We start from the raw sequence: 259,134 nt of genomic DNA, 5'->3' as shown, positions 1-259,134 counted from the left end.
AGCATAGGAAGATAATGGATGGAGGTGTGGGGCTTGAAACAGTTGTTCACAATAACAAAGTATATTTAAAGGAAAAAAGTTGACCCTAAATATACTAAGCCCTATTCTCCTCTCAACTACACCAGCTTTATCTTGTGTGACAAAGTTCCTCCTCTACCTTGGTGGGTCCTGTGCTTATTGGCAGATTTGCTCACCTCAGGGATCTTCCCCACAGTCTGAGTCAACTTCTCCTGTGTCTGATCAGGAGTTGGGAGGTTTGGTGGGAACCTGGGCCCGCCCTCTCCTTCCGGTTCCAGCCCAGGGCCCTGTGGATTGCAGCTGTCTATAATGTCTCCTGTAACAGCTGCATGACAGCCACACCTCCCTGGGCTACTTCCCCATGGACTCCTCCAGACACTTTCTTTATCCTCGCCACAGGATCTTCCTTGGTGTCTGATAACACTTGTACTCCTTAGTCCTCCAGCAGCACAGCCGCTCACTCTCAGCTCCTTGTGCCTCTTGCTCCCAGCTCCTCACACGCACTTCCTCTCCTCTGCCCCCCTGGGAGTGGAGTGAGCTCCTTTTTAAACCCAGGTGCCTGATTAGCCTGCCTTGATTGGCCACAGGTGTTCTAATCAGCTTGTCTGCCTGAATTGGTTCTAGCAGGTTCCTGATTACTCTAGTGCAGCCCCTGCTCTGGTCACTCAGGGAACAGAAAACTACTCAGCCAGTGACCAGTATATTTGCCCTCTGCCAGACTCCTGTACCCCACTGGCCTAGATCTGTCACACTTGATATGAATCCATTGACTTTAATGAGGTGACTCCTAATTTAGACTGGTGTGTGAGAGAGAATTAAACCCACTATCTCAGCTACAGGAAAAGGATCATGAAGTCATAGGTGACTGAGCTGTAGATTTTGTTAGAGACTATTTGGAATTTGTTTTTGTTTTTTAAATAGTTTTTTTTACAGTTGACATTTAACCTGAATAGAGGTTTGAAAATGTTCCCTTTGTTCTGAATACCAGCTGTGCAAACACTAAAATAGTTGATTTTGTGCTTGGACTGAATCTAAGCATCTTGCTCCAACAAAGCTCCCATAGAAGCCTATTGTAGTAGGAGTCTGATCAGAGCCAGAAACCCAGGATTTGTCTTTACATTTTATTACAAAGCCATTAGAAAAAAGTGATTTAGGGAATATGTACTGAATTGTAAAACAATGTAACTAATTTTTTTTCAACTGTGAAACTACATTTGTTTTAATGACAAAACAGGCTGCTGCTGCTTTTTTTTTTAATTGAAATATATCTCTTTTCCAAAAAGTTGCAGAAGAAACTCCTGTACTGACTTACATATGCATACTTTTTCTGTTCTTGAGTGCATCAGTAGTTTCTTCATGGGTAAAATACCGTCTATCAGTATAATTTAATTTTATAAAAAGCATTTAAACAAAACCCAAACTGTAAGTGGTTTGGCATCTTGTGGAAAAAATATAAAAAGCTTAAATATTAAGGGCACTGTCAGAATTATGCAGCATGTAAAGAACTTTGTATTTGATGACCTCTGTGGTTATTTTTTCTCTCAATTTTTTTTAATGTAAAGTCATCTAAGCCCCATAGTGGTCAGTAATCCATGTTTATTAATTTTGGGGATATTTTATTTGCTTTGTCATTTTATAACTGAAATGCTCAATCTTTGCGCTGAACAATAATTGATTTCCTCCTGTTTTTCACGTCTGTACAGGTTACAGACCTAGGCTGGACCAGTTTAAAAACAGAAAAGCCACTTGAAATTATGATGTATTGTGAGGTCAGACATCTTTAAAATGCGTCAATTTAAAGAAAACTGTGTGGTATTGGAGAGGATTGTGATATGCTGCTTCTAAGGTTTTTTGTTTAAAAATACAACTTCCATATTTCATTTTTTAAAGGTTTTACTTGAAGAACCACACTTTTTATACAAATACTATACAGCTGTGGACACTGTGTGGCAGATGATTGAAGCCCAATGTTGCAATATATTTCATACCAGTTGTGAATTTGTATTTATTTTTTCTTTGGTCAAAGTTGTCTCAGTTTATATAAGGCTGTAATCTGTCCAAAATGTTTTGCACTCTGCCATGCTGCAGAAACCATGTTTTTTAAGTCTCCACTGATCAGACGAACTAATCAGAAATTGAGCCTACATGTAGAAACCTTTTGTGTGCAAGAGCCAGACCTAGTAGAGACTTCGGGCTTCCAGTAATTCTGATGTCCCTTTACACTGGTATAACTCTGATTTAAATGGAGTTACTCTTAATCACAGCAGTATATGAGCTATCAGAATTAGGCCCTTCATCTGAAAAAGATTCTTCAGTCTTTTGTTTGCCTGTCCATGTGACCCATGAAAATTAATTTATTCTCTTGATGAGGCCTGGTCTACACTAGAAAAATGAGTCTTAACTGTAACATTCAGGGATGTGAAAAATCCACACCCCTGAGCAGCATAGTTAAGCCAATCTAACCCAAGCATAGACAGCACTAGGTAGACGGAAGAATTATTTTGTTGACTTAGGCACCACCTCTCGAGGAGATGGAGTACCTACACTTACAGGAGCATCACTCCTGTCAGCATAGGTAATGTCTACACTGAAGCTCTACAGCGGCGCAACTATACCTCTTTAGCATTCCAAGTGTAGACAAGTCCTGGAACGGTCTTGATTGCAAGCTAGTGACACTAACTGGCTGGTAAAACACCTATAATTCTAAATACTTGTTTTCTATTAACTAGCTTCATTCAGTTCTCAATTTCAGGAGTAGTATGACCTTGCTTACTTTTTTTTTTTTTACTTCTTTTTTTAAGATTACAAGGATCTCTGCAGCTCACTAGTTTAAAGAAAGCTCTGTCCTCTTAAGAGTGTCTCCCTCTACAGCATGGTGACAGTTGGGTGCTTTATGAAATCTGATATCAGAAAAGATGGCTGTGCTCTTGACATGGTGTTGGGAGTAGAACAGTCATCTGACTTCTGAGTATCCTGGGGCACAGAATTCTAAAGGCATGAGATATGTCATTTAGCCCTTGTGGCCAAAAATAAGAGCATATACAAAACAATTTTTTTTAAAAATACCATAGTTTACAAATTTGAACCATTTGTTCAAGAAGTAGGCAAAATCTTGATAGAAGAGGTACCTCCAGGGGAACATTCCTTGGGATAGTTCATTTTGTTTTTATAACACAACCACTTGTGCCAATGCTCACAAAACTTGATGCTGAAACATGCTTCAAAACACATACATCTTACATTTTAAGTGTCCTTATTTTCACTCTGTGTGGTGTGGTGTTTGTTAGAGGTAATAAGTTAAAAAAAAAATTATATATATAATATATATATAATTCACATGCCGTATGGATCCTATTAAATAATCTGGCTCAGATCTCCAGCTGATGTAAATTATGGTAGCACCATTTATTTCAGTGGAGCAATGCTGATTTACAATATCTGAGAATCTGGCCCACTATCTGAAATTATCTCATCCGTGGTCATACCAGCAGCCCTGTTTTACTGAATAGATCAGGCTGTGGAGAGACAAGTTGGGCAAGACTTGATCTTTAATAATCTTTCTTTGCCTATCCTGTTCTTCTAGTTCATGAGGGCCCGAACCTGATTCTTCATAGTTGCAAATACACTTAATCCATCTCTAGGCTTGATTTTAATTTTCTTGGATCCCTTGAGATTATCAGATGGCCAAAATTGTTTTAATGTTGTATTTTTAGTGGGAAAGGTCTAATCCTCTTTTTCTGTCTTAAGGCCACCATGGTCTCAAAACTGCTTTAATTTCTTGTAAAGTCTCCCCTTCCTCTTTATACTAGTGATAACTCAATATCCAGAGCATGACTGTCAAAGTCCACTGACTTAAGAGATGGATATTTCCTATGTGCTCTTCAACGGGGAAGAATTCTATACCTCCATCTTTGGTAAAGAATGGAACACTTGCCCACAAACTGACGTCCAACACTCTTATGCTTGGAATTTTGAAAGTTGATTTCATGTTGTCCTCATAACTGGTACTCACAGCTGCAATAATTTTGGATGACTAGAGCCCAAGAGGGTGTATTCTGCTCTTGGTGCCTACATGTTATTCCCTTAAAACTAATGGCAATTATGTGCCTGCATCAAGAGGAGAACATAGAAATACCCCGAAGTATTTACTTGAAATCTCTTAAAAGGGAGACAATTCCTATCCTTTGAAATAATTATTAGCTAGAGAAAAAATATGGCCCTGTAATTAGTTTGTCATTCTATGGATAAAGGTTCTGTGGTATAATACATTGTTCAACATGCGAGGGTGGGACGGGATTTTAGTATTGGGCCAAAAGTATTTAAGACACAGCAAGATGCATGTGTTGTTGTACTGAGGATATAGTCTTGCAGTATCATTTTAAAATTTTCATTTTTTTTCCTTTTTCCTGTACTACTCAAATAGCAAGAAATGTTTGGCCTATGCACTTATTGTAGTTTATGTTTATCTGAAACTGTAAAAAGTCCGCTTTTTATTTAACTTTGCAGTCTGTATCTCATCATGATGTGTATTTGTTTTTCATCACATTTTTGAGTGTTAATGTATATACTAAAAAGTAAATTTTAAAATAATATGGTTGGCACAGTTTTGTATTCTGAAACATGCACATTCATGGAGGAGTTAATGCTGTAGAACTGAAGGAACTTCTGCTGATTTAGAGCACGTTTTGTGTTTGACGCATTCCAAACAGTAAGAAGAAAGGAGCTACAGATAAAATGTGTACACCTGTTCATCCAAAAAAAAAAAAATTCTTAGAAATAAGAATTACATTGTCTGTTCCGAAGTCCAAGAACAATAGTCGCTCCATAGTTGAAGTTGAGACTTGATTCCCATTTTATGTCTGATTTTTATCCTCAAAATAGGTCACCTTGTACTTCAAATGTATGTGTTGTCTGTAACAACGAGATAGATGTTTGCCCAAATTTGAGGAGTTTCAACCAAACCGTTTCTGAGAGGGCTTTAGATGTTTAGGTGTTGATTATGTTCTGAAAATTCTCCTAATGCTTTGCTACAACTACCACAAAAAAGTCATATCCTAACAACATCAAGTGAGGCTTATTTGAAAGGTATTGGTGATGTCTGCAAGACCAATTGTGAGAACAGGAAAAGCAAATTTGAGAAGTTATTTACTGATGAAGTAAGGACATCAGAAAGGCTCCTTAGACTCCAGTCCTACTGATAGCTCTTGTAAAGGTAGAGTGTTTTTTTGTTGTTTTTTTTTTGTTTTTTTTTTTTTTAAAGTAAGCCTTTTCTTTGTGGTGATAGCAGCTGCTTTCTATTTCAAAGGGAGATGTACTAAAAGGATTTTTTTTAAAAGGGGGGAGGGTTGAGGGGAGATCACAGCCTAACCTATAACAAGGTTCAGGCTCATCAAGGGATTCTGTACCAAGCTGACAATGCTGCTTCTTTCCTATCTCCATGCTTGTTTGAGTTGCTACATGACCCTAGTAACAAAGTGCTCACATCATGGCCTTTGTAAAGGGAGATATTCTTGTTAAGATGTTACACCTATTAAACGGTAATCTAGACCTGGAGGAATTTGATAATCTAAGTGAAACAACTGGACAAGACCCTACTTCAGGTCACATGATGACCAGACCTTAACAAGTGGTGAACCCACTGACCCATCTGTATATATAATTTGCTGTTTAATTTGTTTAAAACATCTTGTAAAGAAAAATAAGAGGGCAAAGATGTGAGATTATGTATTATTTTCTTTAACGTACAGTAGGAAGCTAGACATGAAGGGAGGGTTGGGGAAGTCCCGAAATAGCTTTAGCAGTATTACTGCTTTCTTTATCATATGCTGCTCTCAGCCTAGCTTCACCTTTTTGTCTTGTTGCTCAGAGCTCAGGTAGAACTGAGCTCTATAGAGAATGAGCATTTCCCTCCATTTACAGCCCGTCATGCCCAGCGGAAATAGTGCCGGCTCCAGCTTTTTTGCTGCCCCAAGCGGCGGAAAAAAGAAAAGGTGGGGGGGAAGCTGATTGACTGCTACCGAGGACTATAAGTGGAGTGGTTGAGTTGCCACCAAAGGAGGAGAGGGACCTGAAGGACCCACCGCTGAATTGCCACCGCAGACTGGGACATGCCGCCTCAGTAACGTATGGAGTGCTGCCCCTTTCTATTGGCCACCCCAGGAACCTGCTTCCTTCACTGGTGCCGGCCCTGAGTGGAAAACAGTTCCATTGGTCAGGACCCTTTTGTGGCCTTGCAGGGGGAGAAAGCTGCCTTGAGTTAATGAGATTTTTTTCAAAGATGCATAAGGGATTTGGCTTATCAAATTAATAGGACCAGCATGTCCAAATCCCCTGGGTGTCTTTGAAGAGCTCAGCCATAAATTATGCAACTTTTAAAATACATAAATTAATTATCCTATCATGCAGCTAAAATATGGAACACTTAAATACATATACAACCACCTGTGGGTTGAAACCTGGCAGCTGTTTTTCACCCTAGTGTGACTATGCATGATATTTGAGAAGAGGTGCAGAATATCCTATTCAGTTGCTGGAATGTAGACAGTTAAAATGCACTTATTAAAATAAGGATTTGGCTGAGATCCTGTAGTTAACATCCTGTCTCTTGTGAAAAGTGCCATTAGATATTCAGTGACCACCCAATAGACTAACATCTTCCATAAGAGAGAGGCTCTCCATCATCTGTAGCCTCTGCTCATGAGAAGTAAGCTAAAACTTTAAAACAGAAATCCATAAAATACTTTAACCTCCCAATGCCTGACACAACAGTACCCATTTTGGTTAGCACCTCTAGGGACTATGGGAATACAAATAGTGGTCATACTTCATAGTAAGATTCCATTTATAAACTGCTAGTAAATGATTAATATTTTAGTAAAGGGTTAATCATTATTAGTCTAACAGCCTCCACTGTTAGCTGCTGAAGGAGCTATGATTTCCTCCCTCCCTCTCCCCCCTCCCCCGCATTGCATACCATCCTGGACCCACAATGATACATAAACTTAATACAGTGTAGTCCCCAAAAATATTGTATGCAGTTGCAGTATCTGTCACAGGTTATTTTATAACCCAGAATAACACTTTCCACAGATGTACACATACATGTCTATAGCATCTATTAACCATTTACTACCCTTTATAAAACATTTAGAAATGGAACATTTATTATTTGATCACACTTTATCTTAATTTTCTGGTAATTTCTGTGGTGCATACAAATTAAGCAAAGCTTGCCAGGGCAATGTAGTCCACGCAAGGGTACAAACAAAGGAAGACTCTTTCTTTCAGACTGATTGGATAGATGCATGATCATCTTTTTTGCACCCTGGGTAGCTGGAATTTTTGTCTCCTTGTAAATTACCTACTAGTTTCTCTTCCACCCACCTAAGACCAAGTGGCTTCTGAATAATTTATAAATGTGCTTTTTGACCTGGGCTAAATAGGCTAAAATTGTCCATGATTTGGTTTTATACCAAAGAGTAAAGGAAGTTTTAGCTGTTCCGTTATTCATTCATATAAATTAGTGGCATCTGGTTTTGCTTACCCAACCAGCAATTTAAAGGGTCAAAGACACTCCATTTGGGCCTGGTAACTAACCTGTGCAGACAAGAAGTATGTTAATACTCTGAGAAAAAGCTGATTACCTTTTTTTTAAGATTTCTGTGTATAGTTTTTCCCAGTTTTATAATCTCTGCCATAACTCACATTCTTGCTAAGTGTCTGCTCCAGTCCCTCTGGAGTCTTTCCACTGATTTCAATGGCAGCTGAATCCAGCCCAAATCAGGGGTGCATAAATTAAATGATTAATCAGGCACTCATAATTTAGTCAAGAACCTGTAAACTCTGTGGAGTAGTTAGGCAGTACCATCTAATATGTTCTCTAACCCTCAATAGAGACCTATAATGGTAAGTCCCAGCTACTTCCCCGTGTATTGGGGAAGAGAGGTCCATTACTGGCTATTAGCCAAGATGGACAAGGATGCAACCCTATGCTCTGGGCATCCCTAGCCTCTAACTGCCTGAAGCTGGGAGTGAATGCCAGGGGATGGATTACTCAATAATTGCCCTCTTTTAATTCCCTATGAAGCAGCTTGTTGAAAGACAGGATACTGGGCTAGATGGACCACTGGTCTAACCAGTATGGCTACCCTTAATAGAGGGTTCCCAATAAAAACTGAACCAAAAAAGAAAATATTCCATTCATTTACGTTCTTGGTATTTTCATCATCTCAGGAAATTTCTGTGTATAAAAAATAAAGCAAATAAGAATGGAATAAAGCTTTCTTGAAAGCTGGGGACTGTATCCTAAGGCGATGAAAATGATCATATGAGCCTACAATCAATTTCAGTTGCAAAGGCAAGTCCAACAAATATAGGGACAGTGCTGTGGTGAAAAAAAATCATCTAAGACAAATATTGCAAACCGGGCTCATTACACAATTTACAGGCCAGGAGAAAGCTATGATACTTGGAAATCTTTCAGATGTCACTGCTTAGTAGCTATAATTCAAAACATAACATTCTATAGCCATTATCTGTACATTGAGCCATCCAGTTCTTCACATATTGCTATAGCACACTGTGGCTCTTAGATATTTGTGATGTCACAATGCAGATAGAGGTTTTGTTTTGCAACATATTAAGCAATAACTATTTTCAAAATTAAAAGTAGCACACAGATAACTGGGACAAAATCTGAATTGATTTTCCATTGATAACTGAGATCTTCAGTTGTAATACAGGAGCTGTAAAGAAAAGAGACAGCATCTTAAAGGAGATAGCTACAAGTTAATAAAAGTAAAAAGTTTATAACAAAACTGTAATGAATCAGACTTAATCCAGAAAGAACTACACAATTTGCTCCAAAATTCTAAAGTTAAAAATGAAATCAATAGCAAAACTCCTCTTTACTTAAATAGGGCTAGGATTTCACCCTAGGTGGGGCTGATTCCGGATCATTTTGGAGGGCTAATCCTGAGATGTGTTGAGCACCTTGAGTTTCAGTTCTCAACTTAATGGGAGGCGATGGCACTTAGCAACTCACAGGGGGCACAGAGCACCTGAAATAATTAGGTTCTAAATTATACTCTGGTAAATGGCAGATAAAAGTTCCTAGATCAGACAAGGGCAAACTATGGCCAGCGGTCCACATCTGCCCGTGGGACAGTCCTGCCTGGCCCCTACGCTCCTGGCCTTGGAGGCTAGCCCCCGGTCCCTCTCTTGCTGTCCACCCTCCCCTGCAGCCTCAGCTCACTCGCTCCACCATCAGCGCAATGCTCTGGGCGGCTGGGCTATGAGCTCCTAGGGCAGCACAGCTGCAGAGCCCAGCCTGACCTGGTCTCTGTGTTGCGTGGTGGCGGCGTGGTCCTGCTCCAGCTGGGCAGTGTAACTGTAGTGCCAGCAGCCGCCGGTGCTCCAAGCAGCGCAGTAAGGGGGCATGGAGCAGTGCGTGTTGGATAGGGGGCAGGGGAGTTTGGGGTGGTGGAGTGTGAATAGGGGTTGGGGGGAGAACAGGAGGTTGAAGGGGGGCAGGGGTCCCAGGGAGGACAGTCAGGAAGGAGGGGGGTTGGATGGGTGGCGGGGCCAGTTAGGGGCAGAGGTTCCTGGAGCAGTGACGGGATAAGGAGAAGGGTTGGTTGGATGGGGCAAGGGGCCATCAGGAATGAGAGGAGAGGTTGGATGGGGTGGCAGGAGTCTGGAGGCAGTCAGGGGACAGGGAATGGTGGTGTGTAGATGAGGCAGGGATCTCAGGGGGACTATTGGGGGGGTTGGATGGTGCAGATAGGAGGTGAGGGCTGGGCCACAACCTCATCCCCTAACCAGCTCTCCATACAATTTACAAAACCTGATGCAGCCCTCAGGCCAAAAAGTTTGCCTGCCCCTGGCCTAGATCATTAACTACAGTAATAGACTGCTTTGTTCACAAAGTGTTTTATTAGTATAGTATACGATCAGCGTTTAAACTTTTTTTTTTAGAACAAGAAACAGACATGTCCTGGGTGGATTGTTTGCTCTGGTGGGTTTTTTTGTTTGTTTGTTTTTGTAAAAACCGTATCAGCAACTTGGTGAAAGTCTCTGTTGATCTTAGCAAGCTGGGAGTTTTCCCATTGATTTCAATAGGACCAGGATTTCACCCTAACAGTTTTCAGCTTTGTTATTAGGCCCAAACTTCGTTGTTCATCAACAACATAGATAACAGCACAGATTTAACAATATGGTTCTCCTTGTATGCTCAAATACAAAATGAGAGAGTCTGTCCATCCATCCCCCTCACATCACCCCCTAAGATAGGAAATAGAAGGCAGTTCTCCTATCACTGTCTTGACCCAGCAGCAAAATTTCTCCACTTCCTCTTGTCCCCAGCTTTTTCTTCCTGATACTCATAGTTTCCCTGACACTCCGCACCCACTGCTCCCAGACCCTCTCTCTGCACTAGGACCATAGATAAAGTCAGGGCTCAGTGGCACGGAAAGTCTATGTTCTCAGCCCCACCCCCCAGGCTCTCTCACACAGCTTCCCCAAGTGCCTAGCCCTGGAGGAAAAAACACACGTCTGTATTTAGGATATTGGTGCTGATGGACCACCCCTAATATTTAATTATTGAGAAACAAGAACTCTTCTAAAAGGCAAACTAGAGTGGGGAGCACCAGGACAGTATGTCTCTATGGGTGGGAAACTAGACGGGGGCTCAAACCTAAGTTCTGTTCCTGGTTCTGACCTTTTGTATGACTGTGAGTAAATCACTTCACCTTTGAGTGCCTGTTTTCCCCTCCCACTTTTGTCTGTCTCATCTAGTTAGACTGTAAGCTCTCAGAGCAGAGAATGGCTTTTCTGTACAGTGCTCCCTTTATTTTTATTACAAATATTTACATTGTAAAAAAATTATTTTTCAATTCCCCTAGTGCAAGTACTGTAATGCAATCTCTTTATCATGAAAGTTGAATATACAAATATAGAATTAAGTACAAAAAAAAACTGCAATCAAAAAGAAAACCATGTAAAACTTTAGTGACTACAAATCCACTCAGTCCTATTTCTTATTCAGCCAATCACTCAGACAGACAAGTTTGTTTACATTTGCAGGAGATAATGCTGCCCGCTTCTTGTTCACAGGTGTCATAAACAGATAGTTAAGGGTTAATGTCTCTTTTACCTGTAAAGGGTTAACAAACAGTGAACCGGACACCTGACCAGAGGACCAATCAGGAAACAAGATACTTTCAAATCTCGGTGGAGGGAAGCCTTTGTTTGTGTTTTTTGGGTTTTGCTTTGTTCTCTCTGGGTTCTGAGAGTAACCACACGTATCTAGAGACTCTCTAATCTTCTGTTCAAATTTAGTAAGTACAAAAGGTAGAAAGGCAGTTTAGTCTTTTTGATTGTTTTTCCTTTATTTGCAAATGTGTATCTGGCTGGTAGAGTTTTAATGTGTATTTCGGCTGGAGGAGGCTTTTTCTCCAGTTTCTAGAAGCTGACAGACCCTGTAATATTCCATCTTGAATTTACAGTGATTTTCTTTATTCTTTTATTAAAAGTTTTACTTTTAAGACCTGTCTGATTTTTCCCCTTGTTGAGGCTCAAGGGAATTGAGTCTGTACTTAACAGGGAAGGAGAAGGCAGGGGGAAAGAAAGGGGGGGAACCCACCTGATTTCTCTGTGTTGTGATTCAAGGAGTTTGAATCACAGTGATCTCCTAGTGTACCCAGGGCGGGAAAGATCTGGGAGGAAGAAAGGAGAAAGGGGAATCCCTTTGTTTAGATTCACGGAGCTTGAATCTGTATATCTCTCCAGGAGCCCAGGGAGGGAACACCTGGAGGGGAGCAAAGAATCCTGTGGCACCTTATAGACTAACAGACGTAAGGTGCCACAGGATTCTTTGCTGCTTTTACAGATCCAGACTAACACGGCTACCCTCTGATACTGGAGGGGAGGAGAAGGGGAGGGAAATGGTTTATTCCCCTGTGTTGTAAGACTCAAGGAACTTGGGTCTTGGGGTCCCCAGGGAAGGTTTGGGGGGGACCAGAGTGTATCAGGCACTGGAATTCCTGATTGGTGGCAGCTTATCAGATCTAAGCAGGTAATTAAGCTTAGAGGAATTCATGCTAGTATCCCAACTTTTAGATTCTAAGGTTCAGATTGGGGAAAGATACTATGACAACAGGAGCACCTGAAAGTGAGAACAGGTGTTCTCATGGCACTGCTGTAGCTGACGTTGCAAGATATTTACATGCCAGATGCACTAAAGATTCATATATCCCTTCATGCTTCAACCACCATTACAGAGGACATGCGTCCATGCTGATGATGGGTTCTGCTCTAACAATCCAAAGCAGTGTGGACCGATGCATGTTCATTTTCATCATCTGAGTCACATGCCACCAGCAGAAGGTTGATTTTCTTTTTTCGTGGTTCAGATTCTGTAGCTTCCGCATCGGAGCATCACTCTTAAGATTTCTGAAAGCATGCCCCACACTTCATCCCTCTCAGATTTTGGAAGGCACTTCAGATTCTTAAACCTTGGTCAAGTGCTGTAGCTATCTTTAGAAATCTCATATTGGTACCTTCTTTGCATTTTGTCAAATCTGCAGCAAAAGTGTTCTTAAAATGAACATGTGCTGAGTCATCATCTGGGACTGCTAGAACATGAAATATACAGCAGAATGTGGGTAAAGTAGAGCTGGAGACCTACAATTCTCCCCCAAGGAATTCAGTCACAAATTTAATTAACAGATTTTTTTTTTTTAACAAGCATCATCAGCATGGGAATGTCCTCTGGAATGGTGGTCGACGCATGAAGGGGCATTCGAATGTTTAGACTATCCGGCACATAAATACCTTGCAATGCCAGCAACAAAAGTCCCATGCAAACGCCTGTTCTCACTTTCTGGTGACGTAAATAAGAAGTGGGCAGCATTATCTCCTGTAAATGTAAACAAACGTTTTTGTCTTAGTGATCGGCTGAATGAGAAGTAGGACTGAGTGGACTTCTAGGCTCTAAAGTTTTGCGTTGTTTTTTTTTGAGTGCAGTTATGTAACAAAGTCTACATTTGTAAGTTGCACTTTCCCGATAAAGAGATTGAACTACAGTAGATGTATGAGGTGAATTGAAAAATACTGTTTCTTTTGTTTCATTTTTACAGTACAAATATTTGAAACAAAAAATATAAAGTGAGCAGTGTACACTTTGTATTCGGTGTTGTAATTGAAATAAATATATTTGAAAATGTAGAAAAAGATCCAAAAATATTTAACAAATTTCAATTGGTATTGTTAAACAAAGCGATTAAAACTGATAAATCACAATTAATTTTGAGTTAATCTTGTGAGTTACTGGTGATTGACAGCCCTAATTATTTATATTAAAGTAGCACCTATAGGACTCAACTGAAATTAGGCCTGTTTTGCTAACAGCAGGGCAGCTACTGCTCTTCTCCCTGGCATGGATAAGTAGTGCCCTCCATCGCTCCTTGGCAGTTGGAGGAACACCTTCCCATCTTATTCCGCTCTTTCTTTCCAATGGATATTGTAGCAATTTTTAGACTGGTTGCAATCTAATCTTAGTATCTATATAATAAAATTTCAGGATTACCACTTGGAAGCATAGAATATGTGTTAGTGTGCAGCAAGGGAAACCACAACAAGCCTGGCTGATACTCTAAACAAAAAAGGCTATCACCAGGCTCAATCATCAGCCATTTTTTAAACTTGTAAGTTTCCCCTTAAACAAAATGGCCACCATTTCCTATTACTGTCAGTGGGCCCGAAGTCTGCAAGATGGCCACTATTTCCCTACAGTCAGTGTGCAGGTGAAAACGAGGCTGCCCTTAATAAAGTTGGCTACCACCTCCCACTTTTTAACTGAATGGAAGCCATGTCCACAGGCAAACTAACCATGACAATATGGTTCAAGGGGCTAGATAGGACCCAAGGACCAAGAGGACTATCAGAGCCACTGTGAATGGGGTAAGTGAGGAGGAGCAGGGCCGTGGGTGGAGCAAGAGGTGGCTTTAGAGTTGCAAGGGGATGTGAGAGCCAGAGGAAGGCAGGGAGTGAGTGGGGTGCAAAACACAGTTATGGAGTATTGGATGGCAGCTCCCCCTGCTAAACTCTCATGAATTGATTGCAAGTGCTGAGGATTTTGGCACATGCAGGAGAAGCTGTCATGATAAGAGTAACTCCTCCACCTGATAAAGTGGGTTTTAGCCCACAAAAGCTTATGCCCAAATAAATTTGTTAGTCTCTAAGGTGCTACAAGTACTCTTCATTCTTTTTCCTCCAATCTTGTGATTTTTCAGGGCTGTGCACATGGGGAAGCTATGAGTGAGAGCCTGTGGGCTGACTTCACAGATGGCCCTAGTGCAGAGAAAAAGTCCCAGAGCAGTGGGAAGGAGGAGTCAGGAAAATAGTGTTGCTGGTCCCAGACCAAGAAAGCTTGGGGGAGCAGGAGGCAGAGAGGTGTTGCTGCTAGGTTGAGACAGTACATGGGGAACTGCCTTCCCTTTCCTCTCTTAGGGGTGAGATGAGGGTAACTGGAATCTCCCTCTGAGCAGCTAAGGAGATGTGTGTATTAAAGGTTGACTTTTCAACCTGAAATTATCTTCCTCACATTCACAGATGAATAAAGGGATGAGCAATGAGTATGGTATTGGTAAAGTAGTATACCGAGACTGGTGAAACATACCTTGGTAATAAGTTTCATATTCAAATCGATATGGCACTCAAGTGAGCAACCATTTGTCTGACACACAATGAAAACGGGTACATGCTTTCAACAGTAATGAAACGTGTTATTCAAAATTGTATGAAAACATGGATAAATATCCTAAGTAATTTTACCAATGGGAAGGAGATGGGTATGTTTGAGTTAGGTGGTATAAGCCAAAGTTGTCACATGAGCATACATTGTCAAACTGCAATGTGCATGTTTTGTATTTGTATTCATTCTCTGTTTAATATTTTCTTGCAGCAGTTAGTCACATGTGACTTTACAAATTACACCCATGCAAATAGCATGGCCTTTTCTGCTAGTAAAGCAAACATTGTACTGTTCAGAGCATTGCCATGAAATTTAATTTCACATTAGACACACGTATTGAGATATAGATATGTTTTCACTGTTTTTAAAAGAGCTAAACAGGAGCCTATTTAGAATAGAGAGACGCTCCGGACACAGGCAAACCACAATTGGGTCATAAGTCTCAAAGCTGCGAAAAACAGGATGAACTGTCTGAATTTGCTGAGTCTTTTCTGTGCTTTTTCTGAAAGGTGTCAAAATATGAGCCAAGCTACACAAGATGGTAAAGTAAAATGTTCAGCTGATAAATTGTGCTTTGCAACTAAACAAAGGAGTTAATGGCAGATTTCAGGCAGTTACATTTTACCCACAAAAGACATGGTTAGATATGGAAGCCATCCTGAAGTACTCTAGTTAGAAATAATAACATACATTTATCCTCTCAGTAGACTAAAATATGCAAAATATAATGCAGTGAAGCCATTGCATGCTTTGTGATCAAACTGGCAGTATAGTTTGTTTATTTTGGGGGGGGGAACACTGCAGGGGGGAGCTCCATTAATATTAAAGCATTAATGTCAAGTTTCCCCTCAAAATATTCAAAACAACCTTTGCCTGGCTTCCATTTCATTTTGGGCCCAATTCCAAGTGCAATGAGTGTTTCCCATTCTCTCGACCCAGCTCTTGGATGAAGGGAGCAAGGAGTGAGGATGTCACAAGCATTCATGCTCCATCTCCAGCAGAGCCTGCCTTGTCCACGTGCAGCAACGCTGTCCACTCCCCAGTTCCCATGTACTCTTCCTCACCTGCCCATACTCTGCTCCCATGTCTTTTTCCCCCAATTCCAACTCCTGTGTATTGTAACTGTGTGCCACTTCCCCAAACCCAGAATGCCATATTTCTATTCTTCCATCTCCGTTCTGTTCCCATGCCTCCTGCACCCAACTCTTCTCCTCTTTAGCCAACTCCCATATGTAGCTCTTGTGACCCATGCCGCTTATGTGCTCCATGCTTAGACTTACCCATGGTAATCCTGATGCATCCTCACATGTTGTCTGTTCAGAACTTCAGGGCCACTCGTATTGCCTGGCAGGCTGCTCTCTTAACCTCTAGAGCCCGCTGTGGCTGGCCTGACTGGTAGGTAGCCACCTGAACCTGCACCTCTTGCTCTGTCCCCTCATGGCCTGGCAACAAATCACAACAGAAGACTCCATCCAGCAGGCACTTCAGCCACCGCAGTGCCTTCACTTCCTGCTCCAGATCCAGCTCTGGGTTTTCTTGCACAATCACCCCAACCAGGGCCACTGGGATATAGTAGATACAGTGCTTCAGCTGCTGTAGCATCTCCAGCAATCGGTCTAGCCCCACCCAGCCTATCAAAGAGGAGGCTCTGCACAGGAAGAAGATAAGCTGTGAGTAAATTCTGTCCTTTTGCCCGGAACAGCCAAGTTCATGGAGTGAGAGGCCTCTCTCAGCCCTGCGGCTGGTCGCTTGATTACAGGCCACTGTGCTAGTCACACGGAATGCTGGTATGGGGAACCTAGCAAACACTTCCTGTTGGAACTCTTCCACTGTGTGTTGGCTCAGCAATTCCCCGACCAGGTGTACATTACCCCCCATCATAAACTGTAGGGTCACAAACTCTAATTCTGTCTTCTCATTTTGGGGAAGAGCAGAAGTGGCAACCACTGCCAACAGGTCCTTCACCAGCTTCATGCCCACTTCCTGGCCTTCCCGAGCCTGCTCAGTGACCTCTGCCTGGGCTCCTCCATCCAGCTCTGTGACTTCCACCTGGGCTCCTTCATCCAGCTCCATCATCTTTCCTTTGTCTCCTCCAGCCTGCTCCATGACCTCCACCCAGGCTCTTCCATCCAGGTCCATGATCTTCCCTTGAGCTCCCATAGCTGACTCTGTGATTTCCTCCTGGAGTCTTCCATCCAGCTCCATAATCTGTCCTTGGGTTCCCCCAGCCTGTTGCATGACCTCCTCCCAAGCTCCCCCTTCTTGCTCCATACACCTCTCCTGAGTTCCTCCATTCATCTCCATAATGTCCGCTCAGGCTCTTCCCTCCTGTTCTGCTTTCTTCTGGCTCCCTTTCTCCTTTCTCCATTTCTCCATGTCCTCCCACCTCTGACTCTTGATTACTTGTTGCTAGCCATGTGGACCCTTTTGTGTCACAATACACACCCACCTGACTCACTCTCCAGTGAGGCTGAAGTTACACATCCTCATTCTCCTTCATAGCCTTACATTGGCTTGTTCCCAAAAGCCTTTTTCAGATCAATAAATAGGCAAAGGTAGATAATGTGAAACTTTTCCCTGTCCAAAAAATCAGTTACACCCTTTGGATTAAAAAAAAGAAATAGGCCCACTCTACAAAAAGGAACTGAAGGATCTGCCTTGACACACAGTCCTGTCAATGTGATATCTGAGAGAACAAGAAAAAGAAAACAAGGAAAATACTTTTGGAGAAAGGAAACAGACTCCAGTACAGCCTCACAATATCTGGCCTCCATCTTGTTACCAAATCAGAAATAGATAGCATTAAAAAATGGGCACATGTAGTCTAAGATCCATCTTGATTAATTTTGGCTACACTTTATACCGTCACATACAAACAATGTAATTGATGTTGATTAGCATTTCATAATAGGCAGCTGTTGTGTGTGTTCAAAGGGGATATGTTGGGAATGGGTGTGTAAGCAGGAACCTGTGTCTCATCACCAGGAAAGAATGTAGGAATAACGCAATGTGAATATCAAACAGATTGTCCCAGAACAAACCCTCAGCTAATCCAATGGTTGGACTGGGACAAATGTTTTCTCCTCAATTTTCTGCCACAGGCTAGTCCCAACTGTTTGTTTCTCCATCTCCTGCTCTCATTTCATGTGCTCTTGAATGACAGCTTTTCTCTACAGTCAGTAGCCGACATTGATACTATGAAGAAAGGAGCATCAGAAATATCCAAAATAGATTGATTAGATTATGAATGTATAAACATACATCCTAGTTTATTCAAACACAAATGTAAGAATCCCATCCAGATCTTTGAATGAACATTATAGTATACACTTAAATTAGTATTTAAAAGCAAACTGAAACACACACAACATACACGCTTTACTTGCACTATTGAAGTAAATGAGATTTTTGACACTGACTGCACTTGACACAGGAATAGGCCTAAAGAATAGACAACACCTGCAGATTTACAGAAGGAAAGCGAAGACATGACATAGGTGTAAAATCAATGTGAAATGAGAATTAGGACAAGACAAATATTCTCTCATAGCACTGTTAACATCTTTAATGTCTACATGTTGGCTTCTTGACAGTTACTCTCTCAACATCATTATTACATAGCCATTGTTTCAAGGTATCCCTCAGACTGCACAAGACTTGCTACCATGGAATCCTACCCCAATAAAGCTTGGTTTGGTTCTAGGTGAGCTCCCATAGCAACATTCTGGTGCTAGTAACATTCCAGTGGGGACACTGCTGCTTAAAGTAACAATCCTTTCCCTAACCCTGGCACATAAAATATAAGACACATCCATACAAATGAACACAGATGAATATACTATTCTGTGAAGTGAAAGGAGGCACCTCTAACAGTTTACTGCCCCCTAATGGTGTGCTGGGGCCTTGGCTCAGCACTGACCCAGACAGAAGACTCACACCACCACCTGTGACAGCACCTTTACGAAGCAGCAATCAGTTCTGGGGAATATTTAGAATTTAAAAAGAAGAGAAAATAAAATGTAGCCTCAGTGGGAAAAGTAAATCCATGGGGTTACTAGGCTAGGGATGGGAGTTTGGTTGGGTTCCTCAACGACAGGGTCCATTTGTAAGGGCTATGTGGGGGAACAGCTCCCTTGGGTGGTGTCCAGATGAGGGTGGGATCCCTTAGTTCTCCTGAGGAGTCCATATGTAAGAGTGCCATGGGGACAGGGCTCCCTTAATTTCCTTCTTGGGTTGTTCCCCCCAAGGAGACATGGGGTTGGGTTCCTTTATTCCCATATGGGGATGATGGTATGGCTGTGGGTATGGGTTCCTTCAGTTCACCTGGAGAAGGTGGTTCTCGGGCAGGGGGTTGGTAGTTAGCTGGGGTTAGTGGCATTGCTGTGGGGGTGGTTCTCCTGAGGGGTGGCTCCTCTGGGGTGTGCGTGAATGGTTATAAGGGTGGTTTTCCTTGGGGGGAAGGGGGCCATGGCTATGTGACTGCACTGGGTCCCCAGGGAGGGTGTGCTATGGGGCCGGGTCCCCGGAGAGGTATAGGTATGGGGCAACATGGCTGTGGGGCCAAGGGCCTGGATGGCTATGGGGCAGCATGGCACTAGGGCACAGGGCCGGCTTTAGACCTATTCCACCAATCCCCCCGAATCGGGGCCCCGCGTCCCGTGAGAATCTCTTCACTGGCTAGAGGCGCGTTTTTAATGTTTACTCACCGGGCGGCGCTTTGGGTCCTCAGCGGCGGGTCCTTCATTCTCTCCGGGTCTTCAACGGTACTTCAGCGGCCGGTCCTTCGCTTACTCTGAGTCACTGGCGACGCTTCAGCAGCGGGTCCTTCGGTGTCGCTGAAGAACTGGGGCGAGCGAAGGACCCGCCGCTGAAGTGCCGCCAAAGACTCAGAGCCGCGCCAGGGGAATACAAGCCGGGTGTGGGTGGGGTTAAGTCATCCCTGCCAGGGCCCCGCACTTCCTAAAGCGGCCCTGCTAGGGCGGGGCCCCCAGAGGGCACTTGGCAAAGGGGTTAGGGCCGCTGGGGGGGGGGGTATGGCTATAGGGCTGTGCCTCATGGCGGGGACGGCGTTGGGGCTGCTGGTGACACTGCACAGCAGCCCGCGCTGCTTTCCTCCCGCCGGGTGCGATGCGGAGGCGGTGCCGGCAGGGGGCGCAGGGGGCTCGCCTCCAGGGTGGCTGCGCCCGGGCCCTGCCCCGCCCCTTCCCCTGCGGCCACTGTCGGTTCCGGTGGCGGCGGCCGGGGCCTGCAGCAGGGCGCGGAGCGGAAGGTGAGCACCGGGGATGTGGGCTGAGCTCCCGGCCCGGCCCGCCTGGAGTCACCGCGGACTCCCCCGCCCCGCCTGGGCTTCCCCCTTCCAGCCCCTCTTCTCAGCTCTGACCCCAACGCCCCCCTGCTACCCCATCGCCCTCCCCTTGGGCCCCCGTTCCCGGCCCGCCAGGCCGCGTTTGCCCGGAAGGTCCCGCTGAACCGCACAGGGCAGCGCGCCTTCCATCCCCGGCGGCCCAGGCTGGGGCCGTGGGTCCCCTGGAGGGAGACTTGGGAAAGGGGGAGCCTCCGGCCTCGGGGACTTTCAGGTCCCGTTCGGAGCCTCCCTGCCCCGGGGGTTGGCCGGGGTTTGCCGTGTGGCGGCCCCCTGGCAAGCTTGTCCCCCTCCAAAAATCGCCACTTGCTGGGGGGCTGTGCCTGGTGCGTGTTCACAGGGTGGTGGGCAGCTCCTGGGTTAGCTCTGGGGAAAGGCTCCTAGCGAAGCGCTCTGAGCCTCGATACAATCATGCCAAGGAACATCTCTCATCAGGTACCAACTTCACAATGACTGTGAAGGCTCAGACTCCCAACGCCCCAAAAAGCCTTGACCTCCCCTCTCCAGCCACCTTTCCCCAAAACCTGCGGAAATAGGCCCTGGGGGGCCCACAAACGCTGGCTGTGTCAGGCTAGCAGAGTGGAGTTTGACACGAAGTGGGTTTTCATTAAAAATATTATACTTGTCCTCTCCTGTTTACATCTGGAGCTATTAGCTCTAGTGATCCCAACTTTTCCGAGTAGAATATGGGGAGCTGGCTCTTTCTTTCCCCCTTAATCTGTTCTCAGAATCTACTTCTATGTGCTGTCCTCTTCCTCCTGACTAGTGAGGCCACAGTTAGTGTCACTGCTTAGAAGGGGAAAAATTGTATTTTTCATCAGGCCCTGTATATGTATGTTGAGGCAGAGGAAGAGCCAGAATATGATATATTCTGAGATTTCACCTCAAAGGAAGGTGTTTCATTGATGGACAATGTGTCAGCTATTTCTAGAATCATCTCCATCTGTTTGTCTGTTATAGGCTAATATGGGGCAGCAAAAGGCAACAAGTTTCTGCAGAAGTTGAAATAAGTTCCTTTGATAAATATATCTTGTATGACTCCCAACTTTTTATATTGCTTTCTAATTGATCTCTGATTTCCCCAGAAGCCTTTGTTGGTATTTGTGATACTTCTTACTCTGATATTTTGCACTCACTGCTTACAGGATTTTAAAATGTTACAGCTGCATAACTTACGTTTTTCTCTTGCAGATACTCTCTCCATATTTGGATATTGTATAGCAATCAATTTCTTAGCTATTAGTCCTCTTGCTGATATTGAAGATTACCTCTAGTAAGTTGGGTGGGCCAGGGCTCTTTCTAGTATTTTCAACATGTAAACATTTCATGCATTTTGGGGAGAAGTCCTCCAGAGTCTCCCCTAAAAAGCCCACTTCAGGGGTAATCTCCAACAAAAGATAGCAGGATTTGGCTGTAGAAATACCACTTCTTGTGTCATGTCGACCACTTGACAGTGACTCAAAGTGCTGATCGTCCCTCCTTATGGGGTGAACTCCATTACTCTTCTATCCCAAGGAATGAGGTATGAAACCAGAGTGTAGTGTTTGTGTGTGCTTAGCAGTCGTTTCCATCACAATATTAGAAAACTATTCGAGATGGCGGGAGGCAGAAAATGGTAACTTAAGAGACATTGGGGTTTTCAAAAATGCCTGTGTCATTAAGAAGCACAAGTCAATGGGACTAGTGCTTCGGGCTTGTCTACACTACTACTCTTGTTGGTATAACATATGTCGCTCAGGGATGTGTGAAAAAACACACCTCTGAGTGACATAAATTGTACCAACAGAAGCGCCAGTGTGGACAGCACTATGTCAGCAGGAGAGCTCCCACCAACATAGCTACTGCTGCTCGTGGGGGTGGTTTTATTATGTTGACCAGAGAACTCTCTCCCATTGGCATAGAGCGGCTACATGAGCGATCTTGGAGTGGCGCAGCTGTATCGGTACAGCTGTGCCACTGTAACCTCACTAGTGTAGATGTGGCCTAAGTCACTTTGGCATTTTGAAACCCATTAAGTTTAATGTAGTCACCCTTGGTTGATATATATATGACTGCCGCTTACAGAAGGCAACACTGTGTAAGAGTACCAGTGAATATATCTAAAGAGAAAACTATGGCTCTCAGCTTTTTGGTAGCTCCATGTGGGCAGATGTCAGTACCCGTATGGAGCCTCACTGAAGCCAAGCCCTCTGGTCATACCTGGGTATCTGAACCCACAAAATGGTAAACTCTGCTCTGATCTCAGAGCCAGATATAGCTTGGGAAGCTGCAGTACAGGCTTCTTCACTCTGCTGTACTGGTGTGTCTGTGCCTTGACTGGACACATCCACCTTTACAGATGAGAGGGTAGTTCAGTCTCTATGCTCATTCAACTTAAACTAAAAGAAAAAAAAAATAGGGACAGAACATGAGGTTTTTATCTTGCGGATTAGTGTCACAGAATTGGACGTTAGTTTCATTTTTGTAGTGAGGAATTTACTTTTTAGGGGAGTCTATTTCTGTGCTTTGCTGGTGTACTGAGATTAATAATTAATCTTTAAACACTGATCCATGATTGCAAACCAACAGAAAATAGGTGTAACCAGTTCTTGGATGTTGTCATTTTTAATTGATTTAGGCTGAAGCAAAATGAATGAGCATCCTAAAAAGAGGAAAAGGAAGACTTTACATCCTTCACGTTACTCAGGTGAGTCTAGAGCTTGAACTGTTGACACTTCAGTGTGTAAGTTACTGTAACTTTCCTTGAAATAAACCTCTCGTTTCCTGGAAAACTAAAATTCCAGAATTTATGAAGAACTCATAAACTAAGAAGCAAATTCAAACACATTCATGTGAACATACGCTGTCCCCTTTGAGTGATCCACTGTTAAACAATTTTAAAACAGTTTTATTTAAGCCAGCCATTGTTAATGTTTCTTTAATCATTTGCTGTTCCTGTGGCGTTGGGAAAGCTACTTACTTCTGTAGCTTTTACAGATGGGGAAAGCTACTTTCCCCATCTGTAAAATGGAGGCAAAACTACTAACATACGTGTTTTGAGGTTTAGGGGACATTATCAAAAGTGTTTAGTCTATCTCTGTTCCCAATGAAGTCAAAGGGAGTTTTACTGTTGATTTCAGTAGGAGCAGAGTTAGACTAATGTTGAGTGGTTTTGAAAACCATTAATGTCTATACAGTACATTGAAGATGTAAATCATTATATAAATGCTAAATATTGTTAGTGTCAGACCATACATGGTCTTTTAAATGTGGATGCTATCTAAAAAACAAAGATATTACCACTGAGGTAAATGTGCGTGTATTTTAAAGATATGTGTTACTATATCAACTTGTGGTTTAAACACTTATTTTCTTTTTCTGTCTAGATTCTTCAGGTGTAAGCAAATATATAGACAACAATGGAATATTTTCTGACCACTGCTATAGTGTCTGTTCTATGAAACAGCCAGACATAAAAATTTCTGAAAACAGAGGTAAGATTACCTTCCTATTGTATTATTAATCTCCTCTCTGACAACTATTTATCTAGGTGTATCAAAGCTCTGTCCAGAAAAGTAGCAACATAATGCAAAAAAAACCCCAACTTCATTGTGTAAGTACATTTAATTTTCCACTATCCAAGACTGGCAGAAAGCTATTAAATAATTTTATTTGAAATTCTATTTCTCAATAAGATATAACAGTTTAATAAAAATGTAGAAATATTGGAGGCCCGGCAGTTCCCGGCATTTACAACTACTATTGGACTTCACAATTTAAAACATTTGTTGAATGGTGTCAAAATAATGTAAACAAAGATTGGTGTCAGATGGAACAGGATACATTATCAGAAATTTCCTTTTAACTATTTGATTTGGTCTTCTAAAGACCCACTGCTTAGTGTTACCCTCTATGATTCTATGAAGTATGGGGTGGAGTGAATATAAGGATACACTTCCTGTCTCTCTCCAATGAAATTAACAATCTCCAGCATTAAAATTAAAGTATTGGAATAGGAAGGACTGTGCAGTTGGAAGCATTTATGGAATAACTTTTTTGTTCTGCCTCTTTAGAAATTTAAAATTTCCTCTAAGGATTGTAAAAGATTTTTTCAGCATAATCAGCTATCGCTATTTACTGATAAAACTTGTTTATAGAGAGAGAAACTTATCAGCTTTTGAATCCATTGGTCAACTTTAATCTGGGTATAAATAATTTCCAGAGCTTTAGCATAGGTCTTTGTACGTATTTCAGATAAAGAGAAAACAATGGAACTCTGGAATAAATAATTAGAAACTCCATTATCAGACATTTAGTGGAAAGCTGAATTTAGTGGAGTTTCAGTTTATACTACAATACAGGAAAACCTCAGTAAAATTATGTATTAATGGTTTTTAACTCAATCCAGATTATACAGACTACAGTATATGGCACTGTCTCGAATGTTGAGGTGACTATTTTTAATGTGAAGTAGACTCACTTTTTAAAATGTACAAAAAGTTCAACTTCCTTGGTACCCAGCTATTTTAGAATGTTTTTAACCAGCTGACAAAAGTTACCCTATTAGAGGAGGACAATTAATTTTGCACTTTTATTGGAAGCCAGGTGTGCTGTTTTTACCTACTGGGGAAAAGAGTGAGCATCCACTCGATTAAGATTAACAAACATGAAATGTAAATGCAGGTTAAACATTAGGAAATTTTAAAATGTGTAAATGTCTGGTTTTCTTTTTTTGAATTGTGCTGGCAAATCAAGATTCAATTTTCAAACCTAGAGGACTCTATGCTGTTTTCATTATTGGATAATATTAACCCTAGGTGCACTTGTATCATTTTTGGACACTAAGGACTGATCCGAGTGACAAAAAACAAAAATAATGTGAGTATAGTTTGATCAGGATTGACATAGAGTTGATTGTAGCTGTCCTTCTCCTAAACGTGAGGAAGTAGCCTACAGAGATTACCAGGCCCCAGTCCAACATGCTTTATCTTGATTTCAGCAGCCTTACATCAGAATCAGGATAAAGCATTGCATGTCTGGCTACCTGTGCGCATAGAAGATGAAGGCAATAATGTTGTAGTGGTGGGTATTTTGATTGTAGAATTTGGTGGGTTACATTGTGACCGCAGTGCCATTGTATCTGAGGTTATTACAAAGAAATTTTTAGAGAACATTGGGATATTGAGAAGAAAACAAGACTTCCCTTATCCTCATAGGTAGATTCCATGGTGCTGCACAGACCCTAGATACTGATGATGATGGCAGCCCAGTGCATGCCGGGACATCTCATTGGAGTGGGGCACAGTCGAATGTCATGGGGTTGCACTTTACAGACCCAAAAAAGAAAGGTAATTGTAAAGGTATATATGCAGAAATCATGCATGCTTGGGTATTGAAAAACTTTCTTTGAAGTTGGGGAAGTGTGTGTGTTGTCTTTTAATGTAACTATGATAAATAATGTTGATCATGAAAAAAAATTATAGATTGATATAAACCTGTAAGGGTGTTTCATTTAGCTGGTCTCCTTATTGAAAAGAAATTTGATTTCGGTGGCTTGAGGAAAATATTAGCGCTTTACTTTTGTGAACTGCTATAGCTGATGAAAAGCAATATATTGACCCATCTGCAACGCTTAGTTTTGGGGTTTTTTTTAAACTGTTGCTCGTATCTTCTATTTTCTCTTGTAGAGAGAAGTGCTAATAATGGAATTTATAAAGACATGTGCGAGTCTCCTATATTCGGTGACAGTCCAACTGAAGAGGAGAAACCCATAGATATTCAAACCATAGAAATTTCGACTACAGAAGTTAATGCTGTAGAAGTTCATGATATAGAGACGCAAACCGTTTCACCTGAAAAGCTAGAAGTCGAAGACATTGAAGAAATGCCTGTTGAAAGCTGTAAACTTTTTGAGAAGAACCAGGCTTTGAATATCACTGCTCAGCAGAAGTGGCCTTTGCTGAGAGCCAACAGTAGTGGCCTATACAAGTGTGAGCTGTGCGAGTTTAATAGCAAGTACTTCTCTGATTTAAAGCAGCATATGATCCTGAAGCATAAGACATGTACAAATACCAATGTCTGCAGAGTATGTAAAGAGAGTTTCTCCAGCAAAGTTCTGCTGGTTGAACATGTAAAAATACATGAGGAAGATCCCTACATCTGTAAATACTGTGACTACAAAACAGTGATATTTGAGAACCTCAGTCAGCATATAGCAGATACTCATTTCAATGACCATCTTTATTGGTGTGAGCAGTGTGACGTGCAGTTCTCCTCAAGCAGTGAGCTGTACCTACACTTCCAGGAACACAGCTGTGATGAACAGTATCTGTGTCAGTTTTGTGAGCATGAGACCAATGATCCAGAAGACTTGCATAGCCATGTGGTGAATGAGCATGCATGTAGATTAATAGAATTAAGTGATAGCTATAGCAACAAGGAGCGTGGACAGTACAGCCTCGTAAACAAAATTAGCTTTGACAAATGCAAAAACTTCTTTGTATGCCAAGTGTGTGGCTTTAGGAGTAGGCTGCATACGAATGTCAACAGACATGTAGCTATTGAACACACCAAAATATTCCCCCATGTTTGTGATGACTGTGGGAAAGGCTTTTCAGGTATGTTGGAATATTGCAAGCATTTAAATTCTCATTTATCTGAAGGGATTTATTTGTGTCAGTATTGTGAATATTCAACAGGACAGATTGAAGACCTTAAAACTCATTTGGATTTCAGGCATTCAGCAGACTTGCCTCATAAGTGTACCAATTGCTTAATGAGGTTTGGAAATGAAAAAGATCTTGTAAGTCACCTTCAGATACATGAGACAGCTTGATGGGTTTTTTTCTGTAGTCAATTTATTAGAATTAAAATGTATTTTCCAATGTGTCGTGTGGTAATGTTAAATACAGTTGTAATAGGGATTCTGCGGTGGATAATTGTAATGCCAGTTGACTGATTTTTTTATCAACAAAACACGTTTAATGACTGGTATGTTTGTTTTTGGGTATTTCCTGGCATTAGAGCTTGGGTGGGCAGGGAACAACTATATTTAAAAGATGATTGTTCAGTCACGTGGCAGGAGTTTCATGTTATGGTAACCATTTTAAAGGTCATTCCATCTGCCAACATGTAGAGGTATGTGTGTTTGACATGAAGAACAGGAAGGGAACTCTTTCTGGATGAGAAAAATGGAAGAGAAAACAAATTTCTATTTTCACTTTTAAATCTGTAGTTAATTTACTGTTATACTTTAGCAAACAGGGCTGTTTGTTCTCAACTGGATTCCCCAACTCACATTAACCTTCTCAGCAGCTAAGTGAGTATACTCATCCTCAGTAAAGTTCACTGGGCTACTGAAGCCATGTATGCTCTAAAAAAGTGGCCTCTCAGCAAGCATCCATTTAGCCCTTCCCTTAACAAGCCTTCAACCCTATATTCCACCTGCTACACTGACAAGCCCTCCCACTTCCTCCACTATGACAAATTCCTAAATTTGACCTCTCTGGCCAGTGTTCTTGCCCTAACCCCATATTCACACTGTCCTTTCCCAGTCAACTGTTTGGTCCCAGCTTTGCTTTTAGCTATGGAACTGTCCTACAGCTGTCCCTTTCCCCTGACAAGTGTCACATTTTCTCCATAACTGCCACAGATCTCCCACTTTTTTCCTGTCTTTTTCCCATCTATCTGCCACCCCATCTTTCTATTCCTTACGAAGCACGCAGCTGACAAATGTTGCCTGTCAAGATTATATCACATTCTAAGGGATAGTGACAAAGGAAGCTGCTTACGGATCCACCTAAGAATATACCCAAAGGAGTGATTTGTTTGGAGGTACTGTGGTACTAATTAAGCTCCTGTTAAAATGGGGTATGCCATTGATTTCAGTTATAGCAAGACTGAACCATAGATTTATAGTTAGCTTTACATTGCTGATAGGGTTGAGGGAATGTACTCTAATTCCAGAAATTCTAAAATTCCCCTCCCATGTGTGTATCTAAATCTTTATTATGGTACATTATAAATACACTCATTTTGAAAACTTCTCACAAACCTTTTCGGATTGCACACTGCCATCCTCATGTTATCTTCCTTATAAATTCATTCCGATTCCTTAAGTCCATAGTCATATTTCTGACCTGAACAATATTTAGATGTAGCATGAGAGGAGAGAGAGCTTAGACTGTGAAAGCTATAAGGGTAAAATAGCCAGCAACTACGTGGTTAACTTTGTTTCTGTCTGTATTGATTGTAAATTTGTAATGTAAGAAATTGTCCAGTGTAAGTTTGTATAAATACAGTGCATGTGTAAAAAATTTCTCTGCAGTAGTAAGAATGAGATCCTTGTTACTAGTTCTGCACAAAGTTGTGCAAGATTTACGTGCAGAATTCATACAGTTAAAAGATAAAAATTGGCCCTCTTCAACCTACAGAACTTATTTGTCTCAAATACACGTCATTCCAGAATATTTCTAGACGTTTTTCTTTAACTAGGTACCATTCCTAAAAAACAAACACCAACTAGCTATTCAGAAGGTAGATTTGCATGTATTTAGACCAGGGGTTGGCAACCTTTCAGAAGTGCTGTGCCGAGCCTTCATTTATTCACTTAGATTTAAGGTTTCACGTGCCAGTAATACATTTTAATGTTTTTTGACCGTCTCTTTCTATAAGTCTATAATATATAACTAAACTATTGTTGTATGTAAATTAAATAAGGTTTTTAAAATGTTTAAGAAGCTTCCTTTAAAATTAAATTTAAAATGCAGAGCCCCCAGACTGGTGGCCAGGACCTAGGCAGTGTGAGTGCCACTGAAAGTCAGCTTGCGTGCCACCTTCGACACGTGTGCCATAGGTTGCCTACCGCTGATTTAAACACTAAATACCTTAAATTCACATTCAAAATTTGCTAAAATAATATTGATTTCTATTATACATTTATGATTGGATACCCTGGAAAAAAACAAGTACTCCATAATAAATTTCCCCTTATATACTGTTTCAGCTATAAATTACAAAATATGCTTGAGAATGCAACTTCTTTTCAAATATCTTGTTAGTGGCCGGGAGTTGGCATACCTAGAAGGAACGTGCTTGGTAACTTGAGTAGAGATAGACATTAGTAAATAGGGTGTCCATGTAGTTTATAACATTGGCTTTGCCTGTGATCATAGATCTTTATTTTTTGTATCAAATTCTTTAACAGGTTTTAAATCAGGATACACTGGAGTTTTTGGGTGGTTTTTTATTTATTTTAAATTCAAGTGCCTAACTTGCCTCTACAATTTCTCTGTTAAGAATAAATTAAACCCATTTCATGTTTTAATAGGCTTGCTTAAATCCATTTCAGTACAAGTGACATTTTTATGGACTATTGAGGTATTTTGGATACCACTCATCTTGCTAGTAGCATAAAATGGAGATAAGAATTTGCCCGGTTCAGATTTGGGAAACCAGTTTCATCCTTGGAGGTGGAGCTGGGAGGAGCAAATGCCTGGCGCTCTCTTTGATTTCATCTTACTGACTCAAAGAATGGCATTGATAAACTCTTGAGGAGAAGCCACTGTAATGTAGAACATTTGAGGGAATGGGGGAAGAGTGTGTGTGTGTGTGTGAAGAGGTGCATAGGATTGCTGGGATGGGGGAGAAATGGGTGCATTTGCACAGAGCAACATTGTATCACCCAGGAAAGATAGTCTAGTGCAGGTGTTGGCAACCTTTCAGAAGTGGTGTGCAGAGTCTTCATTTATTCACTCTAATTTAAGGTATTGCGTGCCAGTAATACATTTTAATGTTTTTAGAAGGTCTCTTTCTGTAAGTCTATAATATATAACTAAATTATTGCTGAATGTAAAGTAAATAAGGTTTTTAAAATGTTTTAAAAGCTTCATTTAAAATGAGATTAAAATGCAGAGCCCCCTGGACTGGTGGCCAGGACCCGGGCAGTGTTAGTGCCACTGAAAATGAGCTCGTGTGCTGCCTTTGGCACGTGTGCCATAGGTTGCCTACCCCCTGCTCTAGTGGATGGAGCACTATAGTGGGACATGGGAGACATCGGTTCAATAATTCCTGACTCCTGGATGATCTTTGGTAAGTTACCTGATCTGCTCTGTGTATCAGTTTCCCATTTGTAAAATGGGAATAAAATTTACCTGCCTCACAGAGGTGTTAATGGCCATGAAGCTCTTGGATACTGCTGATGAGTATCATATGCATACTAGATAGGTAGATCCAAGCTCCTGTTAGGTGGAAATTTTATAAGCAAGGTGGATATTTTATAAGCAAGGGAATAAAATATAGGTAAAAGATTTGACTCTGATCTCAGTATTTTTCAGAAGATGAAAGGAAGTTAACACGAACAGGTGATGTGCTATTAGGACAACAGGAGCAGAAATTAGGATAGTTGCTTCCTGCTAACTCAGGAAGCCGAAATGAGTGAGTGGATTTACTGGGCTGCAGAGAGAATAAGTTTCAGAGGGGTAGCCTTGTTAGTCTGTATCAGTAAAAACAATGAGAAGTACTTGTGGCACTTTAGAGACTAACAATTTTATTTGGGCATAAGCTTTCGTGGGCTAGAACCCACTTTGAAGATAGTAAGATAAATAGACTAGAATCTGCAGGGAAGTCAAAAGGCTAAGTAGTATGTTTGCAGCTGTTGAGGAAAGTATTCTAGTTTCTAACTGAAGGGGAATAATATATCTGTAGCTGTTATGACAAGATAGGGATTGAAAAAGAGCTGTTTGATATCTCAAATATGAAGTGCATTAAGAAGTGGAAGTCTAGAGTTTTGAAGAAGTGAATAAATTTAGTGTGTTAAGTGACATTAGTGCTCATGAAAGCTGCTAGCTTAGTGGTACTGGAGACTGATAGTCCTCGTTACCCACAGTTTACCTCAACCCTGGTTGAGAGAAACCATCTCTAGGAGTGAGATGGGAATTAAGTTCCTATTAGTTTTGGTGTGTTTGAGACTGCAAACCAGACTGTCAAATGCAGTTAGGATTTTTCTTTTAATGTGGTCACCTGTCTACTAGAGTGAAACCTCTAGGATGTGTTTGTGTCTGTGAGTAATGGTATTGCCAAACCAAAACATTCAAAAACCCTCAGCTGAGCTCCCCAGAATTGAGATTGGCTTAAAAATAATACATATCTGATTCTTATCCCCTTCCTTCTGGTTACATATGAGTCATGTATTCCAACTCCTCAGCTATAAGGACTAGACTTTTTTTTTTTTTTAAATGAAAGCTCATAACTCCAGGACGGGCTTTAAGAAAAACACTAATTATTACAAGACTCTCAATAAAATACATCCCTGTTGGCAATATTGTAGTAAACAGTATATGTTCTCCATAAGCACCCTCAGTGCTGGTTGTTTATGTTACCGTCTGTGAGATGATGTATAGAATGTAAAGACCTGTCAGTGTTCTTGAGTCTTGGAGAAATTTGTTTTTGGTATTTGTCATTCATGTGTATGGCTGACTTTGATTAAATTATGGCTGGTGCTGATAGTATGTAGAATTCCAAAGTGGTAGCTTGTTTTACATGTTGTATTATAGTTCCGTTTAGCTCTCTTTCTAAGATTTCCAGGACTGTGTTTGAGAGAGTAGGAGTAGGTGAAATGAAATCTAAACAGCACAAAATTCAGTGATACTTGGATGAAGACATCTAGTTAGAATATACAGTTTAATTGATAAAAGTCCATTTGAAAGGTGGAAAATACCAACTTTAAAGGGATTATCATATTGTTAGCATGACAGATACATAACAAATGAAACCAGTATGCTAAGAAAGATGCACAGTGATGTAACTTTTTGAAAATAATTTGTTTGCATTAGTTTATGATAATACTCGAGTATAAAAACTGAGGACTAGTCTACATTAGAAAAGGATTGCTGATATTACTATAACATTCTATCTATACTGGCAAACCTTCCTAGTGTAGATTAAGCATATACGGGTAAAAGAGTGCTTTGCTGGTATTGCTTATACCATTTTCCTGAGCAAAATAAGGTATACTGGGAAAAGCATTTTTATCCCAGTATAACTGTGACTGCACTATAGCTTTTGCCGATATAGAAATCTCACAGAATTTCCCCTCCACACACACACGTACACTCCTAATCAACATTACTGAATACAGGTTTCCCTCTTCTCAGAATTGTAGGAAATAACAAAGCTAAATGTCAGTTATTGAAAGTACATGAAGTAAACAGTCCTGTGCCACATGAAGTAAACAATGAAGTAATTTTGCTTTCTACTTTTTATGATGAAAAAAATTATTTGTATTACCATGGCACCTAGGAGCCCTAGTTATGGACCAGTAACCCACTGTGCTAGGCTCTATACAAACAGAACAAAGAGATGGTCCCTGCCCCCAAAGAGTTTACGATTGTAACTATTAATCGAGAGGCAACAGGTGGATAGACAGGCAGACTAGGGAGTACAAGGACTCAGTGAGACAATATTGGTTGATATGGTAGGCCAGGGGCAGGCAAACTTTTGGCCTGAGGGCTGCATTGGGTTTCGTAAATTGTATGGAGGCCAGTTAGGGGAGGGGGTTGTGGCCTGGCCCCCACCTCCTATCTGCCACCCTCCCCCAGAACGTCTGCCCCATCCACCCCCCCCATTCCCTGACAGTTTCCCCCCTGGACCCCTGCCCCATCTAATCTCCCCTTCTCCCTGTTCCCTGAATGCCACCCCATCCAACTCCCACTCCTTTCTGACTGCCCCCCTGGGCCCCTGTTCCCATTCAACCCCCTGCTCCCCCCCAACCCCTATCCACACCCCTGACCCCCACCCCAAACTCCCCTGCACTCTATCCAACCCGCCTGCTCCCTGCTCCCTGCCCCCTTACTGTGCTGCCTGGAGCACCAGTGGCTGGCGGTGCTACAGCCCCACCCCTTGGCTGGAGCTGGGCCATGCCGCTGCTGCCACCACCACACAGCTCAGAGCATCGGGTCAGGCTGGGCTCTGCAGCTGTGCTGCCCCAGGCGCACGCTGACCCAGGTGCTCACATCCCCACTGCACAGAGCATTGCACTGGTGGCGCAGTGAGCTGAGGCTGCGGGAGAGGGGCCAGGGGCTAGCCTCCAGGGCCAGGAGCTTGGGGGCCAGGCAGGACGGTCCCACGGGCTGGATGTGGCCCATGGGCTGTAGTTTTCCCACCCTTGTGGTTGGCGATGGTTTTAACGCACCCAGTGGACTTTTGAGTGCTGTCTTGCATTTGCATTATAAATAACACCCCGCCGCCCCAAACAACATTGTTACAAATGCAGTTGCTTGGATTGCATAGTAATTTGGGCTCATTCAAACAAAATGCATTTTAATGCAGCCAAATACAAATTTATACCCTTAGGAACAAGGAATGCAGACCATAGGTACAGAATGGGGGACTGTATTTTGGTAGGCAGGGACTGAAAAGGGTTTAGGGATCATAGTGGAGAAGCATATTATCATGAGCTAGTGAGATGCTGTGGCAAAAAGGGCTAATGTGATCATTGGATGTAAAATCAGGGGAGTAATGAGCAGAAAGATATTACCTCTGCATATGGCATTGGTATGGTTGATAGCGGAATACTGGATCCAATTTTGGTATCCATATTTTTCAAAGGATGTTGAAAAATTGGAGAGGCTCAAAATAGAAAAGAGCCACAAAAATTATTTGAAGGCTGGAAAAAATAACAGTGGGAGATTTAAAGAGCTCAATCAGTTTAATTGATCAAAAAGAAGATTGAGGTGACTTGATTAGTGTACAAGTATCTTCAGGGGGAGAAAGATCTCCAGGATCTTTAACCTAGCAGAGAAAAGCAGCACCAGAACCAATGGCTGGAAGCTGAAGCCAGACATATTTATATTAGAAATCAGACACTTTTTTAATAGTGAGGAGGTGATTAATGATTGAGACAAATGGCAAATCCACCGTTTCTCTTTGTAATCTTCTTGATATCTTCAGATGCCTTTCTAGAAGATGTGCTTTATTCAGACAAGTTATTGGTCTCAGTACAGTGGTAACAGGGTGAAATGTAATGGCCTATGATATATAGGTGATCAGATTAGGTCATCTAATTAGTGATCTCTTCTTGCCTTAAACTCTGAATAGTGTTACCAGCTCCCAAAATTTCTTCAAGTAAAATGATTTCTTCTGGGGCTGGAGCCAGTCTTCTGATGACACCAGAAGATCCAGCCCTCTCCTAGAGTTCAGTTCTGCCTGTGGGAAGCCCCCTTTGGCTGTCTTCCCCAGTCCCCATTTGTCGTTGTCCTAGGGAAGTCAGGGAACTACTTGGGAAAGGCAGCAGGGAGAGGGAGAAACTGACCACATTCTCAAAGGAATGAAGGGGGGAGGGAGCAGAAGAAACCCAGTATCTCCAGGGCAGGGCATGGAGCAGTTATGTTCTCCTCTCTTTTCACCGTGCTCTGCTCTCTCCTTTACTGCCTTCTCTATCTCTGCAGTGCCTGGCCTGAGAAGTAGGGAGGGATGAAGAACTCCATGGAGTTAGGCACCCACTCCAAAGGCCTATGAAGGGAGAGAAGTGGATGCTTCTGCAGGCCTTGGAGGGTGGGGGGCAAGGAGAAAGAACCCTAGGTGCTGCATGAGGTGAGGCTGAGGCAGAATTTAAATGGGGGATTACATAATTAATTGCTTGGCAGAGGGACTTGGAAGTGGGGAAGAGAGGCAGATGAATTAATCAGAATGTTTGGGAAGAAGCTGGAAGCTTTGCACTGTCAGGCAGCCAGCGAGTGCTAGAATTGCCTGGCTCAATACATTTGCAAAGATTGGCAATGCTGTCACATAAATTCAGGGTGTGCTGAGAGGTTCAAAAAATCAGACAGAGCTGAAATGACAAACAAACAAACAAACATGGGCTTGTTTTGCTTTTTTTTTGGAGTCTGACTGATGAGTGTTGAACTTGTGGGGCTGCCAATACTGCAGTGATGCAGACAACTTATGGTCTAGAACAGTGGTCTGCAGATAGTTCCCTCAAGGTATGTACCTGGGTGGCTGCATGTGAGGGAATGAAGGGCCACTCGCTTAATTAGTGGAGCTGCGCAGGTGTGGCTCTACTAATTAGGGGCCTGGACCTTGGAGAAGACACACATGTGAGGTAGTGGCCTTGGAAGGAATAAGGAGTGGTGGGGGCAGTGGGGTCAGAAGAGGAGGTGGGGGGAATTTGGGATGTGCAGGGGTGGGGCAGACAGAAAGAGGCAATTTTCCCCAGCCGCAGGGCTGTGGCTGCTGTGGTGGGGAAGAGACCCCCCCCTCCTTCCCAGCCCCAGCTCGGGGGCTGTCGTGGCAAGGGAGAGAGGGCACACCCATCACATTAGGAAGGTACGACTACTGATATTAAAATATGAGCTGTGTGCTTTTATTTTTAGGGGAAAAAAGTGAATAAGGTTTTTTTTATATAGCGCTCTTATCCAAAGCGCTTTACAATAATTAGCTAATGGTACAAATAACATTTGCAAGATCAATATGTGGTCCGCTGAGACCCTCAGCAATTTTCAAGTAGTCCATGGAAAAAGTTTGAGAACCACTGGTGTAGAATCAACCACCAAGTCTTTTTGCGTGCGACTGAATGGTCTAAACTGGGCAATGTGCATGGCCTGCTGGGTCCAGCATGCAGTGATCACCCTGGGTCTGGTCAGCGGGGGGTGGCTTGGGGTGCAGAGCCATGGCTGGGGGAGGGATGGAGCAGGGGCCGTTCAGCCCCACAACCACCCTGTCATTCTGGCTGGGCAAGTGGCTGTTCCAGCCCTGGGGAGAGCTAGGGTGGCATGGGAGAAGGATGGAGTGACACAGCCCAGGGGACGGGTGGGGGGTGGGGGAGGGTGACAGGAGTGTTATGGTTCTAAAACCTCCTCCCCTGGGGGGAGCGAGGGGAGGGGAGGGGTAACTAGCCTCCATTTTAAATAAACAAGGGCCCCTCCATCGCCTCCTGTGACCCTCAGTAAAGATGGTGCTGAGGCGGAGTGTTCTGGCAGGGTTTTCTCAGTGACGACAGCGGCTGCCTCGTCGCACGTATGACTCTTAATAGCAGGCGCTGTTTGCCTTCAATAAAGATGGCGCTGCTTCCTGTCGCCCTGAGACGGCTGCCCTTGTTAAAGATGGCGGCCCTTGCCTACGGCGTTGGCACGCTAAGGGCAGAGGAAGCGGAAGTGATGTCCGCCGTCGCCACCCCCCGCGCACGGGGCGAGGAGGAAGGAGGTGCGGCGGGCCCCCCAGCCGCAGCGGTTGCTGGGTAACGGGGGAGCGAGCGAACCTGGGGCGCTGTAAGTGGGCTTGAGGGAGCAGGAGGTGGTAGGGACACGGGGCATCGCGACCTCCCCTCATGCCCCCGCGAGGCAGCGAGCGGCTCTGGCCAGGCGCCAGGCCCCGTGCGAACCGCCAGGGAGCCCATGGGGGCTGCGCCTTAGGACACCCCCCAGCCAGTCAGTCACTTTCCTGTCGGGGGGCTTGGGGACCCTGCCCCCCGTCACCCACCTTTTTCTGCTCCCCCGGTACTGGGATCGGCTGCGTCCGTGGCTCCCTGCCCCGGGCTCGTAGCCTGGTGCGACTCGCTCCTAGCCGAGCGCCCCTCTTTCGGGGCCAGCAGCCAGCGGATTATTCGCGCCCCGGCTTGTCCCGCTGTGCGTTCCCCCTCCACGGGAGACGGGAGATGCTGTTTCTAGTCATTTTCATCAAGTGGCTGTCCTGCCCTTTGCACAGAGGAGGGTTTAAGTCTACATAGCTGATAACAAAGCAGGAGAAACGTGAGTTTGAAGCTTTGTAAAACCTTTCTCCCTTTTTTTTTTTTCAATCTTAAAGTGTCACTATTGGTTTTTAAATTGTCTGACCCTGGCCCATTAAAGAGACAAGATGAGAGTGAGGTAATATCAGTTATTGGCCCATGAATTAATTGATATTTTTGAACATAGGGAAGAAAGGAGCTGGGGAAATGTCTTGAAGATGTGGCCTGACTTTTTTCAGCTCTTTGCTCCTGCGGCTACATTGCTGGAGGGAAAAGGGTACAAGATATTCTGATGTACATGCACCTAGGAGGCTAGATAGCTTGGTGATGAGACAGTGAGTCTTTATTTTGTAGAGTTCTAGCTACAAGGCCTCAAAATAAAGTTAAGGTACCGTATTTAAATGCAGTTCAAGCTAAACCTGTTTCTGGATAACTTGGTTGCTGAGGCTGGAACCAAAACAGATGTTTAAAAAAGTGCGTTCCAGCCGACATCCTGAAATAATTTGTTGAGCTGACTAAATATGCTATTTCTGTTGCTGCAAGATTAGAAAGCCTAACGAACAGTAAAACCAATTTTAACTAATATTGAAGTTGGTGTATTTGTTTTTAAAACTTAAGTTTCAATTACTTTCATTGAGAGGGAACTTGATGTGTTGTTTCCTACTTGTAATTTCTAGAGAGTTTCATTTGTACGTAATTTCTCTTACAGTTGCATAATGGCAGAAACTACTGCCTCCCCCCTGAAACACTTTGTGCTGGCTAAAAAGACAATTACTACTATCTTTAACCAACTGCTGGACTATGTCACTGAAGGAGAAAGTTTTGTAGAAGGTTAGTTTTCATCTTTGGGGAAGGGACCTTGCATCTTTGTACATGTATAGAAATTAGCACAATGGGTCCCTGATCCTTATTGGGTCTTTGGGTACTATGGTAACACATACATTAATTGTAATCGTACATTCTTCAATGCCAGAGTCTTAGAATATATACAGGTATTGCAAGAGGAGGTGGTATGGTGCAGCGAGTTGGGAAACCTAGAGTTTATTCTCTGCTCAGCTTGATTTGTTGTATAATCTTGGGAAAGTCACTTAAACCTACACTTTCAAACTTGGATGGCTAAAGACGCACCTAAATAAAAGCTGATTTTCAGAACTGCTAAGCACCTGTGGCTTCCATTGATTTTAATGAAACTACTTGTGCTAGCCAACGCTAAGGGTATGTCATCACTGTAGAGTTAATCTGGGTTTTTACTCAAGCGTTTCCCCTAACGGCCCACCTGTTCCCACCTACGAACCTCTGAGCAGAGTTTGGTGATGCTTTCAGTCCAGGATAGCTGGCTGTTCTGGGGCTCTAGGCAAAAGCCAGAGTGAGGCTTTTACTCGGTATTGTATCCAGTTAGTTAGCAGTGAGGCTGCATGGTAAACCACTTGAAGTGATGATAGTCTTCCACTGCTGTAACAGTTTCCCCCCTTATGCCCAGAAAGAGTAACAAGTTCTCCCACAATTCACTGGGAAAGAATCATTGCACAGCTCAACCTGCTGCAGCACAAAGAACTATGGGATATGCCCCCAAAAGTCCTAGCAACACATAGGAGTGCATGTGTCACCAGTGTGAACCTAGTAAGGGTGGCTACTCAGAACTGGGCTAGGCTATTCTGAGTGCCAAGCACCCAAGTTAACTCTATAGTTAAGACATGCTCTAAAACAGTGGTCCCCAACTTTTTCGTCTGGTGGGTGCCAGATAAAGGACCGTGGCGGCGATGGAGCATCTGCCGAAATGTCGCCGAATTTCTGCGGCGACGCCTCTTGATGACATCGTTTGTTGGCGGCAAGCGGTGTCAGCGAGAGGCAATACCGCTGAAATTCGGCGGCATTTTGGCAGATGCTCAATCGCCAGCCAGGACACGGGTGCATTTAGATGCCCCCGTGGGCACCATGACGCCTGCGGGCACCGCATTCGGGACCCCTGCTCTAAAATCAATAGTGTTTATGGAAGGAGGTTGATTCCTCTTCATCCCCTGCCTCTCCCCCCCCCCCCACCTGAAGGAGAGGGGATGACAAGGAATGGTCAAAAAAGCAGGAGACAAGTGATACCAATGACTTAGCAAATTTAGTCCAGTGTGTTGCTGTGGCTTTTTCCAATTCCAAAATTTTTTTGTTTTAGTTAAGAGATAGTAGATTTAAAATTCTACGGATATACTTCAGGTGTATGACATGAAATTAGCAACTTTGTGTTTTATTAATGCCTGTCTCAACCTGTTAAATGACAATGACTGATATCAGAGTTTGTAGATAGCTCTGTGATGGCATATATTAAATAACATAGTGTTGATCCACAGCTGATGCCTTGGAACGTAAATTGATCTCGTGATTTCTTTTGTAATAATCTTTTCTTATATATAGCAACGTACAGGAACCCAGAACTTGAATATGTAGCAACTAAAGAAGAACTGATGAAAATACAGGCATATAAAAACAAATTGGCAGATATCGGTGAGGTGCTTTCACGGAGACATATGAAAGTTGCATTTTTTGGCAGGTAATGAACTTAATTATCAAAATAAATTCGATTTTCTATTTCAAGGTTTAGTGTTTATCTCTTGGATTTTGCATAACACCTTGCAATGATTTGTTCCCAATCTAATCACAAAAATATAGGACTGGAAGGAACCTTGATAGGTCCTCTAGTGAGTCCCTTGCACTGAGGCAGGACTAAGTAATAACTAGATCATCCCTAACATCTGTTTGTCTAACTCAAGTGACAGATTCAACAGCCTCTCTAGGTAATTTTGTTCCACTGCTTAACTACCTTTACCGTTAGGAATTTGTTTTCCTGATGTCTAACCTAAATCTCCTTATTGCAAGTTAAGCCCATTTCTTCTTGCCCTGTCCTTATTGGTCAAGGAGAACAATTTATCACCCGCCTCTTTTTATAACACACTGGAAGACTGTTATCATGTTTCCCCCCTCCTTCTTCTTTTCTCCAGGTTAAACTGGTTTTGTTTTTTCAATCTTTCCTTGTAGATGATGTTTTCTAGACCTTTAATGATTTTTATTGCTCTTCGCTGAACTTTCTTCTTTTTGTTCACATCTGTCCTGAAATGTGGAGCCTAGAACTGGGTACAATGTTCCAGCTGAGGCCTTCTAAGTGCTAAGTAGAGTGAAAGAATTACTTCTCATGTCTTGCTTATAACATCCCAAAATGATGTTTGCTTTTTTGGCCATAGTATTATATTCTTGACTCATTTAGTTTGTGATCCAATATAACCCCTAGATCCTTCTCTGCAGTATTCCTTCCTAGGCACTCATTTCCCATTTTGTATTTGTACAGTTGAATGTTCCTTCCTAATTGTAGCACTTTGCATTTGTCCTTATTGAATTTCATCCTATTTACTTCAGACCATTTTTCCAGTTTGGTACGAATTCTAATCCTGTCCTCCACATCACTTGCAACCTCTCTAAGCTTGATATCATCTGCAGATGTTATAAATATACTCCCTATGCTGTTATCCAAATCATTTTATGACTATATTGAATAGAACGGGACTCATGACAGATCCTTGTGAGATCGCACTCAATATGCCTTTCCAGCTTGACTGTTAACCATTGATAACTACTCTTGAGTGTAGTTTTCCAGCCAATTGTGCACCCACCTTATAGTAGTTCCCTAGGCCAGTGGGTCTCTCAACAAATTTTCTGGTGGCCTCAGAGTGCAGCCACCAATCCTTGCTGGTAGCTGTGCTGACAATTTTTCCTAAAATATTTAATTAACTTTAGGAAAAACAAATAAATATGCACTTATACATGTCTAAATATTGTAATCTATGTAGGTTTTTTCCAGACTCAGTAATAAAAATTTATAGTTGTCTTTATTCTTTACAGGACCTAAACAGATTAGAAACACAAATAAGGCACTTTGCATGTTCTTGTCTTTTTTTGTTGTTGTTTCTTTTGCTTTTTTGGTTGTGCTTTTTTTTCCTCCTAAGACTTGCAAGCTAGTAAGTCTTCTGCTGTGAAAAGTGATGATTGTTAATATCACTTTTCACAGCACATTTACTCAGCCTCAGTAAGCCCTGGGGTAAACTAAGCCCTGGATGGGAAGGTGGGCAGGGAGGCAGTGGGGTCCAGAGATGATGACAGGGGTAGTGAGCCTGGGGCCAAAGCTTGGAACCAGAGATTGCCACTGTCTGGACGGAGCCCAAAGCCCCGGGGCCAAAGCCTGCCTCCCCTACCCCCAGGAAAGTGGGGAATTTACCTGTTGCCTGCACCTCCAGCGTTTGTGTCTCTGGAGTGGGGCAGGGCCCAACCGCTGCTGGCAGCCCTGTGAGAGGATCCACTGCTTTGCATCCCCTCCCCCGCATCGCAGCCCAGATGGCTGTGGCCACAAGAAAAGGCCCTGGTGGCTGCATGTGAGAAACACTGCTCTAGGCTATATTGTTTGTTTGAGATATATATCACATCTGCTTTACCCCATCCACAAGGGTTGTTACCCTGTCAAGGCAGGATATTCAGTTGGTTTGATATTTGTTCTTGACAAATCCTTATTGACTGTTACTTAACATCTTCTAGGTTCTTACAAATCAATTGTTTAATTATTTGCTCCATTATCTTTCTGGGTACCAAAGTTAAGTTGACTGTCTATAATTCTGTGGGCTGTCTTTAGTCCCCTTTTTATAGATAGGTACTATGTTTGCACTTTCCTGTCCTCCGGGATCTCTCCTGTCCTCCATGAGTTCTCAAAGATGATTGTGAATGGTTCAGAGATCTCCTCAGCCAGTTCCTTAAGTGTTCTAGAATGTATTTCATCAGGTCCTGCCAATTTGAAGACATCTAACTAGTGTAAGGCCATGTCTGCACATACAGTGGCACAGCTCCTTTTAATGTAATTAAACCACCCCCATCAAGCAGTGTAGCGATGTTGTCGGGAGTGAGTCTCCTGCTGACATAGCGCTGTCCACACCGAAGCTTCTGGCAGTGTCACTTATGTTGCTCAGAGGGGTGGGTTTTTTTTCACACCCCCGAGTGACATAAGTTATACCGACAAAAGTGCTAGTGTAGACATAGCCTAAGTAATTCTTAACTACTTGTTTCCCTATTATAGCCTCAGATCCTATCCCATTTACACTGATAGTCACTGTGTTAGTAGTCCGATGGGTTCTCACCTTTTTGGTGAAAACTAAAACAAGGCATTAGTATTGTATAAAGACACCTTCACACTTGTCTATTCGCTGTTGAATCTTCCTTTGTTGCCATCCTGCTCTATAACTGCAGCTTAATTACATACATAATGTCACATGCTTTCCACTGGCAAAATTCAATGGAATGATTAATTATTTCCATGAATCTTTTCATAGTGTGATTCTCTGCATAGCACCATTATTTAACTGAAGGATATCTTTGAGATTGCCAGCATCGTCTTACCACAGTTTTGCTTTAACTTTGTGGTGGTCTTGTTTGTTTAATTTCCTCACACTTTTAAGGATTCTGGTTTGTGTTGAATGTTGATGACCCTGAAAAACAGAAATGTTTAATTGCCTGTGTTTCTGTACATAAGCACCTGAGAGAAACCAGCAGATATTTTTAAAATAAAGTTTCTAGCTAGTGTGAAGTTAGTCATGATTATTTGTTATAACACTAACTGTGCTTTGTGACTTATAAACAAGTATAAAGCAACAGAAAGTCCTTTAGCACCTTTAAGATGTTAGTCTTAAAGGTGCCACAGGACTCTTTGTTGCTTTTTACAGATCCAGACTAACACGACTACCCCGTGATACTTGACAAACAAGTATGAATGTTTGAAGTTACTTAGGGTCATGTGAAATTCATAGTTAACTCTCACTTAATGTGGAAGAACGCGAGTTACAAATCTTGGTTGCAGAACGTCTTCCCCATTTAGGTAATATTCCCAAAATACTAGAAGAAAATACTCTTTTAGTACTCTTCTCCTGTTCTAAAAATAACATTTTCAAGTGTTGGGAAATACTTAATAATGAGCAATTAGTGATCATCTGAGTTTTACTTTTTTTAAAATACAGTTATCTCCTCAATTAACATTGTAGTTATGTTCCTGAAAAATGCGACTTCAAGCGAAATGATATTAAGCGAATCCAATTTCCCCTTAAGAATTAATGTAAATAGTGGGGGTTAGATTCCAGGGAAACTTTTTTCACCAGACAAAAAGTGAGTGTGTGTGTGTGTGTGTGTGTATACACACAGAGTATACGTTTTAAACAAACAAAGTAATACTGTTCACAGCTGTGATGATTGTGAAGGTTGATTGAGGTAGTGAAGTTAGAGGGTGGGATATTTCCCAGGGAATGCCTTGCTGCTAAATAAGTGGGTCTCAAACTTTTGTTCTGGTGACCCCTTTCACATAGCAAACCTCTGAGTGCAACACCCCCCCCATATACATTAAAAATACTTTTTTATATATTTAACACCATTATAAATGCTGGAGGCAAAGCAGGGTTTGGGGTAGAGGCTGACAGCTCGCAACCCCCCAAGAAGTCCCAACCCCCAGTTTGAGAACCCCTGTGCTAAATGATGAACTCGCACTTGGCTGAGCCCTCAATGTTTAACACTTTAATGTAGTCTCTACAAGGCAGCAGGAATGGAGGGGAGGGGAGATAGCATAGCAGACAGAGACAGACACACCTTGTGTGTGGGAGAGAGAAGAATGCACACTGCCCTTTTAAGTAAGCTGACCCACTCTTAAGTGCATTGTCTTTTTAAGTGGATTAGGAAGTTGAAACAGCAGCTGCTGCCCCAGGTTTTCCTCTGTCTTTCTCCATCGTGTCGTCCCCCCCCCGCTTTATATGGAGAAGAAAGGGGTAAGTGGGGTGTAGGAGCAGGGGAGAGGGGGAAACCCTGACATTAGACCCCCCCCACCTGCATAGCAAGCAGGAGTCTGGGGGAGCAGCTCCAAGGCAGAGGGCAGGAGCAGCACATGACAGTGTGGGGAGGGATAGTTGCAATTGCTAGCCTGCTGGCAGCTGCTGCATAGGGAACGGGAGAGGGAGCTGATGGGGGAGCTGCTGGTCCATTCTGGTTCCAAGCCCCCACCAGCTAGCTGCAATAGGCTGCTCTTCCTGCAAGCAGTGGACAAAGCAGGCGACCTTAGAAGGGAGCATTACACAACTTTAAATGAGCATGTTCCCTAATTGATCAGCAACAAAACAGCATTAACCGGGATGACTTTTAAGGAGTTACTGTACTGCAGTAGGCCCGTAACTGCAACAACAGGCTCGGTATGTGTTGCAATTGAAATAGTACGTTATACAAATGTAGGTTATATGTTGATAGGAGTTGGGGCCATAGGCACCAACTTTCCCCGGCGCCGGTTGGTGCTCGCGCCTCGCCCCCATTCCAACCCCTTCCCCAAAATCCCCGCCCCTATTGGACCCCTTCGCCAAATCCCTGCCTCGCCTCTTCCCCCAGCACGCTGCATTCTCCGTCCTCCCCCGTCTCTCCCAGCCACATGAAACAACTGGTGGGAGATGTCTTTTTTTCTGACAGAAGTTCTACTGCATATTCAGTTATACCAAAATAAGTGCTTTTGCCAATGTAGTTTATTTTGTGTGCCACGCCAGTATACCCAATACTGCCAAAGGGGCTTGTTTGTTGGTATAAGCTATATCTACACTAGGAGGGTTTGCCAGTATAGCTATACTGGGAAACTTTTTTTTTTTTTATAGTGTAGACCTGGCCTTAGGCCCTATTCCTGCAAGCTGTTCTGTATGTGGTTAAACACTGGAATAAATGGCCTAGGGAGGTTGTAGAATCTCCATCTCTGGAGATATTTAAGAGTAGGTTAGATAAATGTCTATCAGGGATGATCTAGACAGTATTCGGTCCTGCCATGAGGGCAGGGGACTGGACTCAATGACCTCTTGAGGTCCCTTCCAGTCCTAGAATCTATGAATCTATGGACACGAGGGTATGCCATGAGGAACAACTTGAAGAATCTCAAAGAGGGAGAATACAGTCTAAAGCAAAGGTGTGTTTGGTTTTCTGTATGCTCTGCTTTAAATACTTTTATATTCTCTCTTCCTCTAGAACAAGCAGTGGAAAGAGTTCTGTCATTAATGCAATGCTGTGGGATAAGGTCCTTCCTAGTGGGATTGGCCACACAACGAATTGCTTTCTCAGTGTAGAAGGAACAGATGGTGATAAGGCTTATCTCATGACTGAAGGATCAGATGAAAAGAAGAGTGTCAAGGTAGTATTTAAAGAACCCTTTTGTTAGGTGCAATATTTAACACTTACCATTTTTAAGTATGGGGAACTTAAACCAAATTTATTTAATATTTCTAAGTCATTCTTCCAGCACTGAAATAACAAAATAAAACTAAAACAAAATCTTTAGCACTTTCTTAGGCCTTGCATGTAAACCTTACTCTGTCTAATGGTTTGTGTATGTAGGACCACCAGTAAGTTCTATAACTTCTTTTCAAAGCTCTGGAAGGCTCACGTTTGAAAAATACACATTTTCTTCCAAAAACATACTGTGTAAATTCCGAAAAAGTATGCCTCTGGTTTACTTTTTAAACATTTTGCGTACTTAAACATTTATTTTGATTTGTTAAACCCCTGTTAAAGGATGATGGAGAGCTAATTATAATCTCGCATTAGGTTCCTATACTTCAGTTATTACCAACTGTTGTTTGTTTTTTAAACCAATCTAACTTGTTCGGCATGAGATTCAGAAATGCCCATTTTAATCCATAAAGTGTATTTAAAATAATTACCCTGTATATACAGTGAGAGGTAGTGTGCTGGCCTCCTAGCATTTGAAAAAGTACATTAACACTCAGTGGTAACCCTCCAGCCATATAAGGAATTCCACCACTCCAAAGAGAGTCCTGTCTTTTTCTCAAAGTGTAGAAAAATGACTATTTAGACACTAAGGGATGTTAAAGGCCCTGGATGGAAAGAAGGCATTGAAAAAATGATTCACAATATTTAAGCTATAAGATGAAACAGTTTATCAATGGTCTATTCAAAAAGTCTTGGCTCTAGTTTTGTGTTTTTTAAGGCTGTTATTGCAGACCTAAGTATCTTTCTTTTTCTGTTGCTTTGCATTCTTCACAGACTGTTAATCAACTTGCCCATGCGCTTCATATGGATAAAGACTTGGAAGCTGGCTGTCTTGTCCATGTCTTTTGGCCCAAGGCAAAATGTGCTCTCCTGAGAGATGACTTGGTTTTGGTGGACAGGTATAAGTATTATTTTATTAAACCAGTTATCTAAAAGAGTCTTCCTCATTATCTGATACACACTAATTGTGTTATATTTAACTTAGGTTTTAGTATTGTTGTTTTAATGTTGTGGGTTTTAGATATGTCATAAGTTAACGAGAGCAATTTTAAGTGCTTGAAGTTTGTTCCTTTGTGTAGAAACTGTGGTCTGTCCTCATCAAACCACCATATTTTGTCCGAGTCTCAGTTGTAACAAGAATATGTCCCATCATTTTGCTCAGAAGGTCTCGAGCTTTTGGCTGAGTTAAGCTTATACTTTATCACCATATTCTTTTGTTTTTTACAGTTACGGTCATCCTACCAACTGTAACTCTTTCCCTGACCCCCAGGAGCCTGGTCATCCTGTGAACCCCTCATGCTTATGTAAAATATAGACAATCTGGCCTTTTGGTGGAAAAGATTTTTGATAAGGACTGCAGTGCTGAGATAATACAGTGATGGCATTCTAGAAATGCCGAAAAAGACTTTTTTGAAGGCCTCAGCCTGTGGCTGTGGATCTGTTAAATTCACATGTGGTTTATTTGTGGAATCAAAGAATTTTGGACTGTATTGCCTGTTTTTTCTACAAACATGTCGAATACTTAAGGTTTTTCCTGCCATCCTGGATATAAGCTACCTATTTTTTTTTCACCTCTTAAGTGGTACATAGAAACTACAATGTGGTTTTGCTCTGAGTGATTTTGTAACAAAGGCACTTTATTACTCAGCAGCTGACAACTTGTCTCCACTTGAAATGCTACTGCAATACAGCTGCAGTGGCAACAGGTTCTCCCATTGGCATAGGTAATCCACCTCCCTGAGAGGTGGTAGGTAGGTCAGTGCAAAAATTCTTATGTCAGCATAGCACTGTCTACACTGGGGATTAGGTCAGTTTAACTATGTTGCTTAGGGGTATGAGTTTTTCACGCCCTCCCTACCCCTCACAGTGACGTAGCTGGGTTGACCTAACTCTTTAGTACAGGCCAGCCTTGAGTGTATTCAGAGTACACATTGCTCACTACTCATGGGGAAAATAAGTACTACTACTAATTATTGTGCTTCAGATCTTATATCCTTGAAATCAGTGGGAGCATTGTTATTTTCTTCCTCGAATGCCAGATCTGTCCGCATGTAAGCAATACAGAGCCAACCCAGTTGGCAGAGTGAGCTGGCTTCTGTTTTTCTTGCACATCATCAACGGAATTGTAATTAAGTGGCAGCTCTGTATTATGCCCTCAATGATGCCTGTGCAACCCCAATGAATGCACTGGGAGTACTCAGTGGTCTTTAAAGACACAATTTGAAGACAATAGGGTTGCATGGGGGTAATTTGGGTTATGATTGCTTATCAGAATCCTTGTTGCTAGTTGAGGAAGTGTGAGAAGGAGAACTTAGTTTGTTTCTCAGATTCCAGATTGAATTTGCAAAGCTTCTAGGAGTGGGTGGGGAATCTTTTTATTAGTGAATTGAACAAATTTGAACAGGAAATGATTGAGAGATAACAAACAAGGAACTTCACAATGCTATTTCCAGTTACGTTGTACAGTAGAATTGTGCTTTGTGTTCTTCCTTTTTAAGAAACTGCTAGAAATTGACTGTCTTAACTTGTGTTTAATGAAGGTTTTTGCCTGGGAACTTTTTAGTTTTTTTTTCTTTTTCTCTCCAAAGTAGAAGGAATGCTTACACACAAGTTGGTATGGCATTTGCAAGCTACAAAGAGATTCCAGAACTTGGAAGTGTAGCTGGTTGAAAAAGTGAAAAAATATTTAGCAAAAAACAGGCCCTGTTCTTTTGGTTGAAATCTGAAATACAGTATCAACAATTTTTGTTGTTGAAACTTTTGAATTTTCCACCAGTACTATAACTGTTTGAAAAATATGATAAATTTTATGCAGGGGAGAAATTTTGGGGGGAATTTTTTTCAATTGTAAAGAAATTTTTCACATTTTTTTAATGAAACCCGCTTTACTTGCAAGCCATGCTGGTCCATGGAGCTTACGGATTGCTCAGTCCTGAATCCTACACATACATATAATTCTTCATCCTTCCCTGGACCATTTGCATCAGGTCAAGTTAAGGCCTCTGCAGAGCCCTTTCTGTGTGCAAAAGCTACTTCTAATAACTAAATAATTAAGGTCCTACATTAATCGCAGGATGATTGTCTAAAAATTACAGCTGAGTTGCTGACAAGCCATGGACAATCATGTAAAAGTAATAATGGATCTCATTATTTGTGATAATATGGTCCTTATTGCTTTCCTGCAATTTCCATGGGGCTGGGAGCGGGGTCTCCTGCAGTGAAAATTGCGGTGGAAGCCTAATATTGCAAGATCTGCAATATTACGAATTAAGTAGGGCTTTATAAATATTTAATTACTTGACAGGGTTCAGAAACTTTCCATTTCTCTTGGCCAATACATTTAGTAGTTCTGATAAACCAAAAAATAATGTTCAGAAAATGTTCAAGAAATAAGATTGACCTACTTTTTGAACTTTCATCCATCAAATACAATGTCTTATGTAATTTCACACTTACCAGATAAATTCCACCCTACTCTTGAGATTATACCTGTAAAATTTCAGGCAGATGGGTTTAATTTGGGCTGGAATGTGGGAGTGAAAATCAAATTTTTAAAATTTGTAAGTGAGATTAATGCTAATTTTTTTAAGCTGTTTTGATAACTCTGAAGATTCCATGTGTTCACAAAACTCTCTCAGTATTCTCTTACCAGTGCACCTCAACCTGCCCTTGGAGGGACTGTTCATAGGGATGAAAGAATAATTGATGCTTTTAGCCCATTCAGCACTTGGCTTCCCTGCTGAGATTTTCAACAGTCTTTCATTTGTATTGGTGGCTTTTATGATGGGATATCTGTCTGTTAGAAACTGAATGAAGACAACCAACTGGTTTTACATAACTTACTGAACAGCTGCCAGATGATTGATACTTTCTGTCATGACCAGCTTGTGCTGCATGTCATCAGGGTTTCACATCCCAATACCAAGCCCCAGAACCATCCAGGCCTCTTGTTCAGTTTCTAAAAATGAAAAACTTTATTTTTCTCTATATTGATAAATATGTTTTTCTCCAACAGCCCTGGTACAGATGTCACTACAGAGCTAGACACCTGGATTGACAAATTTTGTTTAGATGCTGATGTCTTTGTCTTGGTTGCTAATTCAGAATCAACTCTTATGAATACGGTAGGACATTTTCTTATTAATTAAAATGGTTAGGTCTTCGCTTAAATGCGCAAGGATCCAGTAAGATGACTTCCCAATGTCTGTTGGTATGTGGGAGCTTCTGCTTTCCTCCTAGAATTTATACAGTGAATTTTCCATGATTATTGGGGTCTAAGGGCACAGTGTGGTGTAATGGTTAAAGCATCAGCATCCTGTTCTGAGCTTTATTGCTGATTTGCTCTGACTCTAGGCAAAGTCATTTGTGCTTTCTGCCTCCATTTCCCCCATCTATAAAATGGCAGTAATACTTTTCCAAGTTTATAGGAGACTCAAGATTCTCTGATGAAAAAGGCTAACAGTAAGAGTGTTATCATCAAGGAAACAGACTGCACTAAAGTATTTTATACACAGAATTGAAAGAAGATATAAAAGATTATGGCATTTAAGGACAGAAGGGACAACCAGATCATGTAGTGTGATCTTCTGTATGTCACAGGCCACCAACACCATGCAGCACCTATACACTAAACCTAACCGAAAGAGGTGTGGAGTAAATCTGCATCTCTGTTCAATTCTTCTGTATGTTCCCAGCGCTGAAGAGAGTAAATTTCTCTCTTAAGAATACATGTCATCAGTTTATCTAATCTGTCTCTCTGAAGGACAGTGCTAGGAAGGTAAGATTTCTGTTCCCCTTACTACTACCCTAGCAGCTATTAATGAAATAAAGAAATGAATTCAAAAAGAAAATCTTCCCCAGCATTCCAGTAGATTGGAATAGCTGAATGGGAATCTGAAGAGAGCAAAAGCTGATCTTAAAACACTGCATACTATTTTCTGAGTTCCAACCATGGAGACTCCTTTACAAATGAGTTTTTCTGACAAAAGAGGTATCTTCTGACATCATCTAAAGCAGAGAGAGAGGATTTGGTAGAATTGTGGCTTCACTGTCCCATCCTCATGCAGGACATGTTGGCTTTTTGTGTGGAGGGAGACTAGAAATCATTAACCTGAATGTTCTGTTGGTTTAAAAAAGTTGTTGGATTTTTGTCAAGAATCCATTGCCACTTAGAAATATGGAAACAATGAGGACCTATGTGCCTGGGAATGGTAATGAAGTAACAAAAGCCAAAGTTGATTGGTGTTCCCATTAATTCAGGAAAATAGCTCATTTTTTAATGGTCAGACTTGGATTGTAACCATACCGGAACTATGTGTGGGCTGTAAATCTGCAGGAAAATTCTTGTTAATTTTGTGTTTGATTTTTAGCATCCTGGGCTAATAAGCAGTTTTGTGCTTAATTAATATGATTTTGCTGAATTATTTTTTTTCAGTCAGGCACAGAAGAAAAATATTAAACCTAAAATTAAGTCATTGTCCTACAACTTGTCAGAGTGTAAAAGTCATGTAATCTTTGCGTTACCATACACATAATTCCTTGTTTATTAATGAGCGCAGCACATAGATAATTGGGTCTAAAGATAATTAGCAGTGGAATCTTATTTCAGTTGGAAGAGGCAATTTAAAAAATATATATATATTTAGTAGTGATCTAGCGATTTTTATCCCAAACAAAGTCTTCATAAAATCTTGGTTTATGTTCCATCTTTTTTAGGAATAAAATCTCCTATCCTGTTTACATTTTTGTTAGTGTGGCAGGTGCAATGAAATGAAAGGACTTTGTTGAATTTTAATTGTTCTAATGCGATCAAATATCTTGCCTCGGCAAATGCTGACTTTTTTTGCCCCTCACTTGTACACCCTCCTGTTCAAGTAGAGAATGCAGTTACATGATATTCCTGTCCTTGTGTGTGCTTTATCTTCACTTTATACAATTATAGTACTTGGGGGAATAGTTTTGTTTAGTGGCCTGCTGCAGAACCAGTGGAGGGACCACAGAACATTAAGGGAGGAGTATAAAAATATTGCTTGAGAATGCAGGGGTGTAATCAGGAAGGCCAAAGCACAATTGGAGTTTCAGCTAGAAAGGGATGTGCAGGGTAACAAGAAGGGTTTCTACAGGTATGTTAGCAACAAGAAGAAAGTCAGGGAAAGTGTGGGACCCTTACTGAATGGGAGAGGCAACCTAGTGATATGATGTGGAAAAAGCTGAAGTACTCAATGCTTTTTTTTGCCTCAGTCTTCGCAGACAAGGCCAGCTCCCAGATTGCTGTACTGGGCAGCACGGTATGGGGGCAGGTGAGCAGCCTGCAGTGGTGAAAGAGCAAGTTAAGGACTGTTTAGAAAAGCTGGAGATGCCCAGGTCAATGGAGCCGGATCTAATGCATCCTAGGATGCTGAGGGAGTTAGCCGATGTGATTGCAGAGCCATTGGCCTTTATCTTTGAAAGCTCATGGCGATCAAGGAAGGTCTCAGACGACTGGAAAAAGACAAATATATAGTACCAATCTTTAAAAAAGTGAAGGAGAATCTGGGGAACTACAAACTGGTCAGCCTCACCTCAGTCCCTGGAAAAATCCATTTTGAAGCACTTGAAGGAGAGGAAGGTGATCAGGAACAATCAGCATGGATTCACCAAGGACAGGTCATGCCTGACCAACCTGACTGCTTTCTGTGATGAGATAGCTGACTCTGTGGATATGGGGAAAGCGGTGGATGTGATATAGCTTGACTTTAGCAAAGTTTTGATACGGTCTCCCACAGTATTCTTGCCAGCAATTAAAGAAGTATGGATTGGATGAATGGACTGTAAGGTGGATAGAAAGCTGGCTAGATCATTGGGCTCAATGGGTAGTGATCAACGGCACGATGTCTGGTTAGCAGCCAGTATCAAGCGAGTGCTCCAGGGGGTCAGTCCTGGGGCCGGTCTTGTTCAACATCTTCATTAATGATCTCGATGATGGGTTGGATTGCACCCTCAGCAAGTTTGCAGATGACACTAAGCTGTGGGGAGAGGTAGATATGCTGGAGACTAGGGATAGAGTCTGGAGTGACGTAGACAAATTAGAGGTTTGAGCCAAAAGAAATCTTGTGAGATTCAACAAGGACAAGTGCAGAGTCCTGCGCTTAGGACAGAAGAATCCCGTGCACTGCTACAGGCTGGGGTCAAAGTGGCTTCGCGGCAGTTCTGCAGAAAAGGACCTGGGGATTACAGTGGACGAAAATCTGGATATGAGTTGACAGTGTACCATTTTTTGCCAAGAATGCTAACGGCATATTGAGCTGCATTAATAGGAGCATTGCCAGCAGATGGAAGGAAGTGATTATTCCCCTCTATTCAGCATTGGTGAGCCCACATATGGAGTATTGTGTCCAGTTTTGGGGGCCCCCCACTACAGAAAGGATTTGGACAAATTAGAGTCCAGCGGAGGGCAACAAAAATGGTTAGGGGGTTGGGGCACATGACTTATGTGGAGAGGCTGAGGGAACTGTGCTTATTTAGTCTTGAGAAGAGAAGGATGAGGGGGCATTTGATAGCAACCTTCAACTACCTGAAGGGGGTTCCAAAGAGGATGGAGCTCAGCTGTTCTCAATGGTGGCAGATGACAGAACAAGGAGCAATGGTCTCAAGTTACAGTGGGGGAGGTCTATGTTGAATATTAGGAAAAACTATTTAACTAGGAGGGTGGCGAAGCACTGGAATGGGTTACCTAGGGACGTGGTGGAATCTCCATCCTTGTTGGTTTTTGAGGCCTCGCTTGACAAAGCCCTAGCTGGGATGATTTATTTGGTGTTGATCCTGCTTTGAGCAGGGGGTTGGACTAGATGACCTCCTGAGGTCTCTTCCAACCCTAATCTTCTATGATTCTATGAAATAGGAGGCCATTGGATTCTGTTGGAAGGAGTTCTTATTGTTGTAATAGTGCCTTATTTGCAGATTTACAGTTTCTTATTGGAACATAGCAGTTTAAGTATTTCAAGTGTTTTGTCTAAGATCTGGTCTACACTGGGGCTAGGTTGGCATAGCTACGGTGCTTACGAGCTGTGTAAGCCTAACACCCAGTGTAGATGCAGCGAGGTTGACAGAGAAAAGCTTCTGTCAAACAAGCTACCATCACTCAAGGTGATGGAGTTCATATAGAGATGGAGAATCCTTTCCATTGCAGTAGGAAGCATTTACACTATGGCATGACATAGTCACATAACTGCTGAGCCATATATTTGCTGCTTTAGCACCCATAGTGTAGACACGGCTTAATAGTGTAGACAGTGTTTTGTTTAAGTCCAGAGAAGCTGAAAATGGCCAGGTGATCTTTCGCTCTTCAGCTGTGCTAACTGATGATGGTCACTGGGTTCTGATTAATTCATTATGACTGTTGAAAAGTAGCAGGGGCTTGCAAGATGACTCGAAGATGTTTTCAGGCACTGCACATGTTCAGTTTCCCATGGAAAATTCAACAGCTATTCAAGAGTTTCAGGTTAAGTTTTCAGTGCTTCGTTTTGCCCCCTGAACAGAGTGTTGCTTATTTGTATTCCACTGGAGAATATAGTTTGATATGAACAGTAGTTCTGGATGTAACATTGGAATTTTGCTGGATGTGCAAGAGTAAAAGGACAGTTCAAATAAGGGAGACATTACCTTTTTAAATTATGAAGTAGTTTTACCTTATGTCTGTTTTTCAGAGAAGAATTAGGGCTGCTTTTTATAGCTTGTGAAACTCTTGGATTAGATTTTATTGTTGGTAACATCTTAATGTTATTCATGATCTTTGGACTAATATACAGTGCTAAATTTTAAAGAAGTAGAAAGCACTAAAGTATTTTTTTAGACCAAAAAAGTAATAAATTGATAATCAAGAATCATAGAATATCAGGGTTGGAAGGGCCCTCAGGAGGTCATCTAGTCCCAACCCCCTGCTCAAAGCAGGACCAATCCCCAGACAGACTTTTGCCCCAGATCCCTAAATGGCATCCTGAAGGATTGAACTCACAAGCCTGGGTTTAGCAGGCTAATGCTCTAACCACTGAGCTGTGCTTGCCATCCCTCCCCCATCATCTTCAAAAGATGGCATTATTCTTTCTTCTTTTTTTTTTCCCTTCCTCAATTCTTAGGAAAAGCACTTTTTTCACAAAGTAAATGAACGACTTTCCAAGCCGAATATCTTCATCCTGAATAATCGCTGGGATGCGTCTGCATCAGAGCCTGAATATATGGAAGATGTAAGTTACTTTTTCATCCTTTGGTAGTAACAAATGTTGGAGAACTATAGCAGAAACAATGGCTTGTTTAAACTATAGGAGAAAATATTGCCAAACATGTAAATATATCTAGATACTATGGGAATTGGCATATGATAATATATAAAACAAATAGAGGGATGGAGTGTGTTCAGTGTTGTTTTAAAAAAAAAAAAAAATGGAGGGAGGATTTGTGATCAGAATGCAAAAGTGTTTTGCCACCTTCTTCAAATGTAATTACCAAACTAAAACTTTCATTTAATGGTGGCTTTTTAAAATTACTTTCAAGATTTTTTTTTTTTTAAATCCTCATTTCCACGTGTAACTTGCATGCACTATATCATACTCTGTGTTTGGGTAATATTGTTATTGTTACTCAAACACAGAGCATGATATAGTGCATGCAAGTTACACATGGAATTGTTATTTCAGTACCTCTGAGTGCATCAGCCTTTGGTAGAGTACTCAAATTCTTCTTGGCAAGTGGGGAAATCCAAAATGGCTAATTAGGAGCAGCTGCTGCCTCTTTAGATCTAGAGGGCATCTTATTACATGAGGGTTTTTCAGGGTTTCTGGGATCAGTGGGATTATATGTTGCTCTAAGATTTTGATTTTTTTTCTCAGAAATGTTTATTTTCTGTTTGACTGGCTTTTTGCATCTGCTTTTCTGCCTCCTCTAACAGGTGCGCAGGCAGCACATGGAGCGCTGTCTGACCTTCCTAGTTGATGAGCTCAAAGTTGTTGATCTCTCAGAAGCACAGAACCGCATCTTTTTTGTTTCAGCCAAGGAAGTTCTTAGTGCTAGAAAGCAGAAGGCCCAAGGGATGCCAGAGAGTGGTATGTATTGAACCCTACTTCCCCTTCATGTGTATATAAAATGTCTGAGTTTACTTTAGGAGTTAAAATACAGTAACTTACTGTGAGATTTTATGATCTACCTTAAATCTATATTATGCTTTGCAGGTGGTGCACTAGCTGAAGGATTTCAGACAAGATTTCAGGAATTCCAGAGTTTTGAGCAAATATTTGAGGTAGATGTCATGGGCTTTTTAAAACCGTATGTTTTCAGAACGTTGTGGTACCAAGGTGACTTTTTTCCCTTCTTGGCATCATTTCATTGCATATTGTAAATACATGCACACAGTGCCAGTCTTGAGCTAATTTAGGGTCCCAGTTGCTCACATTGAATAGTGTGTACTTGCTTGAATAGGTATTACTCTGTGAGGAAGGGTGGCAGAATCAGGCTTTTTGTTTTTATATAAGAACTTAACACCAGTACAACCTATAATATATAAAGACACCAATAGGTGTTACTCATCAGTTACTGTACCAAAATCTTATATGATGTGAAAACATGCAAACAGCATAGTTAAGCTTTCAATATTTTAGAGCCAATATGCCCTGCTTTCTATATTTTGTCCTCCCAACCTTGACATTCCAGACTTACTCTCTTGTGACGGCAGACCTTTTTTCATTTAAAGTAGGGGGGGAAAAGGAAGTTATTCTGAAGCTGGTGACTTCTAAGCAGTTTTGAGCCCTTGATTGTACATTTTTTAGCAGTAGCAGTATTGTTGTGTACTGGCTGCTCCCAGAGAAATACACCTTATCCGTTCAGCTCTATCCATTCTCGAGGTTGACGCTCTCTTCAGAAGCAGGATTCTGAACTAGAGGACCATTGGCTGGTTCCAATATGACGATATCTATCTATTCAACTGAACTTTGACAATTCTTACGTTAAAATGCCATTCCTAGAGATTTCAATCTGTTGGCTCACCAGGATCACTCCTTATTTTAAATGGCGCATGTTAGCACCTCATTGTGTTCAGGTAGCATCATAAGCTTAGAATGATATGGATGTAATTAGATTCAGCAAATACTATGAATCTACCTATGCACTCCACAACATAGCTTGTGCTCTCTATATATGAGTAAAGTTTTCAGAAGTGTCTAAGTCCTATTGGCTCATAATGGGACTTAGGCCCCTAAACAATTTAAGAGCTTTTGAAAATTTTAATATATAACACACACTATGTTAAAAGAACGTTAAGGTTGCAAAGGTTGGCAGAAGTTAGGAAATGCTAGAATTAAAGGTTGCACATCAGTAAGCGTGCATGGTCTACTGAGGACCATTAAGCCAGCCAGAGTGACCAGGGATGGTGGCGTTGCAACAGGCATCATGTAGTGAAGTTCCCAGGTCTGTCTCAATCCTGCAAATCTCTAGGGCAACTGAATGGACGGTGTCAGGTCAGGGTGTAAACCCCTTTTCCCGTCAATAGAGAGTTTGATAGTATGGTATGCTTGGGTGTTTTTGTCCATTCTGATGACATGGACAAAGAGTATGCAACACTGTTTTTTAATATTAGCCAATGAAGGAAGGCCAGATCACTGTGAGATTGACAGCCCAAATTCAAACCACTTTATGCTCAGGATTTGGTGCTGATAGCTCAGATGGAATCCCCGTAACCACTCCTAGTCTGCCCTTAAAGAGGGTCCAGATTTCTGACCCATAGAGTAATACAGATACTACATAGGTTTGATAGTCTGAACTTTGTTTTAGCACAGACATTTTTGCGTCCATAAGCAAAACATGAACTTCATGGTAGACCTGGCAAGACTTCTTTGTCAAAGAATGTCCAGTTTAAACTTTGCAGCCTATGTAGATGTGCTTCATGATACTGGACTCCACCTGCACCATGGATTTTGGTGGCCCAGCTCCAAGGTTCTTCTGCTTTGAGACATTTAACCCTCATTGCAGGTGGCATCTTAGAGACCCTGAAGGGCAGGACTAAAAATTCTCTGACACGTATGTAAGTAAGGCAGTGTTTTCAACATTTTCTTGGTCAGTGAACACTTTTTGACCAACCTTGATTCTGAATTGTGGAGCAGCAAATCCTAATATCCAGTGGATAAGCTCAACAGAATAGTGCTGGGGAGAGAGTATATCTGTGCTGTACACCTAAGGTTGTATAGAAACATGATAAAAGCAGTGTATCAATGCACACACTATCAGTGTGAGGATCACATACCAGATTTAGCAGAACAGAATTATAGGTAGGGCCCTACCGATTTCACGGCCATGAAAATGTGTCACGGATCATGAAATAAGCCCTCCTCTTTGAAATCTGATTCCCCCCACCTCCACCCCACCCCCGCTTCTGGGAGTTCCTAGCTGCTAGTGCTGGCTGGGCTGAGGAGGGACAGAATTTGTTCTTCCCCTGCATGTCCACTCTTGGGGGAGATCAGACCCACCTCCAGGAACCTGCTGTGTCTGCAGGAAGCTCCGTGGCTGCCACCTTCAGAGCTCACCTCTGAAGGCAGCACAGAAGTGAAGGTGGCAATCCCGCAAACCAACGCCCGCCCCAACAGGTTTGCGACCCACTCACAGTTAGAATACCCTGAAATTTCAGTTGTAAACATCTGAAAATGTGAAATTGACTAATTTTCAAATTTTATTGCTGTGAAATTGACCAGAATGGACTGTGAATTTTGTAGGACTCTAATCGTAGTCCAGTCCCCTACGCTCATGACAGGACTCAATATCTAGACCATTCCTGACAGGTGTTTGTCTAACCTGCTTTTAAAAATCTCCAATGGAGATTCCACAGCCTCTCTAGGCAATTTATTCCAGTGCTTAACCACCCTGACAATTAGGAAGTTTTTCCTAATGTCCAACCTAAACCACCCTTGCTGCAATTTAAGCCTATTGCTTATTTCCTATCCTCCTCAGAAGTTAAGGAGAACAATTTTTCTGCCTCCTCCTTGTAACAACCTCTTATGTTCTTGAAAACTGTTATGTCCCCTCTCAGTCTTCTCTTCTCCAGACTAAACAATCCCAGTTTTTTCAGTCTTTCCTCATAGGTCATGTTTTCTAGACCTTTAATCATTTTTGTTGCTGTTCTCTGGATTTTCTCCAGTTTCTCCACATTTTTCCTGAAATATGGTGCCCAGAACTGAACACAGTACTCCAATTGAGGCCTAATCAGTGCAAAGTAGAGCAGAAGAATTACTTCTTGTGTCTTGCTTACAACACTCCTGCTAATATGTCCCAGAATGTTTGCTTTTTCTGCAGCAGTGTTACACTATTGACTCATATTTAGTTTTGATCCGCTCTGACCCATAGATCATTTTCTGCAGTACTCCTTCCTAGGCAGTCATTTCCCATTTTGTATGTGTGCAGCTGGTTGCTCCTTCCTAAGTGGAGTACTTTGCATTTGTTCTTATTGAATTTCATCCTATTTACTTCAGACCATTTCTCCAGTTTGTCCAGATCATTTTGAATTTAATCCTGTCCTCTGAAGCACTTGCAATCCTTCCCAGCTTGGTATCGTCCACAAACATCTGAAATGCCAATTCTTTTCAATGTGAGTCAAAGTGCTGACCTGTTGACCAAATCAAAAGCTGCTTTGATATCAGTTATATGCCACATGAAACAGGTGGTTAAATTTTCAGTGCAGCTCAGCCAGAGGGTAAGGACTGTATCTGTTGTTGACTGCCCAACGGTGAAACCTGATTGCTGTGGATTGTGATATCTGTTAAGGAGCAGCTGCATCCTACTAAACAGAACAAGTGAAAACCTTTCCAGGGACTGAAAGCAATGAGATTGGCCTATTTGCCACACTCTGTGAGATCTTTTGCCCTTGCACAGGGACAATATGATGCTCTCTTTCCATTCTGTTGGTACTTTGCCTGATGCACATGCTTTTAGTAACAATTTATGTAGGTTGATGCTCACTGGTTCCAAGGCACCTTTGACCTGCTCATGTGGAATACCATCAGGTCCAGCAGCTTATCCATTCTGTAATTTTGGGATGGCCTTTCTTTCTTCCTGATTAACAGAAAATGAGTGTTTACCCCCAGGTTTGCAGCTATGTGGTTTACCAGGTTGTGTAGCTGTGGACAGTCATTAGCAGATCCAAGGTTCAAAATATGGCTTAGAAGGAGAGGCATCTGACTTTGTGATGGGGATTTTAGAAGGCTATTTATGGCTGCCAGCCAAGTGTGTGATGGCTCTGTAGGCAGGATGCAGGAGGTTGTACTTTAAGCCATCATCTGATTTGTAAGCCAGGGAGCTGTAGCTGTCACGGTCATGTTTTTCAAGGCCCAGAAAATGTCTTTGTCATTTACATTCTTGGACATTTCCCTACTTGCCTCTTCTTTTGCCTTTTTTGATAATATATCAAAGGCCTCTTCAGAAATACAAGGTTTTTTGTGAACCGTCTGAAGCTGATTGTGTCTGTGAGGACATCTGATCTAGCGTTACATATGCTACTCCAGGTGATCTCCACATCTTCTGAGAAGGTACCGAGGTTACATATGTGATCAATGACAGCCTGTGTTTATTTCACAGCCTCAACAGGATCTTCAGATAGACACTAGACGTTGTACTGTTGGTGGACATCTGGCTTGCGAGGAGTTGGAAAATGCAGTGAGCGCAGTGACAACTAGTCTATGGTCTGAGGTTTATGGTGTTCCAGCACCACTGAAGTCTCAGTGAAATTTCATTATGGAGCGATTTCTGATGAGAATGTGGTCAGTTTCTCTCATGGTATGCCCAGAGATGGTTTATAAGGTGCCTCCACTAAGAGTCCATAACAGATAAGCTCTCAGTGGCATAAAATGCCAAAAAGCTGGGTGATGATATCATTTGAGAAACCCAAACTGAAGGATCCTCTTGCAGTTTCATATCAGTTTGATCGCACCCAATCACAGCATCAAAATTTCTAAGTGCTAGTAGTGTGTCACGTGGCAGAGTTGACTGGATTTTTGCTGCCAGCTGTTGATAGAATGCGTTATTTTTCATAGGTAATGCATCTTCTGTTGGTGTGTAGGGCACAACAACTGATAAGTGTCCATAATGATGTCAGAGCCAGGCATGGAGATACGATGTGCCATGTGGTTAAAATCTGTGCTAGAAGTTGTCTAATAACAAGTGTCACACCTTGAGTTCAGTGTGGACTACCAGAGAGGAGGCAGGTTGCTCCTTCCACAGTACCTTGATGACTTTATGACAGGTGATGCTTTTGATGCTGGTGATTACAATCTTGTAGCAGATGAGTTCTTTGACAAGAGCTGTCTTGTATCCATGCCATTCGATGTTAACACGTTCCATGTGTCTCTAAGGTCTAATTTGGACTTCCAGGAAGTTGGGGAACTGGCATTTCTTAACTTAGTAACCTTAATGTTCTTTTAACATAGTTTTGTGTGTTTGTGTGCGTGTGCATGCAATTTCTTTGCTTTTGGAAAAAAACATGATGGAAAAAATAAATTCCATTGTGTGGAATCATACTGATGCCCCCATACTGAAACAGGGGTGGAACCTTTACACCCACTGCAAAACCTGTGCTACGTGAGCTAAGGGAGTGAGTAACTCATAACAATAGTAGGTTGTCATCCTCTCTGTGGACCAGCATCTAGATGGGAATGTGACAGTTTCCCTGTGTGTTTCATAGATATTTGTTGAAGAATAATGAAACTTGAGAATCTTATATTCCATTCCAGGCTTTGGAGGGTTGTATACTCTAGTGGGCACAGACTCTTCTCTGTGTTCCCCTTAAACTTGATCCCTTCTACCCTGTCCCTGTTCTCTCTCTTCCCCATCCCTGATTCCTTGTTTCAGTCCTATTCTCCTCACCTAGTCACTCCCAGTCTCCACACCTCAGTCTTTTCATCCAATCTCCTTGTCCAGTCAGTCCGAGTCTCCTCTTCTGGACTCTCAATCCCAGTCTCCCCCATTAACTCCCAGGCATTCCTTCTCCCTTTCTCCCCCATTCCCGTGGCTCGTCATCTGACTTGCATCTCTTCCCCTGGTCTCCAGTCACTCACTCACATACCCTGTCCCGACTGACTACCAGGTTCTTTATCCTAGTTTCTTTACCCAGACAGTTCAGTTCTCCCATCTCCCAGGCTCTTTGTCTCACTCTACTTCCTGCCTCCTAGATCCAGCTCTTATCTGTTCTGCATTCAGATCAGGCAGCTTTCTTCTCCACACTGCCTTGGCTCAGCAGGGGAGGCACTGAGAGCACATGCAAGACAGTTACCCTGCTTTCAGGGCTGATGCCTAGCCCCAGCACACAAGAACCCAGAGAAGCAATTGCAGGGAAAGCGGTTCCATGCAGTCAAAATCTGTGGGGAATTCAGTTGTGAAGCTCTAGCTAGTGTTTAATGAGCATGTGCGAACTGCAGGTGTTTTTTCAAAGGGTTATCACTTGCTGGATTTTCACAAGGATGCTGAAAGGCACGTCTCAGACACAAAGTTCACCCCACTGACAAATTTCTAGTACCTACTCCAAAGCATGGGGATGCTAGAACATCTAAAAAAAGGTTAGTAGTATTTTTTTAGCATGGGCAGAACAATATATTTTCCTCAGACCTTATTCTTGGAAACAAGTGAACTGTTTTGTCTGAATTTTTCCCAGAAAATTCAGCCTGAGGCAGACATCGAGCATGAGAAAATTCAACCTGAACAATTAGTTTTATATAGTTATACGTAGTTGAAAACATAGCCCAACATTCTCATTATAAGACAATTTTAATAATAGGTGGCATTTGTTGCCTGATCTGTTCACTGTGTATTGATTGTTTAAGAATTCCCAGTTTAGCAAATTAACACTCTGAAGTTTGACCAGGTTCCAGTTCCAAGACAAGGCTTACAGTTGTTAGAATTATGGTTAAACTGGAAACACCAATGTGCATGTTTGCAACAGTCACAATTAAGAAAAAAAGTTCTGAACTTTCAGTAGTTTTATTAACAGGTTAGCAAACACAAATATTGTGATCCAAACAAGAATGTAACAGTAATGCAATATTAACTTTACATCTCGTGTCATTTCATATGCATACTCACACAATCCTTGGAAAGACCTAAGATAAGGGAGACAGGTGGTGATTGATGAGGATCCCATTCTATCTCGGGCATGCCAAATGATTCCAGTGGTCAAGGTCTCGATGGTCTAGGCTATGGTTAGCTCTGTTGTGGCTGCCATGAATATTCATAAATGTTTGGCCTCCTTTGCCTGTAACTAACTTCCTCACCCTAATAATATTGGTGTGTCCTTATTCTATAGGTTACTGTACTAATTATTTGTTTCGCATGTATTAGCATATATGCGTAAGCCCCTATGTTTTCAATTTAAACTGATTTTTACTGAAAAAATCCTGGATTTTACAAAAAGTATTCTTTTTTTACCCTACTTTTGTATCATACAAATATATAAAAATAGCTTGTTTTATTAGGAAAATCATAATACACTGCATGAGATATATGTATTACGATAATACATTAGTCTGTGTATATGCAAAGCTGCCTCTTGAAGTAAGACTGTGTATTAGTCTAAAAGATGCACACAATAAACAAACAGGCACGCACGCAAGCTCTGAAGTTCGTGCACATTTGAACGTGCTGATGAATTTCATGCCCACCACGTACACATTTCAAGTTGTTAACAAATAATGGTTTAAAGATCTGATACGCTAAAATGGGAAGAAAACAAAAATCTGTATCAGAATACATTTCAGAACACAAGGAAGTATTTGAAAGTTGGAAAAAAAACCAAAAACAGGAGAAAAGGATGAAGTTGAGGGTATGCACTGCAACTTCAAATGGTGTGGCCAATTATTAAATGTAAATATTTATAGGCTAATAGTTTTAAATCTATTAGAATCAAACTGTTGATTCAAATGAAACATTTTATTTGGGGATTAGAGATACGTTATTTTCTTAAATTCAGAGATGTCATGTTTTGAGTTCTGTTTTAGTTCTGCAGCAAACCACATTGAATTTCATTCATCAAAGCATTAATTTACTGAATACTTCTTCCCCGTCCTTCTGTCCACCAAAATAAACTTCAATATTTACCCAGAAAAATTAATCGTTTTTCACCAATTTTTCACCTGTTTTGGTGGTTATAGTAGTAAATGCTGATAAATTGCTGGGAAAAATTAAATAAAATAAAAACCAAAAATGAAGGGCCTTATATATGTCAATCAGTTACCGGAGCAATCCTGTGGTTGAGCATCAGTGTTCCTGTCCTAAAATACCCCAAAGGGGCATCCACTGATGTCTTGCAGTTATTTGTCAGCATTTTATGCAGAATTTCAGCAGAATTGTTTATTGCAAAAATTATATCTTATACCATCTTATGATTTAGGGACACTGATCATCTTCCCAATGGTAAATAAGCCTATCTTATGCTAAATACTTAAGCTAATGTCTTACAAGCTTGGGCCTGTAGGATTCTTGAACTGCTGTCTTATACCTACATTTTATCCTTATACTTCAAAACTGCCGTATACTCTAATTTAACCTAGAGGTTATACACTACCCACCTCACTTGTAATATGTGCACCCCTAAAATATATACACATACCATGACAAGAGAAAAGCTAGTTGATGTGGTCTTTAAGCCATTGAGCCTTCAGTGGGCTAACTGTGGGGGTTGGGGGGGGGGGTTCAGTCTCATGGAATGTGGAAGAGAGTTTAATTGTATCCTCTGAGATTTTAATAATAGATTACTTTGAAATTATATTTTTGATATGATAGAGCATCAGCACTTAGTGTGCTATGTCAAAAAGATACCCTCATTCTTGGGTCACTGTTTGCCACGCTGCTTCATGAAGTAGGTGAGGAGGGGGGAGTTTATAACTCAAACACTGTCACATACTTAATTAATATTCCATTGCAAAATGCCCCTCTGATGTTATGCACAGTAAATGTATTGAGCTGTGCACTTACAGGCAAATTAACTAGCTGTACTTGAAGTACAGTTTGAGGTAACTGTTCCGAGTTACATTACGGAAGCACAGCAGCTTTTATCTTCCTTTTGATAAATGCATTGTTTGTAAACTTACTTATTCTTCTCTCTCTCTCTCGTCTTTCCAGACATATAACTAATGTTTGTGTTTTTCCTAGTGCTTTAACTGGATTTTCTGATTGTGTAGTGAACGACTATAAGCTCTTTATCTACTACCTACTAATATTTGAAAGATCATCATCTTTCCTACATGTCTAGTCTAGCTCTAACAATGTGCTGATAACTATGAACTTCTGGCTTTTCGTTGCTGATTTCTAGATCTGCTTCATTGAGGAACAAAGAAAACCTTTTACCCATTCTATTTCTTTTTGTTTAGTGTTTTGTTTACATCTTGTCACAACCTATTATTGAGGGGTAGGTGAGAGCAAAATTTTCAAAGGCACAAATGGCAATTAGGTGCCCAACTACTATTGAAAGTCAATGGGAGTTAGGCACTTAACTGCCAGCTGTATCTTTTAAAAATCTCCTTTATAATTAGCTATATCCGATAAGAGGAAACTAGATGCTTTAACTCTTAGTTGTATTTCTAAAACACATGTATGATACTGATAGTGTTTGCTCAGTCTGTAAATTAAACATTAGCACAGCGTGAAACCAGTTAGTTAAGTAGATGGTCTGCACTGTATGAAATGGCTTAATTTCAAAGTCTTACATGTGGCCATAAATTCAGTTTGCCAGAACTGGTCATCTGTATCTTCTTTCAGTCTGAGTTTCAGTAGTGTCTATTTAATACAGCCAAATGTAAAGTCAAACCTCTAGGAAGGAGCTCGTAGGCCTTGTGTACAGAATGGGGGACTATATCCTGGGAAGCAGTGAATCTGAAAAGAACTGGGAGGTCATGATGGATAATGAGTTGAACATGAGCTCCAAGATGTGAGGTCTCATCTGAAGTATTGCATCCAGTTTTGGGCCCCCGACAAATTGGAGAGAGTCTGGCGGTGGGCCCTGAAAATGATTAGGGGGTTGGGGCACATGACTTATGAGGAGGGGCTAAGGGAACAGGTCTTGTTTAATCTTGAGACGAGAAGGATGAGGGAGCATTTGATAGCAGCCTTCAACTATCTGAAAAGGAGGTTTGAAAGAGGAGCAAGCTAAGTTCAGTGGTGGCAGATGACAGAACAAGAAGCAATGGTCTCAAGTTGCAGTGGGGGAGGTCTAGGTTAGATATTAGGAAAAACTATTCAACTAGGAGAGTGGTGAAGTACTGGAATGGGTTACCTAGGGAGGTGGTGGAATCTCCATCCTTATTGGTTTTTAAGGCCTCGCTTGACAAAACCCTGGCTGCGATAATTTAGTTGGTGTTGGTCCTGCTATGAGCAGGGGGTTGGACTAGATGACCACCTGAGGTCTCTTCCAACCCTAATCTTCTATGATTCTAATATGATGCTGTGGCCAAAAGCATTGGTGTGATCCTTGGATATATAAACAGGGTAAAATAATGAGTAAAAGCAGGGAAATTATGTTAAGTCTGTGTTTGGCACTGGTGTGACCACTACTGGAATACTGTTTCCAGTTCTGGTGTCCACAATTCAAGGAGAATGTCGCTAAATTGGAGAGGGTTCAGAGAAGAGACCACAAGAGTGATAAAAGATTGGAAAACATGCCTTCTCGTGAGGACCTTCAGTCTATCAACCTCTTTAGTTTAACAAAGAGATGGCTATGGAGTGACTTGTCCACAGTTTAAAAGAAACTGCATGAGGAACAAATATTTTGATTATAAAGTCCTCAGTCTAACTGACAAAGGTAGAACTAGATGAAATGGCTGGAAGTTGAAGCTAGATGAATTCAGACTGGAAACCAAGGCATATTTTTTTAACTGTGATGGTCGTTAATCATTGGAACACTTACCCAGGGTTGTGGTAGATTCTCCATCATTTTTAAAACAAGATTCAGTTTGTTTTCTAAAAGATGCAGTCTAGTTCAAACAAGAATTTAATTCCAGGAAATTCAGTGACCAGGAGCAGAGCAGGAGATTAGATTACATAATCACAGTGGTCCTTCTGGCCTTATACTCTGTTATTTCTAACCATTCAGTACCACTAGATTTAACACATGAATATTCATCAAGAGGGGAAAATATTTTAAAGAATGCTTGCCAGGTGTTGTGCCTTCCAAGTTAATACTTGTTTTGGAATGCCCTGTGTGGTTGGCCAAATAGCATATTTGGCTGGTAGGCTTACCAGTATCAACCTAAGTTTGCAATTGTGCAAAATCTTGTTGAGGTAAATACAGTTAAACCCCGAAACAAGTAAAACCACCACAAAGTAGTTAATGCTGTAAGAATCAGCGCTGAACATTGAGCACTACCTGTTAGTGTGGAAAATTTTTGAGATGCTTAATACCATTGAGGAAGGAACAGGTTTATCTTCATACTTGTACATCAGATTTTCCTTTTATGATGTTTCTTTTATGCTATTAATTTACAAGAATAATTCACATTACTGTGCACACTGTGGACTGAAGATACAGTCTTGCTGCTATGGAGCTATTTGAATTTTCAGTTCTGTGTCTTTGATTTCTGTACATTTCCTCCTTTCTTTATTTTTCTTTGGGTTTAAGTTTGATAATAGCAGCAAGTGCTTTCTGACATTGAAATTCCTGAGAGCGTTGTAATGGAATTGCAGTAATGTGTTGTGGCTTGGGCCCCTCGCAGGAGTGTATCTCGCAGTCAGCCGTGAAAACCAAGTTTGAACAGCACACTATCAGAGCTAAACAGATAATAGATACTGTGAAAAACATTATGGACGCCATAAATGTGGCAGCAGCAGAAAAAAGGTAGGAGTCTTCTGTTTTTGGTATATCCAGATCATAGAGAGAGAACCATTTACATTGCATTAATTTCCCTGTACTAGTCTAGACTTTAAAGTTCACTTATCCCTACTGGCAAGAATTGGGTAGGGAATTTCTCTCACTGTTCAGTTTTAATACTGCTCACTCGCACCATTTCCTCATATTTACTTGTTCTGGGTGAGGAGAAGCAAAAGAGCTTTGAGGTGTGTCCAAGGATCACTGCTTTCATGTTGCTTTCTTCATTGTTAACAGATTACGAAGGTGACTAGTTTGATCCTATGAGCTTGTTTTCTGAGACTTCATTTTAGAACCGCAAGGAGTCTTTCTTGTTGTAACCACCATTTTAGAAGCAATAGTGAAGCCCGTTTCATCTATAACATACTGTAAAGGGAAGAGGGTGAATGAGCAAGGGAGAGTGAGGGAAAGTGACAGCCAGGTGGTTAAAATATCACTTTGGATGGAGGGAGTTCATGTGAGCAATCTGGTCTGTGTCACCTCTGCCCCTAGTAATATTTCCTTCCTCTTTTTGCTTGTCTAATACTTTTACAATTGTATTGATTTTTTGTTTCTGAGACCGTCACATACCCTTCACACTTTGAGTAAAGCAATTTCTCCTAACTGCCCTCGATGCCTGGTCTTTTCTTACCTACAGTTAATGTGCTGTTGTATATTAACCTCTTCATTTTACCTCCTTTCTACCTGTGCTCCTCAATAATGTACCCTCCAGTGAAGTACACAATTCCCCCCCCCCAATCTCATACCCTTCCTGAATGCACCAGCTTCTGTGAGTTGTGCATTTACATCCCTAATCTGATGCATTTTGTCAGATCTTAGATTAATGCTAAGAATGGCACTCTTGAAGTCCTTCTCTTGAATCTGTTGCTTTGTTCTCTAACTCTGCTCCTCCCCTCCCTGGATCATTTGAATCAGTATGTGGCATGGCCACTGGCTGTTCAACTTGTATAACTTCAGCCTTTAAACCATCCTCATTTGAGCTATGGATCCAGCACTTCTTGAGAGAGTAATATGTGGCGCGGTTTGGGCGTTTTTATTTTTCCTGGTCTTCAAGATGAGAAATACAGTTTCATTGTTAAGCAGCAATCAAATGGTGCCAGTGAGCAGTAATAGGGCAGTCTGGTCAGAGGAATTGTCTCCACTAATTTGTAGAGATAAGTTAAGACTTAGAGAGCCAGTGTCACAAACAAGATTCTTTCCCTACCGCCCTTTCTCTTTCTTATACATACCACAATTGGTACCCGAATTCCAAATGTTCTCTTTGTAACAGAGATCGTGTATGAAAAGCTAACTGTAATCAGTTACATTAAGAAATAGCTGTAAACTTAATGTGTATTATACTTGCATCCTGACAAGTAGGACATTTGCTTGTGTCAGTTGATAGCTTTGTCAGCCCAGTATGACTTCCAATTTTCTTGACTGCTTCATAAACCCTTCTGTATTAATTATTCATCCATGCTGGATTTATTACATTTCTTTGTACTCTTATGTTTCTGGGAGAACAGCTAGTTATGGTGATTTCTTTTCTGCTACTTTAGAGTTCATTCAATGGAAGAGCGAGAGGACCAGAAAGATAGGTTGGAATTTGTTCGAAACCAACTGAACATTTTAACAGAGGATATTAAGAAAAAAATCAAACAGGTTACTGAGGAAGTAGAGAACAAGGTAGGTTTCATACAAAGAGCAAATGTCTTAGATCCAAACAAGGAAGGGAATATTTTCCATCTTTAAATTCAGTTTGGTGGCTCACACTGGTTTTCTTTGAGTAGTGTCCCTATGGGTGCTCCAGTTCAGATGTGCATGTATCCCATGCGCCTTCAATTGGAGACTTTTTCTAGCAGTGCCCATGTGGCCCATGTACCCCCCCTTTCCCCAAGGCTATATAGGGCTGAACAGGTGAACTGCCTTCCGTTCCTTCTCATGATCTTGGACAATTTCCTTAAGCGCTCTGTGCCTCAGTTTCCCCATCTGTAAAATGAGGACAGTAATCCTTGTCTACCTCATAGCAGTGTTTTGGGGTATCTCAGTTGGTAGAGCATCAGACTTTTAATCTGAGGGTCCAGGGTTCAAGTCACTGGTCAGGCAGAAGGACAGCTCCCCCTGTGATATCCCCCAAGAACTTCAGAAGGCATCTCTTGAGGACTCTCCTTGACTTCAGTTTTGGGGAGAGGGGAAAGCTCAGTGATTTGAGCATTGGCTTGCTAAACCCAGAGTTGTGAGTTCAATTCTTGAGGGGGCCATTTAGGGAACTGGGGTAAAAATCTGTCTGGGGATTGGTCCTGCTTTGAGCAGGGGGTTGGACTAGTTGACCTCCTGAGGTCCCTTCCAACCCTGATAATCTGTGATTCTGTGAATTGCCTTGGCCTGCGGGAGCAGCTTAGCATGTTCACCTCGAGTGTGCCTCATTCAATTAGAATTGTTTTCTTAAGTACTAGTTTAGCTTAATATAGTTGTTAGTTTAGTTTTACTAGTGAGAGGAGTTCCTTTTTTCCTCTCTTCTCTCTTTGAGGAGACTTGCCTTCCTTGAGAGGGTATGCCAAGTTCTCTGGGTTTCAACATTGCCTTACCTGCTGGGAGGCCATCCCAGTTAGCAGTGGCCATTTCAAGTGTTTTTGCTGGCTAGGAGATTCACACATCCCACAGAAATGTAACTTCTGTTCAGCGCTTAGATCCAGGGCAAGGAAGAATTAGGAGATCAAGCTCTCTTTGCCCTGCTTCAGAGCCAGATTGGGAGAATCCCTTGTATCTCAGTCTCTGGGCAGTTCTAGTGTCCCTTCGACCTCAGTTCAGTACCCCACAGAAAGGTGAATGGTTCCAGAGGTCCCAGGAAGTTTGTGGTGTCCCATTAGGTCAACAGTCTCAGAATCATGGATCTCTGTGCCTGGTACTGTAAAGGCTACAGTTTCCTTTGGCACTAATGGGGCTGTGAAGACTCAAAGCTCTCCTATGAGCACATGCTGCTTTGAGCAAGCTTCTTTACCATGCAGGCATGACAGAGATGGCAAGGAGAGGTGTTTCTCCAGACCGGTACCATCAGAAACAACTTCACCACTAGTACCCCCCCTAGACAGGTCCCCCAGTACCGTATAAATCAAAACATCCACCTCCGTCACCCTTGTCATCAGAGCAATTGAAATCTTTGGTACTATCTATTTCTAGAGACCATCATGTTGGTTCTGACACTCCATTCACTACTTCAGGAGTTTAGGTACTTGAAATACTTATCTGTGGCTGAAGAACCAGAATCTCTGCTGATCATGGGCATCAAGTGTCTCTTGGTACCAAAACTCACTCAGTCACTGGATTCTCATCTATCACTGGTACAAACTAACTCACCAGCATTTTCAGCTGTTCAGCATAGGGCTCTCCTAACCCATCCTTATAGGAACCTTTTCTATGTTAGTTGCAGAGACAAGGAGGAACCCCAGGGAAGACATCACAAATGGTGGGAAAACCTTAATTGCCACTACCCCTCTGGTATGGGTACCCCCAGTGATCATACTGAGATCCCTGGACGGTTGACTGACAGCAGTTTTCTAAGGCTTGAAGCCTACCTTGCAGGGACAATAGGGAGAGACAGTTTCTACCACCTCAAATCACTCCCCAGCAGGAGGAGACATTTGAGGAACAGGAAACTAGGGCAGATGAGGAGGCTACTCCTCAAACTACCATCTCCTCATCATCACTAGACAAAGTGGTAATGTCTCCTCCACGGTCTGTAGTCGATTTTAAGCAGTTGCACGACCTTATTAAAACATGTGGCGATTCCTTCAGACTTCATTCAGATACCACTTGAAGAGGTCAAGGAATCACAACACAAGTTATTGGCCTTTCTCCAGTCAGCAGGACCAACCAGGGTCACCCTCCTGATCAATGAGACTCTTCTGTGTCTGGAATGGTGATTGAAGCGTGAAGGGATATACAAATGTTTGGCATATCTGGCACGTAAATACCTTGCAACACCAGTTGCAACAGTGCCATGCGAATGCCTTTCCTCACTTTCAGGTGACATTGTAAATAAGATGCAAGCAGCATTATTTCCCCTAAATATAAACAAACTTGTTTGTTTTAGCGATTCGCTGAACAAGAAGTAGGACTGAATGGACTTGGCGCTAAAGTTTTACATTGTTTTGTTTTTGAGTGCAGTTCTGTGGGGGAAAAAAAATTCTACATTTGTAAGTTGCAGTTTCATTTTGGAGATTGCACTGCAGTACTTGTCTGAGGTGAATTGAAAAATACTATCTTTTTTACAGTGCAAATATTTGTAATACACCTCTATCTCGATACAACGCTGTCCTTGGGAGCCAAAAAATCTTACTATGTTATAGGTGAAACCGTGTTATATCGAACTGGATTTGATCTGCCGGAGCACGCAGCCCCCCCACCCTCCCAACACTACTAGTGCTGCTTTATTCATTATATCCAAATTCATGTTATATTGGGTTGGATTCTATCATGGTAGATGTGTATAATATAAAGTGAGCACTGTACACTTTGTATTCTGTGTTATAATTGAAAATTGATCTCTTTGAAAATGTAGAAAACATCCAAAAATATTGTTGCTTAACAGCACAATTAAAACTGCAATTAATCATGATATAACTTTTTAAATAGTTTGACAGCCCTAGTCTAAAATTGGTTTCCGAGAACATGGATGAGAGTCCATCTGTACTCTCCAAGACCCCAGAGCCGCTCTGGGATCTCTGGAGATTTACACCCCTGAGAGAAAAAGAAAGTTTAGTAGATTGCTCACTGCTCAGAGATCCTGTTCAATACAATTTTCCTAGGTTCCAGAGACCCACAGAGCTCCCTAGAAAGAACCACAGGTTCCCAAAGAAGAGAACCATAAATTCATCTGATTAAAATACACAAGCAACTTCATTATCAAAACACCAGTTTTGATGAGGTGGTTGAGGCTTCAACTCCTGGCCATTCGGTTAACTACCAGGTGCAAAAGTTTTTCATCTCCCTGTGTTTGGAAATGCTCTCTACCATTTTTGACATTCATGGAAGCAAATTACTACAGACAGATGGGTTTTGGAGATTTACATCAAGCTATGCCATCTACTTTACATACCTCCCCCTTCCCACCTCCTCTTTGGGGGTCTCTTCTTATGAGCTCCTACCGAGACAAGAAATAGACTTCCTTCTTCGTCTAGGGCTTATACAGCCTGTCCCTGCTCAGCACAAAGGGGGAAGGATTTCTACTCAAGGTATTTCCTTGTACCAAAGAAAAATGGAGATATGAGACTGATATTTTTTTTTTTTTAGATCTAAGGCTCCTAAGCAAATTTATTAAGTCTCAAATTCAGAATGATGACTCTGGCAATGATAATTCCTTCATTAAACTCGGGATTGGTTTTCAGCCCTTAGCCTCCAAGATGGACATTTCCATATTGCAATACATGCATCTCACGGAATATACTTACATTTCCTGATAGACCAATATTACTTCCAATATCGGATGCTTCCTTTTGGACTATCAAGTGTATTCTCAAAAGTTCTAGTGGTGTTGGCTGCTTACCTTCATCAGGAGGCCATTGTAGTATTCCCAAACCTCAATGATTAGCTATTCAAGGGTTGATTTTAGAGGAAGTGCTGTCAGCTGTCCAGAAGGTCCTGTCTTTCTTTCTACAGTTAGAACTCCAGCTCCCCTGTTGAAGTCCTCTCTGATCCCCACACAGAATACATTTCATCTGGGAATCCTTGGATTTGCTGACTGCCAGGGCCTATGTTCCCGTGGACAGATTTGTAACTCTATCAAACCTCATCAGAACAATTCAAATGAGTCCTCAAACCTCAATGAAGAGAACTGTCTTCAGCTCCTGAGTCATGTGGTGGCTTGCACTTCATCACAGATCATGCAAGTTTACACCTTTGCTGCTTTGAGGGGTGTAGGCTCAGGACAGTCTACTGACCAAGCAGACACAGCTTAGAGAGACAAATTTCTGTTCCCCGCCAGGTGAAAGATTCCTTCGGCTGGTGGAAAGAGCACTACAGCTTTGGCACCGGCATTCCATTTCTTCAGATGACACCAATGATTACAGTAACGGCAGATGGATCACTGAGATGCAGGGCACATCTTGATGTTCATACAATCCAGGGCAGATGATCACTTCAAGAGACTAGTCTCCACATCAGTTTATTAGAATGAAGGGATTCAGGAATGATTATCTTCATTTTCTGCCTCTCTTTGGAAGGAAGTCTATCAAGATCATGATGCACAATGTAGCCTGCATGTTTCATACCAACTGACAAGGCAGAGCAAGGTGTGTGTGTGTACCCGTAAAGTTACGGAATTGGTGCAGAGTCCATCGCATTCCCATTTCAGTAGTGTACCTTCATGGCGTGCAAAACACCGTGGGCAAGGTCTTGAACAGGCACTGTTCTCAGAATTATGAATGGGAATTGGACCCACGAATGCTAGATGACGTATTTCAAATGTGGGGACATCCAGAAGTGGACCTGTTTGCCACCACCGCAAACACAACCTATTTTCTGTTTTGTGCAGAAAGGAATTTAGGCCTCCATCCTTGGGGGATGCATTCCTCTTGTCTTGGATCAAGGGTCTGTATTACGTGTTTACTTTAATGCCTCAGACCAGTGAGACAGAGCCAGGATTATCCTAATAGTCCGAATATGGCTGGGACAGGCATCGTACCCTTACCTATTTTGATCATCTTGTCCAGTGATCAGTGTTCTGTACACCCCTCATCTTCTCTTGCAAGATGCTGGCCAAGTGTTTCATCCTAACCTGAAAGTTCTCTGCCTCAGGGCATGGGTCCTTGATAGTTCACAGGGATAGTCTTATCTTTCTGTAGAGATATAGCAGGCGTTACTAAACAGCAGGAAAGAATCTGCCTGTAGTACTTACCTTCAAAAGTGCAAAAGATTTAGCTATTGATGAGAGAACCAACGATGTGCACCTGAATCTTCCTCATTTTTGCTTATCCTGGATTACGTGTTCAATCTGTTGTATCAGGTTGCTCGATCTAGGTTCATTTGGCTGCGATTACAGTCTCTTTCTTTCTCTAGTGGAAGGATTCTCAGCATTTTCTCACATTAGAACAGTAAGGTTCATTAAAGGAGTGTGGAAACTTTTCCCTAAAGTAAAGGCCCCCACTTCAGTTCAAGATCTTAATCTAGTTCTCAGAGGTCTCACAGGACCCCCTTTGAACTAATGATGACCTGTTCCTTTCTGAACCAGTTTATGAAGATGGCCTTTTTTAATAGCCACTATATTGGCTTGAAAAGGTGAAGAAATTGGGTCCTTGATGGTGGAGCCTCCTTTTACAGTATTCTTCAAAAACCAAGGTTTCCCCTCTGTCCACACTGTAAACCAAATAATAGGTATATTTCCTTTTTTTGTACTTATCTCCTAGAGCTGGAAGGGACCTTGAAAGGTCATTGAGTCAAGCCCCCTGCCTTCACTAGCAGGACCAAGTACTTATTTTGCCCCAGATCTCTAAGTGGCCCCCTTACGGACTGAACTCACAACCCTGGGTTTAGCAGGCCAATGCTCAAACCACTGAGCTATCCCTCCCTCCTACATGAGGTATCATTTGAGTTTGATCTGAACCAGTCCTATCCATTTAACTTTTCCCCTTATCCCACCCTTCAACCACATTACTCAGGACACATAACCTTAGACATCAGAGGAACATTGGCCTTCTATCTAGATATGACCAAACCATTTTGGAAGCCTCTTAGACTATTTATCTCTATTGTGAACAGATCTAAGAGATCCACTGTTCCTATCCAGAGCCTATTGAGGTGGATTTCAGGGTGTCTTCTCACTTGCTATGATGCTGCCAGTGCCCAGTTTCCTGCTAGGATATTGGCCCACTGTACAAGGTCATAATCAGTGTTGCTGGTCCTAATTAAGGATGTTTCAGTAATTGAGATCTACACAGCTACCACATTGTCTTCAATACATACTTTCTCCAAACACTGTCTTGGTCTAGCCCTCTAGATCTGATGCAGCAGTTATCAGTGCAGTTCTGTCTTTAGTTCAGGCCTCTGTTCCGAAGCGCCCTCCTCCTCAGGATACTGCTCCAAAGTCCCCTGAAATGGAGCACCAATAGGGACACTACTTGAAGAAGAAGGAGGAAACGTTACTCATCCTGCGAAGTAACTGCATTCTTCAAAGTGTATCTCTTTCTCCTCTGCTTTGGAGTTTCCTCTGTGGGACTTTGCGGTAGAGAAGGAACTGAGAGTGGTTCACCCATGCAGCCCTATGTAGCCTCAGCAAGTCTAAGCCCTGCCTCTGCTGCTGTGCTTCTTGTGCTGGTGTGGCTACACTGCTACATTTATACACATTAGCTGGAAGAGTGCTAGCATGAGTACATGGCTGTGATTTCCCCCTGCCTACATACATAGCTTTTAGCATAGACATAACTGTAATTCTTTGAGATGTGTTGTCCACATGTATTCCACAACCCACCATCCTTCTCTGCTACTGTGGAATCCTACATCAACCGGATTCTGCTTCAGTGAAGGAATTGAAGGTAGGTTTCACTTGATTCACCCTTTGTCTTCAGCTGTCAGGTGCCAGAAGGCAATGTCCCAACTGGTGACTACTATTTAAATAGATTCTGATCTCCCATGAATGGGGTGAATGTGCACCAGAAGTGGAATACATGTGGATAATGCACCTCAAAAGACCGCAGTTACTGCAGGAGGATAAGTAGCCATTCTTAAATTACTCCTGGAATGTTCTTTAATGGAGATGTCTGGAAAAATAAGTTGGAGGTGGCGGATGGTGGCCCCCTTTATGTGTCAGAACTGGCTAATTTATGAGGTGCTCTTTACATGGAGGAGGATTTTAACAGACTAACTGTTCACATTTTTTGATTAATCATCAGAATGAGCAAAATTGTTTTTAGCCGAAATATCTAGTACTGCACTTAGCATTTTAATAAATTTCCTCCTTTGCACTCTGTTTTTTGTTTTGTTTTAATTGAAAATGTCTATTGCCATGTCTACATTTTAACATTTTCAGGTTTCTTCTGCGATGACTGATGAGATTTGTCGACTCTCTGTTTTGGTTGATGAATTTTATTCTGATTTTCACCCTTCTTCACAAGTATTGAAGCTGTATAAAAGTGTAAGTAGTACCTGAGTGTTTTGATGAAAATAATTTGTCATTCACCTTGGCTCCTAGTTCTATCTTTTAGTATGTTCGTTTTAATAATTCATGCACTGTATACTCTTGGGGGAATTCTGTGCCGCTGCACAATGTAGAATTTGCGCAGAATTAATCTTCTGTGGAGAATTTCATCCATACCCCCCCACCCCCGCCCCAAGAATTGGTGCTGCAGAGCTACTGGCTGCCATTAGGGGCTGCTGGACCCGGCAGAGCTCAGTTCACAAATACAGGACACTGCCAGGGATGGGGAGGAGGGGAAGCTGAAGAGTTCTGGGCAGCTGCAGTTCCCAGCTCATCCTGAAGGAAGGATGCAGTATACAGAAAACTCCATAAAGCCCAGGACCCAGCATCAGGCTGTTTTTCTCTCTCCCTCCCTGGGCTCTGAGGGGGAGACGGTCCTGCTGGCTGCCATTAGGGGCTGCTGGACCCAGCAGAGCCCAGCTCTTCAGCTTACAAATTTTGCATTGTGCAGTAGTGCAGAATTCCCTGAGGAGTATATAGTACACGACTTATTACAAGTACCATAGTAAAAGCTATGAACTAGGAGCAGGTGTCTGGGCTGGGGAGGGGGGGCACCCCCCAGAGCCCAGCCATGGGGAGGTAGGGAGTACAGGTGTCTAGGCTGGGGTGGTGCCCTGTGGCTGGGCTCTGGGAGGATAGGGGGCATTGCTGTCTGGGGCGGGGGGGGGGGGGGGTCAGGGCCAGCGCTACCATTTAGGTGACCTAGGCAATGGCCTAGGGCGCCAGAATTCTTGGGGGGGCGCTATTTTGCGGGGGGGAGGGCGGCATGCAAGTCCGGTGAACTTACCACAATCATGCCGGCGGATGGTCCGCTGCTGGAAAGGCTCCGGTGGAGCTGCCACAGTCATTTCGGCGGACAGTGTGCTGGTCTAAAGGCTCCGGTGGACCTGCCGCAGCCTTTAGACCAGCGGACCGCCCGCCGGCATCACTGCGGCAGCTCCACCGGAGCCTTTCCAGCAGCGGACCGCCTGCCGGCACGACTGCGGTAGGTCCACCGGGGCCGCGGGGGGCAGCGAAATGGCCGTCCGCCTAGGGCGTCAGAAACCCTGGCACCGCTCCTGGGGGGGGAGGGGTGTGTAAGGGTGTGTATGTCTGTGCTAGGAGTGTGTGTGTCCTGGCTGGGCTCTGGGGACTAGGGGGTGCAGGTATCTGGGCCAGGGTGCCCCATAGCTGGGCTCTGGGAGGGGGTGTGTGTCTGAGATGGGAACGGCAGTTTTTCCCCAATATGTGCCCAGTTGGCACATGTGACACACCCAGACTGAGGTGCCCAACAAAAGCATAACAGAGAAACAGGAAGTGGGTTGTCACAAAGTTTTCTTTAATTCTCTGCTGCGTGGGGGACTTTTTTTGTTGTCTGTATTGTTACAGACATACTTGCTGATAGGTATTTTGCAATAAATTACCAAAATAATTGAAACTGGTGTGATTATATTATTGTTTTGAAAAATAAGATATAGAATTTTACAGAATTTTTAATTTTTTGGTGCAGAATTCCCCCAAGAGTAACTATATTGCATTGTGTAGGTAGTGTTCTTTCTTAACAGATTTATTATCCAATGTATCTGTGTATTTCTGTTGATAAATTAGATTGCAATAACTAAACATGATGGGGAGAAAATTGCAAAAGATTTTGGAATTGTTTTCGTTTTAGAGTTTGTTGAGGGGGAGAGGGAATTCAGGTTTTTTAATTGAAAATTATATCGGAATGTTCACTAAAATTTTTAGTTTGATTTATATTTACTGGGTTTTTGTAGATGAAACATTTTGCTAAACACTTCGAGAATACTTTTGATATAAATTTCAATTTAAAAAAGTCAAATTCACTTGACAAAATATTTCAGAGTCAATGATTCATGGAAATTTTCACTTTCAAAAAAAGCCATTTTTTGTTGCTGTTAAAGTTGGTAGAAATTAAATCAACTTTTAAAAGGAGCATACATTCCAAGATAGTCTCGTGAGCCTGGTACTCATAGGCCTTGATCATGCTCCCATTAAAGTGCATGTAAAAATTTCCGTTGACTTTAATGGTGCAGAATCGGTCTCCTCTTGAGCAAGTAATCTACAGTTCTAGGATTGAATGAGTATTCTACCTATCATCACTGCTCCCAAAGCATTTATACTTTGACTTCCACCAATATTATGGAGATTGGTTTCTCTTTGTTCAGGCCAGTGAGGTGGTTGCCATCAGACCAAGACAGTTCTGACTTTCCAAAGTAATATAGTGGCATTATGCCAGGGGTGGGTAAACTTTTTGGCTCAATGGCCACATCTGGGTAAGGAAATTGTATGGCGGGTCATGAATGCTCATGGAATTTAACAATTCAGAGAGATTTAAATAAAGATACATTTTAGTGGAAATAAACATAAAACCTTATTTACTGTTATAAATATACCGTCATTACAACGTATTACAATAATTAAACCAAACTTACCCCCTTTCCACACCCTCTTTGATTAATGTGAACAGTGCAGCTGGTCACCCTTAACAATGGAAAATTAACACTACTAAAACATCAGAGTCACCTAAGACAACAAGTAGCAGGCATGTTGACTTGCATGTTCCAGGCTCTGATGGCACGTGATGCGCATTTGGGTTGTGCAGCTGGAGTAACATGCCTGCCCTCACGCCCATCACGCAGGTCCTGAACATGCAGGAGCGCTGGGCAGTGCAGGGCAACCCTGCGACCCCGCTCCCTGGCAGGAGTGGGGCAATGAAGCTCGAGAGCTAGATTAAAAGGTTTGATGGGCAAGATGAGGCCCGTGGGCCGTAGTTTGCCCACTCCTACATTATTCCCTCTGAAAGAGTTGTACTGAAAACTGAGATACATTTTTCAGCTACTTTTTTAATGATTGCAATGTTACAGATATCAGCCTTTTTTAAAAATTCTAGTTATCGTATATACTCATTCATAAACCGGTTCATTTATAAGCCACCCCCCCAAGATGGATAAGTAAAAATGGAAATTTTTTATGACCATTCATAAGCCGATCCTATAATTCAGGTGTCAGCAAACTTTGGCTCCTGGGCCATCAGGATAAGCTGCTGGTGAGCCGAGACAGTTTGATTACCTCGAGCGTCCGCAGGCACAGAGGTAAACCTAAGTAAACAAAGTGTCCTAGCCTGCCAGCAGCGTACCCTGATGGGCCAGGACAGCAACCGGTGGGGAAATTGGGGGGGGGGGGGCGGGGAGGAGAAGCTGGGGGTCAGAGGAGTAACCCCTGTGACCACTCCCACATAACCCACCCCTAGCCCAGGACCCCCACACTCTCCCCATCCCATCCCTTCCCACCTTAGCTGGGGCGGGCCAGGTGAGGATGTCTCTGGAAGGCCAGGTGGCGCGGCCGCAGCCTGCTCCGGCGGGCCAGGCCAGGTGGAGCGGCTGCAGTCTGGCAGCCCCAGAGCTGCAGCTGCTTCAGAGGCTGAGGGGAGAGCCGTGTGGCCAGAAGCAGAGAGACTGGCCCTGCCTCTTCCCTTCTGGATCCGCTGGCTGTGCTGCCTCTCCTTGCTCCCTCTGTTGGGGGGGGGGAGGGGCTGTGTCCCATTTCTCCCTCTCTCTACACCCGTTCATAAACAGACCCCCTTCTCTGGTGCTTCCCTTTTTTACTAAAAAAATTTAGCTTATGAACAAGTGTATACGGTAGTTTGATCATGCACTCAAAATATAAATTCTCATGGGATTCTCCAAGTTTTCCTCCTCCCCACCATGGATAACAATATGTTCAAAGATTATAGGGATTTCTTGTGTTCAGCATATTTCAAAATTGTTCTAACATAGCTGGCTTGTTGATATTAACTTATTACATGCTTTCTTCATGAAACATTAGGAGCTCAACAAGCACATAGAAGATGGTTTGGGAAAGAACCTGGCTGACCGTTGCTCCGCTGAAGTCAATCAGTCAATGCATCAGTCACAGCAGGAAATGATTGGTAATATTTCTACAGAGTAATGTTACCTTCACACAAATATGAGTGTGACCATGGGCAGTCTCCAGCTCAACCCCAAAAGGACTTAGTCTGCTTAGAGTTGTTGTTTGTATTGGGGAAGCATCAAGAAGTCCCAATCATAGATCATAGGCTAAGCACTGTACACATGAATAACGGAGAAACAGTTCCTGTCCTAACAATGTTTAATCAAAGTGATACACTGAGTTAGTGGTAGAACTGAGATTAGAACACAGGACTTCCCCACTGACTCTAGACCTGCTACTTTCTTCCCTTTCTGTGTCTTTTTAACCTCGGTATGGCTAGCTTAGGGAAGGGAACTGAGTAAAATAACTTGAATTAACAGTGGCAATGTTAAAATGTAGGCAATACCTGATTGTCCAGTATTTCTTCAGTGTAAGCCTTACCCTAGTTCACTCAGTGCAAACTAGGAGTCTATCCTGAAGCTCATGTTTTGGTGCGGTCGCCTGTTTCTGTACTCCCTTTTGTTAAATGCCTGTCCAACCACCCAGTCTGAACTGATTCCTGCTAATGAAACAGTCAGGTCTTGAGGAAATATATGGAGGCTTTAGTGACCTATTCCTGAGATCTTGAGAAGTCACCTCTTCCTTATTTCTACCCAAGGCTATTGGGATTGGCCAAGTTGTCCTTTGCCCATCCTGGGCTTCAGGACTCTAGCTAGAGATCTTTCTGATTGGTTCAGTTAATCTCTGACCATTTTTTCCCTTTTTGTCACCACTGCCTTTATGGATGTCGTTTTCTTTTTCCATTTTGTTTCTCTGGAATGATCAGTAGTTGACCCTAATGGGACAAACAGTGTTTAAACTGTGCAGTGCAAGGGTTGAGCACTCTCTTAATTATAATGGAAGTTGCTAAGTAGACAAACTGGTGGCTAGGCCTCAGTTAATACTGTTGCTTAGGTGTTTGTATCTGGCTTTTTTAATTTCAGAGTTAGTGCATCATATGACCATCCCAAGATGGAGTACAGTTTTGCATAATAATTTACATTTTGCTAATCTGCTTTGTTTTTAGAAAATCTGACGCCATTATTACCTTCTGGTGTTCAGAATCAGCTTCAGTTGCTAATTCCATGCAGGAAGTTTGACCTCAGTTACGATTTGAACTGTCACAGTCTGTGTTCAGATTTTCAAGAGGATATCACGTTCCGCTTTTCCTTGGGGTGGACCACTCTTGTAAACCGCTTCCTAGGCCCAAAGAATGCTCATAGAGTGCTACTCGGGCTGGCAAATCCACCCTCACAGGTGAGTGCTTCCCAGGTCTATCAGAATGGATTGGGTTGATATCTGATGTTTTCTATACATTATTTTACATGTGTGTTAATAACTTGGTGTGTTGTCTGCTCACCATGTTCCCTTTGTCTGAAACTTGTTTTGGTGAAGGTTGTTATTACTGGGTTATATTCATGGATGAAATGGAGCCAGAACATCTTTCTAGTACTTCCTGCAGCTACTGTGTGTTCTTGAGGACTCTGATTTTTGTTTTACCTCTGTATCTAACCTTGTGGTCACCTCTTCATTTACAGTTTTTGTATAATTAAAGTGGAGGTACTTCCTTCAACCTTATGGACTGTCTGGCTAGTTGGGGCAATGGAGTTTTTAAATGTCAACACTAACAAGTGGAAAGAAACTATGGTTTCCTGCTGTTGTGATAAATGTAATGATAGCCACTAAGGCTCCAGATGTTATCCCTCCCTGCTCCCCTTATAAAGCTTGAGGGGCTGTTCAGATCTGGGATTTTGGTTCAGCCCATCATGAAATTTGGATCTAGGGTCCACTTAGGACTTTGCCGTAGCATCAAAGTAAAAAAAAAAAAAAAATTCATGGGTGGATGGGTCCATTTGTAGGGGAGTGAAGGGTTGAAAGAACTGCCAGGTGAGCACAGGGCTGCTAGAATAGTGGAGAGTGGATAGGAGTTGATGAGGCATAGTGGGAATCGAACCGAACTAACTACAGTCCATTCTAGAAGCTTTAGTTATATTTCAGGAATTTGGGGCAGCTCTTCGCTTCTTGACCCACCCCTGTCTGGGTTGATGAGGAGATCTTCAAGAAAGGCCCATCTCTTGTTAAGATACTAATCAGTTTGCTGAACAACTAATACTCCATTACTGCTGTTCAGGGTTAAACAAATGAAGAGCATTTTTGAATCTCCGACGATCTTATCCACTTAAAAAAAAAAAAAAGTTCAATTTTTAATCCTGTTTATGGGAAAGCAAAATAAATAATAAAACCAGTTTGTTCTAGAGTTCCATAATGCTTATCACTCCGTTTGCCTTATTCTGCTCTTCTAGATCCCTCGTCCTTTAGCTTCCACCCCCTCTGCCACCTGTCTTCCTGCCATAACTCCAGAGAACATATCACAGGAGGAACTCATGGTTTCTTTGGTAACGAGTTTAGCTTCACTAACATCGCGGACATCTATGAGCATCATCATCGTTGGAGGAGTGGCAAGTAGCACTAGCAACCACCTCTATAAATGGAAAGCATGGCAGAGACTATTCCAAATGTACTCTTTTTACTGTTTGGGATGCCATCACTGCTGCATAGAATTGATGCTTGCTTGTTAGAATCAGTCTAATTAGCAATGGGCCTAGTCCTCAGATGGCATGAATCAACATAGCTCCATTCAACTCATGACTTAAATAGAACTATGTCTCATGAAGTTAGTCTTACTAAACAGATACTAAACAATAGGTGCACTTTTCTTTCATGCGCTTGATAAGCCCCTTGCAATTACAGGTGAAATCTAAAAATTAGTATTTAGCATAGTAAAGAATTGTTTGCTAATCACTTTAGCCAGGGTTTCTTTGTAAATGGCTGCAGAATAGTTAATTTAAAATACTTAAACTGAGTGATCGGTTTATTAAATTTCTTTGGTCTCCATTGTGGGGTTTTTTAAATTTACTCATCATAGGCAAAGGCTCCAGGAATCAGTCATGCTTACTCTAACCTATATGACTGTGGACCATGGTTCCAGTCCTGCAACCCTTACTTATGTGAGTAAGGGATGCAAGATCTGTGGCATTAGAACCACTTTGCAAACTAGTTGAGATATCTAGGATATATACGTTTTGTCTAATGCAGCAAAATCTTTACATCTTCATGGCTAAATAGCACTGCAGTAAAGGGGTATAAGATGCATAAAATGCTCGTAGTAAGTATGTAATAAGAAAACTGAGTAGGGTCATGTTGGAGCCTATGTTTATTCTGTACAAATGTGCTCAGTTTCTAAATTATAAAATGATTTGATTTTTTTGTCAGGCTGAATTCGGAATTGGTGAGAGTTTTGCTTTCTGCCTCTTACTTTATCATTAGCAATAAAGATTCTGTAATCTGAATCTAGCTAACAGTTCTGCAGCTGATGCACAAGGCAGAAGAGGCTCTAGTTCCTTATAGACTCATAGACTCTAGGACTGGAAGGGACCTCGAGAGGTCATCGAGTCCAGTCCCCTGCCCTCATGGCAGGACCAAATACTGTCTAGACCATCCCTAATAGACATTTATCTAACCTACTCTTAAATATCTCCAGAGATGGAGATTCCACAACTTCCCTAGGCAATCTATTCCAGTGTTTAACTACCCTGACAGTTAGGAACTTTTTCCTAATGTCCAACCTAAATCTCCCTTGCTACAATTTAAGCCCATTGCTTCTTGTTCTATCATTGGAGGCTAAGGTGAACAAGTTTTCTCCCTCCTATGTAGCTATGTTGCTCTGCAGTGCTACCTAGATGAAAAACATATTTTGTTAATGCAGTCATACAGAAGGGTACAAAGAGAGCAAAAACCTAAAACTGGAAGTTGACACTTTTCTGTCATCTTCTAATTATGACCATACTCTGATAAAGTACATTACATAGAGCCACTGTCACGTAACTCAGCTCAGGTCATGAAAAGATGCTTCTTTTTCAGGTTTGGAGAACTGTAGGCTGGAAACTCATCTGTCTTTCCCTAAGCATGTATGGAGTATTGTATCTCTATGAGAGACTAACCTGGACAACTAAAGCAAAAGAGAGAGCCTTTAAACAGCAGTTTGTAAACTATGCTACTGAAAAATTGCAGATGATTGTCAGTTTTACTAGTGCAAATTGCAGCCATCAAGTGCAACAGTAAGTATTATACTTACCATTGTAGTCACTAATGCAGGAAATACATTTCAGTGGATAATCTATGTGTGTGTATTTATCAACGAAAGTTACAATAGAGAATTGAAAAGATGGCTAAGTAAGAAGGTTTAAAGGTCAAACTTGAAATCTATTCAATTTCAAAAAATGAGCTAAAGTTGGGTCGATTACTATTGTAGCAAAGAATCCCCCTTTCATATTTTTTATGGTTTTACCGTCCTATTTTGCACTTCAGTGTTAGTGTAAAGACCTCACACAGCCACGGTTATCTTTCTTACTGAACGGGGGAGAGAAAATGACTATACACAAAGTGGAGGGGGAAAATATTCTTTCAGTTATAGTAGCCTTAGATGGTGATTGAACAAGGGAGGAGGGGAACTTTTAAGTAGTGTGGCTTTTAAGTTGATTGAGCCCCTTTAACAAAATGCTTATTTTTAATGAAGGCATTTTATGGGTATAGTTTCACAGAAAAAGCATCACTTTTCTGGAGCTGTAGTTTTGTTAACCTTGGTTTGCGCATTCTCACTCTCTTTACTCGACTTTAAACTAGTCCAGTTCACGTTTAAGAGCAGTCGCCAGCAAGCTTCCTTAGTGCCTAAGCACTTACATTATGCAATTTTCATTAGCACTTAGCAGCAAAAAATATTCGTGCTGTTGCCGAGAGATGAAAATAATGCCCTTCTTTTCCCATGATTCAGGGACTTTTCGACTTGTGCTATAAAAAGCACTTATGGAAAAAGGATGTGGGACAGATGCACGCCTAGCGTAATTCCATTTAAATCGGGCTGAAGTTGATTAAGTTATGCCAGGGATGAACTTGGCCTGTAACATTTAAGTCTTTTGTCTTGTATTTTTAAATGCCCTTTTAAATGGTCTGTTTTCTTTTGGATAAATGGGGGATTTACACAATAACAAAAGAGACAACTTGTATAGGTATTACAGCATAATTGTTTGAAATCATACAGCTAGTTTATGCCTGATGATAACTTTGCTTACCCTGGCAAAACAGCAGAATGTGAAATTCTTACCCCTAACTTGCATCCATCTGAGGATCTAGAATGATTTTCAGTCTCGATAGGCAGTTTCTTTTCCAAGCAACTTACTATATAAATATGAAAGTAAGGCTCTGTTCTAATGGGCAGCCATAGTCACATCCTTTTCACTAACACTGAATCACTTAAGACTCATGATGATGGCTTGGCTTTTAGAACCTTAACCAGTTTTACTATATTCAGTGTTCTGAAAGGACTGCTTCCCTCACTCCTCAAGTGACCATACATCTCCGTTCTATTGGGACAGTCCTGGAGGTTTTGTAAGATATCCCGTTGTCCCAGGAACATCTAAGCCAGTTTGAATTGTCCTGGTTTTTCATTTAATCTATCAAAATGTTTGTTCGGTATTGTTGTTCCAAGCAGAACTGGCTGTGCATTTACTAGGGACTGTCAGGGTACGTCCAGACTACTCGCCGGATTGGTGGGTAGCGATCGATCTATTGGGGATTGATATATTGCGTCTCATCTAGACATGATATATCGATCCCCGAACACACTTTCATCGACTTCGGAACTCCACCAGGGTGAGCGGCGGTAGCGGAGTCGACGGGGGAGCTGCGGCTGTCAATCCCGTGCCGTGAGGTAAGTCGAAATAAGATACGTCAACTTCAGCTACGCTATTCCCGTAGCTGAAGTTGCGTATCTTACATCGACACCCCACCCCCGTGTAGACCAGGCCTCAGTTAGCAGAAGTAGCGTTCAATGTGGTGAACACGGTTTGAAGCAATGAGAAAAGTGAAATAAATGTAGACCTGTCATAACCTAGTCCCAGATTTGGACCTTAGCGTCCAAAATATGGGGGTTAGCATGAAAACCTCCAAGCTTAGTTACCAGCTTGGACCTGGTACGGCTGCCACCACCCAAAAAATTAGAGTGTTTTGGGGCACTCTGGTCCCCACAAAAACCTTCTCTGGGGACCCCAAGACCCAAATCCCTTGAGTCTCACAACAAAGGGAAATAATCCTTTTTCCCTTCCCCCCTCCAGGTGCTCCTGGAGAGATACACAGACACAAGCTCTGTGAATCTAAACAGAGGGACTCCCCCCTCCCCGTTTTCCAGTCCTGGAGAACAGAATTACCGAGAGTTAATCTCTTTTTTCCCCCTCACCCAGAGGGTATGCAAAGTCAGGCGAATAAATCTAACACACACAGATCTCCCTCTGACTTCTTCCTCCCACCAATTCCCTGGTGAGTACAGACTCAATTTCCCTGAAGTTTCCCAGTAAAGAAAAACTCCAACAGGTCTCAAAAAGAAAGCTTTATATAAAAAGAAAGAAAAATACATAAAAATGGTCTCTCTGTATTAAGGTGACAAATACAGGGTCAATTGCTTAAAAGAATATTGAATAAACAGCCTTATTCAAAAAGAATACAAATCAAAGCACTCCAGCAACTATAGACATGTAAATACCAAAGAAAAGAAATCATATAACTCACTATTTGATCTCTTTGTCCTTACAACTTGGAAACAGAAGATTAGAAAACAGAAATCACTTCTCAAAGCTGAGAGAAAAGCAGGCAGGCAGATAAAGACTCAGACACAAACTTCCCTCCACCCAGAGTTGAAAAAAAATCCTGTTTCCTGATTGGTCCTCTGGTCAGGTGCTTCAGGTGAAAGAGACATTAACCCTTAGCTATCTATTTATGACAAGACCCTATCAAAGCTGTTGTTTTGCTCAATTTGAATGTTGGTGACACGATAAATTCATTCAGATGCTAAGGGCTAGATTGAGAAAGCTACTTAGGCCTAAATGCTTAAGTCCAACAGCTTTGCACGTGCGTAGTGGTGGGAACCATGCCTAAAGGCTTGATGCTGCTAACTAGTTGCTCACAGCCCTCACTCATAGCAAAGTCCCTGTTGTTTTCTCAGAGAAGGTATTCTCCCGCCTGTTGTCCTGATCCAGGAAGTGTGCTCAGAGTACGCCTATCAGATCATGCCTCTCACATAACAGACAGCTGGTGGATGTCCCCAGAATACCCCGTAGTCTGGCAGCCAAGGCACTCACTTGGGATGTGGGAGATGCAAGTTTGAATCCCTCCTTTACCTGATTTGGAGGTGGGAGAGTCAGGTTCAAGTGAAAACCCTAACCACCAAGCTATCAAGTCACTCCCTTTATCTCTTGTCCAATGGCTGTTTAATTATTTATACAAAATGGAACATCTCCAGCAGGAGAGATCAAGAGACCTCCATTCCAGAATAATCAATAACCTGAGAACAGAGACACTTAGGACTGCTTCCATCACTCCTCATCAGAACACTGCCTATAGTTAAACTGGTTAAGGTTCTAAAAGCCAAGTGGTCAGGGCACTCATCTGGCGGGTAAGAGACCTAAATACCAGGGATTTTAATCTGGGTTTCCATATCCCAGGTAAGTGCTCTAACCACTGGGATATCTGATACAGAGCCCCCCTCTTTCTGCCCTCCTGCCCCCACCTCCAGTGCTGATTTGACCTAGGTGCCCAACTCCAGGAGAGGCTTCACAGCTGAGAATCCCAAGCATAGATACGCACGTCCCTTCAGCCTGTCAGGCATCCAAATTCCCTTGTGAATCTAGGCCTAAGCCCAAACCCAGTCTACTGCATTTCATTCTTACCGCATATAGGTGGCTCCCTACTCAGCAACTTGATTCTGAGAATCCCTTTCTTAGGCATCTAACTCTTCTCATGCATTGTTTGGGAAGCCTGGGCACCTAACTTGGAGCCTTGAATTCCACTAAGCAGCAGGACACCTAGGAGTCAGGCATTGCAACACCTACATCCCTTTGTGAATCTACCCCCAAGTTAATAGCAAAAATCCACTACTCTGAGAACAGTCTCCAGCTTTGGAGTCAGAAGCCGGCAGTAGCAACATCAGCATGTATTTAAAACAAGGTCTACTTTGTATTATTTTTTATGACCCTAAAAATGCCACCACCACAGTGTCCCTGTTCTATTGATTTTTCAAGAGATAGTCCCTTTGCTCATTCTTCCTTGTGCTGTCTGTCTTTATGCAATTGTCCATAGCAGTTGGTGGCCATTCTTATTGCATTGTTCTACTTATGAACTCTGAAGTGTAGTGTAACACAAAGTATGGTAAACTGTGATTACAAACTTGTTTTCCTTTAGAGAAATGGCCACTACATTTGCTAGACTGTGTCAGCAAGTCGACGTTACTCAGAAAAACCTGGAAGAAGAAATTGCTAGGCTGTCCAAAGAAATAGATCAGTTAGAGAAAATACAGAGCAACTCAAAGCATCTAAGGTAATGATCCTTTTGTATTGACTCAGCCAGTTGCTTGAGAGAGAAATCTTGAACTAGCCAGCTGAAGAGAAACTGAAATCCTGGCTCCACTGAAGTCAATGGGAGTTTTGCCATTGACTTCAGTGGGACCAAGATTTCACCCCCATGTCTGTAGTCATGGCGGTACTGTATCATAAATGTGTGTGTTTGCTGCTGCTTTCAGCTGTTAATGATCATTCTGACATGTGCCTTGAAACTGTGGTGCAGGGTGAAGCATGGTAATATATATATCTTGTCTCATACACAGTGGCACTGAAAGCCAGCCCCCCCTTACACCTGTCTGCCCCCAAGCTGGAGCCAGAAGCAGGGCTGTGTCTCTGGGGCAGCCCAGACAGGGGGAAGGGGGCCAAAGCTGGGGCCACAGCTGGGAGCTGGGGTGGGGGCGCGGATCCCTCTGTATCCCTAGTTCCTGCACCTATGCTTGTACACCAGTAGCAGGGGTTGTGTTCTTTTAAAGTTATATTAGCCAGTGTTTTCTCTGGGGGATGTGGGGAATGTCTAAAAAATATCACCCTTCCTCATGTTGATCTCCTCCCTCTGTGCCTGATTCCTTTTCTCTGCCCAGTAAAATGGATTTCTCAAGAATACTTTATCAAGCTCCAACAATACATGTCAGTTCCCTGCCTAAGCAGCTTTTTTCCCTTGGAGAAGGGGGCATGAGTTCCTAAGCAAGTCTTCAGTACAAAGCTCTCTCCATAGGAATACTTTTAGCTGGGAGTAGGGTAAATTCAGCTCCTGTATTTCATCCCACCTCTTCTCGCTCATCCAAGCAGGACCCCTTTCTCTTTTGGACCCCAACCCCTTCCAGCAGGCTGACAGTGCACCTGTCGTCTCCTCACCTAGCGGCCAATGGGGCAACACTCGGCTTTGTGTGTTTTCTCTCCACCCTTGGCTTGCCATTGTGTGCTGCACATTGCCCTCAGGCTGAGTCCCTTGCTGTGCTAGGGCCATTTTCTAAAAATGTCATTTAAAAGGGGTTTATCTCAACCAGCATTAGCTACAGGAGCCCCAGGCCTGGTCTACACTACGCATTTAAACCGATTTTAGCAGCGTTAAACCGATGTAACGCCGCACCCGTCCACACTACAAGGCCCTTTATATCGATATAAAGGGCTCTTTAAATTGGTTTCTGTAGTCCTCCCCAACGAGAGGAGTAGCGCTAAAATCGGTATTACCATATCGGATTAGGGTTAGTGTGGCTGCAAATCGACGGTATTGGCCTCCGGACGGTATCCCACAGTGCACCACTGTGACCGCTTTGGACAGCAGTCTGAACTCGGATGCAGTGGCCAGATAAACAGGAAAAGCCCTGCAAACTTTTGAATTTCATTTCCTGTTTGGCCAGCATGGAGCTCTGATCAGCACGGGTGGCGATGCAGTTCCAAATCCAAAAAGACCGTACGGGAGATACTGGATCTGATCGCTGTGTGCGGAGACAAGTCTGTTCTATCAGAGCTCTGTTACAGAAGACGAAATGCCAAAGCGTTTGAAAAAAATCTCCAGGCTACACAGTGCTGCGTGACAAGCGTAACGGAAAGCCAAAGAATCAAATGGATGCTCATGGAGGGAGGCAGGGAGGGGGTACTGAGGACTCCAGCTATCCCACAATCTACAGCAGTCTCCAAAAACTATTTGCATTGTTGGCTGAGCTCCCAGTGCCTGTAGGTTCAAACACATTGTCCAGGGTATAGCTTGTCAATTTACTCCCTCCCCCCACCACGTGAAAGAAAAGGGAAAGAAATCGTTTCTTGACTTCTTTCAATGTCACCCTATGTCTACTGAATGCTGCTAGTAGACACGATGCTGCAGCAGTGAAGAGCAGTATCCGCTGCTCTCCCCTCCCTGGTAGCAGACGGTACAATATGACTGCTATCCGTCATCACCATCAGCCTATGAGTGCTCTTGGCTGGCCTCAGGTGAGGTCGGCCGGGGGCGCCTGGGTAAAAATAGGAATGATTCCTGGTCATTCCCAGTAGATGGGACAGAATGGCTGGTAACTGTCCTCATCATAGCAACTGGGAGCTGAGCTCCATCAGCCCTCTCCCTTTCCTGTGTAAAGAAAAGATTCTGTACTGCCTGGACTGTCATAGCGGCAGGAGGCTGCCTCCCCCTCATTTTATCTCACTAACAAGTCACTGTTTCTTATTCCTGCATTCTTTATAACTTCATGACACAAATGGGGGGGACACTGCCACGGTAGCCCAGGAAGGTTGGGGGAGGAGGGAAGCAACGGGTGGGGTTGTTGCAGGGGCACCCCCCGTGAATGGCATGTAGCTCATCATTTCTGCGGGATCTGACACGGATAAGCTGTGCTCTCTGATAACACTGGTTCTCTAGTACACTTGTCCCATATTCTAGGCAGATTCTATTTTTAGAAACCATAAAGGAGGGATTGACTCGGGGAGTCATTCCCAGTTTTGCCTTTGCGCCCCTGGCCAACCTCAGCCAGGGGCATCCATGATAGCAGCAGACAGTACAGAACGACAGATAACCATCTCTATCATGCAAAAGCAAAGGAATGCCTCTGTTAGCAGCATCCAGTACACATACGGTGACAGTAAAAAAAAAAAAAAAAAAAAAAAAAAAAAAGCCTGAATGGGCTCCATAGTTGCTGTGCTATGGCGTCTGCCAGGGCAATCCAGGGGAAGAGGGCGCGAAATGATAGTCTGCTGTTGTTTTCCCGGAGGAAGGAATGAGTGACGACATTTACCCAGAACCACCCGCGACAATGATTTTTGCCCCATCAGGCACTGGGATCTCAACCCAGAATTCCAAGGGGGGGGAGACTGCAGGAACTATGGGATAGCTACAGAATAGCTACCCACAGTGTAACGCTCCGGAAATCGACGCTAGCCTTGGACCATGGACACACACTGCCGAATTAATGTGCTTAGTGTGGCCGCGTGCACTTGACTTTATACAATCTGTTTTACAAAACCAGTTTATGTAAAATCGGAATAATCCCGTAGTGTAGACGTACCCTAGTGTAAACAATGTGTAACCCTATATGGGCTTCTCTAATTGAATGGCATTGGAAGCAGTCCATCTATCCCAGGGCTCCTAGTGGTGCCAGCAGAGATGCTGAAGGGTGGTAGCAATGGTGAAACGTTCTTAGATAAGGTTTTCTAATGTAGACAGGAACTGGGAGAGGCAGAGCTACAAGGAATGGTGGGTTTTTTCTTGTTCCCAGCAACAAGAAATCCACAGTCCTTTCTAGCACCGTGATTCCTCAGGCCGTTGTGAAACGCTTCGGAACTAGCCCCTCGCTAAGGTGTTACATACTCAGATTAGCCCGCATCCTGAGGTTTAAAGATATGCCTGCACTGCAAAAAAAATAAAAAACCACAACACTGCAGCAAGTCTCAGAGCCCGAGTCAGCTGATGCAGGGTCATGGGGCTCATGCTAGAGTTTGAGCTCTGAGACTTCTCCCTCCTCACTGGACTCCAGCCTGGAAACTACACTGCTACTCCCTAGTGTGAGCCAAAGTCAGTTGGTCTGGGCTTTTGAGATTTGTGTTTGCCTGTGGTTGGTTTTGTTTTGTTTTTTGCTTGCATTGTAGATGCACTCTGAATCTCAGACCCTGACTGGGCAGAGCACAGGAGCACTTGTTACAATGCTCTTCTGTGTCAGGTGGTCTAAGTAAGATTTCTCGTGTCCTGCATTTCATTGCTGAAATGTAAAGAGGCTGAAGACTCTTGTGAGAGTTTTGGATGCATGCAAATAAGCCTGAGGTATTGGGTGTTTCGGTGCTACGTGTGGATCAATCACTTTTCTCTTGTTTGTTTTACAGAAACAAAGCCCTTCACCTTGAAAATGAGCTGGATGTTTTTACAAAGCATTTTCTTCAGCAGAAATAAATAGACCAATCTCTTCATTGCTGGCTTCCTTGGGTAACTGCCTGTAGGACAAAATTATAGAATGAGACATTGCTCCCCTGTGGAGTCATATGAAATGATTTATATTTTTTAAATTACCTTTATTATACTTGTCAGATACTGTAACATCCAGTTCAGTTTTGCAATGAATTGTATCTAAAAGCTGTGGTAAGGAGAAATTTTGCAAGAGCAAAATGATAATTTATATTTACTGACAAATATTGAATTTATTCTTCTGGTGACTTAAAATAAAAAAAATAAACCCTGTATTTTGTTTTAGTATTAACCAGTGGCAAATCCCACCTTCCTGGGATCTGGGAGTTATGTAGGGAGAGAATCCATTATTTCTTCTCTCCCTCACATCAGTATCAATGTCTCCCAGTTCTCTAGAAATAGCTGGTGGTGCTAGATGCTGCTTTTTCATGTGTTTTATGAATGAAAACATTAGGTGAGCAGCTCTAGCAGCCTAAAAGTGCTGCTTTAGATTATTTGAAATCAGGTAAAATCAACTGGGCTGGGCTGTTACCCTACTTCTATTGGTTTAGAGAGCAGGGGTCTGCAACCTATGGCACGCTGCAGCCACTGCTGGACCTGCTCAGCCTGCTGCCAAACCCCAGCAGCAGGCTGAGTGGGGCCGATGGCCAGGACCCTGGCAGGCAGCAGTGTGCCATTAAAAATCCTGCCCAGCCCAGCCCAGCCCACTCTTCTCTGCTGCCTGCCTACTGCTCTCTCTCTGGTGGGGGCAGAAGCTTGGTCCTGCCGGATGCTGCTGTATGGCAATCTTTGCCAGCAGCCAAGCTTCCACCTGCCCTGCCTCTCCCCCCCGTGTGCTGCGCCATGCCACGCCTCCTCTCCCTCCCTGCTGCTGATGGCCCTTGTGAGGGAGGGGAGAAGAGGAGCCCCAGTGCCCTCGCTGCTCAGACCAGGAAGGAGGTGGAGAAGAGGCAGGAGCAGGGCCTTGGGGAAGAGGGGTGGAATCAGGGCGTCTCTCTCCAACCCCCAGCCTGCTCCTTCACCCCCTTCACCTGTGCTCAGTGCAGAGAGGAAGAGCATGGGCCAGAACCAAGGAGAGGGTAGGTACCCCCTCTATGTGCGCTGGGCTGGGACCCCACACCGGCAGCAGACTGAGTGGGGCCAGCAGCCAGAACCCCGGCTGGCAGGAGCCAGCAGATGGAACTGCAGACCGGCAGCGCCACTCAGCCTGCTGCTGGTCTGGGATCCTGGCTGCCCCTTGCTAGCAGGGGTCCCAGCTGCAGGCCCCGCTCAGCCCGCTGCCAGCCTAGGTGAATGGAACCTCAGGTCAGCAGCATAAGTCAGCGTTTTAAATAAAGCTTCTTAAACATTTTGAAAACCTTGTTTACTTTACATATAACAGTAGTTTAGTTATATGATATATAGACTTAGAGAGACCTTCTAAAAAAGGTTCAAATGTATGACCGGCCTGCGAAACCTTAAATTAAAGTGAATAAATGAGGACTCGGCCCCCCACTTCTGAAAGGTTGCCGACTCGTTATAGACCTGCCATTTTTACTTGTATACATGATGCTTTCAAGTAAACTTGATTCCCTGTAGGTATTTTGGAAAGCTTTAACAATTCAAGCATGCTGCAATGATGGAATGGCAGTGTTCATCAAACAGGAATATTGAAAACCAAAAGTAAGTTAATGTGTATAAAATTCAGGTGAATCTGTCATGTGCAGCATGCAAGCCTCTACCTCCAACGAACAGGGGACCTCTGCTATACAGTTGGTCTACACTCAGCTGAATTTTTGCAGTTTAAGATAAGGTATCAATGTTTTTTTATTGGGTGCTTGCTGTTTTCTAGTCACCTGGGCAAGTGATTTAGCCAAGCCTTCAAATATTTCTCACTACATCATGAATACCTGCCATGTTCTGCTGTGAGCATTATAAATTGAATTTCTCTTCAGACTGCATACATTTGGGAAACAGTATTGCATTTCCCTGTGGATACTTTTCCATATTGCTTGCTTCCTTCCCAGACCAATTGTTTAGGCACTATCTTAAGTTCCTGAATTATTTAGCTGCCAACTGCAGGCATGTATTTTTGTTTTTTTAATCTTGGCCACTAGGTCCCTCTGTTGTAACTTTGTGAGCAGTTACAGTGTGTGGATGTTTCCATCTCAGTCAGCTTTTAAAGGTGGTGTTAGTCCAGGGACTGTTAGCAATGATACCTAAGTGCTTCCTGATGCAGACCATGTGCAATTTCACCTGTATTTTGTAAACAGGCTTTTAAAATGTATTTTATATGGTGAAACCTTTCAGAGTATTTCTATATCCTTTAGGAAAGGGCTTAATGCTGCAAAATCAGGTTTAAAACCAAACGTGAGTGACTAGGGTGGCTTAAGGCACCACATTTTTATTGTTGCATGAGTACTTGCTGGGATTTTTCACTAATTTACAGAAAAGGGCTAATGAAATGCACTCTTTTTCAAGACCTACTCAATACTTTATTTTAAAAGCAGGAAGTGATCACTCAGAAGCTGGGTATATTGCACACTAACTCCTTCCATTTGAAGTGTTTCAGGGTCATGATTTTCTTTCTTCTTGTGGATGTTTGAGTATGCTACCAGGTAACTGTTAAAAGGCTAAAGATGTTAGGAGATGTGAAGATAGGCTGCAGCCCAGCTGGTTAGATGTACAGAAATTATGTGAGGGGAAGAGTTGCAAATGTATTTACAAGAAGTTTATTATTTGAGAGCATTTCTACACTGGTTTAATTTGTGTGGGGAAATGCTGCCCCTTTAACTCATTGAATTGAGCTTGGCAGATGAGTTGGTAACTTAGATGATGCACTACTCCTCATTTTAAACTTCACAAGCAGCGGGTAGCAGAAGGTGCTGTTTTATTTGCATTCTTGTACACTGTGGAAGTGGGTAAAAGGCTCCTTCAGTAGTATATGGGCCACAGCCAGATTTTTTATTACAGAAACTGTTCTAAAGCATGAGACCTGTGTAATTCAATGTTGCTTTAGTTTCCACTTTTGTGGAAACTCTGATAGTTTTGTTCTGTTGGAAGATGTCAAGTGAATGACCAAGATGGTTGTGGTGGAAATAAAATTCAGAATTCTTTCTATTGGAAGTAAAGTGTTAATGTGGTTCTTCAGAAGAGTATGTCCTATAAAAGGAAGACGACTGCTCCTTGATGCGACAGCTGCTTCCTACAGATTACCTAGCCCCCCCCCCCCTTAAGGGTGGAATGGATGGCTGAGGATTTCCTGCTAACACCTCCATCCTGCTCCCAAAGAGTAAGTTCACTTGTCTGCCACTACATGCATTATTTTAAAATAAGACTCAACAGGGAGAAAAACAAACATTTGAGTTTAATTCCTCCTTTCTGGGAACAGCAGCTGCCCTTGTACCCTGTCTTACTATCAATGTACATGCCATTTTGTCTCAATTTGTAGAGAGCAACTGCATTCCTTTACATATAAAAGGAAGTCAGGCTAAGGGTTTACACAAGATATTTAAAAGCTTGTCCTTTTTATTAGTAAAGGTATTCTGCTCTCATCTTCTAATAGCATGGATTGCAAAGCCCCTTCAGTTCCCCTTTCTGGTATTGCAGCAGAAGGTAGTGCTGTTTAAGAGGGAAACAGACTCCACTTGCCTAAATCCAGACTGCCCCTCTCAAACTGGGGATAATATGGTCACTTGAAACAGACTTTGCTTGTGAAGCACCAGGTGCTGTAATTACTACTGTAGTGCAGGGGATCTTTGTTTCAAAAAGATGCACTTCAGCAGTTAAGGTCTGCTCTGTAGCACTTTGGAGATGCCCTTAGTAGTATATTCACTTTAGAGAGAAGGCAGTGCTATTTGTGTCAAAATTTGTCTTGTAACGTATTTATGCTATACCTTAAGGAACTTTTAAATGTATGCTGGAAATGGTAGTTGTATTTGAGGGGATTTTCCTACTCTGCACCCGCCCCTGCAGCAGGCCTGCACAACTCAAAGCAGCAAGCGCCATATTACTTCAAAGAAAACAGCTGAGGGCTGAACCTGCCGCACTGCCCCACCAAAACAGCAGTATTGAATCTTGGTAATGTTATAGCAGGCCCCTAAGGTAGTATAATTAAGGTAAAAGAAAACTGTCTTTTTGCTAGAAGTAGAGTAAGATCTTCCCCCAACTTTGTAATCAATTGCCCTGTTGAATGAACGAGGTGTGACTGAGGAAGGCAGACACCTCCAGACAGCTGCAACCCTTGGAGAGGGGATGGAAGCCAGATCAGATCAATAGAACTGGTCAACCACTGCCTCACCACTCCTGCCTGTTCACCTAGCCACAGTCCACCAGCTCACCTGCCCCCCCCGCCTACTCACACCCTTGCCACTGCCCACCTCCCCTCACCCCCTGCAGGCTGCGCAGTGAGTCCACACAGGCCGCATGTTGTGTAGGCCTGCCCTACAGGCTCTCTTGCATTCATTTTTGGACGATTGCCATGGTAGGTTGCTAAATAAATAAATACACAGAGCCCAGCAAGTCTGGTTAAAAGCACTTGTTTATTGGTTACAATATCAACTCATGGCAACATCTTTCACTGAGCCACTGTACAAATACAAAGAAAAGATCCAGGGGGAAGGGGGGGGGAGAGACACTATAAACAAAGTTCATAGCAAGTGATTTTTTTTTTTTAAACAGGGAAGTCTATACATCACCCCTGTCATAGAACAAGTGGCACAAGTCCTTGTTTTGAATTAGCTTAAAGAAAAGCTTTAAGACTGTTTCTGAAAACATACACAATCCAAAGGCAGTGCAGAATCACTTCATAATTGGTAAAGTTACTGAAGTTTTCCATCAAAAAGTAGTCAGCAACAAGTGAAAGTAAAATTAAAACCATTAGATGAGAAATGCTGGGCAATCAGCGCTAAGTGCCAAACTAAGAGTCAAGCATGTTTAAAGGAAATTAGTTTTGGACTCCTTTGGATGTAATATGTAGTACAAGTGTTCAAATGCTTTTTTTAAAAAAGGAGAAACAAATAGAGCACCATTGTATAAGTAAAACAAAGGCTTGAAATATCTAAGACTATTCCACTGAAGTCCATATTAGTCAAAACCTAAACATACTGTGTGGTATAAGAATGTCAGGCACATTTAATCTGTTATCTGTTATAATCAATTATTAACACTGTTCACACATTTACCATAACAACACTGCATTAACATTCTGCATGTATTTTACACAACCAGCAATTGGATAAAAAGGCTTGTGGTGCCTCTGAAGTGTAGGAAGTAGTTTTACCAGCATGCATGCCAGATTACTGTATACAAAGTGCACCATCAACCCATGCTTACTTACTTTTACAGGAAATGCTATCTCAAAATCTGTCATTCTGCTACACAACCACTTCATACCAACTATTTGGATTAGCCAATCCCTATTCTCACCAACATTTTAAAGCACAGCACTAAATCTAGTGGAGGTGACAGTGTCCTCAACGAGGAAAGACTAAGCACTCTTGGAATGTTTTTCACAATATCATTCCCCCCCTAAAGTGATGTGAACTTCATGACAGGACAAGTGGTTACATTAACTGAATTATAGTATGCACACAAGGACAAGCTGGTATGGCAATTCAGCACTGCCAAATCAGAGTCAACCTCTCTCCTCAGAAGAAAGCAGTTTGAAAGAGTTTTTCTACTCCAAATGGACTATTGAACCAGCAGTTCTTCAGATACTTAATAGTATGTGACATTCAGCAAGGCAGATGGTAATGACAGTTTAGGAGAAAAAAGTCTACAGATGGTTGAAAGAAGGTACACACATTACCCATACTAAGTGAATGTACATTAGCACAATGCCATGCCAAAGCTTTTTGTGGTTTCTAGACCCAGTATTTTTACTAATAAGGCTGAGTACACATGGAAGCAAGTTCAAACTGGAAATTTGCTTGATCAGTATCCTTCACCATAAAGCTAATCAGCCTTTAAAGTGGACAGCAGCTGTACCTGAATTAATCTGTAATTTCATATGAGGCACATCGTTCCAGTTTGCAAGTTACAGCTTCAACCAGCTACCTTTTTGCTATACCACTTCTTTTAAGTACATTTAAACATGGATTTAATATTACAATGAAGCCTGGAAAAATGGTTACTTTCCTATCAATTACAAATTTTTGGCACAATGGTCTAACTGTTTTTAGTACTAAGTATTACTAATTCCAAAATCTAGTAAATATTTTTGTAACCACATAACGTATTTGGAATTAAGAGAGCTCTACAGTTTGGCAGTGGTAAACTTTTCACAACAGTTTAATGTGTACCCTATTGTGCTGTAAAATACACTACCTGTATTAAACTGGTTCACCATCACGTGAACGGTTAGAAACGACACTAACCTGCATATCTGAGCTTATTTTAAGCTATAGGTATACATCACCCTTTAGTTTAAAAATACCCATGGAGACATTTTGTTTGAGATGCAGGAGTCTGGATGAAAGCTTTCAAGTAAAACCTGCAAATGGTGGCTTATAGCAGAAGATGGGATTTGGTGCTTGGGTTAAAATTAAGCTGCAATTAAGATCTATCTTAATGAGTATAACATCTTGAAAATTCACCCATAAGCAATGCTTAAAAAAACTGAAATTGCTCAGATAAGGCCCATTATATGGTCTCAGTTTAAGATGTAATAATGTAATGTCCCACTATTATAAATGCTTTAAAAAAAGCAAACAATCCAAAACAGACTTATACCAGGACTCCCAACAGTAGCCACGATTTTGGGGTACATTCACCCCAGGAGTTAAATATTTCCTTAGGTGTTGACAGCCCCTGTTACTCTTTTAGAAACCTGATTTACTTAAAAGCAGCAAAGAATCCTGTGGCACCTTATAGACTAACAGACGTTTTGGAGCATGAGCTTTCGTGGGTGAATACCCACTTCCTCAGATGCATGAGGAATGCTCAGATGCTGATTTACTTAGGAGTTAGACAGCAAACATCTATCCTGCAGTATAAAGGGAAATAGTTTATGATATTTAATTGCAAGTATGGGAAGTCTCTTTACAACACTGGCAACTAGGAAGTCACTTCAAGATGCACCTTAAATGAGAAACTATTTAGTAATTTAAATTTTTCCTCTAAGAGTTTACTAGCAAATTTTCAGAATGATTCACTCAAACCAGAAGCAGCTGCAAGTTTAAAATCAAAGGCACCATTAAAAAATATCAAGTGTTCTGCCTGACCTCAAAGAGCTGCCCTCTTGGGAAAAGATACAAATATTCCATAAATAATTCTGTTACTGCAAACAGATCAGAAAACAAAATAATCTTGCTAAAAAAAATGCAAATGAGTTTCTGTGATCTACAACATAACATGATTTTGGTCCTACACCATAATCTGCCTTTAGTAAGCGTATACTGCTCCAGCACGGGATGTGCTTTTTAACGGATACTGAATTTACTACAGTTGGCACATTTATTGGCACCTCCACCATTGTAAACATGGCATATTTACAGGCACAGTCTGGAAGTACTGAAATTAGAATTACAAGTGGTAGAAACGTCACAAACAGTGGTCTCAGCAATAATCTCTTTTCATATTACAAAATGCCGGGCACTTATGTTCACAAACTGACCCAGGGACATTTGGACACCTCGCACCTTCAGGTGGGGGCAGCAGATTAACATTAACTTTCAGCTTTATGGTAATTTGTTTAAATACACACATTTAAAATAAATCATGAGAAGCCAACAGAGAATGGCCCTTTCCTGAAAGTATCAGGTATTTTCATGCCCAACTCAGATTCCCCCAGGGACATCCATCACAAACATGGACATGCTGCCAGCACCAGAATTAAGTGATCTTCATGGGTAGTTTGAAATGGGTCTGAGTCACATGATTTGTCATATACCTACACAATAAGAAAATGCTTACTGGCTCAAGTGCTCTCAGTGCCTTCCATTTTATAAGTGAATCATAGCAAGATCAGGCATATAAAAGGAAATGACTATTTACTGTCAGTTTGCAGACTGGCATCTAATAAGATGCCTAAGCACAGACCACTGCAGTTGTAAATGAACTAGCCGGATTTTAAATCTAGAGCACAACGTTTTTAGAGGAATCATAGAGATTATCAAAATGGTTATTGTTCATTGTAGATAACATGGTCACTTCCACCATTACACAAGACAAGCATGTTCTGTTGTGAAATATTAGGGTGAACCTCTAACTTTGCAGTTCTAGTAAGGGATTCTCTGTACTTCCTAAGCCATCCGTAGGAAGCCTTCATAGAGAAACCCTCTTAAATCTCTTCATTTGCTGTAGTAGTAGAAGAGCAACTCTGAAGAAACTGTAAAAGCGCACACAATCTATTCAGTCAACTCCATGTTAGAGTATCACCTTTGCAGTGGATCAGAATCCTCTCATTTACAAATCCACTGTCAAAAGGAAAAAGCACTCACCCACTTAGTGACAGTAATGTGTTACTTATGTACTCTGTTCTTCTGACGCCAGCGTGTTAAAATCTTATTTTTTTATATATATTATATCTATATACACACACCCCTAATGGCATTAACATTCTCTTGGTGCTTGGAGGCCATGGCTGCTGATGGATGAACCAGGAACCACTGGCTGGAAGGAGTAATCCCCATGCTTAAATAGACAAATAGGTCTAGAAGTGAATAAGTAAGGCGCTAGGTATTACCATGGTCATCAGGGCCTTTTCAAAAAAAAAAAAAAAAAAGGTAGTAATTCAAATGCCTTCCATTATAAAAACACATACATACCATTGGCTTCACTTTATCTACAGTAAATTCACAAAAGCGTTTAAAACAGCAATCTAGTTCATCCACTACAAAACTCAGAAGTGACATCTCAGGTTAAATGCAAAGCTATAAATGTAGTTCCTTAAAAAATGCAAACATATTTCTTTACATACAGACAAATGTTACATGATTGGCTGCTATAATGTGTATATTCTGTTATGTACAAAAAAAGTACAGAATTAGCAGACTGAGCACAAGCAGAAATCCCTCGAGGACAATCTAACCAAACCACCAAAAACAAAAAAGACTGGCTCTTAGTTTCTCAGTCACCATGATTATGTGTGCTGGCCTGGCCCCTTTTTAAAAGTCAGTGATTTCTCCACCCCCACCCCTATTTTTTCACTTGATTTTTTTCTAGTTTACAGAAAGCCTTTTTGTGTAATAATCAGTGAATAGAAAAACTTCACCTGCAAATACAAGGTAGAAATGTTATTTCACAGCTATAGGCTGCAGCATTGATCTCTCCAGATCTCAATGGAGAATGTACATGTTTGTCTCCCAGTTAATTCCAGATTCTGAGAAAACTGTCCCAAGACCCTGTAGCTACAGCCATGCCATCATCAGTAACACCTAAACAGCTGACACGGTTGTCATGGCCAGCAAGGACACCTGAAAGAGAAGATGGAGGAAGTTAACAGCTGAAGCTTTTCAAGTTTTGTACATTACTTTTCAGGTTAAATTCACCTCAAGACATCCTGGAAGAGGTTGGTTGGTTGTTTTTAAGAGTAATTAAATGACAGAAGTATCCTCCTCTATGTTTTATCTTAAAAGCAATATTAGCTCCCCAACATTATGAGTTAGCTCCTATCTTGGGAAGTCCTGAACCCTTGAACCAAATATTTTAACTATTTTGCATTTGGATTTTCCCAGTATATTCTATAATAAAGGAAATACATAAATAAAGGAAATCACAATGTCTATAACCAAAACCAGACACGAAACCACTTACTGTACACAACAGAAAACCTCACATGCCTTTTCTAAATATCACTATTACCAGATCAGAAAATATGAAAAAATAAAATGCAAGAAAATAGGGATACAAATCCAAAAGCAAACCTTTACATTGAGTAAAGGAAGCAGAGATTTCACAATTCAGCAGCACCCGCAGGTATCATCACTGACTACCAGTGAACTAGTTTTACGTTTAAAAGTTACAGAAATTGGAATCTGTTCCATGTTGAGATCCTGCTAAAGAAGAACTGCAACTTACTGCAGATACTATTTACCAACCTGCTCTCTCTCCCTTCAGAGTATCCCACACATTGCAGTTGAAGTCATCATAGCCGGCTAGCAAGAGACGACCACTTTTTGAGAAGGCTACAGAAGTGATTCCACAGATGATATTGTCATGGGAGTACATCATTAACTCCTGATCTGCACGCAGGTCAAAGAGTCGACAAGTGGCGTCATCAGAACCAGTCGCAAAAGCATGTCCATTGGGGAAGAACTGGAAATGAAAATGAGAAAGGAGTTTGACAACAGAGAAGTGTTGCTCATGCACTGTTTCAAAAACAACATGTAGAGATTGTCTTTACTGAGATAATCAGATACAGCACAAATTCATGAGCACAGCAAAAAAAACCCCATCAAAATGGACTTTCAATAAAATGCAACTATTGTGCACACAATTGTGTTTAACACTTGTAGCACAGTACTGACCAAAGGCAGATGCATTCAAACTTTGTCCAGCCAATTGGCAAATTTCAAGAGACAGGGATGCAGCTAATTTCCATAATTTCCACACATCTCATGGAGTGGAACACTGCCATTTTTTCCTTTGGAATAAGTCATGGAGACCGTCCCTGTACACAATGTTCCACCCTGAGTTGGTCTATCAGGCTGTTTGGATCAAAACAGAGGACTGCAAGCTAGCACTTCAGCCTTCAAAATTCACACCTACTAAATAATCCGGGTTAAGCACCTCATTGATTTATATGTCAGTGAAAGGTACCAAGCACATCTCAGGATTAGACCCTGATTATTAGCGTATGGGCTGCATTTCTCCACAGACCATGCTGCTGGTATTCCAGAGACGTAAGAATTTGCAGTGTTTATAAAAAAGATGCAATGTAGATTTAGATTTCTTTACCCATTAAACAGAATTTGTGTCCTGTTGATCAGAACATAAAATGTGGTTGAGACAAACAGACGAAATACACTCCAGTTTAGAAACATTACAAAGCTTTTCCAAGAGTAGCATTTTTAAGCACTAGTTTCACTGCTGGTTTCCAGAGTTTAAAGATGCCCTTTTCTACAGGAAATCCAAATACACACTGGTTAACATAGAAGTTTGAGAACTGACTCCATCTTGAAGTTTTATTCTTTATTACTTAAAAAAAACACTTACTTACCTTCTTGTAACTGTTGTTTTGATATATGTTGCATATGTCCATTACACTAGGTGTGTACATGTCTCATGCATCAGTGCCAGAGTTTTCCCTAGAGATACCCACAGGAGTGGTCACACCTGTACCCTCGCATCCCGTGTGCCCTGAGTGGAGGGTTGACCAGGGTGGAGCCAGCCCAGCCTACCTTCAGTACCTTCACACTGCATCATCTTCCGTCACGTACACCAAAGAGTGAGGTCAACCTAGCTATGTCGCTCAGTGATGTGAAAAATCCAAACCCCTGAGCAATGCAATTAAGCCAACCTAACCCCCAGTGTAGACAATGCTAGGTTGAGGGAAGCCTAGCTATTGCCTCTCATGGAAGGGGATTACCTATGCTGATGGGAGAATCCCTCCCACTGGCATAAGTAGTATCTATACTTAAGTGCCTCTGCAGCTCTGCCACTGTAGCATTTCAAGTGCAGACAAGCCCTCAGATGAGACGCTCCAATGCACTGAGGAAGGAGGGTGGGTCAACAAAGACCATCCACAAGACATCTCAAAAGAGCAGCTGCAAGGAGTAACCTTTTCAAGCGATTGCAATGCCCATTACACTAGGAGACTCCCATGTAGTTTCTAACACAGCTGGGACTAGGATTCTCATCAGAAGAGGGGCTGCCAAACTGCTTTCCCCACATTTGTGTCTTCTCTTGACATGGTAGTAATCACATAATATCTAGCGAAGATGTGGACTGAAGACCACACTGCCTCTCTGCAGATGTTCACAATATCAATGCTTCCCAGAAATACTTCAGAAGCTGCATCTGCTCTGGCTGAATTCAGGGAGCACTTTTCAGAAGGCGTTATGGCAGTGTTTCTCAAACTGGGTTCACTGCTTGTGTAGGGAAAGCCCCTGGTGGGCGGGGCCGGTTTCTTTACCTGCCCTGTCCGCAGGTCCGGCCGATCGTGGCTCCCACTGGCCGCAGTTCACCGCTTCTGGAAGCGGTGTGGGCCAAGGGACTTACCGGCTGCCGCTTCCAGCGGCGGCGAACCACAGCCAGTGGGAGCCGCGATCGGCCAGACCTGCGGACGGGGCAGATAAACAAACCGGCCTGATCCACTAGGGGCTTTCCCTACACAAGCGGCGATCCCAGTTTGAGAAACATAGAGAAGGCATTATGCTGTTGTTCTTGTAGCACATGAAAACACAGCTCATGATCCACTTGGATAGTCACTACACTGTTACAGGACACTCTCATTCGTTCTGCATAGGAGATGAATAGCTGAAAATAGACCCTAAAGGCAGAGATAGAGGTTCCCTGACAGACAACTTGCGAACGTACAAGAATCATGGCTGCCTTGCCCAGACTGGTGCAGTATCATTTCCCCTCACTCTTGCTTCAGCTTGAAAAATAACCTTGGGAATTAGAAGCATGGAAGGGCAGGCATAAAGCAGACCCTTGACCCAGGGGAAGAGAAGCATATCTGAGGGTACGTCCAGACTACCCGCCTTATCGGGAGATACGCCATATCGGCGGGTAGCGATCGATTTATCGTGTCTCATCTAGACGCAATATATCGATCCCCAAACCGACTCCCTGTCGACTCCGGAACTCCACCGGAGCAAGTGGCGGTAGTGGAGTCGACGGGGGGGGAGCCGTGGACATAGATCCTGCGCCGTAAGGAAGGGAGGTATTCCCGTAGCTGAAGTTGCATATCTTACATCGACCCCCCACCAGTGTAGACCAAGCCTGTGATGGACCTGGGGCTTTAGTCCACCTTCAAAACAGGAAGAGTACTTCCTGTTCTGACAGCTCGAGAATAAGTCCACTGATGGCACTCTCCCTATTTGAAATACTGATCTCAGAATAGCCAGGTTGAGAGGCCATTCACAATCCAAGCTGAATGACCTGCTTGGTCAGTTTGCTAAGGCATTCTGAATCCCTGGTAGGTGTGATGCGCCGAGAGTCAGGGAATTCCATATGCAGATGTTCCACAGCCTGATTGCCTCCTGGCACATGCTGTTTGATTTGTCAGCTCTTGATTGTTGACGTGGAACACTGTCTTCTCTTCTCATGGCCTCTTTCGGAGAAGATGACGAGGTGTTCAGAAGAGGCAGGCTAGAACTTCCTGCTGCTGGTCTTAAGCTTCCAACGCAGGACTGTCCAAAGCAGCTAAAGACCAGTATCAAGCAGCCTGTGAGTATCTCATGGACATACTTCTCCCCTCTGGGATATGCTTCCACAGAATAGTGGTTGCCTGACTTCTGATGGTTTCAGAGTAGCAGCCATGGTAGTCTGTATCCGCAAAAAGAACAGGAGTATTTGTGGCACCTTAGAGACTAACAAATTTATTTAAGCATAAGCTTTCTGATAGTTTGTCAGTAATGGGCCGGGACACTTCCCTTCTCTAAGATTAATTTTTGTACTGCGGTGGAGACAAAGATCTAGATGCCGTAGGCATCCCCCACTGTACCCAGTAGGGCCAATGATGGAGCTGGTATGGTACTGGAAGCCCCTTATGCCTAGACCAGGCTCTCCCATTCCTTTGATCTACTCTTGGCAGGATGACTCCTATGAGAGTGGGAACAATCCCTGGTTTCCCTGAAGTGGGAGACATCAGAACCCACTTCAGACTGAGGAGAAGCAGGAGTACTCCAAAGGCCAGGGTGGAGCAGTACCAGTCAGAGATGGGGAAAGTGATCTACAACAAGCCTTCAGTACCAGCAGCCATCCTAGGGCTTCCTGGATAGGAGGACGATGCGCTGAGGCAGAGCAGTTACCATTGGTCTTGGAGCTGGCATAGGGATTAATGGAAGCCGCACTGAACCTGAAGTTGCTGGCGCCATAACAGTCCCCCAGTGTGGAAGCCACCATGTGCAACAGCCCCAGCAAAGTGCTGTCAGTCTAAATGATCAGTGAGGGTGATACAGAGAGGCTTAAGAGATCCTATGAAGCTGTGTACACCTCCGGGGTGGCTAGTACTGATATGGGCCTTTGACCTACTGTGAGCAAGGTTGGTAGCTCCACTGTTTGTGCCAAGGAAGCAGGCACTCATACCAGTCCTGGCACACGAACTGAAGTCAACAGTTCTGCTCTGAGAGAACCACTAAAAATGAGATAGCGGGAAGCAAGGGGCCAAAGGACGTACTCTACCTTCAATACCAAAGTGGCTAGCCTCTGAGGTTGAGGAATCCCATACTGAGTACTTTGACATGAAGTTGTCCTCCTCTTCAGCTTCAGAGGAGGGGGGCACTCCAAGCACTGTTACCTCTTTGAGGACTGCTTGGGGAGGGGGATCTCCTCCTGTCTGTCCACAGGTAAGACTGGGGAACACTCATGGATGGAGTGATTGAGGAACTCCCTCTATCCACAGAGGTAGTTCTGATGCTGGGCAAAGGGCAGCCTCCATGAGGATGCACCTGAGATGCTCTTCTCTTTGCTTCTTAGTTCTTATCTTGAAGCCCAGGCAAATCAGACACATGTTCCTGATGTGACCTCATCCAAACGCTTCGAACAGTGAGAGTGAGGATCACTCACGGGCACTGGCTTTTACACCTGGAGCAGGGCTTGACATTGGGGGACACTGACTCTCCCCCCCGCCCTCCACCAGTATCAGGCTGAGCCCGAAGTCCACTGAGAGTCTGAACAATAGATAAATAATAAAAAAAGTAAAAGGGGTCCAAGAGATCCAAACATGGGAACCACTAAGAACTCATTTAGAGTCATAGACTTTAACGTTGGAAGGGACCATTATGATCATTCAGTCTGAACTCCTGCACAACACAGGCCACAGAATCTCACCCACTCACTCCCGTAATAAATCCCTAACCTATGTTTGAGCCACTGAAGTCCTCAAATCATGGTTTAAAGTCTTCACGGTGCAGAGAATCCTCCAGCAAGTGACCCATACCCCATGCTGCAGAGGAAGGCGAAAAACCCCCAGGGCCTCTGCCAATCTGCCCTGGAGGAAAATTCCTTTCCAACTCCAAATATGGCGATCAGCTAGACCCTGAGCATGTGAGCAAGACTCACCAGCCAGACACCTAGGAAAGAATTCTCTGTAGTAACTCAGATCCCATCCCATCTAACATCCCATCACAGGCCACTGGACATATTTACCGCTAATAGTCAAAGATCAATTAAATTGCCAGAATTAGGCTATCCCATCATACCATTCTCTCCATAAACTTATCAAGCTCAGTCTTGAAGCCAGATATGTCTTTTGTCCCCACTGCTCCCCTTGAAAGGCTGTTCCAGAACTTCACTCCTCTGATGGTTAGAAACCTTTGTCTAATTTCAAGTCTAAACTTCCTAGTGTCCAGTTTATACCCATTTGTTCTTGTGTCCACACTAGTACTGAGCTTAAATAATTCCTCTCTCCCCTTGGTATTTATCCTTCTGATATATTCATAGAGAACAATCTATCTCCCCTCAGCCTTCTTCTGCTTAGGCTAAACAAGCCAAGCTCTTTGAGTTTCCTTTCATAAGGCAAGTTTTCCATTCCTTGGATCATCCTAGTAGCCCTTCTCTGCATCTGTTCCAGTTTGAATTCATCCTTCGTAAACATGGTAGACCAGAACTGCATACAGTACACTCCAGATGAGGTCTTACAAGTGCCTTGTATAACCATACTGACACTTCCTTATCTCTACTGGAAATACCTTGCCTAATGTCTCCCAAGACCGCATTAACTTTTTTCATGGCCATATCACATTGGCAGCTCATAGTCATCCTGTGATCAACCAATACTCCGAGGTCCTTCTCCTCCTCTGTTACTTCCAACTGATGAGTCCCCAGCTTATAACAAAAATTCTTGTTATTAATCCCTAAATGCATGACCTTGCACTTTTCACTATTAAATTTCATCCTATTACTATTACTCCAGTTTAAAGGTCATCCAGATCTTCCTGTATAGTATCCCGGTCCTTTTCTGTATTGCAATACATCCCAGCTGTGTGTCATCTGCAAACTTTATTAGCACACTCCTACTTTTTGTGCCAAAATCAGTAATAAAAAGATTAAATAAGATTAGTCCCAAAACCGATCCCTGAGGAACTCCACTAGTAACCTCCCTCCAGCCTGACAGTTCACCTTTCAGTATAACCCACTGTAGTCTCCCCTTTAACCAGTTCCTTATCCACTTTTCAATTTTCATACTGATCCCCATCTTTTCCAATTTAATTAAAAATTCCCCATGTGGAACCATATCAAATGCCTTACTGAAATAGAGGTAAATTAAATCCATTGCGTTTCTTTTATCTAAAAAATGTGTTACCATCTCAAAGAAGGAGATCATAAGGAACAAGATCATTTGGAGAAGTAACAAGCTGACAGCATGCTCTGACCAACTGCAATAAGGAACTGAATGAAGGGTGGGGCAGCTCTGCCACTTTATACTCTGCTCAGAACATGAGGAACATCATAGCACAGGAGCAGCCACCTCTACTGGTGCTGCTAGGGAAAATTCTCCAGCACTGGTGCACAAAACGTACACACCTACTGTAAATAGACGTATCCAATCACGCAATGATAAAGTATTATGAAGCAAAAGGAGGTCAAGCAGGTAAAGATGGACAGAGCAGCAAACCATTATGACAACTTAGACTAAATGAGGACAGTCTGCATTGTTCCAAGATCACTTAACCATATCTAGAGGATATGTATGATTAATAGTCATGAACTTTGCAGGTGGTTGGTCTTATCAAGATCTCAGATTCTAAGAAACTATATTCATTGTAAGTGGCCAAATCAGAGACTTGACGACTCTCCACCCTGTTTTGAAAACTAGATTATAAATTGATATCTTACATCTACACTTATTGTCTCCTAGCTCTCCATTTGTAAACAGAAATGCTCACTTACACAAACTGCATTAATATCAGACACATGCCCTGTGAAAGACTGCCTGCACATTCCATCGCGAATATCCCAAAGCTTGGAGGAGGCATCACAGGCACCAGAAACAAAAGTTCTCATGTCTGGACTTAGGGATAAACTCATCACATCTCCGGTATGCCCAGTGAAGGTGGTGGTCTGTTGACCAGTTTCAATGTCCCAAAGAGCACTGCAGATAAAACAGATGTATTTCAGCAATAGAATGGGGTCTCTCTACAAGCTTAGCTTAAAAACAATCAAAGCACTGAAAAAAACAAAAAAACCACCAACTACCCCCAAAACTCACCAGGTGGTGTCCCCTGAACTTGTAACAATTTGGTTGTCATCTAGAAAACGACAGCAGGACAAATATCCTAGGAACAGAATAATGGCAGATGTCAATTTCATACCCCACTGTCCTAGTAAAAGTTATCCAAAAAACCTTCTCAGTACGTCACACAATAACCACCACTTGATGCTACTTGTATTTTAAAAATAGCAGTACAGAAGCCAAATTCACCGGAGTGCGTACTGCTCCATTTGCTCAGATAGTGGTAGTATCTCATTGGCAGAACTAAATGAACACAGAATTTAGCATTAAGACTGATAAAGGCAAAATGAGTGACATATAAAAAGTGATTCCTAAATCTGATCAAAACCAAAATTAGACTATACTCCATTTTTCAAATTGTTAACACTTGTTTTCACTTTAGGGCATGCTGTGAATAGTGCAGGCTTGGGACTGTTATACTTTGACTAACAGTAAAGAAAAATAAATGTAGCAAAATGCAGCTGACCTGTATGCCCTGGTAACTCTCTGCTCACTCTCACATTGCCCTCTCTGGTTTTCAAATTATATATGGAACAGATGTTGTCCAATCCACCACAAGCGACATAGTTGCCAGAAGGAGCATATGCACAGGTCATCACCCAGGAAGATCTCAAAGGAATGGCATGCATCTACAGAGAGATGAGGCATATTAGAACTACACCAGATTTTAGGCAGTCACACTCAACCACAGCCATTCTTGTCCAACCTTCTGCATCTAGTTATCTGCTATACTGGTTTAGCATTGCAGCAGATGCTACTAAATAAGATAGTGGGATATCCAACTAACAAAAGAATCTAATTTTAAACACACTTCAATTCTGCTGAATATTTACTTAAGGGATGGAAAAAATGGTCGCCTGGTTAGATGGGTGCAAGTTCAGTGCAATTGTTTTTATAGTATCAGAGCTATTCTGAAATTAAGGATTACTAAAACATGCAGTAGGTTTCATTCTATTCAAATTCCTCCCTCCAGTTTGTCTTCCTGAGCCAGAACCTCAACTGGGGTAGACTGGCATGCCTCCACCAATGAAGCTATGCCAGTTGCCATCAGCAGAGGAACTGCACCCCAGTCCTTCCTCGTTTGATCAAGATTTCTCACTTTCTTTGTCTCAAGGAGCTAAACATCTACTATAATGGATTTATATTAATTCTCTGTAAACCCTGGGCTTGTGTGCTTCTGCAACAGAATGGCAGAGCATGTGCGACAGAAACAACAGCACAAGTAGGGTGGTACAGTTGCAAAAACAAGAGTAACAAGGAGTTAGTTATTAAAACTCTTTAGAAAGATACCCCACCCGGCCCCACAACACACATGCAAATGCTTGGCCAATTAATATCCGGAGCACTGCTAAGCTTCCAAGGGATCCCATGCTAACCACATTACTTCTGCAGCACACCCTACCAGTGATCTCAGAGCTAGTTATCAGAGGGTTATAAAAAAACCTAAATATTCTTTTCTTCCAGCAAGCAAGCTACAGTGAATAGAAGCAAAGGCTCAACATATAGAAACAGGCATTACCCAAGCTAAAATGCACTTTGAATAAAAAGCTGGGTATAAAAAAAAATGAAAGCAAGCTAGTTAAAACTTCAATAGGAAAAAGGGATGGAGCCAGTCCAACTAAAAGAAAAAAGTGTTACAGAAAGAAGGAACTAAAACAAAAGTGTCACTTGTGTACAGATTACCAATATGGATTATAAACAACTCTACCTTATTTGTTGTATAACTATCCCAAATAATTAATTTTCCATCTTGGGAAGCGCTGACTAGTAGCCTAAAGATAACCACAAAACAGAAATATAAACATGTTAACTTCTTGTCTCATACTTAATTTCAAAATAGACAAGATGCATGAATGTCAAATAATTCAGAAAAGCTTTTTCATTTTCTCCTTTTGTCTATTTTTAAACTTTCTAAGGCCAAATGTTGCTGGACAGCTGCAAAGAACGTGTTGCTTGCTAGAAAAATCTTACCTGAATCCATGGATAAACTTCCACTATTAGAACAAGCTAGAATAACGGACATTTAAAAAGGCTCAAGCTATTTACAAATTTTATAACCTCTTCCTACTGGTTGCTTGTATCCTTCAGATTCCGTTTTAGTATCATAAATGTAGTACAGATACTCCAAGTCTAGACAAGCCAGAACACAATATCACCAGGTACAATTAGCCTCTGGAATGCCACCGTATGTTGAGATGGCTATTGGTTGTTCAAAAAACTTTTTGGAAGGAGTTATTTTATATTTAAGAAGCCTTCCAGCATCACCCTTTTGTTCCATAAGAACTAACGAACAAGTCGTATCTGTTTTCTTCATTTACATATACCTTTTGGCAGGGGGGAGGCCACTGTAGATATTTTGAAGAGTTTTTGATAAAAACTTCCAATGAATCAATCTAACACATTATGCATGTATTTAAATCTTATTTGGATTATTTGTCAATTCTTTTGAATGAATTTCTTATACTAATAATCAGAACTATACTGAATTAGCTGCAACACATGGCAGTCTACATTTATTGTTGTGATTTACAAAACACACATTTTAATTCACTGAAAAACATTTTGTTATTCCATATCCTTACAGTTTTCTATTAACTTAAAATACATTTGCACTAAATCAACCATTTCAAGCTACATGACCTTTCATAGTGTAAGGGAAAATGTAATACAAAGAATTCTGAAGTTAAGTGTCAGCCTACACCAGGCTCTCAGATTTGAAGAATCTGTAAATAGACCATCTGAAAGACTAGACAAAATGCTTGTGGAAAATAAAAGTGAAGCACATATCCTTATAATGGAATGATTTCCCTTTTCCTTATTTCTGTATGATTATAACTGGCTTTAAAAAGGAAAGCTATAGTATAAACATTTCTCAAAATTTGCTATGATCTATGGCCCTCAAAAGTGGCTGAAGACTGAAAGTATGTCTACACTGCAGTTAGACACCCGCAGCTGGCCTGGGCCAACTGACTCAGGCTAAGGGGCTGTTTAATTGTGGCGTAGACTTTCAGGCTTGGGCACATATACAGCACAATTAAACAGCCCTTTAGCCCGAGCCAGCTGGCACCGACTAGCTGTGGGTTTATAACTGGAGTGTAGACATACCCAGAGTGGTCCCACAAGATGTCTGGATTTTCTTGTAATAGACAAACTCAATAAAGACAACGGATTTATGGCTCACTACAACAATCTTTGACCAAATAACCCTTCTTTTCCTATAACTGCAGACGTGTTAACTGCCAACTTCATTGTGGTCTCTTACAATGTGGTAACTATTTATGCTTAACAATCTGTTCCAACTTGTATTTTGCTGTGACAATCTAGCCAGATCTACACTGCAGATTTATATTGGTAAAACTATATTGACCTAATCCCCGCTAGATAGCGCTGTCAATGGGCGAGCTTCTCCTATCGACATAGCTACCAACTCTCACAGAGGTAGGTTAACTACACCGACGGGAAAAGCTCTCCCAATGCCATAGCAGCATCTTCACAGAAGTGCTACAGCAATGAAGCTGTGCCATTGTAGCTTTGTATGTGAAGACAAGCCTTTTAAGTACCTCTCCCAGACCTGAAGAGCTCTGAAAAAGCTTGAAACCTTGTCTCTTTCACCAACAGAAGTTGGTCCAACAAAAGATATTACCTCACCCACCTTGTCTCTCTCTAGTAACCCTACAATTCTTTCAAGAGCTAGAAAAGGGATCCCTTGGCCTCCAAGTTCAAGAATCACTTGTACAAACCTTGAATCAGATCCCCAGTGCATAGCATAAATTTTAGCTAAGTGACCTCTCAGTGTACGTCTTGTTCTCATTTGGATTCGACCCACTGAGTCCAGACTTGTGGTGATCTGAACAGGAAAAAACACAAATCAAACAATTATTCAGTATCTCCGAGATGGTCATAAATGTGTACAACACTCAAACTGCCAGGAACATAAATATTTTGCACTACTAGAATTTGGACATACAACAGGGACTGCTGTTTCCACAGAAACAGTGCACAATGATGTGATAGTGTAGCCAGACAAAAGGTTTTGCAAGAAAATCAGGATATCAGTGACAGTGAACTTAATGATGGTCGCTACTCTAGATGTTTCAGACTGTTTCAGGCACTATGTAGATGGAGCTTCTGTATGTTTTAGGTGTGAACTTTATTTTTACATTAAAGCTTTATGGAAGCTGACAATTCACACCCTCAAAATAACAGCCACAGAAGAAAATGAGCATTTAGTATTTATTCCAGTGTCATTTTTCAGTAGTCTGACAACTGCCACCTAAAAGCCCAGACCTGGATTTTAAATGAAGAACTTCAATTTCCCAATAAAATGGACAGCTTATACATAGCTAATTGCGAGCAACTCTCAAAGCCAAACCGTTATGCCATACAGTTTCATTAAATATTTAAAAAGGGGAATTATGGAAAATATGTATATTTAGTATAATATATGATAAAGAAATCTATCCAAGGCATTTCTGATGTATGTAGATGTCTCATGGCTTTAGAGCTTTTTGACTGGCTGCAAATACCACCTGTAAAGGCCTTAGCTTTTTTTCCCATCCTCTATAATTATTGCATCAATTTCATAATTGTAAATAGTGCACTAAGCAATGTACTTCAAGAGTTGTTGCACTTCATCTTTTTCAGTCACCATACCAGGCATGCTATAATTACTCAAGAAACCTATTGCCTTGTAGGGGTTAGTTCCCAGCATAAAAATAATGATATACCTGAGCAAGAGTTGTATCACTACATGCTTTTCTGGCATCCTGAAACAGAGAAAGGAACAATTAATATGACTCTTGAATAAAACAACAGTGTACATCAACTGAAAATGTTACCTATAGAAAAGTTATTTTACACCAAGACTTTTTCAAAATCTGTTGGAAAACAAAGATTCCCTGTTTAAAAAAAGTATGCAAGAATCCTTATGTTCAGTATTCCCATCCCATTCATGTGAACAAGTTATGGTGTCCAAGAAAACTGAAGTACTGCAAGAGAAAATAGCTGCCATACTTGCTTACATGTAATTTATACCTAGACAACTTCCAAGTCAACCTCTTTGCAATCTTGTTGGACAGCCTCTTGTTTTCATGCTGTACTACTCTGCCTATATGTCAAGGGCTAAGTGGTGAATCCAAACACACTTTAGAGTAGTCCCTTCATTATGTAGTATTTGGGTAAGAATCCAAGATGTGGGCTGAAGATACAGTAAGAACAGAGGAGAAGACAAAACGCTGGCAAAGGTGAAAAGTGATTAGGGCCAGCACAACTGTGTCAGTCAAGGACCACACCTCATTGCACCCTGACTGACATAGCTGTGCTGGTAGAAGGCTTTGGTGCAGATAATTATTCTAGCAGAACTGTGCTTTTGCTGGTATAGACTTATTTCATTTGGGGTGGGTAGGTAAGGGAATTGGGAGCCTGGAATAAGATATATAGTATAGCTATGCTTTTCCAGTTATAAGCTGCATCCAAACTACGAGTGTTTTGCCAGTACAACACACTAGAATAGCTGGCAAAGCACTCCTAGTATGGATGCAGCTTGCTCCGGTAAAGGTAGTGCTTTGTACCAGTACAGTAACCCCACCCCCCACTCACCCTTCAATGAGCAAAATCACCATGTGTGTATGCATCATATCTTTAATTACATGAGCACAAATTACTTTTTCCACAGTATCCCTGCTTCATTCACTGCACAGTGAATGAGGAAGCTATTCAATATTTTGCTTTCTCCTCATTGTTCTACATGTGGCCCCAAGTCTTATTGACTGCACATTATTCAACCTTTGATCTGAAAACATAATGATCAATTTCCTTGTAGGTTTCTCCTATGGTGCTCATCATTATAATTAATTTATTTTTACAAAATCCACATGAGGTGAGAGGGTATTACTCGATTTTACACATAGGGAGCTGAGGCAGAGAGATTAAGGTCAACGTGTCCACTGTTTTTTGGGTGCCAATTTGAGAGACATAGCATCAGATTTTTCAGAGAACTTAGCATTATACAGCACTTCATATGTTCAAAGCACAGCTCCCACTGACTTCGGCTGCAGCTGTGAGCACTCAGCACTTCTGCAATTCAGATCCCAGGGTCTCACTTTAGGAACCCAGAAAATGATGAACACATTTAATTAGTGACCATGTGTGAAAAGTCTAGTTTAAATGACTAGTCCAGTATCAGATAGGAACTCAGTGGCAAAGGCAGGGATAGAATCCAATTCTTCAGAGCAACATGCAACTGCATTAAGGACCCTCTCTTTTCCTGTACGCCTCCCCCTACATTCTTCACTAGACACCTTCCAACTTCCACAATAAATAAAGCAGGTATAATACACACAGACAGTCGCTTTCACTGCACAACCTTGATTCATCTCCCGGACAGGATGGACTGAATGAGGGGAAAAAAAGTATGTGGTCATGTAATCGGAGACTGTGTCAGTGCCTACCTTAGTTCTGGCATTTTCTAGCTTCTCAGTTGTTTACTTTGCAACCTTAATAATGTTCTTTTAAAATTTAGTTGGTATATTTTGACTTCCTACTTCAAAAACAAAACAAAGTAAGGTAACTGACACTAGCTGCTCCTAATAGTTTTCTTTCCAAAAACAAGCTCAAGAGCTGATTAGGTCACCTCAATCCACTTCTTACAGTGTCTGAACTGCAGAAATATTTATAAAATGTTGACATCTTGAATGAGAACATTTAAAATACCAAACGAATCCCTTAGTGTTCAGGCATCCTTTCACTCACAAGAAGAAATACACTGGATATTAAAGCTGAGCAATTAAATTCATTGTTTAGTTGCAAAAGCTGAAGAGGCCCAACACTAAATTTATTTTGGATGTTATCTTTTAACTAGGCCAGAACTGTGTTTTTTTATTATTAATATAATAGCAAAATTTGGCAGCACCACCTATAGCTATAATGGGATGTGTTACACAAGTTTGTTCTTCCTTGCTTATAACTTTGCTGAATTTTAACAGTTCAGGCTGTAGATTTCCAGACTGCCTCAGGCTGAATTTTATCTATCTATTTATCTACCAGCTAAAAGGTCCAGCTGTTTGAGAACAAGGTTAAGGAAAAAATTAAATTTAAGTTTTGACCATGTTAAATGAATTCTTACAAACCATTTCATTGAGAAATTCTAAAACCTCCATACTTTGAAGCAACGGTTTGAAATGTGATGGTGGTGGGTTTTTTTCCTCCACACCCCTTGTCGACAAAGCCACTAGGGTAGACAAAGCCAAGGACTAGGATCTTGGGGGCAGTGGAGGGAGCTGATAGTAGGAGGGAACTGACAGACAGATTAGAGCTGGCTGGGCAAGGCCACCAGGGGAGATTGGGGTGAGGAGTATGAACTGGGAATCAGATGGGAAGCACTGAAATAGAGACTGGGGTTGGCTATGTGAAGAGACTGGGAAGAAGAGCCTGGGTCAGAAATGGGGGCAGGTCAAGACAGGGACAGAAGAGGGCAGGCTCGTGGAGAACACTCCCTGTAGAACCTGCAATGAAACCCATGATTCTCAAGTCAACAGCCCCTGCTGTCAGCAAGTTACACTGCTATGTTGTTACTCAAGAAGCAGAGATCTGTGCTATGCATCTAAAGGCTCAAATCCTGCTAGTGACCCATGGGGACGTCAATATGATTTCACATATCAAACAGAAAAAAAAAATTCCACTTTTAAAAACTTAAGCAATTGTATATAAAAGCTATTAAAAGTTAAAGTCAGGAACTCAAAAGTTGGGAAGTGTCAGAATTAAGGTTGCCTGTCCTTATGCGTACATATGACGACACCGTCTTTAATGACGTGATCACATACTATTTTTTCCCCCACTAGACCCCTGTCTCGTTCAGTGCATAGCGATTACCGAATGAGAAGCTATTCCATATGTTGTTCTCTTCAGTGTTCAATGTGTTGTCCTGTGCCTTATTTACTGCACACAATTCAGAAAAGAGTTTGAATACAGAATTGTTAATTTTCTCATGGACTTTTCTATGGTGCTTATCACTATAGTACCCGAACGCTTCACATATATAAATTTATTTTCACAACACCCATAAAGTGAGGTGAAGGTATAATGTCCATTTCACAGATGGGGAACTGAGGCACAGAGAGATTAAACTCAGAAGTGTCCATTAATTTTGGGTGCCCAATTTGCAATGCCTAGGGCCTGTTTTCTCAGAGTAATTAGCATTATATAGCACAGTGGTTCTCAAACCTTTGTACTGGTGACCCCTTCCACATAGCAAGCCTCTGAGTGTGACCCCCTTATACATTAAAAACATTTTTTAATACATTTAACCCCATTATAAATGCTGGATGCAAAGTGGGTTTTGGGGTGGAGGCTGATAGCTCGTGACTCCCCCATGTAATAACCTTGCGACCTCCTGAGGGGTCTCAACCCCCAAGTTTGAGAACCCCTGATATAGCACCTTACATGTTCACGGCACAGCTCTTGTTTAGTTCAGTTGTTGCTGTGACTGCTCAGCACATCTGCAAATCAGACCCCAGGGTCTCACTTTGGGTTTGTAGAAAATAAGTAACACAATTAGTGACCACCACTGAAAAATTTGGTTTAAGTGACTAGGCCAGTATCAGATAGTAACTCTGTGGTGCAGTGTGCTGGTATAGAATCCAATTCTCCAGGGTACTATTTAACTGCCATAACCATAAGACTCTCCGTTCTGTTCCTTCAACCTCCTGCCTCATTCACTACACACCTTCCAAATTTCTATGACAAATGAGGCAGGCATCCTGCAGACAACAGCTGCTTTCAATACCAAAAACATAATTCATCTCCAAAGCACACACAGTCCTATGCACTAAATAAGGCAAGGATCTTGTGAAAAAGCTAGCCTAATTATATGATCCCCTATCATCATGATGCATACACACAGGGACAGGCAACCTTAATTCTGATATTTCACAGGGTTTGATTGCTAGACTTTGAAACCCTAACACTGTTTTGTGTGTGCAAATATATACATTTTGGTAGTGTCCAAATTAGAACCAAGACCCCATTATAGATTTAACGTCAAGATTGAACCTTACGTGCTGCAACTGATTCTAATTTAGGATGCTGCCAATTTAAATATCTTTAATCCACTGATTTAGGATACAAGACTGGTATAACATTTTTAAAGAATCTCTGATATCCCAAAACACAAAAAGGTTTGCAAGTAACTAAGACAGTCGGAAGCTACCAAGAAAAAGAGGAAGATTTGGAATAGCTAGAATATACTAGAGATTTTCCAATACGCTAATCATTCTCTAGAGAGGATTAAACAAATCTCATCACAACCCTGTTCTACGACTCAGTTTTGCCAGAAGTACATTAACCTACCTGCAATTCCATAGACAAAGTTATGCTAGGCTAAAATATTTGAAAGTCTGAGGCAATTCAAACAAGACATTTGGGGAATATGAGCATTCAAACACAAAGCATTCTTGCTTCTTGTACATTTTATTATTTGATTCATCATATCTCCTCCACCTCTATTAATCCATTGGTGAGGACTAATGTTTTGGCTAGATTGCGTTTGTTTTTTAAAGGAAGAATTTGGAGAGAGAACAACATTCAACTAAAATAGGCTGCCTAGCCCTCTTCTTCTAGCTCTAGCAACTGGCATCCATTAAAACAATGGGAACTGTAAAACGATTTGGGGGGAAGTACCACCAATATTTACATATCTAGGATGTTTATATGTAAAATAAATGTGATGCTGAAGAAGCCCAAATTACAGATACACATAGTAAATTCATTTATTTCAACAGTCAGGTACATCCTATGGACCAGTTTTTTGAGAGTGGTGGTTTAGCATTTATAATAAAAAAAGAACTTGTGAAGATGTCAGAGCCCCATCTCTGAAACACTCTGCAATGCCCCTTATCTAAATCTACACCTACATTTTGGTTTATTTGGAGAACGCTGAAAAATAACTAATGAAAATGTGTATTTGCTATTCTCTTACTAGAAACACAAACTATGTGAGCAAACAGAAAATGGTCATTTAGAATTAAGACATTATATCATGTTTACCATCAGCAGTACATCAAAATAAGAACTACCGTGTCCTACCCTCCCAAGCCAAAATTCAGAGCAAGAACTTAGAAAGAAAAATTTGAACTGATTTAACAAGTAAGCAAGATTGACCCCTCACCTAACTGAAATATTAGTCTAATTATTTTCTTAAAAACTGACCAGATTGTGCAATGTGACCTGAACTGGAAACATTACAAGCTGTTAACTAGGCCAGAAGAAATGTTTCAAGGACTCTCTCAAGTTATCTTTGAGGTGTTTCAACACTGACCCAGAGTTTTGGGAAGATCTCACTCATGATCCTTCTACCCGGTGAAGCCTCATTCCATACTAGAGCTACAGTCTATGAGCAGAGGAGAACTGCTGAAGCAGAAGCGCCAGCAGCATAAACATGGCAACAGCAGCATGTCCGCTGTTAATCTAGTAACTCATAGCAGTATTTTGTGTTCACTGTGCCACAGACAGTTCAAAGCTCAAACTGGTCTAATCAGCCACTTACATGTTCACAGAAACCAAACCAATCAGTGATATCTTCGAACTCGAAGGACAGACAACAGCAGGTGTATAGCAATACAAAATTACGTTTTTTTATTTCTTTAATATATTGTGACTAATTTTATAAGGCCCCCAATCCTGCAATTTGAGCCATGCAAGCCAACACCAATGCCAATATAGAGCCCTACTGACTTCAGTGGTGCTTGTCATGGACGCAGAGGTACAACTGCCAGGCTCCAACTGCAGATGTGGGGCTCAGAGACATAGGTCTTACTAAATCCATTTTACCCTATTCAGTCAAGTTAAGTCTCCATATAAAAAATCCTGCTGGCTTCCCAGCTCCACAGGCATTCTTGTGAGGACATTCCTGAGAGGTCTACCTGTTCCACTGGCCAAGTAACTGCTCAGTGGGTATTCTGCACCACACCAGTCTCACTCCTCACCCAATGCCATTTCCTATAAGATGAGACTGACTACATCAGGCCCAACTGTAATGGGGCAGATACTTCTAAGGCATGTCAACTGGGGAAGAAATTGAAACACGATATTTACATCAATATTTGTGCAGCACTCAGTACACTGGAGTGCTAATGTAAGATTAAATTAAAATAATGGCTAAATTTAACCAAATTGCTGAGGTCAGCTAGGGAGAGTCCTTAGTGCTGTAACTCTTCTGACATTAACTGGCCTTGACCTTACGTTTGAATACATATTGGGAAAGTTAAAGGACATGTGACACAGAACTCTCCCCCAGATAACCTTGAACAATCAGTCTCAAAAGAGTCCTAAATGTGCTACTACAAGCCTTTCCCTCCCCACCCCCACAAAAAAACAATTAATGCATGGCAAACGCACAGCACATGGACAATATCTTCATCAGTAGTTCAATGCTCAAAACACTGAGTAGGCAGCAGATTATCACAAGACAACTGACATCAGGCTGAAAGTGCTTATATACTCATTCATAAGTCAATTTTTTTTTTTTTTTTTTTTTTTTTTTTTTTTAAAAAAAAGGGAAGCACCAGAGAAGGGGGTCAGCTTATGAACGGGTATAGAAAGGGAGAGGTGGGACACCGCCCCGTCCCCCTGACAGAGGGAGCAAGGAGAGGCAGCACAGCCAGAAGGGAAGAGGCGGGCCAGTCTCTCCACTGCTGGCCAGGCTGCTCTTTCCTCAGCCTCCAGCTGCTTCGGGGCAGGCAGGCTGCAGGCATGCTGGTCGGCCCCACCCCCCAAAGCAGGCTGTGGCCATGCCACCTGAGCACATTGCGACCGTGTCACCCAGCCAAGCCTGCCAGAGCAGCTCCAGCCGCGCTGCCCAGCCTGCCAGAGCAGCTCCAGCCAGGTCAGAAACATCCTCCTCTGGCCCTCCTCAGATAAGGAGGGAAGGGATGGGATGGAGAGTGTGTGGGGGTCCTGGCGTAGGGGTGGGGTCATGTGGGGTTACTCCTCTGACTCCCAGCTTCTCCCCCCCCAAAAAAAATGTCCCCACCAGTTGCTGTCCTGGCCCATCAGGGTAAGCAGCTGGCGCACCAGGACACTTTGTTTACTTAGGTTTACCTCCGTGCCTGCGGACGCTTGAGGTAAACAAACCATCTTGGCTCCTCAGTGGTTTATCCTGATGGCCCGGGAGCCAAAGTTTGCTGACCCCTGAATTATAGGGTTGGTTTATGAATGGGTTATAAAAATTTTCCATTTTTACTTATCCATCGGGGGGGGGGAGCAGGGTCAGCTTATAAACGAATTGACTTATGATCGAGTATATACGGTAATTACATGTAGAATCACCACATAATGAAATTGACTAGGACTAAGACCTCCTTTGTGTCTCCAGGTAAAGCATTCCTACATAGGTCTAGTCCAGAGACTCTCAAACTTCATTGCACCGTGACCCCCTTCTGACAACAAAAATTACTGCACAACCCCAGGAGGGGGGGGGGGGGCAAAACCTGAGCCCACTCAACCTCCTTGCCCGAGTATTAGGGGTGTTAGAAGCAACGCCAAAGGGCTTCAGCCCCGGGAATGGGGGCCTATAATCTGAGCCCGCTACTCAGGTCTGAAGTCCTCAGGCTTTACCTTCAGCCCAAGGCAATTGGGTTTGGGCTTCCGTCCCAGGCAACACCAGCCCTGGTGACCCCATTAAAATGGGGTCCCAACCCACAGTTTGAGAACCGCAGATCTAGTCTGTAGATGCTGCATGCTTGGAAAGAAAACATAGATAAGACTGATATCCTACATATTTTTCACTGAGAACAGTCACTGAATTTTTGATGTATTCTGCAATAGCTTCTTGACAGACCACTAGATGCCATACAATAAATCAGTTTATTGGTGGTGAATAATTTGAATTAAAACAGGAGTAGAAGAAAGGGAAGATGTGCATCTGAAAAATAATTTCAATGGGAAGAGAAGGAAAAAGAGCACAGGCATGATTCATGACCCTGGATACTGTGTCTCAGTCAGTACTCAAGCATTTTACCTAACAATCAGGAACAATAATAGTAGAAAGGCTAGTAGCAGTCCAAAAAAGTTAAATTTTCATTATCAGTGTCATTAACTAGTTCTCGTTGTTCCTGGGTTTTGGAAGTTATGTAACTCCTTACCACAGGACTCCAAAATATTGGGTGATACGCCATATCATACTAAATTGCAATACTAAACATAAATGAATGAAAATTAGGGGTGGAGTTCCAAGCTTTTTGAACCTTTTACTGACTTAATCCAATGTGAAAAGATGTTAAGGGTTGCATGATTTAAACATCAGTGACATATGTACTTCTTCATTTTCTCCCACCAAGTTTTTCCTCCAATATAACCTAAGGGCTGGGGAAACAGTAATTCTTACTCTGATTTGATTCCGCAGTTGCTCCGCTTCTTGCCGTAACTGTTCCAGTTCACTCATCCTCTTGAAGTTGTTTCTCTCTCACTATTACAGTGCAAAGAAAATCTGCCAATTTAAAAAAAGAGGGGGAAAGTTAATTTCCATTGTCTAGACCCCATTTCCTCCATTTCCAAGCATTTCCAAGGAGGGGACAGGAGGGGTTCAGAGCTACAGCAGGAGCAGGGCTGAAGTCCCTAGCCCCATCAGATGCCTCCTGTGGGGCTAAAGCCCCGAGCCCTGGCCCCCGTTAAGTGTGCCCCAGTTCTCAAATTTCTGAAGATTGTTAGATGTGACTCAGAGGGCCAGTAAGTTTGGACACCCCGTGCTATATCATGAACAGTTTACAAAGCAATTGTGAACAGAAACACCAGCTGCAATTTAGAAAGACCGATTAATGAATACATGCAGATTTTTAGCTTTGTTTTTCACTCGCAGACCTCTCTCAATGTAGACGTTTCAGCCTCTTCAAGCCAATTTGGCAACAATAAGCAGTGACACTGCTCTAGACCCTATTTTTACACTAAACACTTCTATAATGCAGAAGCCTGTACAAGACAAATTCATAGGAAGACATTTTTGATTAGAGGTGAGAGTTGTCTAATAGTGCACAGAATTTGGAGTCAGTAACTCAAGTTTAGATATCAGATTTTCCACTGGAGCAGGATGTTCCTGGTGAAGTCACTTAATCTGTCTCTCTTTCCACCACCGAAGTTATTTGTATTGTGCTAGCACCTAAAGGCCTTAATCAGGATCAGCATCCCTACGTGCTAAGCACTGTGCAACCAGAGCGTATAAAGTGGTCCTGCCTTGGAGAGATTGCAATCTAAACAGACAATGCATACAAACAGTAGGAGATGTGAACAAGTAACTATCAGGTTTAGCAACTTAAAACATTTTGCTTGTATTATTTTTGTTTACTAGTTTCCCCAAATCATTTCTCTATCCCAACCCCAGTCAGTGACACCACGATTGCTGACTCAGAGCTCTCAATCCAACCTGCCCACAGAAAAACAACCCCCCCTCCGTAAACACAGATGCGCAGATCTGTGCAATGAGCACAGATCTGGTGACATCTGAATGCTTTTTAGAATGCGATTGGGTTTGTGAAGCACTAAGCAAGAGTATTGTTACCACAGAAGGGTACATTTAGATGGTTACAAATATTAAAGATAACACCTAGATATGGAACCTCTAAATTCTTACTGGAAAGAAATGTCCAACATCTTTTCCAGACTATAATTAGCTACACATGATTACTATAGCTACACATGATTACTATAAGCACTTCATTAAAAATGGAAGATTGAGCAATATTCACCCAGTTTATTACACTGAAACCTAAAATAATCAGCCATAAATATGAGGAAGTCTGATAAAGCAGCAAATCTAGCTATCATCCCACATCCCTCACCCCAAATTCCCAGGACACTGCATCCAGTACTGCTTCTAGTTACTAGTTATTGTTGGTCTTAGTGATTGGAGAAGTAGGACTGAGTGAACCTCTAGACTTTAAAGATTTACACTGTTTTGTTTTTGAGTGCAGTTACGTAAAAAAATTATACATTTGTAAGTTGCTTTTCACGATAAAGAGATTGCACTACAGAACTTGTATGAGGTGAACTGAAAATACTATTTCTTTTATCTTTTTTTACAGTGCAAATATTCGTAATAAAATAACAGAAAGTGAGCACTTTACACTTTGAATTCTGTGTTATAATTGAAATCAATATATTTGAAAATGTAAAGAACATCAAAAAATATTTAAATAAATGGTATTCTATTATTGTTGTACAGTACGATTAAAACTGCAATTAATCTTCATTATTTTTTAATTATTTGACAGCCCTAATAGATACTATGATTAATACTTTTCAAACTTAACAGGACTGATGATTCACTTATACAAATTCAGGCTCCAATCCCTGCAGACATATCTGCATGTATAATTTTACTCACATAAGTAGTTCCATTTAAGCTCTTGAGGATACTCACATGAGTAATATTGTGTCCAAACATATGGAGGACTGAGCCATGCCTTGTGTGTGCAAATATGCTCACTGTACATTAAAATACCATTCTGAAACACCACCATATTATACATTTTGTAACAATCTGATTTTGATAAGATTAATGTTATAGTGAAGTGATAGTTTACATACTCATCTTCAATAAACTTTTATTTAAATTGGACAAGGCAAATAGGTTTCTATTCTCTGAGAAGGGATTAGAAGGAAAGGAAAGTTACTACTGCAAAGCGGCAACTCAGAATGAATAGTTGAGTTGTTTACATATTCAGGATGTGCTGCAGCACAATGGTGAAATACTTCCTAGCTTAGTGAAACTATGCATGACCTAAGCACAGTTAGCATAGTCGTTTTTGACACTTTAAAATCACAAATATTGAAAGATCATTTACTTGCCACTCAGGAATCCATGTTTATATTTTGATCCTCTTTCAGTCTGAATGGATTTAACATTCTAAAAATAGATCAAAAAGGGTAGCAAGTTGAACAAATCGTTTAAAAAATTCTTATTGAGCTTTCCTGATTTTATTTGGGAAGCAAATTATGTATGATAACTGAATGACCAAAGCCTACAGAAATCAAAATCTCTCGCTGGGCTAGGACTAATGTTCCCTCTAATTTTTTACAGGCCGTGTGCGCAAAAAATGTCTTCTGTGCAAATTGTTGTGCTTCTGTGCAAATTTTTGTGCACACAGTGTTTCACCATGTGTGCAAGGTTTAGGATCTGTGTGCGCACGCACAGCTTAGAGGGAACAGTAGTTAGGACTTGTTTAAAGTATATATCCTGATGATCTAGAGTAGCTATACAAATTTGTACTACAAAGTAATCATTATTTTGAGTTTTAAAAACAGTCTTCTCCAGGTGTCCAACAGCTCTCTGCTAAAATAAAGTCATGCCAACTCAGAGTTACAGTGCATTGATATACTTCCACTGCCCAGAGATTTTTGGAAAAGAAGACTGCCCTCCCAAGGCATTGAAGAAGGCTAGCGTGGGAGTACTTTTTGCATTTCTAATTTTACTTGTATTGCACTTTTGATTCTCTTTTCTCTCTCTCTTTTTAAAATAAAGATCTGCAAACATAAAGCTTACACTGTACAAGCAAACAGAGGACATAGTCCCAACCCTAAGGGCTTCAGACACTTCTGTCTCTGTACAAACCACACACAAGCACACCCCTACCCTTTTCATCCTCCAAAACTTAATTCAACATTACATAGTTTTGAGGGGTGAAGTTCTACATTATTGGAAATTCCTGTCATATTTATCCACAAATAAAGAAAACCGAGAACCTATTCAAGCACTATATATACTCTGAAAAGAATTAACAGATATAAAAACAAGTTTAGAAGGAAAACTTCAAATCCTAAATTGTGTGATTTGTTAACACTATAGATCTAAACTTTTAAATAGTAATTACTTTACATAACTTCTTCCACCCTCCCACTCCAACCCCTCCACCCCCCCCAACATGTGCAGAATAGATGGTTCCTTAGTTTTATCCAGTATTTAGTGAAACCTTTAGTTTCCCCAAGAACAAAACAGGAAATGGGCCTGGGTGTGACCTTGCTCTCTAAGGTCACAGCTATTGTTGCGCTTCTGTACATTTTGGAAGTGTTTTAAAATAATGTGCCTCCATTATAGCTCTGGTACAAAAACAGGAAACAATTAACCAACGCCTCTTAAGAGGAAGGATATTAGCAGAACATATTTAAAATAAATATTAATTTCTTATGCAGATTTATGTATAAAATATTTTAAGGAAGAGTAGGAAGAAAGTATTCTGCACAAAATGTTTTTTTATTACAATTTAATATTACTCAGAAGAGGAAAACACAAGACAAGACTAGCTTTACTTATTTTACAGGTCTCACAACATCCAGCCCTTCACTGCGTTGCATCCCACTAACACAACTCCAGCATGTACCGTATTGGTACATTTTTACTACCACACAACCCCACTAGAGTTTGGAACAGATTCACAGAGACTCTGGTAAGTCACTAAATAATGATTTTTTCCAAAAAACCTGCTTCATTCTGTTTAAGGGTACAAAATCTCGAATTATATTTTAAAAAATTATAATTATGCTGAAAAAGCTTTGGTTATGTAACTTGTTTCCAACATAACAGTGAAACAGCTAGACACTGGAAATTTTGTATTGTGTTGCAATAGCTGCAGAGGTACTAAGATAGAAATTTGAACCAGATCCCCACCAAGAGATTAAAAGTACCTAGTTCTCTTTAGGATTTAGGTTTTCAGTGTATCTCTAAATCTTCAATATGCTTTTCATCAGCACACCAGACAGATACTCTGGTGACTAAGAAACTGTAGCTAATAGAGGCCTTTCAGCTAGACAGTTATATCAGACTCAGAACTGAACACAGATATAAGCAGAATATGATTTTGCAAGATTCCTGATATATATGTGCAACTTGCAAAGTATAAGACAGTATATGCACAGGTAACCTTCTGGTTTGATCCAGTTTTAGAGGAATATTGCACTACTTTCCAAGTCTGGACTTTGGTCTGGGAAAGGATTTTCCGTGGAAGACAGATTAAATATGTCATTAAAAGTGACTAACAGAAGCCTGAAACATTATGCAGACAGAATTATACTACTTTTATATATACAAACTATGGAAAAGTGATAAAACAAAATCTGAACTAATCTTTGTCATGTGTGTAGTGGAAATATATTTAATAGAAAAATTAGTAGCTGAACTAATATTTTATGCACAAGAGGAGGGATATTTGAGTTTACTTTTAAAATGAATTTTGCTATCCTAAACCAAGTACATATGTAAGAGAAATCCTAGAAATTAATGTCTAAAGAAGGCTTTATTTCTAATCTATTTGCCTATTTATATTTGATTCGGGAAAGAATACTAGAAAATAGTAAACAATTTCAATATCAGAGTCTTACATAAAGTCCTGTATAAAAGTGTACTCTGAAAGGTGCCTTTAAAAACTGACATTTTAGCATTATGTCTATCATCTTCATTTCAGTTTTTAAGCAAAAAAAGGTTTTTTTCCTAACTGCCATCCCTGCAAACTCAACTTGTGATCTAAAATTCAATTCTTCTTTTTTGTTTGCTCATCACCACATGTAATAAAGTTTCTCCAGTGGAATTTAACAGTCATGTTGGTTACAGCAAGACAACCCAGCTCACTCACAGAGCAAGTGATTCTGCAGTTTAGTAGAAAGGTAGCAAAGAATGTAAGCAAACAGAAGCAACTCTGAAAACAGAGCAGATGTTGATAAAGGTGGTGCTATTCAGTCACTTTTCTGAGCAAAACCACAATTACAAGCCACATAATATTTAACTACTTGTACACTAGAACATTCAGATAGAGCTGGAAGTGACTCCAACAAATGTATGCTATTTAACAGAATAGAGCTCTGCTTCTGAAGTGACACTTAAATTATGACAGAAGCCATTTTGGTTTGAACTGATTTTCAACAGTAACAAATTAGGTTTGGGGGTTTTAAAAAAAACCACACACATACACATAAATGTAACCAATTCTGTGATATTTACTAAACTGGTTTATTGACCTTTTATTTTATAGTACTGAGAAAATATTTTGAATGGAGAACTATTTTGAAGCAAGTTTGGGGTTGGCATGCACACACAGCTAACCAAGCAGCTCTTTAACCATGTAAGCATGAGCATACACTACAATATATGAGGACTAAGCAAATGTGCAAACAGGTATGCAATTTAAAACTGGAAGTCAGTTTCTACATTTTAGCATATTGTACACAATCTCAGAACAAACAGACGTGTTTCATGTCAAAGTGACTGCTCACTTGAATATATGCAATTTCTGATATGACATTTAATTTTAAAGAACAGTGACATTCTTGTTTACTCAAAGGGCAACTATAACATAGCCCAGCAGTACCAGCTACATGCATTTCACTGAAAGCAATGTACTACTATATAACAGTTATTTATTAAAAAAAAAAAAAGAATTAGATGTGTAATACAAGTAGCCTTCTACATCATCATCCCCGCACCCCCATTTCTATGGTACTGCTGTTAAAGTGAGGCATAATGCCATCTGCATAATTATGCAGCTGGGAATTTTAGTATACAGCTGCACCATCTGATACTGAAACAAGGGGATATAAACATTTGTCTTTTTACAAGTTACTGATTATCCAAATATATTGCCCTAAGCACCAACACTGATTTTGTTATGGTTACAACATAAAAAATACCTTTTTGGTCAATTATTTCCAAGTTTGAATCAATCAAAAGATTGTCCTAAATTAGACATTAGGCTTTTTGTTTTGAACAAGTAATTTTTTTCCTACTTGTCATCTCCCCTTTTGTTTATGCAGTTACATTACTAAGAAGACAAGGATGCTGTAACTATTACAGCTATCATTTATGATTATAAAGTATTCTGATGACTTCTCATCTGTCTTCTAGAATTAATTATAAAAAAATGTTTGCTCAAGCAGCATCACATCCTTTTCAAAAAGTCACTTAGCAGAAAAATAAACAGAAGCTTTTCTTAAGGATAAAAAGACTCTTCAGTGGTTTGCAAAAAATACTTCAGTATCATCTCTACTAAAATAAAACAGCAAAATCCCTTGAAGCAAGATGTTACACTACATTCCAGAACTAGAATGGCACTGGCAGAGTGTTCTGGAAAATAAAGGTTGTGTTTATATAAGAAGAATCTGTACAATACTGTCAATTGTTAAGTGCAGGCAACCTTCTTGCTGAAAAATAAGGAGTCTGTTTCCTAATAGAAATTCCCTGGATAAAGCTGGTATTATGCTAAAAGGAAGTTTTAATTGAAGCTTCCTTACAGTACTCATTTATTTTACATGTATTGATGAAACTCTAGAAAGAAAAATTATGATTTTAAATGTATTCCTGTTTCATTAACTTCTGAAATAGTTATTAAAATTCTATTTTAGCATTACTTGCCTGGTTATGGGAGAGAAGAGAGTCCATTTACAATTTCAAGGTGGGGGTGGGGGAGGGAGAGGAAGAGAAGAGAAAGTTCCAAATATTTTCTATGCATCTTTCATTCCTTCAATATCTCAACTAAAATTAAGTAATGCATTCACTTTCATCTAAGGCCTTGATTATATCAGAAAGTTACACCAGTTTAATCTTTACCTAATGTATGCAAACTCCTGTATGGCTAATGCTTTTATTTAGGTTTTAAAATGGCTTTGCTTCTCTTTTTTTTGAAGCTTAAACCTATTCCTGATCAATTTTGGCTTTTTTCTGATATAACTTGAGTTGATTGGGAACAGGTTTAAGCTAAAAATAAGAAAAAGCCATTTTTAAACTCAAGTAAGAGCATCATCCACACAAGTAGGCACTGATTTAGTTAAATCAATTTAAATTCATATTAGGTTATACAGGTGAAAACTTTCCCATGTAGACAAGGTCTAAGACAGGGGTTGGCAACCTCTGGCACACGGCTCCCCAGGGAAAGCACCCTGGCGGGTGGGCCTGTTTGTTTACCTACCGCGTCCACAGGTTCGGCCGATCGCGGCTCTCACTGGCCACGGTTTGCAGTCCCAGGCCAATGGGGGCTGCGGGAAGCGGCATAGGCCGAGGGATGTGCTGGCCACTGCCAAAGGTTGCCGACCCCTGGTCTAAGAGTTAAATCCTGTGACCAGACAGTAAGGGTGTTCCAGCCTACTTCAGGTGTCACAATTAAATGCAAAAAGAGAGGATCTAGATTCTTGTTCCAAATATCTTAAGTCACACCAAACTGAATCATTTATACATAAAAAGGTTGGGAAAATGCTTATTATAAAAAACATAACATGACTCAGTTCTTCAGTTGCAGCATGAGACAAGTAACTTAACCATAAGTTTGAAACTTGCATTTTGAAAGAGCCACGTATGCCGGATCTCTTCTCTTTACTAAACTGTGAATCATGTCCTATCATATGAGGGGGAAAGATGAAGCAGTTACCACATCTGTGGCTATCCTCTGTAGTTTCTATCCCAAGTGAAGGATCCACTGTGGCACAATAGACTTTTTTTTTTTTTTAATCGCCTGTTTTTGGTTTTGACAAGTGTAGATAAATGAAAAAAAGGGAAGGGGGATAGAAGTTAAACTAGTGCATGTACCCTGGGGTGCTTTTAAAGGTGTCACATCCTAATCTCTTTTTTAAAACTTCAGGTTTTTTACCCATGAAAGCTTATGCCCAAATAAATCTGATAGTTTTTGAGGTGCCACCAGACTCCCTGTTGTTTTTGTGGATACAGACCAACATGGCTACCCCTCTGATACTTAGCATCTTTAAGAGGCAGGCACAGCTCACCCTGGGCTCATCTTAGCCCCTTCAGAGAAGACAGGATGAGCTATCCAGTTGTTTGGGATGATTTTGAGAGCCAGGCATTCAGGATAATCAAGGAGCTCTAGACTCTGACAAGCAAAAGTTCAAGTTTGAGAGGGAGAACCTGATGCCATTTTAAAAGCTAATTTCAGAGTTGAAAACCTAAATAGTAGCTCAAAGCTATTTAGTCTCTCCTTATGAAAGCAGGCATTTCCTTGCGGCTGTGCAGCCCACTAAAACCACCTCTCCCCTACAGTTATACATCTGAACTTCCCAATCCATTATTCCTCAAATCAAGTATTAATCACAAAACAAGGAAAACAAAATATGAACTTCTTACAAAGAATATTTTCCATCTTTCAGCCACATTTCATACATCTACAATAGAGCAATTTACTGTGTACTTGGAAACACACTAATCAATTTTAGCTAAATTCGAACTGTGAAAGATAAAATATATTTACACATTACAAATATATTAATACTAATATGCAACACAGACAGTTATACATCAACATTCAGAGCTACAAAATATGTCCAAGTCCCTTTGGCCCATAACTTTATGATGCAAATAAGTATTTCTGTGCTACTGCAGCTTTTATCAGCTGGCTTTTTTCTATTAGTGAGCATAAGAGGTATTTCTTCTTGCATTAAGCTTCAAAATATATCATGGGTACTGTTTCTGAGGAATAATGTTTTGTGCAAAGTTAATTTCTAAATTAAAATCAAAATAAATTGAGAAACTATAAAGACTGAATCATGGATGGAAGCTAATGCAGTACTGCCAACCTCAAGTGTTCAAAAATCATTAAAATTTATTATCTGTCTTCTGGTTTGAGCTTTCAGGGTACATTTGCTTTGCATTTTTCAGCTTTTCTCCGCAACCATTAGGGTGAGACTCGCAATGTCACAATTCCAGCAGCTGGGGCTTTAATGCACACCAAACTATTGAAGAACTCTTGATAAAATAGTGAGAATTGCCAACACTGGAAATTCCTTGATTAATTTAGCTATTTGCTTGGATCTCTGGACTTTCCACTTCAATCTTTTAAAGAGTTTTATTACCTTAACTCACAAGCTGGTATGAAGTTTTTCCCTACAGTTTTCAGGAATGGAAATTTGTTCAAACTCTTAGATGAACAGCATTATCAAAAAAGTTGCAATTTATGTTTTTTGAACTTTTAAAGACATTTTATGTACAGTTTTGGTCTGCTGCTACCAACCATACATCCATATAGCTGACTATCCCTGGTCAGGAATCATAGAATTGTAGCACTGGAAGGGACCTTGAGATGTCATTTAGTCCAGTCCCCTGCACTCATGGTAGAACTAAGTATTATCTAGACCAGGGGCAACAACCTTTGGCACGCGGCTCGCCAGAGTAAGCACTCTTGTGGTTCGCAGTCCCAGGCCAATGGGGACTGTGGGAAGCAGGGGCCAGCACATCCCTCGGCCCATGCCACTTCCCACAGCCCCCATTGGTCTGGAACTGCGAACCGCGGCCAGTGGGAGCTGCGATCGGCCGAACCTGCGGGCGTGGAAGGTAAACAGGCAAGCCGCATACCAAAGGTTGCCGACCCCTGATCTAGACGATCTCTTTAATGACTTCCCTTCCTTGTTTTCAACCACCTTAACTTTTACTGAAGTCTGGGGAAAAGCACTATTTAGAGAATGTAACAGTATCCTCATCCACACAGGTCTCATTTTGACTTCTCTTGCTTACAAAAAGCAGGAGAAGACACAATGCATGCAATATTCCTCCACCCCACTTTGAACTTACCTGCTATATCATAGGCAGGAGTTTCTCCTACAGTCCTGCCTATGTCTTGCTAGTAATATCTCTGTGACCTAGATTTTATTTTTGGAGGTTCAGAGCAGTAGGTTTTTTTTCCTGGTCATTTTACTCAGTACTCTGTGGATCGATATTGTTTTAAAAACCAAAGAGTTCAGAAGAGGCAGACAATTTCTTCCCACAGATTCCTACATGTCAGCTGGGATGAAGGTATGAAAGAGGTACTCAGCATCAACAGCTTTACACATCAACCCTCAAACTCTGATACTCAAAAGTAGGGTTGACAAATTAGTTCTGCTCTATCTTCTGCAGGGGTCATGAGGAAAAATTAAATTTATTTGGAATCCATCCTACAGGTTCTTCATACACTGGAAATTAAAAATGACTTATACAAAGCTAGAGGCAAAAACAGATAATGAAAGTTGAACTTAAAGCCTCCAAAGAAAAAAACCTGCAAAATCTTTATCTGAACTAAATAGTTAAAAAACACGGTTTGAGGTTTTGGTACAAGAATATTCTAGTGTGCATTAAACAAAAAAAAAATTCAAAAATAAATAAGAACTCAAACACACAGGTATTTGGCTTCTAAAGAGGTGTAGAGGGAGATATTATAAACTATGTAAGACCATTGTGACACAAATATGAGCCTACCCTTTAAATTAGTCAATTCTTCCATGTTTCTGTTAAACAATCTTATCTGATACACCTCTAGAAGTTTTGCCTGTGAGGAAAGTTCTTATACCTTGAGTAAAGGTCTGATTTCTCTAAACAAAGTTTTCGAAATTGGGACTTGACACACAAAGCATTCCTGCTACGAGAAAAGAAGTTTTGCAAGAAGTTTATACTCCTAATTAGACCAGATCTACTTAGACCACAGAAAGCTAGATTTACCACTGCCGATGAACAAGATAACTTAACTGAGGATTTATTTCAGAACCACCTCTCCAGACTTTTAGACTGTGTCTACACTAGCCTTTTCTCTGCCTACGTTTGCCTAACACTACTACCATAGGTGGCAGCACTAGCAGAAACCAACCGATTTTAAGCTTTGTCTCAGTTAAACATATCCAGAGCAGCTCTAGACTATCTAGCAGTTGAAGTGTTAAGCAGCCAGTTTACACTAGCATCTGCCTTTATTGCCACAATAGTAGACCTTAACCAACTGTAGCAACAAAAGGAAATTTTAGGAAGAAGTTAGTGTAGACACAGGCTTACTTTATAAGATTATTACTACTGTTTCTCTTCTCATGTATGTTTTGTATACTTTTTTTTTTACTGGTCAAGATTTATAGGCTAGGGAATGCTAAAGAGGTTTCACTGTGAAATTTTTAGATTTAAATAGGTTATTCACACTTCTTATTCTAGTTATGTCAATATGCAGGAATCCAAACATCCATTCACCCACACTCAAGCGGGAAACTCTCTAGTGAGCATAGGAACCAATGACAACAATTTCTGCAGATGTTCAATTTCATGCAGCTGCTGTTTGGGAAAACTATGAGCAACAGCAAACTTATTCACATGGGAGAACGAGCACAAACTTATTTACAGAGGAGAACGACCCCAAAAACAGACGCTGGGAATGGGTGGAATAGCAGACATATCTTTCTTCTCTATATCTTTGCAGCAGCCAGGAGGTTCTGAGGGAACGAGCAGAGTATTGCTGGGAGAAGCAAGAGCTCTGTTACTCAGGAAGCTGTGTAGCAGGAGGAAAGGAGACAAAAAGTTTCTTTTACTTTCCACCAGCTAAATAAAACTCAGATCCGGAAGCTTCCTGAAGGAAGTTTCAGATCTGTCAGACACTTACTACACAGATAGTGTTATGGAAGACAAAGACCCCAAGCAGGCTCTAGGAATTCCCAGAGCCTTCCAAAGCAGCTGGTTAGGGATTTCTCTCCTGGAACTCCCCTTAGAATTTGAGAGTACCCCTCACCCCATCTTGAACTCTACCTTTGGACAGTAGGTATCTGGTAAAAAGAGAAATTATATAAACTTAGTATATTCTAACCTTGTATCTAAACACTTTCAACTGCAATAGCATGAACTTATTTACAGAGAAGAATGACCCCGAAAACAGACGCTGGGAATGGGTGGAATAGCAGACATATCTTTCTTACCTATATCTTTGCAGCAGCCAGGAGGTTCTGAGGGAAGGAGCAGAGTATCTGCTATTCCACCCATTCAGTGCTTAAATAATATAATAAAGTATTATTCTGTAAAGATAAATAAAGCTAGCTACTATGTACTTCAATCGATTTCAAAGAAGATTACTTCCACCTTGAAGAAGCTAAGTTGAAATGTCATGCTCCTAACTTATAAAATAAGAAGAATCATGAAGTTGTAGTAAACTGTTTTTTGAACTTCTGCATTTAGGACACATCACAGTTTTTGGGGAAAACATGCATTATAACCATATTATCTTTGCTCACACCAGTTTTGATTTACATAAGCTTCTCTTGTATTTTGTGGGCCTTGATTTTAGGAAGTCTTGAACACTCAAAACTCCAAGTGAAATCAGTGGGGACTGTTGATGCTCAGCACCTCAGAAAAATCAGTCTCAGCACATTATTTATTAAAAGAAATGTTATTATTGTTCATACAGGAACTGTATTAGAATAAAAGTGTCCTTGCATCCTGCCTGCAGCAGTGGTTTGTACATAATGCTTCAGAAGATGTAGGACTCTCATAAACCACTTGCTATACAATATTACAAAGTCAATCATAACACCCATCTAGTTCTCTCTCTCAAACACCACAGTAAATGAATTCTGGGCTCTCCTCCTAATCCCTAAATTAATTACTTCTGGTATTTTACTCACATGCCCATTAATGAATTTGAGATCCTCCCCCTCCCCCCAATAAAAGAAATCTACCCATTACATGAATATTGGGACCTGCTGCGTCTTTACAGGGCTCTGGGATATGCAGGATGCCTTCAGCCTCCAGCAACACTTCTCCCACATACAGTTGCTCTCCCTCTCCTTCAAGAAAGGCATTAAGGTCTCCTCTTCTCTGGTTTTCTCTTATCTCCTCTCCAAAGGAGATGCTGCATCAGCACCACTCCTCTTCTCTCGTTCTGCAAAGGACAGTAGCTCTTGATGCTCCACTCTCTCCCACCTCTCTTGAAAAAAAAAAGGAAAGCAGTTCAGAGACTGCTCAGCTTCCTACCATCATATTAAAGGAGCAGCAATACTTGGACTGCTCCACTGCTCGTTCCCCACCCCAAACACACAGAGCAAAGGAGTCAGGAGCCCCTATTCCAGTACACCATGAGGCAAAATATTTACTTCCTCTGGACAAAAAAGTTTTTCCATCCATGACTCTGACCCTTCTTGAATCCTGACAGTTACCTTGGCATTCATATCACTGTCACAGTGGTATCTGAGAGCTACAGGTTTAAAATGCCAAATATTTTATTTTTAAATCAGGGCTCAGCTATTGTTGTTGTTCAATTGTTTCAAAATTATTGGATTAATCCCACCAATCTTAGTGACTTACTGCTGTTGAAGATTTCCACAAATGTTATACCTCTGACAGCAACTCACTGTCACTATCCTCACGATATACATTTTCCCACAAACTTCTGTGATAAGGGCAAAAATCATTTAGACCCTCTACAATTTCCTCAATCTCTTTGCTAAATTATGATGTAAACAGTAACCAGAATCACTCTGACTTTCTGATGTACTTAAAGTTACAAATAATCCTTAAATTACATTTTGCAATAAAAATGCCCTTTTATAAATAAAAGCGACCATCATCACAGAGTAAGAAGCTCCACAGATACGCCATCTTCAATGATGGTGGAGGCAGCGCAGCCGCAGAGCTTCCTGCAGCCAGGGGAGGTTCCCGGAGCAGTGTTGAGTTTACAATGATGCCAGTGGCGCCATGCCCATGCTCAGAAGGGGCCCTGGCCAGCTTGCACCCCAAGGCCCTGCCTGCCCACTGGCTCCTCTCCACCCCTCATCGCACCCACCGCACGCTCCTCTCTGCCCCCCGGTCCCTCCCATCACTTGCTCCTCTCAGCCCGCCAACCAAGGGCTCCTCTCTGCCTCCTGGCTGGACCCCAGTGCAGCTCCAGAAAGGATCCCAGCAGTTTCTGCTGCTCGCCACCTGTAAGACTCTGCCTGCCTCCCCAGAGCCAAGCTGTCTGGGACTAGGGTAGAAACCGACTCAGTCTCAGCCAGGAGGGAGGGGATGCAGTGTGAGCGGCATGGCTGGGCCCCTCCAGGCAAGCAGGTCTGAGGGAACCTGGCTCAGGCAGGCCCTGCTCCTCCTCTGCCTGGCTGATTGCGCTGCTCCCGAGGGGCTGGACCGGAGTGAGTTCTTGCCCCAGGACCAGCCCAGGTCATATTGCCAGCTCAGCCCAGCAGACAGTCACCTCCCAGCAGGGCCGATCAGTGCGGCTGGGGAAGGGGGCAAGGCATGGGGGACTGGGTCTCTGAGGTGACGGGGGGGACACTGGTCAGTGAGGGATGTTTGTTTTGGGGTACTAGGCAGTGGGGGTCTATTGGTGCGTCATTGGGCAGTGGAGAAGGTCTGTGTGTTGATGTGCTGGACAGTGGGGGGTTTATGTGGAGCACTGTGTAGTTGTGGTGGTGAGGCTGTGGGGAAGGACACTGGGCGGTGGAAGAGAGCTGCGTGTTTAGGGGTGCTAGTGAATGGGGGCTCTGTGCAGAGTGCGGAGCAGTTGCTGTGGGGTGGTGCTGGGCATTTGTGGTGGTGGGGTCTTGAGGGGGTGCTGGGCACAGGGGTCTCTTATGAGGTCTCTGAGCATTGGGCGCTGGGCACAGGGAGTGTTGGGCAGTGGGGTCTGTGTGGCACAGCATGGGCCCACCCCGTAAGGGCACACTGGCGGCACAGGGCCAGGCGGGCTGGTGTGCATCTGGCAGCTGACCGTTTGTAAACAGTGCCCTCACACAGAGCTGCACTGAACGCCATTGCCCCTGGCCAGCCCCTCGCTCCAAGTACCGACCTCCCAATGCCATGATCCATTGCCCCCAGGGGGGCCCAGATATATGTTTGGCACCAGGCCCACAAAAGGTTAATTCGGCCCTGTCCCAGAGGTGCGTCTGACCCAGTCCCAGCCTATGCAGGAGAAGAGGAAGTCCCATCCCTCCCAAACCTTATGGGACTAGCAGCTGGAGCCAGCACACAGTAAGAGCCCCTACCTGGGATGCCCCCTGGCCTGCCCCTCCCCAGCTTCAGGATTGGGACAAAAGGGGTCTGGGGCTGGCTGGAAAGGGTACCATGGTGCCCCTCGACCATGGGACCCTGGGTAGTCATCCACTCATAAGGCCAGCCCCCCCCCCCCCCCCCCCAAAGTGACAACTCCAAGTCAGGCTACCCTCACTTCTGCTGGTGGTGACACTGGCTTTGCCCAGCTCTGAAGGCAACATATCCGCCAGCAGCAGTTTTAGAAGTGAGGGTGGCAATCCTATGACCCCCTTAAAATAACTCTGTGATTCCCCACAACTCCCTTTTGAGGCAGGATCCCTACATGTAAACATCTGAAACCATGAAACTAACTATTTTTAAATCCTATGACTGTGAAATTAACCAAAATGGACCTGAATTTGTTAGAGCCTTACTCACATCATGTGTCTGTCTACAGTGCAATTAAAAATTTGTGGCCAGCTCATACCAGCTAACTAGGACTTGGGCTAAGGGGCTGTTTAATTACAGTGTAGATGTTTAGGCTCAGCCTGGAGCCCAGGATCTAGGGGCCCTGCAAGCTGGGAAAGTTTTAAACCTCAGGCTGTAGCCTCAATGTCTACACCACAATTAAACAGCCCCTTAACCCAAGCCCTGTGAGCCTGAGTCAGCTGGCACAGGCTAGCCATGGATTTTTAATTGAAGTGCAGACATATTCACAGAGCATATTACAGTAGCCAAGACTTAAGGAAGGTAGAACAGGTGACACATGCTAAGGCCTACATCCTAAAGGACAAACGTGCTACATTCTAATATAGCATCACTTGGGCTGAATTTCTATTTTGTAAAGGATAGTTTTCAGCTGAATAAATCCTACATTTCAATGAACAAATACAGAAGACAGGTCTCTACATAAAAGAGCTTACATTCTAAGGCCCTGGTTTTGCCTCCACCCATAGGAGGAAATACCAAAGTGGAACTTAACAAAAGAAATTTCCATGAGATTCTATGCAAAATTTGATCCCAAATTGTTTGTGACCTCCTGCACTGTGGAAGAAGACAGAACAGGCCACAGGGGCATCTGTAAACCCTGTGAATCAAAGGTTCTATAGTAGGTCAGAATCACCCATGAAAAGATTCTGTTTCTAGTATGTTCTGGAGCCCCGAAGCCTGCTCCTTGAGAGCAGAGCTCAATCTGAACTGCACTGACAGGACCATTCCCCACCATGGATGCTGTCCATGGAAAAGTAATACAGCCTCCAGTTTTGTGACTTTACACTGGGAACTCTACAGAACTGGTATAGATGGAGGGGGAAGGATAATGCATATCCCCCTGGCCCTCCTCTCACTGTTCTTGTGAGAATCACAAGAGAATTACCCACTGGGTCCAAAGATGGTGGATGGAGTGGTGGGAAAATGCTGCTGCAGAGGCAGCTGACGTCTCCTTTCTGTGTAGGAGGAACATGAACAGCAGAGGGTCCTGTCCACATATAGATCAACGGGTACAATATGGCCCTTAATGTCTGAAAAATAGAACAGGATTTTAATTGCTTTGGGTCAGAATGCCATGAGGTACTGGTAAACAGAAAGCAGTGGTAAACATTTTAAGAGATATATGCAATTGTGAACTATTTAAGGTTCTCCAATGCACTCTCTTCAGCAGTAGCTTAAAGACTTGGGGAAACACATCTAGCCGCACAGATATGAATCTGTCGTAACATGATTGAGAGTTTTTAGTCCAGGAGGTTTTTAAACAACATGGTAGCCAATTTTTGCTTTTCTAATATGAAGTATCTTGTATTTAGATTGCACCTTTTAGTCCCCAAACTTCTATATACACAAGTTACATCCCTTATAATTCATGTCTTGGTTGGTATTTAAGGGGCAAACTGTTGAAGTAAATGTTACTCTTTGTCTGCAAATTAGGAGTCCTGTAATTTTATACCCTACTAAGGACACCTGGGCAAGAGGAAAAAGATATGCACGCTACCAGCTACTTGATAAAAACTATTCTTTCTATCCTTTGAGGATCCCAAATCTTCCTCCTCTTTGTAGGTTGAGAAAGAGTACAGCGGCTCCTGCATTTTACCATGATGGGCCTATTTGCCCATTGAAAATATATAAGTAGAAGGTGAGCATCAGGAGAGATTTTTTTTTTTTTTTTTTATGAAAACAGATTTTACATACAGCAGTGCTGTTCAGTAATCTGGAAAGTTTTATTATACTCTCTATTATACTCAATATCAGATGCCACAAAATTTCATTTTCCCTTAAACAGTATACATTTGTGTGTTCATGATTAGTCAATTAGTTCTGTTTAGCATCTTTCACACAAATCCTATTACAAAACACTAGGTTGCAAAACACAAGTTTCACACACATGAACACACACATAGACAGATAAGTATACCAAACTATATATTTGAGAAACATGATATAAGGGACTCAAACCTAACCTGCAGCATGAAGGGGAGGGGGTTCATTTTTTGATGGGTTCTAGAGAGAATTTCTAAATTGTCCAAGATCACTGTAGTGTTATCCATGCTTTATAAAAATTAATTCATTCAGGGTTTTCATTAACCTGTCCACTGATATTAACAAGATTAAGCGTTCTGAAGCACACACAAAAAATGCTTTGTATTAGCATTGTACTTCTCTAGGTAAATGTTTATGCTGTACAATAATGAAAGCATCAAATGTCACTTCACCACAGACACTGGATTTCTTACCAATTTGACAAGGCTTTTTGAACTGACTTCTAAAATTAGTAGCAGCAAATCAACTGACCATGCGTTAGGACTTATTCAAAGGCCTGATTTACCGTTTTGGCAGAGAAGACAGTAACAACTGAGTCAGATTTACAATATGGTGCACAGGTTTTACATTTATTTCCAATATCACCTTTACAATTTTTACAGTCATACAGCTTTGCAGCATTCCTTAAAGATGTAGCAATCCTTCTTACAAGAGTGCTACCCAATGTACACAGTTCTACAGACCAAAAATATTTTTTAAGTTTTTCCAGGGAGACTTCTAAGAATAACAACAACAATCCCAGTTTTTCAGAATTCAGGAGAATTTGACAGACAATCAGACAAATTAAACAGCAGATAAAGCTATCTAAGGACCATGAAGAAAGTTTGGATAATGAAAAGGATAAAACTAAGTATACAGAATTAAATTTATTTATACACTGTGGCCAACAATCTAGTATTTAACGACCTGATCATTATTCAAGAAAACATGCCAAGTCCTGAAAATTGGGCTAAACAGGAAATTTGGTAATGTGCTTTGGACCTCTGACATAAGGACAGAATTTTCAATATACAGCTAATTTTGAATCTCAAATCAAGGCTTTCATAATTTGCATATGTAATCATACAAAATGTGTGTACTTCAGATATGTATTTATGAGAACTGGGGCAATATTTTCACTGGTTTAAAAACATTATATTATACACCTTAGGGCTTTTTTCAATTTAAATTTAATCGTATCATACTACTAGTCTCATATTACAAAAATACTAAAACATTTCTACATAGATTTTTCTTCGTTTTTTGTCTGTTCACTTACTTTTCCCCCAAATAAAAAAAAGATAACCTTGTAGAAATATAAACTGATTGGAAAATAGCCATTGTAGGGTTGTTGTGTATACGCCTCCCACATGAACTGATTGCAACAAACACTAAAAATGTACATCTCATTAAAAGGATTTACCCAACTAAAAGTGCATGTTTTATCAAGCTTTCTTGTTACTGCAGGCCAGGACTGCAAATGCAATTCCTAGTGAGCCAACAGGGGACACTAGCATTAACTAATAGCTCTCTCTACTCAGATAATGCTATATATCTTTTTGCATCACTCTCAACATATATAATGGAATTCTGTGAGCAAACTTTCCTTTTTCCACTCTCCCACTGTGAGCCCAAGTAACTCTTCAGGAGCTCGCCCTAGCACAGCAGGGCAGGCAAGAAACCTCTTTTGGATGAACACAAGTAGCACTAAAGCAGCATAACTTTCAATTTGCCGATGCTCAACCACATGGCAGGTTTTTGACAATTTTTTTTCCAATTTAGACCAAACCAAAATTTCCTATGACTTTTTTACAAGATTCAAAATCTTGGGTGTCTAGATTTACTTTTATCCCTAGGATAACACCAAGTTTCTGTGGAAGAAAGGAATTTGACACAGCTCAATAGCACTGATAAGCACAATACACATATGCCATTTAATTAACAGAAAGGAACAACAAGTACTTTTTCTGGAGACATGAAGCGATACTTCAAGATTTAGCACTATGTTATAATCCCCCCATGGAAAAAAAAAGTATGGGGTTCCATTAGCAGATTATACTTTTGCCAAATGCCAAAAAACAAATATAAGTCACTGTCTTACATTTCAGGAAGGAGAGAGATACCCCTATCTGTTCCAAACACCTAAAAATAGAAATTGGTTAATAGGAAATTGATCTGTTACTGACTATGAAGTGGGCAGGCTTAGTTGCTAGAGATGATGTGACAAAGCCACTTTCAGTATCATTACTTAAAGGGTGCTATAACCCCATCTGCATGACCAGTCACATCATTTTCAATGTGGAACCCATTATTGATAACCACTAGTACAGAGTGGGTCCCCTAGCCAGAGGATATTTTGTTCCTCCAATCTAGGTGTTTCTCTGATTAACATTATCGTTGGTTAAATATAACACACCATAACACTTCAGTCTGCAGTTCTGAAACCTTTCCTATCCAGGAATGTCAACAACAAACCAGTTACTGCAGGGAGCATGAAATGCTCTGCTTATGCTTCAGGCTGCCTGTTCTAGAGAGAAGGAAGGCCTTGTACAGTTCAGCCCCACTTCCTACTCCTAAGGTCTCTCACATTGATGGGGTTTGAGTAACCCCGCTCACCTGCCTTGAAACATGTCAATTGCTTTAGTGGCATTTGGCTTGAAAGACCTAAGGGCCACTCTCACCGGGGCTGGGCTTCCCCAGTGCCCCGGATCCACTTCGCTCCTCCAGGAAAATGAGTAATTCAATACAGCCACAACCGCAGCCTCCATTAACACCGGACTCAGTCAGCGCTTCAGCCCTCAGCTCCCCGGGGCGCGGGGGGGAGCCCGCTGCCCTCCGGGTCACAAGACAGGAGGGCGCCGCGCCGGCCCCTCGAGACAAGGAGACTCCCCGCTCCCTGCCCACCCCTGGAGGGAGGCGGCTCGCCAGTCGCCCCCCGACCACCAACCTCCTCCACGTATTATTCAGAGCAGCCCCCAGAGTCCGCATCACTCCGCCACCTACCTCCAAACACCCCCCCCCGCGCCTACGGGCCACACCCAAGAACCTCTCCCCCCCCACTCTCTCCACATCAGGCCCCCCCAGCTCGGGGCCTCTGCGCGCGCACCGCGCCAGGCCAGGCCCAGTCACCACAGGGGCGGCGGGGGGGGGGGGCAGCCACCACCGCCCCGCCCCAGTTGGCGGCCCCCCCTTGGGTCCTTGCGCGGGGAGAGTCGCTGCCCAGGCCCGGCGGCGGGCAGCGGAGGCCGCGGGGCCCGCTTACCTGAGGGAGCTGCCTGCCGACCGCGCTCCGGGCCGCTCCTAACGCCGGGCGGGATCGCGCATGGCCCAGGGGGTGGGGGGGAGGAAGAGAGACGGGGGAGCCGCGCCTTCCGAGCTGGACGCCGACAAACCAGCAGTGCCTGCTGCGCCTGCCTCCGCTAACTCCGACTGGGCTGCAGCAGCAGCTCCGCCCCCCACCGCTGCCGCAGGATGGTACGGCCCAAGATGGAATAGTACAGTCCAAGGGGCGGGGCATTGGGGGCACGGAGAGCGGGCTTGCTCCTGGCCGTGGGCAGCCTCCGCCGCGTGGCCCGGCCGTGCACGCGCGAAGCTGCGTCACGTGGCTGGGGGCGCACTGCTGCAGGCGTGTGTAATGCAGACCCCGCGGGCGTGACACTGGGCCCTGTTACATGTTTAATCCGGAGCGCCTCTCTCCCCCGTTTACAGTGGGGTGCGACCTTACCTGCATGGGACCTGTCCGGGACTGCTTTAATGCAGAGTATCCACACGCGTGTTTAACGTGCCACATAGCACAAACGGTTCAGCGTTCAGCCCCACGGAGAATAAGGGGCCTAGCAGCTCCGGGAGCATTTAATTTGGTATGAGGCAACTAGGGCCATGCAGGGCAACTAGGGCCTTGTTGAAGGCATTCTACCAGTGAGGGCAGTAAGTGTGGTGTGAAGCTACACTCTTAATTTCATGCATAGATCGGGCAGGTTGAGCCTAATGACATTCATACAGCTCTTTAATTAGTTTAGGAGAGCTGTAGCAACTACATGTGGGGGGCAGGGGGTGTAGACATGTCACTTCTAGGCTCTTAGCAAGACAAGGTGAGGTAAATATTTAGTGGACCAGTTTCTGGGAGAAGTCTTTTGAGCCACAGAGCACTCCTTCAGGTTAGGGAGAAGGTACCATATGCATGCATACACATTCAGTATATAGGAGCGAACCTCTCTAAAGACTTTCTTTAGTACACCATATCCAGGAGCAGCGCCAGGCTTTTTGGCGCCCTAGGCAGGGTCCTTCCGCGCTCCCGGTCGGCGGCGGGCGGTCCTTCCGCACTCTCGGTCTTCGGAGCACTTCAGCGGCAGGACCCGGAGCAAGTGAAGGACCTCCCGCCACCAAATTGCCGCCAAAGACCCAGAGCACGGAAGGAACCCCCGCTTCCAAATTGCCGCCGAAGGACCCCCCACCGCCAAATTGCCACTGAAGACATGGAGTGCGGAAGGACCCCCCGCGGGCTGCAAAATGCCACCCTCCCAAATCCTGGTGCCCTAGGTGACCACCTAGGTTGCCTAAATGGAAGCGCCGGCCCTGACCATATCTGTCTTCTTTCATAGGGCTGGTCTACACCAGCCCCTACAATTTCACCTGTGCATCTAATGCATAACATCTACATGCAAGTTAAATTGAGTGTCTAACACTGAGCTGTAAACATGTAAACAGATGAGAGTGAACGAATAAATTATTTTCTTGCCCAGCACCCCATATAAATTTTAAATTTGCTACCTGGCATGTCTACTGAAGTATACCATAGCTTTATGCATTTGTAACTATGGACACCATTCTACTATCTCATGAAAAACCCACGTAAACAGTTTATTCTAGGGGGACTCAGAAAACAGGGTGGAGTTGGTAGGAGCAGAATCCTCACTTCAAACAGAAAGTAAGGCCTGGGGCTGGGCTATGCATCCTCATAGCCCAGCCATATCTATTTCTGGGTAATGCAAGGCACAGCAAAGTATGCCACTGTCACTCCCACATTCCTCCTCTCTGCACTGATCTGTGGAGACCGATCACCGAGACTTCCATGGCACCCAGGAAGCTGTGGAGTACCCATATGCAAATTTTACACCACTTTTGCCTATAATAACTCCATCTAAAGCTGTTTTGGCCATTGCATTGGCACATAAGCATCTCCAGCTTAACCCCTTAGCGTGAGAGATGCACCTAGATACATGTTAAGTGTGGTGCATATCTTATTAACAGTTGCATGCTTTTATTTCAGTGGGTATGACAATTTTTAAGAGCCATCATCAAACTGGTGACAGCCCCTCTAAATCTCTACATAAACAGTTAAGGACATTCTATACAAAATAAGTATTTACATATTGGCTGGCTTTGTAGATAGTTTGTTAATACTGACTGCACCATTTAACATTATCAAGAAAACTGGCAGGCACTGAGACTTTGTCTTCAATCTGGGTTTCTGATGCATCATGGCAGTATATAATCTGAGCTTCCCTCTTGCCTTTAAAATATTCCCCCTGAACAGCAGATGCAGCAACCACTGACCTAGCTTATTAAATGCATTCACCAAATAAAATATTATGCACATTACAGGAGATTCAATACTTGCAGTTTCTTTTTGCTGCTGCCGATATTACTTTAAAAATCCATCCAGAATGTCACAAAAGAAACACATCCTTTGTATTTACTCACACTGAAGCCTTGACTGCACAGGAGCAATTTCTTTCCCACTTCCTTCATGGACTGATCCAACGTGACAGACAGTTGCTATGGATTCACATCTCTGACGTCAGAAGATTTAAAGAGAGAGCTCTTGGGATAACTCCAGAAAGGAGTATAATTAAGGATGGGATTTGAGAAAAAGATGTGACTAAAATGGGTTTCTCATCCTTTTTCATACCATGTCGTTATCCCATTTATACACTTACAGCTGAGTTCTACAAAGATTTGGTATTGTTTTGCATCAAAACTGGTTGTTATAGGTTTGCAGGCCCTGAAGTTTGTAAAGCTTCACATTCAATTGTAATGCACTTTGGCATGGTTGAATTTTGCATGAACGCATAGGCAAGGATGGGTTTGATGGGATCACGTTTGCACGAAGTTCACACAAGTTCTGAGCAACCAGACGTGGCCATATGAGACAGTACTACACCTCTACCCCGATATAATGCAGCCCAAAATAACATTAATTCGGATATAACGTGGTAAAGTAGCACTCCCACTCCAGGGGAAGGGGGAACTGCGCACTCCAGCGGATCAAAGCAAGTTCGATATAATGCAGTTTCACCTATAACGCGGTACGATTTTTTGGCTCCCGAGGACAGTGTTATACTGGGGTAGAGGTGTATGTGACTTGTCTCAATGAACTTGAGAATTTGAAGTACAACACAAATAACAGATTCAGAGATTTAATAGCTGTCCAGAGAGAGCAAAAATGCCTTTAAAAAAAAAACAACATTGCTGAACAGTTTTTGTGCCTGTCAACTGTTCACATGAACCAGTGTTGGTTCACAGACAAGCCCAAGTCAAACCAAGTGTTACAGCCAACTCACTCTAATTTATATTCTCCTCTTAAAAGTTACTTAGGTTTAGAGGCAGCCCCATCTCCTTTACAGAAGGGAGAGCAGTGTTTTGTTGCCAGTAATACTGTATTAGTGGGGAAATAATGCTCAGCAGTGAGCAGTCTATTGAATTGGTTTCTAACATGAATTATGTTTGCATAAAGCATACATGAGGTGGATATAAACAGTAAAACTGAATGAACTCCATCACAGGTACCAAAAGGAGAAGCTTATCACCAGAACTGTTCTGTTTCAAAGAAAAAATTATCTATGCATCACAGCTGATTTTTATGCTACATCTGATGCCCTCCCATTAGCAAATAATACCGGTTGGGCAATAATCCAGCAATGTGAAACTAAAAATGGAGTTTATTTACAGAATTTTGAGACAAAGATTTGCTAAACACATGACACTGCATTTAAATTATTTTCTTGTATATTGAGGATTATTTTGTGTCCCTAGAACAGACCTTGACAGAGACTCTGGATATTAGGTGAGTCACAGAGCAAGAGGGAAACAAAAACGGGAGAAAAAGGAAGAGTAAAGACACTGTGATATGTTATGTATGATCTCAGTATAGCATATGATCTCAGGACAATTGCCACAACCACTGCTCCTAATTGGCACCCTCTTTGAAACTCTCAGGAGAGAAGCCAACATTTCTCACTCACACCCAGTCAAGTGGAACCAATATAGACTACAAAGCCTTTGCATTCCTGAATGCCTGCAGCCAAATTATGGCCCGCTCCTGAGTTCCCTCTTTCCTGTTCCTGAATGAGATGTTGCTTACAGTTGCTTCACTGGAGTGGAGAGCTTGCAAGAAAGCCCCCTCAAGAGTGCTCCTGAGCAGGGGGCAGCCATCAGTTTTTTGCTGGTGCTCAGCAGTGTAGTGCATGGGGTGGCCCACAACCAGGGAAGTGGCATGTATGCCCACGGCGAGGGGTCTGTGGTGGACCCCGTGTTCTGAATGCCAGGGTATTACATTGGCAGGAACACTAGCTGCTCCCATTGCACATATGTAGCTTGGGGCACCTCCTCCCCATTAGCACCTAAAGGCACTGGGGCTGATTTTTCTCTCACATTGGTAAGAATCACTAGTAATTTCACTGAAGTTAGTGGATTTGCACCAGTTTAAAACTGGTATATGAGAGAGGAGAATCAAGCTTATTATACACCTCTCAAAGCTTTAGTGACCCCAGTACTGAGGGGTAGATTCATCCCTGGTGCAAGGACAGAGGGGAAAATAGGTTGCACCTCCCCTATTCAGTGGCTGCCAGGTACCATGTCAGTTTCAAAGGGCACCTGTGAGAGCTGCTCTAACTCATACCCTCCATTACTATGCCTGTACTGAGTGTATGGCAGTGGTGAACAGCGGGATGAAAGGCTGCTTATTAGGTCATATCTCCTCCCACTCTGTGTTGTGCCAACATGCTGACTGAGCCAGGAGTTCTTCAGTGGAGTACACAGAACCTACTTAGCTATTATAAGTGATTACAGGGCAATCCTGAGTAGGACCATAATGCTTGGGTGGTGCACCTGCCTCTTTCCCCTTTCCAGCACAGTAATAGGCATAACTGAGTCTTAGGTATTTAGTAAGAGGATTTCACAGAGTCATAGTATCCGGGCCAGGCTTTGGGGTTAGGCAACCCTCATATTATCCTGACATGATACTACTGTAGTATTGATAAAATGACTTGATATAATAATATACACTGTAAAAAAAAAAGTTCATTGCTTACATTGCATTGAGTCATAACAATGGAAATGTTTATGCACATCCCTTACTTCACCAGCTGACTCAGCTAACAAGCCTGATATTTTAATAACTTTGTCCCGGTTGTAAAGAATACACTTGTGCTTCTCAGTTGAAGCCATCTGTCCTTCATTTATTCAATGGACAGGTGTCATTCAGGAACATGTTTACCTTGCATTTAATGAGTGATCCCATTGCAAACTTCAAAGGTAACAGATCAAGACTGGATTCAACTTTGTTTTTCTTCACCAGAAAAGAAATAAACCTCGTTCAGAGAGTCACTAGACGGCGGCAGAAGAAGTTGCTTAACCACCTTTCATAAAGGGGGAAATTGTCACAAGGATGTAAAAATTGCTGCAGATAAGGCAACTCTGCCTATCCAAGCTGGTTCCCTTAAAGTTTCTCTCAACTCCACCTCTTGATGGTAAACTTCAGTTGTGGGTGGGGATCACTAACAGGATATGGGCCTCAAATGAACACAGCCCTTTTTATCCTCTTTCAAAATGGAGCTTTGCAGAACACTAAACAAGCATATTAGTAAATAAAAAGGGGGAAAAAGTGTATGAAAGTTTAACATGAATAGAGCCCTGGAAAGTTCCATTTTCATTTTAACTGATTATATAATATGTCTCAGACCCTCAAAGGTATTTGAGCGCCTAATTATTCTTTGTCCTTCCACCTAAAAATCTCAAAACATCTTACGAAGAAAACAAAACAAAAACCCGCTATTACATCTGCAAAGCAAGAGGAAGGCATTCCAAGCAACCATCAGGGGCAGTAAGAGGGAACTGAGAGGGCACCAGAGTCAGCCCTACAGATACTGCTAAGGCAAAATTTCCAACAACAGTACACATGGGCACACCTAGAATGAAATCGAAATGAGCAAGTACTCGAAGAAGAAATAAATGTGTTAAATTGATGAGCTACTCCTAAATGGAAATAATGTTCACACAAGGAGGTGGCACTGATTTTACAAAATTATTTAGCAAACTATTTATTTAAATTGCTACTATTTCCCACAGTTCCCATTGGTCAGGAACAGCGAACCATGGCCACTGGGAGCAGCAGGCGGTTGTGCCTACGGACAGTCAATGTCAACAAACTGTCTCGCGGCCTGCCAGTGGATTACCCTGACGGGCTGCATGTGGCTCATGGGCTGCAGGTTGCCCTCCACTGCTCTAAGTCCCCACATCCAGGCTTTATCTAAACTCTGCTGATTCTTTCTGCATAACATCTCTAAGATGCAGCCTTTCCTATCCATTTACCACAACTAAAACGATCATCCAGGCTTTCATCATCTCATGCCTCGATTACTGCAACATCCTTCTCTCCGGCCTTGACAAACAAACAATCTTGCTTTGCTCACATCCATTCACAATGCTGCCACAAAGGTCATTTTCCTAGCCTGTCACTTTTCCCATGTCATCCATCACATTGCATCCCTCCACTGTCTCTATCAGAAACACAAGCTGTTTGTGTTCATTTTCAAGGCCCTTCTCAGTCAGTCTTCACCTTACCAATCACCTCTCAGTCACTATCTAGCTGTCTATGCTTGTCTCCAACCTCCACTCAGATGCAGATTAGGAGTTTTTGGGTCTCTGGGCATGAGGAAGAGGTGGCCCCTTCCGCCTGCAGTCCACTCCTCGCTCTCCTGTGGTGCTCCTGCAGGGGAAGTGGAGTCGGGGTCTGGAGGTTTGCCCCGCTTGCCACTCCTGTCGGGGAGCAGGGTAGGGGTGCCAGGGGCTTCCCCCACTCCCCAGTAAGAGCACCGGGTGGGCGGGGGGAGCGGGGCAAGCCCCCATCCTCCAACCCCACTCCCCGGCAGGAGTGCCAGGCGGGCAGGTCAGGGCACAGTGGTGCCCATTTTTCTGGGGGCCCCCAATTGGCTGGGGCACCTGGGCACAGGCCCCATTGGTCTACTGGCTAATCCGCCACTGCCCACTTGTTAAATTTTCAAACACCTTCATGCTTTCTCCCATGCTGTCCCAACACTTGGAAGGCAGTCCTTCTGTGATCTGCAAAGTTACCTCATTATTCACCTTCAAATCCCTCCTTTAAGCTTTTCTTAGGTAACTTGCCTATAAAAAGTTTGACTACATTTTGGCTGCTAGTGGTCTAAAGAAACTGATTTAGAAACAATTTTGTAAAATCAGTGCAACCTGCTTGTGTGGACGTTATTTCTGTTTAGGAGTGTCTTATGCTGACCAATATTCTCATAGTTTCCTTATACTCACCCATCTGTCTGGTCATTTCCTGAGATTGTAAACCCCTTGTGGCAGGGACCATCTTTTGGTTCTGTGTTTATGCAGAGCCTAGCACAATGGGAGCCTGGTCTAATACAAATAAATAATACTTGTAAAGGTTGAGAAGCTGCTGATTCAACAGTCGCTGAGAACTCCTGCCAGCACAATTCTGCCAGTTTTTAAAGCTGCCTTCATCCCCCCGGAAGGAAACTCTGTGGAAGGCCATGTCAGTTAGATCTACTCTGAGTTGAACTGGTGTTAGCGGTGATAGGAGATTTTTTGAAAATTTCCCTAGTCTGGACAGTGCATGAGACAGCTCATCTAACCAGCTTCAGAAAATCTAAAAATATCAGTTAAGTCTCTGCAAATTCTTACCTCACTTCCTAAGAAACGCATAGTTCATCATTAGCATGGTACTTTCCACGCTTCCAGAGTGCCCACTATTTCACCAGCTCCATTGTTAACAGCCCATTATTATTAAACTTATTTCCAAACCATCTCACAATACAGATGGTTAGCTGTGTTTCTCCAGGAGACAAAGATTTTAAAGCAAAGAAACACTCCCCCACCCCACCCCCATAAATCTATAAAGGATCCCATCTATTGACTTTACCAAAAGACAAACCAGGGCAGAGAATCACAATCTCTTCAACAAACCTTAGGAAATCAGAGGAAAGAGTAGGCTGCTGTTTAGACTTCAGAATTAGATTGTCCATTTAGCAATCCATTTTGGTTACTCTGAAGGAAAAAACCTGTCTGATAGCGACATTGGTTTCTCAGCAGCACTAATTCATAAAGGAACTGTCCCGTTGATTAGTTAGTTTAATCAGGTTCTCTTTGCAATACATATACTCCTTCCCGTTTATAGAATCGTAGGACTGGACGGGACCTCGAGAGGTCATCTAATCTAGTCCCCTGCACTCACGGCAGGACTATATTATCTAGAACATTCCTGACAGGTATTTGTCTAACCTGCTCTCAAAAACCGCCAATGATGGCAATTCCACAACCTCCCTAGGCAATTTATTCCAGTGCTTAACCACTCTGACAGTTAGGAAGTTTTTCCTAATATCCAGCTTAAACCTTCCTTTCTGCAATTTAAACCCATTGCTTCTAGTCCTATCTTCAGAAGTTAAGAACAATTTTTCTCCCTCGTCCTTGTAACAACCTTTTATGAATTTGAAAACTGTTATGTCCTCTCTCAGTCTACTCCTTTCCAGACTAAATAAACCCATTTTTTCCCCAATCTTCCTCATAGGTCATGTTTTCTAGACCTTTAATCATTTTTGTTTCTCTTCTCTGGACTTTCTCCAATTTGTCCACATCTTTCCTGAAATGTGGCATCCAGAACTGGACACAATACTCCAGCTGAGGCCTAATTAGCATGAAGTAGAGCGGAAAAATTACTTCTTGTGTCTTACTTACAACACTCCTGCTAATAGGTGATTGATGGTTTTTTTTATGCAGCAGTGTTACACTATTGATTCATATTTAGCTTATGGTCCATTATGACCTCCAGATCCCTTTCCGCAGTACTCTTTCCTAGGCAGTCATTTTGTTTTGTCCTCATTCATTGTTTTGACTCTGATTGACACTATTACTACAATCTAGACAGTTAGTCGGATGAGAAACTTTGATCCACACCTATGCTAGCCTTTATATTTACATTTTTTCCCCAATAAATTCAGAGTACTGCTTCCTAGTAAGCAATACAGCCCATGCTCTGTTTTCCCAGAGACCAATGAAGAAACTAGGATTGTTAAAAGCTTGCTTGTTTACTGTTAAACGTACTCAATCTACTAAATGGGGTTACATATACCACCTTTGCTACCATACAAGAAAGCACATGCTATCCCTTCAGGCATTGCTTCCATGTTTGTCTGTTTCCTCCTAAACATACTCTCTCTTTATCCTTGAGCTCTGGTTTTTATTCTTGCTTCTGTCTCACATGGATTTATTTTCAGAACACTTCAGTGGTTCAGAAGCAAGACGGAGCTTTTACTATTCTGTCAGCAGCTCTGCTTGTCTATAGGTGACCTTTCACAGTACCCAGACAAGGCGGTGTCTTACATGAAATGTATCTGTAGTCTCAGTCTAATTCTTAACAGACAAGGGTCCAACCAGCATCACAAGAGACACTACCAGCAACTGTTAAATGGCATCCTTGTTGTCACCCTCAGCAGAAATTAAAGATGGAATGGCCATGGGGACCACATTTCCACACACCCCGCCCCTCAAAGGAAGACTCTAGGTCAGGGTTTAGTCAGGCTGGTGGGGGAAGAGAGCACTTTCTGTGCTTTATGAGCTGAACCTGTTCGGTTAAGAAACACCAGGCTTTGGTTTCCAGGGCTGCCAATACAGCATCTTTCAGGCACCTTTAAATCCAAATGATTTAAAACAGAAAAATGAAGGCAGAGAAAATGTAATAAAAGTAAAAGACTAAAACAAGGAAACTGTCACTTGAAATCTGGAGAATCAGTGGCTGGAATGGAAGGTGAGAGACAAACGGATTGGCTTTTGAGGTCCAGCGTAATCACTGATTATGCAATCAAGTCAGTTCACTCTGCAGTTAGGTCTTGGAGTCTTGACTCCAAACTCTCCGGGAGCCAGATGACTCACTGTGAGAGAAGAACAACTGAGCAACTATTGCAGTGCCACTTGAGTGGAAGGAAGGAAGGAAGCTGTGAGAATATTATAAATTCTTTGTTCTGCGGGTAGTTGTGTGACAAAGGTATAGGACTGATGCAAATATGGAAAATGCTCAAAGAGCCGCTACCAAAAACAAAAACAAAAAAGCCATTTGACTAACTTTGCTCTCTTCAGGGAGCGGAGATGAGCGGCAGTACAGAGTGATTATTACTTGGCCTCCCATTTTGAATATAAACTTGCTAGTTCACAAAATTGATTCTGAAGTTCTCTTTGTGGATTTTCCTTTGGATTCTTGTCTCCAGATAGGAATTTGGGTTTAATACACACATGGAAGATTATGAGAGTCTGGCCTACAAATCCTGAAGATGCCCTCAGGGATCTTGGGGTACGACACAGGGGCCCCACTTTTTCAGGCTTGCAAATCTATTCCCAATTAATAGCAGCAATTTCTATGTATTACTTGTATTTGGGGCATGCATGGCATGTTATCATACGCCCAACAGGATCCCTATTCCAAGGATTTTGCAGACTGTAGACATGAGTGAGTACAATTTTGTGCAAACAAGGACCACATCCATCAACATAGAGCAGTGGGTGATCATTTCAGGCGAGTTCTTGGGTGCTTCTCAAAGAAGAGGGGGCATAATATATGTTAATGGAAAATTCTGTTCAAGGCATATGGGGTGAAATGAATGAAGAAGACAATGCAGACCATCATGAAAGAGTTAAAGCAGAGGTAATAAACAGTAATAATAATATCACCTAGTTCTTATATGGCACTTTTTATCAATAGATCTCAAAGCATTTAACAAAAGGATCCTCATTATACACATAGCGAAATGGAAGCATTTGGAGGTGAAATGACTTACCCAAAGTCACCTAGCAGACTAGTGGCAGATCTGGGAATAAAATCAAGGCCTCCCGAGTCCCAGTCCAGTGCTTTATCCACTAGGAAAAACTTCCATAGAAGGGGTAGTGCAGGAATTGACATGGACAGAGTTATCAGAGGGCGTAGAATTATGAAGTACCATGAAGGTGAAGAGGAGAAATTTATTACTTAAAATGTTGACACCGTGTTTATATATCACGTTTAGTTTGCGCAAGCAATAGGCTTTGGCTGTGTACATTTCAATTGGCTTCCCATCTTCTTCCACTTGAAATGGTAGAAGCATGTAGAGCAGCATGCTTGTAATGTTTAGAAATTACGGTACTACCAACAACTGTTGTCCAAGCACAGTAAAAATATATCAAGATATATTCTACATTTTTTTAAATAGAAGATTGCTTAATTCAGCTACTGGCCAATACTTTAGAAAATGTGAATTCTTTATGAGCATATAAATTTGTAAACTATCGTCACAGAACACAAATTAACAAATTTACACATCCAAAACCCTATTTCTTGCACAAACTGAATGTGGTTTATGTTTAGCCTGTGGAACTCCAAGCTACAAGATGTTAGAGAGACAAATATGATTTAGTGAGATTAAAAAAGAAGTTAGACATTTAAATGAATGCGAACAGCAGGAGCGGTTGCACTAACTAGGATAACAATGACAAAAGCTATGAATCCTCATGCTTTGAGATAGAAACTAATCTCCAGCTGGGCTTGGGAAGACATTTTCCCTATGGTACACTACTGCATAATAGATGCATTATAAAAGTGTTTTAATTTCTCTGAGGTATCCTGTTATTAGTAAGTGTAAAAGACACTACTGAACTACAGGGTTCATTATTCAACCTAGTATAGCAATTCAGGTTTTACCACTTAAGAGATTTTATTTCTCTTAATTGAAAGGATTTTTGGCACAAGGGTTGAATTTTAGGATTCATGAATGAGAAAGTCTAATACCAGAGGCTAATTCCTCCAGGGTTAGAAAGAAACAAAGGCTGCTCTTAGCAAACTTTTCAACATGCTCTGCCACTGACACTCAGCTTTGACAAATATCAACCTTGTTCCTATGGCCCTGATCCTTCCTGAGGGTAAGGCTGCCAGTCACAATGAATTAGGGATGTTGGAAATGACATTGTGGCCTAGATTGCACTAATACATCGTTTCAAATATGATCTGAGACAGATTTAAAAGCAGGCTGTGCGCAATGAAAATGAATTCACTACTGTGCCCTCAATTAGGTGATCAAGTCCTTTACAAAGAGTCATCTGGGAAAAGCAGGTCAGGGGGACCCATTTTGCAGTGCTGGTCTACGTTTACCTCTTAATGGTTTCCCTTTAGCTTTTAGCCAAAGTAAATGCATATGCTGTCCATTAAATGGGCTGGATGTCATCTAGGTCTTTTTGAAACTCTGATAAACTAGAGGTTCAGAGCACCTAAAAGAAGCCTGGACTTGTTCAACAGTTAGGACCCAACATTTAGGGATTATTTTAAGAGAGGTATAAAGAGGTGGGGTCTCACATTCTAGTCAAATGATATAGGATTTAAAGGACAAATGAAATAGTTTGTAGAATGTAATTGTAAAACAGGTTTGAACTTAAATAATACTTGCACATACACAGTGCTGTTTATTCAGATCTCAAACTGTTTACACTGGTGAATACCTTTCATAATCCACATTTTACATACAGGAAAGTGAGGAACAAAGTTCTGTAAGTGACTTGCCAAGGGTGACCCAGTGAATCTATGGCAGAGCTGCCTGAAATCAAATCCAGGTCACCTGCCTCCCCTGCTCTTGAAACTAAATATACTACACAACATAACATTGCACTAGTCATGATAGAGTGCATGAGAAACAAAACATTTGAAACTGAGTATAAGAAACGTGAAAGTGACCAATCCTGTTCAGTCTCTGAAAGAATGAAATGCAAAAAGTAAAACAGCAAAAATATTACACAGAGATTAAAAAAATTAATCTTTCAGTTTTAATAAGCTATACTACCAACACTGAAAAAGAGTTTTATTAGTATTTGATTTTCTTCTGAACAGCACTTTCTAGCTTTTAATCCAGAGGTCCCCAAAGTGCAGGGCATCCCCCCCCAGGGGCATAGAGGACTATCCAGGGGTGTGTGGCAGGGGCCTGGGCCAGCCCCTACGGGGCAGAGAGGGAGCATCACCCAGGCCCCCTCTGCTTCATTCCAGCCCCCTGTTGCATTCCCAGCTCCTGGCCCCACACCTGGCTTCGCTCCTGACCCCGCACCAGGCCCCCAGCCGTGGCTCCATTCCTGGCACAGGGCTGAGATTGGGGGCAAAGCCAGAAGAGAAGTAGCACCTGGCCGCAGGCCCTCACCACAGCTTTTAGTCCAGAACAAACAGAGCACGCGCAGCGGCAGCAGCGGCTTAAGCTTCCCACAAACACCCTCAACATCAGGACTGGCTCTAGGTATCAGCAAAGCAAGCATGCACTTGGGGCAGCACATTTCCAGGGGCAGCATTCTGGCCATCTTTTTTTTTTTTCCGAGGCAGTTGTGCTCTCAGAGCTGCGCCACTTAGATGGGGCAAGGGCGCTGTGCCCCCAGCTGCAGTGGGAAGGGGAAGCCCCAGCCCTGGGATGCTGAGCTACCAGGACCCAGCTGCTACCTCGGGAGGAGAGGTTGAGTCCTGCTAGGGAGCTGGGGCTGTGCCACCTCCTCTGCCCACTGGCTGCTGCGGTGCCTTGTGCCACCCCTTATAATAATAATTGGAGATATACTTATCTCCTAGAAGTGGAAGGGACCTTGCAAGGTCATTGAGTCCAGCTGCCTGCCTTCACTAGCAGGACCAAGTACTGATTTTTGCCCCAGATCCCCAAGTGGCCCCCTCAAGGATTGAACTCACAACCCTGGGTTTAGCAGGCCAATGCTCAAACCACTGAGCTATCCCTCCCCCCCTTATATTGGGGCTGCTCTGCATCGTCAGGCAGGGGAGGGGTTAAAGCCCCTAGAGGCGCTAGGAGAAGGTGACATCACTCCCTCTGCTTCCAGCATTGCCTGTGAGCCCCAGCCCCACCTGAGCTTGAGGTGGCAAATTTTTTTGTTGAGGCAGCAAAAAACCTAGAGCCGGCCCTGCTCAACATTGTTTCTCAACCTTGACCTGAAGGAACCTCTTTGAACCAGTCAGTCACCTTGGCTCTGGGCTAAAACTGCAAAAAAGAAAGTCAATTAGAGCCAACTGTAGTGGAGTTTTTGTATTGTGAATATGCATGCACTAGGAAATGGAGTGAGGCCATCAAGCATACTTCACATAATCCACCAAACAGCCTTAACATGGTAAGGGCTTACAAGTCACTTTATATGACCCAGGCTGGACAGGCATCATTCCAGAGAGGGGCAGTGTTCTATAAACTATTACCAGTGCCTCTGAGACATTCAAATCTCCATAATGTTGGCAAAGTAGAGGAATTTTTCACCCAGGTTTCTCTCAGTTGCCATGGGAGCACCTGCCCACCCTTCACCCTACTTGTGCTGAATGTGCATTTCCTTGGTCACGGAGAGGGATCCAGGTTCTGATTCAGGGACATTTAAAACCACAAACACAAAGTAGTTTGATTTTTGTGACTTTTTGGCTTGTTGCTTCCTGCATTGGCCCACCTCAACCTGACCACATCCAACTCGCTAAACACAGCCATGGTGCCTTTGCCTAGCAGTCCAAATAATCTTGGCAGATGTAATAAGAAAAAAAATAAAGATTTCCAAGCAGGATAAAAGCTCGATTGAAAATTAAAGCTTCTTAATGATGGAGAGTGAGTAACAGACAAAGATGAGCGATCAGAAACCAATGACGTTATATAATGTTGTCTAAAGTGTGGTACATACTGTGTATATATTTTACGGCAAAGCTTAATGGTTCTGCCAGCACATCCATAATCTATTTACAGAAGCATTCACTGATGCCCACTGAAAAAATTCCAATTGATAAATTGCCAGAGTCAGTTGCTCTCTTCACTTCGTGGGTACTATAAACATAAGAATGTTTTAAGCGGAAGTATTTTTAATATACCCAAACATTCACAGAAGCATCAATTCCCTCTTTGTTGCAGACAGCCACCTAGTAATTGGCATCCATTAGATGTTCAGTGCCATCCTGGGACAGGTAACTGCCCTCTAAATTAACTATTAGATAGCAGAGCCAGCAGTGACTGGGACTATATGGCCATGGTTGAAGAAAGTCAGAGGAGAAGTAAACTGAAAATATGGAGTCTTCATCTATGGTGGGCTGTTGAAACTGGAGCTTCTTAATCTCTTTTAAATTCTGAGTAGCTGAAAATCTTTTCCTTTTAAATCCCATCAGCTTGACAGCTATGTTAAAAAAATGCTTTTTTCCTGACAACTTGATTACCATATGAAGCACTAAAGGACAGCACTTCTAATCTTCCCATTTAGCAAGGAAACTTAATATTTACCATATTTCATGACATTTCCAAGGTCAATACAACAGCATATTTTCTCCTTAGAACTGTTAAAATGATTAATGTAGTGTTTTTAGTCAAACAAAATTTCAATTTTAAGATGTCAGATCAAATTCAACTCAGTTACACTGGTTTAAATCCAGAACAACTCCACTAAGAGCAGGATTTGGTTAGCTGTTTGCCTCACTGAAGTGAAGTGCATTAGGTTTGATCCTACCTCATCAAGGACCTTTGCCATTGATTTCAGTGGGAGCAGAGATGATGTTAGAGAAAAATGTATATTTAAACTTGCTCACCTTACCCAGTTACGACTGCAGCGTGGGCCTTTGATAGTGAAAGAAGTATTTGGCTACTGCCCAGAATTGTTGCTTGTTCTCATCCAAGCAGGAAGCTAGGAACTTGAGCACAATACCCTCATCGATCTCTCCATTATTCCAGCTACAAGAATTAACAATAAAGAGTGCAACTAAAGTCAAAGACATCATAGAGCCTTGGCTTATGTGCACACCTCCCCACTCTTAGTCATTCCCTTGATGCCTGAGAGAGAGGGGTAAGCTAATGGCCCTTTCTTCCTAGTCCATTCTGGTTAGTGACCTATAATAGATCAGAAATCTATACAAATCTCATTAGACAAAGGGTGGTAATGTGGCATTGTAACACAGTCAGGGCACTGTTGTATTAGAACAGTCACCCAGCACAATCATTTTGCCTGTACAGGTAGGCCCTATGGACTTGATTCTCCCCTCACACCAACGTTAATCTGGAGTAACTTCATTTAAGTCAGTGGCATTTACCTCCCCAGGTAAGACGAGTGAGCAGAATCAGGCCCCAAGACAACATATAGAATCAAGCCACCAGCTGTCAGCTCTGGGGCCCAGTCCCAGAAAGCCTCTCCACCCCGCTATGGAGATTTCAATTTCCCAGAAGCCCCTTCCTTAATTTTTTTCCCACTCCTCCCTTCCCTGCTTTCTCCCATTAGTTCCAGTCCCCTTTTCTCTACCCTTGTGCCTCATTTTTGCTTTCCATCCATTTTCTTAGCAGATCTAGAAGTCTCAAGTTAACTGAGGGTTTTCAGTTTTCTTTGCCAAGAGCTGGTTCTACAGTTTGGTCTCCTAGTGTCCTCAGACAGCACCTCCTACTGGTTGCTCTCTGCACATTTCCATTACATGAGGTCACCAGGCATAGTCCCACCCCTTGAGCCCAGGCCAGGACAAATGCACTGATGGTCTCTTCCATCTCCTTAATGAGCAGCCCGGATTCTACAAAGAGTAGGATTCTCTTCACCCTTTCCTCAGCGAAGCGACAGGAAGCAAAATCTTCTCCCCCCCCCCCTTTCTTTAGAAAGGAGAACGTGTTTCTTCGCTCCGCATTTCCTGGCTTTTTGTGGTTTTAAACATATGCTGATTGTTTTAATTTATGTGAGCTGTATGTCATAGTAGCTTCCCATCTGCCTCCTGATGTCATTCAGGGTAGCTCAATAAAGAGTTACATGGAGTGGGACCCATCTGTGCAGGAGACTACCTCTCTCCCTGTGCACTCTGCACACAAGTGATACCAGTTGGGTCTCAAACCCTGCATTTTAACGGTGGTGAGGTCATCTTCTGTCATGGAGCATCCTAAACGCATCCACAAATACATGGATTTTTGATTTTGTGTTTTATAATTAACTCTACCTTAACATAATTAATTACTCCCAAATAACCCATAATTGCCAAATCACTACAAAGATAAATCACTTGTAGGCATTTGAGACAGAAGCAAGTTATCTGCAACACTGATTGTTGAACTGATATTGGGTATTCACTTTTTTATAGGATGATTTCACTTAAGATCCTGCTACATGTCCGACATCGCCAAGTTATGACGAACATCTATTAAGTTTTCTGTAGAGTTCCACTGTTTTACGGTCCTGATTAAATTCCACTTGCAAGGCCTATGTGACAATCTAGCAGTGCCGTAACCGGTGGCTAAGGCCCTGCAGCACTGTGCAAGGAAAATATCCCTACTAGTTTGTATCTGTCTCCTGCAGGACACAGTGCAGTTATTGTTTGTCTTCTTTCATGGTCAAATAGTTCAAATCAATGGGAGGATGTTCCCTCATTGCACGTGACTGGTAAAATATCAATGGGCATTGAAAACTGCTACTCTGCAACACTTCTGAAGAAACCAGTCCTACATACAATCTTAGAGTAGCATAGATGGTTGGATGAACTGAATGAAGTAGTCTCATTATAAGGAGAAGATTTTCCCTAGTGCTTGAGAATTTCAGTTAAGTCCTTTATCATATAAGTAGTAAATTGTGTGACTGATGACCTTGACCCCAGTCAAAACAAAAAAAACAGAGCCTCAGCCAGCAGTCCTGAGCTGTCATTTAACACGGCACTCTTACTATTAGCTTTTTCCACTGCCCAATATTGTAAATTCATAAGGTATAGAGAGCGTCTCTGCACAGAGGTTCCCCATACCCTTGTGCTTTTAGTTCATTCTGGGCACAAACTCATCTCTGAATCTTTCTCTAGGCTGGCAGCCAGGAACTGACAACTGTCTGTGACCAATGATCAATTTTTTAATGTCTGTTTCTCAGTTTCCCCTCTGAAATCAGGGGAAAATTCATTAACTTCCTTAACAACATCTCTGTGAGTTAATGTTTATAAACCGATTGAAAGATGAAGGACTGGATTCACCTGTGCCCCAGGAAATATTCTCCTCTCCTAGGCAGGCAAGAGAATTGGCAGCTTCCAGGAAGCCTTCACTTGGATCAAGCCTCCTCTTTGTCAGACTCAGGGCTTGACCCAGAGTCATTGCTTCTATAGTCTGTCAGACTCATGCACATTTCCCAGTGTTCTTAAATAGTGCAGCTTGGAAAGCAAAACATGCTTTGTTTTAATAGTCCAAATCCCACGTGCTTCTTGTCTCAATGTGCATCACAATATATTCTCTCAGAGCCGGATCCTCTGGTCCTTACACGTGAAGCAAAACTCCCACTGAAGCCATGAAGCTGCAGGATCAGCATCTTACAAGTTAGTTTGTTTAACAGGGTTCTCTGGGCTTACAGGAAAGAGGAAGACTACAGACAAACACTCCATTGCTAGGTTTCATCTTTACAAAAAGGAAGTTTAGAGAGGAAGGAAGTTAGGTTAACTAAAAGAAAAGCAACACCCTTTCCTGCCAGGCTGGTAGTTGTGGCTGTAGACACTTTTACAGAGGACACTGAATAAAAGTGTCTCTTGAAAAATATATGAGAATTGTTCATTTCTTTGCTGTGTTGGCATACTGTTGAAATAATTGCTAACTCTGGCAAACTAACACCAGAATGATATATATTTGCATGGATACATTTGGGCCAACATTTCAAATGTAAGTCTCTAAAGCAGGGGTGGGCAAAGTTTTTGGCCCGAGGGCCACATTGGGGTTGCAAAACTGTACAGAGGGCCAGGTAGGGAAGGCTGTGACCCCCAAAACAGCCTGGCCCCCGCCCCCTATCCACCCCCTCCCACTTCATGCCCCAACTGTCCCCTTCAGAACCCCTGACCCATCCAACCCCCCCTCTCACTCCTAGTCCCCTAACCACCCCCTCCCAGGACCCTCCCACCCCATCCCAGCCCCCTGCTTCCAGTCCCCTGACTGCCCCAACCCCTATCCACACCCCGGCCCCCTGACAGGCCCCCCGGGACCCCACGCCTATCCAACTCCCCCATTCCCCATCCCTGACCCCTATCCACACCCTTGCCCCGAGACACTCATGCTTATCCAACCCCCCCACACACACACACGTTCTGTGTCCCCTGACAACCCCCCCAGAACCTCAGCCCCATTCAACCGCCCCATCTTCCCCCCACCCCTTATCCAACCCCTCAGCCCCATTACCATGCTGCTCAGAGCAGCATGTCTGGGTGCCGCGCCACCTGGCAGGAGCACACAGCCCCTGCGCAACAGTAGGCAGGTGGGACATTGGGGGAGGGGCCAGGGCTAGCCTCCCCAGCCGGGAGCTCAAGGGCCAGGCAGGACAGTCCCGTGTCCTGTAAAATGCCCACCTCTGCTCTAGAGTTAGGCACTTAGGTCTATATTTAGGGCACCTAACATTCCTAGGGGCCCAATATCAAGAGTTGCTGAGTGCCAGCTGCTCCCATAGTCTGAAAATATTAGCCTTACATTCTAGGGAATTTAATGTATTCAATTTACATCTTATATAAAAGCCAGATGCAATACAGGGCAGTAGATCCAATCCTGGGGGTCTTTACTCTAATACATAGACTCACTGACCACAACAGAACTATTTCAGTAACTAAGGTTTTCAGGATCCTGATCCACAAATCCTGGCTATGAGCCCAAGAATCAGCTTTTTTAAATGACATTTTTCATCCTGTTAAATCTTTGTTTCAGCCTGTATCAGTGAAGAAGCCAAGACTTGACTAATTTCTACAGCACATTGAAAAATCATATGAAAAAATAGCAGACAAAAGATTTTCACTGGGGGGGTTCCAGAATCAAGCCAAATAACTTGTTGCTGAACCAGACAATATCTTTTAGAAAAATTTACAATTTTGATTTAGAGATTGTGTTGAATGGAGAATCTACCACATTCCTTGGCAAGATGTTCCAATGATTCATTATCCTTATTGTTAAATATTTGTGCTTTATTCCCAGTTTGAGTTTGTCTTGCTTTAACTTCCAGCCATTAGATCTTGTTATGCTACAGAAAAGATGGTCAGTTGACTTGTTAATAACTTCACTGTGGTTTCACTAGTGCTGTGTGAAATCAGTGAATGTTCTTCCACAAACCTTTAACTCAAGTTTTTTTATCATGTGGTTTTAGGTGACTTGTGCCTCTCAGGTTTAGCTTTTCTACAAAATTCAGGAAAATCGCTACGTTCACAGTCACTAATTCAGATTTCAAACTTCAAAATTTCTACATAATTTCTGCTTAGAATTGAGTTCACTTTCACTGATAAACTAGTCAATTTTCCACACAAAAAACTGGAAAAGTGTCAAGTGTTCAGAAAAACTAAAGCCCTAGTTCCAGATAGTTCTACCTCCTGTTGAGAGTATTTTGCATAGCTCTTAACTTTCCAGGCACCAGGGACAGAATCTGGCTCCAGTGATGCCATAAATATACACTACATTACCATTGCTATGCCAGAGTTCCAATGGAATAGGAATGCTTCTAATGCGCCATTACCACCAGTATCTGGCCATCAATGGAAGGGTTAAGCAGCCAGAGAGAAATCACCCAAAAAACGCTCACCTGTTTGTGTAAGTACACATGTTCTAATCCCTGATAACATCCCCTAAACTGTGAGAAAGTATTTTTTGTTGAAAGGAGGATAAAGATATGAGATGCTGTGAAATTGTTGCAGCTTGTGAATGATGTAGTCAATGTAATGAAAAAAAATCTTTGCCTAGTAGAGAATAAGGGCGTTGCTGCATTGTCTGCAGTGCTGTGTGCTAGAAGATGGCAGTGCGAAGCCTTCAGGGTGATGCAGCTGGAAAAACCCATCATATGATGGGCTCTTTCTAAAAAAAAAGACTAGCTACATGCTCCAAGTATATTTTATTTTGTAAACGTTTCTGCACCACCTCCCTTTCATACTATCATAGTTCCCCCCGCCCTGCCAGTGGGTTGGAAAAAGCTATTTTCCAGAGCCCCTCACCTAAACTAAATGCCCACCCCCAAACATGAAAGGGAGGGAGAGGAAATCCCACACTAAACATGTGCTTTGCACCCTAACCATCCCCAATGGGTACAGATTTGATCCATCATTTTTCTTGGTCTGTTTTCAGACTTAGTAAGAGAGCCCTGCATTGATTCACATTTGCAGCTATAAGGGCTAGAACATTACATTAAAAAAAATTGAAGGGATGAGAGCCTCTGGCTCCCTCCTGACAAGTAGAATCAGCAGCCCTGAGGTAGCAGCCTGGGAACAAGGGAGCCAGCAGTAGCTGTGTGACAGGTAGATACTTGGAAACGGTCAGCAAACAAGGGGCTGCATGGATAGATTTGAACAAGACAGACAGAAGGGCTGAGGATCCAGGATCTGCCCATCAGCGTGACTGCCTCTGGAAGAGGCAGGGCCTAGCGTATCCTCAGCACTAGCTCCAATTTCTGCCTTGTCCTTATGGGCTGGGTTAGGAGCTGCTAGTTTGTCTTTTGTTTGTAACATTAAGTTATTGTAACCAGAGCAATTGAACTGTTGTATTTTGGGCCACCCCAATAAAGCAATCCTTTGTTATTGCGACTGAGTGCTTGTGGGCACACCCCCCCCGCCCCCCAAGGGCTAGAGCCTTGAAGGGCCTAGTCATCAGAGCATCTGCAACAATTGGCTCAGCATGTGTGGTACACCCAGCATGCTATCAAACATCTAGGAACTGGTATCCCACAACACTCACAGCCACAATTTGCAGTAGTTACAATGCTACTTCATTTTTCTGATCAAGACTAAGGGCATGTCTCCACTGCCAAAAAAAAAAAAGACAGACAACCCACGGCAGTAGGTCTCAGAGCTCAGGTCAACTGACTTGGGCTTGCACTGTGGGGCTAAAAATAACACTGTAGATGTTTCTGTTTCAGCTGGAGAATCCCAGCAACCCCAGGGGAGGCATTTCGTAGCCCAGGCTCCAGCCCAAGTCCAAACTTCTACACTGTTATTTTTAGCCCAAAAGCCTAAGTCAGTTGACCCGGGCTCAGAGACTCACTGCCATGATTTTTTGATTTTTGCTGTACAGATGTACTCTAAGAGTCAGAGAAGTACAGTGCCACACAGCAAGGCAGGATCAGCAAAGTTTGTAGAGCATTAGTTCATAAAGGTAAAGGCTGGACCATTCAAATCTTATGTCGCTTAGGGGTGTGAATATTCCACCCCTTGAGCAACGTAAGTTATGCCGACATAAGTGCTAGTGTGCACAGTGCTGTTGGTGGGAGAGCTTCGCCCTCCAACATAGTCTTCACCACAAATGATGTAAGCATAGACATGCCCTTAGAGTATGCAAGTTGAAACACTGTTTTATCAGATCAATTGATGTTGCAGCAGTCTAGAGCATTGTGCCATCTGAAATTTTTTACCACCCCAAGGCCATATCAAACCTGATGTTGCTTTAGTTTGGGCCATTACAACATTAGGATAGTCTTAAAACTTGAGAACCTAATACCTGGGACTGTCTCAAATCCTCAGGTATTTAAAGTTAAGATTACTCATTTAATTTTCTTCAAACTTGTCTCTCTCAGAGACTTAAATCGTAACACATCTAAGGCCCTGATTCAGCAAAGCACTTAGGAACAGGCTTCAGCATTTTCCTGAATCATGGCCTTAGACTGTATGTACTGTACCTCTCATTTAAAGCTGGCTAAAAAGCATCAATTTGTACTGTATTTGATAATTCAAGTTCTAATTTCCTAACATCTGAATACATGATTTCACAACATTGATATTGCATTATTTTTAGTTCTGTTTGCATGGAATCCCTATTATATTGGCATTAACAATGAAATTGTCATAATTCTATAAATCCCCTAGTTATAACTTCATAAATAAACCTCATAAAGCAGACTATTCTGATCACACAGCCTAGGCAATTGGCAATGCATAAACATACAAAACACATTCACACATCATTAAAATTCTGGACTTAGCCCTAACATTTTTTTTAATTTCATGCATCCTAAAACTCTATTTATCACGATTGCATCCTGATGTTGTTGGGCTTGGATTTAAATCAAAAGCCCTTCTACTCACCTCTGTCTCTTTACTTTCCCATTCTATCAGTGATTTAAACAGACATTTGATTTTTCTATTCTGTTTGCTGCTATTTTTAAACAGCTAATAATTAACACCATAGGGAGCATGATGTCACTGCACTTCGTGCTTATGTAGCTCTAGAAAGACAGAACCAGACAGAAGCAGCTGTCACCGTAGTGGGGTTGCTCATTATCTCAGTGTTAGGGAGCAACAGTGCTACAGCCGAGTTCAAAAGACTGAATTAGAGGATATAAGATACTAAATAAATTAAAAAAAAATTCTTGTGATTTATCTGCAGCCAAGTTCTGAAAAATTATAACTGGCCATTCAGGCTCCTGAATTCTGCTTATAGAATTAATAACAATGCTAATAATCCTTTTGGCTGTTGAGTGAAATGGGTGTGGTCACCTGTTGAATTCCCCTTGGACAAGTAACCACATCACAAAATAAACATACACCACAACTAGCCCAAACTGATATCTTTGTTGGTGTTCTCAGCAGTGTCTCCAAGAACTGAATCTGACCTGTCCGTGCACTCACAGGGTTTCTGCAGGGCCTGGTCCAGGCATTTGGGTGGGGACCAAGAAGCAGTGTGTGTGTAAAGTTGCTCTGTTGTAACCTATGCAGGCTTGCAGCACCTGTTGTATGAATAGAAGACTGCAATCTCCTGGGCTGTCAGTCTGGAACACTAAATTTAAATTGAAATTAAACCAATTAGCATTACTGAGTTGTTGATTCCTCAAAAAATTTGGACACATGCATTTGGAAAGATAGGTAGGAAAAAACCTGGAGTACAACACTGATTCCTCCTAACAGGACAACCTGATTAATGTATGGGTCATCCCTCGTTAAGGTCATTTTGAGAAAGTAGTTTGTCTGCATGTAGCATCACTTACTGCTTGCATTGCAACTTTTCAGTTCCATTGACCATTACAATCTCCTCAAAACCGTTAAAGGTTGTAGCTGTGCCAAGCTTTAATATTCTTCACACCCAGGCATTCCTAGCCTTGAAAACCTCTTCTCACTTTTAACTTAAAAAGTTAAAGCTTCCAAACGCATAGTAGTGACTGTGATGATTGGGCTTGTGTATCATTTCCCTTTAATAGATAGAATCAGAACTGTTCAACTGTTTATCATCACCTCTGAATTGCTAACAACTAATGGATATTTGCTTCTAGCTCAAATTGTAGGCCTTTGTACATTTGGAGCAGCAAGACCCGAGATCTATCTCCACCACTTCTGTGAAGTTCCCAGTGATCACAGTGACAACTGTGGAGTCCTAGTTGGCCATGTATTTCCTAACATCATATCTCACAAAACACATGTAGGTTTTGGGGACTTGCCCCCACTTTCAGAAAACCTTTGAGGAAACTCTGTAGCCAACACTTTAAAGGGTCTAGCCACCATTTGCTTAGCCTATCACTTCTTGTCTTCCCTGCTTCTCTTTGGTGTAGCCTTCTCTAGAATGCCTCCCTCCTCCCCATTGATAATCCATTTTCCTCCATTTGTTGCTTTTCTCCAACAGCAGCTGCTTCTCTGCACTGCTCACGTAATTACATTGTTGTTCATCATATCTTCCATATGTGGCAGTCAATTCCACATTTTAAAGTATCTTATTAATTTCTCCTCTGCCACCTTGAGGGTTCAGCTATTATAGAGTCCACTCACCACTAGGTGCCCCCTCCTAGCAAGGGGCAGCATCTCATCTCTTTTGTAGGGCTAGCATACCCTGCCCACTATCACTCCAGCACTGTGGTGGTTTCTCTGCTAGTAACTCAAACCACCAGCTAGGTCACTTTCTGAAGTCCACCTCCTTCACAGTCATAATTGTCTAAACTTAAAAGCCCCCAAAGTATCTTAATACAAAAAAAAAAAATCTTTCTGCCCTCTCTAGGGCTGTTCCTCAGCCTGTAACCCTTCACACTGGAGCCAGTAGAGAAACCCAGTCCCACCTATAACTCTAGGATCTACTCCAGGGCCCAAACAGAACAGCTAGATCTCCACCCTTTACCTGTGCTGCAGTTTTTCCTAGGCCACTTCCTACCTCAAGGCTTCATGCTTCCCCTCTAGGTCCTCCAATCTCTTCCCTTTTTAGTCAAGTCTCCCCTAGACCTCCCTGCCTGGAGCACTTTTCTCTGAACTTCCTTTCATATTCTGACTCTCCTTTCAACTTTTTCCCCAGCTGACCTCTGTCAGTATTTAAACCTGCCTCCTTTTAGTTAGGAATCACCTGATTCTTCTCATATGGGGCCCAGCCTGTAATCAGGGTTAGCTTTGCCCCTGGCTCTTCAGACCAGTGGTTCTCAATCAGGGTACATGTACCCCTGGGTTATGCAGAAATCTTCTAGAGGATACATCAACTCATATATATATTTGCCTAGTTTTACAACAGGCTACATAAAATGCACTAGTGAAGCTGGAAAACTTTCATACAATGACTTGTTTATACTGTTGTATATACTATACACTGAAATGTAAGTACAATATTTATATTCCAATTGATTTACTTTATAATTATGTGGTAAAAATGAGAAGCAATTGTTCAGTAATAGTTTGCTGTGACACTTCTATATTTTTATGTCTGATTTTGTAAGCAAGTAGTTTTTAAGTGAGATGAAACTTGGGACTTTGCAAGACAAATAAGACTCTTGAAAGGGGTACAGTAGCCTGGAAAGGTTGAGAGCTACTGACCTAGGCAAGCCATTCTGTTATAATGGTCATAAGCTTCAACAGCACTTACAGCAATCTGCCCTTTGTGCCTGCCAAAGATCCTTTTTCATCTGTATTCTCCATTATAGGAATTGCTGAATGTTTAATAAACAACCTCTTCCAATTAACACTGTGAGGAGGGATAGCTCAGTGGTTTGAGCATTGGCCTGCTAAATTGAGGATTGTGAGTACAGTCCTCAAGGAGGCTAGTTAGGGATCTGGGCAAAAATCAGTACTTGGTCCTGCTAGTGAAGGCAGGGGCCTGGACTCAATAGTCCCATTCCAGTTCTAGGAGATAGGTATATCTCCAATTATAAAAAGGCACAAAATATCCATATATTGACAACCTACTCTCTCTCTCTATTTTTTGTTTTAAATAAAGTTATTGCCTTGATTACCTGAAATATACACAAATACCCTGAATAGCTGAACTATTCATGAAGCAAGAGTTCAGTTCACGTGAAATCTATATTTTTAATTCACATGAAACATTGCAATTTGTTTATTCTAAACATTCAGAAAGTAAACTCCCCAGGCAACAGCCTACAGAGGGATGTTACGTATCTTCTTAGGATCTCAGGGCTTAAAATGGTGCACAATCCCTCTAAACCCAATTTCAAGATGAAAAGGTTTCTTTCAACTATCAAAGGTGATGTCCCTTAGAGAGTCATGCTGTGCTTCTCTTGCCCACTCCTTTGAGAAGCTATATCAGGAAACCTCCTATCAGTCACATGAAAAAAACACATACTCCCCAAAGCTGTATTGACATCAAAGAGCAAATTTTAAAGGGTTTGTCTAGCATAGCTGAAAGGCTTGCCACAAGCCATGATGTAGGAGCACCCACATCAGACAAGTACAGAAGACTAGTTGGCAAAAATAAAGAGAAGAACACAGTAGTAGGCCTAGGGGTGTGGAAGCATTCTGCTTACCAAGGCTTCTACTTAGGGAACGTGTTTGGAATTATTATAATCTATGCTCTCTTCACAGTCAACAAGGGCATCAAAACAGGGCTGAAAGGGCATGACAAAGTATACACTCAACAATCTATTTATTTATTAGAATTTGTATTAATTTTTTGGCATAAAAGGAGAATTTAGCTGATTTTAAAAATAGGTTGCTTTTTTTTTTTTTAAGAGGATTAATTCAGTGTTCATGGGAGACTGAAGTCCTTGATCCACAGAACAGGCACATGTGGGCCAGCTCAGGCCATCCATCCTTCCTTCAACTGACCCGCCAGTGTGCCTCAAGAGTACAGCTGAGTGTGCAGCATGTGTATGTATGGGAAATCTGTGAATATTTATCTGTATTTAAAAATGCATTTTAATTCATTTACCATTTCATGATCACTCTCTGCAAATGTTTGAGTGGGCTAGTGGACCCAATAATTCCTTTCTTTATGTATTTAAAGAATTTTTTTCATTATTTGTTTCTATCTCCTTAGAATTTGAAGAGCAATTCTTTATCATAGCCTTCCTGATTCTCATAATGTATTTTTTCTGTTTAACATCATTTCAGTTCCTTTCTTTTGGCTTCACTAGGATTGAATTTCATTCTGAAAGGATGGCTATTTGGCTTGAATGACCTCTTGAGGCTTTCCATTTAACCATACTGATTTTTGTCTTGCCATCCTGCTTCTTCTCCTGTTCAAGGGTATACATACGTACATTACGTAATTCAGTTCTGCCATGCTTAAGTTGCTGAGTCTAAGGATTTAAAATTCCTCTTTTTTTTTCTTTTTTTTTTTTTTAATTTTAGGGTCACTTTTTAGTAGCTCCTTCATTTAAAAAAAATAATTTGAAATTATTTGGTCTGCTCTACTCAACACATGGGAGTGAGAAGACAGTCCTGCTTACAAGTTCATATACTCCTTGGTCCTTCCACTGAGCCTACCTTCAAGGTTTGTCAGTGAAACAACAGAACTTAATTTGAAGCAAAGAAGTAAATGAAACTTAATATGCCATCTAGCCCATCCTCCTGCCAGTGCACGATTGATTGTTCCTTACAGTATATTATGCACTTTGTCCTACCTACTTTTAATTGTTCCAAGCAATTGGGCTTCCATTATTTCTTGAGAGATTAAATCAGTCTAACAGTTCTCTGCATCGGGAAGATTTTTTTCTGATATTCAGCCTCCTTTTTCCTTATTTAAATTTCATCCCATTGCTCCTAATATTTTTGGATGATAAAATAAGACTCCTGTGACTGGGCCATAGGCCTGGTGTAAATTCTAGCATGAGGCCAACCTGAGTTGCACTGTGTCTGCTGCAGATCAGGCGGTCTCTTTTTTTTTTTTTCTTCTGCCACAGTAGTTAGACTATCACCCTTATTTTAAATTTTGCCCGTAGTAGAACCAGCTCACATTTATTTGCCTACTGACACTACAGGCTGAATTTGGTCATATAAATGCTGAATCACTCACTAGAAGGACCATTCTTCTTAATATCTTTACTTTACTGCAAATATGGATACATTTAGGAAGATTGGAGCTGAAAGTTACCAGAAAGGCTCTCAAAGGAAGTAGTGCTGTCCCTTTCATTGTGAAATGAACTAAGGCGCTTCTCTCTCTCCCATTTCACCCACCCAACAGGTTTCCCACTGATACCAAGTTACACCAAATGAGGGCACATTTTGCATGGGTTGATTTAATAGACAGAAGTTGATTCAAAGCTAGGAAAGTGAAACATACATAAAGGTAAAATTCCAGTGAACAGATTTGTGCTGAAATTTTAAATTCACTAAAATATGATAAATAGTAATGAGTTTAGTTATAACTTTTATGTAGGAGGCAACGACATCTGTGCATACAGTGAGTTAGACAAGTATGAGGAAAACTTTGCTTGGGATATTTGTCTTTGCAGGAATAGACTGCACTTAAAAAAAACTGTGTGTGAGAGAGGAGGAGTGGTGTGTTTTGTTCATATAATCAAGTTCTGAATGTGTATGTATGCATCTCATATTTAAAAAATGCCTTGTCTGATTACCTTCAAATTTTCCACAGCAACAAAATCTCATCTGGAAGGATACCTGAGAAAGATCAAGATTCATGTGTCAATAATTCACAGTTGCCAGAGGGTAGAATATTGAGAGAAATATAAGAATATATAAACCACTCTTTAATCTCAGAAGCAAGGCACACAAGGAGTTTGGTTCAGGTTGACACTTCCCTCCAGAACAATTACCATGCAAAAGCATAGCACTGTATGGAAAGAGTACAGCCAGCCTTGAGGAAGTGGTACGGAGATGCTCATTTGGACACAAGATATAAAAGGGTTATAGACGAAACAAGAACCTAATTTTTTTTATCCAAAGCCCCAGTTGCAACAGTGAATGAGTTTGGAAAACATACAAGGGATGTGAGAGTCAAACTAACATGTCTCTCTTCAGAGATACTGAGGTGTGCTCTGTGTTAGGTGAGGGTGGGATGCCTGGTGCTATAACAGTTAGGCATAGCAAAGAAACATGAAAAGTGTAACAGTGCTGTGATTAAAAAGAGGAGGATGGATGACCTAAGACACCTGATCCAACAGGGAAGTGATAAGTGCCTGGAAATCAGGCTGGATCTCAGACATGCTGGTCAAAAGGCTGAACCAGAGAGAAGCTTTCTGGAAACGCAAGTTGCGGTGTTTTTGCATTCTAACAAACCCATCTGGAGGTTAGCTATTAGAACTGAATGAAAAATGCCATTTTTCGTGAGAGAGATACGGAATTGTTTTTGTTTAAAATTTTCTGCAATTATTTTTTTGTGGAGGATGGCAATGAAGAAACAGAGGTGAACAATTGAAGTTTTGAAATCTATTATCAGTAAATTAAAAAAAATTAAACTAAAATGTTTTGTTTTTTGTTTGGGGAAAAAAATCAAAATTTCATCCATGTTGATGAAAAAGCATTTTTTAATTGAAATTGCTTTTTAACTAAAACATCTGACAAGCTTTCAAAGTAGGGTAACCAGAAAACAAATATGAAAAATCAGGAGGGGGGTGGGAGGGTAATAGGAGCCTACGTAAGAAAAAGACCCAAAAATCAGGACTGTCCCTATTTCACATGCGCACATTATTTTTCTATTTTGACCTCTTTTTCTTAATACACTTTGTTGAACTACAACACAGCTGATTTTATACTGTTGTCTGGGTACTGGGTTTCTCATACAGACCAATTCAAAGTCAGGGCCAGTGCAACCCATTAGGCGGTCGCCTAGGGCGCTAGAATTTGGGGGGCGGCATTTCGGGTCCTTTGGCGGCGACCGGATCTTCAGCCGCCTCGGTCGTCGTTGGCATTTAGGCGGATGGAGCTGGAGCAGGGGGGCATGGGGAGGGCCGCCTGCAGCAAGTAAGGGGGGGGGCGGCACACAGGGGAACAGCTCCCTGCCCCAGCTCACCTCTGCTCCACCTCCTCCCCTAAGCACATCGCTCCACTCTGCTTCTCTCCCTCCCAGGCTTGCGGAGCCAAACAGCTGATTGGCGCTGCAAGCCTGGGAGGCAGAAGTGGAGCGGTGATGGTGTGCTCGGGGAGAAGGCGGAGCAGAGGTGAGCTGGGGAGGGGAACTGCCACACAGCTTCCCGGGCCGGGGGGAGGGGAGCTGCCGCAGGGCGGGTGCCTTAGAGCGGGGGGGGGGGGGGGCGCAAGGTGGAAGTTTTGCCTAGGGCACGAAACATCCTTGCACCCGCCCTGCATGGAGCTGCCTTTGCATATATACCATACATGCAGTGTCTCTTTCCTTGTGTTTCTGCACCCTATTACTATGGTTTACCACAGTTTTGCTTAAGCCAGAAGTATCACACTTTTATCACCACACATTCTGCACATTGCTTCCCCTTCTCTCCTTTTCCCCCCAAAGTGTTTTTGTTTTATTTTTTCTGTAGTTTTTCTTTTCTTTCTTTTTTTTTTTTAAACAGCATCTCAGTCTGTTTAGAGCTTCATCCCTTCCACAGAATACGTTATATTAAATCTGACAGCTCTTTTAGCGCTTCATCGGTGAAGGCCCCATCTGAACCTAAAGTTTTTCAAGTGCCTCTAGCACTTCCACAAATGAAAACCTACTGGTAAGAATGATGCAAAGATAAGAGAGGAAAATTGAGATAAGGGGCTGGCAGACGTCATATATCCATTCCTATTACAATACTTGAGACCCATAGAACCATTAACTGAGTAGTAGGCTCAAACTTCCTATGTTTTTCAATCACTAGAGGGGAACACAGAACCACACTGGGTTAAGAGGAATACATGAACTTGAGGCAGTATGTCTCACTGCAAAGGACCCAGGACTATACAGGGACTTCCATCAACTCACTGCATGACCTTGAGTACATCAATGAACCTATCTGTACCCCAATTTCTCCATCTGTAATTTGGGTATAAAGATTCCTACACACTTCTGTAAAATGCTTGAACTCTATGCGTGAAAATCCCTAAAGAAATGTTGAGTATTATTCCTTTGTTATTAGTCACAGCCACAATACAGATATTAGCTAGTTTGTGTATGGGGGACTATCAGTTCAATCCCTTCCTGCAATTTGTTGCTCTTTGTTAAGTGCATCTTCCAAAGTTTGAACATATTCATCTCCTATTTCTAAGAACACTCTGCCTGCCGTTATTGTGAGTCCTCCTACCATTCCTCGATGGGGAAGGTATTGATGGATTTCCCTTTCTGAGATACAGGTTCTGAAACAACACCTAAAAATCTTTCTAAAAAGGATTTTGAATAGGTTTATTTGTTGTGCACCCTGAAAAAGATATAGGCTTGATCATCTTGAAACCTTTATGTGCAAAAACGGTGCTAAAAATGCATGTGGAAGGCTGAGTGCACTATGTATGTGATCCCTCCCCTCTTGAAATGGTAACACTGGTGAAGGGCACAGGCAACAGAGGTGAGTAGAGAGCACCATAGGTGTAATGCCCCGTTTGGAATCAGACAAACATACACAACCCAGGAGGTCCCAACAAATAGACCTTTACTGCAGTTTACTCAGAGATCACACTGGATGAACCTTATCCAGATCCAACCTACACTTCCCAGTGTGGACTGTTACCAAGTCTCTTAAAGCAGGGTTTCTCAAACACTGTGTTTACCTGCCCCGTCTGCAGGTCCGGGTGATCATGGCTCCCACTGGCCGCGGTTTGCTGCTCTGGGCTAATGAGAGCTGCTGGAAGTGGAGGCCAGTAAGTCCCTCTGCCCACGCTGCTTCCAGCAGCTCCCACTGGCCTGGAGCAGTGATTCACGGACAGTGGGAGCCGCGATCAGCCGGACCTGCGGACAGGGCAGCTAAATACACCGGCCCGGCCCGCCAGGGGCTTTCCCTACACAAGCAGTGACCAGTTTGAGAAATCTGTCTTAAAGTCACAGTCCACTACAATAACCATACATGGGTAGAAAAAAGGGAGAGAAAGGTCACATGAGTGACCCTATACATGACAGCTGGTAGCAACCCAGTGGGGAAAAGACACAAACACTGGGTAACCAGGCTTCCACCGCTATGGAGCAGATGGTGGTATCTGACAGGGAGGTCAAAAAGATGCAAACAGCTGCAGAAACAATTCCCAGCTCCACAGCAGACCGCTTACAGAGGAGAGACAGGGAGTCTGCCAAGCTGAGCATGTACAAATGTTTCAGCCTGAAGACAAAAACATCTAAGGCAAAAATACACAGGGCAGGTCACTCACAACATCCAACATAGTAGATACACACACAATCAGACATAACCAAGCCCAGGCCCGTTCAAGGCAGGAAGGGGAGTAGAGAAGTCTTGCGTGTGCTAACCAGGTCCTGACTGGCTGCTCTTGAAATCCCTGGAATATCTATCTAGCTATCTATCCATCTTCTTATTTAGGCATTATACCATGGCTATCAGTGTGGTACCTGAGTGCCTACTCTGATTACTCATGCTTCTGGGACAAGTATTCTGTGTGGGTGGCCGTGCAGCGGTTTTTTAGAAATTCTCAAACAGAATAAGGACAGATTAACACTGTGAAACAGTGAAATGAGACAGATTTGGGCCCAATGTGTTTTTTAAAATATCTTCATTTGTATTACAAACAGCACCATGTGAGCCAATACCAGAAATTCAAATCTTTATCACTTTCAAATTTTAAGGAGATTTGGTTTCAATTCCCCAGACCAAACTCACCCTTATAGTTCTGTTCTAGGTTGGATCCAAAACCAGAAGGAGCCTATTATTGAGTTACAGTGGCCAGATGTCCCGATTTTACAGGGACAGTCCCGATTTTGGGGTCTTTTCCTTGTATAGGCTCCTATTACCCCCCCACCCCCTGTCCTGATTTTTCAGACATGCTGTCTGGTTACTCTATATTGAGTTCAGGTTCAGACCTGGCTGTAATCCCAACCTTATGGGAAGAGTTTGGCCCCAAATGGCAAAAGAATAATTCAAAATATTTTGGTGCTGTTGAATCAGAACCTTTGCCCTGGTTCAACCTCAAACCCAAATCTCAAAGTCTAGCCTTAACTTAATCTCTATCTGGATGTCATCATCACCTCCTCACCCTCCTTCTGTTATTAAGACTGAAATAAAGTTCCAAATGGATCAATTACCATTTTAAGCTGAAAAGCTCTACAGTTATTCAGCCAATTGTTTCAAATATCTCCTGTGTTTCTCTAAGAATAGAAATATCATCGTCAGTTCCATAAGATTTCACTTCTCTCTTGACACTTCCACGGTACCTCTGGGATGACTTTTAATCTTTTTTTTTTTTAACCTGTCTTTTAAAAAGACAAATAAATAGAATCCTGCCTCCCAACAGCATACCTTTGTGCCTAAAATAAGAAGACATAAGCACTGAAGATTTCTCCTACTATCAGTTTCAGATAAAGCCTTTGATGAGAGAAATGTTCAGTGTTTTCCCTCAGGAAGTGAAATTGGGGGGGTGTTCAAATTTACAGGGTGTGTGTGTCAGGGCCAATGAGGGGTGAGACCGAGAGGATGAAGGTGGGCTGTATGGCACCATACTAAAAACTGAAAAATATTTTATGATCATTTTATTAGATTGAACTCATGTTTTAAAATCATCACACAAATTAAAGTTGGCTACTCAAGCCTTCTATGAAGCACATCATCTACATCCTTATTGGTTTCTTGTTATAATTTTGCACAGTTCTGTTAATTAACTTCTTGAATGCAATGCGTTCATCTTTGGTGGCTTCTCGTGTGTCCGGTACTTCCATTCCTTCAACTGTTATGCTCATTAGTTCATTTGCATGATCAGGCAGAAGGCAACTTCTTTCAGAACACAAAAGAATGCTCAACTGTAGCTGTTGTTACTGGGAGTAGCAAGAGATGAATCCCTACTTCGTTCATCCCAGGAAACATAGCATAAAGATCAGGTCAAGCCACTAGTGATGATAAAAAAGAAGTTGAAGTAAAATCTTCATTCATTTTTCGTACAATATTCCACTCTGTTTTCAAATTCTCTATTCTGTCCTGAGCACATGGCAACCCCATTGCTGGTAGTGCCTCACTCCACTCAACTATCAGTGTTTTATAGGACAGGGATCTGTAAAAGCTACACAGAGGTTGAGTAGAATTTAGAAGTTGCTGTTGTAGATTTTTAAGAATCAAGTCTCTGTACTTTTTCACTTGTTTTAAACATTTCTTGTCCTCTTCACTTAAGAATTCAATATAAATGCCTTCATTAGTCAACTTCTTGACTGAAGTCTTTGCTTCTTCCACTACTTTTTCAATGTTTGGGGTCCAATTGACAAGCATTTAAGTCTTCTAAGATGTGGGTTGTCACAGATGCAGCCAATGTGTCTTCTATAACTTGAACATCTGGAAATGCATCTACTGGCCTACAACTGTCATCAAGATAATGTACACAACGACTTAATGCCCATTTGCATTGGTGCATTCATCAGCCTTGTATGCAAATTTTTTTGAATGTTTTGTGAGAGTTCACTTTTTCAACTGTTGCACCACATGCTTCTAGCTAGTCACATGAGTTCACCTCCCAGATGGGGGGCAAGAAGACACCTTGCTCATTCCTCCAGCTGCTCACTGTTTGCTCTGGCCACTGTTGTTCATTGTGCCACTGTTTACTACATCGCTCTGTTGGCAATGACCCTGTGCCATCACCTTCTGCTACCACCTGCCACTGTGACCTCTGCGAGTTGGTCTCTTGAGGTTCCACCCAGCTCTCAGTGATTTCAGCTGAGCTCTCAGTGGGGGAACCTCGCTGCTAGTGCAAACTGGGTTGTCTCTTCCACAGAAACACTGTCCCACAGGTCTAAGCACTTAAACCTGATTATAAGCGATTTCAGCTCCAACGGTCACTTAACAAAAAAGACTATCTGTGTATGAGGCCTAATCAGCTCTGTCTTTAAACAGTGGAGAGGGGCAGGTCAAATAGTACTTGTGACTCAGGCGGACCATCAAGCAAAACACCTGTCCCCAACCTCTCTCAATGCCCTCAACCAGCACAGGCTAAATACAGTTCTACTGCCCTTTACTCGTACAATAAGAATAACAACATTTCATTATCCTCCCCCCACACTCAAGTGATTTGTAACCCAACCCCAGCCAAAATCTATCCCTTGGGGAATACAGCTATGTTTTCTGGATACTAGGTTGATTCCGTGTGAATGTAAATATAATCTGGTCCTGAAGCCTTTCCCTCCAGCTCCCAGCTCATTGCTAGCTGTCAAGGAGAGCTCATTTAGACTTTGCTTACAAATCATAATTTGAAATTATTAGGTTGGCCAACATCACCTAAATGAATGCATTGACATTGTCATAAAAAACAACAGCTCTATAAGGAAGCTAGTCTATGTTCATACTTTTCAAATCTATTCTATTTTTTCAGATACATGTGTTTTATCATACACTTTATATGCTTTTAAAGTGTGTATTAATGTTTCAATTTCAATTCAAATTTCCAAACAATCACTAAATTGGCAACACTGCATGTAACTAGTTCACAAAATGGGCTGGGGATGTTGGAAAAATTCAGGATGGATGAGTGTAGACCCCCGTGGGGGAAGGGGATGTAGGGAAATCCCTGGAAATGTCATCTCTGAAACTGCTCAACAAAACATTGGTTTAAAATAAGGAAAATTCCTTTTAAGAAAAGGATCTCAACTAAAAATTCCAAATCCAACTCTCAGGCCACAATCTGAACTTCCTAGGTTGTGTCAGGGTGGCATACCTGGTTTTGTTTGCTATATCTTTATTCAGGCCTAACAGTTGGATTCTCTGTTTCAGTAAGGGATAAAAAGCAGTCTTAAATCTGATTTCCTTAGGCAGGGAACATTCTTCATTGACCAGTAAATCATCAATGGAGTATTTCCCATACCTAAAGAAATCCTTTGGTAGTGTAAGACTATTATAACAGCTCCTATGCTAACCCTGTCCTCTGTCCTTTCAGCATAGGGTGAGTGGCCAAAGAGGAACATAGCCAGAGTGCCAAATGCAAGAATTTCCACCCACCCACAGTGGACAACTTTTGCATAACTTGACTGCAGGGGAAGTTTCTTTCTAACCTCTGTCAGGTAGTGGTTGACTTGCACTCTGAAAGAAAAATAAAAAAGGTTTATAGCACTTTTTTTAACCTATCTATAGAGATACCAAGGGTTGTCTGTCCTTAAGAGTGAGATTTAAGGCCCCAAAGAGTGAGACCTTCCAGGTCGTGTGTTAAGTCATTGCTTAAGACAGGGATTCTCATCTTTGGTCCTTGGCGATATCCAATAGTCCAGGTTCTTAATCCAACCAGCACTTAATGGCTTGTTTTAAAATGTACACTTAATATTGCATATGAAACACTTAAATGTCCTAATTCACACTAAAGTCCAGGGCACCTGAGAATTCTATATGCAATGCAAACCAGTGGATTTAAATATCTGTAAAAACAATTATTTGCTGGTTGGAACAAAAACCTTGATGGTTGGAGATCCTTGAGGACATGAATTTGTGGTTTAAATTTTGAACTGCATTTTGCAGAACCCGCAAACTTTTGATCAAATTCTGCTCATATTTGTTTTTGACCATCAATTATTCACAAACACAACTTCCTCCCCCTGCCTTGTATAGCCTTTCTCCTCTCGTGTGTGCAGAGAATGCAGGCCTGTAGTCTCCATGATTACCACAGTACACTAGCTTGGAAATCGGCTTTTCAAGCTCTAAGCCTCATACCGCAGGACCCGAATATATTATTGTCTCTTGCAGTGTCTGAATAAAAATATTTTAAATCTTTATATATTTACTCCAAATGAGTGAGATAAGCTTAGGAATGTGTGCGAGAGTGAGATAGCATGCTAATGAGTGAATCTCACACCTAATGAGTGAGCCTTGACACGTCTGTATCTAATACCATTATTTTTATGATGTTCTCATCTCTGGGCTGAGGCAGGACCACGTATACATAGACCATCCCCGACAGATGTTTGTCTAACCTGTCCTTTAAAACCTCCAGTGGTGGGGACTCTACAGCCTCCCTCAGTAACCTACTTCAGTACTTAACTATTCTTATAGTTAGAAACTTTTCCCTAATATCTAACCTAAATCTCTCTTGCTATAGATTAGGCTAATTACTTTTTGTCCTACCTTTAGTGAACACGGAGAACAACTGATCACCATCCTCCTCATAAAAGCCTTTAACATATTTGAAGACTTATTAGGTTTGCCTTCAATTTTTTCTCAAGACTAAACATACCCAGATTGTGTGTTTGTTTTTTTTTAAACCTTTCCTCACCCCAAGTTTAAAAGCAGCGGAGTGGAAACCTTTACATTCAGCTGTCATAATAGTGAAGTAGCAAAGAGAAGCAGAAACCTCCGCTTGCAACTGTAAGATTTTTCATAGACAGCTTCAGCAAAATTACCTTTCCCACTTTCCAACAAATGCTCAAGCAGTCTCAAAATGTACATTTGTGAAAGTCAGCATTCTGCTGAATGGATCAAAAGATTCAAGAAAAACTTCAGAGACTTAAAAAAAGATATGTTGTTTGTGTGCTTCAGGGCATGTGAAGAATTAATGTTGAAAGTTTCACTCAGTACACTCAGAAGAAGGGCTGGGCAATATTTTTCATCCAAAACTTTTTGTGACCCAAAAAAAAACAAAAAAAAACAAAGCAGATTCAGTGACACTGAAACATTTCAAAAATGTGTGTCAATTTTACTACATTGGTCATGTCAGGGGAAAAAAAATTAAGTCCAAACATTACATTTTGACATTTCAAAATGAAACATTTCAATTTGAAATGAGTTTTTATTTTGAAATATCCTTCAATTTTATTTAAAAAACATTTCTAAATGCTCAAAATTGAAACAAAACATTTTATTTGACCCAAAATAATTTTTTTAACTGAAAAATAAAAACTGAAAAGTTTACAAAAAGTAATAAAAAAAAAAAAAGAGTTTCAGTTTCACCCAAAAGTTTTGGGTTTTTTGGGATGTTTTTAATTTTTTTTAAACAGCCAGCAAACTGAAAAATTAGTAGTTCACACAGCTTTACTAAGAACAATGCTAACTCTTCCATATTAAAGTTATTAATAATATTATTTCTGTTGCAACCATTCATGTTCCTCTGTGTTCCTTGCTATTGCACCACAACAGCACTCTGCAGGCCCATTTTTTGCTAAATTTGAACAAGTGGAGCCTAAAATTTAGCTAGATCCAAGTTTTACAATAGAATAATATTGAATTTCTATAGATGAGTTCTGAGTGACACTGAGCATGCAATTTGAAGATCACCGCCGTTTACACAAGCCTTCTTGGAATTACTTGGAATGATGAGCAGACTTTTTATATTAAGAATTGTAATGCATTCAAACATTGCAATCACCTAACAGATTCAAATCTGCATTTCTTGGTGTTGAGCTTCATCTCTGAAGAACTGAGCCTCTGACTGCCTGTGGCCACCTCATAAACAAAGCCAAATATCAAGAAGCTGATTTGGAAAAAAATCGGTGCACACAATCAGTACACTTCTCATAAATACTCCTCCTCCTCCTGGAAGCCCTTAGAGCATATTTTTTTCTTTCTCTGGGTGCTGTACAGGGTTGTATACAATTACAGCACTCTGTACATAAAAAAAAAATGATGTGTAAGATATTGCATAAATGTATACAAAATTAGGTGCAGTCTGCAAGCTGGCAATTAGCGCTTGATGCTTGAAATATTGTACATCAATGTAATTTAATTTGTGTGTGTATGTCATGTATATACATATTTCTATAAATCTGCTTTATTTAGCTGTATATTCATGACCTTGAAGCTCAGGACACACCACTTTTATTCTATTCAGTAGCCTCACACCTGGATATCTAAAGTCATTATAAAAGAAAAATCCAGTCTGTGGGGGAAAAAAAAGACCTCAACTGCTCAGTTTCTAAATTAAGCTACAAGTGAAGATAAAAATAGCTTTTCAGCCTGGAGATGCTACACTGCCTGAATTTAAATGGCCTGTTTCTTTCTCTGGCAGATAACATATACTGTGCACTCTGCAGCAAAAAAAAAAAAAATTGCTTTGTGAAAGCAGGCTAAATTTTTCTCAGTTCAATTTCTTTGTAGTAAAAGAAGACAGAATTAAATAGATATAAGTGTTCTAGCCACTACATGCATCGATTGTCCAATGCAGGAACACATTTCTTGTATTTTGATAGACAGATCTAAAGAGAGAGAGAGAGATTTCCTTATTCTGTCTGTAGATATTGTCGGTGGCAAATAATCTATATTATCTAAGAATATATTAACTGAAATGCAACTGGCTTTTCTGTAGTAAATCTCCTAGGTGCGAGTGTCTTCCCTACTCTTTCATTCTATGAAGATTCTCTCCTTATATTTCAGAGCATATATGGTTGGTTGGTTAATTTTTTAAATTCAAATGAGAAATTCCACCTATCCATGCACAAACATTCTGGGATGATTTTATTCAGTACTTTTGGAAAAGACAATGGAAACTACAGACAATGACCTAGATTTTCCTCTGGGCTATTGTCAGGGGATTCTCTAGTGATGCAGAGCCCGCATCCCACCCTCATCCCTACTGCCTGTGTAGGGGCGGGACTAGGGGAAACAAAAGACTGGCCGGTTGTATGCAGAGGTTTACTTAGAACTGCTCCTGTTACCCTTGCTTGAGCTGGTGCTCTCAATGATAAATATTATGCAAGTTACAGACAAAAACTCTGTTAGGTCACCTAGTCCATCCTCTTCCTGCCAATGCAGGATAATTCTCCATGGTAAATTTTGCAGTGCTTTATGCAGTCTAGCTTTAAATGTCTGAAGCAATAGGGCTTTCACTCCTACCCTTGGGAAGGGAAACTACTCCCCTCCCCCAAGATATTCATTCTAAATTCACCTTTTCTTATTTCATCCTAATCAGACTTGTGAGCCCTTTAATTAATCAAATTCACTTCCTCATTTAGAAAAGAAAAGCAGGAAGAAATTATTTTAATCTGCAGAAATTCAACCTGAAGTTTCTCTCTGCTGATACCAAGTATCTTTTCCTCTTTTGCAGTGTACTCTGTATTTTATATAAATACCCTCAGAGGAGTACCACAGCAATGTTCACAAAAAAATAAAGTTCTTTTTTTTCAAAGCAAGCCTTTCCTGGGGCAGTCAATTTGTGGAATAAAGCATGAAAGTTCACTGAAAGCTTTATAACGATCAATAACATTTGCAGCCATGTAAGCCAAAGACAATGAGCTAAATTCTGTAGTCCCTAATTCAACAAAACTCCCACTTCTGTTCAATTAAGCACTGAAGAATTCGGCTCAATATTATTGTTGTGTCCAAAACATCCAAGAAGGGATTTATGTATATATGGCAATACTTGTAACTTATATATCAAGTGTCTGTGGAACTTGACAGAACTGGAATTCTCCATCTTCAGCTTGATTGTGCAGTTTCAGGTAAACTCAATTGAATTTATCTCCTATTCTTAATAAACATGCTGGCATCCCCCTAATAACTGTTACTCCAAATACAACAATTGTAAGGTAGATTTCCATCTTCAGTAAAGAACAACAGAAGCCACTTGGAATCTACAGGTGAAGCAGTAAGACCAAGATGGTTTCCGAGTTTGACACATTAAAGTGAAAGATATTACATCAATATTGAATGTGCCCCAAAGTGTCTGTGTGTAATAAAAATCAGTGAAACAAAATTAAGCTCTGGTGAAAGTCTGCTGACATGGTTCATGAATATGACTCATAAACTGTCAAGCTAATTAATACTAAATAATATCCCTTTGGAGAGGTCTGTCTGAATTGCAGTTCTAGCTGTTAGAGGTTAGTGGACAATTGAGTTCACGTGTGGGACACATCGCATGCTCTAGGAGTATTTAATTAAAATGTATCTGTGACAGGGTGTACCGGTTCTCTGGGACCATTACAGCTGTGACACCCACCTCTGCCTCAGTTTCACCACCAAGCAGAAAAGCTTTTGATATAGATCGCAGTACAAGTTGACTTTGGGGAATGGGAGAGGAAATGAGAGCCAAACTTCTCCATTGCCTGGCTGCTTGAAATGGTACATTCCTTCACAATACAAAATAATGTATGTTGTGAGTCTCCAGCACTATTTGTGGCACCTACAGAATATTGTTTCTAGTTCCAAATGAGCTTGCTGGGTCATGTGATTCATTCCATGAGATTGACTGTGGTTTCTTTCCAGGAAGTCACCCCTTTGTTTGAATCACTATTATCACCAGATAACAGATGTTGCTCTCCAGGAAACTTCCTTATATGAGCCTTCATAATCATATGCAAGATTTCAACATGACCTTGTTACCATAATGGAAAACAAGATGAACTGGGGCATCTCTGTGGGTTATTCGAAACAACATTTACATCTCTAGCAGTCAGAATTCAGCTGACATTGTACATTCTCAAACACACACACAAAAAGGACTAAATAAAGCCCACCAACACCTTTGTGAGATAAGTATTACTAATTCCCACTTCACACATGGAGACAACTGCGACACAAAGAGGTTAACTTACTTGTCCAAAGCTACGATGCAAATCTTGGAACAGTGTATAATGGTTTCAAAGCACCCAAGTGTCTCAGGACCCTAAGTCCCATTAGGTTTATAAGTCACTTTTGAAAATGGGACTAAGGCTACTAAGTCACTTAGAGCTTGTCAACACTACAAAATTATGTAGACTTTATCTAATTTGACCTCAAGCTCCGAATTAAGTCGACTGTGCGTGGCCACACCATGCTCATTGTCTCGATGGAGTGCGTCCTCACTAGCAGCGCCTGCATTGATGCACAAAGCAGTGCATGGTGGGTAGAGATCCTAAAGTGCAACTTACGCAGTGTGTTTTGGGAAGTTTGTGCAATGCCTCATGGGACCAAAACATTGTTGCAGGGGAGAATGGGAACATTGCATCAGTATCCCATGATGCACTGTGCTCAACGTCAAACAGCTCAGTGGTTTTCATGCCTTAAAACTGCCATGCATACACCATAACCCCAGAAGCATGGAGCCTTCTCAGATGTGCACTCCTTTTGTGATTATCTCAAACACTTTGTGCCTTCTCCTGCAGTATTAGCAGAGCCAAAGTAGGGTCTGCCACATGGAACATAGCAATGTCCTGCAAGCAGCCCTGCTGCAAACCATTGGGAAAAAAAAAACAATTCACAGTTGCTGCTGGCAGTCACAGAGCAGCTGCACTCTGTTGAGTGCCATTTCTGGTCCCATGAAACAAGCACTGACTGGTGAGACTGCATCGTTTTGCAGGTATGGGATGTCTAGCAGTGGCTGCAGAACTTTCGAATGTGGAAGGCCACCTTCCAGGACCTTTGTGCAGAGCTTTCCCCTCCTGCTCTGACAGTAGAGAAGTGAGTGGCAATTGCTTTTTGGAAGCTTGCAATGCCAGACAGTTATTGGTCAGTGGGGAATCAATTTGGAGTAAGTAAAATCAACAGTGGAAGCTGCTGTGCTCCAAGTGTGCAGGGCCATTAATCGACTTCTGCTACAAAGGGTAGTGAATCTGGGAAATGTGCAGGACATAGTGGATGGTTTTGCCACAATGGGGTTCCCCGATTGTGGTGGGGCGATAGATGGCACGCATATTAAATTAATTTTTTTTAAATTACATTAATGGAGACATCTATCTCCTAGAACTGGAAGGAACCTTGAAAGGTCATCAAGTCTAGCCCCCTGCCTTCACTAGCAGGACCAAGTACTGTTTTTGCCTCAGATCCTTAAGTGGCCCCTGCAAGGATTAAACTCACAGCCCTTGGTTTAGCAGGTCAATGCTCAAACCACTGAGCTATCCCTCCCCATCTTGGCACCAGACCACCTTGCCAAAGAATACATAAACTGAAAGGGATACTTTTCAATGGTACTGCAAGTGCTGATGGATCACAGGAGGCGTTTCACCAACATCAACGCAGGATGGTCAGAAAAGGTTCATGACGCGCACATCTTTAGGAACTCGGGCCTGTTCAAAGGCTGCAATCCAGGACTTTCCAGACCAGAAAATAATCATTGACGACACTGAGATGCCTGTAGTTATCCTGGGGGACCCAGTCTATCTCTTCCTCCCCATGCTCTTGAAGCCATACACCAGCTGGCTGGACAGCAGGCTCAGCTACAGGCTCGGCAAGTGCAGAATGGTGGTTGATTGTGCCTTTGGTCATTTGAAAGGGTGCTGGAGAAGTTTACTAACAAAGTTGGACCTTAGTGAAGAGAACCTCCCCATGGTTATAGCTGCCTGCTGCATGCTCCATAATATCTATGGAAAAAAAGGGGGGAAATTTTCTGCAGGGGTGGGCAGTTGAGACAGAACGCATGGCAGCCATTTTTGAGCAGCCAGACACCAGGACAATAAGACGAGCACAGCAAGGGGCGCTGTGTATCCGCGAGGCTTTGAAAAGCTGTTTCAATAATGAGTCACAGTAATGTGAGTTGCTTGTCTGCATTGTGCTTTCCCAAAACGTTACCTGGGTTGTATCACTTTCCCTGTAAAGCCAACCCCACACCCAAGCCCACTGCTTCTACTCAATAAAGAACATTTATTTCTCAAATCCATTTACTTTATTTAACAAACATAAGTAAAGAGGGAAAACAGGAAAAAAAAGGTAACCTTGGGGAAAAGGGATTGTAAAACTGGAACGGGAGAAACATTTTCAGCTGTGTAACATAATACCGCATTCCAGACCATCAAAGGTCTGTGAATGGATGCCTTCTGTTCCTTGTGCCCTCCCCCTGAGGTAAGTGAAAGGGATAATGGACTTTTTGCCCATGCCTCAGGGAACGCTTGGAGGAGGGTGTGCTTCTGCGCCAGGCAATGCTGGCTGGCTGTCCACCAGGGTCTGCAGAGGGACTCTACTCTCCTGCTTCTGTTCCTGCAGTTCAACCAGACGCCTCAACATGTCTGTTTGGTCTCTGATAATCCGAAGCATCTCATCCTGCACCACACGCTCTTGCTCATTGGAAGCTTTCCTTCTCTCCATGTCTATGTCTAACTTCTCAGACAGTGAAATCCTCCATGCTCTCAGCTGTCCCAGAGGCATTCATTATCTCAGTGAACATGTTCTCCTGCATTCTCGTTCTCTTCCTTCTAATCGGTGAAAGTTTGCTTTCAGGTGTTGATGACACGCCAAAGGACACATTTCTAGCTATCAGTCATGGGAAAAAAATAAAAGAGCCATTGTACATGAATAAAATATTTCTATATCAAGGCCATTTTCATAAAAAAACCACTCTTATTACACTAGGTGCAAGCTATAACATAACCAGAATCTATAACCGTTCACTGTGCTGATTTTCTGCTCCAGCCATGGTGAGGAGGCCCGCCCGGGTCATGAGTGACCACACTTTTAATTAAGTTTATGGCATGCTCATGTCGGGAGCAGAGGTGACTAGTGAAACAATGGCCCTTCCCCATAGCACCATGGGAAGCTGTTTATGAACAGGGCTGGGAGGAACGTTTTCACTCCCAAATTGTAGAATCTCTCATGTGGGGCCCCAGTCTCGTCAGCCAATTTAAACTGCTTGCCAACCCATGCTAAGCACAGTAAAGGCACATTAGCGGCTGCATGGTTTGGCGATCCGGAATGTGTGTGTGTGGGGGGTCTACATGCCCTTTTTTTCTTGTAAGAGCACTTTTAATGAGAACTTCCCGTTTCCCCTAGGCAACTCTATGTGATATCAGTCTCCTGAGGGTAACAGAGGTGGAAAGGAAGGAGACGCTGCAAGCATCTGGGTATAGACCCAGTCGTTATGCTGCTATCTTGTGTACTGCAACGATGTCAGCAGAATTAAGTCAGAAGTTGCGTGCGAAAGTGTCCTACCATGGTGGAAGAAAGAAGACTGCCCTGCCGAGAAACCTTCTGCAAAGGATTGCAGAGTACCTCCATGAAAGTTTGCCAGAGATATCAATGGAGGATTCCCAGGCTATCCCAGCCAACATAAACAGTTTTTTTTCTGTGGCCCACCCTCTGCATAACTGGAGTGGCCTCTTGTAAGCAGAGAGCCACAGCACACCTCGCTTTTTCTTCACAGTAAACATGCAATACCACTGAATGTGTGTACCCGCTAAAGTTTAACTGGACTTTGATTGTAACTGTATACTCACCAGAGGTGCCTTTTCCAGTATCGCAACCAGTCACCGTGATGTCCTACAACCCACAGGACTCCAGGTTTCAAAATTTTTCCTGGCTCTTAAGGAGAATGGATCCACCGCTCGTCTGTCTCCCATTCTCCTCCTCTTCCTCATCCACCATATCATCCTCCTTGTTGTCCCTAGAATCACACACCTGTGAGGTGTTCACGTTGCTTGTGGGGGTGCTAGTAGGGTCATCCCTGAAAATTGCATGCAGCTCATTGTAGAACCAGCATGTGAGGGGTTCAGCACCAGAACAACTGTTTGCCTCCCTTGCCTTCTGGTACGCTTGGCAAAGTTCTTTGATTTTCACACGGCATTGCTGTGTGTGCCTCGTGCAGCCCTTCTCCCCCTTTCCACAAGTGATCTTTGCATAGATGTCAACATTTCTGCTGCTGGATTGGAGCTCTGCCTGCACAGACTCTTCTCCCCACAGTGATGAGATCCACCACCTCCTGTGACGGAGACCTCTGATTTTGTATATTGTGTGAAAGCATAAATAGCACAACTCTAATCTTTTTAGTTTCTCCTCATATGGAAGCTGTTCCATACCCCTTCATCATCTTTGCTGCCCTTTTATGAACTTTTTCCAGTTCCACTATGCCCTTCAAGGTGTGGACATACCATGGATTTATACAGTGGCATTATGACATTGTCTCTTATTTTTTCCCTTTCCTAATAGTTCCTAGTGTACTGTTAACCTTTCTGACTGCTGCTGTGATTTCAGAGAACTATTCACTATGAGCCCCAGGAGGAAACGGGATGGGTTGCGGAGGACTGCAAGGGTGAATAGGAATTGAGAGGACTTGCAGCCAGTGGGAGCAAGGGATAGACCAGAGAATCACACTGTCACCAGGAAAAGGCAGGTCTACGTGATTGGGGACTCCTTACTGAGAAGAATACACAGGCCTGTAACTAGAGCTGATCCGGAGAACAGAAGGGTGTGCTGTCTGCCAGGTGCTAAGATATGGGATGTGGACTTGAGGCTGAAAAAGATCCTAATGGGAGCGGGAAAGAATCCGTTGATTGTTCTTCATGTGGGAACGAATGATACGGCTAGATTCTCGCTGGAATGTATCAAGGGACACTATGCCAGACTGGGGAAGACGCTTAAGGAAATTGAGGCTCAGGTGATCTTCAGTGGGATTCTGCCTGTTCCTAGAGAAGGGCAACAAAGGTGTGACAAGATTATGGCTATCAACAGATGGCTCAGGCAGTGGTGCTATAAGGAGGGCTCTGGGATGTATGGCCACTGGGAAGCATTCATGGACAGAGGACTGTTCTCTCGGGATGGACTTCACCTGAGTAAGAAGGGAAATAGACTTCTAGGATGGAGGCTCACCCAACTGATTAAAAGAGCTTTAAACTAGGAATTTGGGGGAGATGGTTGGGAGATGTCCAGGTAATCTCCACGCCGGAATTTAACATTGAGATGGAAGAAAACAAAGTAAGAGAGGATACAGCCTTGGGCAGAAGAATGGATATAACGAGGAAGGCTAGTGTAGATACCAGTCTAACAGGTGATACTGGTGGTAGAATGTCTGTGCCTAATCGGGTAAAGAATGACAGTGAAGCCAAACGGCAAAAATTAAGATGTCTGCACACTAATGCGAGGAGCCTAGGTAACAAAATGGAGGAACTAGAGCTACTGGTGCAGGAAGTGAAACTGGGATAACAGAAAACATGGTGGAATAGTAGTCATGACTGGAGTACAGGTATTGAAGGCTATGTGCTGTTTAGGAAAGACAGAAATAAAGGCAAAGGTGGTGGAGTAGCATTGTATATCAATGATGAGGTAGATTGTAAAGAAATAAGAAGGGATGGAATGGATAAGACAAGAGTCTGTCTGGGCAAAAATCACATTGGGAAAGAAAGCTACTAGAGCCTCCCCCGAGACAGTGCTTGGGGTGTGCTACAGACCGCTGGGATCTGATTTGGATATGGATAGAGACCTCCTTAATGTTTTTAATGAAGTAAACACTAATGGGACCTGTGTGATCATGGGAGACTAACTTCCCAGATATAGACTGAAGGACAAGTGCTAGTAACAATAATAGAGCTCAGATTTTTCTGGATGAGATAGCTGATGGATTTCTTCACCAAGTAGTTGAAGAACCAACAAGAGGGGATGCCATTTTAGATTTGGTTTTGGTGAGTAGTGAGGACCTCATGGAAGAAATGGTTGTAGGGGACAACGTTGGTTCGAGTGATCATGAGCTAATTCAGTTCAAACTAGATGGAAGGATAAACAAAAATAGATCTGGGACTAGGGTTTTTGACTTCTCAAGAGCTAACTTTAAAGAATTAAGGAAATTAGTTAGAGAAGTGGATTGGACTGAAGAACTTGTGGATCTAAAGGCGGAGGAGGCCTGGAATTACTTCAAGTCAAAGTTGCAGAAACTATCAAAAGCCTGCATCCCAAGAAAGGGGGAAAAATCATAGGCAGGAGTTGTAGGCCAAGCTGGATGAGCAAGCATCTGAGAGAGGTGATTAGGAAAAAGCAGAAAGCCTACAAGGAGTGGAAGATGGGAAGGATTAGCAAGGAAAACTACCTTATTGAGGTCAGATCATGTAGGGATAAAGTGAGAAAGGCCAAAAGTCATGTAGAGTTGGACCTTGCAAAGGGAATTAAAACCAATAGTACAAGGTTCTATAGCCATATAAATAAGAAGAAAACAAAGAAAGAAGAAGTGGGACCGCTAAACACTGAGGATGGAATGGAGGTTAAGGATAATCTAGGCATGGCCCAATATCTGAACAAATACTTCGCCTCAGTCTTTAATTAGGCTAATGAGGAGCTTAGGGATAATGGTAGGATGACAAATGGCAATGAGGATATGGAGGTAGATATTACCACATCCGAGGTAGAAGCCAAACTCAAACAGCTTAATGGGACAAAATCGGTGGGCCCAGATAATCTTCATCCAAGAATATTAAAGGAACTAGCACATGAAATTGCAAGCCCATTAGCAAGAATTTTTAATGAATCAGTAAACTCAGGGGTTGTACAGTACGACTGGAGAATTGCTAACATGGTTACTATTTTTAAGAAAGGGAAAAAAAGTGATCCGAATAACTATAGGCCTGTTAGTTTGACATCTGTAGTATGTAAGGTCTTGAAAAAATTTTTGAAGGAGAAAGTTGTTAACGACATTGAGGTCAATGGTAATTGGGACAAAATACAACATAGTTTTACAAAAGGTAGATTGTGCCTAACCAACCTGATCTCCTTCTTTGAGAAGGTAACAGATTTTTTAGACAAAGGAAACACAGTGGATCTAATTTTTCTCGATTTCAGTAAGGCATTTGACATGGTTCCACATGGGGAATTATTAGTTAAAATTAGAAAAGATGGGGATCAGTATGAAAATTGAAAGGTGGATAAGGAACTGGTTAAAGGGGAGACTACAACAGGTTGTACTGAAAGGTGAACTGTCAGGCTGGAAGGAGGTTACTAGTGGAGTTCCTCAGGGATCAGTTTTGGGACTAATCTTTTTATTACTGACCTTGGCACAAAAAGCGAGAATGTGCTAATAAAGTTTGCAGATGACACAAAGCTGGGATGTATTGCTAACACAGAGAAGGAACGGGATATCATACAGGAAGATCTGGATGACTTTGTAAACTAGAGTAATAGTAATAGGATGAAATTTAATAGTGAAAAGTGCAAGGTCATGCACTTAGGGATTAATAAGAAGAATTTTAGATATACATTGGGGACACATCAGTTGGAAGCAACAGAGGAGGAGAAGGACCTTGGAGTATTGGTTGATCACAGGATGACTATGAGCCGCCAAGGTGATATGGCCGTTAAAAAAGCTAATGCGGTTTTAGGATGCATCAGGCGAGGTATTTCCAGCAAAGATAAGGTGGTGTTAGTACCGTTATATAAGGCACTGGTGAGACCTCACCTGGAATACTGTGTGCAGTTCTGGTCTCCCATGTTTAAGAAGGATTAATTCAAACTGGAACAGGTTCAGAGATGGGCTACTAGGATGATCCGAGGAATGGAAAACCTGTCTTATGAAAGGAGACTCAAAGAGCTTGGCTTGTTTAGCCTAAACAAAAGAAGATTGAGGGGGGATATGATTGCTCTTTATAAATATATCAGAGGGATTAATATCAGGGAGGGAGAGGAATTATTTAAGCTTAGTACCAATGTGGACACAAGAACAAATGGATATAAACTGGACACTAGGAAGTTTAGATTTGAAATTAGACGAAGGTTTCTAATCATTAGAGGGGAGTAAAGTTCTGGAACAGCCTTCCAAGGGGAGTAGTTGGGGGCAAAAGACATACCTGGCTTTAAGACTAAGCTTGATAAGTTTATGGAGGGGATGGTATGATGGGATAGCCTAATTCTGGCAATTAATTTAGCAATTGATCTTTGATTATCAGCAGGTAAGTATGCCCAGTGGTCTGTGATGGGATGTTAGATGGGTTGGGATCTGAGTTACTACAGAGAATTCTTTCCTGGGTGTGGGCTGGTGAGTCTTGCCCACATGCTCAGGGTTTAACTGATCGCCATATTTGGGGTCGGGAAGGAATTTTCCTCCAGGGCAGATTGGCAGAGGCCCTGGAGTTTTTTCGCCTTCCTCTGCAGCATGGGGCACGGGTCACTTGCTGGAGGATTCTCTGCAGCTTGAGGTCTTCAAACCACAATTAGAGGACTTCAGTAACTCAGATATAGGTTAGGGGTTTGTTATAGAAGTGGATGGGTGAGATTCTGTGGCCTGCATTGTGCAGGAGGTCAGACTAGATGATCATAATGGTCCCTTCTGATCTTAAAGTCTATGAACTCCAAAATCTCTTTCTTGAGTGGTAACAGCTAATTTAAAACCCATCATTCTGTATGTATATCTTAGATTCATAGATATTAAGGCAGATCATCTAATATGGCCTCAGATATATCAAAGGCCACTAAATTTCACACAGTTACCTCTGCATTGAGCTTAATAACTTGTGTTTGACTGAAGCATGCCTTGTAGAAAGCCAACCAAGTCTTAGTTTGGAGGCATCAAGAAATGGAAAATCTATCACTTTCCTTGGCAGTATGTTCCAATAGTTAATCATCATCCTCACTGTTAAAAATGTATGCCTTACTTCTAATTTGAATTTGTCTGGCTTCAGATTCCAGCCATTTTAGGTTCTTGTTTTGCTTTTCTTCACTACATTAAAGAGCCCTTTAGTGCCTGGCATTTCCTCCTTGTGAAGATGCACTGTAATTAAGTCACCTCTCAGTCTTCTGTTTGGTAATCTAAATAGTCAGAGTCCTTTAAGTCTCTCACAGTAAGGCATTTTCTACAACCTTTGAATCACTTTTGTGGCTCTTTTCTGCACTCTCCTCAAATTTTCAACATCCTTTTTTTAAAATGTGGACACCAGAACTGGATGCAGTTTTCTAATACTAGTCTCACCTATGCCCTACAGAGGTAAAATCACCTCTCAGTTGCTCATTACTCATTCCTGTTTGTACACCCCGATCTCCCACTAGAGCAGTGGTCCCGAACCTTTTCATCTGGCGGATGCCAAACGAAGGACCGTGGCGGCGGTCGAGCATCCGCCAAAATGCTACCGAAATTCGGCGGCATTTCAGCAGCGATGCCTCTGGATGACGTCGCTTGTTGGCAGCTAGCAGCATCATCCAGAGGCGTCGCAGCCAAAATGCCGCCGAGTTTTGGCGGCATTTCAGCGGATGCTTGATTGCCGGCCAGGACATAGGTGCATTTAGATGCCCCCGCGGCACCTGGTTGGGGTCCCCTGCACTAGAGTGTGGCCCAGTGTTCCAAAAAAACCACAAAGCCTTCTGCTTCATACCTATCATGTAGCCTAGGCTCACCTCCAGTATTTTCTGCTGACTTCTCTCACTTGAGGGACTAGAAGAATCTCAGGGACAATTATTTGGACTTCTGGATGTTTTCAAGTGTCCCTGTTCTAGCTGACATACCTTATCCAGTTATCATCAGATGATTTTTTTTTTCTGTCTTGAGGATTCCACCTAAAGTAACACAAAATGACCCACTCTGTTTCCTGAAGCACCAACAAAAGGGGAAATCAAAGACTATAAAGAAACTGAGCACACCCTAACTGTTCTTTGTAATCATTGCTTTTCTTTCCAAAATGCAACTGAGCCATTAAGCATACACAAAACCATTCATGTGACATCAAGAAAAGAGAAGTAAAATGGCACTATCAACTGTTAAAGGCAGGGAAACACATCTGCTTATTGTAAAACACATTTTCCTTAAAGCATGATAAAAAGAGCAAAACCTCAGACTAAAGTGGTGATTCATTCTCTCCCCCTTCCCACTCCAGACTCGCCAGTGTGCTCCAATTGCTTTGTATGACTCTGGCAATGCAAAGCAACCTTAAATATACCTTAAAATAAAGTAGCATCCAAAAATTGTATGAAGTGAAACCTGTTATGCTAAATAAAATGTCCTGACTGCAGACATCTGTTTGGGAAAAAAGTGAAGAAAACCCATTTATATTTCTGACTTGTTCTCGGTATATTTACGATCAGCTGAAACTAGAAGTGCAACAGATCTATGTGCTTGAAAACTTTACCCTGGAAGCCTGTATGTTGTGCAAGGTGGTTGTGATCCAGTGCACTTGTGTGTGGGCACAAAAAAACATTAAGCAATAAATAACCAACGTTGATGAGTCAGTTACTAATTTGAACTATGAAACCGTAGTAATTTTACAGAGCAACTGCACTATATCAGCATTCCATTCTATGTATAGTTATGAGTCCATTTACCCCTTCCCACTAAGCACACACAAATCTTTCTACCAACACACACACTCATCCCAAAAACATTTTCTAATGAGTTAATTAAAACAAATGTAACTTTAGCGCCCTCGTGGCCAAGATGGAGTCTGCTCTACAGGCAGCTCTGGCCAAGAGAAGGCGCACGCAGGAATGCAGCAGGAGAAATCCCTTCCACCCCAGGGGCACCTGTTCCAAACCCCCCAGAGTGAACACACACATGCACAGGAAAAGTACAATGGATATAACAAAGGGAGATATTTATTTACAGAGGGATGAGAGGAGAAAAACAACAAGGGGAAATATAGGGGGAGCAGTAAAACAGGGCTGCATCCAAACCAAGGCCCCACAGGCCCAGTGGTAGCACAGTCTGGAAGGGCAGACACTGAGCAATGTGTCTGCACACATAGTTCAGGAGTCCTGAGCAAAGTTCCAGTCCAGTGGTGAGTCTTGGGGGCTCCTGGTTGTCTTCGGTGCCAATGAACTTTCCCCAGCAAACCCCTCTGGTGCCCTCTTCTGCCGCTCTCTGCAACGCTACACAGAGCGACCACCTCCCCACTTAACTGGCTAGCAGCCTCCCTCCTTGTTCCCAAGGCAGAGTCACAAGCCCCGGTACTCACAGCCCCACACAGCTCTGGGCAGTCGTGATACTGGGTCCAGCTCCGGCCTGTCCTTCTCGGCGATTCCTCCCTGGCACAGTGCTCCTCCTGGCTCCTGTCCTGGGGTGTCCCCGATCGGGCCTGTTCTCCTCAGGCAGGTTCTCCCTGCTTCCTTCTCCAGGGCCTGCCGGCTCTCCTCTCCCTCCCTGGAGCTCCATGCCTCCCCGTGGAGTTTCCCTCTTTTTTCCTTACTCTCTCCCTCCCCACTGGGAAAAAGATTTAAAGGGGCCATGCTCTCTAAACCCCAAAGGGGTTACACAAATAATTAAACGTGTCATAATGCTGCTTATGCAGAGATACTTTATGGCTGCCTCTGAGATAACTGGGAACTTCTGAATAGTCTTCATTATATTTTTGCATACACTGTCCAGAAAATGCCTTCCCATGTTAAAAGCCATTGGAGATCTAAAGCTGGGTCCCACCCTCTGAGGTTCTGAGCACCCTCAACTTCCATTGACTTTCAAGAGAGTTGAGGGCACTCAGTATCCACAGGATACAGCACAGAAAACTCCAATGTCCTTGGAACCCATAGGTTTCCATCCTGCAAAAGTCTATCCTACAGGCCAAATTCTGCCCTGCTGAAGTGGAGTGAACTCAACATCTCACAGAATAGGGCTCAGCTTTGGACATCCTATGGATTTCCATCGGATGTGGCCCATTGTGTACATACAGTACAGTGAAGACTATTCAACAATTCCCAGTTACCTCAGAAGCAACCATGATGCAGTACTGAATGATCTGCATTTCAACACATTGTAGGGTATTGTTTTTAATCTATTGCTCTGAAAATATGTTTGGGATGAGTGGCCATACTTGGTGCACGTGTGTTGGTGGGAAATGGTATCTAGATTCATACCTACAAACAGAATGGCATCCTGACATGTTGATGTTTACACAGAATTGCTAGTATTTCTTTGTTCAGGGTAGTTTCAACCTCCTTACTGTTGGTTATTTAGTTCATGATCAGTTATGCATGTATAATAAAAAGTAAATATCAGGTTGTAAATATTAAAGAAAGGGGAAGCTCACTGGGACTGGATCCACTTACTGCATGGCTGAGTTTGGCCCGACATGTCTCAATAAAACCGAACAAATTAAAACTTACTCTCCATGCTTATAAGCTGGTATTTCATACTCTGTAAACTTTCACCCTCCGCTAACTAAACAGAAATCTGCAATCCTGATCCTATAACAACTCTTAAATACATACTGCAGAATACTGAAAAGAAGAAAGCCTATGTTGTCTCCACTAGCAGGCACTTCTCCCAAGATGATTGGTCATTACCCAGGCAACCTTCACAAATGGCAAATGACGTAAAGAAAGTCGGAAAAATGCCACTGAATGCAGAAAGCACCATGCATTATAGATAATTCTGAGAATCCACACTCCTATATGCACTAACTGATTTCAAAAGAGCACAAGAGAGCTTCCATTTTACAAAGATGCCTGCAGAGGTGAATAAAACTTTTTTTTCAAATGGATGGTGGGGAGGATCCTTGAGGTTTTAATTGTAGCAATTTGGGCTCTCTGGATTTCAATTAATAATTCAGGCAACTATGTCTTTTGTGCTCTCTTCTCTCAGTTCTGTCAAAGAATCCCAATATAATAGTTCAAACTGTAACTCAGGCAAAAGAGTGGGCATTTGCAAAGTTCCTTTTTTTTAATATTATTTATTGTTATATGACTATTCATATCAACTCTCTCACTCCAAATTCTTTTTTCATTACTAATACATCTGGGGCAAGGTGGACAAAGGATGGTGTATTCATGTCCTTGCAAACAAAAACACCAGCAGTCATATGTGCTGTGAATGATATTATCTGCCTAGAAAAAGTCCAGGTCTGACCTAGCTGAGAGAACTGTGCAAACAAAAGACAAAAAGAAGCTCCACTAACTTAGGGGTTTTATTTATTTACACACAGAGACACAGGACGAATGATCACAGTAAACTTACTTCCGACTACATTTCACATCATTCCGAGTTAGTGAAATTCAGGCATGAATAGTTCACATAGAACTAGGTGAGGGTAAATAAATAGGGGAAACAATCTGGAATAGAAAAATTGTTTCTGAGCACCAGTACCAATGTTTCTCTGAAAACATCCTTTCTTTGTGTCAGTCCAGATCTATAAAGCAGAAAGTATCCCAATTTGCTATTAGTTCATTATCTTATTCATTGTTTTAAAAAAAATCTAACTTGAAAGTGTTGCATTTATTCATAAGGTCAGATAACTTGGTCGGTCAGTTTTAATAGGCCGAGTCCTCAAGATCCATAGCTCCATTGGACACACAACACTTTGAACAGTGATTTAATCCTGTGCAAAGCAAGTGGAAAGTGAGCATTAAATATTACAGAGCAAAGAATTCCAATTTTACACCCGGTGTACAGAGCAAAGAATTCCAATTTTACACCCACTTTGTAAAGGAGAAAATAGGTAAGAGGCAGCAGAGTGTCACGCCCTGTGTGTCTAGCTTTGGTTCTTAAAGAAACAGCATGTTAGACCTATTGAGCTAAGTCCCACCCTCATGTTCACCCGTCCAATTCTATTATTAAATTATTATCAAATGAGGTATCTGAAGGCTGAATTTGACCTGCTACCTTTACCTATACCATCACACATGACTTCCCCAAATTGTGAAGCAGATATAAAGGAAGTGGCAAGCCTGCTTAACCAGCCAATTTAGAATGACTGCCTCTAACACAGGGGTTTCCCTGAGTGACACAGAACCCTTCTTGTAGGCACCACTGTCAGGATATGGCAGGGGCATGACAGGAGCACGGCTGCAACTTTAACTATTCTTGGCTGCAAAAACAGTCCATTGCTGCTGAACATAAATTAGGGCAACCCTTTGGCTGCTCCATGTTAAGCTGCAGACTAGACTGTCCCTGGGCAGCTCCATAACTGGGGGGGACATGGATGCATAGATGGAATACAAACACCTTTACTCCTCCTTTATTCAATCAATCATTCTCATCCAAAAACCAGTGTTAGCAGCATACAAAGCCTATAGCATGCATCCTAAAGACAGACAGCGTGACTAAAGCAACAAAGCAGCATGGCCTCATGAATGGGGCACTGGGCTCGGATTCAGGAGACCTCATTCAATCCCTACTTCTGCCACTAGTTTTCTGCGTTACCTTGGGAAAGCCACTTTTCCTCTCAGTGCCTCCATTTCCCAATCTGTAAAATGGATATAGTGATACTTATCTCCTTTGGAAAGTGCTTTGAGATCTCCGGATGAAAAGGGCTACATGTTATTACTACATCCATTGCCTTTAGGATCTACTATTATCAATAACACAATAAAATAATACACTTGAATGAGACTAATTTTCACATAAGTCTCTCTGAGCCCTTGCAGACGACTGAATTTTGCAATTTAGCAAGTAACGGACAAACATAATATACAAGAAAGGATAATGCACCATTAGATGTACTTTGTTTACTGGCAACATAGCTCACTTTTAATTATTTATAACACTATACTCAGACAACACCATAATAGCAAATGTCCTGGTGTAATGTTGTAGCAGTAATTTGATCTTAGCAAAATGAGGCATTCTTACAGAATTATATTTGCTACTAAATCTTTTTTTTTTTTTACAAGTAGGAGATTATTATTTTGCATGTGTAAATCATAAAGGACAAAATTCACTCCTGTTCAGACAGCCAACGCAAGGCCTATGCACTCCTTAGGTCCTATTTTGAGGTCCCAAACCAAACCTCCAGATTCAAACGCCACTCTACTTTACAGAAGACTAGATCTACACGCAAACTTTGGTACTGGCCTCCATTCGCTATCACAGGGCAAACACAAAACCTGGCTCTACACCTCCCCAGACTCTGAATCAGTCTTTGCTGCAGAGTATGTGAGCGAGATTCCCACACCTGAGTCATTCTTTTTAGGCAACAACACAGATTGAGGTGTCAATAGAAGAAGTTTTGGAACAAAATGATAAATTAAACCAGGGGTCGACAACCTTTCAGAAGTGGTGTACCAAGTCTTCATTTATTTACTCTAAATTAAGGTTCCGCATGCCAGTCATACATTTTAACGTTTTTAGAAGGTCTCTTTCTATAAGTCTATAATATATAACTAAACAATTGTTGTATGTAAAGTAAATAAGGTTTTTTAAATGTTTAAGAAGCTTCATTTAAAATTAAATTAAAATGCAGAGCCCCCCCCATGGTGGCCAGGACCGGGCAGTGTGAGTGCCACTGAAAATCAGCTCGCGTACTGCCTTTGGCAAACGTGCCATAGGTTGCCTACCCCTGAATTAAACAGTAATAAGTCACTAGGACCAGATTGTATTCACCCAAGAGTTCTGAAATAAATCAAATATGAAATTGCAGAACTACTAACTGTGGTATGTAACTTATCACTTAAATCAGCTTCTCTACCAGATGACTGTTTGGATAGCTAATGTGACACTGTTTTTTAAAAAAAAGGATCCAGACACAATCCTGGCAATTACAGGCTGGTAAGCCTAACTGCCTAACAGGCAAATTGGTTGAAATTATAGAATCACAGGACTGGAAGGGGCATCGAGAGGTCATCTGGTCCAGTCCCCTGCACTCAAGGCAGGTCTAAGTATTATTTAGACGACCTCTTACAGGTGTTTGTCTAACCTGCTCTTAAAACCCTCCAATGACAGAGATTCCACAACCTCCTTAGGCAATTTAGGGAGGTTGCCCTTAGTAAAGAACAGAATTATGAGATATATAGATGAACATGATGTGTTGGGGAAGATCAGCACAGCTTTTGTAAAGTGAAATCATAACTCACCAATCTATTAGAATTCTTTAAGGCTGTCAACAAACATGGACAAAGGCAGATATGGTGTACTTGGTCTTTCAGAAAGCTTTTGACAAGGTCCCTCACCAAAGGCTCTTAAGCAAAGTAAGCAATCAAGAGATGAGAGGGAATGTCCTCTGATGGATCACTAACTGGCTAAAAGATAGGGGAAAACGGTAGGAATAAACAGTCCGTTTTCAGTGGAAAGAGGATCTGTACTGGGACCACTGATGTTCAACATATTCATAAATGATCTGGAAAAAAGGGTACACAGTGAAGTGGCAAAGTCTGCAGATGATACTAAAGTACTCAAAATAGTTAAGTCCAAAGCTGACTGCAACGAGTTACAAAGGGATCTCACAAAACTCGGTGACTGGGCAACAAAATGGCAGACGAAATTCAATGTTGACAAATGCAAAGTAGAGCACACTGGAAAACATAATTTCAACTACAGATACAAAATGATAGGTTCTAAATCAGCTGTTACCACTCAAGAAAGAGATCTTGGCATTATCATGGATAGTTCTCTGAAAACATCTGCTCAATGTGCAGCTGCAGTCAACAGAGTTAACAATGCTAGGAACCATTAGGAAAGGACTGGATAATAAAACAGAAAATATCATGCCACTAAATGAATCCATAGTATGTCCACGCCTTGAATACTGCATGCAGTTCTGGTCACCCCATCTCAAAAAAGGTATATTGGAATTGGAAAACGATACAGAGAAGGGCAACACAATGATGGAACAGCTTCCATATGAGGAGAGATTAAAAAGACTGGGACTGTTCAGCTTGGAAAAAAGAGACAATTGGGGGGATAAGAGAGAGGTTTATAAAATCATGAATGGTGTGGAGAAAGTGAATAAGGAAATCTTATTTCTCTTTCACATAATACACAAACCAATGCCATTCAATGAAATTAATAGGAGGCAGGTTTAAAACAAACAAAAGGAAGTACTTCTTCACACAACACACAGTCAACCTGTGGACCTCATTGCCAAGGGATGTTGTAAAGGCCAAAAGTATAACTGGGTTACAAAAAGAATTAGATAAGTTCCTGGAGGATAGGTCCACAAATGGCTATTTGCCAAGATAGTCAGGGACACAACACCATGATCTAGGTGTCCCTAAACCTCTGACCGCTAGAAGCTGGGACTGGATGAAAGGGGATGAATCATTTGATAAACTGCCCTGTTCTGTTCACTACCTCTGAAGCACCTGGCATTTGCCAACATTGGAAGACTGGATACTGGGCTAGAGGGACCATTGGTCAGACTTAGTATGGCCATTTCATGTATATTGCATATATATAAATAATGAAAGTATTATTCAGTGTACAGAAAGCCTCCTGTTTGGGATGGCAGAATTCTGCAAAGGCTGATCTCTGTTATATGAACTGCATCCTCATGGATGACTCCAACCATTTCTTCTCTATGCCAGTGATTCTCAGCTTTTCCAGATTACTGAATCCCTGTACTGTACTGACAAGGACTGTTTTGTCTTGCATACCCCAAGTTTCACCTCACTTAAAAACTATTTGCTTACAAAAATCAGACAGAAAAATACAAAAAAGTGTCACAGCACACTATTACTGAAAAATTGCTTATTTTGTCTGTATGAAACTTTAGTTTGTACTGACTTTGCTAGTGCTTTTTATGTAGCTTGTTTTAAAACTAGGCAAGTATCTAGATAAGTTGATGTATCCCCAGGAAGACCTCTGCCCTGGTTGAGAATCACTCTCTATGCCTCCTCATTGTCATTTTCGAAGAATATCCTTCATGTAGGTAGACCAGGCTTTAGACCAGTGGTCCCCAACCTTTTCCATTTGGCGGGTGCCACCGAGGACCCTGGCCGGCAGAAAAGCATCTGCCGAAATGCCGCCGAGAAGAGGCAACGTCAAGAGGCGTCGCTGCCAAAATGCCGCTGATTTTCAGCAGCATTTCGGCAGCAATGCCTCTTGACATTGCCGCTTGTCAGTGGCATTTCGGCAGATGCTTGTCCGCCAGCCAGTACGCAGGCACACATAGATGCCCTGGCAGGCGCAATGGCACCTGTGGGCACCACATTGGGGACCACTGCCTTAGACAACTACAGCTGAAAAGGAATAAGTTCTTTCTTACAGGTAAGTGATGTTTCATGGGTCATTGGGGATGAAAAACAAATTCAAAATTAGCCACTCTGGAGAAATGAACCAAGGGCCTAATACCAAGAGATGATGAGCTTGATCAGCTCCCATGGAAGTTACTGGCAGTTAAAAGTATTCAGCACCTTCCAGGATCAGGCTCTTAAAAATCTGAAAAGTATTACATGTTGCAAAATCCAAACAGGCTTCACGTCTTTCTGGTGCTGACTGGTGTAAAAGACAGTCATGTAGGGTTGCCACGCTTTTGAAGTTCAGTCTTTCATCTTCTGCCTTTCTATCCTGACCCGATTTCTATTTGGAGGAGACAGGGCTTGTATCAAGGGGTTTTGCAGCCCTGGTGCACTTTGTGCCAGAGGGTGGCAGGAAGCAAACTTCAGAAACCTATCAGAACATATTACTCTTTTTATATAGGCTGTTAGAATGTCGACTCGTTTAAACACAGAAGGGGGCAAATGCCAATTTTCCTTTCATCAGCTATAAATGTGATTCTGGGAGATATGTTGTTGAGTAAGTGAAAAAAAATCCTTTCTCCTTCTGTGTCCTTCTAGGGGACAGATATTCAGCTGGTCAAATGAATCCAAACCCATAATTAGTGTCCTTTCACTTCTCCATTAGCAATATTACAGCTGGACTGGCTGATGCCAAGGACACACTGGCGATGAGGAACAATAACATTTCTCAGTATCAGAAATTATTGGCTTTTTAGCATTCTCCTGCTTTCCCAGGTTTTAGCTTTTCAAGTGGGAAAGATGCTGCAGTGAAAGTCAACGAGCCAGATCTAGCAAGGAAAGAACAGGCAGTTCTATCATTTGTACAATTCCAACATTTCTATTCAGTATGTCTTAACTTTCCATTTTTAATTGAATGTTTAGGGATAGATTCTGCTTTCAGACACATATGCATCCAAAAACGACGAGGCCTTTTCTGCACTGGTAATTTTTCCCTCACCTTTGGTCTCACACCAGCGCAGCAAGCAACCACGGGAGCCCCTATATAGACCCAAGCAGATGTTTTTACCACCCTGCTCAAAGCAGATCTAGATGACATGATGGCACAGAGGCCTGATCCTCTGTCTACACTAGTGCTTCCACCAGTGCTGGGTACCAGTGCTAGACACAGCTGCCAATTCTAAGTAGTTTCTTGGCTGTTTGAGGAAAAGAATGATTAGTGGTGGCAATGAACTGTTTCTCTTTGCTCATCTATAGTCAAAAATAAATAGCTAGTGTCTAAAAATAAACAAACATTACATATTTATTGTGGATTATTGTGGCCTGGTGCCTTTTTTATATATTTTTTATATTCTGATAAAAATAACACCTCACCACCACCCTCCTGTTTTTAGCCACCAGGCCTGTGCCACATAGCTAATTTTCATCATAATTTATATCTTAGTGCAAGCAGAACATACTGAAGTTTCCCCACAGGCACAGGTTGACATGTTAGTGGCTCAAAAGGAGCTCACCATCCACAAATCTTGTCAGCTTCTCCATTATACCACATAGTCCCCTGACAGTATTTGGAAGCACAGACTTCTGTCAATTTCACTTTCCGGGGAAATTGTCAGAACTCAGTGGGCCTGATGCTCTTCTCATTTACTCTGGTGAAAATCAAGAATAGCTCTGTTGAAGTCAACACTGTGTAACTGATTTGAGAGGAGAATCAGATCCTCTCTGCACACAACTATGCAATGGAAAAACTAAGAATTTACATAATTAAGATTCTGACCATAGACTCAGACTGAACACCTGTCTAAGAATTTACATAATCAAGCAAATCAAGATTCTCACCATAGCCATTAAAAAACTATTCGTACCAACTATCTTAATAAGCAGTATCAAATATTGTACAGATCTTATCTAACACCCCAAAGACTTTTAATATGGTGCATACTGATACAGATCTATGCTGCCACTGTAATTTAGCAGCTGGCACTTTTGAATGCTAGTAGTGGGAACTGCTCTAGAATATAGATTTTCTGAGTACAAGTATTCAGAGAGAGAAGCTTGATTTTGTGCTTCCCTGTTTACATGAAGGTCTCCTGCTTTACTTGGTGTGGATAATATCTATTCAGCAAGACAAGTTTGTCCTGTTCTTGTTGCAGCCCAATGAAGTAGTCCTGCATACTCATGATGGAAAACTGGTACTCTAAAGAGGAGGATATGGTGGCCATTGGAAAGTGCCCTTAATTGAAACGTGATAAGACCAACAGAGCCACCCAGAGGTTTCAGGGGGCCTGGGGCAAAGCAATTTCAGGGGCCCCTTCCACAAAAAAAGTTGCAATACTATAGAATACTATATTCTCGTGGGGGCCCCTGCAGGGCCTGAGGCAAATTGTCCCACTTGTCCCCCGGCCCGGCCCTGAAGACTAACCAAGATTTTACAGTTTGTCTGACTTTTCTCAACCATGCTGATATAGAGACACAGGTGGCCAAATTTACTCTTTTTTGTACCTTACTAACCCAGTTTTATTATGAAGTTCATAACAATCTTTCCATTGTTATGTGATTATAAACACCTTTTTTATGTTCAGTGATTGATCTGCATAATGTGTACTACACATCCTCAGGTGTGGCTGCGATATGCTTGGTGCATCTAAGGTGAGGGGGGAAAGGGTGGCTTTAAGCCACTTCTGTAACTCCCATATGCTGGGGTCAACCCATTCCCTGGCATAATTTAAAACAGCCAATAGTATGATGGCTGTCCATAGCCTCAAGGGCTTTTCCAGCAATGGGAGATTGCTGGGACACTCCAGCTACACTCCTGCCTCCCCAGAAACGTCTTCTACACTAGGGGCCAGGATGTGGGGTGCGGCAGAGAGACAGCTACATCAACTCTTTGCCACTCCAGGATTTCTCCCATGCCAAGGGAATTCTCATCTGGGCAGATCTGGCAAATGTATAGCTATTTTTTGTCATTATTATTATGGCATAAAACAAGTGGGAATGGAGGTGAAGATCTGGTTCTCTCTTTCTTTTTCTTCTATAAATAGAGATTATAGAGAAATGATGGCAGTTTGAGCAGGTTCTTTTCTGGTGGAGAGCTTTTCCCACATGGACACAAGAAGACTTAGGTTACTGGATACTGAAGCCAATGTTCAAGACTTTTTATTTTGAAACATAGTAGAAAAGGTGCTGCTCTGTTTTGCATCCCACAGAACTCTTACATTGATGCTGATCACCAGAGTGGCCCATGCTTATTCACTCACTGATGTCTTTGCCAGGTTAGCTTAGAACAAGCATAGCTGGCTCAAAAAGTTAGCAGATCCATTAAGGCAAAGTGCCCTAAAGGGGACCAAAGATCTGCCCTTAATTGTCTCAAAATAAATAAATAAATAAAGTGTTGAACTTCTAGATCGGGGTTCCCAAACTTTTTATCCCTGAGGCCAACCTGTGCAACTGCAATAGGCCCTGCGGTCCACTATTAACACTTCCCGCTGCTTTCTGGAAGGGGAGACTGAGGGTAAGGTGGGTGCCTGCCCAGGGCAGGCAGCAACTCAAGCTGTCTGAGAGGCGGCCAAACCTTTACATTGTGACCCCCACACTATCAATGTATACAGTTTGATAGTGCCCCCTCCCACCTCGCCCACCAGGCAGGTGAGCTGTCGTTCCATCAGGCTGATCAAGTGGGAAATCAGGCAAGGGACTGCTGAGCATGTGGCCTGGCCTTCCCGGGCTGCCATACATTCGTCAGGGAGGGGGCACCACAGGGTGCCTCACCTCAGATGCGATCAGGGCCAGCAAAAGGACAAAGGGGCCAGGCAGGTGCCACAGCCAGTCCCCATGACGCTCTCTGCCTCAGCAGCCTGAGTGCCTTGAGCTTGTCACCTGACAGTCCAACCCCACCTGACAGTCACCCAGACAGCACCTGGTGTGCCTCACAGGCAACCCCTGCCCGGAATGAGGAAAGGGCCTGGGGACTGCCAGTGCCAGGCAAAGGCAGGTGTTCGGGCTGGGCCTGGCTGTTATCTATGACAGTCCTGATCAGGGTATTGTCCAGGTGGAAACACAGCAGCATTACCAAGCCTCAGTCCCTGGGGACAGCTGTGTGGCCAATACTCAAGGGAGCCTGATAGCCACGGATCACAGGGTGTGGCAGTTTGGAGCAGGAATGGCTGCGAACCCTCCAGTCACTCTGGGGTCCACAGCCTCTCGGAGTCAGCCCCTTCTTGCTCACTACCTCTGTTTTGCCCTCTGCCACCAACCATAGGGTCGCTGGGCTCCTCCGGTCCTGGGCAAGAGTCATAACCAGCTGCCACTCTGTCACTGTTCACTTCACAATGCTCTCCCGCATACCCTCCCCAAACTCCACCCATGGCCGCACCAGTGGCCCACCCGGGACTGTGTATCGTGGCCCACAGTTTGGGAACCCCTACTCTAGATGAGATATAAAGCAGTCCATAGAAGAGAGCATAAAACCAAGAACCAGAAACTCCTGAGCTGTAATCCCGGTTTGTCAATATCTTGCTGTGTGACCTTGGGTACATAACTCAGTTTCAGTATCTGTTTCCCCTCTCTGTAAAATGGGGATAACAAACCTTCAAAGTGCATTTGTGAAGATTAATGTTTGTATGGTGCAGTGAAGATATACAGCTGAATGGCAGGATATTCCAGTGGTTGGGACAATAGCCTATGATTTGAGATACCTGTGTCCAATTTCCTCCTCTGCCACAGACTTCCTACATGATCTTAGACAAGTCACTTAGCCACTCTGCTGCAGTTCCCCATTTGCAAAATGTAGATCAGAGTATTTCCTTGCCACAAAGGGCTGTTGTGAGTATATATACACTATATTAAGAGTGTGTGCCTTACGTAGAGAGATAGCATTATATACGTACTAAGGATTTAGATTGGTTAGTGTAACCACAGACACTGTTTTGATTCATGTAAACATCTAAATCCTTCTCTGAATGTCACAAAACGGTGAAACAGGCTGGGATGGAGGAAGAGAAGAGACACTGTCAATGACCCATTGTCACTGTTGGTCTGCTGCCATGATTTTAAAGCCGGCACTGCTAGCTGGGGGAGGAAGTGGAGTGACGTTACTGGCACTAGTGTAGTGTTGCAAGGAGAACAGAAGACCACTGACCCAGTGAGGCAAAGCAGTTTGCTGAACAGCAAAAACAAAGAACTAATCATGCTGTTCAGATATAAAGTGTAGTATTTGCTACATGATTTTGTTTTAGTAGAGCGCTGAATGCACTTATTTACCAAAAAAGCATCTTGTTGGCGGTTTTAAGAAACTGGTAAATAAAAACTCAAGATAATGATCAAAGTCTCTGAGACTTACAGACCTTAGTGGGAAAGAGTCTTTTCTTAATTATCCTGCTGTAAACCCAGAGTAACTCCAGTGAATTTACTGGAGTTACTCCAGATTTACTCCAGCATAAGTAAGATCAGAAGTTGTCCAGTTGTCCTGATTCTCAGCTGCCTTGTACTTTGTGTAGCCATTTATGTAAAGTGAGTGCAAATCTGGGTAAAATGCTACCAAATCAGAAAGGCAGTTTTCTGCACACTCCTTCCACAGTGTAAATGACTACACAAAATGCAAGGCAATGTAGAACCAGACTCTATGGCCTGGTCTACATTACGCGTTTAAACCGAATTGAGCAGCGTTAAACCGATTTAATCCTGCACCCGTCCACACAACGAGGCCTTTTATATCGATATAAAGGGCTCTTTAAACCGATTTCTGTACTCCTCCCCGACGAGAGGAGTAGCGCTGAAATCAGTATTGCCATGTCAGATTAGGGTTAGTATGGCGCAAAAGCAATGGTATTGGCCTCCGGGTGGTATCCCACAGTGCACCATTGTGACCGCTCTGGACAGCAATCTGAACTCGGATGCACTGGCCAGGTAGACAGGAAAAGCCCTGTGAACTTTTGAATTGCATTTCCTGTTTGCCCAGCGTGGAGCTCTGATCAGCACAGGTGGCGATGCAGTTCCAAATCCAAAAAGAGCTCCAGCGTGGACCGTATGGAAGATACTGGATCTGATCACTGTATGGGGAGACAAATCTGTTCTATCAGAGCTGCATTAAAGAAGACAAAATGACAAAGCATTTGAAAAAATCTCCAGGCTATGATAGGCAGAGGCCACAGCACAGTGCTGTGTGACAAGCGTAACAGAAAGCCAAAGAATCAAATGGACGCTCATGGAGGGAGGGAGGGGGTACTGAGGACTCCAGCTATCCCACAGTCCCCGCAGTCTCCGAAAAGCATTTGCATTCTTGGCTGAGCTCCCAATGCCTGTAGGGTCAAACACATTGGTATATCTCATCAATTTACCCCCCTTTCTCCTGTGAAAGAAAAAGGAAAATAATTGTTTCTTGACTTTTTTCAATGTCACCGTATGTCCACTGCATGCTGCTGGTAGACACGGTGTTGCGGGACTGAACAGCAGCATCCTCTCCCCTCCCCGGTGGCAGACGGTACAGTACAAAATGACTGATAGCCATCCTCATCATCCTGTGAGTGCTCCTGGCTGGCCTCGGTGAGGTTGGCTGGGGGCACCTGGGTAAAAATAGGAATGACTCCGGGTCATTCCTGGCAGATAGTACAGAATGGCTAGTAACCGTCTTCATCATAGCAACTGGGGGCTGAGCTCCATCAGCCTCCCCCCCTTTCATGTCTAAAGAAAAGATTCTGTACTGCCTGGACTATCATAGCAGCAGGAGGCTGGGCTCCTCTCCCCCCTCACCATTTAATGTCCTGCCTGGACTATCATGGCAGCTGGAGGCTGCCTCCTTCTCATTTTATCTCACTGAAAAGTCACTGTTTCTTATTCCTGCATTCTTTATTACTTCATCACACAAATGGGGGGACACTGCAACGGTAGCCCAGGAGGGGTGAGGGAGGAGGGAAGCAACAGGTGGGATTGTTGCAGGGGCACCCCCTAGAATGGCATGCAGCTCATTATTTCTGTGGGATCTGACAAAGAGAAGCTGTGCTCTCTGGTTCTCTGGTACACTTGCCCCATATTCTAGGCAGGACTGACTCTATTTTTAGATAAAACATAAAGGAGGAAATGACCCAGGGAGTCATTCCCATTTTTGTCTTTGCGCCCCCAGCCGACCTCAGTGAAGGCCAGCCACGAGCACCCATGACAGCAGCAGACGGTACAGAACGACTGATAACCATCATCTCATCACCAATTTACAATGGCATGGTAGACTGTACAATAGGGATGATAACTGTCTCTGCTACCTTGCAAAGGCAAATGAATGCTGCTGTGTAGCACTGCAGTACCGCCTCTGTCAGCAGCATCCAGTACACATACGGTGACAGTGACAAAAGGCAAAACGGGCTCCATGGTTGCCATGCTATGGCGTCTGCCAGGGCAATCCAGGGAAAAAGGGGGCAAAATCGTTGTCTGCCGTTGCTTTCACTGAGGAAGGAATGAGTAACGACATCTACCCAGAATCACCCGCGACACTGTTTTTGCACCATCATACATTTGCACCATCATGCACCCAGAATTCCAATGGGGGGGGGAAGAGACTGCGGGAACTATGGGATAGCTACGGGATAGCTACCCACAGTACAACGCTCCAGAAATCGACGCTAGCCTTGGTACATGGATGCATACCGCCAAATTATTGTGCTTTGTGTGGCTGCATGCACTCAACTTTATACAATCTGTTTTACAAAACCAGTTTATGTAAAATCGGAATAAACCTGTAGTGTAGACATACCCTAGGACTCCGACCTAAAGAATTTACAATCTAAATAGACACATACAGGGCTGGTTTTTCCAAGCAGGCTGCAGAGCATTCGATTCGGGTCCAAAACTGCAGGCTTTTTATCTGTGTTCCCTCAATCCTAGGGCTGCCAAGGACCAGCCTCCTCTCCAGGGCAAATAAAAGCAGTGTTAAATCTGTTCTATCATGCCCGTACTGCTAGCAGTTCTCAGTGGCCATTTCGACAGCCAGGGATCAGCTGGACACAGACACACCCCAGCCACATGCCTTTTCTTCTGCCACTCCTTTTCAGCTTGCAGGGGGAGGGGGAGGCAAGTGAGTGACATAGGAGCCATTTTGGTGGCTCTTCACCATCTAAGGATTCCCCTATGATGGAGCAATAATCTGGGTGTCACTAAACTGGCGTTATTGTTGCTTGGCACTGCCAGAACAGCACAAGCAGCTCCTGTGCAGAACAGGATCTGGCCCAAAATATTCTATGCTTTCCACGAAGCATTATTTCGTTAATCACCTGAAAGACATAACATCTAAGGATAAATCCTTTGCCATTACAATTCCACATTTTCTAATTATTCTCTTTATTGCAATAATCTCTTCCTCCTCTCTTGTGTACTAGTGCCCCATGCTGGAAATCATGATAATACATCATCAACAAAAGGTTTCATAAGACATATAAGAGGTGCCCAGTAAACCAACTTTTCATCCTACATCTAATACAAAAATAGGATTTACATTTATCTCCCTCATCCTAGTATCTTGCACAGTTTGCACTTTTGTTAAACTTTACAGTGATCCATATAAACTATGCATTTCTTCTCAATGACAACAACAGGATACGCTGAAATTCTGAAAGAATTTTCCCTATTAAAGAAACAGAGAAAGAGAACCAGAATACATTAGATGAAATTAAAGGAATCACTTACTCTTAAAAGCTAATACATCCAACCATCTCCTGGTTTTCTTGCAACTGTGGATTGTGTTTTTCGTCCTAGTTGTCTCCTATTGCTCCGTTTTAATATTTCCTCTGTATTTCAGTGTCGCTGGCGTAGGAGGAGACTTTAATTGAGGCCATCAATCACCGGCCCACTCAGTATGCAGCAGGCTGGGAGTTGTAGTCTAAAACGCGTACTTCTTTTCTGACTTACACTAGTATAAATTGGGAGTAACTCTGCTGAAGTCAATAGAACTACAAGTTTGAAAACTAAATTAAAGGAGAATCTGGCCCATTACGATTAGATTCTTTTTGTTCTTTTTCTTGCTTCACTGAATTAAAATAACATTTTATTGAATTAGAACATCTTTAATACAATAAGAATTCCAGATAAAGGGGTTTAAAAGAAAGTTTGGGCAGGCAGCCACTTGAAAAAAAAATGGATAACTTCTTATGTATTTTGATAGAAAGCAAGCAATAGAAGAAAATAAATTCAGTAAGGGAGGTAAACTGGATTGAGACAGGTAGTTGAGAAATATGGATACTAATGGTGGGGTGGAGGGCAGTGACCTCCTTAAAATGTCATGCACGTTTTATTAGCAAGACAAGGCGGGTGAGGTAATATCTTCTGTTAAACCAACTTCAGTTGGTGAAAAATACATTATTTCAAGCTTACACAGAGCTAGTCTCCAGACCTGGGAAAGGTATTTGGAGGAACTGGAGATGATAGCTTGATGTAAGTGAGAAAGCTACTTAGGCAAAGATTGTAGCTTGATAAAGTAGAAAGCATGCTATTTTGTTTTGTTTGTAACTATACCATACTAGTCTTTTTTTGTCCTGTTTACTATCACTTAAATCTCTTCTTAATAAACTTATTTTATTATCTATTCATCTCAATACTGTTATATTAAAGTAAGGCATGCATCCTCAGCTGCACCAACTGGCTGGTGGTGAGTGCATTCTATCACTTTGAAGACAGCAAACTTGTTAATTTTTTTGAATGGAGAACACTGCAGAAAAACATCTATGGGGAACTTGAGAACTGGGTTTCAGTGAATGTTACCTGCAAGATAAAAGAAAGGTAAGCAGAGTCTCAAGGAGTTTGCTGATGACGCAGACAGACTGGTGTGGCAACTGGCAAGGAGTTGACTCATGCCGTTTAAGCTCCAGCAAAGCTCTCTTTGGCAGAGGGGTAACACAGTAGCTTACTGTCAGGGCACCCCAAGAGACCGTCACAACACTACAAAAGCACTTTTTTTTTTTTTTTTTTTTGCAATTTTTGCCTCAGGCCTTTTGCTTCCCTGACGTAGACAGGTTTGACCAATTATCAACCCCTTACTCAAGCCAGCCCCCAAATACCCTTCTCTAGCCCCCCAAAACCCCCCAAGATACCCCTCCTAGCCTCTCAGCCCCATCCCACCCCAAAATGCTTCTCCCTAACTCCCAACTACACCCCCAAAACACCCCTTCCTAGCTCAACCCCTTTCTGCCCCAAAACACCCCTCCCTAGCCCCATAATCCCATCCTGCCACCAAATACCCCTCCTACTCTCCCAATTCCATCCTGTCACAAAATGCCTCTCCCTAATCCCCAACTACATCCCGAATATACCCCTCCCTAGCCCACAAATCCCAGCTCCAGCAAACCTTTTCCTAGCCCCCAAACAGCTCCAAAGCACCCCTCCCTATCCTGCCAATCCCACCCCGAGCCAGCCTCAAGATACCCCTCCCTAGCCCCAGTCTCCACTTCCTCAGCCTCCCCCTAACCTCCCTGTCTATCAAGGCCTCTCCATCCCCCCCATTCTCTGGTTCTAGTCCTATTTAACATATTAATAAATGATCTGGAAAAAGAGATAAACAGTCACGTGGCAAAATTTGCAGATAATACAAAACTATTCAAGATAGTTAAGTCTCAGGCAGACTGCAAAGATGTACAAAAGGATCTCACAAAACTGTGTGACTGGACAACAAAATGGCAGATGAAATTTAATGTTGATTGGAAAACATAATCCTAACTGTACATATACAATGTTGGGGTCTAAATTAACTGTTACCACTCAAGAAAGAGATCTTGGAGTCATTGTGGATGGTTCTCTGAAATTATCCACTCAATGTGCAGCGGCAGTCAAAAAAGCAAACAGAATGTTGGGAATCATCAAGAAAGGGATAGATGATAACACAGAAACTATCATATTGCCTCTATATAAATCCATGGTACACTCACACCTTGAATACTGCGTACAGATGTGATTGCCCCATCTAAAAAAAAATACATTGGAATTGGAAAAAGTTCAGAAAAGGGCAACAAAAATTATTAGGGGTATAGCACGGCTTCCGTATGAGGAGAGATTAATAAGACTGGAACTTTTCAGCTTGGAAAAGAGGTGACTAAGGGGGGATATGATAGAGGTCTATAAAATCATACGTGGTGTGGAGAAAGAAAATAAGAAAGTGTTATTTACTCCTTCTGATAATACAAGAACAAGGGGCCACCAAATTAAATTAATAGGTAGCAGGTTTACAACACACACAAGAAAGTATTTTTTCACGCAACCGCACTGTTACCCTCTGGAACTCCTCGCCAGCAGGTGCTATGAAGGCTAATACTATAACGAGGTTTAAAAGGGAGCTAGATAGATTCATGGAGGATGGGTCCATCAATGGCTATTAGCCAGGATGGTGTCCCCAGCCTCTGTCTGCCAGAAGCTGGGGTGGGGTGAGGATCACTGGATGACAACCTGTCTGCTCATTCCCTCTGGGGCACCTGCCATTGGCCTCTGTCAGAGGACCAGACACTGGGCTCGGTTGCCCTTTGATCTGACCCAATATGGCCTCGCTCTTGTTCTCCCTTTAGCCCCAAGCCCCGCCCAGTCTCTCCGCTGACCCGTTCCGCACACTGCAACCATACTTGCTTCCTTCCCGCTTTTTCCTGACTGGGATAGGCCTCCCGCTTGTTCGGCCCGCCTCTTGCTAGTCATGATTGGTCGGTCACTCTCGGGCTGGCTCGACAAGCGGGCGCTGCGGTGGGTGCTTTGGGCTATGAGGCGCTCTCCGTTGGCTGAAGTGGAGAAAGTAGCAAGTTAGGTACAGCCAGCGGTGTGAGTGAGCGCGGGCCGGACTCGCACTCGGCTTTTGTTGCTAGACCAGCTAGTTCCCGGGGGGGCTGCCGGGACTGCGGCGAGAGACAGGCCCAGCGGCAGCCATGAGCGGCGGGGTGTACGGGGGAGGTGAGTGCCGGCCCCCTCCCGCATGGAGCTCCCCCTCCGAGCCCTTATCTCCTGCTGCTCCCCCAGGGCCTCCTCCGAGCCCCCGCCCGCCGCTGCACCCCGAGCTCCCCCGCTCCGAGCCCCCGCCCGCCCGCCGCTGCACCCCGAGCTCCCCCGCTCCGAGCCCCCGCCCGCCGCTGCACCCCGAGCTCCCCCTTCCGAGCCCCCGCCCGCCGCTGCACCCCGAGCTCCCCCGCTCCGAGCCCGCCGCTGCACCCCGAGCCCCCGCCCGCCGCTGCACCCCGAGCTCCCCCGCTCCGAGCCCCCGCCCGCCGCTGCACCCCGAGCTCCCCCGCTCCGAGCCCCCGCCCGCCGCTGCACCCCGAGCTCCCCCTTCCGAGCTCCCGCCCGCCGCCGCACCCCGAGCTCCCCCGCTCCGAGCCCCCGCCCGCCGCCGCACCCCGAGCCCCCGGCCGCCGCTGCACCCCGAGCTCCCCCGCTCCGAGCCCCCGCCCGCCGCTGCACCCCGAGCTCCCCCTTCTGAGCCCCCGCCCGCTGCTGCTCCCCGAGACCCCCTGCCTGCTGCTGCACCCCCAGATCTCCCTCCAAGCCCCTGCTTCCTGTTGCATCCCGAGCTCCCCTTCTGAGCCCCTGCTTGCTACTGCACCCCCAGGCCTCCCTCCGAGCCTCTCTGCTGGCTGCATCCCGAGACCCCTTCCAAGCCTTTGCCTGCTACTTCACCCTCAGAGCTGTTCCGTACGAGCCTCTTCCCGACCCCCTCTGAACCCCTGCCTCCTGCTGCTTCCCCCAGACCCCTCTGAGCCCTTGTCTCTTGCACCCCAGAGTTATATCCTATGAGCCTCCCACAGGCCCCCTTCTGAGCCCCTGCCTGTTGCACCCCCAGATCCCCCGAGAGCCTCTGTCTGCTGCACCCTACAGCTGTTCCCTAGGAGCCTCCACCGGGCCCCCCACGAGCCCCTGCCTGCTGCATCCCCAAGCCCCCACGAGCCTCTGATCTAGTTTGTCTGTTACATTCGCTGTCACTTTCCACAAAGGTCTGGGCAGTCTGCAGCTTTCCCCCCATCCATTAACCTTTCTGTTCCATTCTTCCCATGCAGCTCTTCCCCACTTAATGCTGCTGTAGTTTCCCAAGCCATGAGCCTTCTTGCAGTAGTTCTGCTGCATCTCCCCACTTCCTGCAGCTCTTTTCATTCCCAGTTATTTGTGGCTGCTCTGGTCTATGAAGTGACAGCTTTGCTCTAAGTAGTTCTCTCAGCTGAAGTACAGCTGTATTGCTCCACCTATGAACACCTCTTGCTCTGCACAGCTCTCCTTTATTAAAACTTCATTTTCCCCACAGAGTTCTTCCAAGCAGAGCTATAACTCCACTTTCCATTCTGCTTTCTCTGCTGTGGAAATGCACAATGCTTCAATATATGTTGCAAGTTTTCATTAAAATGGAAAGTCTGACTAATTTGAAGGCCTTCTAGGTTTCTATCTTTGGTAAATTTCATTGAAGCCCTTCCCACTTGTTAGAACTATCAGGGTATGTCGACACTACGGGATTATTCTGATTTTACATAAACTGGTTTTATAAAATAGATTGTTTAAAGTCGATTGCACGCGGCCACACTAAGCACATTAATTCGGCGGTGTGCGTCCATGGTCCAAGGCTAGTATCGATTTCCGGAGCGTTGCACTGTGGGTAGCTTTTCCGTAGCTATCCCATAGTTCCCATAGTCTCCCCCACCCCTTGGAATTCTGGGTTGAGATCCCAGTGCCTGATGGGGCAAAAATCATTGTCGCGGGTGGTTCTGGGTTAATGTCGTCATTCCTTCCTTCCTCCTGGAAAGCAATGGCAGACAATCATTTCGCACCCTTTTTCCCTGGATTGCCCTGGTAGACACCACAGCACGGCAACCATGGAGCCCGTTCAGCTTTTTTTTTTTTTTACATCACCGTATGTGTACTGGATGCTGCGAACAGAGGCGATACTCCAGCGCTACACAGCAGCATTCATTTGCTTTTGCATGATAGCAGAGACGGTTACCAGTCGTTCTGTACCATCTGCTGCCGGTGTAAATTGGCAATGAGATGACTGTCTGTCCTTCTGTGCTGTCTGCTGCTATCATGGGTGCCCCTGGCTGAGATCGGTCGGTGGCGCAAAGGCAAAACTGGGAATGACTCCCTGAGTCAATCCCTCCTTTATAGTTTCTAAAAATAGAGTCAGTCCTGCCTAGAATATGGGACAAGTGTACTAGAGAACCAGTGTATCAGAGAGCACAGCTGCTCTGTGTCAGATCCCGCAGAAATGATGAGCTACATGCCATTCACGGGGGGTGCCCCTGCAACAACCCCACCCGTTGCTTCTCTCCTCCCCCAACCTTCCTCGGGTACCGTGGCAGTGTCCCCCCTATTTGTGTCATGAAGTTATAAAGAATGCAGGAATAAGAAACAGTGACTTGTTAGTGAGATAAAATGAGAGAGAGGCAGCCTCCTGGTGCTATGACAGTCCAGGCAGGACATTAAGCGGTGCGGAGGAGAGGAGCCCAGCATCCCGCTGCTATGATAGTCCAGGCAGTACAGAATCTTTTCTTTACACAGGAAAGGGAGGGGGCTGATGGAGCTCAGCCCCCAGTTGCTATGATGAGGACAGTTACCAGCCGTTCTGTCCCATCTACTGGGAATGACCAGGAATCATTCCTATTTTTACCCAGGCGCCCCTGGCCGGCCGACCTCACGTGAGGCCAGCCAAGAGCACTCGTGGGCTGATGGTGATGACGGATAGCAGTCATATTGTACCGTCTGCTATCAGGGAGGGGAGAGCAGCGGATACTGCTCTTCACTGCTGCAGCATCGTGTCTACCAGCAGCATTCAGTAGACATAGGGTGACATTGAAAGAAGTCAAGAAACCATTTCTTTCCCTTTTCTTTCACGGGGGGAGTAAATTGACGAGCTATTCCCTGAACCACGCTGGACAATGTGTTTGAACCTACAGGCATTGGGAGCTTAGCCAAGAATGCAAATACTTTTCTGAGACTGCTGTGGACTGTGGGATAGCTGGAGTCCTCAGTACCCCCTCCCTCCCTCCATGAGCGTCCATTTGAGTCTCTGGCTTCCCGTTACGCTTGTCACGCAGCACTGTGTAGCCTGGAGATTTTTTTCAAACGCTTTGGCATTTCGTCTTCTGTAACGGAGCTCTGATAGAACAGACTTGTCTCCGCACACAGCGATCAGATCCAGTATCTCCCGTACGGTCCATGCTGGAGCTCTTTTTGGATTTTGGACTGCATTGCCACCCGTGCTGATCAGAGCTCCATGCTGGGCAAACAGGAAATGAAAATCAAAATTTCGCGGGGCTTTTCCTGTTTACCTGGCCACTGCATCCGAGTTCAGATAGCTGTCCAGAGCGGTCACAGTGGTGCACTGTGGGATACCGCCCAGAGGCTAATACTGTCGATTTGTGGCCACACTAACCCTAGTCCGATATAGTAATACTGATTTTAGTGCTACTCCTCTCGTCGGGGAGGAGTACAGAAACCGATTTAAAGAGCCCTTTATATGGATATAAAGGGCCTCGTATTGTGGACGGGTACAGCGTTAAATCGGTTTAACGCTGCTAAAATCGGTTTAAACGCGTAGTGTAGACCAAGCCTCAGACAGCCAGATTAGTGGTGTCAGGCAACACTTGGTGCTGTTATGTTGGTAGTGGGAAATTCAGGTTAGCACTACAAGAATAAAGATTTATTTGTAAACCAAGATATTACAGTCTTGCACCAGAGCTACAGATTAAAGATTTAATTTTGCCAAACAGGGCCCAATTTGGAGCCTATACAGAGTCTCTTTGGGGATCAGTGCTTAAAAGAATGAATGTATTTCTTAATTTAAACATCAGTGTCTATAGACTGTTACATCTAGTTTTAACTTTTTTTTCTGTTTAATTTCTAATAATCCAAGGAAGTAGGGGCCCACGTAACTTGCTGTTTGTGTAAATCATAACACATTCTGAAAAATCTCCTCCAGAAGATGGTTCAGATTTTTTTTCCTCTCTGCAAAAATTGCCTTTTTTGCTTATTCTGAACGAAAGTACTGTTATTTAGTTAAAATACAATGGCTTTTTTGGATTACTCTTGTGCAACTTAAATTCCTGATAGAAAATTTTCTATTATTCTTTGCCAACTTTAAATTCTGGTTAAAAGTTGTGGTGGTGGTTTGCACTTGTGTTTTACAAAAAGTATCTTGGGTTGTATGTTTTTGCTGGTAAGCACAGTGATTTTAGTTTTCGTTATACTAATTACTGACTGCCTGTTTACTAATAATTCTTACAGATGAAGTTGGGGCTCTTGTTTTTGATATTGGTTCCTATACAGTGAGAGCTGGCTATGCTGGTGAAGACTGTCCAAAGGTAAGAGTCATTGTGACTGTATAAGATTAAAATGTAAACCCAGTATTATACGAGCCAGCAAACAGGTTCTGAGTTTGTAGAAAATTGTTTTTTAAAAAAAATAAAATGTATAGTTGAAATGAAAACAGTACGTTGAGTGAGTAAACAAATACACACTGTGTAATTGCCATACCCTGTCCGCATTTTACATTGCAGGTTGATTTTCCCACTGCTATTGGTGTAGTACTGGAAAGGGATGATGGCAGCACCCTAATGGAAATAGATGGTGACAAAGGCAAACAAGGGGGCCCTACTTACTACATAGACACCAATGCACTGCGAGTTCCAAGGGAAAACATGGAGGCTATTTCACCCTTAAAAAATGGAATGAGTATGGTGCTCTGTCTTTTTCCTCTTGTTCTTAAAATCTGATCACTAATTTTATATTCAGCTTCAAAGTTACATCTGTTGTATGCAAAAAAAATTAACATTTCATTTGTATTAATATTCTTGGTCTAAGAGTGAAAAACATTTTATTCTACAGTTATTTTAATTATGAGGCTGTGAACATTTGCTTGATCTGAGGAAAAACTTTAGAGGTTTTCTCCCATGTAATGGGTTGGGATGGGTCCCATCTGATGATGGTGGTGGGGGAAAAAGAAGGGAATGAATGTTATTGGTACTGTAAGCAGTATAGAAATGTGTGAATTTTTATGACTGTTTCTCAGGAGAAAGTTGGTTGGTTGATCTGTGTGTTTTAAAGTTATGTTTTTAAGATGACTCACTAAACTGTGTCTTTCTGAAAATGCAATAACATTGTCTAAAACTTCTGCAACTGCTTGAACATTTTTACAGTTGAGGACTGGGATAGTTTCCAGGCAATTTTGGATCACACATACAAGATGCATATTAAATCTGAAGCAAGTTTGCACCCTGTCCTAATGTCTGAAGCACCAGTAAGTAAAAGCATATTTCCTGTTTTGAAATGTTGTAATAAAGAAATTGTCATTGGAATTTAGGAATGTTTTAATCTTGTTTGTACAGATCTTATACAGAATTGTCAATTAGGAATTTTGAAATTTTTAGAAAATTAAGAGGAGGTAACTAGAGCCCTGTGCGGATACAAAATTTGTATCCACATCCAATCTGCGATCTGCAAACATGGATATAAAGTGGGTATCTACAGATTTGCGGGACTCTAGGGGTAACAATTCAAAAATACTCTGCCGGATTACTCTCTGCATTTTATTTTTTGTTTATTTTTTGTCATAACTTGAAATAACCACTCTTTACCACATACTGCCCACTCTCTATTCAAATGGAGATCATATATTTCAAACTGGATTTCATGTTAGAGCTTTTGTTTTGTAATAGCTTTCTCTTGTTTCTTGGGGAGGGTGGGGGAAATGTAAAATTGTAGGTGATCTTTTATTACACTAACTAAAAATAGAGATGTTTTTGAAAATCATTCATTACATCAAGCCCTTCAAAACAGAACCAGGGAGAGTAATACGTTGAATGGCAGAGCTTTAACTTGGTTCTCTAGATTACTCAGTGGCCTGATAGATCAAATAAAAATGTACAAGTAAGAATTTAAGTAGACATGTAGGCTGCAGTTCCCCACCTTACTGTGCTCTAGATTAGAAGGCAAAATACAGGAGTCTGAATATAAACCACAGGGGATGTATACAATGAAGATGAGGCCTCCTTTACATACAATTATTGTAATTTTTTTTCCATATTAGTTTATTGATAGTAGTGACTTGAAAGGGTCTGGATAGGCTCAGGTAGGGAAGGGTATGAGGGATTGAATTGAGAATGGATGTCTTTCACTTTTCAGCTAGCATTTCAGAGGCACTTAGATATTACAGAGCGAGCATGCTGTAGAAATATTTATAAACAAAAATAAATTCACCCAAGGCTGGTATTAAATTCAAGTTGGTGGTGTTTGAAGGCTGTGAAATGAGTTCTTGGTTTCGCTCTAGTTCTCTGTGAATAGATGTCCACATAACAGAACATACTATCACAGCTGATCTACCTGAAACTGTCAAGAAGGCAGCTACTAAATGCACAGGGAGGTTGTGCTACCCTCCCACTCCTAAATATGATCCCTTCAGAAGGATTGAAGTACAGTGATGGAGTATGGAGCAATCTGCATTGGGGGTTGCCTGTTCCATAGCTGAATGAAGGTCTTCAGTCTGACTCCTAACATGAGGGCTAAACTCATTTAACAATTGACTTAGAAGAAGTTCACAATAAAATGAGACTTGCAATCCACAAGTGTGCTCTAGCACATTGTCTTTGCCTTTGCTTCAGTAAAGCTGTGGTAAGATGCTTTGAGAGCTGGGAAATCTAATTTCAGTTTTCTCCCTTGGGCAAGCTACTTTACATCTGTGTACATATACATTTCCTCATGTAAAACAGGAGTAACACTTATTTCACAGGGGTGTTTTGGGCTCTTTCATAAAGAGTTTTGAGATTCTGATATGGAAGGGGTTCTAGAAGTGTAAAGTAGTACCAACAAAAATAATGTATTATTTTAATAGTTTAAAGTTGAACCCCCTGGAAATGCATGTAAACGTCCTTTAAAATTTCAGAAGGGCCTCCTGTGTTTGTGTCTGAGTCTGGAATGAAGTGCTTGTTGCACAAAAAGTGAATTCTCATCTAAGGAAATAAAATTCCAAGATATATAGTTTTGCTTTATGTAACTTTGCAACTGTTCTTAAACTACAACTTTAATAATCCTAACTTTCTTTTTATATCCTGCTGGCATCCTGTGAGCATACAGTAATAAATATAGTGGATCTTGAGGTAAACATAATATTTCTGTTTTGCCTGTTTACCTATTTTTTTCTCTTTTGTAGTGGAATACCAGAGCAAAGCGTGAGAAATTGACAGAACTGATGTTTGAACATTACAATATCCCTGCTTTTTTCTTGTGTAAAACTGCAGTTCTTACAGCGTATCCTTGAAATGTTGATCCATGTATTTTTCCAAGAAATAAAGCAAGCTTCTTCAAAGTGGTATTATTAGAATAAGATAACTTACTCTTTTCTTTCTAACCAAAGTGAATATTTCCATAACCATTCATATGGCTGATGGGAACAGGATAGCTTCCACTTCTGTGCTTTCTCCTTAATGCTCAACTTTGAAACCGCCTTGGTGTGATTCCAATCCTGGGAGACAACTTTTTCTAGTGTATATTTACATCCTATGCTGTTTGTTAGAGCTCAGCGTGCCTAAAATTGCTTTCCTCAGATTACTAAAATGCAGTAATTTCGGTCTTCTGCAACAGAAATCTTCTGAGATCACTGATTAAGCCTTGCACTGCATTACGTAAATTTCTTAAACTAACATGTATGTTTTAATAGGCAGTCCAGAATCTAAATAAATGGGAAATATTTTATTTAGAGATTGCTGCAGAACAGTCCTTTGATTTTTATATAATTTCTCATCCAAGGAGCTCAATTAAATAGAAATAAATAAATTAAACAGAAATAAATTAAAGCCTAACATGTATGCAAGGTTGGTACTTATTACCCTTATGTAGAAGGGTAAATGGATGAACATAGCAAGTCACTTGTGAGGTGAGGAATAAAACCCTTAGGGTCCTTGTTGCTAGTTGTTCTCTAAGTATTTGACAAAATTCTCTCCCAAGTGTAAATTCTGTCATTTTCCCTAATCGTTCTGATTAGCTTTGCTAATGGTCGATCCACAGGCCTGATTTTGGATAGTGGGGCAACTCACACCACTGCTATTCCAGTGCATGATGGATATGTACTTCAACAAGGTAAAAAGTTTCACAGATGTATAATTTGTATACTGTTCATTACATTAAGAAATGAGGTTTATTACTAATATTAAAAGAAAATGTGGTATCTTTGAGTTAGGGCGAGGCCTGTGTTTTTTGTGGAGGGTGGGAGATGGGCTTTTTTTGTTTCAAATGAACAATTTATTGCAGACATCTTGTTCTGTAAGGATCTGAACGTAGTCCAAAATGCTATTTATATTTTGTAGGCATTGTAAAATCACCCCTTGCTGGAGACTTTATTACTATGCAGTGCAGAGAACTGTTTCAGGAAATGAACATAGAGCTAATCCCACCATATATGATTGCATCAAAGGTGGGAAAGTTAACTGGATTTAAAAAGATGTTCATTTTTCAGAGTGTAGGTTGTTGACTGACTGTATACTCTTCTACAATTGCAGGAAGCAGTTCGCGAAGGATCACCAGCAAATTGGAAGAGAAAAGAGAAGTTACCTCAGGTCACAAGATCTTGGCACAACTATATGTGTAATGTAAGTAAATCCTTTCTTCTCCCTTGGCCCACAAAGAAATCCCATTTGCTTGTGTATATTACAGGAAGCTTTTTGTGTGAGGAAAATTAGAACACTTTCTGTCTTAAAAAAAAAAAATAGGAAAGGACATTTTTCTTCTTTTTGGAGTGGAGATAGGAGAAATTTTTCAAATCGGTTTAGCTGCTCTTTCATCTTTAGAATATAATTCCATAAGATAATCTTATTTTTGTCTCCTGTTTGAAACTTACAAGCACTGAAAATTCTAGGGGGTTATGGCTTTACTTCCTGGATAGGCTTGTACGAGTGGTTTTAGTTTGTGCTGGTGTTTATAGTTAAATCTGATTTTTAAATTTGTGTGTCTCACAATAAAATAGTTACAAGGGTAAAAGCATGGAAATTGTGTGTGTGTATCAAGTCTTGGGCAATCTCATACTTGCCATCACCTTTAATGTTCCATTTTTTAATACAATACAGAAGATCATTGCATGTGATGGGATAAGTTTCTAACAAAGGAGTTACCATACTGGGGTTCACCTTTCACAATTCCTTTGTGGGAAACTGAAGCTCTGTTTTGAGAGTCTGCAGGTCTGGTCTTTTGTGTTGTTGCAGTGATATTGCTGAGCTCTTGGTTCTCCATTAGTTAAATCTTCAGCTCTCAATTAGGCTTTTATCATCCGATCATATTCCCAGACAGACACCGCCAAATGGATATATTATTAAATTGAAAATCCATGATAGCTGTGATCAAGTCCAGCTTTGATTAAAAATTCCTGAGGGGAAATACTCCGCTGTCATTATGGGATGTGCCCTAGCTTCTGACTTCTTTAAAACCTATTGTGCTTGAAACAATACCTCTTATAGTTCACAATCCTTAGTTTCTAGGATTTAGCACAGCAAATTATTTATGTACTGAAATGCATTCATAGCTTTTTAAAGAAGCTTTGCACATATTTTGTGCACTCAGTTTTGTGATTCCAAATTTACTTGCTTATGGTTTAAGGCTTTTGTCCAGTTCCACATTTATGTAATTATAACATAATACTGAATTCTGAACTGGAGTCCTTATAACACACCTTTTTTCTTTTATTCTTCTCTCCATAGTGTGTAATTCAGGATTTCCAAGCCTCTGTCCTCCAAGTATCAGATTCAACCTATGATGAACAGTATGTCATTGTATCTTTGTAAAACTAGCAGTATGTGTATGTCAAATGTATTTATCAGAGTAGGAGTCCATGGTTTCTATTGTTAAGATTATTGCAAAAGTATGATGATAAATAAAATCATTTACTTTTGGTGTTGGGAATACCTTGAATAGCTGGATTAGAGATTACACTTGCCATGCCAATGTACATAAATTCTAGTGACAATCAGAAAGATTGCCAAAAGCACAGGTCATATTAAAATTTGTTCTTTACAATTCTTTGTTTATGATGCTGTTTAGACTGTTCACTGCATTATGTGCATTGTGATTTAGCATCTTTACTTTCTGACCAATGTTCTGATCAATATCAACCTCCAGGGTAGCTGCACAGATGCCGACCGTTCATTATGAATTCCCTAATGGTTATAATTGTGACTTTGGTGCAGAACGTCTAAAAATTCCTGAAGGACTATTTGACCCTTCTAATGTAAAGGTAAAATAATGAAAGTAATATGTTAAAATTTGGAGAAATATAGTTTATTATGAAGCCCTTCTATGCAGCTTTTCCCTTTATTTGTGGGTACAGTATGTTATGATGGCACAAAGATTGAAATTATGAAGCTCTGTTTTTATTTACACTGTATGCTCTCTGGGGCTACCTATGTTGGGAGTGGGGTAGTAGAAATGCAATTCAAGATATGTGGTTCTTTCTTTAAATAAAACTCATGTGGTGCTGAGATCATGGTGATGAGCATGAAATAAAAATTTAAATAAATTAAAAGATTTTTGTCTGCAGCGCTTTTAGACCCTTGTTCATTCACTGCTTTAATGTGCCTTGCTGTTTTGAAGCACTGATTTGTGATTTACTAATTTTGTTCCAGGGCTTATCTGGCAACACAATGCTGGGTGTTAGCCATGTTGTCACCACAAGCGTTGGAATGTGTGATATAGACATCAGACCAGTAAGTACTAGTCAGACATGAATTATCAAAAGCATAGATATTTTTCTGCATGGTTACAATATATTTTAGCTATGAAATTTACTGAAGCGGCATGGACACTTGCCATCAGTTAAAATGCAGATCTTGACCTCTTGAGGTGCCTATACATTATCATCTACATGTTGTGTAGCTATTAGAGGAATATGCAGATAAAACATATCTGAAGATAGTGTTTCTCAAACCATGGGAACAGTTAAGTCAGATTCTGACCTCTGTTGCAGTGATGGAAATGCAGAGACTCCATTGAAACCCTGAGTTACTCTTGTTTCACACTGGTGTAATGAAACAGATAAATAAAATGGCATGTTAAATATCCAGAGTTTGATGATTCTACAATGTGCAGTGGGTAGCTTCAAACTCATTTTAAGTGCATGGCTTTTTGTGACTATTCATCCCCTAATATCTGAAGATTAAATAGTTTAATATTAACTCACTGTATTGTGCAGGTGCAAAAAGAAAGCATAAATTTAAAATTCTCCTTTTTTGCTTCCACCCACACCATCCGTTAAAGAGCACGCGACATTCAGCTGTGTGCGGTTCTCATGTTGGCTGCACATGGGTTGGTCCATCCATTGCACTTCCTTAATTGCAAAGTCAAGCTGGCCGGGTAGACTGTGTTCTGTCTTTGGCAACTGTCATATGAGTGAATGTAAATATAATATTGACACACATACTTCTTTTCTAATGGGGAAAAAAATCCATCCTCATGTGGATGGTACATCTAGTTGTGCATTCTTATAACTCAGTGTGGGGGGGGAGGGGCAGAGGAACAGAGGGAGTATGAAAACAAGCTGATCTAGAAGTACTAAAGGTTAAAACAGTAAATAAAAGCCATGTAGAATCAGTCACCAAACTGCCTTTCCCCCAGTGTATCTTTTAAGAAAAAATATTTTTCACATGGTAGAAATGATTGTACTAATAATGGTGTAACTTTGTCTAGATGTCAAGTGTATTTTTACTGCTGATCATATGTACTCATGGCATTTTCTTTTCTCTGTATTACGAAAACAAACAAATGTTTCCAAAATACATTCAGAATGAACTCGTGTGTCACATTTTTCTCTTTCCAGGGCCTCTACGGCAGTGTGATCGTAGCAGGAGGAAACACTTTAATACAGAGTTTTACAGACAGACTGAACAGGGAGCTCTCTCAGAAAACTCCACCAGTAAGACATCTTATTAAATTGCTGCTTTGGGTCATTTTTTGGTCTGTGTTTTGCCTTGTACATGCTGTTGCGTGGTATGCATGCCCTGTCCGCCTGAGGGTAGGTCAGGGTAGTGATACCACCACAGTTACAGTCTATCAGACAGTCCTTAGGCTGAGAGCAGCATGGCCCAGAGGCCTGAGTTGTCATGGCAGCCAGCCCTCGAATACAGGACTGTGTGGCCTAGTCGCCAGAGTCAGGGAAGTGGGCCGCCACCTAATGGTGGGTGCAGCCGAATAGGGGGACCCAAGCCCTCCCTTTCCAATGGGTCCCAGCCCAGGGCCCTGTTGGTGACGGGACTGGCCCTCACCCAGTCAGCAGGGAATCCTATCGCAACACACTGACCTTGCTCGGGTGTTAGGTACCACTCCCTCCACCTTCCTGGGCCATTTCCTACTGCATCTCCCTTGGGTAGTGGCGGTCCTAACTGCTTCTTAATTGGTGCCCCGGCTATAACTGCAACAGTAGCAATCCGTACAGGACCTGGGTCTTCAGGTTCCCTGGTGGGGGGTAACTCCCTGGAAGTCCAACTCCCAGGGTTCTGCTGGAGATAGCATTTCACCAGTTTGGTCCTCGGGTTCTCCAGTTCCCAGAGTCTCTAGCTGTAGCAGCTCCTAGCCTTGTGCCTCCATCACGCATCATCTCCCCTCAGTAGTCAGTCTAGAACAGGGGTTGGCAACCTTTCAGAAGTGGTGTGCCAAGTCTTCATTTATTCACTCTAATTTCAGGTTTCGCGTGCCAGTAATACATTTTAATGTTTTTAGAAGGTCTCTTTCTATAAGTCTATAATATATAATTAAACTATTGTTGTATGTAAAGTAGATAAGGTTTCTAAAATTTTAAGAAGCTTCATTTAAAATTAAATTAAAATGCAGAGCCCCCCAGACTGGTGGCCAGGACCCGGCTAGCGTGAGTGCCACTGAAAATCAGCCCACATGCCGCCTTCAGCACTTGTGCCATAGGTTGCCTACCCCTCATCTGAAACGAGCTGGGCTGCTTCCTTTTATACTGAGGCAGCAGTTCGAGTGTGTCCAACACGGTCTGAGAGGCGGGACTTCTGCCGCCCTTAATGTGGGGTTAGCCTTCTCTTCTCCAGTGTGGGCTGTCACACATGCCTATACAGGCACTGACTGCTGTATTACAGCTTTGATTTCATTAGGATTATTCAGTGGCCACGGAATGCTTTTTTCCTTTTCTTTTTCTTTCTTTTTTTTTTTGTAAAAGGCAGAAGTGAGAGATTCTCTGAAGTGTTAGCACCTCCATCGTGTTGCTAGTACTCAAATTTTTTTTGCAAATGTAACTAATCTGATAAAGTAGGTAGTATTATCCAATTATGTATTGGGACAACTGAAGGAAAGATGTCACAATTATGAAGGCTATAAAGATAATGGATGTCATTGTCAGGACTGGAACATTGGGGTTTGCAGGCAATTCAGTCTTGTGCTCAGACTGCTTGACCCAGCCCCTTTTTAGCTTTAATGACTAAAGCGGGGCCACAAGTTGCAGACTGCTGAAAAAACTTATCCTGTTTCAAAGAAAATCAGGGCGTTTTGGAAACAAGTAACGGGATAAAACAGACTTCATTAGCTAGTTTTAAAATATTGCACGTCTAGCTCTACTTTCAGATAACGATTCTGGCTATTCTGGGCTCTGTAACTATTCCAGAGCCATAGTGATAATTTTCCCATATCATCTCTCTCTCCTGTTGTGTTGCTGCTAACCCATTTCCAAGGCTATTTCACTGATTCAGTTTGAGCTCATGTTAATATAGTAGATTTGTTCTCTGTGGATTGCACACACAAGTCAGACAGGCTACCAGTAAACGGCAACCTGCTACTTCATTTAACCTGTAATTTTTGGAGCACTGGACTCCAAAGTGCAAATCAGACAAGCTCCACATTACAGAAAATGTAATAGAGTTAGTGTCTTTGACTTGTGTGTCAACAGATGAATGAAACACTTTCAATATTTGTCTGTAACGCAGTCCTAAGATCTCTTCCTCCCTCCCACCCCCAACCCAGGGGAAAAAGTTTTGAACTTTCAGTTGAGCTACTTATCAGTTTGACCTTGCTAATATGTATTTTTTTTCTCTGTTCAGAGTATGCGGCTGAAGTTGATAGCAAACAACACAACAGTGGAGCGGAGGTTCAGTTCATGGATTGGTGGTTCAATTTTGGCTTCTCTGGTCAGTTAACATACATAGCTTTGGGAAGGGATGCTGAGCAGCATCGATAGCTGAAAACCTAATTCCATAGGAGTCTTACAGTGATTGAGTTTCATAGCAGCTGCTGCTCCTATAGTAGCTCTGCTGAGCATGGTGTGGGAGGGGAGAAACCTGACGATAAAATAATGAATACTCTGTGCATAAACCTAAAGAATCTTAATTAAGCTCCTTTCCTTGCCTCCAAAGGGGAAGGAGGTGGGGCTCCTGAGGTATTCTCTTGCTGGATCTTTAGAAAACTACATGCCATCTAGAGCATACTAAAAATACTAAACTTGCAGGCCCCAAAATACATCTCAAAAGCAAGTTGCTGAGTACCCCAGACAAGGATAGCAGGGACTAGTTTAGTAATATCCAGCGAAGGGATGGAAGCAACAGTTGGTATGACAATCTTCCCTAGTTGCTTAACATGGAAAACCCAGTTTAAAGATGCATTTAGATAGCTGGAGCCATGGTCCTGTGCTGCAGACTGAAAAATATAAAGGCTGTTTTGCTTTTTATGCTGTCAGAGTTAATGATACCCTAGGTACAGCACTGAGTTGTTTATTTCCTGTTTTGCAGGGTACCTTTCAACAGATGTGGATCTCTAAACAGGAGTATGAAGAAGGAGGGAAGCAGTGTGTAGAAAGGAAATGCCCATAGACCTCACACTGTGAGAAACTGCTGCCTTCCCAATGCTCCTTATGTTTCATAGCTTTAGTGTACTCAGGAATGGGATGGAATCTTTTGTAGAAAGTTTATATTGTTCTGGTTTTTGCATACTTCAAGATCCATTTTTACAAACCTTAGACACTGTTTAAAAAGCCTAACTGGTCCTGTCAAAGAAAATGGATGTTTCATCCCTTGAAATGCAATAACTCTTATAAGTATTTTATAATTTTGTATAAATATCTATTTTCTCTAAAAAATCTTTTCCTGTGGGTAGCTTTACAGGTTAGCTGGTAGATACAATACTTTGAAATGCTCTTGCATCAAACTTATTAAAAAAATCTTGTCTACTTTTACAGATTAGTCTTCCTTGTTGATATGCTGTCCTTAACAAATTACTCTAATTTGTCTTTTAAAAAAATAGTCCTGTTTTCACATTTTGAGCAACACTGTTCTTCAGCAAGCATTCGTACTCTTCTGTAATTATTAAACAATCCAGATGGAAAACTAATTTTTATACTTATATCTATCTTAGGCAGCCCATTTCAACATAAATTGTGAAGCTGCTGCAATAGCACGAGCCTTGTAGTGGAAAGTGTTCTCTTGATATTCTCCTCTTTCATGCTGTACTATGAAGTAGTTAAGGCCCAGAATATAGGCTATGTGTAAATTTGGTTCTAAAACTATTATGAATAGAAGTGATTTCATTTCAGTGAATATTTGGCATAGACCGTGCTTTCCACCTTCAGAGGTATGAGAATGCAGTTAGCTTGGACAACGTCTGTGATCTAGGTTAGTAGTGTCCTCGTTTTAGAGACTGGGAACCCGAGGCAGAGAACAGTGACTGCCTAAAGCCACGAAGGAAATTTGTGTCCAAGCTTGGTTTACAACCCAAAACATGTGGCTCTGTTCTGTATTTAGATTCCACCCCTACCATAATGAAGTTTTGGTTCTGAATTTTAAAATTCCTGTTAGAAAAGCACTGTGCCCATTTGTTCTTTAAACAATTAAAAATGGCCATATGAAAGCTCTTGACACTTTAATAATGATAAACCAATACCATAAAATAGTCATGCAGAAAATAAATGAACACAGCTAGCCAATAACTTAAAATCAAAATGCTCCATCTCCAGGAACAGACCCCTTAACCTCGTCATCGGTTTGGGCTATTTTGGATCAAAGGAGAGAACAAGTTTCAGGTTCTCAGGGCTGTTGGCTGCTAGCACTGGCCTCTCTCAAAACAAGGCTGGATCCAACTCAGGTACCTCTGACTGCAACTGCAGTATGGCATAGAGAGAGGGGTGATTGTTCTGGCAGTCATGGTAGGAGAAATAAACTGATTAGGAGAAACTTAAATGGTGAAAGTAAACAAGACTCTTATAACTGTACAACCACATTCAAGTGCCATCAGTGAAATGTCAGGATGTATCGGATATATGTTGGCAACAGGGCAAGGAGAAAATTAAGTTGACTTATAATTACTCCCTAAACTTAAGAAGGAAAACACTGATGCAGAATGCCAGAGCCTGTTTATGTGTATAAATAATGGAATAATTTATATTCCTTTATCAATTATAGAGTGAGGGAAAGCCCATTGTAAACTTTCCTCTAAGGAAAAAAAAAATTTTAGTGTGACTAAAAAAATCACTCGTCTGCAAAGAGTTAACTCCTGCCTTTCCCAGAGCAAAAACAATTTCAGCTACTTAAATACAAACCCCTCTCCACATTTTTTGCTGTTTATCCTTTATGCTGCAGGGGAATATTTAGGAAGGCTAATATTTTCTCAGGTATTTGATTGCTTTTGTAGGTGGTAGTGTTAAATGTAGCTAGTTTTGTGGAAGATTATGTTTGTAAACAGCGATTCTGCTTTAATTTTGTAAAAGATTCAATGAGTGGTTATTGGTATGCAATTCAACTCCTGTTCACTGTGAAACCGAGTACTAAAGATAAGTAAGATCTTATGTCTTACCTACTCTATCTATGTAAAAGTAGAGTTTCACTTAGAGACAGAAAAAAGTTCTCTTTGGCATTGATTGGGACAATTATTTGAATCCACTGCATATAACATGGTTGAATCTAGCCACATCTGTCCTTTCCTTCAAAGCTACTTCTTTCAAACAGATACTGCTAACTGCACTCTTAATTTTTAATTTATTTCTTAACTAAACATTCTGGAAGACCAAAAGTGTTCCACAAGTGCAAGTCAGGTGCATTGAATGGTTTTGTAATGGAATAATTGCCTTCTGTACAGATATAGCTTGTAGGCATCTCAAGTTATACACATTTTCAATGCTGCAGAATTATAGAATTCAATTGTCTGTTGATTAAGTCTCCATAGTAGATCCTGGCATCAGTTGCATTAAATTAATTCTCAATTGACAGCTAACAAATGCTTCTACTACAACCATATGAAAATATTTCACTTTTCTAAATATCTTTATTAATAGGGAAGAGCTGGGTACTGCTATGTACATCTTAGTATACATCATACATGAAACTACCTAAACTTTAATTACAAATAGGAAATAGCAAAGTTGTCCATAAGTTGTTACTTAGGTGTCAAGTGTTGTGCTTCTAATAATGCAAATATTCTGAAGAATATTTGAAAGCTTTCCCCTGTCAGGAGGGCTGCAGGCTCTAATGTGATAAAGCAAAGAGCCAGTCACTTACAAAAATAAGTATAGGGCTATGTTAGAAAATGTGAACATTTCCACTGAATCTACCAAAGACAGCACAGGCTAAATTCCTGGTTATCTTCAAGCTACTCCCTCCTTACTAAGAAAACTTGGACACAGCTATCAAGCCAGATTTAAAATTAATTTGACTGAGAAGTTCCCTATCTAATTTACCATTGCTTTCAGTAGAGATGTTGCTCTTGACCTTTCTATTCCTCTCCCTTACCTACTTGATTTTACAACTAGGTGGTCAGTTTACCTCTATAATTTGCTGCCTAATGCAGGTGTTATTTTGTTGTACTTAAACAGAACAGTCCAGTACATTGGACAGCTGCTATAGCTTGTATAATATGCTACGCCAAGTGTTAAGTGCAAAAAAAGGGAGAGAAGACCTCTTTCTTAAAAGCTAAAGCAGACACGTCTACAACTGCCTTGATTGCAGTCTGTCTTGCAGATGTTTTTTTACTGTTAAGCATATACAGTTCAGCTTTATAGTAAATGACACGTAATAAAATTTTCAGCACCTGGTTGATAAAATATTACTTTTCCAGAAATCAGTTAAATGACTCAGTACAAATTTATATTGTTTTGCTCTGAAGGTCTCTCAACCCAGATATGAATTTTATTTTTAGGGTTGAGGAGCTTTATTTGGGCAGGGAAAAAGAAAGATAAAAGGGGAAAAAAAACAAAAAACCCTCACAGGCAGCCGTGTTCTTTATCTGCTGCCCACTGAAAATATGTTCACACTACATGCCAGTCACCTGTAGGATCTTAAGACTACTGCAATAAAACTGTTACTTGCATCATGCTTCCAGCTTGATATTAATTCTGTGATTGTGCAGCAAGGTGAGGGAATTTCTTTTGTAAAAGGAGCTGTTTCTTTTTTTCTAAGCTTTTCATTCTTGCTTGTTTTTTCAAGTGTTGTTCTATTCTGAGTCTGTAATGAAGAAAAATAAGCATTACTTGTTAAATTTCATTATAGCCCAACACATTTCTCCCAGTCATATCACTTATGCCTAAAGTTTGAAGATTTTTTTGTATCACTTTATTGAATTTCCTAAGACTTTCAAACTGGGCAATTAGTTTAATTTGGCAAGCTGACTTCTGTTAACAAGAGTTCACTTAACCTGGGAGACTCAAGTGCAGCAATCAACATCATGAATTTGTATCAGAGGCTTATGCTGGCTTCAGGACCTGGGCTCAGGTAATACTGGTAACAGTTGCTATGATGGGCAGAAGCTGGAACTAATGAGCAGAAAGGAGCCCTACTTTATATTAGCAATAATGCACTAGGCCAGTTCCCCACTGCTCCAAGTTTTATGAACACACACCTTTTATTCACAGGGAAAAGTAAGTTGTGCCATAGCTCCAACATGAGAAGTATATTTCATGCAAATTGTATCCTTAAATGCTTGACAGTAATACAAGTTACAAGATGCCTGGCATATGTATGAAGTATAAATGTCTGAAGTGAACAAATTAAGAGGGCAGCAATGAAAAATAAAAGGAGAAAATAGGCTCCTAGGGGGAAATACCTGATGTCGTTTTTAGTTTAGAGAAGCTGCAGAGAAGATGTTTCTCCAGTTAATCACCCCTCTGAACCAGGAAACAGAAATCATGATTAAGAAATCATGGGGCACTTGCTGGAGGATTCTCTGCATCTTGAGGTCTTCAAACCACAATTTGAGGACTTCAATAACTCAGACATAGGTTAGGGGTTGTTGAAGTGGACGGGTCAGAGTCTGTGGCCTGCACTGTGCAGGAGGTCAGACTAGATGATCATAATGGTCCCTTCTGACCTTAAAGTCTGAGTCTATACCAGTTGCTGACAATGGTTTTCAGTAACTGGTGCCCCTGAACTGCTAGTGGAAATAGAACAGTTTAACACTAGTGCAGAACTCATCTCTTAATCATGATTTCTGTAACTGCTCAAGACAGTTTTGTCCCATCTTCACTAGCAGATGAGCAGTTTAACAGGAGTACTGGGGGCCAGTGCTGACAACGCTGACTTTTCCAGTGTAAACAGGTCTTGAGTGGAAGACTCTAGAGGGGCAACAAGATGCATGATGGATTCCTACAAGTGAATTTTAGAATTGTACCAATAATTCTTTACGGCTCCTTTGACTCTTGTCCTCTAGCAGAAAATTAGAGAGACATCCAAACCACCAGGTCTTTGCTGTCATGCACTGGGATCTCTCCAAACATGCTTTTCAATGCAAAATTAAGGGGAAGTGCCAGCATGGATTTGTGGGAGAAAGTTAGTAAATTTAGTCAACTGGAGTACATTCCCTACACAGTGTTTAATAATGAAACAATGGACATAACTGGTTTATTTCAAACAAGCACTTGATACTGTAAATACAACAAATTAACAGTTCAAAATGAAGTAGCAACCGTGAAAGGAGTTAAAAGTTGTTGCCAGTAGAAATATAGTCCCAGGTCAAAGTAGTAAGCAGGAACTGGATTAAGCTGCTTTGTGGTAGGATGCAATGGGAGATCTTTTCTAGTGACTAGACAGGAGGATGTTTAGATGGATACTAGCAAAGCCAGAGAAGAGGCACCTAAAGTAGTCCAGACAGAAGGATTATCAAGGCATGTACAATGGATAGGGTAGTCAAGACAGAATTTTGTATAGGAAGTGAAAGGTTTTAGCAATAGCCTGAATGCAAAAGAGAAGTCCAGGGACACTGAGGTTGAGAGGCTGGTGCATGGGAAGGACCACAGAATTGACCATGAGAAAGAAATGAGGCCATAGCTCAGGTGTAGAGGAAGTTCAGTCTTTGCCATCTCGAGTTTGTCAGACAGTTGCAAGCTTGACTAGAGGGGCAGCGACTGGGATGGAGATTATCATAAGGCTGAGTGAGAAGAGAAGGGACCAAGAATGGAACTCTGGAGTAATGTAAGAGTGAAAAGGAGAGGAGATGAAGCCACCAAGGGAGATACTGAAGAACTAGCCAAGCAAGGAGTCATGAAAGCATAGAGGAGAGAAGTGAGGATGAGGGGGTAGGTGACAGTGGCAAAAGGAGCAGAAAAATAGGATGGATTCAAGCTCTTATAATACATGGTCAGAAAGAGGCCACTGGTTACGTTAATGAGAGCAATAACAGTATTAACTTTCACTGCTTTTAGCAGAAATATTCAGCAATTGTAGATACAGTAGCACAGTTTTTTCCTTCACTTTGAATCCTACAGGTAAACAAGTGTGTGGTGTGTGTGTGTGTGTGTGTGTGGGGGGGTGTTAATAGGAGAAAATATCTTGGTTGCTTTGCACATTAAATAACTTAGGAGTACAGAAAAGTTTTGCAGGTGGATAAATTTGACTGAAAATGGGACCAGAAAAGAGTAGAGCAAGCTGCAATTCAGAATGACTGATAGATGAGGCTTATAAATGGCTAAATAGCCCATGCAGCTCAATCTGCAGAAGTATAACAAGGAAAAACATTTTGTAATCTACATGCAAACAATACTAATTACAGATGAGTGTGAGACATAGGAGTGATTATGCATCAGAACCATCTGCATAATATCTGGCAGCAGTAAAAAAGCAAATGATCTCGGGATTTTACCAGAGATGTTGAGCATAATTAAGCAGCTGGTGTTGTGGAACTGTTAGGCAGATCATAATAAATAAGGTAACATTCAGAATATTATATGCAATTCTGGGTCAGCAGGGTATGCTGAGATGAGAAGGTGCCACTGAAATCAACCAAAATACCATACAACTTAGTTTGTATGAAAGAAGCTGCACAAAATTTCAAAATGATCAGATTATGGGTTATGGTTATACAAACTATGGACAGACTGAAGTTTATTAGGAGACTAGAGGAATGCTCTTAATAATTTTATCATAATTAATATGCATAGCATCAAATGTAGGGCAGGTGCTTTGTGCAAATCATCGTCTTTGGAATTCTAACACTGCGTGAAACTATAAATTAGAATGCAGGCAGGGTTGACTCATTCCTTCATCTTTCCAAAAGAAGCAAGCTCGCGTTCCATGCAGTATGCTTTGTGGGCGGTCTTTGAAATTGGTCTTATCATTGCTCTGTGTATATTAAAGAGCCAGGGCACTTTCAAAAGAATAAAGATTTGCCCTGGTATACATGGCTCAAATTTTACCATCACACAGTTAGTGTGCTACACACCAACCCTGGAAGGGATTCATTCATATTATTGGTAAAGTCCTTTGGGATTAAAAGCGCTCTGTAAAATATTACCAGCCAGAGTTTCTTTAAGCAAAGTCAGACCCAGAAGATAAATGGTGACAACTTCAAGAAGCTGGGATACAGCACATGACACCATGTCAACAGTTACTCAGCTGTACCCAGAACCAATTATATACTAGGAATGTGACTTAATAGCTTTGTTTATAGAACTGGGACCTCTTACAGATGTGCTTAGCTTTAAACAGGTAAGTAATCCCACTGGTTTCAAGGAGACTATGCACATGCCTAAACTTAAGCATGCAGGATCAGGGTCAAACAGTTTTTGTTCGGTGTCACCTCTTCTCCATCCTGTAAAGGAAAAAAATAATCCACAAGCTAGAAAAAGCAGTAAGACTGTCCTTTACAAGGTGGGAAGAGCTAGACTGGTACACAACAAACAGGGTCAGATCATTTTCTTTTCCATTTCAAATTACCTGATGAAATGTTTCACGTGTGGCAAGTAGAAGAATTTCCTCCTGTTGTATTTTTTGTTCAGGTACCAAGGTATCGGCCACTCTTTGGACTTGTACCTGTCAGTGACATACAAATTGGTTACAGTATTATCCAGAATTTAGATTGCTGCTTCTCAGTTAATGCATTGTAACTAAGCTGCTCTTTTTTGTTCCAGGGGGCAGGTACTGTGGTCTAGTCCAGGGGTTCTCAACCTTTTCCTTTGAGGCCCCCCTCAACATGCTAGAAAAACTCCACAGCAGCGGGGGGGTGTCTTAAGGCTCTAGACTTCAGCCGCTGGGTATGGGGGAGCTCGGGGCACCAGGCCCCTGCCCCATGGGGTGCCGGGTGGTGCTCCATAAGCGTAGTTTGACTTCCATTTTAGGGAGTCAGCTCTGCACGGCAGGGTCCAGGGAGGGAACATCACCTCCACTCACTGACTCACCTGAGCATGCCACCCAGCTATCTGGGTTGCAGGAGAGGGGTGTGCAACCAAAAATTATAACTAAAAAAAGGGGTGGGGAAATCAGCTCTGAATACTGCTCAGGGGGTAGCTAGGGGCTGTGTGCAGGCAGGAGGGAGGAATAGCTCAGGGTGCAGGGAAAGGAGTAGCAAAAAGCTATGTGCCGGGTAAGGTTCCCCTACTGCAGTTGCTGCTCCCTGAGGCCTCTGCCGGTCCTGTAGCTGGGTCTCCCTGCCTGGGCAGTTCTTACAGACTGTGCGAGTAGTCAAAAGGGGCTGGGAGCTGAGGACCAGCTGCCTTGCACACTGCACTGGCTGTGGCTCCCAACTTGGCAGGCAGTAGCATAGCTAGGGGGGAGTGATTAAAAAAAGGCGCCACCCGCTGCGGTGCTTTTATTTTACTCACCCAGCGGCGCCCCAGGTCTTCGGTGGTGGAACCTTCACTCGCTCTGGGTCTTCGGTGGTGGGACCTTCAGTGCCACCGAAGACACCCGGAGCGGGTGAAGGCCCTGCCACCAAAGACCCGGAGCACTGCTGGGTGAGTAAAAGCGCCGCAGCGGGTGGCGCCTTTTTTTTTTTTTTTAAATTGCTCCCCCTGTTGCCTCCACCTGGCTACGCCACTGCTGGCAGGGAGCAGGCCTTGGGGGTGTGTGTGGAGGGGGTGGGTGGGTGGAGATGTCCGTGGGGCTGCCCCACGCTGGTTAAGGCACTGCAGTTTGAGGAGTGGGGGAGACAACACCCCTCCGTGCCCTCCTCCAACTCCACCCAGCCTTTCTACCCCATGGGATGCTGGGGCTCACAGACCCCTGACACCAGCTTGTCGCCCTGCAGGGGTCCGCACCCCCTCAGCTGAGAACTGCTGGTCTAGTCAGTAGACCACAGGACTGGTAATTGAGGTTCTCTTCCCAGCTTGTTGGTTGACCTTGGACAAGTCACTTAAGCCTCCTTAACTCAGTTTTCACCTCTGTAAAACGTGGATAACATTTATCCATTTCTATGCATGCCTTGAGCCCATGGAATGGAAGGCACTGTATAAATGCAAAGAATCAGTGTTCAGGTTTCAAAATGTTACCTTTCAAAAACAAACAAAACCAACCCCCCCCCCCCCCAAATTCCATAGCAAGTCTGTTTGCAATTTTAGATAAATCAATTGGAGTATGGTGTCCAAGCACTTTACAAGAAAGCTGCAGCAGGAGCAAAAGGGTTAAATAACAACTAAACTGTTTTTTTAAAATACCAATGTTGCACAGGGATGCATCAGATACAATACAGCTTGCAGGAGTGGAAGAGAATTTTGCTCCATATACCTAGTACAGTACAAGTTTAAGCACAATGATTAATGTACTCAGTACTCTACCAAACAGCCATAGAAATGATAAATGAGTCCAATATTCACTGCTGTATTCTCTCCACGGGAGTTTCCCTTTCTTTCTCCATCTCCTCCATACTTCTCTCACTCCAGTGTAGAATACAGAAACTGTTCCTCAAAATGCTATTACAGTGAAGGTAAAATTTTGGCCCTATTAAAATTAGTGGCAGTTTTGCCATTGACTTCAGTAGGGCCAGGATTTCACCCTGAATCTAAGTTTACTGGAGTTTACTGGATATAGTCAACTTTAATTTACAGAGATTACAAACAACAATTTAGAATACCTGTCAACGACGATAGGAGATCCTAAATCCATCTACATGTAGTCTTATTTACACTGTAAGTCAGGGATCGGCAACCTTTGCCAGGACGGTTTGTTTACCTGCCATGTCCGTGGTGGGTTTGGCGGATTGCAGCTCCCACAGGCCAATGGGGGCTGCGGGAAGCTGCAGGGGCCGAGGCTTTTCCTGACAGGTCACGTGCCAAAGGTTGCCGAACCCTGCTGTAAGTCCTATAGTTTTTGGAAGACCAGGTTACGTAGTTGCCCCTGAACACTAGGGTGGCCACTGGCCAGGTGCCAGTTTTCAACTGGAAAGTCTGGTCAAAAAGGGGACCTTAAACTTCCTGGTTACTAAGGGAGGAGTGGGGAGGCGGAGCAGGGGAGCATGATGGGAAGAGGAGTGAATGAGGGGCAGAGCCTCAGGGGCAGGGGACGTTCCCACGCTCCTGCTGGAGTGTCCGGTTTTTAAAGAATACAAAATTGGCAAACCTACTCAATACAGTGGTCTTGCAATGCAGCTGAGAAAAGTCCAAGTCTATAGCACAACGTGGAAACATTTTGAACTCATCGACACAGAAAGACTGAACCATATTTCAACCACATCAAGGGACTACCATGTTGTAACCAGGTCCCCCAATACTGTAAAACTTTGAATCTAAATGGGAACACGTTCTATTCGCTGTTTATCTGGTGATTTATCCATGGAATTGCAAGAGAGTGGTTACTATCACCTCGGCCCAGCTAACTGCTTAACAAAGTTGCCAGTGATGAAACACATCCCCAAAGTTATTAATATTGTTTAATAAATTCTGCTTTTCTCTTCTAGATGGTAGATATATCTTGCTCTTGATAAAGTTAAAAAGATGCTTTTTCCACAATAGACATGTTATCTGACTCTTTTTCTGTAAGGTGTTTCTGTTTTTGATAGTACTAATACTGCCTACAGCTCTGCACATATAGAACAGTAATCCTCTTTCCCATACCAGTAAGTGCGTCCTAAAAAGTCATTTCTCCACTCGCCAGGTTGTGGGTTTTCATGGCCTGTTTGTAACAGCCGCAGAGCAACTTCTCTTTCTTTAATAACTAAGTCTATTCTTCCCATAGACTTTTCCACCTGAAAACAGAATAACCATTTCAACATCAGAGGGGTAGCCATATTACTCTGGATCTGTAAAAGCAGCAAAGAGTCTTGTGGCACCTTATAGACTAACAGATGTATTGGAGCATGAGCTTTCGTGGGTGAATACCCACTTCATCGGATGCATGAAGCCACAATGCTGGCTATTGATCTGTGCATAAAATAAGGATCTTTTAGTTAAGGCGGCAGCTGGCTAAGGCTCAATCCAGACAATGAGTTGATGCTGGTAGGTTGTGGAAAACAACTGGAAATATGCAGATTTTATCTGCATTTCTGACAGACTTCATAGGAGTGGTTTGTCATGCTGGTTGGCAACTTGGGGTCTCAGTTGCCATTAGATGATCAGAGATCAGCAATGGCCAAACTATAACTTTTGACCAGAAGCTTCTCAACATTTTTCCAGCTAAAAACCTTGTTACCATGATTCATGTGTGAGTAGATGAAGTCTGCAAAGTTAAGATAGGGAGAGAAATGAGTAGGCAAACAAGGTCAGAAAACTGACAGCAAATGTTAGAGAAGGAGACACTGAAAGAGGGTCAGAGAAATGTGAAAAAACCAAGAGGTCACAGGTTCGTAGAAGACCGGGGAAGATAGAGAACGAAGGAGTTGAAGGCAGCAAAAAGTTCAAGGATAAGAATATGGGCGGGTTGCAACTTGGGCCAGGAAAAGATACCAGAAATGACTGTGAAATCAATTTCAGTGGAATGAAAGAGGTGATTTAATATGAATTTGATTTAACATAGAATCATAGGAGTGGAAGGGACCTCGAGAGGTCATCTAGTCCAGTCCCCTGCACTCATGGCAGGACTAAGTATTACCTAGACTATTCCTGACAGGTGTTTGTCTAACCTGATCTTAAAAACCTCCAATGATGGAGATTCCACATCCTCCCTAGGCAATTTATTCCAGTGCTTAACCACCTTGACAATTAGGAAGTATAGGAGGTGAGAAAGGCTTTGGAACAAGTTAACTTTTACATTGCTACCCTACGCAAAATGAATCCAGGAACATTAGTCTGGGAACCGTCTTTTACAGGTTTGCAAACATTGCATCTTTCACACACAGTTTACCTGCAGTGATGTTTTTAGCTTATATGAAAAAGTTACCTTTTCTAATCGTTCCGGACTTGGCATAGGTAAACTTTGTCGCTTTGCTTCTTGCTCTAGAGTTAAAAGCATGTTTTTCTCTTTCAGTAGGACATACCTGAATCAAAGAACGTAATAGTACAATAAGGTCAGAAATTAGATATAAGTTTTAGTAGTAACATGCTTGTAAATTCACTTAAATAGTGATTCTCAATTGCTGGGATTACACAATTTTGTGTCTGGTACTCTGGGCTTCCAATGTCAAGTTAAAAAAACTGTTTTTTTGTTTAATTCCTTGCCTATGCTACTTAAGTTGTAGTTTTAAAGATCTTGCAATTCTAACAATTTGATTTACTTTTAACAGGGCTTTTTCCTCTGTGATTTCACAGCACTTTACAAAGGATGGGTAAACACCATTATTTCCTGTTTTACAGTTGGAGTAACTGAGGGACACAGGACTAAAGTCATTTATCCCAAGCTCACATAGTCAATGGCAAAGGTGGGAATTAGAACCCCATGTGTCTTAACCCCTAGTCCCATCCTCTGTCCATGAGACCACACATTTTTATATAAACCTTTTAAAGAACATCCTTAACTGATGGGCCAAGTTGGACTGTTCTGCACTGGAGCCCAATTCACCACTTCTTCCTGCAATACACTATACATACTCTACCAGAATTAAAGTCCCAGTACAGGTTAGAGTGTGCACAACTGAGTGGGAGATTGGCTAATACAGCCAGCCATGTCTTTCATATGAAAACTGGCACAAGTGCCCCAAAAGGATAGGAAACACTGCACTAAAACACTTACCAAAGTTTGTGCAAATCTTCATTACTCTTGTTTCTTAGGTGTTTTGCATGCCACTCATCCCCTGTAAAAACAACAGCAACAAAAAACAGTGATTTCATCTAAACACGATCCATTTTCTGAAAAAAATATTTCCACCTGCACACCATGTTGATTCCTTGGAAAAAATGTCAAATTACAATCACCAATTTTTGAAGGTTTTTCCTTGTAGATGACATTGAAATACTGACCAGACCCAACCCTGCTTAGAAAACAAGACCATGTTCAAGTGTGAAAGAAACTGTGTACTGTTCCCTAATATTTGTAGGGGGAGTCCAGAGCCAGGGACAGTTGTAGGCAGAAGCAGGCAGGCAGGCAGGGAAAGGGGGGGAAGGGAGGGGGAGAAAAGAAAAGTAGCTTTATTTGAATAAGGAAAACAGTATTATCCCTGAAGTTCCTTGTTCAGTGTTAGAAGTGCAACCCTTTCTGTGATCTCGTCACATGACAATAAGGCTAAAGACTATATGCTGGGCTATAGGGTTTAGACATTTTGCCTCTGCTCTGCATGATAAATGTTCCACTTGTATTAACACAGGATTAAAATATAAAAGCAAATGAATAGACAAGATGTGACATGACATATTGCCACTAAATACCCTCTAAAATCCTGCATGTTAATTTGCATATTTTTAACAGCAGAAGTATATCAAAGACACCAAATCCAAAAGGTTAAAAATAACTCACCAGATTTAACTACAGTTTCTCCCCAGTTTTTTGGGTCATCAAAAAACTCCTCGAGTCCTTTCCGTGACAAAGTAGTATGGAGAAACTTACACTGATAGAGGGGCTCTACTTTAGTACTGTTCTTATGGAGCAGGTTCAAGGTTAATCTGCAACAAAGGTAAGAAAAATATATATTTGATTGGGGGAAAAAAGGAATCTGCTAAATATGAACTTTACCCTCCTTTCCATTTTCATGGACACCTTCCTATTCTGATTGTAACAAGTTTTCTGTTTGCCGATTCTCCAACACTACAGGCTGCAGAGTCCACTGGAGAGAGAGTCAAAAGACATGGGTTCAATTCCTGGTTCTGTCAATGTCAGACACATCATCTCTATTTTCATTTCCCTCTCAATCTTTGTGTGTCTTGCTCTCATTTGCTTATAAGCTTCCTGAGCAAGGGATTGTCTCTTATTACGTGTTTGAGAAATGCTGAGCACAAAGAGGCCCTGATCATGGTTGAGACTTCTAGGCACTACTATGAAAAAAATAAGTAGTAACTGGTAAAAACAGCATTTATGAAAAAAAAGAATGACATGCAGAAACAAGTACTGCATTTCATAACACTAATACTATGTGCAGGAAGACACCATTATTACAAAAAATGCCTAAGGACCCTTAATATCCACATGGAGCTTCTGTCTTTAAGGTATCACCTGTGGAAAACTCTAATATTAATTTGGAAATAACTAACTACTTCAAACTCTGTCAAGAACCTATTTTTCAACGGACTATAGCTACTGCAAACCTAATGTTTAGACCAGAGGTTCTCAAACTGTAGTCCACGAGCTCCATTCAGGTGGTCCGTGGATAGTTCCCTCTAAGATGCGCACCTGGGTGACCATACACAAGAGAATGAAGGGCCACCCACCTAATTAGTGGAGTTGCGCAGGCATGGCTCTGCTAATTAGGTGCCTGGACCCTGGAGAAGGGGCACATAAAGGTAAGGTGGTGGCCTTGGGGGGAATAAGGGGTAGATGGAAGGGGACAGTTGGGTGAGAAGAGGGGGTGGGGAGAATTTGCGACGTGCAGGGCTGCAGTGGCCAGAGAAAGAGGCAACTCTTCCCAGCTCCAGAGCTGTGGCTGTCAGCGGAAGACGGCTCTCCCTCCCAACCTCAGCTCTGTGGCAGGGGAGAGACACCCCCCCTCCTTCCCAGCCCCAGCCTGGGGGCTGCTGCAGTGGGGGAGAGAGGGAGAGACCCCCCTCCTTTCCAGCCCAGGGGCTGCCGTGGCGAGGGGGAGAGGGCACATCCATCACATTAGAAAGATAAGACTACTGATACTAAAATATGAGTTGTTTGCTTTCATTTCTAGAACAAAACACCCTTAATAATAATTTTTTTTGTATAGCGCTTCAATCCAAAGTGCTTTACAATAGTTAGCTAATGGTACAAACAAAATTTAAAGATCATTAAGTGGTCTGCCGAAACCCTCAGCAATTTTCAAGCAGTCCGCGGGAAAAAAAACTTTGAGAACCACTGGTTTAGACCATCAAGTTATCCTTCTCATAGTGACTAAATTTCATTATGCCCTAAACTGATAGAAAGGCCTGTGTGAAATGAGTTGGTTATATGTGTAGTTCTACTGAGCAAGTTCCATCACAGCTGGCACTCTTGTTGGCATTCTCAGCAGCAACTGTGGTAAAGAAACCAGACCTTTCTGATTTTATTGGCTGAACAATAAAGCAATGCCTCTGGCTACTAGCATGGAGAAAATGTTTGTTACAAACTTCATTATCCTGAAATGCAAGCTTTTAATTTACATGCCAAAATGTGCACTGGCCTGCAAAACTCCAAACTGGGAGACATCAATAGCAAGTCAGGGAGTCCCATATATTGATGGATTAATTTCTTTAGCCTGTAGTTTTTTCAAGTTTTGTTATTTCTGATGTCAGCCCACGTCCAGACTAACCCGCGGCATTGGCGGGTTAAAATCGATTGCTTGGGGATCGATATATCGCATCTAGTCTGGACGCGATGTATCGATCCCCGAGCGCGCTTACATCGATTCCGGAACTCCATCAACCCGAACGGAGTTCCGGAATCGACACGGAGAGCCGCGGACATCGATGCCGCGCCGTCCAGACGGGTGAGTACCTCGATTTTAGAAATTCGACTTCAGCTACGTTATTCCCGTAGCTGAAGTTGCGTATCTAAAATCGATTTTAATACCCTAGTCTGGACGTGGCCTCAGTTTACAACAATAAGGAGAACACCTGTTTTGTGTGGGATGGAAGTAAACGCAGGTCAAAAAATTAATGTAATCCCTTTTGGCAAGGTACAGCTGAGACATATTCCACAGTTTTCTGTAGCGTAACTCTGATTCCATTACAACAAGCTGTACTAAAATCTAAATGTGTAATTTAAATACATTGTTTTGAGATATGGATGAACGTTACTCAGATATTAATCTCTGTGAAATCTCACTAAGTACCAATCTGGGTTTAGTCAGAACTTCATCCTTCTAAAGAGAGGGACAAATTACCTGAAAGAATGAATGCATACGTAGTTTTGCTTTCTATATGGATATTAAAGACTGTATAATTTATTATTCAAGAGAAGAACTTTGCCCAATGGCAGTTTCACACTTGATTGTCCCCAGGAGGAGAATGAATTTCATTAGCACTGGGTGAAACTATTCCTTCATTACATAGCTAATAAACCAGATGTTGAAATATTATGGGGATAGGCACTTTAAGGACCTGAACAGGATTACTGAGGGACAATCTTCACTCATTAATATATTTTGCTTTCTGCCACCAACTCTCTATATAATGTTTTTCTTGAGTAATGTACTCAAATGCATGGATGCTAAATATCTAAACTGTATTCTTAAATTCACTCACCTAAATTCAGGTTATTGCTGATTATACACCATATGTAAAATTATGACTTTAAAAACAAACTTAGTATCTGTGAATAATCTAAGCACTATATCCAGATGTACACTCTCTTCTCAATCTATGTATTATATAACTTTTTTAACATTAGCTTTAATAAAAATGTTAAAGCTCTTTGTAAACAAACACAGACCAGATTTTGCTGTTATTTTGACAGTGGGTTGTAGAGACAGTGGCATTAGGAGCTGGGTTCTAGTTGGGATGAACCGCCCCAGGGCGGCTAGGCTCACCCCACTGTCGGGGCACTAATCCCAGGCCCTGCAGGCTCCGCTGGGAGGCTCCATCGGAATGGCCCCGGGTCTGCCACAAAGCGGGGCTATTTCGAACGAACACACTATGGCCCAACGGGCTCTTCAGCCTGTCAAAGGCCAACGGCCTCTTCCCTCAGCCGCCCCACCCATACAATGCACGGGCCGGGCCAACTCAACTCAACAGCCCAAGACACCCGCCCAACGCAGCCCCGCGGCCGGGGGGGGGGTCACCACATGCTCCACATCCCCTTCCCTCAGCCGCCCCACCCATACAATGCAGGGGCCGGGCCGGGCCAACTCAACAGCCCAAGACACCCGCCCAACGCAGCCCCGCGGCCGAGGGGGGGGGTCACCACATGCTCCACATCCCCTTCCCAGGTCACCTCCTCTGCCCCGCCCCACGGGAACCAGTTACCCCGCTCGACGGGCCCCTACCCGGAAAGGCAGGCGCCTGGCGGGGCCTGTAAGACTCCCGAGACCCTCACGGCGCTGAAGAAGCGCCGGCAAAGGGCAGCCGCCATGATACGCACAATGCCTTGCGCCACCGGCCGCTTCCGGCTGGGAGACCGGAAGGAGAGGACTACGGGTGGAATTACTGTAACGGACAGCGTGCCCGATTCCAAGATGGTGGCGCCACGGCTTCGCTCTCGTTGGGGGTAAATGGCCAGCGGCCCCGCCCCGTGCCAGTTTCACACATGGCCGCCATGAGCCTACTGCGGCGGGCAGCGGCCGCTTTGGGAACTCGCACGGTCCTGTTCAGGGCGGCAGGTGGGGGACGCGTCTCCTTGCTGGGCAGGAATGTCGTGTCCTCCGGCATCATCGGTATGGAGCTGCCGGGCTGGGGCGGGGAGCTCGGTGTCCTCTGTAGCGGGGTGACCTTGGGGAGCGAGGTGGGGGCTCGGTGTCTCTGCGGAGCGGGTGGGGGTTGGGTTTCCTCTGGGGAAGGGGGTGCTGCAGGAAGAGGGGATCCCTATGGTGGTGGGGGGTCTCCTTTGGGGAAGGGACGGGACAAGGGGCCCTTCGGCGGTGGTGGTGGCGGGGTTCCTCTTTCTAGTGATTAGCGCATGTCTGGAGGATTTCGGTTTTATTCCTGATTCTGCTACTCTCGTGTGATTGATTGTCAGACCGAGGCCAATTGGTACCAGCTGGCAAAGGGTTCCCTGTTCTGTAACAGTAACTCCTGTCCGGCCTGAGAAACTCATTGCACCCCGTGCACTGCTTTCATAGTATTTGTCTGTGAAGACTTTCATGTGAGGCTTCACATGAAAGCCAGGATCATGCTGATCATTAATATTGTTGTAAAATGTATGGTACGAACGCTATATAAAACGCTATGTATGTGTAATGAAAATGTTTTAAAGTCTGTGTCCAAGGCAGTTGTGACAAACAGGTTTTGGGTCAGACAAAGGATATTTGGGATTCATAGGGTTGCTCTGTTGGCCTTGTAGATTAAGCACTGTAAAGCAATATAGTGAAAGCTCTATTTACATATGGAATCAATAGGAAAGGTGTATACAGGAAAAGAAAACAAGCCATAAGGCTTAGCCTGGCCATGTGCAAAGACAGTGAACTTTGGGACTATTAGTAGAAGGCAAAAAGACATCTCTTGATTCTTCACCGAGGAAGCAAAAAGGCAGTGCTTTGGGCATTTATGAAAGAGAGATCACATAAATCCTGAGATGCTGAAAGAAGGCTTTAGTTGAGAATAGACTGTTTTAGACAGGAGGGTAGCCTATTAGCTTAAGAGTAATTTCTAAAACATGTTACAATTTTGTTTTATATGTAACTTTTCTGTTTCCATTGTCCTTACTTTCTATGTCTTAAATCTTAGCCTTTGATAATAATCTTATTATTGTTTTCACTGTAAATATATCTCCGTACTAAGATGTTATATAGGAGCTGACTTTCAGTTGAATCAAACTTGTATATACACTTTCTTCTTGGAGATAGTGAACCTGGTATTTCTGTGAGTGTCCAGTGCTTAAGGGTTGGACACTACAAGGAGATGATTCAAAGAGGACTGCAGTGCAAAGTAGGAGCTAGCATAAGCCCAGAGAAGTGATGTTGGGTGTCTGACGGACTGGCAGTGTCAGAGATACTCTCTGCCTCTGTGAGGGGGAAAGAGAGTGACACAATCCTGGGCACCCTGAGAAAGGGTCACAATGACCTTGGGCAAAATACTCATTTTTGGTTTCCCTTTTTGGAAAAGGAGATAATATGATCCTATGTTAAGGGGTGGTCTTTGAGCTCTGTAGATGGGAGCTGAAAGCGGTTAAGTTTATTTTCTTGAAACAGCTAGCTAGTAGCCTTCCAGTAGCCTTCTGGAACACCTTGAATTCAAGTTGGTTGTGTTGTATGCTGCTGCTACTTTTCCCCCTTGCATGGAGAATTTTCTCGTTACCTTGATCTTCTAATGTGCACCGTATGAGAAGGTCCTTGCACTGAGCTACATTGAACCCGCTGGGATTCTTTGCTGGTGAAGAGATCTGCCCACACTGAGCCAGTTGCAAGATTGGAACCTAAATGTCAAGCAGGCCCCCACACTTAAAGTGTAGTACAGCCAGATATAAACTTCCTTTTCAGTATCTCAGTCATTGCTTCTAGCTGTTGATTTCATTTCTGTTCAAATCCTATAATTTCCTGCAACTGTGAATATTTTAAACTTATTTGTATCAATTTAAAATGAACATTGATATTATCCATCAAATCATACAAAAAATTAAAACGGATTTCTGCCAAGCCTATACAGTGAAAAAGTGAGAGCTTATAGTCATATGCACAAGTGTCCACTTAGGAGCCAATATGTCATCTTCACTCCTGTTCCACGATAGACCTGGGGTCAAAATTTTGGCCACCCTAGTCAAAACCTAGTAGCATGATAGTGTGTTACCTAACTGTAGAAATTTTATATGGAGGATTCTTGTGCAAATTACATTTTCTTCAACTCATCTATTTTTCCTCTATGATTTGCTCCATAGAGAGAGTTTTATCTTGGAATACCACCACTTCTGTAGCATACAGTTGGGCTTAGCTCTAGGAGTCCTGCTGTCCTAGGCAAAACAACAAATACCTTTACCAGTCTGCAGTAACCCACCTGTTATTCAATGTTTTGCTACTTTTTTTTGGCTGCATCGCAGAGTTTCTCCTGTACGTAATCACTGCAGATGGGAAAAGGACATAATAATATCCTGGTTTAATTTTGCAGCTGCAGTACGACATGCAAGCCATGGGAAAAGAATGTTTGTCATCACGCCAACAGATTTCTATGATAAACGATTTCTGAGGTTGCTGGTAAGTTAATTTTTTGTTGTTGCAACTCTTAGTATAACTTAAATAATTTGTAAATGATGGACTGTGTTTAAGGCGTTAATACACTCATTCCTATTGTTTACAATGCAATAGCATCCAAAATGTGTTAGGCACTAGCTACATAAACAAGATTTCCTAGTCCCTATCCTGAAGAATTTACCATTTATAAAGACAAAGACAGATGGGACAAAGGGATATGTCATACCAGCCAAGTGCTCAGAGTGATGATTGATATCTATTATGTTAGTGACCTTTTTTTTAAATTGTGGGTGTGTGTAATATATATAAATGAAGTATCTTCAGTTTCTCCTTTATATGCTATTTTTAGTTAACTGCTACTTTTTTATTGTTGCTGTTTTAAATCCTTGCCTGTTGTGTTTTTAAATGTTAACTGTCATCTGTTTTGCAGGTTTAGTAATATTTTAGCTGTTGGCTGTTAAGTCGTGTAAAACTTGGCTCCAAGTCCAGGAGCCCTCCATTACTACCGCATAATAAGTGCATCTTCCTTCCATCCAGCCCACCCACACCAGAGATTTAGGCTCAGTAGGCTTGATCCAAAGCCAGTTCAAGTCAATGAAAAGATGGGCTTCTGATCAGATCCATTATGTGGGGAAGATAGTCAGCCAGGCTGGACTCCTTGGAGTGAGGGCCCTGCAATAACTGATCATTGTTGTATCTTTTTAACAGATTTTGTATAAAATATTAATTCTCAGCTTGCATTGGGTTTTTTAAAAATTGCATTTTGACTCAAGGTCAGTCAAAGGTAGTTTTAGTGCTTCATTATAGTTAATCAACTCCAAGCTTTGAGTAATATTATTTTACATAGCAACAGTATTTCCTAGTAGTTAGAACAAGAGACTGGGATGGAGAACTTATATGTTGCATTCCCAGCTCTGAAACTGATTCAACTTTATAACTTTAAGTCACTTATTTTCTCTGAGCCTCAATTTGCTATGTTGTACAAATGGGATTAATACGTGTATCACCTGGGTTTTGAGGCATGTTTACTGTTTTCTGAAATGTTTTGAGATCCTTAGCTGGAAACACTAGGTATTCCAGTTGCAATAATAAACCATATTTGATGGTATACAGCAGAAATATTGTGGAAGTTCAGATTCTGATGTTCTAATACAGGAGAGATAATTGTAAGAGTAACTGAGATTTGCAGGAGAAGTGGTATATTGTTCTCACAGACTAATCTGGTGTCTTTTTCCCTCCCCCTGCTAAACAGAGATTCTATATATTATTACCTGGGATACCATTAGCAGTACTTATAACGTATGTCAACATCTTCATTGGTAAGCACTTCTGTGATGTTTAAGTTACATTGTTGAACATTGTAAAAGTTGGATAAAGAAAATGAAATAGGTCTGATAGTATTTCAGACCCTTATCTCTAAAGCTGGCTTGGTAATTATGGGTCATGTTTAAGGCTGCATGTCTGTCATGGAAGTCATGGATTCTGTGACTTTCCATGACCTCGGTGACTTCTGCAGCAGCCAGTGTGGTTGGCTCTGGCAGCCCCTGGGCCAGTCGCACCAGCCTCTGCCCCCTGCCCCACCCCCAGGCAGCAGTAGTTTAGGTGTTGGAGAGGTCTCAGGGCTGGGGCAGGGTGTTGGGTGTGAGGCGGCACTTACCTCGGGGAGAGGCTTGAGGGAGAGGCCAGAGGGGCTCCATGCGCTGCCCCCACCAAGAGCGCTGGCTCTGCAGCTCCCATTGGCCAAGAACTGCAGTCAATGGGGGCTGCAGTGGGTGGTGCCTGCAGGCAGGGACAGCGCGCAGAGCCCCCTGACCCTTCCACCTAGGAACTGCAGGGAGATGCCGGCCTCTTCCAGGGAGCCGCGCAGAGCCTGGTAGGGAGCCTGCCAGCCCTTCCAACTCCCCCTGCACGCCTCCAGCACCAGTGGGGGTCCCAGGCTGTGTGCTGCTGCCCCGCACCAGCGGAGGTCCCGGGCTGCTCCCCCCCAGGACCTGCGGCACCCCCTAGCACCCGCAAAGCTCCCTGGGCCATGCCCCCTAGGCAGCACCCATGGCACCCGGCCCAAGTTTTAGTTAGAGGTATGTAGTACAAGTCCATGGACAGATCACAGGCCGTGAATTTTTGTTTACTGCCTGTAACCTGCCCATGAATTTTACCAAAAATACTGGTGACTAAAACGTAGCCTGAGTCATGTTGTGTAAAAATATACTGACGGGGAGAATCCCGTAGCTGACCTAAGATCTCTTCCTTCTCTATCTGTTTTATAAAATGCGGGGAAGCTTCAGAGAATTGATCAGTAGTTACACATGTGTCTATTCTCCATTTGATATTCCCGTGCAAATCATATTTGCATCAGTGATGTTTATGTATGTGCACAGCAGAGCTGCCCACATAATGAAGTTAATGTTTTCTGTCTGGATTTAAACATATACCTTGTGCATATTCCGAGATAGGTGTACAGAATATGCATTTAACAGGGCACTGCCAATTTAAAATCAAAATTCCTCCTGACTTTTTTTTTTAACCTACAATGTAATTAACCTTAGATTGCATGAATTGAATGATCAGAGAAAAATGTATTTAATGTTTATTTTCTAGCTTGTTTACTTTGTGATGGCACTTTGGGTACAGTTAGTTTCACTCTTTCCTCTGTATAGTCAGTCATTTCCCCTTTTTGTTGTGTAGGTTAAAATATAGGAGTGTGTAACTAGAACAGAATTGGTAGGAGGACTCAGAAGCAGGTATAGTACCTGAAACTACTTCCAGGCTGTTCCAACTCACTTTTTTGAATCAAATTGATGGTGTCTCTTTAAATATTTTGCATGTGAAATGCTCTTTAATTGGTCTTTATTTGTATGAGGAAAGTAAAGTGTGTTTCTAAAATGTCAATAGTATTGAACGTCCCTCCATTTTCTCTTGGCAGGTGAAGCTGAACTTGCAGAAATTCCAGAAGGTTATGTTCCAGAGCACTGGGAATATCACAAAGCAAGTACAAAATTATGAAAGGAATATGGCATTTCCAGCACACTCCTCCTCATCATACATCGATCTTGGGAGGAAAATATTTAAAATGTGTTGGATATATTAATGAGGATATCGGCTACTTTATGGGATTGGGTCTTCATGCAAATATACAATTTTCAAATTAAGTACATGTTATTTTATTACATCTGTTTGTGGTATACTAACAGTAGTAGCAGATGCAGCTGACTTGTACATAGCTGTGTAAACAGTAAGAGCACTGTACATGAAGTTGTGAACATAAAATTCGTAAAGAACAAAAGCACTCTCACCAGTCCATCAAGGGTTTTTTTGTTTTGTTTTTTGAACGCTCCTCTGAGCTCCAGGTCTTGAGATACTAGACTTTAAAATTACATTGTTTATCTCATCTGAATGACTTTCAGTGAATACCACCAAAAAGAACACGAGTACTTGTGGCACCTTAAAGACTAACTAATTTATTTGAGCATAAGCATTTTTTTAAATAAATTTGTTAGTCTCTAAGGTGCCACAAGTACTCCTGTTCTTTTTGCGGATACAGAGTTAACACAGCTGCTACACTGAAACCAATGAATACCAGGAAGTTCATACTTTTGTAGTAGGGCTGTGATTAACTGAAAACAAAATTAATGCGTTCGTTTTTTAAATGGCATTAATTTTTTACCTCTGGGTGGGGAGGCAGGCATCAGCTGTGGAGGGACCTGACAGTGTCTGGTCAGGCACAGTAATGCTAATCTGCCTCCGGAGGGCAGGGAGAGGAGAGGAGAGGAAGTGGCTCCCATCCCGGCTCCAGTGGAGAGGTAGGGATGCTGACCCTGCCGTGCCCCACTACTCTCAGCTGACCCCTTGCTCTGGAGATGGGCCCGCCCCTCCCTGCACTGTGCCCTAATGCACCTAGCCAGCCCTTCACTCCAGGGATCAGCCCCCCCACACACTGTGCTCCATTGTCTCTAGCTGGCCCCTCGCTTCGGGGACTGATCCCCTCTCCCCCCGTTTTCCCCCTATGCCATATTGCCCCATGCCAGCTCTTTGCTCCAGGGACCGACACTCTCCTCCACCCATGCCATGCCCCATTGCTCCAAGCTGGCGCCTCACTCTGGGGGTACCCCATAGAGAACAGGGGCCTGCTGAGCTCAGCTTCCCTGTACTAGTCTGTCCTCCCATGCTGTATGCTGAGTCCCTGAGGTAAAATACTCCCTTGCAAATAACGGCTCGCTCAGCTGAAGGGAGCCCACCTAGCTCGGTAAAAGGAGGAGAGCCTGTTGGTAAGCCCAGTGCCAGAAACCACCCTTCCAGAAGCAGCAGCAAGACACCTCCCTCACCCTCCTCCTGAACAAGTCATTGCTTGCCCCCCCTACATTGTCACCCTCTGTCCTCCCAGAACCTCCTCTTGCACAAGTCATTGCTTCTCCCCCCCTTCACCCATCCTCCTCCAACACTAACAGCAGATTTCTAAGATGAAATTCTCTTTCTCTGTGGACAGGGAGTGAGCCTAGCAAGTTCAGAAACCCAACAGGAGCAGCAGCAAGAATTCACCCTTCTCCTGCACAACTCACACCCCTCCCATCTCCACAATACTGACTTTCTGAGATTAAAAAAATCTTACCCCTTCAGTAAGCCAAGACTCCTCTAAAGGAGACACACACCAAATAGTATACATAATAAGGGCTAACCCAGCAGCAGCAGGAAAATAAAGCCTCCTGCACAATTCACTTCCCTACTGAATGCTAAAATCCTGAGGTGAAATTATTCCCTATCCACAGCAAGGACTGAGTGGACTTGTAGGCTCTAAAGTTTTACACTGTTTTATTTTTGAGTGCAGTTATGTAAAATAATAATAACTGTAATTCTGCATTTGTAAGTTAAACTTTGATGATAGAGATCGCACTGAAGCACTTAGTACTATTGTTCAAATGTTTGTAATAAAAAAGTGAGCACTGTACACTCTGTATTCTGTTTGAAAATGTAGAAAACACCCAAAAATATTTAAATAATGATATTCTATTATTGTTTAACAGTGATTAAAACTGCAGTTATTTGCTATTAATTTTTTTATTCTTACAATTAATCATGATTAATTTTTTGAATCGCTTAACAGCTCTATTTTATAGTACTTGTCAGCAGTGAATCAAAGTCCAATATCTCTCAACTTTTCAGAGCTAAAAACAAAGATTTTGCTGAGAATCACAGCCCGGGTGGTTCATGAGATGTTACTTTACAACTGTCACTGATTTTTTGATGTAACTATATTTTTGTTTTTAAGTGGCTAATGATTGTACATAGCAATACACAGACCTCTATGTGACTAGTTCAATTTACACTGGAATTGAAAGATTAAATAGAAGCTTCCATGTGCAAGCAGCACTTAGTATAAAGATTACTGAATCTTCACAGTAATAGGTTTGGAGTCCATTTTATGGAGATTATGGTAGCACTTTTTGATTAACTCTATTTCAGAAATTGTCTTACTTCTTAAAATATGAAATACAGATTTTCCCCCATTATAACTGTTCTCTTTTTCTTTCTTTCTTTCTTTCTTTTTTTTTTATTCCACAACATTCTATTCTATTGTGTGTTATCTTGGATAATGTCAAAAATGGCAAATGGGTAACTTTTTTTTCATAGGCCCCGATCCTCCAAACATTTACTCATGTGCTAAACTGTGTAACTGTGAGTAATCCTTCTTAAATTAGTGGTACTCATGATAGTACAGTTAAGCACATAAGTGTTTGCAGAATTAGGGGTATGCAGCCTAACATAATTTTTAATTGCACGTTATCATGGTAAATGGTACTAGAAAGAATATTTAATGTGATCAAATTTCCCGATCATTATTATTTGTGGAGGGTTCTTGTGTGGAAATTATATGAATAATCTAATATTCTTATTTTCATCTCTTCTAGCATCCTATAACGAGGTGGATTGCTCGTTATCTCCTTGATTCTCCTGAAAAGGAATATGAAAAAATGTTGGCCATAGTTGATACTGAAGCTAAAAAAACTGACCTAAGGTAAAGATAGGATGGGTTTGCTGAAGCTTTTAAAAGCCATTATATACTGTACTAAACCATTTCAGTGATGATACAATAGTAGAATTTTTCTCTTAAATTGGACATCGGAACAGGGCTTGAAAAAATCACCTGGCCCTTGCTGAGTGAGAAGCTTTTCGTGGCAAATATTGGTTCTAGACCATCAGTTGCTACAGAATGTAACTTTAGTTTAAAAAAAAATAATTGTACCAATAACTCTTCAAACACAAAACAAGTGTAAACCAATGCAGTTTTATCTTCCTGAGTCAGGGACAGACAACTTCTGTGTCTCTGCTAATGCTTATAGATTCGTTCTGGTTCGTTGCTGCTGTCCAGAAAACCATGGGCACCAGTGACATTGTCCAGTATTATGTTAGTGTCATGCTGCTGTTGCTTGGGTAAACTGAGCACTAACAGAGGAGGTGCTAAGCTTCTTGGAATGTTGCCCCTAGACTTTCTTGGTGGAGCCCCTCCCTCCTTCATCTTTCCTGGTTATTTCTGACTGGAAGGTATCTGGTAAAGTTTTCAGTTCATGATTATGAAGGAGACTACTGTCTATGTTTAGAAATCTCATCAGGTTTTTTTAATTGTTATTTTATTATTTCTTCAGCTAGTTTACTGAAAAACCAAGTAAATACACCTCTATCCCGATATAACGCAACCCGATATAACACGGGTTCGCATACAACGTGGTAAAGAAGCGCTCCCGCGGATCAGCATGTCAGCTCCCAGCTGGGGTGCTCCGCTTCCCGCCGCCGGTGAGTGTAGGGAGGTTGGGGAAGGGACACCCCCGTACTTACCTGAGGCGGGAAGTGAAGCACTGCAGCTGGGAGCTGGCGGAGTGGAGCGAGCTGGGGCCAGGCTGCTCTGCTTCCCCCTGCTGGTGAGTGCGGGACCTTTCCCCAACACCCCACACCCCTATGCACACACCCACACACCCTGACACAGCTGGGGCTGGGCAAGGAAAGTGGAGCGGGCTGGGGCTGTGTCGCTCTACTTCCCGCCGCAGGTGAATACAGGGCGCTTCCTTTCCCCAACCTCTCTGCACTCACTGGCAGTAGCGGAAGCGGAGCACCATGGCTGGGAGCTGGTGGAGTGGAGCGGGCTGGGGCTGGGCTGCTCCACTTCCTGCCACAGCCATTGAGTGCCTGTCGTGGCAGGGGATGTGGATAGCGGTCGGGGCAGTCAGGGGACAGGGAGCAGGGGCATTCGGTAGGGGTGGGATCCCGGGGGTGATTAGGGATGGGGTCTCTGGAGGGAGCGGTCAGGGGACAAGGAGAAGGGGGCCAAAGCAAGTTCGATATAATGCGGTCTCACCTATAGCGCGGTAAGATTTTTTGGCTCCAGAGGACTGCATTATATCAGGGTAGAGGTGTATAATGAAACACAGTGACAGAATATTTAACACCATGGATAATTCTTCATATTTGTAGTATTGTTCCCACGGACATCATAGAATATATAGGACCAAATGCAATGCTGATGTAAGAGAGTATGACTCCTTTAATATCAATGTTAAATGTGGCCCATGGAAGATGATAAATTACATGCTGAATTTGACTTTCATTTTCCATTTCTTATAGACTGAAGGAATTGGAGGCACGTCGACTAATGAGAGAGAGGGGAGATGGGCCCTGGTATTACTATGAGACCCCTGATAAAAATCTTATTGATCATTCTGCTAAAGCAACTCCTGACAATTAAGCAGTTAGTCCACTGTTCCAAAAGAGCACCCACAAATAGTGACTGAATAATGTAATGTGTATCCTCTTGTTACTTGCTGACTTAAATAAAATTTATTTTTCAGTGTTGATTCTAGTAAGTTTTTAAATAGACAAAACTTGTTGCTAATCATGTACAGCTGTGAAATGTGTACAGATGGAGAGAATGGCTCTCATGTCAGTTGCTAATAGTCTGTTTCCCAAAGGTGTCAGTAGTTGATTCTGGGTTTGTAACACATTTTCCCCCCCAGAGGACGGTGGTCACCAGCTCATTTCACCAGGCCATCAAACAGCCAGACTGACCTGAGCTAGATTGGAACAAGTATCTGAAAGGTAAAAGACTCTATTCCATTACCAAACCATTTGATTTGTCTCTTATATAGTCCCATACCTAATTTTAAATGAAATGTATGAGAAAATAAATCATAACTTTATATTTTTTGGATAGTAATACATTAAATATAAGTCAAAGCACTTTTTAATTGTGAAATATTTCATAGAATGTAAATTAAGTGATTTTTGTAAAAATTAAATCTTCAGTTCTTTGGAACATTTCAGATTCAAAAGCTCCATCTCTATCACTATAGACAACTCCACTATCTTCCCTGCCAGTCAGGCTCACAACCTTGTTATAACAGTCTTCACTCTCATTGTTTCATATCCAAACTCTGGCCATAGCCTTTTACTGCTTCCTCTACATCCCTACAAATAACCTTCCTTCCTCACCACTCAGGCCATGCTACTCTCCTCTATGAATCTCTTCATTAGCTTCTTGCCTTCCTCCTCAGTTTCAAACCTCCCACCATCATCTTTAAGGCTCTGCATAACTCAGTGACAGTCTGCTCTCATTTCCTCCTATCTCCAACCATTTCCGTATCGCCTATGGTCTTCCTAAATGCCCCTTTTACCTCTTTCTTCAACTTGTGTCTAACCTCTGAGGTTAGACACTCCCTCCCTGTAAAGCCAATTCCTCTGAAAGATACTCCTTCCACAACGCTTTTCAACACTGCTGTGTGGCCTTTTTTTTTTTCTTTTCTTTAAACAAGGTTTTAAAAAAACTGCAACCTCTGTTATGTTCTTTACTATAATGTATCTGAACTAGACTGTACGCTCTGTTGGGGCAGGAAGTGTCTTCATCCATACAGGGCTGAAGACACAGTCGGTGCTCAATAAATGCATTCATATTTAAGAAACTCCTACTACAGAATGATACCTTTTTAAAATGAAAAATATCAGGGGTAGATATGGGTTATAGTTTCAGGTAACTGAGCATAACACACAACTAATAC

General features: G+C 42.2%; 7 protein-coding genes across 19 annotated transcripts; 4 read left to right on the top strand and 3 right to left on the bottom strand.

Annotated features, from left to right (window-relative positions):
• Positions 1-7,058: 7,058 nt before the first annotated feature.
• LOC115658094 lies at positions 7,059-19,873 on the bottom strand. 2 transcript variants are annotated; one of them, XM_030576608.1, is made up of 3 exons: positions 19,477-19,873; positions 16,051-17,456; positions 7,059-8,762 (listed from the first exon to the last, which is right to left on the bottom strand). In XM_030576608.1, the coding sequence occupies exon 2, from the start codon at positions 17,072-17,074 to the stop codon at positions 16,088-16,090; it is 987 nt and encodes a 328-aa protein (XP_030432468.1). In that variant the 5' UTR covers positions 17,075-17,456; positions 19,477-19,873; the 3' UTR covers positions 7,059-8,762; positions 16,051-16,087. The 2 variants fall into 2 exon arrangements, 1 of the variants encoding a protein (XP_030432468.1); XR_004002150.1 differs by having other exon boundaries at positions 7,060-8,762; positions 16,051-16,418.
• A 91-nt stretch (positions 19,874-19,964) lies between these two features.
• On the top strand, positions 19,965-28,426 carry ZNF639 (zinc finger protein 639). Of its 2 annotated transcripts, XM_030575436.1 has the most exons (6): positions 19,965-20,039; positions 21,324-21,654; positions 22,750-22,818; positions 23,498-23,605; positions 25,328-25,459; positions 25,799-28,426. In XM_030575436.1, exons 3-6 carry the CDS (start codon positions 22,761-22,763, stop codon positions 26,944-26,946), a joined length of 1,446 nt encoding a protein of 481 aa, XP_030431296.1. In that variant the 5' UTR covers positions 19,965-20,039; positions 21,324-21,654; positions 22,750-22,760; the 3' UTR covers positions 26,947-28,426. The 2 variants fall into 2 exon arrangements, with proteins under 2 accessions (XP_030431296.1, XP_030431297.1); XM_030575437.1 differs by lacking the exon at positions 25,328-25,459.
• Positions 28,427-36,259: 7,833 nt separating this feature from the next.
• On the top strand, positions 36,260-92,725 carry MFN1 (mitofusin 1). 4 transcript variants are annotated; one of them, XM_030574767.1, is made up of 18 exons: positions 36,261-36,373; positions 37,541-37,662; positions 39,235-39,370; positions 44,887-45,049; positions 45,922-46,046; positions 49,163-49,271; positions 54,261-54,368; positions 55,070-55,223; positions 55,350-55,417; positions 66,849-66,970; positions 68,539-68,665; positions 76,002-76,106; positions 79,995-80,097; positions 81,145-81,374; positions 82,421-82,576; positions 84,039-84,235; positions 88,407-88,541; positions 92,372-92,725. In XM_030574767.1, exons 2-18 carry the CDS (start codon positions 37,548-37,550, stop codon positions 92,436-92,438), a joined length of 2,220 nt encoding a protein of 739 aa, XP_030430627.1. In that variant the 5' UTR covers positions 36,261-36,373; positions 37,541-37,547; the 3' UTR covers positions 92,439-92,725. The 4 variants fall into 4 exon arrangements, with proteins under 4 accessions (XP_030430630.1, XP_030430627.1, XP_030430629.1 ...); XM_030574768.1 differs by lacking the exon at positions 36,261-36,373 and adding an exon at positions 36,402-36,853; XM_030574770.1 differs by lacking the exons at positions 88,407-88,541; positions 92,372-92,725 and having other exon boundaries at positions 36,260-36,373; positions 82,421-82,635; positions 84,039-84,142.
• Positions 92,726-100,943: 8,218 nt separating this feature from the next.
• GNB4 (G protein subunit beta 4) lies at positions 100,944-212,429 on the bottom strand. Of its 6 annotated transcripts, none has more exons than XM_030576615.1 (11): positions 212,315-212,428; positions 136,219-136,445; positions 123,152-123,253; positions 114,501-114,539; positions 113,514-113,620; positions 111,482-111,545; positions 110,240-110,402; positions 109,750-109,816; positions 109,431-109,632; positions 102,470-102,686; positions 100,944-101,845 (listed from the first exon to the last, which is right to left on the bottom strand). In XM_030576615.1, exons 3-11 carry the CDS (start codon positions 123,206-123,208, stop codon positions 101,739-101,741), a joined length of 1,023 nt encoding a protein of 340 aa, XP_030432475.1. In that variant the 5' UTR covers positions 123,209-123,253; positions 136,219-136,445; positions 212,315-212,428; the 3' UTR covers positions 100,944-101,738. The 6 variants fall into 6 exon arrangements, with proteins under 6 accessions (XP_030432475.1, XP_030432474.1, XP_030432477.1 ...); XM_030576614.1 differs by lacking the exon at positions 212,315-212,428 and adding an exon at positions 144,036-144,250; XM_030576617.1 differs by lacking the exon at positions 136,219-136,445 and having other exon boundaries at positions 212,315-212,429.
• Positions 212,430-215,365: 2,936 nt separating this feature from the next.
• Positions 215,366-230,783, top strand: ACTL6A (actin like 6A). The gene is made up of 14 exons (XM_030574346.1): positions 215,366-215,548; positions 219,857-219,933; positions 220,129-220,303; positions 220,768-220,868; positions 222,777-222,874; positions 223,608-223,702; positions 223,930-224,036; positions 224,122-224,211; positions 225,313-225,374; positions 225,731-225,845; positions 226,234-226,314; positions 227,424-227,519; positions 229,657-229,743; positions 230,341-230,783. Exons 1-14 carry the CDS (start codon positions 215,524-215,526, stop codon positions 230,419-230,421), a joined length of 1,290 nt encoding a protein of 429 aa, XP_030430206.1. The 5' UTR covers positions 215,366-215,523; the 3' UTR covers positions 230,422-230,783.
• A 666-nt stretch (positions 230,784-231,449) lies between these two features.
• MRPL47 (mitochondrial ribosomal protein L47) lies at positions 231,450-247,372 on the bottom strand. 3 transcript variants are annotated; one of them, XR_004001873.1, is made up of 8 exons: positions 247,244-247,372; positions 243,622-243,767; positions 242,902-242,962; positions 242,113-242,209; positions 240,852-240,982; positions 237,742-237,837; positions 233,874-234,039; positions 231,450-233,824 (listed from the first exon to the last, which is right to left on the bottom strand). XR_004001873.1 is itself a non-coding variant. In XM_030574347.1 (7 exons), exons 1-7 carry the CDS (start codon positions 247,327-247,329, stop codon positions 233,925-233,927), a joined length of 732 nt encoding a protein of 243 aa, XP_030430207.1. In that variant the 5' UTR covers positions 247,330-247,372; the 3' UTR covers positions 231,450-233,924. The 3 variants fall into 3 exon arrangements, 2 of the variants coding, with proteins under 2 accessions (XP_030430207.1, XP_030430208.1); XM_030574347.1 differs by having other exon boundaries at positions 231,450-234,039; XM_030574348.1 differs by lacking the exon at positions 243,622-243,767 and having other exon boundaries at positions 231,450-234,039; positions 247,244-247,331.
• Positions 247,373-247,439: 67 nt separating this feature from the next.
• NDUFB5 (NADH:ubiquinone oxidoreductase subunit B5) lies at positions 247,440-258,895 on the top strand. The gene is made up of 6 exons (XM_030574349.1): positions 247,440-247,630; positions 250,014-250,099; positions 251,349-251,415; positions 253,020-253,081; positions 256,000-256,106; positions 257,708-258,895. The coding sequence occupies exons 1-6, from the start codon at positions 247,504-247,506 to the stop codon at positions 257,826-257,828; spliced, it is 570 nt and encodes a 189-aa protein (XP_030430209.1). The 5' UTR covers positions 247,440-247,503; the 3' UTR covers positions 257,829-258,895.
• The last annotated feature ends 239 nt before the right edge of the window (positions 258,896-259,134 follow it).

The sequence above is a fragment of the Gopherus evgoodei genome, chromosome 9 (genome assembly GCF_007399415.2).
Source record: "Gopherus evgoodei ecotype Sinaloan lineage chromosome 9, rGopEvg1_v1.p, whole genome shotgun sequence".
NCBI lineage: Eukaryota > Metazoa > Chordata > Testudines > Testudinidae > Gopherus > Gopherus evgoodei.
Note: the sequence above shows the minus strand (reverse complement) of the source record. Positions and strands in the feature narration are given on the sequence as shown.

Excerpts from the sequence above, each read along its gene's own strand:
- ZNF639 (XM_030575436.1), top strand. The coding sequence starts at position 22,761 with ATGAATGAGCATCCTAAAAAGAGGAAAAGGAAGACTTTACATCCTTCA. Across the intron at positions 23,606-25,327 it reads AAAAATTTCTGAAAACAGAG|GTAGATTCCATGGTGCTGCA; the intron begins GTAAGATTACCT and ends TTATCCTCATAG. Across the intron at positions 25,460-25,798 it reads TACAGACCCAAAAAAGAAAG|AGAGAAGTGCTAATAATGGA; the intron begins GTAATTGTAAAG and ends TTTCTCTTGTAG.
- ACTL6A (XM_030574346.1), top strand. The coding sequence starts at position 215,524 with ATGAGCGGCGGGGTGTACGGGGGAG. Across the intron at positions 220,869-222,776 it reads TCCTAATGTCTGAAGCACCA|TGGAATACCAGAGCAAAGCG; the intron begins GTAAGTAAAAGC and ends TCTCTTTTGTAG. Across the intron at positions 222,875-223,607 it reads AAAACTGCAGTTCTTACAGC|CTTTGCTAATGGTCGATCCA; the intron begins GTATCCTTGAAA and ends CGTTCTGATTAG.
- LOC115658094 (XM_030576608.1), bottom strand. The coding sequence starts at position 17,074 with ATGGAGATGAATGGAGGAACTCAGGAGAGGTGTATGGAGCAAGAAGGG.
- MRPL47 (XM_030574347.1), bottom strand. The coding sequence starts at position 247,329 with ATGGCGGCTGCCCTTTGCCGGCGCTTCTTCAGCGCCGTGAGGGTCTCG. Across the intron at positions 242,963-243,621 it reads AGAAACTGTAGTTAAATCTG|GGGATGAGTGGCATGCAAAA; the intron begins GTGAGTTATTTT and ends TTGTTTTTACAG. Across the intron at positions 242,210-242,901 it reads GAAGATTTGCACAAACTTTG|GTATGTCCTACTGAAAGAGA; the intron begins GTAAGTGTTTTA and ends TCTTTGATTCAG.
- GNB4 (XM_030576617.1), bottom strand. The coding sequence starts at position 123,208 with ATGAGTGAACTGGAACAGTTACGGCAAGAAGCGGAGCAACTGCGGAAT. Across the intron at positions 111,546-113,513 it reads CACTGGGGATCTGATTCAAG|GCTACTAGTCAGCGCTTCCC; the intron begins GTTTGTACAAGT and ends GGTTATCTTTAG. Across the intron at positions 109,633-109,749 it reads AGTTCAGGGGACACCACCTG|TGCTCTTTGGGACATTGAAA; the intron begins GTGAGTTTTGGG and ends TTTTATCTGCAG.
- NDUFB5 (XM_030574349.1), top strand. The coding sequence starts at position 247,504 with ATGGCCGCCATGAGCCTACTGCGGCGGGCAGCGGCCGCTTTGGGAACT. Across the intron at positions 247,631-250,013 it reads CGTGTCCTCCGGCATCATCG|CTGCAGTACGACATGCAAGC; the intron begins GTATGGAGCTGC and ends TTAATTTTGCAG. Across the intron at positions 251,416-253,019 it reads GTATGTCAACATCTTCATTG|GTGAAGCTGAACTTGCAGAA; the intron begins GTAAGCACTTCT and ends TTCTCTTGGCAG.
- MFN1 (XM_030574767.1), top strand. The coding sequence starts at position 37,548 with ATGGCAGAAACTACTGCCTCCCCCCTGAAACACTTTGTGCTGGCTAAA. Across the intron at positions 46,047-49,162 it reads GACTTGGTTTTGGTGGACAG|CCCTGGTACAGATGTCACTA; the intron begins GTATAAGTATTA and ends TTTCTCCAACAG. Across the intron at positions 49,272-54,260 it reads AATCAACTCTTATGAATACG|GAAAAGCACTTTTTTCACAA; the intron begins GTAGGACATTTT and ends CTCAATTCTTAG.